The sequence below is a fragment of the Sorex fumeus genome, unplaced genomic scaffold (assembly GCF_029834395.1).
Source record: "Sorex fumeus unplaced genomic scaffold, SorFum_2.1 ptg000013l, whole genome shotgun sequence".
Lineage (NCBI taxonomy): Eukaryota > Metazoa > Chordata > Mammalia > Eulipotyphla > Soricidae > Sorex > Sorex fumeus.
In genome coordinates, this window is record NW_026606070.1 from 13,183,138 (window position 1) to 13,471,495 (window position 288,358).

At 40.0% G+C, this 288,358-nt stretch overlaps 1 protein-coding gene and 1 non-coding gene across 2 annotated transcripts; both read right to left on the minus strand.

Annotated features, from left to right (window-relative positions):
- Window positions 1–40,336: 40,336 nt before the first annotated feature.
- Window positions 40,337–150,046, minus strand: PARM1 (prostate androgen-regulated mucin-like protein 1). The gene is made up of 4 exons (XM_056111444.1): window positions 149,763–150,046; window positions 77,520–78,221; window positions 55,560–55,638; window positions 40,337–42,691 (listed from the first exon to the last, which is right to left on the minus strand). The coding sequence occupies exons 1-4, from the start codon at window positions 149,803–149,805 to the stop codon at window positions 42,607–42,609; spliced, it is 909 nt and encodes a 302-aa protein (XP_055967419.1). The 5' UTR covers window positions 149,806–150,046; the 3' UTR covers window positions 40,337–42,606.
- Window positions 150,047–275,072: 125,026 nt separating this feature from the next.
- On the minus strand, window positions 275,073–275,178 carry LOC130020874 (U6 spliceosomal RNA). The gene has a single exon (XR_008792069.1). It is a non-coding gene; the product is annotated as a U6 spliceosomal RNA (small nuclear RNA).
- Between the last annotated feature and the right edge of the window lie 13,180 nt (window positions 275,179–288,358).

Sequence of the window (288,358 nt, forward strand, 5' to 3'; positions counted from 1 at the left end):
GAATATGCCAAATGTAGGATAAATTAATTGCTACAATTAAGAGCCAGATCAATTTCCTAAAGGCATTTCAGGAGCAAAATTCCCATTTTTCCTTGGTCTTGATGATTACACAGTAGCACAGTACTGTTCACCATTTCTCCGTTCCGTTTGCATACTCTCTGTTGACTGTTTCTAAATTTAGTTATTTTTAGAGTTTAGTGCTAATTTTCTTTTCTGTTCACTCTACATTTCCAAAACTGTATTATATAAAATTTGTATTCTGACCATTTTAATTTCTTTTCTGTCTCTACCTTGGATTTCTTCCATGCTAAGATTTATGTCAACTTGACCTGTCAATTTGACTGTCCTACCCAGGAATTTCACTGGCATCTCAAACTCGAAGTATTTGAAACTTGTTCACCTTCTTTCTTCTCCCCCCTTTAGTTTGTGCATTTCTTAGTAAATTTTAATGCCCTCCACCTGGTTGCTTATGCTGGAAGCGCAGGAGTCATTCTTTTTCTTTATTTTCTCTTTTGGAATGGTAATTTAAAATTTAGTCCATCTATAATACAGGTTTCTCTGACATCCTTCAGAACCCATTACCAAGACATTCTGTTGTACTTGTCTGTCTGATTTATAGATCTGTGTGATTTCTGGCACTTGGGCATCATTGGAGTTTGGACAAGAGAGCAGTGTTAAAATGAGTGAGAAGATTTTAGAAATAGTTAAGGCAAGAGAATACTATGATTCTAAGACAAATGTTCTCATCACTATTTTATATGTGGTTAATAAATTAGGATCATTAGCATTTATATTTAAAAATATTCTTTAAATTTTCATATTATGTTCATACTTGAATGATGAATGCTTGTTGTAAGTGCAATTGTCGAAAAATAATAGACATTGATAAGGGCTATCATTCGGGTCTATAATTATACTTGCTGATTGCTGTGTTCCTTATTAGTTGTTAAATTGACTTTGGTCTTTACTTTGTATTTATTTTGTTTTCATAGATTTCCATCCTCTCAATCTGAATACATGGGCAAGCTCCAGGTCACTGGAAAGGAACTGTTCTTTGCCTCACAACATCTTTATATAATGCAGATATTATAAGAGACATCTTATTATTTCATTCTTGCTTTGGACAACCTGGCAGGCTACCGGATGTAACCTGCCCACACGGCAGAGTCTGGCAAACTCCCTGTGGCATACCCAATATGGGTTATTGTACCAGTAACAATGATGGGTCTCATTCTCCTAACCCTGAAAGAGCCTTGAATGTGGCACTTTTTAGAATCTCAGGGCTAGGACGAAGGAGACATTACTGGTGCCCGCTCAAGGCAATTGACGAACAACAGGTTGATCGTGATCGTGATTATAAGGATGACAAATCAGAATGGAGTATGGGTTCAGAGGTAGCTTAGGGCTGAGTGAGGGGTACAGTAAATGAAAACGTTGAGACACTAGGAATCAACCTTAGCTTCTCCTTCCCTCTCTTTATATCACATCCTGACAAAATTAATCAAACCCCTGTCTTTTTCTCCCTACCAGCAACATCTTCTCTTCTTGAGTTATTTTATTCACTACCCTGAGATTCCATCCTCTTTTATTATGCCCCACTTTTATTTTATTTTATTCTATTATTTTTTAAATGACTCACTGTGAGATACATAGTTACAAAGCTGTTCATGATTGGTTCTCAGTGACACAATGATCCAACACCCATCCCTCCACCAGTGTCCATCTCCCACCACCAATGACCGGAGTTTCCCTCCCACCCCCCGACCTCCCATCCCCCATCCTGCCTCTATGTCTCTATGGCAGGCACTGTTCTCGTCCACCCTTTCCCTCCTTTAGGGCACTATGGGCTGCAATACAGACTCCTGAGAGGTTATCATTACACCCCACTTTGAATCCAGGTCTTAACACTGCAGCTTTTAAAAAAGCATAAATCAAATGGTGTTTTCTCCCTTTAAAAAACCCTATGATTCCTTATATGTCCCTCAAAGCCCTGTATAACCTGGTTGCTTCTTCAGACTCCTTTTGCCTTTTAACACAGGCGCTGGTTCTCTTCACACCACAGCGAAGGTTTCCTCAAGAGCCAGTGAGCTCGCCCACCTTATATAAGGCGGGGTCCTGCTGCCTTCTGCCAGGAGGTTCTACTGTGCTCTGCCAAGCTAATTAACGCTTCCTCCAGCGCTCAGATCAATTGTCACTCCTTCAAAGGACAATTCTTTAACTTGTTGATCTAAATTGCCACCCTATAGTATTTTCTCCCAAAACACCTCACTTCATGTTTATCAAAATTTCTAACTGTAGATTGCTGTTATGACTGTTTCCCCGCCAGCGGGGAACCCCAGGCCCGGTGCCTACTTTGTTATCATTAGCACACAGTTAGCATGCAGTATGCAAAAATATTTATTGAAACAGAAATAAGATACCTTGTATTATAAATGGAAGAAATTGTTTTTCTGAAAAAATAACATTAAAGTGAACCAAATTATTTTCTGAAGACTCTATCACAAAACTCATATAAAACACATTATTAGACAGTGCAACAGATGATATGTTTAACTAGGATTTATATGAGATGGAAATCTTCATTAAACTGATATTAAAAATTCAATAATAGCTGAATATTTTAATCATAAAAAGTGATTCTTACATAACAGGTGTCCTGAACAGGCAGAACTCTAGGGATATATTAAAAAAGTCCATTTATATTTTATCTCTCACTCTCTGTTTAAAATGTAATCATGGAAGAAGAGTTTTTTAGCCCCAGTTTGCTTTTACATAACAATAAAAATAATAATACAGTCATAATCAGCTATAATTTCAATTCAGAAATTTCTCAACAGTCCCTTCTAATGTTACAAACTATAATCCTGATTTTTTCTTTTTTTATTGTTGTTTATGTTTTGGGACCACACCTGGCGATACTCAGGGGCTACTCCTGACTTTTCACTCAGGAATTACTCCCAGTGGTGCTGGCGACCATATGGGATGCTGGGGATCGAACCCAGGCCAATCATGTGCAAGGCAAGTGCCTGCCCACTGTACTATCTCTCCAGCCCTCTAATGTTGATTTAAAAATTAAAGTTTTGCCATCTTGACAGCATTTAGCCGAAGAGAAGGACTACATGGAGGGCGGGATCCACAGATCCTGAAGGAAAAAAAAACAGCCGCGCGACATCTCTCTATATACAAAGTGATCCATGGGAAGTAAACCACCTAACGTTTCTCTCTGAAAATCATAGTTAAGCTTTGAGCATGGCCACAGCCCCAGAAACACAAGTACTTAATGCATAACCCAGCAGCTTGGAGCAGAAAAGTGAACGGGTTATGTGTTAACCCAGGCCATCAAGTCTGCCAGAGGGGAAAGGGTGTTGGTCCCTTCTGCCCTCCTCCCTCTGGAAAGAAAGGTGGCGGCCACATGGGAGCCTTGTGGACAGCAGGTATGAGCCGGGGGTGTGGGGGCGACTAAAACCTCATGGGAAGGGGGGCGTTCCGGTCCGTCCTTCACGCCCTACCGAGGCCACCAGTTGCCCCCCACGAGCGGCTCTCCAGCACGGCCACAGCCCCAGAAGCACAAGGACTTAATGCAGAACCCAACAGCTTGGAGCAGAAAAGTGAAAGGACTATGCGTTAATCCAGGCCATCAAATCTGCTAGAGGGGAAAGGGTGTTGCCCCATTCGCCCTCTCCTCTCTGGAAAGAAAGATGGTGGCCACATGGGAGTCTTGTGGACAGCAGGCATGAGCCGGGGGAGTGGGGGCGACTAAAACCTCATGGGAAGAGGGGCGTTCCGGTCCGTCCTTCACGCCCTACCGAGGCCACCAGTTGCCCCCCACGAGCGGCTCTACAGCACGGCCACAGCCCCAGAAACACAAGGATTTAATGCAGAACCCAACAACTTGGAGCAGAAAAGTGAAAGGACTATGCGTTAATCCAGGCCATCATGTCTGCCCGGAGGGGAAAGGGTGTTGGTCCCTTCCGCCCTCCTCCCTCTGGAAAGAAAGGTGGCGGCCACATGGGAGCCTTGTGGACAGCAGGCATGAGCCGGGGGAGCGGGGGCGACTAAAACCTCATGGGAAGGGGGGCGTTCCCGTCCGTCCTTCACACCCTACCGAGGTCACCACTTGCCCCCCACGAGCGGCTCTCCAGCACGGCCACAGCCCCAGAAGCACAAGGACTTAATGCAGAACCCGACAGCTTGGAGCAGAAAAGTGAACGGACCATGCATTAATCCAGGCCATCAAGTCTGCCGGAGGAGAAAGGGTGTTGCCCCATTCGCTCTCTCTTCTCTGGAAAGAAGGATGGCGGCTGCATGGGAGCCTTGTGGACAGCAGGTATGAGCCGGGGGAGTGGGGGTGACTAAAACCTCATGGGAAGGGGGGCGTTCCGGTCCGTCCTTCACGCCCTACCGAGGTCACCAGTTGCCCCCCACGAGCGGCTCTCCAGCACGGCCACAGCCCCAGAAGCACAAGGACTTAATGCAGAACCCAGCAGCTTGGAGCAGAAAAGTGAAAGGACTATGCGTTAATCCAGGCCATCATGTCTGCCCGGAGGGGAAAGGGTGTTGGTCCCTTCCGCCCTCCTCCCTCTGGAAAGAAAGATGGCGGCCACATGGGAGCCTTGTGGATAGCAGGTATGAGCCAGGGGTGTGGGGGCGACTAAAACCTCATGGGAAGGGGGGCGTTCCAGTCCGTCCTTCACGCCCTACCGAGGTCACCAGTTGCCCCCCACGAGTGGCTCTCCAGCACGGCCACAGCCCCAGAAGCACAGGGACTTAATGCAGAACCCGGCAGCTTGGAGCAGAAAAGTGAAAGGACTATGCGTTAATCCAGGCCATCATGTCTGTCCGGAGGGGAAAGGGTGTTGCCCCAGTCGCCTTCTCCTCTCTGGAAAGAAAGATGGCGGCCGCATGGGAGCCTTGTGGACAGCAGGTATGAGCCGGGGGAGTGGGGGCGACTAAAACCTCATGGGAAGGGGGCGTTTCGGTCCGCCCTTCACGCCCTACCGAGGCCACCAGTTGCCCCCCACTAGCGGCTCTCCAGCACGGCCACGACTCCAGAGCACAGAAACCAATTTCTTAACTATCTGACTTTCAGTATAAATACTTCCAGGGTCAATAAGTAAAATAGCAGAAATCCAAAACCAACATTTAATTCTTGAACCCAGCTGTAGAAAGCAAATCACGTCACAATGCTTTTTCAGCATGTCTGATTTGGGGGGGGGGGTAAACTCTAAATAATAGTGGTGAATCTTTTATTGAAACAATGAATCTAATCAAAGCAGATAGAGTGTTAACTAGAATTCATCTGCCCCACAGGGACTGGGAGGGGTGGGGGGTGGGGGGTGGGGTTTTATTGGGGTTCTTCATGGTAAAAAAAAAAGTATTGGTAAAGGGAAATGTGTTTGATATTTCCATGACTGAGACCTAAACCTGAAAGCTTTGTAACCTTTCCCAAAGTGATTCAATTAAAAAAAAAAATAAAAAAATAAAAATTAAAGTTTTTATTTCCTGGTAGATTTCTTCTCCAATGACCAGGAAGTGTTTCTCATCTCATTCCTTGCCCAATTTGGGCTTCCTCCATTTTTATCTCGCTAGAACTATGGTTTTGTACCTAGATTGATATGGTAAAGGAGGGATGATGGAGAACTGAGAGAGGCAAAAGTTTTTTCAACTGATATTCTCCTTAGCTGGCAATGCATTCTTTGTGTTGGTGAAATTTTTTTATATACTTTCTCCTTTCTCTGTTTTTCTGTCTTTTAATTCTTCTTTGGAAACCCACATGATGTTGAGTGAACAAATGATAAAAATAGAGGTTATTTGTGAGCTGGTTGGTAGAACCGGGAATATAGAAATCAAATGGGAAAGTGCAGAGTTGTCTGCTAAAGGTGATAAAATAATAACCGTTGATGTAGTATAACTTTTCAAACAAAAGTCACGAGCAATATCAAGAATTCAACCAGGTATCACTGTAATATCTATGAGTAGTTTGACTTTACCGAGCAATAAATGAATGAAAAAAAAGAGGAATCTACTCAGTTCAAAGTTCCTAAGAGTTACATGAATAGAGTTATATTTATAGAACCCCAAATTCAATCAAAGAAAGATTTGAAGTCATTTGGATGGGGGTTTTAGGCTCTGTACTAATTATAGATTATTAATATTAAAATTGGGAGTCTGGGGTTGTTGCTTAGTGGTAAATGGTTGCTTTGCGTGTATAAGGTCCTGGAATTAATCACTGAGACAACAAGAATTTTTTTTTTTAGCGATTCTCAGGAGTTACTCCTGGCTCTGCACTCAAGAGTTATTCCTGGCGGTGCTCAGGGGTCCATATGGCCATATGGGATGCTGGGATTTGAACTTGGGTCCGCCGCATGCAAGGCAAACGCCCTACCCATTGTGCTATTGCTCCAGCCCTGACACAAGAAATTTTTTAGGAAAACCAAACTGGGGGACTGGAGTGATAGCACAGTGGGTAGGGCATTTGCCTTGCATGTCGCCGACCTGGATTCGATTCCCAGCATCCCATATGGTCCCCTGAGCACCGCCAGGAGTAATTCCTGAGTGCAGAGCCAGGAGTAACTCCTGTGCATCACTGGGTGTGACCCAAAAAATGCAAAAAAAAAAAAAAAAAAAAAAGAAAAGAAAAAAGAAAAAGAAAACCAAACTGACACACATTACATGGCTTTCTCCTTTAAATTTTGGTGCCACTGGTAGAGTGACTGAAATTAGGATCCTTCATTGCTATAGTTACTGTATCAGTGTCATAGACAAGGACTTGCTCTATTCAGCAAGAAACGTCACTGGCTAAGGAGAATCATCCTAGCTTCATGATGAGTTGCAATGGCACATTTGTTTGTTTACAGAGTGTCCTGGAAATTCCCTTATTCTCTGTTTATTCCATCAGGTTCCCTATTCTCTTCAGCTCCACCCTCTTCTCTGCCCCTGGAGGTTTGTATTCACTGGAGCAACTGAAGTTCAGAGAATGGCAGAGTCAGAGTAGTTATTTCCAGGCTTCTCTCCCTGACAGATTTCAGGTTGGTTAGTGGATGAATCCCTTTGATCTTTCAAGTGAAAGTCCAAAATCTCTAAGTCTAATTGTATTCTGACAACCATTCCATTTGCTCAGACCTAAGTATGTGATCTTAGCCTCCTGAAACTAGCCGTATGGTTCTCTAGTATCATTATTGTCAATAATCACTTAAATCTTCTACATCACTTTGCTTAAATGTTCCATCTGTATACTGCCAGCACCCTAGTGGATCAAATAATCACTACCCAGAGGGATACCAGAAATGAATATTTATTTATTTATATTTATTTATTGAATCACTTGGGAAAAGTTTCAGGTTTAAGTCTCGGTCATGCAGTGATCAAACACCTTTCCCTTCACCAGTACTTATTTTTCACCACTAAGAACCCCAATATACTCCCCCTTCCACCCCTCCCAATTCCTGTGAGGCAGATAAATTCTACTTAACTTTCTATCTACTTTGATTACATTATTTCTCGACAAAAGATGCACCATTATTGTTTAGAGTTTCCACCCAACAATCAGAACTGCTGAAAAGGCATTGTGAAATAATTTCTTTTCTACAGTTGGTTATGAGAATCATATGATTTTGGATTTCTGATATTTTACTTATTAAGTCTGGAGGGATTTCTGCCAAGAGCCAGATAATTATGAGATTGGTTTCTGTGGCTCTGGAGCCATGGCCGTGCTTGAGAGTCACTCGTGGGGGGCAACTCGTGACCTCGGTAGGGCATGAAGAACAAGCTGGGAATGCCCCCCATCCCATGAGGTTGCAGTTGCCCCATCACCGCCGGCTTATACCTGGCTTTCCTATAAGCTCTAAGGCAGCTGCCATCTTGCTGTCCGGGGGAAAAAGGCAGAAGGGATGGAAACCCCTTCCCTTCCAGGAAGGCATGGTACCATGGATTAACGCATAGTCCATTAACTTTTCTGCTGCAAACTGCTGGGCTCTGCATTAAGTCCTTGTGCCTCAGAAATGAATATTTAAAACAGGATTTCGGGTTGAGTTCAAACATTATTTGATAAATGCATGAATAATGGTTTTTGTTTTGTTAACTTTTGTTTTTTGTTACTTTGTTATCTTTGTTGTTTTGTTGTTTGACTAGGAGAAATAAGATATTGGTATTCATTGTGTGGAATAATCATAGTTAAAATATGATGTAGGAAAATTATCAAATTTATCCTACTGTATTTATTAAAACCATTGCCCTGGGGCCAGAGAATTAGTGCAGGGGTTAAGGCACCTGGCTTGCACATGGCCTTTCCTGGTTTAATCCCTGGCACTTCATCTGGTTACTTGAGCGGAGGCAGGAGTGACCCTTGAGCACAGAGCCACAGTAACTCTGAGCACTGCTGGGTCTAGTTTAAAAAAAATCAAACCAAAAAACTCAATCCTGGAGGAGAAAGTAATCGTGGAATAATGTGAAGGGACCCTGAAACACTGGTAGATCAAAATGGATCAAAGACCTCAACATCAGACTGGAATCCATAGGTACACTGAAGACAAAGTTGGCAAAATCCTCCATGACATTGAAGCGAATGGTTTCAAAGATGACATGCCACTGGCCAAGCAAGTGAAAACAGAGATAGACAAATGGGACTATCTTAAACTAAGAAGCTTCTGCACCTCAAAAGAAACAGTGAACAAAATACAAAGACAGTACAGAATGGGAAAGGATATTCGCCCAATACACATCTGACAAGGGGTTGATATCAAGGATATACAAAGTATTGGTTGAACTCCACAAGAAGAAAACATCCAACCCCATCAGAAAATGGGGCTACAAAATGAACAGAAACTTTCTCAAAAAAATCCAAATGGCAAAAGGGCACGTGAGAAAATGCTCTACATCATTAATCATCAGGGAGATGCAGATCGAAACCACAATGAAATATCATCTCACACCACAGAGACTGGCCCACATCCAAAAGAACAAAAGCAACCGGTGTTTGCGTGGATGTGGCGAGAAAGGGACCCTCCTTCACTGCTGGTGGGAATGCCAACTGGTTCAGCCCTTTTTGAAAACAGTATGGATGATTGTCCAAAACTTAGAAATTGAGCTCCCATTTGACCCAGCAATACCACTCCTGGGAATATATCCCAGAGAGGCAAACAAGTATAGTCAAAGTGACATTTGCACTTGTTTGTTCATTGCAGCACTCTTTACAATAGCCAGAATCTGGAAAAAACCTAAGTGCCCGAGAACAGATGACTGGTTAAAGAAACTTCCGTACATCTACACAGTGGAGTACTATGTAGCAGTGTAGCACTGTCTTCCCATTGCTCATCAATTTGCTCCAGCAGTAACATCTCCATTGTGAGACTTTGTTGTTACTGTTTTTGGCATATCAAATACATTATGGATAGCTTGCCAGGCTTTTGCCGAGTGGGTGAGATACTCTTGGTAGCTTGCCAGGCTCTCCTAGAGGGGTGGAGGAATCGAATTCGGGTTAGCCAGGTCGACCACATGCAAGGCAAATGCCCTAACTGCTGTACTATGTAGCTGTATGAAGTTATAAAATTTACATACAAATGGTAGTACATGGAAAGTGTCATGCTAAGTGAAATGAGTCAGAAAGAGAGGAACAGACATAGAAAGATTGCATTCATCTGGGGAACATAAAGTAACAAAATAGGAGACTAACACCCAAGATTAGCCGAGATAAGTACCAAGGAGGTTCACTCCACGGCTTGGTGGCCAGCCGCACATGCTAGGGGAAAAGGCAGCTCAGATAGAGAAGGGAGTACCAAATACAGGGTGTTGGGAGGATCCTCCCAGGATGGAAGATGCATGCTGAAAGTAGACTATAGTCCGAACATGATTGCCTCTCAATGTCTCTTTTGCAAACCACAGCACCCAAAAGGAGAGAGAGAACAAAAGGGAGTGCCCTGCCACAGAGGCAGGTTGGGATGAGGGGATGGGGGGTGGGAGGGATACTGGGATCCTTGGTGGTAGAGAATGGGCACTGGTGGAGGGATGGGTACTAGATCATTGTATAACTGAAACCCAAGCACAAAAATTTATAAGTCTACAACTGTACCTCATAGTGTTTCACTAATAAAAAAAAACACCGGTAGAAGGATTTGTGACTTGTGGAGTATTCTGCAACTATAAAATAATGACTTTGGTATTACTGCAAACTATGACACTTCAATTAAAAATATTTCTTCACAATTTTTGTTTACTTTGCAATAAACTAAAAATTCATACATATATGCTTTATATATTTTGCTTGCTTATATAATATAATGTATGATTATATGTAACACATGTGTCATATAAGATTTGCACTATATGTGTGCATATACATATAATTTTCTATTTTATCCATGTATCTGAATGTCACGTCATAACTTAATTTTATTGACTTATTTGAGTCAAGGACATAACAGTGGTCCATAGTCAATATAACCTCTATTTAGCTAGTGATTTTCTCTGTCTCAGATGCTGTTCTAAGTTCTTTATATGTATCAACTTTTCCCAATAACATAAGTAGAAGTTGTCATTATTTTTTGTGTGCAAATGGGATGCAAGTTCCTGGTACCAAGTTCTGCAACCTAAAAGCATGGAACTGAGGTTTGATTCTAGGAAATCTGGATCCAGAATCTGTCCCACTAACCACTCTATTCTACTACTTCTGCTTATGAGAAAAACGAGGGCATTTCTTTGGGGGACAAAATAGATATAGTTTAAGTGCATTGCTGCTGCAATTCTAAATTAATCATCTAGAACTTAAATAACTTAGAAAAATTGATAGTTTTACTATATCCCCTATGCTGTCTCTTTCAATTATTTGTTTTTTAAGTTACCTTCCAGTTACTGTCAGATCTCATCTGCATCAGCCTAGCGAATCATGTCCAAATCATTTTATCCCTGCCTGTCGTCCCCAGTGTTCATATACTTGAGCGAGCCAAATAAATTAAATGTTTTTCTACTGCAAATTTTCAAAAAATTGTGACTATCATCTGTATATTCTGAAGGTTCTAACAGTGTTATATTCTCATTGTTGTATTATAACAGATCACAAATTATATTTGTGAATTTCTTAATGAAATGATAAAAAATACATTTTTGCTGTGTAAAATTCTAGCTTCTTAGTCTACAACAGGATAATACTAACATTCATAGTGTTGGGGTGAATGTTATAGTAATATTATGGATTTGAGAGTGATCACTAGTGCCTGGTATGTGATAGACATTCAGTTAGTTGTGATGGAATCTAAATTATTATAGAATATGGTTATTATATGGCTTAAACTACAGGCAGTAGAGAGTGATAGGGGAGAGATATTGCTCTATCTCTCCAGCTCTAACTTTATATCTCTATGTAGAGAGAATAATAGTTTTCCAAGTCCATACCCTAATGCTTGGTGTTTTACATGCAGAGATATAGTTTGATATATTGAAATTAGTATTTTATGAAATGTCTTCTCTGTGTGATTAAAAAGTCTAATATTAGGCTGAATAAGTTTCTTTGACACCTTGTGAAATCAGGGAGAGGGGAGGGGTCTTTACCACAAGTGCCTTTCTTTTCTCCTTCAGGTCAGATCCTTAAACTAAATACTCTCCTTATCAAATGGACCATGTGCATCCTACTTCCCCTGGAAGACAGGTTTCTATCCTCACGGCTCTCAGAATTACTTAAATAAGTCATGCATCTTCCAATGCAAAGCAGAAGGTGCCACACCTCTTTGATACCAAAGCCGTGGGTTGTTCTCTTGATTTTTAACTACCAACCCTGTCTAGTTTTCTGAGATATATATACCATGTCCTCCCTACCCCCGAGATGTTAATGTATGAGACAAATGTGAGTGACTGCTTTTTCTGTCCATTGTAGGGCATTTGTGATGTGTAGGAATTTGTCTTTCACAACAGGGTGAATAGGAGATGGTCAAATACCTTAGAAGAAACTGAACAACCTGGATCATTGCATCTCCATCTTTCTTCTGGAAACCAGTTTCTTAGAGATCTTGTTGAAAATATCCATTTTGAGGGTCTATCAGTTTCCTAGAGATCTTATTGAAAATATCCATTTTGAGGGCTATCAAGTTAACACAGGGACTAGTTAAATGTTTGCTTTGCAAGAAGCTGGCTGGGGTTTGATCCCTGGTACTGAATGCGGTCTCCTGACCACCACGAGCAGTGATTCCTAAGCTCAGAACCAGAAATAAGCCTTGAGCACTGCCTACTTTGACCTCAAAACAAATAAAAATGCTCACGTTGAGTACCAGAGAGCTAGAATGGGGGACAAGGTGTTTGCCTTGCAGGCACCCAATCCAGATTTGATCCCCAGCACCCATTAAAGTCTCTTAAGCACTGCTAGGAGTCATTTCTGAGCACAAAGCCAAGTGATAACCCTGTGCGACACTAAATGAGCCCCCTCTCAAATAAACAAAAAGCAAGAAAAAAATAAAATGGCCATGCTGACCATGCAGATAGGAAGTATCTCATGAGCAGGCCCCGAGATTCTGCATTTTTAACAAACTCCAAATAATATAACTGCTTCTCAGACCACACATTGAACAAGGCCATAAGGAACACAAAACCCAGGTCAGGGATAATGTAAACATTCACTCCTTCCAGTTGTCAAAGAATCTGGCACATCTAGGCATGACTAATGGTAACTTTCAGGAATTGGATCATTGATCTTAAAAGATTGGCGTGACCAGGATGTATAAGAAGAAGCAATCCACTCATATAAGAAAGAAAATGCCAAGAGATCACCTGGCCAGGAGACTCATAGCTAAACAGGTCTCCTCCCTCTTCTAGTCTCTCACTGATCAAAGAATATCGTAATTTTAAAGAAGGAAATAGGGGCTGGAGAGATATCACAGCAGGCAGGGAGTTTGCCTTGTACACCTGCCTTTACCTGGGTTCGATTCCCAGCATCCCATATGGTCCCTTGAGCACCGCCAAGAGTAACTCCTGAGTGCAGAGCCAGGAGTAACCCCTGTGCATCGCCGGGTGTGACCCAAAAGGCAAAGAAAGAAAGAAAGAAAGAAAGAAAGAAAGAAAGAAAGAAAGAAAGAAAGAAATGATCTCTGTGTAGTTTGTCACTGAATTTCTTAGGATTAAAAAAATGTTGCTGATTTCAACCCAGTTTTTAATAAAGCTTCAAATATTTTCCCTAGGAAAGTGTCTGACTCAGGAGAAGGAGGACCATGGACAAAAGATTTGTTGCATTGTGCTCTAATAACAAGCAAGCCAGATGCTTTTCACCGAGAAGAACAAGAGGAAAAAGGAGGAAAGCAGGAGAAGGACTGGATGAAATCAAATCATGGTTTCTCCAGGAAGCTTGACCTCAGTGAAAATCCAAAAGCAGAGGCCCCAAAGGAGGCTTTCTGTCCTGGGGGACAGTGCATATTAGATTGGCCTTAAGCTTATCAAATAGGCCTTGATGCTAATTTCTCTCCATTCTTGTCAGCAGAGCCCTTATTCGTTAAGCTAGCTTTAATTATGTGCATAATGACTCATTATTTTTTTATGAAGGAAACAACAAAGGAAACAATTATGTAAATGAACAATACTTGTTGTTCACTGGGGGTTATGGGTTAATGGGTAAGAGCAAAACACGCAATTCTCACACCCATAAACAGGTTTGTGCTTGTGTTGCTGGTTGGGGTTCGATCCTCGACACCCCTGTATAGTCCTCTGACAGGAATAATCCCTGGCTATCAGTTGTGACAAGAGAAACACCTAGAAAATAAATAAAAGAAATTCATAACCTCTATCTCTGAGATAGATAAACTAAGTGTTCAATAACAAAGATTAAATTCCTAATAAGTGTTCAATAACAAAGATTAAATTCCTAAGGCTGGGAGTGTGACTCACAGCAGAGCACTTGCCTTTCGTATGTGAGGACTTGGGTTTGATTCCTAGTACCATATAATCTCTGGACTACTGCCAGGAGTATGTGTGTCTGCTTACACCCACCTCTCACCCCCACAAGCTGCAAGGAGAAGTAGCTCAGAGTACAGCCAGGTCCTTACAAACCAACCCCAAGCAAACAAACAAAAATAAATTCCAGAAGAACACACCAAAGACCAGAAGTATTCACCAAAACAATAAGCCTTCCTTGCCAGAGATAACCTAAGTTGTCCAAGACCAAACTTCTCTAAGTAATATCTCTCTTTCAGCTTGTTTTTTGTAGTGCAATAGTAAGGATTTTTTTCCTTGCATTTTTGCTCCTGATCTCCACTTTGGAATGTCTCAGTTTATCTATATTTCATTCATTTGTTCTGTTATAATTCAACGAAAATCTTCACCTGCAAGGTCCTTGTTACTTTTTGTTTTAATAAGTATTATCTCCTCCTGATCACATCAGAATTGGTCTTCTTTCAGTTTTAAACACCCCAATATCATTTGCTATTTGTTCTTATATCTAAAATAGATTTTTCTTTCTCACCCCAAGTATTCCTTATTTGCATTTGTTGGACTAGATCAGGAATAAACATTTCATGCCATTTTTTCTGTGCTACCCATTATATCATCCTTAGGAATTTACATTTGAAATAATTTGGTGTTAGAAAATGCCTCTTTGGAAGTCGGAATGATAGTACAGTGGGTAGGGCATTTCCCTTGCATGTGGCTGACCTGGGTTCAATCCCTGATGTCCCGTATGGTCCCCTGAGCACTGCCAGGAGTAATTCCTGAGTGCAGAGTCAAGAGTAACTCCTGAGCATTGCTGGGTGTGACCCTCCCTCCTCCAAAATAAATAAATACATTTTTTAAAAAAGAAAATGTCCCATCAACTTTGTCATTTACAATCTTTTCCAGATCTCAAAACCAGCAGAAATATCTATCATTCTGGAGGTAGGACTACAAAAGGATTATGCTCAGCAACTGTTATCAAGGAGGCATAAGACTACATTCAAATGTGTTCTGTATGTTCATTTGAAATTTTAGGTTTGTGTCTTCTTATACACCAAGACAAATTTTCAGTGGAAGGGTTCAATTGAGGTAAATATGAAAAATCCAGTAACTATAGTCAGCCAAATTTCTAATTAGTATTAAATAGTACCTAGATGGTAGGAATGGGCTAGAATAAATACCAGGGGCTAAAGCATCGTCTTTAGAGACATAATGGTATCAGATTCAGTGATTTTGCTCTTAGCAATTACTGAGCCAAAAGATAGGCTATAGAAAAGAATTTTCTTGCAATGAGTTGGAAAATTGGAAACAATGGTAGTAGGAATGTGCCGTGGTGTTGGAATATTGAATGTAATAAATCATGTAAAAGTAATAAATCATAAAACTCTAGAAAATAAGTAAGTAAATAAAATGACAGCAACAGCAAAAGAAAAAACCTTTCTTGCAGTGAGAAATGTAGAAGGATGCTCTGGGAAGTATTTGTGGCCTTCAGGGATTTTGTGCGCCAGGAATTCAGGTGATTGGGTAGCCTGCAATCACCTGCAGGGCTGTATTAGTTTTGTATTAGTTTTGCCTGTGGGTCAGACCATGCTGCCTGTGTTCCATAGAATGGTAGGAAAATTTCCTCTCTGGGTGGAGATGGCATTCAGGTTTTGGATGCAGGTGAGATTCTTTGGATGAAGGTGAGATTCTTTGAGTTCTTCACATACTGCAGGTGGGTGCTTGGTTTATCAGCAAAAGCATCTTTCAGGGGCCAGCTGGTTCTAGATCTAGAAAGTACTTACTTTCAGGAATCTCTGAAACAAGACTAACTGGAAAGACAAGTCACTCTACAGTTATAGGGATAGAGCTATAATGACAGGCCTAAGGCATGATGGTGGAGGATAATTGGACCTGGCTGACAATAGTCCCTTCGGGTTTGCTAGATTCCTACGCTTACTGATGTGAGACCGGAAGTGCCTCAACCATGTACTTATTAGTCATAAAACAGGAGATAATTGATTTCGCCAAAGAAATATCATTTTTGTTGTCAGTAAAGTGTGAAAGGGAGCCACAGGGTAGAGTGAAAGAGCCACAATAAAGACTGTGATACCACACTGTGCTGCCTGGTCCACCTTGATGCTGGTGAAGTGAATATTGAGGTCAGGATGGGTAAAAGTCTGCATGAGCCCCTGCAGTGTGGACAATGACATCCTTCCGGTCAAAATGCACCTACATTGCATGGGAGATGGTTTCTGTCATCCTGATTTTGGGAAGATCATGATTCTCAGGCTTAGATTCAGGTTATGTTCTTTGTTGCCAAAGAAGAAGTCAGTGCCAAGCTCCAGAGTTTCTAGGTTCATTGTCTTGCAGAAAGGAATGACAGGAGATGATAAATAATGAAGCACAATAGTTTTACTAAGGAAACCTGAGAGACAGGAGTTCCCAGTAAAGGAAGAAATTTGCACATCCACAGCCGGCTTGCAGGTGACAATAGAATGGAGTGACCCAAGTTTCTGGTGGTGGTGGGAGAGGGGAGCTAATTATATAAACTCTTTCCAAGCTGATCTAACTTGAAGTTCTCTGTGCAAGAGTCCATTGGTAAGGCACTGTTAAGAAAAGAAGACTTTGACCTCTGGTGATCTTCATTCAGAGGCATATTAGGGAGTATGCCAGTATTCCTGTGCAAGAATTTCTCTCTGTCTTTGTCTCAGTCCCTTTGTCTGTTTCTCTGACTCTGTCTGTCTCTCTGTCTCTGTTTGTATCTCTGTCTCTTCTCTCTCATACCAGGAGTCAAACTTAGGGTCTCGTACATGCATTCTGTGCAATATTTAGAGCTGTCTGCATCAACATACATCGCTGGGTCTGAATAATTTCTTGATGACTTCTGAGTTGGCATCTGAAGTCTGGTGCCAGGGCTGTTGGGAAGGATAATTCTTAAACACTTCTTAATTTTATGACTTCCTGAAATTAATTAACAAAGCCTCTCACTACCTGACTGCCTACTTCAACTTCCTATATCCTTTATTTAAACAAACCTGCTGTGTTTGTTTAAAAGGTCCCTGAAGCAATAAGGTCTGATTCAATACTAAGGTCTAGTGTGGGCAGTGATAAAGATCATCAGGACCGTTCAGCAGTGCCAGAGATTGAACTCAGGGCATCACACATACTAGACTCATGTTGTACCATTTGCATCACATTCCTGGCCCTGGAGTGTAAATTTTTATTAGAGTCTTTGAAATACAGACTAACTACTTTTGAATGGTTCAGGTATTGACCAACCACTCACAGGATACAAATTGAGGTGCACACAATCTATAAAGTAATTGAAGTAAATTGCAAAAATTTAGCAATTGCTATACTTGCAAGTTAATATTGGCTTTACTTAGTGGAATGTAAGCTCCATGGGAGGGGAGATGACATATTTATTCATTTACAAAGAGTCTGCACAGTTCCAGACCCAGAAATGTCCTCAGACTTCATGAAGATCATCTGCTGGGCTCTCTACCTTCCTTCTCAATTCTTTCTACTGCTCACCTTTCCTTCATCACACTCTTCTCTTTTCTTCTTTCATTCTCTCTTGTGTGATCTTATCTCCTTTCTTTCTCTCATGTGACAAAGTCATGTGACCTTTACAGAATTATGGTTGAATATTATACTCTTGAAAACCAGAGTGCTTTAAGATTTGCTTTATATTAGTACCTTCGAAGCTTTGTTTCCTACTCTGTTAAAGAAGAACTCCTGCCTTTGAGGCTTATTTTGAAAACTCATGTCATTTTCCTACCACACCTAATACTATCTCTGCACTCATGTTTCTAAGTTAGCCAGAGTTCCCATTTCACGAATCATTTTATTACTTTAATTTCTTTTACAGTACCCATGATGTATTCGATATGCCAAAAACATAAGTCTCACAATGGAGACGTCGTTACTGGTGTCCTCTTGAGCAATCGATGAACAATTGGAGGACAATGCTATAGTGCTACAGTGTCATTCATTTCTTTCTTCTGCTGGTACTGAATATATTAAAATAATGCATATTCTTTGCTAGGTGTGGATACGTTTATAAGATAGGTGAAGAAGGTCATAAACAAATGCTTTTCTCACTCATTCTCTTCCAGCTTCTGTTAGACAACCCAGTTAGTTCCTTTTAGCTCCTGTTTTTTTTCTGTCCAGTGATGCTATATTGCCAACTCACACAGATATCACGAGAATATAATGAGATGAGCAAGTATAAGAAAAGTTGACATATAGTTTCTCAACAAAACTTAGTGAAATTAAATGATTCTCAACAATGGAAAAATCAGACTTTTATCTGAAATATGGCCTATATGAGCTCTTGGGAAAATTGGTGTTATAGGAATTAAACTTTACACAAATGAGAGGGGTTGGAGAAGTGAAAATCTGAATGATGGGATGGAGGCTCTTAGAAGACACTGCATCAGTTTGCAAGCGGCACATCCAGCTACCAGAATGAGAACAAAAGGGGAGTTGGTGGGGACTGTCAGAGTTCCCTGTCTGGATCCAAAGACATCTATTGTGAATCTGGAATCTCATTAAATAGGGTGAGCACTTGGGAAGAACTTAACCTGGAGTGGAGAATGAGGAGTCTTTTGCTAATTGCATCTGTCTCTCACCCATGTCTCCAAGTTTCATGAAAATAACATTAGAGAATAAAGGCTACTGCTTCATATATACCTTCCAAATCTCATGCAAATTCTATTTCCAACTTTAACTTTTTGTAAAATGTATAGACCACATGCATAAAGGTACCGGCAGAGGAACAAAGGCATGTGGGTCCCGGGGCTGAGATCTCCAAGCCTGCTCGAATTGGGGCTGAGCATCCTCCATCCAGATCTTCCATCTTCCAGTAGGCGGGGGTCACACCCACCATCTGACCTCCAGCGCTGTGTAATCCCATCAACGGCCAAGATCCAGAGACTATAAAACCCAGCTCCCGGAAGCGAGTGGTCGCATTCGTGGCTGCGCGACATCTTATTATTTCATTCTTACTTTGGACAACCTGGCAGGTTACCAAATGTTACCTGCCCACACGGTAGAGTCTGGCAAACTGCCCGTGGTGTACCCAATATACCAAATACCAGTAACAATGATGGGGCTCATTCTCCTAATCCTGAAAGAGCCTGGAATATGGCATTTTTTAAAATCTCAGTGCTAGGACGAATAGATATTACTTGTGCCTGCTCAAGGCAATCGACGAACAACAGGATGATCGTGATCGTGATCGTATAGATCATACACATTTGAGGAAATGTGGTTCAGCTTTATCAAGCTGATCTGAAGAAACCCACACACCATTATTTTCCTTTCGGTTTTGATTTAAATTACCTCCCCTCTCCCCATTCCTCAAGAAATGCAAAAACTACCCTTTAGCTATGTTAAGTTTGTAGAGTTACATAAAATAATATTCTTTGGGGACAATGTCTTCTATTTTACATATAAAGAGAAGGGCTTTAATGTAATCAAGTATTAATAGATGTTTCCTTACAAAGTGGAAAAGGGAGGTTTCATTGATTATAATATGGATTTAAATTTCAGATAGACACTAGCAATGGCCATCACCAAGAATTTTTATACTTCATTCATTTGTTTGCTACTCATTTTGACCTACTAGACTTTAAGTTTCATGATAACAGGAACATCGCCTATCTGTTTTGCCTTGTGGAACTCTGGCATAAGAAGGTCAAGTTTTTTCAAACTTGTGTTTCTTTATTCTCTTTGAGCCAGAGAAGTTGTAGGCAAAGACTAAATCGGGAAGGAATGTCTCTTACTCAGTTAGAAGCAATAAGTGATGAGGTAGTTAAGTATTGATGTTAGAGCCCTACAGTTTTCTTTTTTATTGGTTTTTGCTGCAGTTTTGGTAACATGGTTGCAATTGTGTCAAGCTCTGTGACTTTGATGTACAACAACTTAACCTTCATCATCACCTAAGTGCTTAAGATCCACACCCACCCCCCTGTACCTCCCCCCTCCATCATTCATCATCCTTGTGTTACTTCTAATTCACCTCTTCCTTCCTCCTTTCCTCAACTCCCTCACCCTTATGCTGCTTGGTAATCTCAGTTTTGTGATCAAAAGTCAAGATTTGTCATTGTTCAGTAACTGTCTTCTTCTCAGGTTTCTCTGTGACATCATCTTGTATTTGTCCTTCTTCCGCTAAATTATTTTGCTTAACATGATGGCCTCCAGGTCACTCCAAGAGTTCTACAATTTTCTTAGTAAAGTTTGTTTTCCTAACCTGAGTCCAGCTAATAGCATGAGTGTGAGACTGCTCGTGTTGGGAGGTCAGTATAACTGAAGGCACATCACCTTCTTTCTTAAGTAAGCTAAGGGAAATGGAAGATGAAGAGGCTCTGTCTCAAGAAATATAAAATCGTAGTGTGTTATAGGGAGACAAAGCATCCATGAGAAGATGAAGATAGCTTAGACTTTGTGAAGAAGGTACACTGGGGGAAAACTTGTTGGGTTCGACTGAAGAGACAGTAGCAATCAAAGGAAGTAAACTGGAGAAGGTGACTTTGGGTGTTTCATTAAGCAAAGGAAGCAGGCAGGGTGTTTATTCCCAGTAGAGGAAATTTTAGAAGTTCTGAACGTTTAATTAATCTTTTAGCAGCTCTGGTTGAGTGAGCTGAGATGTTTAGTTATTATTTTAACAAATTGAAATCCTACAAGAATGGATATTGGATCAGATAGAAAGAAAGCTTAATAAAATGAGTTTATTATTGCAAAGGCAAATTATTAGTGCGATGAGGTTTATTTTACATCTTTATTTATCCTCTGTGTCTACCCTTTGCATTTAGCTAATCAGTAATCTCTGGTACCTATGGCTGTTCCCTATTTTATTTTATTTTATTTTATTTATTTATTTTTTGCTTTTTGGGTCACACCCAGTGATGCACAGGGGTTACTCCTGGCACTCAGAATTACTCCTGGCGGTGCTCAGGGGACCATATGGACTGCTGGGAATTGAACCTGGGTTGGCCGTGTGCAAGGCAAACATCCTATCCGCTGTGCTATCTCTCCAGTCCTGCTCCCTATTTTAATGTGATATTTTGATCGACTAGATGTGTCTTTGCCTTAATAAATTTTATGGATCTTTATCTTATTAATTAGGGATCTCTATTGCTTATTAGTTCACTTTTAAAAATCCTTCCTTCCTGGGGGCTGGAGCACAGCGGGTAGGGCATTTGCCTTGCACGTGGCCGACCTGGGTTCGATTCACAGCATCCCATATGGTGCCCCGAGCACCACCAGGAGTGATTACTGAGTGCACAAATCAGGAGTAACTCCTGTGCATAGCTGGGTGTGACCCAAAAAAGAAAAAAAATCTTTCCTTCCTTCCTTCCTTCCTTCCTTCCTTCCTTCCTTCCTTCCTTCCTTCCTTCCTTTCTGCCTGCCTTCCTTCCTTGATTTCTTTCTTCCTTTCTTCCTTCCTTTCTTTCTTCCTTCCTTTCTTTCTTCCTTCCTTCCTTCCTTCCTTCCTTCCTTCCTTCCTTCCTTCCTTCCTTCCTTCCTTCCTTTCCACAGGGAACTACTGAAAATGCTACCTGCTCCTTCAAATACCTTGAATTTACAAAGTTCCTTATCTTTGTAGATTATTTTTATATCTATTATTGAAGATTCCAGTGTAAGGAGAATTAGGAACTCGAGTAGTATGAAAGAAAAGCTCTCTTAAGGCTGAAGAGCTTTTCACATCAGTGTAACCACAGTTGAAACACCAAGGATGCCCTTGACATGGAGAGCCCCAGGGATTCGCACCGCTGAAACCATGATGGGAACTATGAGCTACTAACCCAGAGGTTCTGCTGAAGCTAACACTTCATTCTCTTAGTTCCTCTGTTCATGCCCAAGCCAATGCTTACACTTGTCCATCAGTAATAACTAAGGGAGGGTTGGATGGAGGGAAAGCTAGCCTTCCACTCCCCAGGATGGACAAACAAAAGCCTAGTCCCTTCTTCTGGGAGTCCAGAGCTAATCACAATGATTTTCTTGGCAGGGAAATTTTTTGCTCCAGGCACAGAGTTTTCTTCCTGGAGTTATGATTAAATCAGAGACCAGAGATTATAAAACCATATAAGCTGATCCTCTCTCCTAGGTAGCTGTCATTTGCAGCTTAGTTGCTATGTTCATGTTGCCAAGGACCTGCAGACAGGATACTGTGATTTTTGTATTTTTCTGATGAATTCAGAAGGTACTGGAAATTTAGTAATTGTTTGTATGAATGCTGTGCGCTGGCTGGCAGTGCCCTTTCTTATTAACCGTTTACACCAAAGTGGCATTTTCATGTTCCCTTGTATGGTTGCTGCAAACTCATTTTCTCTTGTGGCACTTCTGCTTCAGAGGTTCTGCAGGTCTCCAGAAACCACTGATTGTTCCAATAGACTATCACGGAGCTCAACAGAAGTGTGACAATTGTACAGGAAAAAGAAATGTAAGATTAATTATAAGCTTCAGAGAAATCATTTCATTTTGACCAACCCAAGATGTTCTAAAAGCATAGATTGTGTCAAAGGATCCCAACAGCTGTCTCTGTTAATATTCACTTTATTTCCATTACTGTTTTCCCATTGGATTTTCATTTCAAAAAACTTATAGTCTCTGCCACAGACAGTTGCAGATAGACTGTCCAGAGTATGTAGGAACCATCAATAAATGACAGACAAGGTTATTTTTTTAAAAAAATATTTAGTCATTATTTCCTCCTCTAACCTCTTTGTATTCACTTCTCTTTCTCTTTTTTCATTCCTTTTATCCTTCTCCATTCTGCCTTCCTTCTCTTTCTCTCCCGTTCTTTTCCTTCTCTTTCTTACCAGATGCACTTCCCTTCTTCCATCCTTATTTACCTTCTCCCTCCCTCCCTCCCTCCTTCCCTCCCTCCCTCCCTCCCTTCCTTCCTTCCTTCCTTCCTTTCCCTCCCTGCCTCCCCTCCCTCCTTCCCTTCTTCCCTCCCTCTCTCCCTCCCTCCCTTCTTCCCTCTCTCCCTTTTCTCCTTCCTTCCTTCCTTCCTTCCTTCCTTCCTTCCTTCCTTCCTTCCTCCCCCTCCCTTCCTCCCTGCCTCCCCTCCCTCCTTCCCTTCTTCCCTCCCTTCTTACCTACCTCCCTCTCTCCCTCCCTCCCTTCTTCCCTCTCTCCCTTTTCTCCTTCCTTCCTTCCTTCCTTCCTTCCTTCCTTCCTTCCTTCCTTCCTTCCTTCCTTCCTTCCTTCCCAGCAGTGCTCAGAACTTACTCTCAGCGCTGTGCTTAGGAATCACTCATGGAAGTTCTTGGTGAACCATATGTGCTGTTGAGGATCAAATTAGGGTCTTTATGTGAAGGGAATGTGCCTGACCCTCTCTACCTTTTCATCCTTGACATTCTTATTTCTATAATCCAGGACTAAAGGTTCACTCACATTGATATCTTACATTCCTTTACCATACTATTCTACATATCACAAATAGTGAGAACACTATATATATATATATATATATATATATATATATATAAAGGTAAAGGCCCTCCCGTTGATCGTCGATTTGCTCGAGCGGGCCCAGTAATGTCTCCATTGGAGACTTTGTTGTTACTGTGTCTGGCATATCGAATACTCTCGGTAGCTTGCCGGGCTCTCCGAATATATATATATATATATATATATATATATATATATATATATCTTTCTCTCTGATTTATTTTAACGTGACATTGTCTAGTTCCAATCTTGCTGTTCCAAGATAGAACAAACCAGATGATTTCATCCTTCCTTGCGGCTGCATAAAATTTCATGTGTATATATTGTAACTTCATTATCCACTCATTTGTTGTTGGGCACTTGGATTTATTCTATATTCTATATTTGTACTAAGTGCTGCAATGAGCATGGGTGTGTATTTATATTTTTGCCTGACTATTTTGTGTTTCATGGATAAATGCAAATAAGTGTAATCACTGGGCAAAATGGGATTTCAGACCTCTGTTATTTCCTTTATTTTTAGACATCTTTATACAGTTTTCCACAGGGACTGAACAAGACAACATTCCCACCAGCAGTAAATTAAAGTTTCTTTTTCACCAAATCCCTGCCAACACTGGTTGTTTCTAGTATTTTTGACATATTCCATTCTCACTGGTGTAGGATGGTACCTCACAGTCCTTTTGGTTTGAATTTTTCAGAATATTTTTGACGCGATAATTTAGCTAGGGTGATTTTAAAATGGAACAACAGAAGATTAATACAGTTAATTCCAGAGGCGAGAGATAAACCTTAAGAAGAATCAAGGGTCAACAACAATGTGTGTGATATTTAATAGAACCCTTCTGAGTCATGCTGGAAAATCCTCTGAAACTGGAAGCAGATTTATACATCTTATACATCCCATCACCAGGAGGAGACATAATTCCTGATCATTTTCTTTGATTTCTAGAGACATATCCTAGTCCACCTATAAACTGACATAAGAGTCTGTGAGCTCTGTGTGGAGCCCTGTCCAGAGAAGTGAACTGTAGTACGTCTAAGCTATGGAGTCCCTTACACACTGAATGTAGAAGACATGGACCCAATAATCAAGAGGAGGGAGAAGCCGTAGCTTCCTCTTATCATCACCCCAGGAGCCACCTTAGGAAATTTATATTTTCCTTCCCTGAAACTCTGGATTCTAAATTTTGTTACTTCTTGGTTTTTTTTTTTTTTGAGGGAAAATACTCCCACCATGGAACAGCAAGATTTTTCTATGATCCTATCAAGTCTATGAATTCAAGTAAGCTCCACTTTATCTCAAAGATCTTATCCCATCAGACCAGCAGGCAAGGGCAGTAGTTACTGTACTGGCAGGAATAATTAACCTTGGCAATGAGACAGAGTTAGAACTGCTATAGCACAATAGGGATAGGGCAGAATCTATCTGACACTCAGGAGATCTCACTTGGGTTGTTTTTGGTAACTTTTCCAATTTTAATTGTGCTGGTGCCACACTTTGGAGAAGTCATGGTAACCAAAAGCTATGGTTATTCTTCTAGAGAGAATTATCTGAGTTATATCAATTTCTTACCTACCTAAACTATTGGAGATGCTAGTTGAGGTCAGAGACTCTAGAATATGTATGGATGAGGACAGACAAGCTGAGTGTCTGTTAATTCCTTAAGATTAGAGTCAGTGATTTTCCTTCCTAAAATTCCCTTTGTGATGCTGCAGGAAAATAAACCAAGGTACCAGAGGAACTTCTAGAATTTATTAAAAATGGACAAATGAATTCAACTGAAACTAGGAGTTATCCACTGATGGTGCCATGGTGTACCGCCCAAATTCTCCATTTGATTGGGTTCATTCATTTCTTCAGAGGTAAGAACATTATTGATATATAACTCTGACCTATGTTTCTTTTATGTTGTATTTATGGGCTAGAGAGAGCTGCATTTTCCAAAGTTATGCAGAGAGGAGCTTACCACTAACACTACAATTTGAGACAATTCTAAAAGATCACCTTAGTCCCAGAACTCCCATAGAGTTGACTGAGATCCTTGTTGCCTTATTTAGCAATTTCAATTCACCTTCAGTCCAGTATTGCTTTTTGTCTTTCATCTCAGTTGGTATTCCTTTAATCTACCCCTCCCCACCAATAAGTCTCCTGCACACAAAATCTTTCTTGTGGTATGAAACCTCAAGTTTTAAATCTATAATAGAAGTTTCATGTTAAATCATAGAAACTATAGGAAATAATAGTTCCATCAGGGAATTTTTGCCATTGAAGACTCTGGATTTTGAGGCTGAAGGTCTAAGAGATCGGGAGTATTTGATGCATGCATTTATTATTCAAAATTGCACATTAGGTTTTATATAAAAATTTAATAAATACTAGCAAGGTTAAAAATATTCTTACATGCTTATTTTTAATGAATACCTGTAGGCATGAATATGTTGGACCTTGTATTTTGATGCTCTGTAGATAATGGGTATTTCTTTTCCCTTTTTCTTCCTCTTTCGTATAGTACACATATTTTGAAGTATGCTGGTCTTGTTTACCATAAACCAAGATGCTATTCTGTCCTCCAAATGTCCCAATTCCTAGAAGGGTCAATTAATTAATCAGGTGTGGAACTGGACTGAATATGTGCTAAATATATATAGGCTTTTTATTAAAGGACTATAAACATACTCAGGACTTCTCTTTGTTGGCTTAAGCTTTTGAAACTTGTGACTTCAGCTTTTCCAAGGTTGAGCTATTTGTTCTGGATGCAGTACTACATAGTTCCTGGGTAAATGTGTATACGGACCACTCAGCATCCATGGATCTGAGTTGGAATCCCCTTCAGACTGACAAAACCTTCAGTTTTCATCTTACTTCATTAGGGAAGATTAAACAAACTTGAAGATATTTGGAAGCCTTTTGAAAAGTCATATATACTTTGATAACCCTCCAAACTGCTACTGACATTTTAAAACTTGATTATGCAAAGAACCTCATCTCTGAGACTTGGAATTACCTACTGCCAAAAATAACTCAAACTGAGATTTGGAATTTTTTTTAAGCTCTGAGAGAGCAATGTTAGTAAGATTACTTAATGGACCAGAACCCCCATTTTGAACAAAGGTATCACAAGATGATTAATGAAATATTTGGAAACAGACACCACCCAACATTTTTTTATTTAATGAATCATTGTGAGATACATTTACAGACTTAAAGACTTTCATAATTGCATTTCAGTCAAACAATGTTCAAGTACCCATCCCTCCACCAGTGTCCATTCTTCACCACCAATGTTCCCAGTATCCCTCTCTCCACCCCCACCCCTTCCCATCTCGTGCCTCTGTGGCAGGTACAATCCCTCTCACTCTCTCTGTCCTTTTGGGTGTTATGGTCTGCAATACAGGTATCAAGCTGCCATCATGCTTGGTTAATAGTCTACTTTCAACGTGCATCTACTATCCCAATCGATCCCTCCAATCATCATTTATTTAGTGCTTCTCTCTCCATCCCAGCTACCTTTTCTTCTAGTGCATGAGATCAGCTATCAAGCTGTGGAGCAGTCCTCCTAACCTTTCTTTTAACTGTCCTTAGGTTATGTCACCTAGTATGTTACTTTATATTCCATAAATGAGAGGCACCACCTAACTTTAGGGTGGTTTAACCTGAGAAGTTTGGGTGTTGTAGGCTTATTATAAGAGGCACTTTACCTTTAATAAACTTTGGATTGATGATTAGTAAATATCTGAAACTTTTGTACTCTTGTTTTTCTGCTGGGTTTGCTTGTTTGCTTTGGCATTTTGGGCCATACCCAGTGGTGCTCATGGGCTTACTCCTGGATCTGTACTCAGGGATCACTTCTGGTAGTTCTTGAGGGATCATATAGAGGTGTCAGGGATAGAACCTGGGTCAGTATTGTGCAAGACAATGCCCTAGCACCTGTAGTACCTTTCTGGCCTGAAACTGATGTATGCTTAATAGTTAAAGCAGTGTAAAGAATTAGTGGTAAGACGATGTGATATACTGATTTGAGAGGTGAAAAATAACTTGATAATCTAGATTCAGGATTGGCTAAGAAGTATGTTCCTGAATTAAGCTATATATTCTGGTAAAAACATCCATTGCCACTTAAAAATTTTATAAGCAGAGTTTGGGAAACCATCTAGAAAAGGTAGTAAGTGAAATAAATGACAAGTTAACCATTCAGAAAGAGAAGCAGTTGGTATATTACCAGATTGTAGGTGTAAATTCAGGGTTGAAGTCAAAGTTTGGAAGACTGTTCCAGAGATGTTACTGAAACCTTTGAAGTTTATGGCACCTACTGAAGGTTAAGTTCTCTCTGGGTTTTGGAAAGGGATCAGGAGATCACTGAAGAAAAGTCACCATTGAAACTCCTTTACAACTGACCATTCAAGGTACTAATCCATGAATAGGAATTTTTGCCACAGGTAACCAAATAAGAAACATTTTCAGGATTCCTAGAGAGCCGAAAATTGCCGAGAACTCTACTAGGAGATGAAGATTTCTTTGGCCCACATTTGACTGGACTCATGCTTGATCACTTGATCACTTGACATCTTGTTGCTCATTGATTTGCTCGAGCAGGCGCCAGTAACGCCTCCATTTGTCCCTGTCACGTGCTAGTGTAGCCCAATGGCATCTGCTTGCTCCAGGAACACAAAAGAGCCTCAAACTGTTCGTTCAGCATCTTGACGAAGAAGTCTGACAATCTTGTAGGTGGGCAGCCACGTGTTCTTTTGACATCCCATGGAAATCCAGTCAGTAATGGTTCTAGTCCAGCGGTCGTCTTCAAATCGCATTACTTGTCCAGCCCATCTGATTTTTGAACTGCAGCTGAATCTCACGAAGACAATGTTCATGAAAAATGAACTAGTTCCTGATGTTCCATTTGCTCTCAACAGAATGAACGTCTCTGAATGTAGCAGTTATATGTACCTAGGTCAGAACTCAATGTGACGAATGAGCTGGCACTTGAGCTGCGCAGGAGGAAGAGAGCAGTGTGGAAAGCCTTCAAGAGCATCGAATAAATAGCTAAGAGGACAAAGAACCTCCAGCTCTGGGAACATCTCTTAGACTCCACTGTTCTTCCTGCACTAACATATGCCTCAGAGACCTGGGCCCTACGAAAACAGAATGAGAACGCTATTCGGGTCTCCCAAAGAGGAATCTAAAGAGCTATGCTTGGAGTATCATGCTTCACTCAAGTGAGAGAAGGAATCTGGAGTTTCGACTTTCGTCAGTGTTCAAGAGTCAGGGACGCTGTCTCTTTTGCCAGGGTGTCAAAAAATCAGATGGACTCATGCTTACAGGAACCAAAATATTTGCCTCTTGCCAACCCCTAGTTCCCAAATATTTTTTTAAAAAAAGATTTGTGTTTGGATACACACTTTGGCAAATATATTTAATACGTAAACAAAATGACTGTTTTTTTTTTACCCCAATAGCAGTGTTTAAATTTTATTTTTTTTCTCCTTAAATTTTTATTAGTGAAACACCATGAGGTACAGTTGTAGATTACAAATTTTTGTGCTTGGGTTTAAGTTATACAATGATCGAGTACCCATCCCTCCACCAGTGCCCATCCTCCATCCCACCAAACCCAGTATCCCTCCCACCCCCCCATCCCCCCATCCCACCCTGCCTCTCTGGCAGGGCACTCCCTTTTGTTCTCTCTCTCCTTTTGGGTGCTGTGGTTTGCAAAAGAGGAATTGGGTGGCAATCATGTTCGGTCTATATTCTACTTTCAGTATGCATCTCCCATCCTGGGCGGTTCTTCCCAACACCCTTTATTTGGTGCTCCCTTCTCTATCTGAGCTGCTTTTACCCCTAGAGTGTGTGGCTGGCCTCCAAGCCATGGAGTAAACCTCCTGGTATTTATGACAGCTATTCTTGGGGGTTAGTCTCCTATTTTGTTACTTTATGTTCCCCAGAAGAATGCAATCTTTCTATGAAAATGACTGGTTTTAAAATGATTGTTTGACATTTCAATGATGGATTTTTAGGAACAAACTTTTGTCAAGCTCCAACTACAATACTCTTATTTAACATGCAGAAATTTCTAGTAAATTATATCTGCATTTATAATTCCAGTTTTTCATTCCCTTTGAGGAATAGAGAAGATGATGTGGGAATTAGTAGTTATTAAAACTATGGCTAAAGGATTTAATTCAGAATTAATAAACAAGATTGCTAAGTAATTATTATCAGTTGCATTTTTCAGGTATATGAAACTCAGGCAGAGAGACCAGGGTTATTACATGTAGTAATTTGCAGGATTTATTTATAATTGCAACTTTGTTTTCATATACTTTAACATTAATATATCTTATACATATAAGAGGTATAAAATAATGTGTAAGTATAAAATAATTTGAAAATAAAATTGTGATTTTTCACTTATTTTTATCTAAAAATCTGCCTAGCTCAGTGCTGACACATACTCCAACAGGAGTATATGGAGAAATGGACAAAGCACAAAACTTTGGCACTAGTATTCAGAACCACACTTCCACGCTCTGGTGTTGGATTTACCACTAACCAAAGACATAATCTCTGGTAAGTCAGTTTCCTCATGAGAATGTAGTATCTTTTAGGGTGGTTGTGATAATTAATGGAGTTGATGCTAGTAAATCATTTAAAACAACATCAGGGGTGGTGGTGATTGGGAGATAATATAGCTGGTAAGGTGCTTAATTTGTATGCAGCCATCCTTGATTTGATCACACAGTCTCCAGAGCCCCAACAGGAATTATCACTGAGCACAGAGCTGAAAGTAAGCCCTGAGCACAGTTAGATGTGGCTCCCAAGAAAAAAGAAAAAAAACATATAGTTTTTCAGTAGATATTAATTTTTATTATGATTAATCACAGATTTCATCACATTATAGCTGAGAATATGGGTGAGGGTAGATGTTCTTATCTATAAAATACAGAAAACTAATTTGTCTTGCATGGCTATTTCACTCACAAATATATGCTTCTACTATAATCTTTGTGTCATCTATGCATTTTACAGGAATTCATTTGCTTAGTTTACAGGTTATTAGCTTTTGCTTAATAACAGCATAATGAGGTAGGTTCCATTCTGATCCCCAGTTTACAGATGAAGAAATAGAGGGACCAAGAAATTAAGTCATATTGTCAAGGGAATGCAACTGGCTATCAACTGGGCTAAAATTCTGACCTAAAGACTTCATTTCCAGATCAAGTTTTTTTTTTCTTTTTCTTTTTTCTTTCTTTTTTTCTTTTCTTTTTTTCTCTTTTTTTGTAGGAGTACTGCTATTTATTCAGCCACTGATTAGCTGATTGAATTGTGCATGAACTCCACCTTACTTTTTTTTCTTTTTCCATTTTTTATAATTTTATTTATTGAACCACCGTGAGAGCAGTTACAAAGCTTTTGGGTCTAAGTCTCAGTCATACAATGAAACACCCGTACCTTCACCAGTGCCCATTCTCCACCACCAAAAATCCCAGTATACCCCCATCCCACACCCTCCCCCTGCCTGTGGGGCAGATGATTTCTACCTTACTCTCTCTCTACTTTGATCACATTCACTATTTCGACACCAGACCCACCATTATTTAAGATTTTACCCCAACACTCAGATCTGCTGAAAAGGCAACAATAGACAATTTGTGTTCTATTGCTGGTTATGAATAACATATGATGTAGTGTGGCTGCAGTAGGGCCATGTGGTTTTGAAATTCTGAAATTTTAACACTTAAATCTGGAGGGATTTCTGCCAAAAGCCGCTGGGTTTCGAGATTTGTTTCTGAGTCTCTGGGATCAAGGCCGTTGAGCAGCTTGATGAGGAGCCAGAGAGGCTGTTTGTGGGTGATGACTTGATGACTTGGGGTCTTGTTAGGGTGGGGAGGACAGGCCCGGCTCCACCTCCTCCCCCTCCCATCCCGTGAGACCCAACAAGTTTCGTCACTGCGGGCCCAAGCCTGAGTGTCCAATGGCCTCTGGAGGATGACAGCCACCAAGTCTCCAAGAGGGAGCAGGCAGAGTGACAGCACCCATTCCCCCCTGGGGTGGCCCGGCAACAGTAACCTACTGCGGGGTCCGGACACATTTCTGACAAAAGCCGCTGGGTTTCGAGATTTGTTTCTGAGTCTCTGGGATCAAGGCCGTTGAGCAGCTTGATGAGGAGCCAGAGAGGCCGTTTGTGGGCGATGACTTGGGGTCTCGTTAGGGTGGGGAGGACAGGCCCGGCTCCACCTCCCCCCCCCATCCCGTGAGACCCAACAAGTTTCGTCACTGCGGGCCCAAGCCTGACCATCCAATGGCCTCTGGAGGATGACAGCCTCCAAGTCGCCAAGAGGGAGCAGGCGGAGGAACAACACCCTTTCCTCCCTGGGGTGGCCCGGCGACAGTAACGTACTGTGAAGTCCGGATGCACTTCTGCCAAACGCCGCTGGGTTTTGAGATTTGTTTCTGAGTCTCTGGGATCATGGCTATTAAGCAGCTTGATCAGGAGCCAGAAAGGCCATTTGTGGGCAACGACTTGGGGTCTCGTTGGGGTGGGGAGGACAAGCCCGGCTCCACCCTCATCCCGTGAGGCCCTGTGTGTCTCGTCACTGGGGGCCCAAATGTGACTATCCAGTGGCCTCAGACGGATGGCGGCCACTGGGCCACCAGGGGGAATAGGCCAAGGCACGAAACCAATTCCCACCTGGGTTGGCCCAGCACCGGCAGCCTACCGCAGAGACTAGACGCATCTCTACCTAAAGCCACTGGGTTCCGAGATTCGCCTCTGAGTCTCTGGGATCATGTCCACCAAGCAGTTCAATCAGGAACCAAAGAGGCCTTGCCTCCAATTATATAGCTGAGCCGGAGGTGGTTTGTGGGTGTGTTTCCCACATACCTAAGTTTTGGCCATTTACTTTCTTGGTAAACTTTGCCCCAAGTTTTTGGGATCCGGCCAAAGGCACAGCAGCAATTTGGGGGTATCTGGAAGTCTGAAGGCGCCATGAGGCTGCTGATGCACTCACCTCACAGGTACAGATTGACCTGCTGGCAGCACCATTCCCCCGTCCAGATCAAGTTTTAAATGACTACTACCCCATGCTTCAGATTCAGTGAAATAATGTTTGTAAAGTCACTCTCTAGTTCTTTACACATAGCAGAAACTTAGGAGATGTCTACTCCCCTACCATCCTCTCAATAAATATCTTTGCTAATTCCCATGAATTAAAAAATGTTTTGAGGGAGCTGGAGCGATAGCACAGCGGGTAGGGCACTTGCCTTGCACGCAGCCAACCCGGGTCCGATTCCCAGCATCCCATATGGTCCTCTGAGCACGGCCAGGAGTAATTTCTGAGTAACCCCTGTGCATTGCCAGGTGTGACCCAAAAAGCAAAAAAAAAAAAGTTTTGATTTAAAAACAATGATTTGATTTGATTAGCGGGTCTCCAGGTTGTCCTAAAATTCCCACTTTTGTGTAATAGTAGCACCAGTTGTTTTTTAGGGAAAGCAGAAATATGTACACATACCTCTCTCTGATTAGATTCTTTGTGGAACATCATTTATATTGACATGTGGAAGATTCAGGAAGCAAGACTCAACATGCACTCATGCATGTGCAGTGATATCATATAGAACAGATGTCCATGATGACAACGTGGAGCAGAACAGCTGGAGGACAGAACTGGTGTTTCTAATGATGGAGAACAAGTCATGGAACTATGGCAGCCAAATGGATCGTGTCTGACAGCAGTGCACACAACGCTGCTGTTCAGATTTCCTTAGATAAATTTTAGGTGGCTCAGTTCTGGGTTGGGCTACACTGTCCTGTGAAAACTATCTAGATTATTTGGTACCTTATATAGGTTTGTAATGTCCTTGACTGCTCAATATTAAATGTTAGTATATCTGCAAGACATAGCTACACTAAAAGCCCAAACCAAAATTTGCCACTTGAGGGGTAGGTGGGGAGGCGTTATCTATCATGCCTGTTGAGAACTGCTCCCTTCATGGCCCTTGGTTTTCCCAGAACCATGAGTAAAGGGACATCTTATATTTCCTTGCTGCTCAAAATCAGGGTGCAATGCAGAGCCCCTTGCACTAGCACCTCCTGGGAACTTATTATGAATGCAGTCTCAACCCTCCATTGAAGCCTATGAATCAGAATCTGCATGTTAACAAGATCCTAGCAATTAGCATGGGCATTCAGGATTGAGAGGTATTGTAATTAACACTACCTGATTAAAAAATGGACTTTGGAATAAGGGGGCCTAAGGCTGAAATGGAAATTCTGCCTCTACAATAACTATATGACCATGAAATGGTCATATAGATATGGAATATGGGAAGAGGACAAAGTTAATCTGTACATGATCTATATATGATAAACATCTCTGTTTCTTGGTCTGTAAAAAGTATTTCAATATTTTACTCATGATGTAGATTCAGATTCTTGCCATCTGAGAACACACAGAAAAAGTCCATTTGGCTTTTTGGTGTCATTAGGAAGTTATTACCATGGAAATTTGTGGTAAAATGAAGAGAGGTTGATATTCTTCCCTCTAGGTTCTCCTTTGCTTATGATTTGATTGTGGTGATAATTAAACTCCTATTAAGTTTAAGCAATCACTTGCTTCAGTGATCAGGAAGAACAGGTTGTTGTTGCTTTTTGTTTTTTGTTGGTTTTTTTTTTTTTTTGCTTTTTTTTCTCTTCCTTTACTGATGAAATACCTATCAGCTTCCTTATAGGATGACTCAGAAACTCAGAACGCAAGAAGTTACCTCAGGAACTTATCTCTGATGAAAAGACTGCAAATGACTTATGAGGGACACACACAAAATGCATCATGCTCTCTCTGGAGGGGATGAGGTTACTCAGGAATCTTTGAAGGGGACAGGCAGCGCCTCATGAACAGGGCTGCTTGGTGGTCTTGGATGCTTTCCAAAAAACTAGATATTTTGGAGGAAAAATCATAATGGCCCAGCAGGCTGTGGACCTCAGGACTTGAGATTAATTGCCACTGGGCATTACTCAACCTGTAACACTTAAATGCATTTCATTTCATTGCCTATCAGTGTCAGAGCTTGTTATCAATGCTCAACAAAACCATCTGCAGCCTGGAATTTCCTTGTGCAGGGGAAGGATGGGTGGATCAGTGAGGTGTGGAGGGAGCGAGTGCATGGAACTAACACGTTGAAAGTGAATAAATGGGAGGAAACTCTGCTCTTCCTAGCAGGTTTTGAATCAAGTGCCAGGTTTCTGAAGAATGCATTATTCTCCTGCATTGTTCTGAGAAGAGCTGAAACAGAAATCTGAGCTGCAACAAATAGGTAGGTGGGTGGGGTGTAGGATGACCCAGGGATGTAGCAAGTTAAGTACTGAGAATGGTTTCGAAACCCCTCTCTCTCTCTTCCTCTCTTCTTTCTCTCTCTCTCTCCATATATATAGATATATATGTATATATATACACACACACATATATATGATGTGAGCTAAGTAGCTTTTTTTCTGGTTTCCAAGTTTGATATTTTGACTGAAAGTTGAGGTACCGGCCATGTAAAGGGCTCTGACCAGGTGGGATGCTGACTGAGAACATAAGGAACATGATATAACGGCAAGTGGAAAAGGAGCGCCGTAAGTACAAACATGGTCATGGGGCCAGTTGCAGCAAGGAAATTCTTCAGTAACTGCATAATATAATCTTCACATTGGTTGGTATATGTCAATGACATATAGGTGTAATCAGCTCTTTATCTTTTTCTGGCTCATTTATCCTCTATTTAATAGGCCATGGCTAACTCTATAACTTGCCATGTAAGAATAGGATACCAAAAGATTACCTCAGAACTAGAGATGAATGAATATACCCTGAGATAAAGTGACACACGGGAGATTATTTTTTAGAGGGCATGTCAATACATCCTCGGTCATGTAAGGGCTGTTGTATCATGCTGGCAATAATATGATGATGTCATTATCCTTCTGGGAGAGTCCTAATCAGGGAGAAGACTGTGCTCACAAGGGATTGTGCTCATTTTTTGTTCAGTACAGCATTGTTATCACTCTTCTCTAAGACCTACTTGGCAATACTGAGGAGACAGGAGCTACATTTATTACAATCATTTCTCCTGTATAGTCTTGGCACAACACATCTCATAGAGATTCTTCAGCAAGATATGGAAAACAGAAAAAGGGCAAAGTTAATCTCCAGAAACCATTGCCCTCAGGTGTGTAGGCAGCTGCAGTTTCCCAGTGATCTGAGACTCCCCCTTCATTGGCAGTTCTCCCTCTTGACACCTCCCACTCCCGGCCAGGTGCACCTAGAGTCAGTGGCAGCTTCCCAGATCCCAGAACTCCAGCAGTTACCTGCCAGTGGTCCTACTAAACGTTCCCTGCTCTACCATTTGTAGGATTCTAATTTTTATGCAAATTATTTAGCCCACTATGTACGAACTCTTCATATTTTAATGCCAGTGGTGGAATAGCAGAGAAATGGTTTTGTTTTGCTTTCCCCAGTGACCTTCTGTTACAGGCCGAAAGTGCTGGCACCCGGGGCCGACGGCAGCCATTTGTTTCTTGCACTATCTAACAACACCGGCTTCTGGTTGTTGACTTGAACTTTTCAGCACTCTGCTCAGCAGGATTTGTTGCAGTGAATTGGGTCCAAATGCCAGTGAGAGGCCAGGTCAGCATTCTGGACTGTCTCACCACAGCTGTTGTGTGGATCTGGTGACAAGGGGCGGGTCAAGCTGGAGTTCTCGGCTGCTTTGGAGTGGATGACCTTGGCTGCAAGTGCAGAGGGAGGCAGCTGAGTCCGTCAGCCTGAATGCTGTGGGCCTTCTGGAGTAGGACCTTGCATCTGTGCTGGACGCTCAGCCTGGAGCTCAGGCTGACCTACACTGTTGTCAGACATGGACACGCTCTCTGCTGACCAGCCCAGTGTGTGTGCCACAAGCCTGTTACCTGGAGCGGGGCTTGGTGGAGGTACTTTAGAGCCAGGAGGGACTCTAGAGGTTGGAGTTGCCATTCAATTCTGCCTCCCCCCCCGCCCACACACACATTATTTCTATGACTCGGGCAAGTTTGCACACCTTTTTGGCCCTTATTTTCTCTGGCTGATCAATGGAATGATTAATCACATCTGCCTCACTGAGATATTAATCCATACACAGTATTTTGAGCACTTTGGGTCAGAGTCAGTGTCACATGAGAATAAGTTTTTATGACACCAAGGAAAGGCCAATTGGTGAAATAGTAGAGACTTGGGGTAGAGAGGGGTATGATTCGAAGGACAGCAACCCACCTCCAGGGCTCACAGCTGACTCCTCCGTAGGATGGGGAGGAAGCCAAGAGGTTTTCACTAAGAAAGACTCTGGGAGTCCGTGGGGCCCTGTGTGGGTGCCCTAACAGAATAGAGTGTGGACAGTCTTCCCTGTGGCAGAGAACATGACCCAGCAGGGCAAAGGAGTCAGCAGAAAGGTGACAGTCCCTGGCAGGCGACATAAGCTCAGGAGCTGACCTGGTTTGCTGTGAGCTGCAGGCAAGACAACCTCAAAATGACCTAAAATAGTTGAGAGGTAGAAACAATAATGTCAGAGGTCTGGTTTGAATCATACCTTGGTCATTAAACTAAATTACAAAGATTTGAAGAGCAGGGCCTGTCTCCATTATGGAGTGTTTCAAAGAATTGGGTATAGGCTAAGTTAACTCAATATTCCGAAGTAAGACTAATCCTCACTAAAGCTGATGTAAGGATCACATTTGACAATGCCTTCCTTTTTTTTTATAGTAACTTTTCAGTGCCCTGCTCAAAATAGAAATGGTACATATGTTGACTGATTAATCAGTTGAAGCTGATTCATTCTATTTTAGGGCAATATAGTCCAGTCTATGTTTGGAAAATCTAGATCCCTTAAGATAAGAGATTCTGCTTCTTAAAGAGCTCCCTCTTCCCGCAATTTGTTCAGTGCTTTTCAACTGTCAATGCTTTCAACAGAAAAAGAAAAAAACAGAAAAATATAGCTAGTGTTCACATAAGAGTGCCTTGAAATTTTAAGAGTGAAAGATAAGTTGCTAAAAATTGAAACAGATTATGATCTAATTTGTAAAAGATATAATACAGAAAAAAATATTGATTTGAACCCAAGAATACACAGAACATGTGATTGTCCTCCCACTGCTCACCAATTTGCTCGAGTGGGTCCAGTAACGTTTCCATTGTGAGACTTGTTGTTACTGTGTTTGGCATATCGAATACACCATACACCAGGCTTTGCTGTGTGGGCGAGATACTCTTGGTAGCTTGCTGGGCTCTCCGAGCGGAGGAATCGAACCCGGGTTGGCTGGGCCGGCAGTACACAAGGCAAACACCCTACCACTGTGCTATCGCTCCAACCCAAGAATACAAAACATGTAAATACTACACAGGATTAGACCTTGTTTTAAATGTACACTTGAAGTGCTTTCTCGTGAATCTTATTCAGGCAGCCTTTTGGAATAATGGAGTCTTATTCTTATTCAGGGCAATTCTTCAAAAAGTGAATAATCAGGAGGAAAGGCTGCTTTTTAATCCTTGAGTCCTCGTCTTCCATCTTTACTCTTCCCATCAGATCCTCTGGGCAGTAAATAAGTTAGTTTCTAAGCATTTTAAGTTTGACCTTCAGTTTCATCAATCATCAAATATATGACCTCTTGTTTGCAGATTTAGCTTCTCTCTTTTTTGGTGGGGGGATGGTCGGGAGGACCACACTCAATGGTGCTCAGGGTGTACTCCCATATCTGTGCTCAAGGATCACTCCTGGTAGGGCTTGTGGTAACATATGCGGTGCTGGGGATCAAACAAGGGTCAGCTGCATGCAAGGCAAATGCCCTACCTCTTGTACTATCACTCTGGGCTCACATTTTTTTCTATATAATATTTAAAAAATACATAGGCTTTATTATTGCCATTTTCTTAGAATCAGAAAAATATTTGTTAGCTTCTGAGTTTGAAATTGTAGAATTTGGGATGATTGAAATTGCTTGCTATTTAACTGTTAGGGAATAATGGGTATGCCAACTTTAATTCTATGGAGACTGAAGCAAACATCAAATGTGCCACTAATGATTGTCTGCTTTAATATGACTTTATTATGTTTCACTATATATTTATTGAATCAAAGTGTTTATTTTTACATGTATTCTATAAGGCATTTATATAGATATGAACAGAATTGCTACTTGAATAGTTTATTCATTTTTAAACATTCTTCAATTCTGTTTCAAGATCAGGCCTTCTTCCTGCTTGGCAGAAAGTATTATTTATTAATGTGGAATAAATTTTCTTCAAGAACAAACCAGGGTGATTAATACGTGCATTATTAAGCATATCAACTGAATCCTTAGAATAACAAAACATCAAAATGTGAACCACTGTCAGGTGCAAGCTTTTAAAACTTTAATTGATATAATTGATATGCAATATGTTTTACAACAAATGTAGACACAATGGCATCAAATATCAAAGAGGTTGAGCATCTTTGCATTTTTTTAATGATGTTGACTAACTCACCCTAAGAAAACAATGTAGCATTGATCTCTTGGTTAGCACTATTGTCAATATCAACTAGCACTTTAAAATCAAAGTTGAAATGGTACATTCATTTGCCAAAAAGAGGTTGAAGGCAAAGAAGGTGAATCAACGTGCAAATTAGCATCTGGACCAGTTGCAAAATTCATTTCCCAGATGCGATGGGTTGAACCATGCACCCTTGCATGCAAGATGAAGGGCAAACATGACATCAAACCAAAGTCAATTCTACGAAGAACCCAGTAGACTTCAGGATGGCAACGGCTGGAGGTTTACTACTACAGTTAGTGCTCACGGATCATACTGTGTTACCCTAACCTCCTGGATCCTAACTCAATAGTCTGTGTCTCAGATGATCCTAACTTTTAGATGGAAACCATCCTTCTTGGTCCTTGGAATGGTTCATTGTGTGGTTAGTCAGCTGCACCAAGGGATAGCCCAGGACAGTTGTCTGATGTGGCTGTGACACAGTTGTTATTTTTCAGATTTAAGTAAAAACAACACACCAATATAATAACAAACAAGAAACGGAGATCTCTTATATATATCTAATTAATACTTAAAATGCTTATAAATACTTTTCTCCAGAAACTGAAAACACTGTAGACATGATTTCACTAGTCCTCACAATACATTTGTGAGGTAGCATTGGGTGAGGTCTGTATGAAAGAGTCACCCCTGTTAATGAAACAATGACACAGATCTCCAGGGAGGCTAAGAGATATCACTGGAAACATAGGAAAAGAAAACAAAGCTGAACCCCACTCTTTCAGCATTTGAGAAATCAAGGAGACTGATTGCCTCCTTCTAGCTCTGGCATTTTCTCTTATACTTTATGTTAAGTCCTGTTCATAGATGTTACATGATTGTTTATGTCCACTAGAGCAGTGTTTCCCAACGTTTATCTGACCATGAACCCTTTCTGACTCTGTTTCTCTTCCGTGGCAGCCCTGTCCTATGGGTGGTTTCCCTAGTTTTGTGCCATCCAATGATCACCCTTTATGTAATTTCCATTCATGGTATCCTTGGACTATCCTGAGGGGCTCCAATAGGACCATATGGCCTCTAATTGAAAAAAATGCTCCACTAGCACCTAATCAGACTCTCTCCCTGAGGTAAAGGATGTCCGTTACGGGCATGTAGTTCTGATGCATGCACTTACATGTGCACATGTGCATGTGGGTGTGAGGGGGTATTAAGTAACTTTTGTCACGTTAAGTTGCTCAAATCCTTTGAACATTACACAAATTGGGGGAAAATGTACTTGGCAAAATAAGGTTCAACCCACAGGTGTTTTACACTAATAAAGAGAACATGTTAGATAGAGCTTATAATAAAGCTGTCACCTTAGGTCCAGGCAACTATCTTTACCACATGGCACTGGAAGTTCATAACACCAAAAAATTCCAACAAGTGCTCTTGTACAATAATTCCCCCCCCCCCCCCGGAAATATGCTCGCTGAGGCTGTGCGTGTTATCATTCAGGATTCCCTGGGAAGAGGCCAGTCCCTCTGACCCAGTATTTATGACTATAGCAACATCCAGACTGCACCTCTCCAAAGGTGTTTCATGGACAATTTGTCAAAATATTTATGGTCAGAGAGGGAAAAATTGGAATGTTTTGTTTCTATTGAGTCATCCTTTGTCAAATGGAAAGCCTATGAAAGGAATACCCTTAGGGAAGAGGCAATTGTCCCTTCTATGCGGGGCCAGAGGGAGCATCGTGTTTCTGAGAATATTCTTCTTTTGTCTTTCAGTAATCTGAGATATCAGAATTCCCAATATTCCCTGCAACTATTGTTGTAAAATCATGTCTTGCTGTTGCTCATTCTCCTTTGGGTTTGGGAATGGTTTCTGTCACAGTTTGGGGTGGCAGCTTGTGCTATGACACTGATCCTAGTGTGTCTGACACCAGAGAGGCTCAGAATGGCGAGACCGGGGGTTTCCTGCTGATCGTTGGGTCACAGCAGGTCCAGATTTCAAAATACAAATTGATCCAGTTTTAAGTTCTTTATGACATTGTAGGAAAATATTACACCTTCTGAAACAGGACCTAACGCATGTTTCTACTACATAAAATTAGGAGGTAAGATGCTGGGTGCTAATCTTGGGTGTTCTGGGACAGCTGTAGCTATGAAATAAAGCTCTTGGGGGAAAAGACAGAGAAATTAAAGGTGACCACGCATGCCCCCATCAACCTACTAGCCAATATACTGTAAGACAGACACTTAACGAATCATTTCATTTAATTAAAAATAAAAAGATATACTACTCTGTGGGTATCTTGTTCTGTCAGGATAGATGTTACAATAAATCAGGACTTCTCAAACTTGCCAATTGTGCGGGATGGGTTATCTGTACATTACAGGATGTTTAGTGGATCCATGGCCTCTTTCCACTAATAGAACCCCCGGGTTGTGACAATTAAGAACATCACCAGACACTTTCAAATGTTCCTCGTGGAATGGGAGGAAGAGGGGCAAAAATTAACTGTTGGGTTGAGAACCATTGCCCTAAAAACAAAGTTTTTCCCAAAATTGTGTTATAAAATTTTAGACTATATACCCAAGGGCAAATATTTATTAAAGAAAAATAGTGAGGGGAATATATTATAGGAATAAATGTGTTATCATGGAGTCCTTCTCCTATGGAACACCGTTCTGAGCAACTAAAGAGTGACTGGTGCCTTGGAAAACATTTATAATAGTTTACAGCCATTATAGAGTGTCACAGCAGTGAACCAGTTACTTAGTGGATATGAATTAAGATTTGTGGGCTCCAGCAGCATTGCATGTCTCTGACAGTAATGAAGGGCTGATCCCCAGTTTCTCTAAGGGTCAACCCCATGCTTGTCCCTCCCTTGCCTCCCACTCTCTCTCATTCCTCACACTCACTGTGGTGGTACCACATGCCTCTCCTTTTTTTTTTAACTCTGTAACTCAGCTCATTATCCTAGCTGCTTCCTGTGGAACTGCTGCTCTGCTTGAAGCTTGTGGGCTGGGATCCTACTGTGGTTGACTGGAATTGGCCTCATAGCGGACAGGTGGAATGGAGGGTGGAATAGGAGAGGTTACGCTGAGATGTGACAGCATCCTGCTACTCCGTCCCTGGGCTCACTCATCTCTCGGGGGCACTTTGCTGATTTCCTTTCATTAATTGGACAGCTCTAAGCTTCTTTCTGGTTTGTAGAACCAATCAGCATCCTGTCAGACATGACCAGTGCAAGAGAGATTTCAAAAGGAATTGGAGACCCCAGTTTCCTCACTCCTGACAGGGTGAAATCCTACCAAGTACTCATTTTATTTTCCTGCGTTGGTCTTTAATGAAACTTCATAAATTAAGAGTTGAGAAATACCACAAAGAAAGCGCTTTCTAAACGTAACTTCTGATGAAACAGCAAAATCTTTCTTCGGTCCTTTTCGAAGTGGGTTCGAGGGGAGGGTGCAGAAGTCTCCACCATGGGGTGTCTGGCCTGACTCGTTCCAAGTCAGCCCATTTCAGCCGCAAATCAGCCTACGCACGCCATGAATGATTCTCTTTGGACCAGAAAGGGGAAGTGGTTGCAGCCAGAGGTGAGGGAGGAAAACAGAACAATCATACCAACAAAACAGGGCTTTAAGATTGTCGCTCATGTGCATCAGGAACTTATGAATTCTACTGGATAAGCACTTATAAATAAAGAACAGTTCTTCCACATCACACGCCTCCTTCCTGTTAGGAGTCATCATAGAGAGGATTGTTGTAGTTGCCCCAGGACCCATAGTCGTGGTCATCCAACAGCCTTCCATAGGAGGAATGCCTGGAGGGAAGACAAAGGCAGTGGTTAGCAGGAGAATCCGATCGTTGGAGGACAGCCCTGAGACCCTGAATCAGGAGATTCACAGACTCAGCAAGAGGGTCACAGACATGTCTTCACTCGGAAAACCCTCCGGAGAGAGACCTGTCCATGCGGAGGCCCCATTCCACAAACCCCTGTAAGTTAGGATTGACCTTTCAATAAAGTTTGGCTGGGTCCATGCCCCTTTCCTCACTAGAAGAGGAGGAACCATTTCTATGGCTATTTAATAAGAAGTAATAAAAAAGGGAAGGTTGTATTTCTGGCATTTTGACAGGTCCTAGATTTATTTTTCCCTGAAATAATAATGACATAATTACAACTACTGTGTTTCTCACCATTCCTCCAGACATTTTTATAGTATTTTACAATATACAGCTGTGCAGGGCAGAGCAATAGTGCAGCAGGTAGGGTGCTTTCCTTGCACATGGTCAACACAGGCTCAATCTCTGGCATCTCATAGCCTAATTGGTCCACCAAGCACTGCCAGGAGTAATTCCTAAGTGCAGTGCCAGATGTAACCCCTGAGTACCGCTGGGTATGGCCCCCAAAAGAAAAAAATTAATGCTATACACACACACATTCACACACATATTGAACATCCAAACACTCAAATTTTACTTGATCCTCAAAATAACCCCATGGGGAAGATATTGTTCTTTCTTATTTATCTGATGAGGAAAGTGGGGCTCACAGATATCACTTAACACACCCAAAGTCAGCCAACATTGCTGAGAGTCAAATCTGTCCCCTGCATCTAAATCTAGTCTTCCGAATTCAGTTTCCGGGAGTAGATAACCCACATTCCAGGGTAATGTGGGTTAAATAGTCTTTGGTGGGTCATTCCGGGAACCTGTTCCAGAGTGAATATTATTTCTCTGAGAAATCAATGTCAGATTATTCTTATTCTTCTGTGCAAACCACCGAGTGGATCCTCATCTCATAGTCACTCTAGAACCTACGGGGTCTGATGCCTCTTATGATTCTGAGCACGTATGTTGTTATCATAGTTTCCTTGTTCCCTCTGCTACAACCACACTGGTCTCCACTCTCTGTCCCCTTTTGCTAAGGGTTTTGGTGCTCACTTATCTCTCAATTTGGAGCGATATCCTTGAGACATCACAGAACTTAGTCCCTTAGGTCTTTCAAGTCTTGGCTCAAATGTCACCCACTAGTGAAGACATCCTCATAAAAAGTCCTTGCTGAAATGTCAGCAACTTAGTGAAGACTTCCTTATGAACTCTGTTTGAACTTGAAACTCTCATAACAGCACACCCTGCTTAACTTTTCTCACAGCAATATGCATCACCTTCTAATACATTACTATTCACTTTTAAACTATTGCTCTCTTCCTTCACTAGACTGTAAGTATGAATTTTTAAAAAAATTTTTTCACACACATGTATATAACATTATAGCCTATATATTGGTTTTTATTTGTTTTGTTTGGGGGTGCACACCCAGCAATGCTCAGGGCTTACTCCTGGGTTTGCACTCAGCGATCACTCCTGGTGCATTCAGAGTGCCAGGAATTGAACCTAGGTCATATGAATGCATGGCAAGTACCCTAGCTGCTTAACTACCTTAACTATTGTTTAGGCCCCATTATAGCTTATATATTTATAATGTATAAAAGTCAGTCTATTCACAAGGTGGGAACTTCTTAGATATGATCATGATCATTGCAATCTAAAACTAGTAACAGGATTGGGACAATACCACAAAATGAGTAGCTGGTACCTTTGAGGTCCACGCTGGTGTGTGAATTATTATACCTTGCCATTGGAACTTACAGATGCTGTTTATAGGCAAATATGTCCACTCTACCTGTTTATTTTCAGATATAAAAATTGAATAAAATAAAAATACATTCCTAGAGGCACAAAAATGATTTTTCTAGATAAGTCGTTGAACTAATTGCTGTAGCTCTTCTGAAATTTATTTACTTGAGCATAAAATGACCTGCTTCCTTGAATCATTCAAACTCTTCACCTTCTATATCCTGATGTCCAGGGCAGGGTAATAGTACAATAGGTAGGGCGTTTTTCTTGTATGTGGTTATCTGGATTCAATACCAGGCAACCCATGTGGTCCCCTCAGCCCACCAGGAGTATTCCCTGAGTGCAGTATATGCTGTGTGCATGACTGGGTGTGTCTCCAAAACAAAAACAAAAATTCTTGTGTCCATTTGGAGGGTTTGCTCAGCTGGCTCCATCTATGTACCTGGGATCTTGAGAATATTCCACAATGTACTTTATTTTCCCTTATGGACCTTTCTCCATTTCTGTGGCTCTGAGAAGGAAAGAGGCTGCATAAACACACCATGGGTTCACGGGATCAGGGGCAGAGAGTGTGACAAAGGGAAGTTATGCCCATCCATCCATCACTTCTTTCCATTCCTCCCACATTTAACACCCCCAGTTACAATGCAATTCTTTAGCAGGAGCGTTAACAAGAGGAAGCTACAAGATGCACAAGTGAAACATCTGAGAATTATGAAACAGGAGCTAGGTCTGTGCTTTAGTGTGGCTTATTGTTGCAAGTCTGGTGCACACCGACCTCATAAATGTGTTCCCTTTATTAATGGGGTGCCCCTGTCTCACCTGTGGATGGTCATTGAACTTTTCAGTTTATATCTGTCATATAATTTTATTCCCATAAAATGTCAGCTTGGCCAATAATTTGACGTCTCTTGTTGAATATGTTTTTAGGCCCCTGTTTCTTTACTGATAAAATGAAGAAACTTAAAAAAAACTGTACTGGGGTTGTTAGGAGAATTAAATGAAGTAATGTAAAAGACCTGACACATACACACACACACACACACACACACACAATAATTGCTACACAACATTGCCTTTTCATTTTTCTATGATATTTACATAAGCACATGGCAAATCTGTAAGTAACACTGAGTGAAAAGTGAATATCCCCACACTAGAGGCTCCTACAACTACCCTCCAGATAGCTACAAAACCAGCTTCTCACATACTGTGATGCATATTAAAAACAATATTTTCATTCTGAGGGCCAGCAAGATAGGACAGTGAGTATGGTACTTACTTTGCATACAGTCAAAGTAAGTACCAACACACACACATACAGAGAGAGAGAGAGAGAGAGAGAGAGAGAGAGACAGACAGACAGACAGACAGACAGACAGACAGACAGAAAGCGAGAGACTGCATCTCTCCACCCCAGGCACCCTATATGATCCCTTGAGTTCCTACAGGAGTAATCCCTGAGCACAGAGCCTGGAGTAAACTCTGAGCACCACTGGGTGTAACTCCCCCAATCCCCCAAGACCCGCCCCAAACAAAACAAACCAAAATAAAAAACCTCAGTCTCTTGGACTGCTTCATCTAATTTCAGTACAAATAGCAGTGCATTAATGACATCATCATTAGGTGACAACAGTTACATTGATTGGATTCCTTCATAAAGACTGTTTGCTCCCTCCTTTGCTTTCTACTTGCTATTCCTAAGCACCCCCAAGATGGCAAACTCATTTGGGGGTACACTACATCTTACCTTCCTTCTAATTTTCTGAATATCTAAGATGTTGCTCTTGATGCATTGGGTTATTTTTTTTTATAAATATTTGATGATAACCACTTGCAATCAGTAGGAAACAGTGTAAGAGAATCTGCTTGGCCAATACCAGCAGGAAGAAGTATGTGCTGTGATAATTCAGTGTGCAATGTAATTGTGACAAAGTGAAGATATCTTATTAAAAAAACAAAAGGTCAGTGCTACAATTTTGACCTTAAAGACAGAAATTGGAAAGTGAATTATAGCTAAATTTCTCCCATGAGATGGGTGCATTTAAAGCACTCAGCACAGAGCTTCCAGTCCCTGTAAATCAATGGTATTGCACTTATTGACAATGATCTCTACTATTGTACAGTTTAGGTAGCTAAAGAATAATCTGAAGGGGTAAATTGGGAAATAATTGAATACCTTGACCCACTGCTTCATTCCTAAGCTTCGCTTAAATGGAAGCGGCACTCCCCTACCTAATCAGTGATGCCTTGTTGGTGATAATTGGTACATAGGTATCTTGACATTTGCTGGGACAGCGAAATGGTAATTTAGATAACTATGGCATTAATACTTAATGGAATTCAATTGACTTTGAACATGGGTGAGATGTTTTACTTTCCTTGAGTTGAGACCTGTTTTAGCAAACCTTTCTAAGTGTTAACTCCACTTCTCCATCAAGCCTCCCTCTTTGATCCTTGCACCCCTCCCAAAGTCCCCTCCTCTTTAGTCAACTGAATTCCACCACTCCATCAAAAGTGCTATCAGAGCTATAAAGATGAATAAGATTTTGTTGTTTAGTGTTAGCAAACAACAGGTGAACTTAAGACTCTCTTGTCATTATTAATTAAACCTTGAAGTCTAATAATCCATTAGAAAGTTTAGTTTGGGATACCTGTGACTGTCTCTTTACTGGATGCTTTTCTTTTTCTTTCCTATTTGAGGATTTCTGTGTATGATCATCATCTCCTTATCTGGTTTCTTTCATTTATGCATTGAGACCTAACTATCAAACCATCAAACCCTTTTCTAGAGACTGGGGCATAGTTAACTGAACAGATAAAAATCTTTATCCAAGAGAGCTTACACTCCAGTGGGAAAAGAAGCAATAAATAGACAATGAAAAACAATATGGTAGATGGCAGTAAGTGCAATAAAGGAATACAAAACAAGGGAGGGGCATGAGGAACTCCAAATGTGAGGTGTGAGTTATCATTTTGAATATGCTCATGATGGCAAATCTCACTAAGATGAAATTTCAAAATTAAGGTAAAGCAAATGTAGGATGAGAAATGGACGCCTGAGACCCAGAGTAAAGCAAATGTAAAGGGTCTGGGGGTAGAACCAAGTAACACATTGTGTGGGAACTTTTGAGCTACAATTTTTTTCAAACTAAATTTTCCTTCTGGAGTAGTGTTAGATTTGTAGAAGTTGCTAAGATAATACAAAGAATTCCCATATGTCCTTTACTGAGCTTTATCAATGTTATCATCTGCCATAATACATAGCACATTAACATTGCGAATTACAAGTTCGAAGCTAAGGAAACTATGGCCATTTAGGGGTGAATTGATTTACCCACAGTTAACACAGCAAGGCAGAATGAGTACTATAACTCAAGAATCTTCTCAGTTCTGCCTTTTTCTATCCAAATCCCAATGATAGAAACATTTTCAAACACTCATTTTTCAAAGTGCTCATTCCCTGGTCTGGGTTTCTTCAGAAACAACATTACTTCACATTTATCTTTGAATAATCACCTTACCCTGAAAGACCAAATAAAATTTATTTTTAAAAAGTTAGCTGCTAGATATCAAACTCGTAGAAACTTGTCACAGAAAATGCCTGTGTGCTGGAACAAATATCCAAAGATAATTCAGAGTCATGAGGAATAGTCAAAGTCCACAGCTGACCATCACCCCATGGTTCTTCAAACCTAGTTTCTCCTGATTTTAAATAAGCAAATAATGCTTCTTCACTACAAAATTTCCTCCTCACAATCATTCATTAGCAAACAAATATTTACAATGCAATTATTATGTCAGGAGACTTTCATCTCTCCAATGAAGAAATCTGGCAGAGAAAGCAATGACTTTCTCTGCAGTGTGGAGAGGAGAGAGGCCCTAAGGTGGTGTGTGCAGTGTGGAACTCACCCAGGAAAGGGAGGGATGGGGGTCCCCATGGGAGGTATTTTTTGAGCTACATAAATTAGATAAATGAATCAAACATCTTCAACAGAGACTAGTATTTCAAAGTTCAGTGTCTAAAGCCAAAATTCAAATGTATATGTATTAACAAAGCATTAGAGTTGGGAAATTCAAGAGCAAAGCATGTATTGAAAGTGGAGGGTGGTGAAGGACTATACAAAATAGGATCCTCCGACTAGTAGCATGGGGTCTCACTTGGAAGCTGGTGAGCAATGTCAAAGCAGAGCCCCCCACTGACCTGTTACATCCAATTCTATGAAGGTGAAACTCAAGAAACAGGATTTTAACAAGCCTGCCCACTGATCATTAGGCACATAGAGTTTGAGAATCATTGTAGTGAAGAACCACATCAATTAGACTCCAGGGACAACACAAGTTGATCTGCAAGAGTCAACCTGTAGTTAACAATTTCAGACTTCACGGTTGGCTGAGCCTTCTTTATCACACTAACAACAATCAGAGAGAAGCCAGAAGTATTCGACGGAATCACTAGAACTCTGAAAGTCAAACAGGTGACTTCTAACAAGATACCTAAGAGCCAGGCCCCGCTGTATCTGTGGCTCCAGATCACATTTATTTTTGTGGAGGGAACAGTCTGTGTTGCGTGTGTGGGTTACCAGCGCCACCAATTATAGCAGCAGCAGCCACGCTGCTGGGGAGAGCAGATACGGTCTTCTGCACAGGGAATTATCTCATGGCTGAACAGTTTTGAGCCAATTTGAACCAAATAGAACTGACTCACCTCATACTTTAATCATCACTAATTAAAGATACCCGTCTGCATGCGGCAGGCAGGGCCCTTGCTGCCTTTGACAGTTGCAAACAGTCTCTCAAATAAAGACTGCTTAGAGGCAGTTTCTATTTATGAATGTTAACTTGGACACCATTTCTAAGGCATTTTTAGAAGGACAATTGAAATCTCCAAAATAGTATATGGCCTCTCACATGTTAATCCAGGCACATCTCAGAGATATTCTGAGACACATCTCAGAGATTCCAGACTGTTGTCATAAAGCAAATACTGCAAGAGCAAGTTACATGAATATTTTGGTTTCTCAATGCACATGAAAGTTACATTTACAATATACTTAGCTTGTTAAACGTGCAATTGTATTGTCTGAAAATATGTATACCTTATTGTGTGTACCTTAATGTGTATGTGTATACCTTAATGTGTATGCTTTATTGCCAAGAAATGCAATCCATCATCACATGCTGCTGGAGAAAAATGGAGCTCTGTCAAGACTTGCTAAGCTCAGGATTGTCACCAACCTATAACTTGTGAAAAGCATAATAAAGGAGAGTGCAACGAAATAAGGTGTGTTGGGCCTGGAGAAATAGTGTAGCAGGGTAAGTGATGGCCTTGCACAGGGCCAACCCGGGTTCAACCCTTGATGCCACAGATGTTCCCCCAAGACTGCCAGGAAGTTATCTCTGACTACAGAGCCAGGAGCAAACCCTGAGCAGCTCTGAGCAAACAGATGAAAAACAAAAAAACAAAAAAACCCCAAAATACCACATGAACAAATAAAACAAATGCCTCTCTACCTCCAAACCCTAAAAAGTATGTCTGTACACAATTAGAAATTTGAGCTGCTCACTATTTTTGTCCCTCTCCTCTTTTCTGAGGCCTTGATGCCTGCCAACGAGACTGTTGGTAGCTACTGTTTTACTAACCGCCTAAGTAGTAAGCACTGTTTCAACAACAATTCTGACAACTGTAGTTAGTCCTTCTCTTACCCTTACCTTGTACCCAGCATTTATCTGTACCATAATTTAATCCCCACATCAATCCTGACACAGGCAGCGACTAAGCAGAGAGTGATTAAGAGCCTGGCCCAAGAGTGCTGTTCTTAAGCCACATATGATCTCACCAGGTCCTCTACACTCAGTATTTTACTTCATAGGCTTTATTTGCTTTCTCTTCTTAGGTGAGGGAATTAAGGATTAATGAAATTAATTAATTGCTCAAGGCCACTTACATAATAAGTATTGAGCCTATCTATAGGCAAGTATATATGTTCCTACCTCTACATCATACTGGCTGACTAAAATGGGCGGGGGATGGGATGATGTCAATAATAGAGAAGAATCTTGAGAGGGAGGGGAATTTCATGGAAGTGGGGGACTGAGCCAGACCTGGAGGTGCTCAGGAGCTATTCTGGGCTCTGTGCTCAGGAGTGACCCCTGGAGATGCTCGAGGAAACATCTGCGGGTGCTTGAGATTGAACATGCAAACGCCTTCACCCTTGTACTATCCCCCTGACCCTTGGGGAAGGCCACACTTAGTAGTGTAGTGCTCAGGGATGACTTCTGGCTCTGCACTCAGGGATCACTCCTTGGCAGGATTGGAACACCATACAGGGTGTCAGGGATCGAACCTAGGTCAGCAGCTTGCAAGGCAAAGGCTATCCACTGTATTATCTTACCAGCCCCATGGCAAGATAATTTTTATAAGCCATAGCCTAGAGTGGCTTAGGTTAAAGAAACAGGTGGTTCTGTAATCAGGGGATAAGGTGAAAAAGACTAAACTTCACAGATGTTGAAGAATAGGAGTGTGAAGAAAGAAAGAAAGAAAGAAAGAAAGAAAGAAAGAAAGAAAGAAAGAAAGAAAGAAAGAAAGGAAGGAAGGAAGGAAGGAAGGAAGGAAGGAGAGAAAGAAAGAGAGGGAGGAATGAAGAAAGGAAGGAAGGAAAGAAGGAAGGAAGGAAGGAAGGAAGGAAGGAGAGAAAGAGAGAGGAAGGAATGAAGGAAGGAAGGAAGGAAAGAAGGAAAAAAAGGAAAGAAGGAAGGAGGGAAGGAAGAAAAAAAGGAATAGGAGTGTGAAATCAGGAGGTGGCTACTGAATTTAGCAATGTTTTCAGAAGGAATTGGAATTTGAGAAAAAGGTGACATAATTGAATCAGTTACTAGAGTGAAAGAGACATGTCCTGTCTCTAGTTGCGAGGCTACTCTTTCAAGCAGTCTCCTCTTTTGCATTTGTAGAGACCTTGGCTGGGCCAGGACTACAGTCAATGATTGCAGGCCAGAAGCCAATGGTTCCCTCTTGGACTCTCATTTCAATCACTTGCTGCTTCAGCCAAGTGACCTGAAAGACCATAGACAACAGCCTTCTTGTCATGTTATCCTCAGAAGTCTAAGATGATAGATAGGAAAAGAACAAAATTTAATCCAAGGCAAAGTCTTACCTCAGGTGAACACACGCACACGCGCACACACAATCACACACATAAACAACACAGTTAAGCCAAGTGGATTTCTATAAGTGACTGTTGGGGCTTTCCAGAATTTCCACAAAATTATACTTAAAGAGGCTTTAGCACAGCTTTTAAGGTTCATGAGCATTATCAACTGCCTTATGTTATCATTTTACAGAAATAATTAACACAGCACCAGAAAGGGGTTTTCCTTAGGGCGTTTATAAACAGGGTGTGCTCACTTTCTCCATCCTTAGTTTCTAGTACCAGAGATAAAAAGCAACCTCATATTTATACTGCTGGGAGCATTTCTACATTCAAGGGGTCCACCAATACGGGGGAGATAAACAATTACTAATTCAATTTAATCATTCAGTGAGTTTATCTAATGTTGAGAATGCCTGGAGAAAATATCCTTTAAATGTTTAAAATAAAAATTTAATGTTATTTTAATCTGCACTCATTAGAACTTTTAATGGCCTGCTAACATAATTTCTTAAGCACAGTAAATTGTATTTCTCATCACTTTCTGTTTCTGATGTGACCTTAGAGCTTTAGGCAACAAGACTAATGGTGTCAACCCAGCAACTCTCCAACTGGGTCCATTGCAGTTGACAACTTTGCTGCCGGGGATAGCTGTAGTACCAAGTACTTGAGAAGTGCCTAGTGAGCTTCCCAACAATTCAAGTCACAGCACTTATTTTGCAGTGCAGGAGAAGTGAGGGCTAATAAATTGAACATTCTCAGTTCTGACCTGAACCTCCCAGAAAACGATATATAGCTGGGATTCGAACTAAAGTCTCCCCGTTTCTGGATTTGGAATACACAGAGTACCCGTGTATTCTAGATAGTAGAAGGTTTTAGATGTAGATAAAAATTCTTGCCTAAAGGCAAGAGTTCTTGGATTATTTTAATATCATTTTGGACAAGTGGAGACTCTAGTTCCAGTCATGACTTTGATGACGGCCCTTCAGAAACTCATCATTGGTGATTCCAAAGTCACTCAATGTAGTGATCTTCAGCCACCACACTACAGATGGAGAAAGGTTGAAAACCACTGGTCTGCTCCCTTGGGTATCACTGCGGGTCTGTGTTCTGGTTTGCAGGCCAGGTGCTTGTCCGTAGGTGTAAGAAAGTTAAACTGATCTAAAGTTCACTGTAAATTACCCCTTTATATGTTCCCTGCCCCTCCCCACCAAAAATAAAAAAGAAATTTTGTTATAAAGTGGGAGTAATTTACCAAGACCGGTTCATAAAAGTTGAACTAACTTATAATTAAAACACAGTGTCTCTGCAGTTATATACTAGTAATTAGGTCAGCGGAAAAAGAGTGCCATTCAGTGAAAGACAATAAAATTAAGGTTGCAGTTCAAGAAAATAAAGATTTAATCAAGAGAAAGATTTTTGTTCTTAAGTAAGGAGACTTTCAGATACCTTTATGACAACTTTTCACAGAGGAAGCAGAATATCTTTAGTTCCCATTTCTCTATGAAAGCTAACTTCCCTGTTCTTCCTTAGATGCAGGTGTCATTGCAAGGCCATCTCATACTTGACATGATCATTAGATTGACTGGTGCACACTGAGAATGAAGGTAGAGGATGATAGAGGCAGGTAGAGGGGGCAAGGTGTGTCCTCACTGTGCCTATGTGACTGTATTATCTTAGTGGCTCATTACTTGACTATAGCCAATCTTCACTCAGGCACTGTGTTCACAGATAAGATCTGAGTTTTCAAGGCTGGAGCGACAGCACAGTGGGTAGGGCGTTTGCTTTGAACGCAGCCGACCCGGATTCAATTCCCAGCATCCCATATGGAGTAACTCCTGAGTGCAAAGCCAGGAGTAACCCCTGTGCAATGCTGGATGTGACCCCCACCTCCCCCCACCCCCCAGAAAAAGATCTGAGTTCTCATTGAACTAAAATTTTAAGAGCAAGAGAGACAGACAAGCCAACAAATGTAAATAAAAAGTGCAAACAAAATAGCAGGGATGGCAACCAGGATAAAAAGACAGAGGGTCTTCGAATTACATCATGTTATTCGATATCATTTTGTCTAACTTTGAAGAGAGAAAACAAAATTGATTCTCAACAGGAGTCACTGTGTGGAGTTTGTCCACTCTCCCATATCTGTGTGCAGATTCTGTGAGTAACATGATTTCCTTCCACGTCCCAAGATGTTGATGACCAGTCTGGTGGTGTGTCTCAATGGTCCCAGTTGGTGTGAGTGTGCGAGGGAGCATACCCTGTGTTGGAAAGGCATCCTGCCCAGGGCTCAGTCCTGCTTTATTGTACTGAGATGCCAAGATAGGCTCTGGGCACTCTCATGATAAACTGGAACAAGCAGGTTGGAAAAATCAATGAATGGATGGATGAGAGGATGCAAATGACTGCAGAATATCCGCGGTGTTTGTGATCTTTATTTAGAAGTTTTCCTTTTTTGTGTGTGACTGAAAGTATGCCACAGGAACATAACTCTTGCTTTTTTTTTCAATTGGTCACTGGTCACCTTAGTCTCATTATACATCATTTTATTCATAAGTGCCATATCCAAGAGCCTATTGATAACAAAAAGTGAGGATTTAATGTAACGGAGGCACTAAGAGAATAAATTAACAAGAGGAGTGAGTGCTCCCCTGCAGAACGTGATGTGAAAACAGCCACTAAAAGAGGAAGAACTAGAAGGAACTGCATTTCAGGGAGACGGAACAAAAGACCCAAGGTTCTGGAGAGAAAAAGAACCTGGAGTGTTCGAAGAACTGCACAGAAGAGCAGTGAGCTGTGGATCAGTTACCAAGAGAAAAAGAGAGAAGAGGCAGCTGGGAATGGGTCATGAATGACAGTGAGGGCCAATCTAGAGTCACAAATTATTTTTAAGTGTGGGGCAAAGCCATTGTGGAGGTGAGTGATGGCGGGGGGGGGGGGAGGGAGAGCACAACAGTGTTCAGTACTTACTCATGGCTCTGTGCTCAGGGGTCACTCAATGCTCGGGGGTTCTTATATGGTATTGGGAATCAAACCTAGATCAACAGCATGTGAGACAAATGCCTTCAACCCCACTGGGGGTTTTTAAGGGAGGTTGTACGAGGGTCAGAAGTGCGTCCGCAAAGGATCTGGCTGACAGAGAAACATGTGTTGTAGGTCGAGTGACTATGTTCATCATGGCAGCACACGTCCTTCTGTCCCTTGTTACAGGCACTGCACGCATGGATAAATCAGACTGTCACCTGCTGTTTGGGGGTTTGTAGCTGAAGGTCACTGTGACTTTGAGACTTCGTGGTTTTACAGACAACAAAAGTGGGAACCTGTGGCGTATCCTAATGTTCTATTTGGCTAAGGAAAGTAAGAAATCAGCGAACATCTGGGATCACATTAACTTCATAAAACAAAATCTTTAAGCCAAACATATAGGAATGTAATCTCAAGGGGGAAAATAAATATATATTTTCAATATTTTGCAGAACCAGTGAAAAGCCTCATTGCAGACTGGGTACACAAATATGCATCAACATTCAGAAATCTGAATTTAAAAATCAGAGTACTCCCCTCTCCCCCAATTCATGGAGGAGGTAACTTGAGGTTCAGGAACCATGTGGCTTTCTCAGGGCGATGAGGTAAATTAAGGGCAGAGAGCCAAGGCCTCAGACTCCTGACTCAGGGTCATTTTCATCCCATTACCTCAGCACGCTGCATATTTCAGTCTATTCCTTCCATTTTGCCAAGGTTTCATCTATTCCCATCCAGTGTGATTACATGGGGCAGCTTCACTTCCCTGCCAGTTCTTCGGAGAGCTGAGATGCTTATCAACGCCAGAACTCCAAGCAGATAGCTCTCAGCCTGGGGCCCCACACAATGAAATTCTTTTTTTTGTGCAAGGGCAGTATGTCTCACCTGATCTTCAGATATGCGGCGACTCCAAACACCAACAACACCACAGCGATGACTGTCACTGTGATGGCTGCGATGCTGCCTGTGAAGGGGCGGAGCACAGGGGAGAGAGAACACCAAGGGCCGTTACTCGGTTATTCATTTCAAACTGTTTCAGAACCAGAATAAACGCAGGAGTTAATTCTGTTACCGACCAATCCTCATGTTGGGCGAGGCACAGTGAATGATCAATATTTATTAAGACCTTTTGCCAGGCCTGGAGTTTAGGGGACGGTTCACAATAATATTTGATTATAAACATGACATCAATCTATTGTTGCTGCCATTACTGCTCACAGGGTAGTGAATTTAAATATCCTGCAGTTCCATTTTCCCTCTCCTCCCCTCCCATCCTTTCCTTTCCCCTCCCCCTCGCCACCTTTTTTCCCCTCTCCCCTCCCTCACCTCCCCTTCCTTCTCCTCCCCTCCCTGCCCCTCCCCTCTTCTCTCCTCCATTTCCCTTCTCTCCTTTCCTTTCCTCTTTTCTCTTTCCTTCTTTTTCCTCTCCTCTATCTTTTTTGTCTCTCTCTCTGCCTCCACCCCCCCCTTCCTCCCTTTTTTCATTCTCTCTCTCTGTCTTTCTGTAGTTTTTGGCTTGTCTTTCAACTCTTGTAAAATAAGGGAAGGCTTAGGGTGTTTAATGCAACTATCACTACAAAGTAATGTGGCTGGATTTTAAAAAACCAGGACCATTGAGCTTGTTCAGTAGAGAGCACTTCAAAAGGGTCATTTGGAAGGATGTGCCTTCATTTTAATGATGCCATCAAATCAAAACATTTTCATTTATTTTATTATTTTAAGTACGGTTTGATAATGTTGTACTATATTTGGTAACTGTCCCCTCAAATTCTGTGGTGTAATTAACATATATTAATTTAAAAAGTCAATGATTTGATGATCTTCAGTTTGCAGAATAGGTTTACTTAACACCAATCACCTCAAATAATTTTGTGTTTTTCTGTGATGAAGTTTATATTTTGTTTCTGGGCCACACCCAGTAGGCTCGGATGACAATATGGGGTGCTAGGGATTGAACCCAGGTTGGCATGTGCAAGGCAAACACCCTACCGGATGTACTGCTGCTCCGACCTCCTGTGATGACATTTTAAAGATCTTTCAGAAACTTTCAAATAAACAGTGCGGTGCTAATAACAGTAGCCATGAATGTTGCGCATTATATCTTTAGAATTGACTTTTCTCATAACTAGAAGTCTGTATCTTTTGACAACCTTAATTAATTCCCCCCACCCACTTATACCTTTGGAAATCACCAATCTATTTTCTATGCATTTGATTTATTGTTTGAGATTCTACACAAAGGTAAGCTCATGCAGCATTTGGATGTTTTATTTTTTTCTGTATGACATTTCATTTAGATTATTTTAGTGTGTAATGTTTTGCTTTGGTTACTAACTCCTTATCTTTGAACTCACTATGAAACTTCCTCCCTTTATGTTTCATATTTTGATGCATATTAGGAGACATCTTTATATTATATGTATCATTGGACCGCTGTTACTTTACTTTTACTATTTTTGTCTTTAATCTTTATGGGACTACTTTTACTGTAGAGTTATATTTGCCAGTAAAATGTTTTATTTTGCATGTTTTCTCGTTTGTGCCATTTATTTTCTGTTGAAGTTTATTAAACATTACTTGCAAGGCTTGTTGAGTGGCAATGAATTTTGTTAGTTTTTGTTTATCTGGGAAGTTCTTAATATCTCCTTAAATTCTAAATGTTAACCTTATAGGTTTAAGAATTCTTGGTTATATATGTGTGTGTGGTGGTGTGTGTGTGTGGTGTGGTGTGTGTGTGTGTTTGTGTGTGTGTGTGTGTATCTAGCACTGTCCAGCACTGTCCTGTTGTTCATCGATTTGCTTGAGTGGGCACCAGTAATGTTTCCATTGTGAGATTTGTTGTTACTGTTTTTGGCATATTGAATACATCACGGGTAGCTCTTCAGGCTTTGCCATGCGGACAGAATACTCTCAGTAGCTTGCCGGACTCTCCGAGAGGAGCGGACGAATCGAACCCAGGTTGGCTGCGTGAAAGGCAAATGCCCTACCCGCTATGCTATTGCTCCAGTCCATATATATGTCTTGTAATGCTTGTCTAGTTTCTAAACTTTCTATTAAAAATTGCTTATGGTCTAAATGAGATTATTTTGCATGTGATAAGTTGCTTTTCTTTGTTTTTCATATCATCTTTAACTTTTGCCATTTTTAAACTAGGGCATCATGATTTAAAATAGTATTAATGTCAGTATTCAAGGTATACAATTTATGTACAAAATTATATACTGTAAGATACCATACCACCATCAGATAATTTTTACAATTTTAATGATATTGTGTTTCGGTGTGGATCTCTTTGGTTTTCTTTCATTTGATATTTGTTGGGTTTCCTGTACCTGGAAGTCTATTTCCTTTATAAGATTAGGAAATTTTTCAGACATTATTTCCTGAAAACATTTAATTATTTATTTTACATCTAGTGGGTCTATAATATGAACATGATTTCAACTGATATTGTTCCAGAAGTCTGTTATCTTCACCTTTTAAAATATCCTTTTACATTTTGTTGTTATGAATTTTATTGCTTTACTGTGGGACTCATGATTACTCTCCTCCACTTCATTCTGTCTTTCATAGGACCCCATATTAGTCCCATCAGTGGTATCATTGCATTCTTCAGCTCTGTAACTTCCATTTGTGTCTTCCATAAATTTTCTTGTTCACCTATTCACTATCCAAAATTGGCTAATATATTTATAGCCATTACTCCGAACTCTTTATCAGGCAGTTTGCCTATGTCCAATTCCTTTGTTTTCTTCCAGAGTTTTATCTTGCTCTCTCATCTGGGTCATGCTCCTCTGTCTCTTCATTATGCCAGATTTCCTGTCCTGGCTTATGTACATTAGATCACTTTACTGCCTGTCCTAATCCTGTAGGAATTGTCCTATGCAAGTGCTATCCCATGAAATCCAAGAACATTGTCCTCCACTTACTGCAGTCTCCTGTAGATGATTCCATATGTACTTGTAGAATTCCTGTGTCTGTGGAAGTCAGTGCAGTCTTCCTGCACTATACCTCCATCTTGACTTTAGCATAAAAACATCTTAAACCATAAGAAAAAAAAAAAACCAAAAACTCAATATGCAGTAAAACTCTTCTTTGGGAAACATGCCCAGTTTTCAGTCTTGAATGCTGACTTTGATTTTGTAGGGAATGAAGTTAATTTTGGTGGAAATATAAAGCCAAGTCTGGTAGGTAACACTACTTTTTGTTTGCAGAAATAACCAGGTGCAATTATAAAGTAACATTAATGTTTTATTGTTTGAAACCTAATTCCAAAGGCAACTATTAATGTGCAGTTAAAGAAATCTTTTGAGCATGTAGCCCTCTGAGAACAACCAAACTGTTTCCAAAAATTACAATTTGAAGCATAACACTCTTTTTGTGTGAGCTTGGACTATAAATGTATATAATTCAGGTCTGTTTCACCTTAGAAATTCCAAGAATTAATTGAATTTTTGTCCCCTCATAGGTAAAGTGACTTTTTGGCACTGAAACTGGTATTTGTGACCCCATTTACTGTTTGAGGCCACTGGGAAATTATTTACTACTTTAACAAATGAATGGAACTCTTAAACACCTTGGAAAAAGCATCAAAGATCTGGAGTCTAATTATAGTGCAATCATTATTAGCTTTTGTGTGGTTCCATCCATATTAGCTATGTGATTATGCTTTATTTACTTAAACCCACTCATGTACTACTCACCTGCATCAATGGAGAAAGAGGAATTGTCCTACCCTTCCACACAACACTGATGGTTTCAGTGAGCACTAAGCTAAAGTCCTCTCCAAAGGTATCACCCTGGACCAAACCTGTCTAGAATGTACCAGGTCTCAAAATGTGATGGATTTGTCCCACAGTTTTGGAGACTTGACATTTGTAGATTATTTTATATATATCTCTATATAAATATATATATTTATATATATATATATAAATATATATATCTATATATCTATATATATAGATATATATATCTATATATCTTTATATATCTCTATATTATTTTATATATATATAAATAATATATATATATTATTTTATATATATATCTCCCAAAATGAAAGCACCCATGATTCTCATGTTATAAATTTTGTACAACAGCCAAGGAGGTATATGGTAACACTGACACTAAGATGAAGTTTCTTATGTATAGAGGACTGATCATGTCATGCCAGTTAAGAACTTTTCACCATTCTGGGACCACACATTCCCATCCATCTCATTATTCCTAGAATCATTTACAGATAGTGTAATTATCAGTACCTTTTTACTCTCTTCCATTTTAAAGTGTAAAGGTTGGATTATGGCACCGAACGCTCAAATGCGCAGGCTGGATGAGAAGAGACTACTCTGGGTCACATCCTCTAGAAAACCTTCAGTCCTACATCAAAAGTCTGCACTTGGCTTCTCAGCCTCCAAACTGTGCTGAAATTAGAACACTGATAGCTTCTAACAGCTCTTTTAAGAACTTGTGAAATGAAGATTATTACTGCAAGCCAAACTGATAGAGTATTTTAAGATTTAAAAGATATGAAGGTTGTGCAAGTCAGTCCGGTGTTTTTTTTTTTATTAAAAAAAAACCCTGAAACTTTAATTAATTTCTCCCCTTTAAAAAAGTTGGAAAGAGAAAGCACAGAGCTGGTTTTCCTATGATGCCTGCCTTAGGGAGAGTTTACTATAGAAAATCGTAGGTTTGACCTTCTTCAGAGTTTTCCCCCTAACTCTAGGCAGTTGGATCTCCTCCAAGACCTTGATTTACTGAATTGATTTATATACCACCTCTTTCTAAAGATAAATCAGGCAGCTTCCCAACTCAAGTGCTGCCTTCTTTTCTCTCCTCTGCTCCCTTCTTTCTCTCTCTTCCCCTCCTCTTTTCACAGCAAGTGATAAAGTGACCCACTTACATGACAGTGGCTGTTGGAGCAACCCCCTTTATTTTTTTTAATAAGTATTCTCTGTATTTTAAAAAAAATTTTATTTATTTATTTATTAGTGAAACACCATGAGGTACAGTTATAGACTTACAAATTTTTGTGCTTGGGTTTCAGTTATACAATGATTGAGTACCAATCCCTCCACCAGTGCCCATTCTCCATCATCACTGATCCCAGTATCCCTCCCCCCCCCATCCCTCCCATCCCACCCACCCTATGTAGCAGGGCATTCCCTTTTGTTCTCTCTCTCCTTTTGGGTGTTGTGGTTTGCAAAAGAGGCATTGAGTGGCAATCATGTTCGGTTTATAGTCTACTTTCAGCATGCATCTCCCATCCTGGGAGGATCCTCCCAATACCCTTTATTTGGTGTTCCCTTCTCTATCTGAGCTTCCTTTTCCCCTAGTATGTGTGGCTGGCCTCCAAGTCATGGAGAAAAATTCCTGGTACTAATCTCGGCCATTTCTGACAACCCCCTTCTTTAAATAGGGTCTCTCCAGGTCAGCTTTTCTGTTTCACAGAGGATACCCTCCATGGCTAGAGTTCCTTGAAGGCAGAGAAGCAAAGGGACCCTTTGCCCAACAGGAGGCCAGAATTCAGGAGGCCCTAGAGCCTGCACTACATATTCAGATCTCCTCACTGACTATCCTGCCACCTCTCACTCTTCTCAGAGGGTGCCAACCTTGGGAGCCAAGGTCCTCAGTAGGGCACCATCAGGAGCCCAAACAAGAGTGTGACCATTCTGAGCTGGCCTTTTGGAAGCAGCCGGAACCTAATCCAGCACCGTCCTGTGCTGTGGGCCACCATGTTTTGAGCTAGGGAGGGGCTACTGAGACATCTTTCACACAGCTTTATTTGGTAACTGAGAAAGTTTGATTTTCTCCTCCTGAAAACAACATCACTTCCTGCCCCTGAGTTCCGTTTAAATTAGAACAGAATTCCCCCTTTTGTTCTACTTATTCTTTCTTTTTAAAAAAATGGTGTAGAGAGAGAGGAAATCAAGGTGGGCCTGGTCAGAGCAGGATTGATGCTGCGAAGAACAGATGGACACTTGGTGTGAACTGCCAGTAGGGGATAGGAAGATGGCGGGCATCTCTTATCTTTTTGGCTGAGATTTTTTTTTTGCTTTTTTTGGGTCATATCCGGCGATGCATAGGGGTTACTCCTGGCTCTGCGCTCAGGAATTACCCCTGGAAGTGCTCAGGGGACCATATGGGATGCTGGGAATTGAACCCGGGTCAGTCGTGTACAAGGCAAATGCCCTGCCCGTTGTGCTATTGTTCCAGCCCCTGGTTGGGATTTTTTAGTTACAGACTATTTTACTCATGAAGGAAAGTTCTGGAGTCAGGAGAAATTAAGAGAGAATTGGAGGAAACTTCTCTATATACTGTAGTGGCCAACATGCAGAAATATTGATTGTGCTAGCACATCCAACTGCACCAACTTGTTCTGCTCAACCAGAGGGGTGGTGAAGGTTTTTGAGCCAAAGCCTCCCAAATTTAGGGGCTTTCAAAGGACTGAGAATTCTAAGGACACCATTTTACCATTAAAAGAATCCTGGAAAAGAGTACAGAGACTAAAGAATAACCATAGCTGCATTTAAATGATTAAAGAATAATCAAAGCTTCATGCTTGCTTCAGCATAGCATGATATCAAGAACTCTAAGGTACCGTCATACATGGATCTCTCCACGAGAGGCCTGGAGTTATACACATTTCATAGAAGAGAAAGTATAGGTTCAGAGAGATTAAGATAGTGATTCAGATTTGACTGTCTGATAAATGACTAAGCTGACATTCAACCCAAGGCTATTTCATTCTAGGCTTTGCATTTTTTAAAAATCATTAATATATTGGTGATGTTCTCCAATCCGTGTCTTAAATCAGCTAACTGCTAATCTTAGTTCCAGGTCTACTTACCTCAATCCTTCCAAGCAAACTCAGTAATCTGTCCCTAACCTCCAGCTTTCCTTGACTATTTCCATGATTTACAGCTCTGGTTTAAATACAGTGCAGTCCCTAGCTAGAGTCTCCACAGACTCCCAAGCTAGGGAGAATTATATCAGAAATATAAGTGAACAGTTAGATGATATCTTTGAAGTAGTATGAGCAAGCAAAATCCCAGAAGGCCAAGCTTCTAGTGGATGCCTGGTCTGCTTTGCCTTTGTTCTGAGCACCAGGAAGTCTTAGAACAAACTTTAGCATCCTTTTCAAAGGCCTGTCTCACACCTGCCTCTCCTAGCAGACAAGTCCCTTCTCTTTATCACATTCCTTTCTTTTAACTACAAGATATTTTCTCCAAACCCTCAGATGAAGATTTGCTGGTACCAAACCCTCCCGCACCTGACCTCAGACTGTCCGACTATCTTCCAGAACTTAGCAATATTTGCAAAGCTCAAAGAGCCCTCTGGGGACCCTTGTCAATGAGGGATTTTTCTTATTTTCCCCTTTTAAACATAAAAGAAACATTTAATCTGACCTCTGGAGGAAAACTTGCTAGTTGTATACAAAATGAGAATATTAAGATGTGATGGGGTAAACCCAAAGAGCCTTAGGGGAAAAGGAGCTTTATTAGGTTCTTGAAAAATGTTAGAATTGTTTTGAGAGAGCTGGAGGTGGAGGAAGTGATGGAGGAAACTTCTAGGGGTGAAGCAAAGGGGAGAGTCTTGCTGTGTCTGTAGATGTCCCTGAACGAAATTATCCTTGGAAAGTTTACAATCAGCTTATTCAGAAGGGCCTTGCATGTACTTGGAGGAAGTTCTGGGTAAATGTATGCCTCCGATCTATTTTGAGAAGAGTATTTAACAAACCTCTTGACTGTTTTTCAATATTCTTGCTCGTTTCTTTCCTCTTCCTGCTCCAGAAATTGGGCAAGAAATTGAGAGGAGAAGCAGGTGGCCACTTCAGAGTGTGTGGAAGGTCACTGAGAGGAAAGGAACATTTTGTCTCCATCAAATTTGCATTAAAAGCATGTATCTGTACATGGAGGAGGGACGTGGAGAAGGCAAGAACAGGACTTGGAGTTGGCATCCATGTGAACCTGAGTCTCTGTTTGTTAGTCTAGGAGAAGGTTCTTTCTTATTTATAGCAAGAGTCACTCATCACATCTTTGCTCTGAACAACACTGATTAGACTAATAAGTAATGACTATAATGACGTAGCAACTGACCATTCTTTTTTTTTTTTGTTACTCAGGGTCATGACCTGTTTAACTATTAGCACTTATTTTGATTCATGTCATCCCGATAAGTAGGTATTTTCGCTATCTTCATTTTACAGACAATAAACTGAGATCAGTACTTTAAAGAATGGCATTGGAGTTGGTGAAAGAGCTCAGGGGGTTCTAGCTATCTGACCTTACACGTGCAAGGTCCTAAATTCCAAGCCTGGTAGGGAATTTATGTTATGGAATTTCATACCTAAATTTAGGTCTGAAATTTCATATTCCACAACGCCCAACTACCACTGGCTGGAGTCCTGGAAACTTCTCGGCAATGGTAGGCCATAGTGTGGAGTCTGCTGACCCAAGAAGTGCTGCGAGCGGTCGTCAAGCCCTCAGAGCACTGCTTGAGAATCCACCCACACTCAATAAGAAAAAATTAAAGGGTCCAGAGTCTGTTATCCACCAGGCACCTATGCTCTTGTTCTAGCATTTGGGCTAACCACACGGAGAGTTCTGCTGAATGTTACACACTATAGATTAAATAACCCAAATGTTTAATTAAATAACCAAAGTTTATGGTTGTATTTCATTTGGGGTATGTCTTTATGTATGCATGTGTGTTTAGGTGATGTGGGCAGAAAGTGAAAATAAAACCTCAGCTCTTTTATTTATTTATTTATTTATTTATTTTTACTTTTTTATTGAATCATTGTGAGATAGACCCTTACAAAGCTGTTCATGATTACATTTCAGTCATACAGTGTTCCAACACCCATTCCGCCACCAGTGGACATTTCCCAGCACCTGTGTCTCCAGGTCCCTCATATCACCCACCCCCACCCCCCTCCCCTTGCCTGCCTCTATGGCAGGTGCTTTCTTTCTCTCTCTTTCTCTCTTTCTCTCTCTCTCTCTCTCTCTCTCTCTCTCTCTCACTCGCTCTCTCGCGCGCCCTCTCTCCCTCCTTTTGGGCACTACAGTTTGCAATATTGATACTGAAAGGTATCAAAAATATTTCTTTACCTACTTTTAACACTCAGATCATGTCCAGTGTGATCATTTTCGCTATTACTGTCATACTGGTCTCTTCTTTATCTTACCTACCCTCTGCCCCACCCCCACAAGCTTGTTGTTAGTTCCAACATTGACCAGTCCTCCTAGCCTCCTAGCCCCTGTTTTTCCTGGCCATGGATTTTAGTCTTCTAATATATATATATATCACAAATGAATGCAGTCATTCTATATCTCTCCCTCTCCTAACTCATTTCATTCAGCATCATACTCTCCATGTCCATCCATTTATAGGCAAATTTCATTACTTTATTTTTCCTAAGAGCTTCATAGTATTCCATTGTGTTGATGTGCCATAGTTTCTTTATCCATTCATCTGTTCTTGGGCACTCAAAACCTCAGCATCTGGGCTGTTGTTAGGGAGGTGGATCCTGGTTGACCATCACTGAGAGTAAATTTGGTCTCTGATGTTGGATTGTGCACGGATTTCCCTCCTGTTCAGACTCCCACTGTTTTTCACTCAGGTGAAGCTAAATTTATAATCTCTGACCCTATTTCAATCCTCATAGGTTGCTTTTAAGAAAACTACATGAGCTTTTCTTGAGCTAGGGCAGCGCAGTATATGGAAAACATCAGGCCAAGGCTCTGGGACTTTTGCTACCCAGAAGGACAGCTCTATATTAGGCCCAATGAGCCATGACAGGGGAGCAAAGAAAGAGAGGCAGTAGGTAAAATGAGACAGAAGATACCAAACTGTATTTCTATCTTTCCCTGTAGATGTCTGTGAAATCTGGAGCAATCTTGGGAAGAAGGGAGAATGAAACAGTTTCTTAAAGGATGGACAGGCTTGAACAGATGGAAATGAAGTCTTGGGTTAAAAAGTGGCTAGACTGTCATTAGGACCAGGAATTTTACTCCATGGCTTGGAGCCCAGATGCACACTCTAGGGGTAAAGGCAGCTCAGATAGAGAAGGGAGCACCAAATAAAGGGTGTTGGGAAGATCCGCCCAGGATGGGAGATGCATACTGAGAGTAGAATATAGACCGAACATGATTGCCACTCAATTCCTCTTTTGCAAACCACAGCACAGAGGCAGGGTGGGATGGGGGAATAAGGGGTGGGAGGGATACTGGGATTGGTGGGGGTGGAGAATGGGCACTGGCGGAGGGATGGGTACTTGGTCATTGTATAACTGAAACCCAAGCACAAAAATTTGTTAGTCTACAACTGTACCTCATGGTGTTTCACTAATGAAAATTTAAGGGAAAAAAGTGGCTAGAGGGGAACGTATTTAATATCTTCTGTAAGGATGATCTCTGAGTTTGGATACAGAAGCACCTCAACTGGGTTCTATCTTTAGGAGATTTTTCTTACTCATTAGGGCTGAAGAAAGGATGGAGGAAGACTGTTGAGACCTTTGTGAAGTCTTGATTCAAGGGATCAAAGACTAGGATCTTGAGGAATTAACTACTTACTTATGGTCACACTTAACAGAGATGATAAAACCAGAGAACTTTTTACACAGAAGGTTGTAAAAAAAATTAATGAGGACTCAGGGCCCTATAGTGGGACACTTGGGACCAAACCATGGAAAATTCTAAAATACAGATATAATATTTGGGTTTTGAAGTGTGGGAGATAGTACCATGAAGGTATTTGGGGCAGAAGGATGATTTGAAAGAATCTCCTGGAGTTCAAATTTCTCTTGGAAATCATCATAATGACATCTGCACCATGAACCCTTGTTGCTATTTTTTTAAATAAAAGTTTGACTTTTCACTTTATATGTCAGAGCTGAGTAAATTTATTAAAATATATAGTTAAAAATAAAATAAAAATATAGCCAATATTAACATATGCTGCTGAGTTATTATATATGTGTGTATATGTACCAGACACATATATGCAAAGTGCAGCTATACTAATGGTTTCATGTGGGTTGCTTTCCAAGATCTCTAGTCTAAATTTCCCTGAAACCAAGGAAACCAAGTGTGCCTCTTTATTTATCTAGGATAAACATAAATCAATTATACTGATTTCTTGTGAAAGTAGAGCTAGTTTTTATTGGACTTTAGTAGAACTTATTATGAAAAAGTAAAGCTCCTTTAATAGGCATATAGCTTGCATACAAATGTTTTTAATTAACACAACCTACATTAGTTTCAGTAAATTGATCCTTCTCACTACCTCTCCCCTAAAGTCTTTAAATCATTAAATTACTGCTTACTCATTTCTTCACATAGAGTGGCAAAGATGAACTTTATCCAAATAAGTAAAAAAAAAAAATGCCACAAGTAAAATCTTTCATCTAAAGCTTGTACTCTAATCTAAAAGCTACTTAACAGGCAGGATTGGTTATTGGAAAGTCCTGGGACTCAAACATTGGGGGACTTTCCAACTTTTCCAACTTTTTCCATTTCCAGTAATTGGAGGATACAAGTCTTGGGATTAGCTTTGCTTTTGTCTAAAAATCATTTACCCACTCAAGTAGTGTAGCTCATCACATACACCAGAAATATTAATCTCTCTTGAGATCGTAAAATATTTGCATTGCCCAAGTTGAGTGCTTGTTTCCTTCTCATATGCTTTTCTTTCATGAGGTCACAGCAGTTTTACCATCAGGACACAGGGATTAAGGGTTTGCATTTACGACACTCAAAGGCACACAAGGACAGTATTGGATGCCATGGAGCTAAAGTACCATTTCACTTACAATCACCATCTTTCCTTGTACAAAGGAGGCCTCTCCTCCAACTGAGATTTATTATAACAAACTGTTAAGCTTTCTGGGTCCCAGGTCCCCTTTGATACCTGTAATGACTAAACTGGAATTTTAAGAACAGAAAATGATGATTCTCATTCACTCTCTCCATAGCATTATGGGAAGACATTCACTTACTCTACAGCAGCTTCCAGCCCATATCACAGAAGATTCTTCTTCACTCAGGCACTCCTCAGACCAAACAGCTTGCCCCAAATGAGAATTCCTCTTGAAATATGGGTGACCCCTACATCTGAGTGCTATTAACAGAATCTCCTTAAGACTGCTCTAACTCAGTCTTGGCTTAACAAGAGTTCTCTGGGGACTTATGTTGTATTTTGCCAGGAACAGTAATAAAATCCTTAAGAAAAACAATTCTGGTCATAAGTCAAAGCTGCTATCATTTCTGCAGCTACCCTGTGCCTGGTGCTGAGCTAGCATAATTGGGTAAGTATCTCTATGCTGGAATTTAGAAAATAAGCCTTCTAAGCAGTTAACAAAACTCTGATGAACTAGATAGTAGGCAGAAATGGAAAGCGGTCACTGAGTCTGGATTTCTCAAACCCATACCTCTCTATTTTCTCTAAATGCTTTGTCCAGCATGAAATAAAATGCAAAGGTCTCACTCTCAGGCTAGGAATATCTTGCCCAGAAAAGCACAAAATCTAAGCCAAAACCTTGGATTTAGAGATCTGAACCAACTGGGGCAATGGAAATGCTTGTGGATCTCAAGTCAAGTTTTGATTTTATCCTGATCATAACCAATGGAATAATGCAATGTTTTGGTGAGAGAAAAGTCTACACAGCTTCAATGAACTAATCTCTTAAGTGTATAGATAATGAAATGAAGGGTTATAGACATTTAAAGATTAAGATCAGGTTCCATCAGTGGAAAAGTTGGGACTTGATTCTTTTAACGCCTGATTTGCACTCTCAAAGTTTGCATCACTTGGCTACTTCAAAGCACTGGCAGTTGAGGTAGTAAGCATGGGCAAGGTCTCAGCCTTTCCTCGAAGGCAATGTTTGCAAAATTAAAACACTTCCATACCAATCTCCTGTGTTTTGCCACACCCATATCCACTATACTGTTACTATTTAATTTTTTCCTAGGTATTACATATAGTTTAACTTAAATGGTAGTAGCTATACAATCATGAATTCAATGTGTTCTTTGACCCTTTTTTTCCAAATGCACATAAAAGCAAAAATAGTTTTAATTGGAGCCAAAAAGAACTCATCACCATAGAAACTTAAGCCCTTCATAGGAAAACTGCTTACAGAGACATGGTATTTATCTATTTACAGAAAGATGAGATGCTGCATGTACTGGCTCCTCAAGTGCTGAATTGGGGGTCAACCAGCTGACAGAGACCGGAAGAGATGAAATTTAGGGCCAGAAGACCAGTGTCTCACATGCCATTGCTCTAGGGAATATGGTAAGTTCATGAAGACTGAAAAGGTGTGACAAGGGAGAGACAACTGTACAGATTCACTTACTTTTGGGGCTAAGTGAATACACAAAAAAACACAGTTCACTTTTAGGTCCATGATGCTAAGGCTTGATGTCTGTCCCTTAAAATGCTCCCTGTACATGTCTACCTTTTCTCTTGCTTTGGACAGATTTGCCAAGCCCAGCTGACTTATTACAGATTTTGTTTTGTTTGGGGGCTACACCCAGCAATGCTCAGGTCTTAGTTCTGGCTCGGGATCACTCTTATGTGATCACTCCGGGATCACTCTTGGCAGGCTTAGGGGATCAGATGGGTTGCTGGGGATGAAACCCGGGTGAGCTGTATTCAAGGTAAATGCCCTACCTTTTACATTATCACTCCAGCCCCATCATAGCTGTTTTAACATGACTGTCTATAAAGAAGTGAAATCAGTGAAAATGAATTATAACTTCTACTGGGTTAAAAGAACCAAATGTTGATAGAGGATGGTGGGTAGGTTGGAGAGATTTGTGAGATACAGACCCAACCCAAACAGACCATAAAAATTCTTTCTTATTTATCCTGGATAAGGTGAATTTTTCTTCTCCTTTTCTGAAAATTCCGATCTACAGAGTAAATGGCCAGATCTGGCATATTAACCTACCTATCTCCTTTAACTAGTATTTGCAGATACTCCCATTTGGCAGTCAAATCAGAGAGGAAAAGGAATTCTCACTAACCCTTTTGTCTTGTATCTTTAACGCAGTAAGCACTGGGACTGTCAAAAATAAATTAATGAGTAAACTAACCCCTCCTCTCGCTTCGGGGTGGAGGGGGTTGGGGGGGAGTGGAAATTCCCTGGGGGGTTTCTAGTTTGGGGCAGGAAGAGGCAAGTATATTCAGAGATGTAAACCTTCTGGGATCTCTGACTTTCAATATTAATTACTAGCTTTCTGATATTAACTCTGAAGTTATTACTTTTTAAATGTCATGTAGAAGAGCGTCTTGTTTAACACTATTTTGCTCAAGAGCTGTTATTTAGCTTTGTGAGCACTGGAGAAGATTTTACTCCATCTTCTTTCTCTTTGGTATTTCAGTGTTGGCAATGAGGCATGACTTTGGATAAAGAAATATGGAGGAAGGAATATAAATCAGAAAGGTTGACCAAGGTTCCTTCAGAGATCCTTCTCTGTAGGAGAAGCCTCAGATTTAGGGGAGAAAAGTTTCTACCATTCCATTAGCCTGAGCAAGTAAGATCTTCCACTCTGGCGTTTTCCTGATTCAAAGGACATAAGCAAGAAGGAAAGGCATTCTCAGGGCTGGAGATGTGTCCTAGCCCTATTTGCCAAGTATAGTGAAACTTGACCTGTTTTTATTTTGGAATATGGTTAGGGAAAAAGAATCACAATTTCATGTCCCCTGCCCCAACAACTTAGTCAAGGACAACAATATCAGTACAGTTACTACAACGCAAGGACACAGGTATATCCATGGAACCATTAGTCACTGCAGCTTTGTCTTCCTGAAATTAATCACCAAGCCCAGGTTGGAATTGACTTTTATTAAACATTTTTTGTTTGTTTGTTTTGTTTTGCTTTTTGGGTCACACCCAGTGATGCTCAGGAGTTACTCCTCTTCTGCACTCAGGAATTACTCCTGGTGATGCTCAGGGGACCAGATGGGATGCTGGGAATTGAACCCAGGTTGGCCACGTGCAAGGCAAACACCCTACCCGCTGTGCTATCACTCCAACTCCTGGAATTGACTTTTAGATGCTGTATTTGGTCAAGTTAAAATTTCTTCCAAACTCAAAAGTTTTAGAGTTAAAAACTTGGGAAAGAAAGTTATTTTCAAAGTGATTTCAGTCATTCATCTATCATCATCTACTCAAAAGGCAAGTGGGACATCAATGAAATCATAAGATTTCAGCTTTTATATCTTGCCTCTCCCCTAAAATTTATTTTTCTACAGATAGAATATTTTCTCTGTTAATTATTTGCATTTTTCCAAGGAGTTCCCAGGTTTCATGCAAATTTTCCTATAAAAAATGTGAATCAATTGATTTTTCTTTCATATGTTTTTGGATTATCATTGCCTGTTCCTTGTTATGGGTTTTTATTACTAAATTTTCTAAGTATATTAACCTTTAGTGAATTTTTTAGTGTTTTACAAGCATTCTATATATCTAGAATGTATATCTAGAATATATATATACATTGTAAATATGTATATATGTATTATGCACTGTAGAGTCAGGAATCTAACTACAATGATAGCCAACATTGATTTAATGTTAATTATGGAAGGGATGCTTCATACACTCATATATTTGATATTTGTCTCATTTAATCCATTCACTTTACTTCAAGGAGTCAAAAACACAATGTAGTCATAGTTTCCATCCTCTGAGAGCAATGGTTTGATGGCCCAAGATGAGCCATATCTTACACATCACCTTTCTCTCTTCATAAAACAAACAACAACTGAAAAAATCAAAATCAAAACTTGTTTCTTTCAAGTTGCTACTTTCAGAGCACTTCCGCTACCACTGCTTTTCTTCCACCAGGTCACCCCACCCTGACAGCCTGTTGGCAGCACTTGGCTTCCAACATAAGCCACGCATGAACCTCATTTTGAAAGCACCTCTAGAAGCCATTGATCCTCTCCCAGTTTTTCATTTCTACTGACTTGGTAGGATGACTGTTGTGGAAGAATCAATGGACTGAGTGTCAGCCAGGAGTACTTCAATTGGGTCCTGACTGAACCACTCAATTGAGAAATGGTCAATCTGTCCAGGAGAGAAGTGACTGACTTATTCATGGTAAGATGCCTGGCTCAGAGTCAAATTAAAAGCAACAGAACTGAAGAGCTGGGCTACAGAACTAAGCTTATCCTGACAACGGGGGGAAGGGGGGGTCAGGAGGGGAGGGACACTCAAGCAATGGGGGGAAGCAGACAGGCTGCTGGAATATGTTGTGTTAGAATGTTGCATGCATGAAACCCTATCATAAATAATATTATAAATCCCCATTACTAAAACAAAAATTTTAATTGTTGAAGATACTAGGTATTCTTCATTATAATAAATATATAAATACTAGTAGCATCAGTAATTATCACTTCACTTAATCACTTAACTTCCCGCTAGTCGTCGATTTGCTCGAGCGGGTGCCAGTAACGTCTCCATTTGTCCCTGTCGTGTGCTAGTGTAGCCCAATGGCATCTGTTCGCTCTGGGAACATGAAGAGCCTCAAACCGATCTCAACTGATCTCATTCATCAGTAATTATAATACCAAAATAATAATAGTAATAATGATATCAATATTAAGTAATAAAAAGTAAAATAAGTCACTTTCATTAACTGAGTCAATGCTCAATGGCCATTAGATAAATTTACTGCCTCTTTGAAATTTACAATTACTCTTCCATAAACTATCCATCTCATGTATTATTGAGGCTCAAAGAGATTAGTTTCCCTGATATTGAATAACTGATTCTTTAATTTTTTTCAAAAAATTCATAGACAGTTGTTCATTTATCAGATTCTGTTCTTGGGGCAGGGCAATAATCTACATTTAACTGTAAGCAAGATTCTTGTCGAAAATTTAGTGGCATCAAACAGGCACTGACTCACCAAATTAATGAAATGTCAGAAAGTGCTAAGCGATCAAAAGAAAAGGAAAGGCAAGTAAAGGGATCAAGGGTGATGGGATTACGACTGTCAATATGGAGCATGAATAAAGGCTCACTGAGGAAATGGCAGCTAAAATCTTGACTTATGGGCTCAAGACATTAAACACTCAGCAGGAAACTATTTTAGGTAGCGGAAGTGCCAGTGCAAAGGTCCCAAGGCAATAGTGTCCTGGGTATGTTCCAGAAACAGTCAAATTGCATGTGTGTTTGTGAGAGAAAGTGGAAGAAGAGAAAGGAAGAGGGCTATGTAGGCTCAAAGTCTGCTGAGCACCAAATAGGGGGCATACCTGGCTTTCACCCTAATTCTGAAGGGAAGTAGCTCATATATAAAAGTAGTCAAGAAGTGACAAATTTTGTTTCAGATTTCCAGTGGATCTGTCAGGCAAGGGTATTGTGAGTAGAGAAATCATAGCAGGAAAATAGTAGTCCCATGGGGCATATGATCCAAAGCCCCTAGTAGAGGCAGGAAAATGTGGATAGCACCAAACTCTACATATACTATGCTTTCTCCTATACATTTCTCCTTACATTGAAGCTTGTAGGTACTGTAGTTAGGTACTGTAGAAGCTTAACAACAATAGCAATAAAATAAAATATTACAACAATATATTTTAGTAACAGTTCTGTGAGTATACGATCTCTGAATCTGAATATATCTTGTGCATATTTTCCTGAAGCCAAGGAAAGCTAACCCATGGATTTGACAGAAGGCATTGAAGTCCGTGAGACAGATGGGGACAGACAATGTGTTTGGCTGAAGGAATTGCAAAAAGACAAACAGACTGATGGAGGAGTAGAGGAGGGTTGACATTACTGAAAAAAAAAAGTAATTTATCAGTAATGTATATAAATACAGACATGCTCACGAGTTCCTCATGGGGAGACTGAGCTACCTGATGACTAGAAATAACTGACTTTCATTTGATGACTCAAAAGAGCAATAGAATTTTTTTTTAAGAGCAATAGAATTTTATAGCTCATAACTACCCACATGAGGATAACATTTTAAATCAGGAGATGGAATGGGGTTATCTCAGAAGCATAGAGAGGACAGCGTGTGTGTCAGGCAGTAAGTAGGGTGGGATTAGTCCTTGGGAGCTCCAGGAGAAGGAGATGAGAGGGTGAAGTCAGATAACAGTGAGCAGGAACTGCCAGTTTGTCAGACTGGCAAGAGATGGACCCAGAGAGGCATGTGTCCATGTCCTGGGGCTTGAGTGAAGACAGTGCTTTAAAGATCAAACAAAACAAAACAAAACAAAAAAAACCCCAAACCAAACATGACCACCCATCTCAAACCCCAACTGACATATAGGCCAGTTGTACTGGACATAAAAATTATCCTCTTGGCAGCGGGGAGGACACAGAATACCTCAATAAGAACAGTTTTGGCATTTACTTGGGTAAATGTGGATGAATCCAAGTGGGCTCTGAATCCAAGTATCTGTCACTATTTCCTTACCTCTGTACATAGGTCCTTGAGTCTTGCCCTTCACTGTCTCAAAGCAAACTCCTTTCATCTCCTACAACCTAGCTCGTGTGTCTAACCCCTCCATGTGTCTGGGCCCTTCCATAACCCCTTTTGGCAAATTTAATTTATAGCATTTGCCTTGTTTTAGAATTATTCAGTGATGACTATGAAAGGATGAGTCTTTGGCTTAGTAGAAATATGCTTTGTGAATCCAGAGAATAGTTCAAAATACCAAACAAAAATGGGGTCTTATTCATGCACAATTAAGACAGCACACACAAAAAAACTCTAAACAAGAGCAGCCCAAAATAGTAACCTGTGAGCACAGTCTTACAGGGTGCTGCCAGGTCTGTTGAGCTGATAAAGGGCAGTGAACCAATGTTGGTGCTAAAAGTCTTGATGATGGTTTAAAGAGTCTGGGCACTGGACCCAACTTAGCCATGGAGCCCTGTGACCTTGGGTGAGGCACTCCTAACTTTGGGACATAATTTTTTCATCTTTTAAATGAACAGATTGTAAGATCCTCACACCCACTTAGGTTCATTCTCAGATTAGAAACTAACAAATGATCCTAGCAAACAGATATAATATTTTTTTATTAAAAAAACTCCTGGAGCGATAGCACAGTGGGTAGGGAGTTTGCCTTGCACACAGCCAACATGGCTGACCCAAGTTCGATTCCTCCGCCCCTCTCAGAGATCTCAGCAAGCTACTGAGACTATCTCGCTCACACGGCAGAGCCTGGCAAGCTCCCCGTGACGTATTCGATATGCCAAACACAGTAACAACAAATCTCACAAAGGAGACGTTACTGGGCCTGTTCGAGCAAATCAATGAACAATGGGATGACCGTGATACTGTGAAAAAAAACTCCAGTAAGTATATTTCTATTTTATAGACCCCACAAGGGCAAGTTCTCTTTGTTCTATGAAACGCACACTAGCTGACCTCACTGATGTCCATTTAACCTGCCATGTCTCTATTCACATCATTCAATCATCTCTTCATTCATTGACTCTGCAGTTCTTGCTGGGTACAATATTCCACACACTGCAAAGGTCCTTGACCTAGCTTTCTCACTAATTTTATGCTCTTTTACTTCATTGGCTGAAACTTGAGGTGATTAAGACACAGCCAGAAAATTATAATAGGAATGTCTTGGAAAAATCTATCCTAAGACCCTAGGGTACTTGTAGAAAATAGTAGATTGTGTCAGAATGTAGAGTTTTTTGAATTACAAAGCTCAGAACTTGTGTTCAGGAATATTAATCTACCCTGATTAGAAGATCCTGGGAAGAAGACAGGGAGAAGAGAAAACTGAGGGATCAATACCACAGAATCATGATACGGGCCTGAGTTAGGAAAGAGAGGAGAGATGGGGTGCTAATGAGGTATCCACTCTGATGGCACCTTTGTCAGAAACAACCCTTAAGACACTGAGTCAAAAAAGCAACACCCACTCTGTTCCAGGCACCATGCAAGCGACATTACGTGCATGCTGCAAACACAGAAACTGTTGGGCGGAAACTGGGGTAGGGAGAAAGACACGAAGCATACATGAAAAAGCAGCACTCCTACAGATGGTGTATGCATTTATGGGTGTGTGTGGGGGAGGGGTGCTGTGCATGGAGGGATCCACCCTGGAACTGAGTCTGTCAGAGTTCCTCCTTTGGTGTCTGCAGATGCACTCTGCACTCTTCCCTTTGATCTCTCGCCCACCCTCTGGGAGACTGGTACATGTGAGCACCAGTGAGTCTCCTGTCATTGCCTTTGGAGGAAAATCAGCAAACAGCACTGATTCCCTTCACCAAGGGTGAACATTGGGGGCGTCTCTGAAGGTAGCCTGTCTTCTGGGGCTCTCTTTGCCCGTGTTTGAATCACTAATCCCTCCAACTGGGCCACAGCAGCAGCACTGCTACTATGACCCACTGTGCCCTGCTAAACCCCAGTTGGACCTTTGGAATTGCTTCCTTTATTCTCGTTTTTGTATCTTTCTTGTTGGAAACCTCACTGGTGTACGGCATCTTTGAAATAAGAATTTATAATGGGGGGGGGGGGGGGGCTGGACAAATAGTACAGCGGGTAGGGCGTTTGTCTTGTAAGCGGCCGACCTGGGTTCAATTCTTGGCATCCCATATGGTCTCCCAAGCACCACCAGGAATAATTCCTGAGTGCAGAACCAGGAGTAACCCCTGAGCATCGCTGGCTGTGACCCAAAAAGCAAAAAACAAACAAACAAACAAAATGGTTTGGTGGGAACTTTTCTCTTTACTAATCTGTGAGCTCCTCTCTGTGGAATCATTCTCTCTCTCTCTCTCTCTCTCTCTCTCTCTCTTTCTCTCTCTCTTTCTCTTTCTCTCTCTCTCTCTCCTCCTTATGAGCTTACTGTAGTCTGTTTAAGAAATATTCACTTCACTTCAGTTACAGGCATTCTTTCGACCCCTGCCCAACATGTCTGGTTCTGTCCTAAAAGTCCCCAAGTCCCCTCTGAGGACACACCCATTGCAGAACACCAAGGAAGGAAGCCCAGCCTCTATTCCCACTCACTCTGGCTCCCCTCACCTCACTGTTTCTCAGCCTAGACACTGAATATTCCCACTAAAGCCATTTCCTGCCCGAGATCCTAAAGTTTAGAGTCTTCACATCAGTGTCAGATGCATGTGACCTCAGAAACAATCCTAACTCTTTCTGCATCATAATTTTCAAAGTAGCAAAATCAAGATTAAAAATAATAGTAACTTCATAGGGTTCCTGGGAAAATAAAAACAACTGCCACGTTATGTGAAATGTATTGCACATATAATATATTAGCACTCTAAAGAAAAAATACAGTCTCTACATCCCTTATCTGGCCCTACTTTCTTTGACTGGTTTCCAAAATGCAAACATCTCATTAATACATAAAGAAAATAATAACAAAAATGACATTTCCTGGCACTTTTGCTCTTTATAAGTTTCATTCCCATAGCAAACATATGCTATCTTCAAAAAAAAAAAACACAACATATGCTGTCTGTAGAAATTATTCTGTGTCCTTTAAGACATATGAGGAAAAAGAAAAATACAAAGAGAAGCTACAACTAGGTCAGGAGCCAGAATTCAAACTTAGACATCTGACTAAAAGTCACAACGTTAACCCTTCTGTTTAGAGTTCCATTTGTTTATATCCCCTGTGACATTGTGTGAAGTCAAATCACAATAGTGGCGATTGGCCACAATTAGTGAGATGTCATGTGGAAATTATTAAGTGACTAAAAATAAAGTGCGCTGTTGTTAAAATTCTTGTGATTCAACTCAGGCCTCGCACTCCCAAACCTGACTGAAATCAACTGTTGGTTTAACTGAAGCAGAGAGCTGAGCAAACCAGAGTGTTCTAGAAAAGACTCACCAGAACTCAGCGCATGTTCCACTTCCTGCATAATCACCCCGGGGGAAGTGGTAGTGACCTGGATCTCTTCTCTCAGGCTGGTCACTACAACTGGCGTGGTGGTCTGAGGTGTCGTCTCCGTAGTGGGCACGGTCTCAGCAGGGATTTGTGGGGAGGGTGTAGCCCCAGAGCTGTGCTCCTGTGTTGTGGGCTCTGGAGACGTGGGGCCACCTGTGGGCTGAGTGTTGTTGTCGGGGGTGCTGTGGTTGGAGCTGACGGAGGTTGAAGACACCGCTGGTGATGTGGTTGACAGGGGTGAGGCTGATGAGGCTGGAGCCTGAGGGGAGGTGAGTGTGGGCGTCTCAGAGGGGGACTGAGCTCCCGGAGTAGTCACATTTGCTTCTGGAGCACCTGAACTGTGTTCCACGGGTGATGTTGTTAAGTGGACACCACTACTTGTTGAAGAGGGGTTTGTGCTTGTAACCTCCTGCTGGGTGACCAGGCTGGTGGTCTCCTCTCTGAGCGTTGTAGAAACATTCTTCAGGTGTGGCGACGTCTGGGTGGATGCTGTGACAAGGGGTAGAGAGCTGCTCGGTGCGCCACTGGTGGGCGACGCAGGAGGGCTTTGTGGAGAGCTGGTCCAGGGGACTGTGGATGGGGTTGTCTTTGCCGGAAGAGAAACAGGTGAAGGCACTGACGTTGGCAGACTCTGTACCCTCAGTCCTGTGTAAGAGGCAGTATAGACGTGGTTAATGTCTGAAAACATGAGGGGAAGACCATTTCACAGTGTCCTCAGGGAAGGCTTTCTCATCTCGGGCTGTGTCTCTCACTATTGTGAAGGTGATTTTTCTAACATTTTCTTCCCACAAATTGCTGGAATTCCCTTTGTGATTATCAGCAGGAACCAGCCTGAAGGCTTAGTGTGAGCGATTAGTGGGTTAGTCAACACAAATCCAGCCAACACATAGAATAAACTAATCCTATTTCCTGCTTGCCCTTAAATAGTGGAACTCTCTGGAGAAGCTGATTTGATGAGACTGTATCAAAACTGCTGATAATCCTGTGCTACTGTACCTCTGGTGATGTCCAGAGTGTGTGAAGTGAAAGCCATGGCTGGTGCCTCTCAGAGGCTGTTCACTTATTGGCCGTCCCCTGACCTGATGGTGAATTCTACATTTTCATACATTTTCAAAGACAAGACTGTGGGAAAGTTGGCAGGGAAGAACCAACGTGTGGTCCCTTTCCTTTCCTAGCAGAGGAGAAAAGACTGGAGATCCCAGAAACAAAAAAAACACAACTGAGCGGAGGAATCTGAGATTTGAAATCTTATCTGATACTGAACCCAGTTCTCCCAAGTTCTAGTCTGGGATTTTAATCATATCATTTTGAGAAATGTTCTTCTGCTTTGTTAAATTTAGTATTTATTCTATTTCTTCCTTCACTTTTCTTGATCTATTTATCCAGCTTATTACATGCACGCGGCTGACTTGGCTGATCCGGGTTCGATTCCTCTGCCCCTCTCAAAGAGCCCGGCAAGCTACCGAGAGTATCTGCCCGCATGACAAAGCCTGGCAAGCTACCCATGATGTATTTGATATGCCAAACACAGTAACAACAAGTCTCACAATGGATATGTTACTGGACCCGCTTGAGCAAATCGATGAACAACAGGAAGACAGTGACAATGACAGTGATTACATTAATTTATAAATTCATTCATTCAATGGTGCCAACACTCTGCTAGATACTGGTTTATGATTTCTCTTTTCATTTAAAACATCTTTCGAAGGGTCCAACCTTTTCCCAACTGGCTCCTCCTCACCCCAGTCATTTCCATCACAGTGGATGGTTCCTGCTTCCATTCAGCCGTTCAGTCCAAATGAAGATGTCATCAATGCAAATCTTTCCCTCCCAGAGAAAATCTATCTGTGACTCATGAGGAGTCTACCTTGAAAATATATCCCAATCTAGCCACTTTCACCACTTCCCCCATTATCAGAATGTTATCTGAGATGATCCATAAAGAATAAAACATGAGTTACATCATAACATTGAAGAAGAGGGGAAAGATTCACAGGGGACGGGGTGGATTCAGATACTTGACGTTGAACTGCTTAACTCTTCATTCCATCCCAGGCATATTCAGTAACTAATGGAAAGTTGAGCAACAAAACCCATAGGAAAAAAATTCTCATAATATAACTGAATTTAACATTTATTTTGTCACCAAAATAATGGCTTGCTTTAAATAAAAGGAGGTATGGACTAGGGAAGTAACTCAGCAGTAGAGCATTTGCCTTGCCTGTGTGATACCTTGGGCTGGACAGATAGCACAGTGGGTAGGGCGTTTGCCTTCCACGCAGCCAATATGGCCTACCTGAGTTCAATTCCTCTGTTCCTCTCAGAGAGCCTGGCAAACTACCGAGAGTATCTCGCCCCCATGGTAAAGCCTGGCAAGCTCCCCATGATGTATTCGATATGCCAAACACAGTAACAACCTCACAATGGAGATGTTACTGGGCCCGCTGGAGAAAATCGGTGAACAATGGGAGGACAGTAACAGGTGTGAGACCTTGAATTTGAGGCATGGCACTACCACCACGATAAAAAATCAATAGATTTGCTAAATAACAGGTTGGGCTTCACAATTAGGTCATGTAACAGTTCATGCTATGGTGGACTCTGGCACCTGTGACGTGTGAAGTGTCTGCCTTCTGGGTGTCAGAGCACATTGTAATAGAACACCTTGAGTAAAAGTGAATACATTGTTTGAAGATAAGAGATATAAAAAAGGTAAAGTTCTCTTCATATAAGAACATTAATCCTTCTAGAAGAGTCCCACCATCAAAAACTAGTTAAACCAAATTAGGTCTCCAAAGCCTCAACCCCAAATCCTATTAAACTGGGGATGGGGCGTCAATATTCAGAATCACTGAGATAAGTCTGAGGAAATATACTTTCTGTTTTCTGATATGCAGGGCATGTGTTTTTGTTCATAAAATTTTTGACTTTGAGGCCACATTGGCACTGTTTAGGGCTTATTCCTGGCTGTGCACTCAGAGATCATTCCTGGCAGTGATTGGGAGACAATATGGGGTGCCAGGAATTGAACCTGGGTAGGCAGCATGCAAGGCAAGAGCCTTCCCCTCTGCACCACTTCTCCACCCCTTATTTATTTCTTAAAGGTGCTTCCCCAGCAGGCATGATGGTTCAGTGCTTGCGCCTGGCAGTGCTGGGAGTCACTAGTGCCACATCCCATGGCATTTGGGGACCAGGCAGATGCAGTGTTTGAGCCTGGGGTCTACTGAAATGCAAGGCATTTGCTCCACTCCTTTGAGGTCTCTTTCCAGCTTACGACTTGTATTTTGAGTGAAATGTTAAACTGAATAAATAAAACAACTATGATTTTCAAAGACTGTATGGATTTTCAGAGACTTTTCAGAAATTAAAACTAGAGAGTGCTAAGTGAGGGTCCAGCATAAGGAAGAAAGTGATATAACTGAAATTCATGCAGTTAAGAGGCAAAGTTGGACAGTGTTTCCTGGAAAAAGAAATTGTGTAGGGACAGTTAAGAACTAGAATCTCTGACCTCTGACCCTCTCCCCTACATTGTGCCCTGGCCATAACAAAACTGGTCATAATAGCACAATCGGCCTTGTGAGGAAAAAAGAACTTAGTATGTAGTACTCCATATACCCTCCCACTGCAACAGGGCAATAGGGCTTTGTTTAATTTTTGAAGACAAAAACTAATTCTAATCTTTCCTTAAGAAAATAGAAGACCCTTATCTCTACTTTATATTCCACAAATGAGTGCAGTCATTCTATGTCTGTCCCTCTCTCTCTGACTCATTTCACCTAGCATGATACTCTCCATGTCCATCTATTTATATGCAAATTTCATGATTTCATTTTTTTCTAACGGCTGCATAGTATTCCATAGTGTAGATGTACCGAAGTTTCTTTAACCAGTTATCTGTAGATAGGGGTCAGGAGGATAGCTTCATGGCTTGGAAGTCAGTCTCATATGCTGGGGGGAAAGGCAGCTGGGGTAGAGAAGGGACCACTAAGTAAATGATCCTTGGAGGGCTCACTCAAAATGGGAGATGTGTGCTAAAAGTAGACTATGGATCAAACATGATGGCGACTTTGTACCTGTATTGCAAAACATAATACCCCAAAGGAGAAAGAGAGTAAAGACTGTGCCTGCCACAAAGGTGGGGGCCAGGGAGCGGGGGAAGGATGGAGTGAGGGTGGTGGGAGGGATAGCGGGAACATTGGTGGTGAAGAATGGGCACTAGTGGAGGGATGGGTACTTAATCATTGTCTGACTGAAAGATAATCACGAAAGAGTGCAAGTCTGTAACTCTATCTCATCTGATTCATTAAAAAAACTTAAAATATAAAAAAATTTAAAAGAAAAGAAAATAGAAGAGGGGCCAAACTGATAGTACAGTGGGGAGGATGTTTGCCTTGCACGTGGCTGACCTGGGTTCAAATCCCGGTACCCCAGATGGTCCCCCAAGCCAACCAGGAGTGATCCCTGAGCACAGAAGCAGGAGTAAGCTCTAAGCACTGCTGGATGTGAAAGAAAATGGAAGAGTGTCTAGAATCAATTAATTATTTTTCAGGGTCTCGCCCAGTAGAGCTCAGGGCGTACTCCTGGCTCTGTACTCAATGATCACTCCTGCCAGGTCTCAGGGAACGATATGTGAGCCAGGACTGAATCCAGGTCCACTGCGTGCAAGGCAAGAGATTCATCCACTGTACTATTGCCCCAGCCCTGAATCTATTAATTTCTAAATTAGAGAAGAAAGAAATATTGTTTCAAAAAGAGAGTGACATTGTCATAAATAGTGGGTCCTGTCTAGGCAGTGAAGGCCCCCAAAGCAGGATATTGATTTAGGGACAAAATCCCTGAGACTTGGACCAAATGAGAAGAGTAGGGGGATGTGGCCAATTTCAGAGGAACCTAAAATGAGGTAGCCTTTCCTCAAGTTTGGTGAGGTCAAAGCTTTGGTGTATAAGAACGTTAGACAAACTATTGCTCAGAAAATGGAAAGCAGGGGCTGGAGAGATAGCACAGCAGGTGCTGGCGTTTGCCTTGCATGAGACCAACCCAGGTTTGATTCCCAGCATCCCATATGGTCCCCTGAGCACCGCCAGGAGTGACTCCTGAGTGCAGAGCCAGGAGTGACCCCTGTGCATCGCCGAGTATGACCCAAAAAGCAAAAAAAAAAAAAAAAAAAAAAAAAAAAGAAGAAAAGAAAACGGAAAGCAGATTCTTTGTTGGGGAGAAAACTACTTCTCTCCCTGTATATTGGTTTTTACCTCAGGGATAAGGGGTTATAAAGTTATAAATGATAAAGTTATAACTTCCTGATATATGAAAGAACTATGTCTGGGGCTGGAGTGATAGCACAGCAGGTAGGGTGTTTGCTTTGCACACGGCCGACCCAGATTCGATTCTCAGCATCCCATATGTCCCCTGAGCACCGCCATGGGTAATTCCTGAGTGCAAAGCTACGAGTAACCCCTGAGCATTGCCAGGTGTGACCCCCCCAAAAAAAAACCTATTTCTGACGTGCTCCCCGATTTCTTGCCTTGTTAGGACTAGGAGGAGCCAGAGGGTTGAAGGCTGGGCATGAAGACAAGCTCTCCCGTGGAGGGTAGAGTTGCGGGATTTTCCAGGGTAGAAGGCTTATGTTCTGCACATGTGCCCTTGATGCTTGACCCCACTGGTGTCAGAAATAGGAATTTGCAACATCTGCCACTAGTAGACAATGACTGTGTCCTGAACTGGGTTTCAGAAACAGCAACCTGGGTCAGGTCCCAGGCTGCCCGATTACCTGTGCTATTCCCTTACCTCCCTGCCCCACCCCACCCCACCCCATGGCCTTTTCTAACCTTGGTTTGTAAAAGTACCTGAGGAAACATGTTGACAATGCTTTGGCAAATTTGGTGAAACTTGATCAAAACACAGTGACACCCTCTCCAGTTACCACCAGGTCAGTCTGCCTGTTGCCTTGACTTCCGTGAGTCACTCCAGGCCTACCTGGCAGAGTCCCAGGGCTGTTGAACATCTGCAGGCTAAGCACCGTCTAAAGGTTATTCCACACAACCACCAAAGGTCAACGACACTGGCTGATTCTCTTTTGGGGGTTGAGAAGAGGAAAGGAAGACTGTAGCAGCTTTTCCTGCCCTGAGATAAAATTTCAAATCCTCAAGGTCTAGAAGGTTCTCTATGACTCAACCTCAATCTGCCTCTCCAAGTATTATTTTCAAACACACCATGTCCTCAGACATACCAAGCTCTTCCTCTTCTCTGCCTGAAATACTTGTGTGTCTCCTTCCTATTAGTTTACCCTGTTACCTTAGGGAACTTTGCAGTTCCCCTTCTAAACTCTCCCTGTAACATCATCCACTCGGATGGTTCACTGTACTTTCAGCACTTCATCTTTTAATTTCATAGTGCTGAACTTGGCATGTGACCATGTAATTGCTGGTGGGAAACTTTGTTTAATGCATAATTTACCCTTTATACTCTAAAATACACGTGGTATAGGGGATTTTTCTCACCAGAGGTCCACAGTAGAAAATCTGTTTTTAGATCTAGATATTGAGCAAGTGAATGAGCTGAGTGCTCTGTGAGCAGCAATATTCTGAGCACTTTACATGCATTATCTCATTTAATGGAAGTCACTAATGCTATTATCTTGATTTCACTGCTGATGAAATGAAAGATAAGAAAAGTGAAGTAACTTCCCTAAGGCCACTCAGTTAGAAATAGGCACCACTTGAACCTGACACTACCTGGATCCAGGTTAAGCTTTTAACAACCCCATTGTGTTATACTGAGAAATGCAAGCATGTTCCAGGAGCCCATTGTTCGTAAGGCAATCAGAGTTTTCCTCTAACTTCTGGAATCAGTCTTCTAATGCGGGCTACTAAAGTGATCTTTAACAGGGTTGTCTGACCATATGAATCCTTTCCCCCTTTATTTTAGTCCTATTACAGATATCTTCAAGTCCACGGTATTAATTTTGATTTCCTTAGCATGGAACATAACACCTGTTCTGGTCTCCTGACCCCGCTCCTCAGGACTCTGAGATTTCAGCAATCTGAATCCCATGTTTCTGCAATCCGTTCTTGACTTTTCACTTGCTGTCTTTCCACCCTGGCTTCACTTTTCCCATCCAAAGTTAAAGAGCGTTAAAGTCTCATCTCCACAAGTGTTTTCACCAGAAGAACCCTTCTCTGTATGACCACAGACTTCAGATGTAGCATATACTGTTCTCAATCACAACTTCTCTCCCTGCTTGTGTCTCATCAGACTAGCAATCCCAGTAAAAGAACCACAGCTTTGGAAAATATGGTATTTTAGTATTAAAATAAATATTTAGTAAAGAAGGTCTTAATAAACATGCACTGAGGAAAATCACAAATTTTCTATCCCTTGAACAATCAGGCCTGGTCTCAGGCCTATGCTCTGGGTGATGACAGCAGAAATCTATCTACTCTTACATTGACTTGTCTGGAAGTTAAAAAACAAAAACAAAACAAAACTAAAAAAGTGTTTTTTTTGGATGGGCTTCTAAGCAGACTTTTACAATTTTTGCTTGCTTACTTCCACTTTGGGGGCTGCAGGATTTTCTCTCTCTTTCTCTCTCTGCTTGATATTGACCAGTCATCCGTCCTTGAAGATCTGGTCGTAAATCAGCTGACCCAAACATAGGCTGGCCTTGTGATTACTGAATCAGGTGGATTAATCTTTAGCAAGCATTTGAAAGAGAATTAAAAAATAACCTTAAAATAAAAAATATATTTCCATATAGATGCTACGAGTTTAAACTGAAATATGTATCTCTTTGGGGGCTCACACAGAACACACCATATTGTCCTGCCTTTGTTTGGGACTGCGGAAGCCACCAAACACTCCAGAAGGTTCATATAACATCTGCAAAACTGTTACTAATCAGTCTGGTACAAACATATGGTATTTGGAAGCGATCGTATGTTGGACAGAATTGTATGTCCCTAAGTTATCAGGCGGTTTTTAAGAAGATACTCATTCTGAAGTAGAAAAGCCATTTTCTCTTCAATGTTTTGTTTATAAAACGGAGATAAGATTTTTAGTCCTAGAAGAGGAAAAGGGCTTCTGTAATCCAGTCACTGAATCAGAATCAGACCTAATGCATGACTCAACTTCCCGATCCATCAAAATAGGACTAATGATATTGCCAGGTTCCCTGTGGGTGCTGTGAATGCTAATGAGAGAATAATATTTGTGAGAATATTGTACTTCCTGGGGAGAATATATATATTCCCACCCCCAATGCAGCAACTGGTTTTTTCAATCAAATTCACATCAAAGCTCTTTACCTTTGGGGTTGAGGATGTTGTAAAGGTGTCAGGAACAGATTCTTGTATGCACAGGGTTGACCAAATGGCCCCAAGCACTGGAGAACGCAGACCACAGCTGTGCAGTTCCACAGTGCTGGGACTGAGTATTGAACCATTCAGTTTGTTTTGTTAATTATTGTTGTGAGTGGTCCCTGGGCCCCTGACAACTGCTTAGGAATCCACCATGCCCTTCTCCCTAATACCTGATTATCTTTAATTTGTGGTTTTTGGTCTCAGGAGGAGACCATGCTGAGCAATGATGTCAACTGGTGAAATTTTGAAAGCACAATTTTGATGTTTTTTAGGGGTACCTATGGTCTACCCAGAGGCCTGAAGTCCACTGTCAGGGGTCCCTCTAGTGATCCCAAGACTAATGAAACTAAGGAGATTCTGGGGCCAGGAGAGAGACTGACCTTGTCACCTTTCTTTATTTTAGTTCTGGGGGCCTTGCATGGCGTGCTCAGGGCTGACTCATGACTCTGACCTCAGAAATCACTCCTGGCAGTGCTTGGGGGATCACATGTAATTTCGGGGATCCAACCCAGATCAACCACATGTACGGCAAGTGATTTGCCCACCGTCCTATCTCTCTAACCCCCATATTTCCCAAGAAGCTTGGTATACCTGCCCCCTTCCCCACTTCACTTTTCTGGCAGGATGTAGGCGAGGGAAGGGATGAAGGTATCGATTCAGCTGATTTGTGGAGATCAGTTTAAAATCAGTCACTCGGCCGGTTACCCTCAGTGAACTGAAACTGGAGTTTTCTACCCTGCTTATTCGGGTGCTCGTAGGCCATACTCTCTGACCTGGGGACACAATTAAGTTTCCTATGCCTTTCCTGCTTGTTCTATTACGCAAAAAATTTTTTTAAATGGGATTGAAAAGGAAAAAGTGAATGTTTGTAAGATGCAGTGGTTCCTTGCCTGCTAGGAGAGTAACAACCTCTTTCTTATATCTCACTGTCTAGAGGCTCCAACACAATGAAGTTACCCCGTAACCCTGCAGTCTCTGGAAAAGATTAGAACTTGAAGTTTATAATAAAATCACTCAACTACTGTAGCTATTTAAGAATGGTAAAATCTTACCATTTCCAACATGATGAGCGCTGAGGGCATGATGTGGAAAGAAATTAGCTAGAAAAGGGCAAATATTGTATGATTTCACTCATTTGTGGAATATGAAGAGGCAAATCAAGACAAAAACAAACTCTTAGATACAGAGAAAAAGCTGAGAGGAGAAAGTGTAGAGAGAGGAGGCATACTATGGTGGACTTAAACTTTCAATTAGTGTTCTACAAACTCTATTTCTTATGGAGGGGCAATGACATACATCTTCACAACATATGTCACCATCCCACAACCACCAGCCATTGGGTCTCCTCCGTCTTACGACTCCTCTCCTGCTCCCCATTCGGTAATCCCCATTCTGTGATCAGGATTTGTTTTTATTGGATATTGCATCCTCCTCACTTTGTTTCTTTTTACCCCATGTCTTAGGGAGGTCAACCAGTTGCTTCTTTCTTCCTGTGCCTTATTTCACTTAACATGGCTCTCTCCAGTTCCACACATGTTGTCATAGCAGGTAGGAGGTCATTTTGTCTTTCTTTCCTTCCTTCTCTCTCTCTTTCTCTTTCTTTCCTCCTTCTTCCCTTCCTGTTTCTCACCATTTTTTTCTTTCCTTGTCATACCTCATGGTACTCAGGATTTGCTTCTAGTTTCTACACTCCTTGTGGTGCTTGGGAGATCATATGGTGCCAGAGATTGAACATAGGTTGAATGTTTTCAAGGCAAGCGCACTACGCTACTGCACTAGCTCTCCAGCCTTTCATCTGTTTTTCTAGCTGGGTAAAAGTCCATTATGTACAAATACCACATCTTCTTTATCCAAACTCTTCTGTCAGTGGGTGCTCGTGTAGGAACACGAGACTTTTGCTGGTGAACATGATGGAATATATGCAGATGTCAAATATGCTATACACTTGAAATATCTATTGTTATAAATCAATTTTACTTCAATAAAACTTTTAAAAAAAGAAAGTCTATAATATCAGCCTGCTTTGACTCAGAACCTCTTCCATTAGAAGACTTCTTTTTAGCCTGGGAATTGTCCAACTGGCGGAGGAAGCCCTGATTCAACTGTACCACTGCCTTCTCTGCCTACACACACTTGTCCTGCCCTGACCTTGCGTCCAACAGATAAACACAGCATCCGTGACACCTTGGTGCACAAACTACTGGAACCCATAGGTAGGTTGTCATTTTCCAAAGTCTCTCTACCTTTGAAGGGGAGATAGTTCCTTGGAGGAATCCTGGAATACATCCTGGCATTCTTACTGGTGATTCAAATACTAAAATTAACTCATCACAGGACAGTGCCCATAGAGTGCACTTAGATATTGTATTTCTGGTTACTGTATCACCAGTGTCTAATACCTTTCAACCTGGGGTCAGGAGGGAGGACCGGAACGGCCCCATTGCACACACATCTCCTCAACAGGAAGAATGGCTTTGAGAAGAGTCGGCTGATGTAGGAGAGGGCAGCAAAGGTTGTCCCAAAAAAAGACAGTCCTTGACTCATGACTCATGGGACTCAATAATTTCCTTCCTTAATTTGTCACATTTTCTTCTAAGGGTTTTCAACAAAGATGCCCATCAGTATAAAAGGTATTTTTCCTTTCTTTAATTTTTTTTAATTGAAAAACATTGAGATAAGTTACAATGTTGTTTATGATTTGGTTTTAGTTATATAATGTTCCAACACCCATCCCCTCACCAGTGCACACTTCCTACTACCAATGTTCCCAATTTCTTTCCCACCCACTCCCCCTTGCTTGCCTCTGGAAAATACTTTTCTTCTCTCTGTCTCTGTCTCTGTCTCTGTCTCTGTCTCTGTCTCTGTCTCTCTCTCTCTCTCTCTCTCATCTCTCTGTATCTCCTTTTGGCCACTATGGTTTGTGATGTAGATACTGAAAGGTTATCATGTATATCCCTTTACTTACTTTCATTACTCATTCTTGTATGAATGAGTATTTTTCATGTTTCTTTATGCCTTTTAAAATGGAACTATATGTATAGAATAAAAACACACATGTGTACAAAGCAACATACTTTACAGGTGCATAACCAGCATTCTGATGATAAAAATTCACAGAAACTTTCAAGCACGCCAGAAAGTTCCAGCATTGTCAGTCACTGAGGTGATATACAAAAGTTAGGTCTCTTATTCTGACACTTTTTTACTGTAGATTATTTTAACCTGTTTCTGAACTTCCCAGGTGGGGAATGCATAAATTACTTTTAAGTCTGGGATTTTTTTTAGTACAACAGTATCCACTGTACTATTGCTCTGGTCCTATATCTGGATTTTATCACTCTTTTGGGATTAACTTATATGCATTAATAACTCATTTTTATTGCTGTGTAGTAACATATTTAATTGTGTGAATATATCACAAGTCATTTACTTGTTCTACTAATGATAGACATTTGGGCTAATTTCATTTAATATATATAAATAAGGCTGCTTTCTTCACACTTTGTTAATTAACATTTTTCTAATATTATAAGCTAAATTTTAGATAGTTTACATATTAAGTCACTTAATTGTTTAATACACTTACATTAATATCATTCTCATTTTATAATTAAGCAGAAAATTGGCACAGAAAGGGTTAAAGAAATTTTGGTGTGTTACAACCAAGTACTCCACCTTGGACTTAAACTCTTGAAGTAGTTTATCTTAAAAAATTGCCTTCTTAATCATCTTGTTATATAGCTGTACGCTAAAGTCAAACATAACCATAAGCAAGTATTCTAATAACTTTGTCCTTACTATCTGCATATTGGAGAGAGAAGAATGTGTCCATTCAGAAAATTACTATGAGAATTATTTTTTTTAAATACAACATACGACAGCCACTAATGTTTTATGACTACTACAATCATTCCCAGTTCCTCTTCCTAATTATAAAGGGCATAAAAGCTTAAAGGTTCCTTCTTAGCTTTGTGTGTGTGTGTGTGTGTGTGTGTGTGTGTGTGTGTGTGTGTATGTGTGTGTGTGTTTGGTTAGAAGTATCTATCTACATGTTCCAGTTTGGGGGAATGAGACTTTTAGAAAGCAAGGGGACTTCTGGAAAAATTTCACATCCTTATAAAGGGAACATGTAAGGCAGGGCTTCTACTCTTTCCCTATCTCTCCTGTGTTTAATATAGATATGATGTATGGCACAATGGCAGCAATCTTGTGAAGAGAAATATAAAACCCAACCCCCAAAGGATGATAAGAAACAAAAGAGAGAAATAACCTTTATCCTTAATGATACTGTTTATCTTGCCAGAGTAGTGTGAGATGCCTGTCTCCAGGCTTCCTATTAAATGCAAAATATTGTCTTAGAGGACTTAGGCACTGCTGGTCTAGTTTTCCATTATTGGAAATAGAAATGGTAGACCATGAAGAAAGCTTATCATAATACCCGACTCACAAATAAGAGCTCCATAAATATTAGTTTATTATGTGGACCTCTGTCTGTGTAATAGGAATCTATGCCCCAAATACATTCCCCCATTTTAACCTGATAATGATTTTCATTTAAAAAAAATTTATTAGTGAAACATCATAAGGTACAGTTATAGACTTACAAATTTTTGTGCTTGGGTTTCAGTTACACAATGATGGAGTATCCATCCCTCCACCAGTGCCCATTCTCCACCACCAATGATCCCAGTATCCCTCCCACCCCCCCTACCCCCATCTCACCCTGCCTCTGTGGCAGGGCACTCCCTTTTGTTCTTTCTCTCCTTTTGGGTGCTGTGGTTTTCAAAAGAGGCATTGAGTGGTAATCATGTTCTGTCTACAGTCTACTTTCAGCATGCTTCTCCCATCCTGGGAGGGTCCTCCCAATACTCTTTATTTGGTGCTCCCTTCTCTATCTGAGCTGCCTTTTCCCCTAGCATGTGCGGCTGACTTCCAAGCCATGGAGTGAACCTCCTGGTACTTATCTCGGCTATTCTTGGGTGTTACTCTCCTATTTTGTTACTTTATATTCCCCAGATGAATGCAATCTTTCTATGTCTGTCCCTGTCTTTCTGACTCATTTCACTTAGCATGATACTTTCCATGTAGTACCACTTGTAGGTAAATCTCATGACTTCATAACCTGATAATGATTTTCAGTGGGCATATTGTTTAGATTTCATGAAAGGAAGATGATTTTCCTCCTGGTATCAGCTGTGAGACTCAGAGATGCAGTACTTTTAATTAATAGAAAGGTGCACCTGTCAATTTCCCCAAAGGTATTCTAGAGAACAGGCTGGAGCTATATCACAGCGGGTAGGGCATTTGCCTTGCAGTAGGCTGAGTAGGCAGAGGGACGGTACTTGCAGTTATCAGGGCCCTGTTCCATGTTCATTTTCAACAAGCTGCCCTGCCATTATCTGCATTCTGAGCTCTAAACAAGAACACATTGGAATGGTGACTAAGCATTATTTTTAAGTTTTAGGCATCATTTATCAGTTTACTTCTAAAAATTCAATTGGGTAACTGAAGAGCTATTACAGGGATTAAGGTGCTTCCTGCATGTAGCCACCCCTAGGATGATCCCTGGCACCACATATGGTCCAGTGAGTATTTTCAGGAGTGATCCCTGAGTGCAGAGCCAGGTCTAGCCTTGAGTACTGATGGGTGTGGCCCCATCCTCTCTCCCACCCACCACTGAATTAAATTTTTGTTTGTTTAGTTCCAATTGAGCAAATCAAGAACAAACTTGAACTCTACTAGAATTTATTTGTTTTGTTTCATTTCGGTAAATAGAGAACAAACTAAGATGTAAACATTTTTTTTTTAGATGTAAACATTTTATTTACATGTTTCTTTTTGTTGTTATTAGAACAGCCTAGGGATCGAATCTTCTTTGCCATAATATTCCTTCCAAGGAACTAGACCATTTGAAATGAATATGAGGAATGATGCCTTATGTAATAAGAGATGTTGTACTAATGAATTTTAATCAAATAGTTTGAGATGAGGGGAACTAGGTCTTTGAAGAAATTCCATGCTGGGTCCTCATTTAATATGACTAATTACCTTCTACCTGGTAGCCTGAGGTATGAGAAAGCTTTCTGACTCTTAGTACTCCTAAAAATCTAGCTTCTCTTAGGTCCTAGCACCCTAATAACATCCACTATTCTAGAAAGATGTATCTTGATTTCCTAATTCATGGTGTTTGCATTTCTGTTTAACACAATATAAATCACTGCTTGGGTACACACAACCACATAAACATTATTTTTGTGTTTCATTTGTCATCCAGCCTCCAAATGCTGCTGTCCTCAGTATCTTTTAAATGCCTGCAGCAGAACCACCTCTGCTAAGGGAAGTGTCAGCAGCATCAATTGGGGAGATGCCACTGGCACTGTTACTGGAGCACAGCATATTCTGATGAAAACTTGGGAATCCATTAAAATGCGAGTCCACAGTCTCTGCTGACAGATGCTATTAAATACATCAATCTGCACGGACAGGATCTGGCGACATGAGCTAACTTGAGCAAATTACTGAAGCTGGCTCCACTGGTAGCTCAATTTAAAGGATAATTTTGCTTTTGGTATGCATATTTAGGATAACTAAGTGTTGCTGCTTAGGAAAAAAATATTCAAAAAAGTAACTCTGCCCATTTTAAACTTTATGAGTCACTTCTCAAATATATTCCTATGTTCCCTCTGGCAACGGTGGGATTAAACAGTGACACCCTAAATGCACACAGGCAAAATTTGAGGCAGAAGCAATTTTACCTCATGGTTTTATTTTTAAAGTGATTTCAGGTCTAAATACCTTGCATCTTTTCCTGTCTCCACATGGCTTTTAGGCTTAATGCTCAAAGTCAGTAAGTCTGACAATCAGGCAACCTTTCCCCATAAAATCAGCATCAATGGTTCCTCTAATCTGTCATCAACCTTCTCTTTATCCAAGTTATTTTGGTTTTGCTTTTAAGAACAAATTGTGTAGGAGCCGGAGATAGCCCAGAGGATAAGGCGCTTGCCTTGCATGCAGTCGACCTAGGTTCCATCCTGGCACTGTATATGGTCTCCTGTGCACTTCCGGGAATGATCTCCGAGCATAGAGCCAATACCCTTGAGCACTGCCAGGTGATGCCCCCAAACTTAAGGAAAAGAAAGCAAAAATTGTGTACATTTATGATGAACAACATAATAATTATTTCTTATATATGCAGAGAAATGATCACTAAAGTTAGTATATCATCTTCCTATAGTTAATTTATTTTCTTTATGGTCATGAGAGCACAAGAATCTACTCTTAACAAATTTCCATCATTCAGTATAGTGTTATTAACTGAGTGATCGTGCTGAAATTAGATTTCTACATTTATTTATCCTACACATACCTTCAGCTGACATTTATTCATTTCTTCTACGTCCCACCCTTTATAATTACTCTCTTACTTCTATGTATTCTCCATTTTCAGGCTGCATATAGAAGTTTGTGACTTACTTCATATAGCATAATATCCTTCAAGTTTGTCATGTTGTGCAAGTGGCTGAATCTGCCATTTACTAAGGCCAAATAATATTTCATCATTTCCTACCTACCTATCTATACTGAACTTTTTATATCCATTTCTCCAAAGTTCCACCACTTACAAGAGGCAAGGCTGAGGTTTGGGTCCAAATAGATCTAATAATTCCAATTCTCTTCAGGTCTTTATATAAGAAGGATCTTAATTCTGTAGATATAAAGCCAAAGTACTACAGGAAATACTTTGTTTGCACTGTGGTGAAATATTAAGCCACACGTGAATACACACAATATAAATAATTATCAGAAAGAAGAACATTTTTGGCTTAGCCAAACATAGAAATTCCTTTTATAGCCAGCCAGAAGAAAATAGTGGGGCCAGTTGTTACGACATGGGACAGATGTCCACATTTTCATGGGTAGTCTGTCTGCCAGCATGTCTACTCACACACTTCTCTCTAACTCAGAGACTGTTTTAGCATGAGGGAGTCTCATCTCTCCCTTAAAGAACTTATCAAGTGTTGAGCCAACTCTGCAGGCTGAAGCATGGCCCTTTGCTTTGCCTAGGCTGCGGGCCTATACATGCATTCACAAGTCTTCATCCAGAAAATCTACCTTTAATGAAGTCCTTATCAAATAATAGCATATAGAAAAGTCTAAATGACTCTGTATAATATCAGAAATGGCATTTCTATTTTCTGTGTAATTGAATCAAGAACATTTCAGTTCTGACTTCTCCCTTTCTGAAATCTACACTTTCACTCAAACCTAAGAAACTAGCAATAGCAGAATAAAAGAGATACAAGCAAACTCTCTGAACCATGTAGAGAAAATTAATTTTCATTTCTATGTATGATCATACATATCTAGAGAAGAATATGCTAACAGTTTTGCCTGATTTCTATTTCATTATACAAAAGCCAAAATAAGTGTAGGTAAACACTACAAAAAAAAAATAAAAGAAGAGGAAAACAAAATTCTCCTTTTTAAAAAAGGTTGTAAACCTCTCAGTAATTAGCAGGACAGCACGTGCAGACTCAAAAATAACCCCCAATTACATCTTTCCATGGCACAGAGGATATTTCTATTTTAGTAGCATTTTATCATCAATTTCAATAGGTTATAATTAAAATCCAGAAATTTCAAAGCTTTCTCCTGAATGTCACTTGATGTTGCCAATGACACTAGTTAGTTTAAGTTCTATGTTTTGTTTTCTATATCCTGTTGACTGCAGTCTTTTAACCTTCACTTACAAAATTATTTAGAGCCTACTAAGCAACAGATAGCATGTTTGGTGTTAAGCATAAGCCTTTGTCCTTAGAGAGTTTAACATTCTTACCATTAATCAAAGAAGTAAGTCAATGACTAAGCTTCAGGGTTAGAGCTATTTAATTAGCAATGGATTAGGACATCTTCTCACAATCTGGAGCCCTATTGCCCAAACTCTACAAGGTACAGGCTCTACAAGGCCTTATGGTTCTACAAGGCCCTAGGATACCCAAATACAAGGCCACAGGTTAAGCTCTCATAAATGAAGGACAATGAAATGAAACTACAGGCTACAGGCTAATCTGTAGGACCGGGAGATCACAGGATAGAAACAAGATCAGAATGAGACCATAATGTTTTTTTAAAAAGAAAGTATGAGAAATACTGGTTTTATACTGAGCAAGCATACTAAAGAAAGCTTAAGCAAAATGGGTCAGGGTGTTCAGAGTCCAAAGAGAACATTTTTTGAGGGAAGTGAAGAATAAAGGGGTAGTGAGAAAGGAGGGGAAAAATTATAAAATGAAAGAATTTAATGTATAAAATCCCCAGAAACGAGAGAATATGAATTCCTATGATGAGAATCTAGAATGCAAAACAGGGAAGGGTGACAAAAAGGGTAAAAGATCATCAGAGAGTGCATCACACGAGACCTGCCAAGACACATATGACTCACTCCGTTATCGATAGAAAGTTCCCATGTCACACCTATGATGGATACCAGTGATTTTGAACAAAAGGGTTATGTGATCAGTTTTATGCTTTTGGAAGATAACTGCTGTAAGAACAAAGAGCAGATTGGAAGCTGAAAAATTTGGAGCCAGGGAAAACAGCTAGAGACTGTTTCAGAGAAGTTACCTTCCTGGACTAACGTAGTGGCTAGAGAAATGGAGAGAAATTGGGCCACTCAGGATTGCTCTAAGAACAAGCAAATTTCATGTCAAATCTCAATATTACCTTGGGACACGTGGCAAGTACTCAAGGGTCTTCTGATACTACATGAAACTTTGGAACCCCGTTTAACTCAGCTCAAATCTGGACTCTTCTCTTCATAAACTCTGTAAACATGAGCATTCTGCTTAATTTCTACGCACCTTGGTTTTCTCAAATATATAAGAACAATAATAACAGTATACACCTCTCTCTTTTTTTAAAATTTTGTTTTTAGGTCACACCCAGAAGTGCTCAGGGTTTATTTCTGGCTGGCTCTGGGAAATGTATGGGGTGCTGTGCTATCTCTCTGACTTCAATTGTATATCTCTCATAGCAAACAGAAAAACCATACCCAATACTCTTAAGTACTTACATAGTGTCACGCATGTAAGAAACACTGAAATTTTATTATTAGATGTATTTGGCATTGCAGTATCATTTCCTTTATTCAGATTTTCATTGCAACTTACCCATTTTCTACCTCATGATAGCATCTAAAAGACTTCCTGCCTTATTCTTTGTCCTTTACCTCATTCTACATTGTACATAGCTTCTAGGTGAATGTTTAAGACATTTTTATTATGTCATTCCCTTTTGCAGATCTTACAAACCTCTTCAAATTCTTAATCTAAAATGAAAATCCTTTCTTAATTCATTTTTATTTATTCTTTTCTAAACTCATTTCCCATTATCCCTGAAGATATGTTTGAGTTACAAGAATCAACTTTGCACGGAGTTTCATTTCATATTTGCTCTGTCTTAGGATGGTGCATTTGCTCACATTTATGAAAACTACTTCTCCCAAGAAACTGAGCACGACTAAGAAAAAGATGGCTGGAGGAATCGGTCGGGATGGGAGATGTGTGCAGAAAGTAGATAAAGGAGCAAACGTGATAACCTCTCAGGCTCTGTATTGCAAACCATAATGCCCCAAAGTAGAGAGAGATTATGGGGAATCATGTCTGCCATGGAGGCAGGGGGAGGTTGGGAAAGGGGGGTATACCGGGGATATTGGTGATGGGGAATGTGCACTGGTGGAGGGATGGGTGTTTGATCATTGTGTGATTGTAACCCAAACATAAAAGCTTGTAACTATCTCACGGTGATACAATAAAATTAAAAAAAAAAAGAAAGAAAGAAACTGAGCACCGGGGAAGAGGCCTATGAGGTCATTTTCCCAGAGGTACAATACTCTTAGTATGTTTGGTTTACAAATCTGTGGTAGTGACAAATATTATCAGTCATTTGCATTGCCTTTATTGATTTACTTTGTCTTTTGTAGACTAAAATGATTTATAGTAAAGGTTCAGATGTATGATATGCAGTAGCTATAAATGAGCTAAACAAAGGCATCCAGCCTTATCATGGAATAATTAACGAAGGGAAATGACCTTGCAAGACCATGTCATGCTAACTAATGTCAACTATAGGAAGCAATAGTGACTGTTTTAAGCAGATTGGGTTGTGTTTTAGTATGAGTAATTTAATGTCCAAGTCCAGGAGGTAGAAACTTTTTTTTTTAACTACAAGGACTGGAGCGATAGCACAGTGGGTATGGTGTTTGCCTTGCACATGGCCAACCAGGCCGACCCGAGTTTGATTCCTCCACCCCTCTCAGAGAGTCCGGCAAGCTACCAAGAGTATCTCGCCTGCCCGGCAAAGCCTGGCAAGCTCCCCGTGACGTGTCTGATATGCCAAATACAGTAACAAGTCTCACAATGGAGATGTTACTGGGCCCACCTGAGCAAATCAATGAACAACGGGAGGACAGGAGAGTGCAGAAATTGTAAGTTTTATGGACTTAAATTTGCAGGCCTATTTTTCAGTGTTGTCTGAGATATGATTAAATTACATGGAAGCACGCAAACAGTTTGCTTTTAAAATGTGTTATGTAAAACCACAGCATCCTTTAGACTAGAATCAGTTTGGCCCTCTTCTTAGGTATACACTTCTTATGCCTCCTTTCTTAGGTAATACCCAGAACCTGATGATTCCATGTATTATAAGGTGTTTATAAGGTTTCTTATCTTTACCTCTGACTTCAGGGAACAGGAATAATTTCCAAGCCTTAAATTAAGGTCAGGGATTTTTTTTTTTGTCAATACCTTCCTTGTTATTTCTTGTACATTTTCCAGACGTTTCCACACAAAGATTAATCCCATTGGTGCTCAATTTATGTTTTAAAAGGAACCTCTACAGAAACTCCTCAGGTTCTGGAGAGTCTCTCTGTATTTGTGCAGTTCAAGGCAGGGAGTTAAATCTGCTCTTAAATACGTCATCATGTCCAGAACTGGAAATCTGTTTCACATGCTTTAGTATCCTTTAAGACAGTCTCACCACCCACTCCATGTTTCATTTATAACTCATTATCATGAAAATAAAAAATGTTCCTGGAATACTGAACCCTTATCAACTGACTTCACTTATTCCTAACACTGTGCTGTGCATAGGCTGTAAAATAACATCTCCTATTATATGCTATTTTGTAATGGTTGATTGTGAAGTGTCTTCCCTGCACTTCCATAATGTCATTTTTGTCCTCTTACATCTGTCTTCTCCATGTTTAGTTCTTCTTAAATGTAAGTGCTCCCCGCCACACTGTCATACAATCTGAGAGCTTCAGTTTTTACCTTTGACAAACACTTAGTGATAACTTTTCAATATCAGAGGGCTTCAGGAGTAAACAAAGGCAGACAAGTGCCAACTGGTAAAATTATCCTGATTATCCTAATTACCCTTCTTTGTTGATACCTATTATGTTGGCTATTCCCTACCTTCAACTCCTAAACTCCCACTCTCTGTTGTGATTTCAAGATCTTCCAATTCAGGTGGTAGTAAATTGTACCTTTTAAAACTTTCCCTGGATGCTTCTAAATTCTCATCTTTTGGATTATGAAAGACCTATGGCCATTTGCTATTCCTGCATATCTTAGTGTCAGATCTGGCTAATGTGTGTTGTTCTAACCTCCATAGTATTCTGGTGGAGCTCACTACTTCCTGTACTGTTATTGCAAAACTTCTTCCTCCTTCAGCTAGAAAAACTGGTTTTGTTGGTGAGATATCAATGAAATTACTATCTCATAGGTGAAAGTCATTTCCTCAAGGACCTACTGCAGTCTTTGCTTGCTTGAATTAACCACTGTGTCAACGGATGTGCTCCCCATTTCCACGTGAACAGTCCTCTCACCTCAAGCCCAGAGTATCCTCAATTCAACACATAATTTTTCCTGAATTTATGACCCTTCCCCCATGCTTCTGAGTTTCATTCATAGTGCCATTAACTTCCAAGGTAAGTTGAAATTTCAGGAGTTATCGTTTGCACATTGGCTTTTAACTATTTTTACCTGTTCTATGTCCTAGTTTTAGTGGTTCTACATTTACGATGTCTTTTATTGCTTATTGGTTATGGTCCTCTTAGTTTTCTCTATTTATCATTACTCTGGGCTGGAGCGATAGCACAGCGGGTAAGGTGTTTCCTTTGCATGTAGCCGACCTGAATTTGATTCCTCCACTCCGCTCAGAGAGCCCAGCAAGCTACTGAGAGTATCTCGCCCGAACAGCAAAGCCTGGCAAGCCACTTGTGATGTATTTGATATGCCAAAAACAGTAACAACAAGTCTCACAATTTGTTGTGATACGTTACTAGTGCCCGCTGGAGCAAATCGATGAACAATGGGAGGACAGGACAGGACAGGATCATTTCTCTAAATTCCCACGAGGACTCCCTTCCTGGAAGGCACTGTGCTAGCATCACCAATGCCACATAGCATTTCCAGGGAAATCTTCCTCAAGGTTGAGCTGCTTCAGTGTCTTTTCCTTTCCCAGAGTTTCAACAATGCCTCAGTGTCTTAAGAAAGAGCCCAAGCTGCTGTTCACAGTACTGAAGGTTTTTTTCTCAATGATTTTGGCGTCTGTACTACCTTTGTAATCTTAGTCATTGCACCTCACCCCACACCTGTCACTTCCAGTTAAACTGCTCCTCTATCTTCTCTGAATTCTCTCAGGCCCATTATGCCTGTTTAAACCTATAAATCTGAACTTTATACTCCAGCACACATGCCAACTCCCTTATGTCATTTTTTTCGAAGTTTCTAGCCAGAAGTAATAGCCAAGTGTTTATGCTTAGAACAGTGCCTGGAACACAAGACATATTAATTTGATGAATAACTGACTCTTACATGCTTTCAGAACAACCTATGCTTGTCTAATGGCACTTCCCTTCCTGCCTGGATGCACCACTTAGCTCTCTCATTCAGCAGTACCACCATGTGCAAGGTGCCAGGCCTAGGAGTGAGTGAAATGAATGGCTGTCTCTCCATGCAGGGCAAACATGTCCCTGTATACACAACTGTGCTTCACACCAGAGTGTGAGCATGTGTACCATGTACGTAACTGTCTCCCACCACTGTGTGTTAGTGTGTCCATCTGTTTTCTCTCAAGCTGAGATTCCCAAAGGAATAGACTGCATCTGACCCCTCCTAAGTTTGCTCTCAGTCTCACATGGGTCATCTATGTCCTACAGTGAATGCTGAATTCAACATACATGATGCTTTTCTGAACAAGTGAAATCAAAGCAAGCCTTATGAGGGTGAATATGTCTCAAATAACTGAGAAAATATTCAGTGTTGCAATTACTTCAAAATCTAGAGGATTCTTTGCAAATAACTTACCATTTAAAGTAGGGGTTACTTTATATACACATTCATATGCTTTCCAATATAATCACTTTCTGTACATATAATTACTAGGATATTCATTGGTTTTCTTTTATGGTATAAATTTTTATTTGAGAGTCTTTTTTTGGAGGGGGGAAACCCGGTTTACTCCTGTCTCTACATTCTGGGATCACTCCTAGTGGACTTGGGGGACCATATGTAGTGCTGGGGATCGAACCCAGGTTGACTGTGTACAACATACGCAACCTACCTGCTGTACTTCTGCTCTAGCCCTATAGAATACATATTTATAGTTGATGCAAAAGTGTACACAAATACTTCATATCTTTTCTTCTTAGAACTAACAAGGGGTGGAGGAATGGCAGAGAGAGTACAGTGGTTAAGGCATGTGCCTTGTAAGTAACTGTCCCCTAAATACCCCCCAGAAGTGGTTCTTAGGCTAGGCGTAAGCCTTCAGTACAGCTGAGTATGATCCTACATCAAAAACAAACAAAAAGAACAAAGGAGTGGAACCCTGCAGTGATACCCACACACTGTGATTCTATTGTCCAATGACTGCTGATGGGCCAAGTAGACACTTGGCCCAAATGAACCAGATTTGTATCTCAAGGAAACTTACTTGCATAGTCTGTTAGAATTAATGTTTAGATTGGGAGGACATCTTCCCATTTCCCATAAAGGAGAAGGAAAAGCCAATTTGAAAAAGATTAAAACAAACACAAAGAATGAAAATCACAAATACTGGGTATGTACCAGGTACCACCTCATTTCATTTTCAATGAACTCCTCTTATATCCAGGCTTGACAGTCAAGACAACTGAGTTCAAGGCTGTGATGAATGGAAGGCAGAAGATGAATGTAACTTCAATGGTCTATCTCTCGAGTCCAGCTTGTTAGCTTGGCATTAACTGGTCATGCTCCACTTATCAACAGGGATGCTTCTGAGAAATCCATCATTAGGCAATTTCCTTATTTGGAATGTTAGAAAGTTACGCAAGCCTAGATGGAATAATGTAATACATTCCCAATAGGCTTCCTGAAATAGCCTTTTGGGATCCCCTATGCAGCTGTCATTGACCAAAAGGACACTCAGTGACACATAACTGTATTACTCTGAGCAGCAGAGCTGAATGAGGAACCTCTTGTGTCTGGAGAGAGGGCTAGCTGACTGACTAGCTGGGTTTCCTGGTCTTGCTTGGTGCAGATGGAGACTTGTCTCAACTTTCTGCTTCTGTTTGCTATGGAAGATCCATTCCTTTCTTCCTCTGTGCTGAAATAATTTCAGAAATGCCCATTACCTACAATCCAAAGATCACATACAATAGGTGGCTTCCTTCATTTAAATTCTTTTTGACATCTTTAGCTTTGTCACTGGACTTGATGCACATCTACTCTATTGCCATCCCAGCAACCTCTGCTTCTCTTTGTGTTGGTTTGCTCCATATAGGTACATATGTACAGCATGACTTTGCACCTGCAAATTCTACAACTACACACACAAATCACTTGCTTTGTGTAAATGTGAGAAAAAATTTAAAGTATTTGGAACAAGATGTCTAGGACTTCATTTAATGGATGAGCCTGGTTAAATTATGAGGAAATATTTTTAATGTGAACTGTTGTGTGTTATAACTGCAATTGATGCTTAGAGTGTAATTAGGCAGTTTGAAAATTAGGGAGGATAATTAAATCTGTCTTTTGCCTTTTATGCTGTAAAAGAAACCCTTCTAAACAACTGAGAAAGGTAGAATCTAGCCAAATCCATTATTTTACCAGGAAAGCTTTTGGCAAGCTTTAGCTGGCATCTAAACCTATATTAATCTCCAAATGGGTTATGCATCCCAGACCCTATGCATTGTAAAATGCCATCTTTCAGCATTATTATTAAAGAAACAAGGCAAGACAATGAATTATTTTGTTGGGTAAATCACCTCCCACCAGCTACTAGCTCTGCAACCTGAAGCAAATTACTTTTGACATCGGACATGGAACTTTGCTGCCCTCCCTTCTCCCCCCCCCCGCCCCCCCCCCCCCCCCGTCTCCCAGCCAACTCAGTTTCATCGTATACAAGACAGAACAAAAGAATTATCTACTCCTCAGAATTTTGATAAGAATGAATGGAATAATCTTTCTGGGAAGGGCCAGGTATCAGGGTGAAATTAATTTGTAAATTGTTTTACTGGGGGTGCCAAACTGCAAGACCTGACTGTCCTCTGACATAGCGCCATTTTGCAGGTAGTCACAGAGCCAGCTAAGTAGTTCCAAGTGACACAGAGTGACACCATAGGACTGTGAGCTAACAGCTAGTCAGAAGGGACCTGTCATGTTCATTAGTTGCTCTAAAATGTGCTGAGCATGGGGTCCTAGATTTCCTTTCTGCTGTGCAGCTGCCTGCAAAGACACCACATGGGCTCACTGTGTCCTGTGGGATGTTGTGGCAGAGGTACAGCACAACCATGTGATGCATCTGCTTTTGCTCTGCTGTAAAACAAAACAAAAAAGCTCTCAGTCTTATCCACAGAGTCCTATTTTCTACACTCAGCACTTATGGAGTTTGGGCAAGCCAGTCCTCCAGCCTGCTTACTCGCGCCCTTTGTGTCCTTTGGGGGATTTCATTTTCCCTTGTCATCTCCTATGACAGGAGTTGGTAAAGGTTTTCTTAAGGGGACATAGAGTGAAAGTTTGGGACGTTGGGAAGATACGTAACCTCTACTACCCATTTCCAGTGTATTTTTTTAATAATTTTCTGTTAAGACATCTTTTGCATTTTTTTAACTCTTTGGGTCACACCTGGTGATGCACAGGGGTTACTCCTGGCTCTGCACTCAGGAATTACCCCTGGCGGTGCTCAGGGGACCATATGGGATACTGGGAATCGAACCTGGGTTGGCCGCGTGCAAGGCAAACGCCCTACCCGCTGTGCTATTGCTCCAGCCCCTCCAGTGTATTTTTTAAGTCTATTAAAAATGAAAAAAAAATTCAAGCAGCCAACCTTTTCGTTAATAACTCCAGGTTGAACAAGTGGCGTAGGGCAGACTGTGATCCCCCACCGGCATGAAACTAGGGTCGTTCTCTAAGAGACAGTCACAAAAAGTAATTAAAACAACAATCAACTGGGGAGATAGCACAGTGGGTAGGGCGTTTGCCTTGCACACAACCAACCCGGGTTCGATTCCCAGCATCCCATATGGTTCCCTGAGCACTGCCAGGAGTAACTACTGAGTGCAGAGCCAGGAGTAACCCCTGTGCATCGCCAGGTGTGACCCCAAAAAGCAAAAAAAAAAAACCAATCAACTAGATTCATGAAAAGTTAGAAAGACTGAGAAGTAACACTAGCTACTCTTAGATTTAATGCTTATACATAATGTATATTGATCTCTAAAGATAAGGTATCCTGTTAATATTCAAAATAATGTTCCCAAATAATGAAGAACATTGTGCTACCCACACAACGTACAGTATCAAGTTGTTCATCGTGCTTAAAGGAAGTACTTCTTTGCTATGGAAATTCTGTATGCCAGGTTTCTTGATAGAGGATGCCAAAAATTGTTATAGAGGTGTGAGGAGAGAGATAGGAACCCTACCCCCACTCCCTCCAGCTTTGGGCTTCTGAGGAAATAGCTCTGGTGGTACCAGTCCCCAGAGGCTGTGTGAAGTGTGCCAAAGCATGACAAAGGTTGTTAAGCCCTAGTAGAATTGTTTTTCAAAGCAGAATTTTGGTATATAAGAAGGTGTTACTTTTGTTGATTAACACTGTCTTAAGTGGGGGAGGAGTAGCGAGTTAGTGGGTTTTTAAATGTTTTTGTCTATGGGGCCATACCTAGCAATGTTCAGGATTTACTGGAGGCTCTGTACTCAGGATTTACTTGCTGGCAGGGCTCAGGGTATATGGAGGTCAAACCTGAATCATCAGTATGCGAGGTAAGCGCCCTACCAGCTGTACTATCTCTCAGGCCCTGGGATTTAGGTTATTTGTTTGTTTGTTTATTTATTTATTTATGTCTTGCTTTATTCTGTTTGGTGGTACCAGAGACTGATGCCAGGTCTTCACACCTGCGAGTCTATATTCTATCCACTGAGTTATATCCCCAACCTCACGCATTGCATCTCACGGGTTACAATATTTCCAACACTAGCATGAGCGGTATGGGGTTCTGAGAGGCTCACAGGTTCTGTCACTGACCCCAGGTAACTGCAGAATGGCTCCTCCAACAGAGAGAGAAGAAGAGGTCCTGCTAACAGATGAACTCTCACTGGTTCAGACTGCCTCTGAAGAAATGAGCAGAACATGCCAGGAAGTTACCAACAGCATAAAGAATAAAGATACTAAGTCTGAGAGGACTTGAATTGGAAAGTGAAGGGTTAAGGAGGAAAGGGAAACCAGAAGGAACTAATAGTAACTCAGAAAATTCTCAAACATGGCTTTTAGTTAAAAGGCAAACTTGCCATGACCAAACCTAAAGACCGGTGGAAAGATAATAAAGAAAGAAGTAAAATGGGACCAGGAATAGGGGAAAAATGGAAGGTCAAGATCTGGGGACTGCAGAAACTCCAGAGGGGAGGAATTTGGACCAGCAATCCAGTCAACAGGTCCAGCAGAGTCAGTTTTGGGGATGGAGGACAAACCCTCACTGTCGTCTAATGGCTGGACCAGGACACCACCAACAGCACCAGGTATTCTAGAAATTCTCTAACAATGGCTTTGAATAATCCACAGATGCAACAATAATGCAGACCCGTTTTGTTTTCTGAGTCACGCAAGTTGACATTTAAAAAAGATTTCCCTCAAAAACTGTTATCAGCCTCTTTCGCAAACCACAACACCCAATAAGAGAGAACAAAAGGGAATGCCCTGCCACAGAGGCAGGGTGGGGTGGGGGGATGGGAGGTGGGAGGGATCCTGGGATCCGTGGTGGTGGGAAATGAGCACTGGTGGAGGGATGGGTATTTGACCATTGTATAATTAAAACCCAAGCACAAAAGTTTGTATGTCTACAACTGTACCTCATGATGTCTCACTAATAAAAATTTAAAAAGAAAAATGTTTTCAGTTAAGATTTAAAAAATTTCCTATATAAAAGGGTAGAGACGTTAGCTAGCTAAAAGAAACTCACTCCAGTCTCTGTCGGTGATCAAAGTCACACTCTCACAAAGTCACACACAGTCTCACAAAGGGGGAGGGGTGGTGCAGATCAATGTTTCCGATGAACACATCAACCCCAAACTGAATTTGGTTCATCTCATTTTCCCTACAACTAGACGAATAACAGAGTTGTCATTGTTGCAACATGACAGTATCTAGTTCCGGGAACAATTTTGTGTGTGTGCTGTCAGAGGTGATTTGGGGATCTAATCCCCCTCTCTCCCCCATTAAATAATTCATGAAAATGTAGAGAGAGATGCCTGAGACTAACAAGCTCATTTTCTAGGGTCAGAGAACAGAATTAATTCTCTGAATAGTGACTGATTGGCACACGGTATAATAATGCTTTTCAGTATAGAAATAATGAGAATGAAATTCTGTGTGTCCAGGAATAACGACGAGTTGATCCAAGCATATAATTTGGAAATTTCTTTTAAAATTTGACTGAAATTTTCAGAAAATGTTACTAAAGGAAGTGTTTCTGAAAGTGTTTCATTGTCTTGGAATAAGTTCTCATTCCCCAGTTGAGGCCTGCATAGAAATCTCAGTCCCAGACTCCAGTGACAGAATTTGAACAAAGAAATGCATGATCAAAGGTTAACTGAAGTGATTGTTTACAAGAGAAAGTTGGCATTAAAATGTATTTTCTTGGGGGCCAGAGAGATAACACAGCAGGTAAGGCCTTAGCCTTTTGTGCTGTAGATCAAGGTTTGGTCCCCTATACCTCTATGTTCCCCTGAGCTCCGCCAAGAATAATCCTTGAGTACTGAGCCAGGAGTAAGCCCTGAACACAGCCAAGTATATCCCCAAAGCATAAAAAAATATATAAATAAATTTCTTGCCTGAATTTTGTAGCTCTTTAAAATGCACAGCTCTTTGAAAATGTAATATTACAAAATGTAATCATCTCAAGGCATTGTGGAGCAATTGATTATGTAGATGTTGGTACAGTACCAGTTTATTCCTCTCTCCTCAACATATAAATCTAATTAATATGATAAATGGAGTAAATAGGACTAAATATCAGTGTTGCACAAACTTCTCTGGTTTGGAGATGCCTTTATGATGCCTGGGAAATGTCAAAACAGAATGCAGGGCTGTTTGTTCCCTTGTATTACCAGACACGCGCATGTCTTCCAACAACCAAAAAACTCAACAGGCAGAACAAAGGAACTGAAATCACGGAACCATTTCTGGTTGGAGACTCATGTCTTATGTTTTTGTTTATTTTTTTGCTTTCCAGAAACAAAACCAGAATTATAATTGGTATGATTGAGCAATCCAAAACTATGACATTGTCTGGTTAGGTCTAATTAGAGCTCATTCAACTCTAAAGTCAGTGTAACGGTGCTTTTTTCCCCTCTCTCTTGAATTGTATTTTATTAAAGCACTATAAATTACAAAGTTATCCATAGTTGGGTTTTTGACATACAATTTTCTATCTGTTACTCTTTGGCATATCGAGAGTATCTCGACTACACGGCAAAGCCTGGCAAGCTCCCCATGGTGTATTCGATATGCCAAACACAGTAACAAGTCTCACAATGGAGACGTTACTGGGCCTGCTAGAGCAAATCGATGAACAATGGGAGGACAGTGCTATACAGTGCTAATTTTCTATCACCAATCCCGCCACCATTGTCAACTTCTTTCTAGCCATGTTTCCTGATTCCCTCTCCTACCCCAACTCCCCACCCCAGCCCCAGCCTGCCATCATGACAGGCACCTTTTAAATATGGTTATTAAAGTTTGGGTTTTGCGATTTCAGTATTGTTGACTCTGTGGTTTGCATACTCAGCTCTGTCATTCCTTAACACCACCAAAGTACCCAAGTCCCCTTGCCCCTGCCCCTTTGTTTCTTATATGTCTCTTCTCCCTCTTCCCTTCATTCTCTTTCTTTTCTTCTCCTCCCTATACTCTGGGGCCAAGGGTGATCTGGGCATCATTACACTTCCCCATCCAGTTATTCTAAATACCACATATAAGTGATATTAATGATATTTTTAAAAAACGATGTTAGACATTAATGCATCTCATAAAAAACCTGTTAGCGTTCAAACACTGGGTGCTAGGAACTACCTGCTGTAGCTTTATAGGGATTGCGTTGACATTCAGAGTTTGGGTGGTGAGGCAAATGGCACATGGTCTAACAAGGAACATGCAATGGTCACATCAGTTTTCCGGTGGGGCAGTGCCGTGAAGCCTGACTGATGTGGTCAAGAGGAGTGGCAGTTATGGAGAGTTGCAATGTCCAATGTCCTCCCCCCACCCCCCACAAAGGCCACCCCATCAGATGGTTAAAATCTGTGAGGGCCCAATTATTGTTGCTATCACCTTAACCTTTCTCTAGTGTGGCTCCAATGTTCTCCACTTTCTGTGACCATAAACCAGGTAGCAGATGCAAACATTTTCATAAAAATAATATGGTGAATCAATTCCTCCGCCCCTCTTGAGAGCCCGGCAAGCTACCAAGACTATCTTGCCCTTGTGGCAAAGCCTGGCAAGCTCCCCGTGACGTATTCGATATGCCAAACGCAGTAACAACAAGTCTCACAATGGAGACGTTACTGGGCCCGCTCGAGCAAATTGATGAACAATGGGAGGATGGTGCTACAGTGCTAATATGGAGAATGAAAGCCTGGTATGCCTCCATGGGTCCTGAGCTTGACTGAGCAGAGCCGCACTGGCATACATACTAAGCTCTCTAAAACCTGACAAATTCTCTCTTGGGTGCTATTCAATAATTTCTAGTGGTTTTGCTGTATCAGGAGGGGAGCAGGAGAGTTTAGAGTGGCCCAATCTGAGGGACGTGACTTGGGGTTCCTGGCCAACTCTTCAGAAACTCCTATCTAGAGAAGAAAGCTGGAATCTATAGTGTGTGCAGTATGGTACTTTTCTATGCTTAAAAATAGTAAAGAAAAATTTTTTTGGCTCAATAGCCAGCTCGAGGTTTAAGCCACTGCAAAATCGTCCAGGGTGAGTAGTTGCTGTTACTAGATGCTTAAGGTGGAACATTTTTCTCAGCTTTGGTCCCTTCCAACACTCCGATGCAGATGAGAGAACCTGACACTACAGGGGCCAGAGGAAGTAAAAAAGGTCCCCAATTCCTGGCTCTTTTCAGGATTCTGAGATATTTATGTGGGAAACAGACATGCATAATATAATGAGATCATTTGCTCTTTTAAATGCTTTAAAATTGGCTTAATTTTGCATATTTATTGGGGAAAATGTTATTCTCTTCCACGTTCATTTTCTAGTATTATCTAATTGGCAGGTCTTGCTAACATTTCTATGGCAAGTTTGTTATAGGAGCACAGAGGGTAGGGGGTCTGCCTTGCATGTGGCCGACCCAAGTTCGATTCCTCAGCCCCTCTCGGAGAGCCTGGCAAGCTACTGAGAGTATCTCACCCGAAAGGCAAAGCCTGGCAAGCTACCCATGACGTATTCGATATGCCAAAAACAGTAACAACAAGTCTCACAATTTGTTGTGAGACGTTACTGGTGCCCGCTTGAGCAAATCGATGAACAATGGAGGACAGTGCTACAGTGCTACAGTGTGTTCCCCTGAGGTAACATCCAGGTTCTATGCTTAACTGATGCAAAATAAGACACATAATAAAAGTTAAAATCACAAAGCTAGTTCTAAAATTTATACAAATGGGAAAGAAATAAGTTAAAATGCCCAGTGTATAATGGGGATTGTAGTAGATACATGTATATGTTACTTTCTTAAAGTTTTAGAATAACACTATGAAAAACTATTGTCTTCCTGTTACAAACAAGAAAAAGGAAGCAAAGAGTAATAAAGATCAGATGATAGAGAAGGGGAAGAGCCAATATGGTTAGCTGTTACCTGCTTAAAAACAAAGTCCAGATATCTTTATAATGTGTTACCAACTTCCTGGCATCCCTCACCTTTCTTATGCACAATATATATATACATATAGATATAGATATATAGAAACATATATAGATATATAATAATTTTTTTACTTCATCTTAATATCTGGAGCACAGATGCGTCATCAGAATTATATCATCAAAGACTTAATTTTGTTTAAAAACTGGGGCTGGAGAGATAGCACAGCGGGTAGGGCGTTTGCTTTGCACATGGCCAACCCGGGTTTGATTCCCAGCATCCCATATAGTCTCCTGAGCACCGCCAGGAGTAACTCCTGAGTGCAGAGCCAGGAGTAATCCCAGTATATCACCGGATATGACCCCCCCAAAAATAAAAATAAATAAAAATCAAAACTTTCTTGAAACTAAAGGGATAGTTAATGTGCTATAACATTATGTAAGTTTCAGAGTGCATCATCAAAAATCAACATCTAGACATACTGCAATAAATTCCAGAAAGCCTATTTCTGCTCTTCACCGTATAGCCATAAATTAGATACATTTTAACCTGTTTACTCAACTCCCACCCCCACATCTGATCACCAATAATTTGGTCTTATAGTAAGGACCGAACATTTAAAATAAATTATCCAAAGAACACAAACCTGTTAATAGACACAGATTGTATCCATATTAGAGTTCTTGCAGATTAGAATAAGGAACTGTGGAGTAATACTTTATGTATTTACCAGAAGAGTTTTTACAAAGGTTTGTTTTATAAACGGCAAGTACCCAAATATAACTCTTGATTCCAAGAAGCTATTACAGTAGAATATCAGTGCTTGCATAATGCTCTGAAAAGCAACATGCAGAGAATTTTGAGAACATTCAGATTTAGCTTGAAGATGTTTAAAAAGGCAAACATTTCAGAATGGTTTCGACTTAGATTTGTGTTTCTTCCTAGAGCTGCCTTATTATTAAGAAATAGACACTCAAAATTCAATGCTAAGTGCAAGGTTCTAAGAGAAACGGGTTTCAAAACCATAAAAAGTATTTCCTTTTAGTTTTTGAGAACTAAGAAAAAATCATAAAAAAATAAAACAAAGCAACCCAATCAACATTTGGTACAGAGCTTAAAGATTCCCTAACACTAGGACTGGATCTACTAGATGACAAGGAGGCTATAACCTCCCTCTGTATCTCTGTTTTCTCACAAAGGCTTTGCAAGCAGCCCAGTGCCACTAGCCATGACTCAGGAATTTCAGTGTTTTCACTCGTGCTCAGCTCGGGGAAAGAGCTGCACAGACTGTCAACACGCCTGCTCAAATGTCCACAGCCTCAGTCAAGTCTCAACTGACAGTGACCTCAAAGAGCTATGTGTGCATAAAGAAATTATCTCGGCACAAAATCATCGTATTTGTGTTTGTCCTCTGATTTGACTAGGGAGGCCACTATCCAGGTCTTACAGGACAAAGTGTGTTCTAATAAGTGGAGACTCCTGCAAAGTCATGAGACCGCCCCAAAAAGGACAAGTCTAGACCAGACTGGGAGAAATTTGGGACTGGGCTATGGATGTCGTTAAAATACACTGCCCACTTCTCATTGTTTAATGTCTTCAATGGAGGCAGGCAAGGAATGGATAATCCCACACACTAGAACTCAGAACATTAGTGCTCACCTAGTATGATGACTTCACGCACAGAGGAGCAAGTCCAGCCTAGAAATATGACCGGATTGCACCAAATATATATATGAAAAAAAATACCCAGCAGCTGCCAGATGGACTATTATTTCATGGACCATTAACAGAGAGGAAAGTGCTGCTGACAAAGGACAATCAGCCATTGACTGTGAAAAGCATTCTCGTTCCAGAGGTGACGAATGTAAAGAAAAAAGTGGCTGAATTAGAATTGATGAGATATAATAGGCGATTGTCTCTGAATGATCAGTCCCCGGGTCTCTTTGTTCTCCACTGGACTCTGGAGAACCATTTCATGGGGGAAACTTGAAGGTCTGAGTTTGAAGTCACAGAGCTAACGAGGAGTAGGGTCTGAGTCCTACATGATTCTGACTTCTCACTCCAAGCGTTTCTGGAAACCACAACTAAATTTTCCTCCTGATTAGGTTTGGATTATTACGATAACATGCAAATGAAATCACTAACTGAGCACGTGCAGTCAGGCTGTGTGCATGTTTGTCAGTGAGGAAGATGATGCCCTTGGATTCAAAATGTGCTCAAAGGACAAGTATGAGGTTGGTGGTCTACATGCCTGGCAACTAGAGAATTACTTAGGGCAGTTAGATTCAGTGGTCTTAGAAATTTAGACTTAATGAGGTGTGAGAAAGGGATGTTGGACTTCAAATTTCATAGGAATAGCCCTTTTCTCTACCCCCAATTTAGAATACTAAGACTTTTCCACATCTCTTCCTCCTGTGTCACTGCATTAATATAGAAGCTTGTCATGCCCATTAGTAAATGCTTAGCTGGGCCCTGGTGGCCCAGAACTCCCTCCACACTTGAGAATAAGGACAAGGTCACAAAAGACAAAAGTCCCTCCAGATATGTTTCCTTGGGTCAGGTTGACCCAAAGGGACAAAGTAGACTTAGACAATGATGATCTGGAATGTCTCATCAATGTTGCCATGATGCTAAACTCCCATACATGGAGTGCCACTTCTAAGGCAGCATAAGGAAGGTATAATGTCTAATTCTTGATACAAGTTTCTTTGAACTCAGAACATTCCAACAACTAAACTACCAGTGAGGGGAGATACTCTCTCTCTCTCTCTCTCTTTCTCTCTCTCTCTCTCTCTCTTTCTCTCTCTCTCTCTCTCTCTCCCCAATCCCCATCTGTTTCTCTCATCTCTTCTGCTTTTTTTCTCTATGTCTCTGTCTCTGTCTCAGTCTCTGTGTCTGTCTTTCTGTCTGTGTCTCTATCTCTGTCTCTGTTTCTGTGTCTGTCTGTGTCTATCTCTGTCTCTCTCTCTCTCGCTCTCTCTCTCTCTTTCCTCACTCTCTGTCTCTCATGAGTTCCTGGTTGTGCCTTCTAGCTGTGAACTGCCTTAAAAGTGACCATAGAGCATAGATATTTATTTTTCAGTGTTTATGAGGATTAGTGCAACTCACTCTTATCTTGAGAAAATCTGTAGCTGACACAAGGCATTGAGGGGTACCCAAAAAGAAACAGCCTGGCTGCCTGCTGGGAGATGAACAAAGGTATCTCCTCAGGTGTTGAGTTCCATCACACCATTATCTGATCTTTTGACCTGGATTTTCTTTGAGTTCCTGCCTCATGAAAAAAGACATCTCAGAGAGTCACTTCCAGACCAGATGATTGAGAAAATAAACGACAACATTCTTCTTGAGGTTTGGGTTGTTTTTTCAAGTAAGAAAGACAGAGATGAAATGTAGTCAGTCTGTCTTCCTTCCTGCTCCATCTTCCAAAGGCCATGGAGGCCCAATGTGTGAGTCTGGAAAGAAAACATACACACTGTGCAAGATGATGGCGTTGTTAAGGCCTGAGCAAAGTACAAGCAGGTAGGGTGTTTGCTGGGTTTGATTCCCTGGAATCCAATGTGGTACCCTGAGCACCACCGGAAGTAACCTCTGAACACTGCTGGCTGTGGCCCCAAAACAAAAACAAAAAAGATGATGGGGGTGGAACTGTTTTCACCCAGTTGTAGTATCTACTTGTCTGTCTTTTTTTCTCTGTCTCTATGTGCTGTGTTCTACAGCCTGTATTTCAAACCCATCCTGTATGTTACATAGGCCTGTGCTTTCCCTCCAAGTGCCTAAATACCCTCCTTAAGCTACCCCAATACAACAACAAGGTACCACACACTTGTCCAGTCCCAACCTCTCCCTCCTCCCCTGTCCTGGAGAATTCTTGAATGTGCATTGGAGCTGCAGGAGGATGTGGGCTTCTCCTCCCCCTTCCTCATCACCAGAATGAGCCCCATGTCCACATACCAAGGCCTATTTTGACAATTACTACTGGCACAGACAGACTTGGCAACCGAACATGGTTTACTGGGTGCCTGTATTCATCTGGGCCTGGTTTTCTCTATGAAAGATTATTTCTATTTTTGAACATGAACACGAGCAGCATTTGTAAACCATCTCAGAATCTATTATTGTCTTTCTGAGCATTTTTAAAACATTAAAAAATAAAAACATTTTTACAACGGTGGTTTTTCAATCCCAATTTATGTATTAGAACCAGACTGTCATGGTAGAGAATTATGAAAGATGCAAATTTGATTCTTACGCATTTAGGTTTAGATGTTCCAGTATGGGGCAGTGACCTGGAATTAGAAAAGTGACAAATCTCCAGCTGTCACTCATGTAGTTGAAGATGCTCAGTTCATCACAGTGATTTGTTTTCCAATATGGAGAGCACCAAAACTCTCAGAATGAGCAGCAGCCCCAAATCTTACAAATTTGTCTTTAGTTGCAAGACTCAATTTTGATACCACCCTAAACTTCAACTTGGCTTAATGGTCTACAAAGAAATTACAACATGTATTTTGCCACCCTTAAGATATAGAGAGACAAGCAAAGAATCAAAAGGAAAACTTCCTTCTTTTGTTCTAGAAAAACTATAAAATGCCAAGCAGGTCAAGGAAAGCAAAAGAAATAACTTATCTAAACTTTTTTTAAAATTATTTTTTAAATAGCCTGTAGGGACTATTATGTGAGGGGAATGGAGCTGGTTTCACAATCAATTACTGTTTTAAGTGCCAGTATTATTTTTTCCCCTCCTTTTCCTGTGCACACTGAAAAAAAAATACAGGGTCTGAGATTAAATATTTCAAGTCTCATCTGAGGGTTGAAATGGTACAGAGTTCAGAAAATACAAAAGCCTTACAGCACCCATGTAAAGACTGAGGCACAGGACGAGACTAAATCAACTTTCCTACTTCCTGACCTGTACAAATTTAATTATCTAGACCTGATGCTTTAGTAATCTAATTTCACAATGATGTGATGCTCTTTTCCTTAATTTTTCTTGAGACAAATGCTCTAATTTTATTTGTAGCTTTTGGGGGAAAAATAAAGTTCAATGTCTAATTTTTCTGATATATTTAGAACAGTGTTCCTCTGCTTTCTAGGAGATGATGAAATAGAGAACTAGAAATGGGACAGAATTCAATAAATAAATTATGGTTGGTTTGTCCTTAAATATCATAAACTGCTGAGAAGAAATAAAATCATAGACATATATTAATTTGATTTTGAATGTTGTCCAAGAAATGGTATTAAAATGAAAGACGTTTGCTAGAAGGAAAATGAAAGAAAGGGGGAAGGTACCGAGAAGACCAGGAATAGTGAAATACCAACATTTCCTTGCCAACCATTTCCAAATCACCAGAATCCTGTCTTTGCTGCTTTATCCTGTGCTGGGGAGATACTTTAGTGCCCTCCCAGAGTCTTGGGTATTAGCTGGGTGGTGCTTGATAATGATGACATTTTGTTCAATTCTCCAGTTCACTGTTTTTCTTTCTCAGCTTATTAAAATATCCCCCAAAGAAAAACCACAAACTCACTAACAGCATAACAAGAGGACCTTACAGGTAGGCTGGATTTGGTTGGATTTATAACCTTCTTTTAAGTCTTTTCAGAATTTATTTAAGGCATTGGGAAAGTCAGAATATGTAAGCCTATGAAATTTTCTTTGGAACGGAAATCTTTTTTTTTTTAAAGGAACAACTTTTGAGCTTGAGTTTTCACCATCCTAGCCAAGTGCCAATGTCAACTATGGCCCTGCTAAACAAGCTCTCCCCTTAAGTGCTCTCCTCTTACGAGCCAGTGACCGTCTAGTTGCCTCATACAGAGTTCTAAGGTGTCCCTACAGCCAAACGTAGGTGGAGAAATGGAGCTATTGTGGAGAGCATTTAGGTCAGAGTACAGGCCAGAAGCCAAACCTGGTTCTGCTTGAAATTGCTTGACTGTTCTCATTTCACTCGACTTGACTTTGAGAGACACTGTTTCAGGAGTTATCCAAATGACAAACAGCCAAGACACTCCACCAAAAGTGATGTGAAGACTGAGCTTATCAAGTTTTGCAAAGCCCTACACACCTGGATATATTAATGTAAATGAATACGCTAGACTGGCAGAGAGGGAAATAAAAATCCTCCCGTGGTTTACCTTCTTGACTTAAACTGGCAGGTTCGTGGCATTGGTGTTTGCACTGTATGTGAAATTTTTACATCTGTGTAAAAGACTTTTGACTGGGGGGAGCTGGAAAGATGGTACAGTGGGTAGGGCACTTGCCTTGCACACAGCCCACTGCCTTAGTACTGCTGGATATGGTCCCAAAACAAAACAAAACAAAACAAAAACTAATATTATTTTGACTGAAAAAGGAGTTTCCGATCAGAGAAATAACAGCCAGGTTGATTTGAAATACCCAAATTCCGCAAAACTATGTACCAAATCTTCCGAACTTGTGTATCCAGACTCACACACCAATCCATTAGGGCATAACTTGGCTCATCAACCCAGTCAGATTCGAGATTCAGATTCTGGATGTGAAATCATAGGAGGAACCTGCTCCACACTGCAGCGTGCCAAGACTGGGGGTGCAACCAAATCATCTGGATAGGCGCCAGCCAAGCTGAATCCTGTAGTATAGGCACCACTCAAATTGGAATCAGATGGTGTGAGTATAACAGATGAAGAGAAAGAATCTTCTCAAACACACTATAGTCATGTCTTGCTTTGTAACTAGGCCTGTGGGAGCCTGTCTTCCCTCTCCTGGTCTCTTCGAGCAAAGGAAAACCACCACCTTCAATATCTGATAACCTTCCCTACCTGGCCAAGTGCCTCTTCACCCCACCTTTGGGAGTAAGCCTTTGGCCTGCCTTCAACAAAAATACTGTTAAGTTGGTTTAGCAAGAATTCCTGTATTCTTCATGCCTCCTCGTAGGGGTTTTCCAATTACTGACACCCACCCCGCTTTCTGACATTTAAACCTCCATTTGTCCTTGCTGTACTCAAAGTGGAGTTCCATCTCTCTTCACTACTGCAAGAGACTTGACACCTATGACATCAGTCTTGAATAAAGTCTTTGACATTTTAACAAGTGTCAGAAAAATTTTTTCTTTGACAATAGTGCCTGTGCTGCATTGGAAGCCAAAGGTTAATATATTTTGGTGACAACAAATGTCACTGCTTAGCGGGGAGTTGAAGTTTTCCTCTTTGTGATGACTTTGTTGAAATAAGCTTTTCCAAAGAAACTTTAGTCATTTATTTTACTTGTTTTCCTGTACTCTTTTAACAAAGAGCTATAATTGACTATTTTAGTTTAGAGACTTTATCTTTAAAAATGGTTTAGTTTGGAACCATTTCATATTTATGGAAAGCATTGACTGTATTAGTTTTGAGACTTTCCCTTTCAAATAGATTGTTTACTTTGAAATAATTTTAGATTTACAAAAACCGTTGCAGACACAGAAATACAGAACGTTGCTGTATATACTCCCACCCATTTGCTCATTGCTAACATCTTACTTTTGGCAGAACAAATAAATTATAATCCTTATACTACTAGTAATTAAACCTTTATTTTTCATTAAATTATTATTATATAAGCTTTATTCCAATTTTATATGTTTTAATTAACATTCAAGGAACAAATTTGATACTGAGACTATAATCACTATGTGAAATACATCAAGGAAGTATGACAGGGAATAGAAAATATGTGAGTATTAGCTTGTTAGAGCAAGACCCCATTTCCCCTTGTTCCACTCCTTCATAGCTTTCCAAAGAAAAACGTTAGCAAGGACTAAAGAAGCTTACTGATTATTTGATGGTAAAAAGTGAAGAAAAGTAAGGAAGAAAAACTTACATGACAAAAAAGAGAACACAACAGTTAGTGAAAATACCCACTCTTATCAGTGTTACCCCTTCTTACACAGGGTAGTGGACTCATGTGGCCTCTGCTTTCCAAAGCAATTTCTCAAACCCAACAAATTAAAGGCATCTCTTTCCAAATCCCTCAACTCTTATGCAACCCTTCCACTATCACCTCCTAAAACTCATTTGCATAGAAGGTACATTTTATGACAAATAGGAAATAAATTTTCGGGGGCCTAAGAGATAGAATAGTGGGACTTGCTCTGCATGCGACTGACCCAGGTTTGATCTCCAGCACTCCAGATGGTCCCTCAAACACCATCAGGTATGATCCCTGAGTACAAGGGCTGCAGTGAACTCTGAGCATGGTCATGTGTGGCCACGTGGGAAGTAATGCCCATCCAGAAGCAATTTGAACTGGAAAAATGAGACAAATTGTATTGTCCTGGGAATCTAGGGTGCTAAACGGGCAAGTAGGAGCCTATTATTCTTAACTGTTCAGTACTGATTTCACAGTCGAATTAACAAGGCAACCACAAGGTTTTTCTAACTACTTGGTTGTTGGCCTCTTACTGTCTCTGCCCTCAAAGGTTATTAGGCAATGTTACTCCTAAACCTCTCAGATAAGTGGAAACTAACTGAGAAGTCTCTGCACAGGTGATTCATTCATTCTTTTGTTTAGTTGCTCAACAAGAAATTCTTTGTGTATAGTTGCTAAATAAGCTAGTCCTTGAGTGTGATGCATCTTTTATTTATATTTTAATTCAACACATAATTTCTAAGCTCCTACAGTGTCTGGAACTGGACAGGAGCCTAGGAATTAGGTAGTAAATAAAATGCACAGGTTATAGATTAGGTTATAGATTATGCTGAGGCATTTACATTGATTTCTCACAAAACCTATAAGACAGATTTAAACAAATAACACAAAATAAGTTGCAACTCTAAGCTAAGACAAAAATCAAAATATCAAGGTACACAATGAGGCCTATTATATATGTATATATTTTTATGTGTATATACGCATATTTCATGGTGTCCTCATTTTTATTCTATTTTATTTTTTTGAATCACCATGAAATACAGTTACAAAGCTTTCATGTTTGAGTTTCAGTCATACAATGATTGAACACCCATCCCTCCACCAGTGCACATTTTCCACCACCAATGTTCCCAGTATCCTCCCACCCTCCCCCTGCCTCTATGGCAGACAATTTCCCCCATATTATCTCTCTACTTTGGGGCATTATGGTTTGCAATACAGATACTGACAGGCTATCATGTTTGGTCCTTTCTCTACTTTCAGCACACATCTCCCATCCCGAACAATCAATCCCTCCAACCATCATTGACTTAGTGATACTTTCTCTATTCCAGTTGCCTACTCCCACAACTCATGAGGCAGCCTTCCAACCATGGAGCAATATTGTCCTCATTTTTTAAAAACAGAGCACATACAGTGGTGCTAGGAGGGAGCAGGTCTAGAATCTTTGCTGGAAAGATGGACCTTATAGTTAGGTGCTCTGGGAGTCACTACGGCTATACCAGTGATGGAGACGGGTGCCAATGAGTTGGTGGAGATTGAACTCATTGAACTGAGTATGAACTCAGCACATACGAGGCATGTGATGCAAAACTTCAACTCTCTGACTCTAAGAGTTAGGAGCCAGGGGATGCTTACAGAAGGAGTAGCATTATCAGGAGACATAAAGGATGAATAAGAGTTGTTTCTAAACTGATCATGAATAAAAAGCATAGTCCACGAGAACAGGAGGTCTGCGGAATGTTTTAGGAGCTGCAAAAGACAGTGTGTCAGCTTTTCTGTTGTGTGGAGACTCATGGGATCTCAGCAATTGTGCGGGGCTAGCTGCAGTCTGTGTTTAGGATTCTGAATGCTATCTTCTATGCAAGCACAATAGGAAATGCTGGAGAGGACAAGAGTTAAGTATCTACTTCCATTCAGAAATGAACATGGTGAACTGTGAATAATGCTAACTGACCTATCTTAGCAATTCACCATCCCATCCTTCCAAATTCACTAGCCCTTCCCACTCCCTCACCCCCGGTCACCCAGTCAAGCAGGAGAGAAAGGCAGCATATCCCTAACATTGCATGCCTTTCCTAAGCAGAGTCTAGTTAACGCTTCTCTCACAGAATAAAGGAGCCACATCAGATACCACAAGAGTTCCGCTGCATACATGCCTCTTAGTTCAAGGATAACTAAGTAAACTGGTTCCTGGCAAACCTTGATTATGTCTGCACCTAATCACGCCTCCCTAACAGCAAAGACCATGCTGTAAAACATTTCAATCATTTAAACTTTCCAGTGATAATCTGGGCTCCTGTTTTCTAAGTAGTATAAGAAAGGTTCATAGGTTTTATTTTTGTTTTTGTTTGGTTTGGTTTTTGACACTTTAACATGCAGGCAAAGTAGCAAAAAAAATATTGTGTTACAACAACAAAAAATGAGTACAAAAACCAAAAGCAGTAGTGCTGGACATGTTGTACTAAATGATCTGGTGCCAATATATAATGGTCAGAGTAACATTTGTCAAAATCAGGAACAGAAATATGTCAGGCAGCAGATACAGATAGGTGGAGAGCTATGTACTAGAAACAAAAGGAGCAGAAGACTCAAGGAGAGGTGGTAGAAAGGAATGTCGGAAGCCATGCTACTTGGGCAGCTGACCTTTCAAGAGCAGAAGGGATAGTCCAACCAGACTTCAAGATCTGTACAGCCAGGGAATTGCTGGGTCCTACTTCCAGGTCTGTTGTTAGCTAGTTTCCCTCTCAGAGCTTCCATTTCTATATTTCAAAATGGCATTAGCTGGAGTCAAAGAGCTAGAACAGGAGGTAAGGCACTTGCTTTGTATGTGACTGCAGCAGCTGTTATCGAAGTTCAAATTCCTACAGTTACAACACACGGGATCTCCTGATTAATGCCAGAGATCATTCCAAACCCCAAAGTAAAGAAAACCACAACAACAGCAAAAGAGAATGGTAGAGCAAGTTCTAAGTTCCCTCATAAGTTAAACACTCTTGATTCCATCATATTAGACTAGTACTATCTAACCCAGTAGCAACTAGGCATAAGTGGCCGGTTAAATGAAATAAAATTCAAGATTATGAAAGCTGCAGTTTCTCAGGTGTTCTGCTCACACTTCAAATGCTCAATTAATGCTGCTGCTAATTGAACATCCTTCCTGTGCAAGGATATGTAGGAAGAGAACATTCCCATCATCATAGAAAGTTTTCTTGGTCTGTTCTGCTACAAATATTTCTATGAAAGGAGAAACACCCCTAAGCAGATTAAAGTAAACGTCATTCATGTTCTTAGGTATTGATTTTATTTTAAGATTAACTATTGCTACCATGCATATTACAAAGTTGAAATTTATTTTGTACAGAGTGGAAATTTGTTGAGCACCACTATTCTTAGAATTGTGTTGGGCTTTACTTTTATTTAATCCTCCCCAGAGGCCTCTCAAATCAGGCTGTTCTTATTCCCATATCACAAATGAGGAAAACAAGATTTAGAGTGACTGTGCAAGTTGTTCAGAGCTGCATTCTAGAAGCGGTAGGACTCAGCCTCTTAATCGTCAGAATCCAAAGCCCCAGATGTTTCACCTTGGCCTGACGCTTGGTCTCTGGTCTCCTGTAACGAAGCCTCATGGATTACTGACAATCCTTACATGTGGGCACGAGGCTTTTGCACATGCCTTGTCTATGGTGTTTTTCCTCTTCCCTTGTCTTTGCTTAGCAATTATCTACTTATTCTTAAAGAACTAAAAAGATCACATTCAATAGGCAAAATAGTCTCCCTATTTTCTCTGGGTTTCCACCACATTCTATTTCCACATCAAACACAGAAGCCACTAGGCTGCTTTATAATATGTTATCAGTCTAATTTTCAACCAGTATGAATCACTCAGTATGTGATTCAAGATGAAGTCTGTGCCACACACATTTTTATATACAACCTTCTCCTACCCCCCCATAAAAAGAAGGTGCTGAGTTAAGGTTTGATGCGTGAGAATATCAAACTATCTACAATGCAATGTCACCACCTTTTCCAACTTCCCATCTTTTCTAGATGCTTTCCACTCCCTACAACTAGATGCATTTATTGTCACCAAGAGTTATAGTGCCTGGAGGCAGGGAACAAAGTTAAATACATATGAGAATAGATCCTATATACATAAAAATGAATTTTTTAAAAAGATTAGTAGCTTTTTGCAAGTCTCTCTAAAAGCAGGCTGTCATTTTCAGATAATCAAGTAGTAACTTCCTGTGAATTTGGTGAGGTTCTGCTTGCATTTTTCCACCTGGAAGCATGACTGGGCAGTGCTCAGAGGTCACTAGAAGATGCTACTATCAGAGTGCAGTGTGGCTGTTGTCTTGCTTCAACCACACCCCGAACAGAGCTGTAGCTGCTTTCTAGAGTTGTTCACAAGGGCCTTGGGGTGTGATCAATGTGTGGTCAATCCAGGATCAGAACAATGTTGTTCTGCTCACTGCCTTGCAACTCTTTATGTCAGACACAGAGCAGAAAAACAAACAAACAAAAAAAACGTATTATGGCCTTCTTTATACCCTACAATCATATAGACACCCTATTTTAGGTCATCCTTTTGCATCTTCATTTTTTAAAAAAAGCTGCTTTAGGGAATGGAGAGATAATACGGTAGACTAGGTGCTTTTCCTGCACAAGTTTGTCCCAGGTTTGATACCTGACATTCTGTATTATTGCAAGTCCCACCAAAAGTGATTCCTGAGCACAGAGCCAGGAGTAAGCCCTAAGCATGGCCAGGTGTGGACCCAAAACAAAAAGTTTAAAAAAGAAAGAAAAAAGCCAACTAGGACCCAATCTAAAAATTAAGTAAACTCTCTAATAAACAAGCATAAAACAATGAAAAAATCAACAAACAAATGAAATTAGAAAAAATAGGAAGAAAAAACAATATAAGGAGACTGCCATTTATCGGGATTGTTCTGGGTAAATTAATCACTTATAATCCAATGTCATTGGTCATGTATGACTGATAGAAACACTGAAACACGAAACAAAGTGCCAAATAATGGAAAGACCATGAGTTTAAAGGCAGAGAGATCGGTGTTCAGATTTGAGTGTCTTTTATTTGAGGATACTGGACAAATTCCTGGAGTTTCTTAAGCTTTTTTTTTTTTTCTCATTTGAAAACGCAAGCAATACCAACCTTCCAGCACTGTTGTAGCATTGTAGGTAGAGAAGATGACTCTAGCATCTAATGCTTTCTTTGATTTCATGTAACTTTTCTTCCCCTTGCATGTTTGATGGTAGAGATGGGATTGAAACCCGAATTCCTTGCAGATCTGGAATGAGAACTTGTGTGAGCTGCTCCTCCTCCACAAGGGAGAGAGCGTCAAGTTGGCTGAACTTAAGTGGTTCTTCCTTTGTGCTGGACAAACACTCTACTATTTTATATATCTACCCCCAGATGTAAATCTTTTAGCAGTCAAAATCAAAAGACATAAATCATGCATTTCCCAGTGCATTATCTGCCTTCAGCAAAGTCTGATCATAAAAATAACCCTGCCAAACACTTAATGTCATAGAACTACTCTGGAAAAAGGCTTAGCACTGGCAAAAGATAATAGAATAATTATTGTGTTTCAGTTCCTAGGGAATCTGCAAACAGTCAGTGATTCAGGGAGTAACAGCAGCCTTTCTTATCCTAAACCTCTCTCAAAGTCTCCTGTTTTGAAGGAGGCTAACATTTCCTCTGTGAAGAAAAAAAATGTAATTCTCTGAAAAAAGTTCCTGCAAAAAATTAGAGGCTGCGTTGAGAGCTGGGATGATTTCTATCTCAATAGCTTTCATGCTGGTCAGGACAATCTGGGCTTTGCTTTGGTATGAAAATTCTGATTTTTTTGATAGCAAATTTTTGAAATTTCTAGATTTCATTTTCTTTAGCATAAATTGAAATTTCTAGAAAGTTTTCGAACTTTCAGAAAAATTCTCCAAACCTAGAGTTCAAGGGATAGGTTATTTGTCTTGTTTCCCTTTGCAGAAACTCACACTCCTTCGTGTGAGTCTGTGAGTGTCTAGTAGAAGCACCTTTCCCAGCATGTATCACTCTTCTCTGCCATAGCTCTGAGTACACTGGAAATATAGCTGGGATTCACAGGCGCACACTTGCCATCATGAAATTCACATTGAGCCCTGGTTTGCCTTCTCTCTGCGACTGTGGACGTGTCACCTCACTTCTGTGAGTCTCAATTTTTCCCACTTACACTGTAGGAATACTAATCAACTGCCATGAGGTTTGAGTGTCATTTTGCACCTGAAAATGACAATTTGCATCTGAAAATTCTGAGGACATGACAAGGGAATACTTGAATGCTTTTGCTAGAATTTAAAGAGTGGGAGTCTGAACCACGGCTTAGAAGCCGGCCTCACATACTGGGGAAAAGGCAGCTCAGATAGAGAAGGGACCACCAAGTAAAGGATGCTCGGAGGATGCGCTACGGATGGGAGATATGTGCTGAAAGTAGACTGTAGACCGAACATGATGGCCACTGAACACATGCATTGCAGACCACAACACCCTAAAGAAGAGAGAGAGTAAAAGGGAATTGGCCTGCCGGGGGGTTGGGGGGTGGAAGGGGGGTGTGGGGGGGATACTGGGAACATTGGCGGTAAAGAATGGGCACTGGTGGAGGGATGGGTACTCAGTCATTGTTATGACTGAAACATAAGCATGAAAGTGTGTAATTCTGTAACTGTGTCTCAAGGTGATTCACTAAAAAAATTTTTAAAAAAATAAAGAGTGGGAGTCCGTATTTTCTACTTTAAAATAAAAATTCCTATTTTCCATTAGTCATTAATTTGGGATAAGATTTTTTTGTTGCTGGCTTACTTTTTGTTTTGGTCGTAGCCTAGAATTCAGAGAACTTTACTTATATAAGTGATTTCTAAACTACTGAACTGAGCTGAGTAAAAATGTAGCTTTCAAGGCAGTCTCTGTAGTAACTGCAAGAGAAAGAACAGCATGACACACATCGCAGCCTGACTCCAGAGATCCCAGGGACCGCTCAGTAACACATTGCTAAGCCAGGCGAGCACAGCTCTGACTTAAAGGACAGTCTACGCCTCGGAGGGCGATCTGAGGGCAAGGTGAATACATGCAAGAACAATCTCTAGGCTAGAAACCACAGACCAAACAAAATGAGCAGCATCACTTTTAATCTACGGCAGTCCAGCCCTGGGCATTTTGAAGAGAACATGAATTTTCGAAGACAGCAAATCATTTAGCAGTCAAATTAATCTCAGAATGAATGTTATATGTTCTTAACCTCACTGAGACAGAGTTCAAGTACTGAATACAATCCGTGAATCTTCTTCCGAGAGGGGAAAAAATGGCACTTCTTCACATACATTCAATGTTGGGTATAATTTTATGTGTTTAGGGCATAATTTTAGTGTGAATTTCCTAGACTCATTTATGGACCATCTAAGTTTTGGTAGATCTTAGGTTAAAATGTTCAGATGGACTATGGAGACATGGAATTTATCAATGCTAAAACTGTTTGAAATGTGTTTTTCCCTATTTTTAAAATACCACAACCAGCTTTAAATTGAGAAGACTCAATTATCTATACAGTTCTTATCAGAACACTTAGTCTGTCATCCCTATTCAATCTAAACAAGCTTATGAATATCTTATCCATTTTCTGTAGCATAAATTGAATTTAAACCTTGAAAAAATGCCAGGTAGCAAGGAAGCACAGATCCAATTAATCCACTATTCCATTAAAAGCCAAATTGCTAATGCATTCTGAATGAAACATCACTCTCTGGGGCTTAAACCTGAATTCATAGATGACTTCTGATCTGCTAATCTGGAACATTTGTGGTGGAGGTGGTCACTATTTCACATGTAGGGAGCTATGAAGCTAACACCCTAAAGTTCTGTAAAATTGAAAACCAATGATAAATACATACAAGTGAAATTATTTTGTTGTTGTTATTTTGGGACCACATCGGCAATGCTCAGGAATTACTCCTGGCTCTGCACTCGGTAATCACTCCTGGAGGTGCTAGGGAGACAATGTGGAATGTTGGCCATCAAACCCGGGTTGGCCAAGTGCAAGGAAAGTGTCTTACCTACTGTATAACCTCTCTGACCCACAAATTAAATATATTTTTAAAAGAATAAACTAATGTTACTGATGCTAAGAGAAGTGAATTTTTATAGAAGAAAATTTATTCTCCTCTAAAACTTAAAGAGTATAATTTTCATAGTTTGGATGTCTGGTGATGAGAGTCGACATGCTTATTGCCAGTGAGAAATTGGTCTCTGTCACTTATTCACCTTTATCACAACCTGTGGAAATTGTTTTCTTGCAGGTGCAGTGGGTTGGTTCATGTTTTCTGAACTGAAAGCTAGAATAGACTATGGATGTCACAAATGAAAAAGAAAACAATCAGGCAGAAGCACAGAGCTTACAGCAAGCTCTGATGTACACAGTCTTTGCTGTGTAACTTCAAAATAGCAGCAAAACATTCCGACCAAAAAATTCCAGAGTTCTGACCTCCGTCGACGGTCAAGAATCAGAGATGCTGTCTCGTTTGCCAAGGCATCGAAAATCAAATGGGCTGGACATGTAATGAGATTTGGAGACGACTGCTGGACTAGAGCCGTTACCGACTGGATTCCACGGGACGTCAAAGGACTGCGTGGCCACCCACTTACACGATGGTCAGACTTCTTCATCAAGACCCTAAAAGATTGGTTTGAGGCTCTTCATGTTCCTAGAACGAACAGACGCCATTTGGCTACACTAGCACGAGACAGGGATGAATGGAGACGTTACTCGCGCCTGCTAGAGCAAATCAATGATTAACGGGAAGTCAAGTGATCAAGTGATCAGCAAAAAATTCCAACAACATTTGTTTTGTTGAAAAGACACATCAAATTTTGGTTGTATGTCAGCGAGTGCTTTATTAATAGAAGTGGTCTGATCAAATCTAAGCTGCTACTTTGGTAAAACTTGACCAGAATTGACATAGTTTAAGAAAAAAGAAGAACAATGTCACATTGGCTAACAAAGATTCAGTGCTGCATCAACTAGTGTGTGCCAACGCACCCCGTCTCTTGAGCTCAAGTTTTTACGCCTTCCTAGAAAGTCAAAGAGAACTTGGGTTTGTTCCTCAGAACTCCCGTCTCTTCACGCACTATTTCAAAAGGCTTTTGCCTTTACCAGAGTAGTTCTTGTTTTAATACTGCATGATGAAGTTCTCAATGATTTTTAGAATTTGCTGTGGGTGTTGAGCCTTATAATTTCAGAGTCTGTCATCCAGAACTATCTAGCTTCTGCCTCAAGTTCCAGGGGCAGTTTCAACCCTTACCAATATTGGAGATGAGGTGGCCAGGTGGTCAGGCTTAACCTTAAGAGTTGGTGGACTCCAGGCCCAACTGTAAGAGAGTTGGTAGCCTACAAACTGGCTAACGTGACTGTCAGGTGAGACAAGCTGCTTCACCAAACCCAACCGACTTTCCTTCCTCTTTCTGTTGGGCTCTTTGAGGTTCATCTGTTTCCCTCAGTCAGAAGTCTCTGGAGAGCACAAGATGTTCTCAGGTGTCTGTGGTGATGTGAATTGCTTTTCAAACTTTAATCTTTTTTGTCACTTCCTTCATTCCAGAAAAATGAGCACAAAGGGCAATCCTTTGTCCCAAGTGTGAGTCCCAAAACAGATATACAAGCTGGTTGACCTGCTCACTCCTTATATAATCTCTGATCTTCAGACTGACTCCTTTAATCTAATTGTTTTAGGAAATATTCAAAGCTTCTCAAGCTCTTCACTGTTGGGCATTGATTTAGAGTCCCACACTGAATACATTGTATTGGCAAAACAATGCTTCTCCCTGGGAATAAAAATATGTGAGAGGTTGTTTTCTTGCTTTGTAACTTTTTATCTCAGCAAGAACTCAGTTCTCATCAAGGAATTTTGTTTATTAATCAGAGATTTTATATATATATATATAGTTCCTTTAAGAATAATTCAAATAAAAAAGGCTTTAGACAGCAGACCTCTCACTTAGAATATTTCTCTTGTCTATAAAAGTCAAACTACCTAAGGAATTAAGTCTCCTCTAAATAATTTTTTTCCAGGATAATGAGTTTCAAATGTTTGTTTTTCACTGTGATTTAAAGAAAAGCTAGAATTAAACACACACCCAAACACATTGAATAGGAAGCTATAAAATCAAATATATGTCATGTTCCGTTAATAAGCATCCTTGTTACTAATAAGAAGATGTGGAAAGTAAATGGTTATGTCTGTTAAATTTATGGAATGTCCCTCTTTTTATGGGGAGAGTTGATTTTAGGGCATAATTTTAGTGTGAATTTCCTAGACTCAAAATATACAAAAAATATATGCATCCAGTGAATAGTAATATGCTTATTCACTTTAAAAAACACATCCTTATTTTTTTTTTAATGTAGGAGTAATGCTATTTATTCAGCCACTGATTAAACTGACTGAAGCAGGCATGAACTTCACATTACTTAAAAAAAATTCTATCTAATGCTATTTGGCCGCCCCCTCTTTTAAATTCTAATTATTTTAGTTAGGAGAAAGTAGATAAGAAAGGAGTGTATACATCTCCCACACAAATACACACATGTTATACTCACAAACACACATTTCAAGCTGCTGTGAAGAAATTTATTACTCTAAATTGTCATTATTTCTACACATTCCTCTGAAAGATTTCTGTGACCTCTTATAAGATATGTCCAATAATATAATAAATAGAACTTAGGGGAAAATACTTTTTCGGGAGAGGTTCAGGTGCTCCATTTCTATAAAGAAAAGGCCTATAGAGAAAATATCTATAAAACAATAAGCTACACCAAAAAGGAGAGAGGCTACTTGCATATCATGTAGTCTTTATCCTACTTGTTTTCTGATTCTTCCTTAATTTTCTAAGTGGCAGAGAAGAGAAAAATAGGCTCAGGAATTGCCACATGCCTTAATTTATGCTATTGGTTTTCAAAGGGTCTACTATATTTAGAATCATCTTCTGGGGCTGGAGAGATAGCACAGCGGGTAGGGCGTTTGCCTTGCACGCGGCCAACCCGGGTTCAATTCCCAGCATCCCATATGGTCCCTTGAGCACCGCCAGGAGTAACTCCTGAGTGCAGAGCAAGGAGTAACGCCTGTGCATTGCCAGGTGTGACCCAAAAAGCAAAAAAAAAAAAAAATCTTCTTCCTTCTCACCCTACCCTTTCTCCCTCTCTCCCTCCCTCCTCTCTGTCCCTTCCTCCCTTTTTTCCTTTCCTTTTGTCTGTTTTTTTAGTCTCATCCCAATGCCTGTGTGAACTGATATAGTTTCATTTGATTAAGAGTTGAGATGCTGTTTGTCTATATTATAATAATAGTCTGGTTGAGAAATATCTGATTAAACAGTTTCAACCAGTATTCTACCATCAAGAGAAATAAATCAACAAGTAAAAAAAAATAAAAACATACATGAAGTGGTAGCAACTGCTATCTAGAGCAAAAGTTGCTATTAATTGACAAAACTATTAACAGTTTCTTAACTAGCAGAAAGAAATAATATCCCTAATAGAGGTTGAACTGTGTGCCCCTTTCCCCTACAAAAAAGATGGATTGATGTCAGAACCCATAATACCAGTGACTACGACCTTACTTGAAATTCTGAACTTGGCAGATGTAATTGAGTTAAGTTCATACCATACTGGAATGTGTATAACCCAGCAGGAATGGATCATAAGATAGCATATCATTTGTGGCATATCATACCATAAATCTAGATGGATGCAGATAGACACAGCAGATGGAGGCCATGCAACATGGAGCCAAAGGCTACCATCAATGCTTCCACAACTTAAGGAGCTTCCAAGGCTACTGGAGGCAGAAGAATCACATGAGGCTTTTGGCTACCATGAGAAACTTTGATTTTGTATTTTTAGCTTCCAGAACAGTAAGACAGCACATTTTCATTGTTTTGAGCTCTTGTATTTTGTGCAATGTGTGATGACACTTCTAGGAATCTAAGACAATAGGTTCATTTTAAACTAACTATATTTAGCCCAAGATCGGGGAGTTAGCATTGTCCAAGGGATCAAGCAGTTCACAGAAGTTTCGGAAATAGGGATGAGTTTCAAATGTTTATTTTTCACTGTGATTTAAAGAAAAGCTAGAATTAAACATACACCCAAACACATTGAATAGGAAGCTATAAAATCAAATATATGTCATGTTCCGTTATTAAGCATCCTAGACAACTAATTACTGCCAGTTGAGGAGACAGGAAGAGGTATTCACTTTCTACTCAGGAGAAGGGAGGGCACTTTTATTTATTTATTTATTTTTTCTTTTTAGGTCACACCTGGCAATGCACAGAGGTTACTCCTGGCTCTGCAGTCAGGAATTATCCCTGGTGGTACTCAGGGGACCATATGGGATGCTGGGAATCGAACCCAGGTTGGCCGAGTGCAAGGCAAACGCCCTACCCACTGTGCTATTGCTCCAGCCCCCGAAGGGAGGACACTTTAAAAACACAAACAAAAACATTCCTTTACTTTTGGTGGATGGTAGAGAAATCTCTAAAGTCCTCGGTTCGAAGGAAAAAAATGCCCTTCCAGTGCCATGGAAATCAAGAGAGGAAAACAAAACTCCTATTGTACCATTGAAGCAGATTTCACTGAAAAAGAAGGGGGACAGCTGCATGATACCCCATCTCATTCCCTGAGACCTATTTGCCATAGAGAATTCCTGTTTATTGGCCTTTTCCAGGCTCTGTTTTGACAAAACATTTGAAAGGTTAAATTGTGAACTGCAAAGTCAAAATAACCCACTATAAATACATCTCATGTCCTTTCTCACTGTGTACAAAACCAAGCCAAAAAGGCAAACCCCCAGAGGACACAAGCTGATCATCTCCTAGAAGAACTCTTCCCTGGGGCGCCACACTGGCCAGCTCACACGGGATCCTTTTAAAGCCTAGATTCATTTAGCTAGGGGGAAATTTTATCTCACAAAGATTCACAGGTAGGTGTGGTTGCATAAAGACAGCAAGCTTGTTTAGACAGCAATTATAATTCTTTTAAATTTAATTTTTTGCAAAGAAATGACACATTTAGTCCTATTTATTATTGCTATCACTAGTTCAGGAAGGACATCGTTTTCTTTAGTTTATATATATAAATATATATATAAATTATATATATATAATTTTATCTCACCAAGAGAAACAGTTCCAAAGTTGCTCATGATGGGTTTCAGTCATATAATATCCCAACACCCTTCCCTCCAACGGTGTGCATTTCCCACTACCAATGTCCCCAGTTTCCCTCCCGCCATCCCACCCACAGACCACATAGTTTGTCTCTATGGCAGTCACTTTTCCTCTTTCTCTCTCTTCCTCTTTCACTCTCTTCCCTTTTAATCATTATGGTTCACAGTACAGGTACTGAAAGTTTATCACGCATGTCCCTTTATCTACTTTAGGCATTCAGTTCCTGTCCAGAGCGATTGTTTCCAACTCTCATAAGGACATTGTTTTAGAACCAAGATTCCCCTAAGCCTTCTCTGTTGTTTTCTTTTCATTGATTTAGTATTGGTTGACAATATATGTTTCACAAGCATACAGTACATATACTCTACATAAAAATTTTAGGACCATTCACCACTATAAAATTTACACCTCAAGGTGGAAAATGGGCACTGGTGGAGGGATGGGCATTTGATCATTGTATAATTAAAAACCCAAGCACAAAAATTTGTAAGTCTACAACTGTACCTCATGGTGTTTCACTAATAAAAATTTAAAAAAATAATTTACACCTCAGCCCTCTAATCCCACTATCCTTTTCCTTTTCTTCTGCTATCATATTATTCCGAGTACATGAGTGGGTTTTTTGTATTGTTTGTTCATTTCTCTATATTCCACATATAAGTGAAACCATCAAAAATATATAAAAGCATTTTAAAAAGGTGCACGTCTTCTGTTCATAGCAGTACTGTTTACAATAGCAGAGCATGGAGTCGATCTCAGCGGTAGTAAAGGTATTTTGGTATACACAAACAATAGGATGAACTCCCTTTGTAAAGGGAGATAAAATCTTGCCTTTCATAAAAACACGGTGGGGATTTGAGGTGATTATGCTAAGCTAAAGAAGATAGAGAAACACCAATTCTAGATGGTTTTACTCATCCATGGAATATAAATAGAAGCAAATTAAAGAGGTGAACAGAATTCAACAAAAATAACATCTATTTTTTTCTATTCATCTATTAGTACCAAAATAATGTGTTGACATTCAGCTTTCTCCACTAGAAATCAATACATTTTGTGTTATTATTTTTTCAGTATCATTATAAATTTATTAGTTTAAATAATGTATTCAAATCCACTGCAATTATTATTTCTACCAATGCTCAAATTGTTTCATTTTTTGGCCAGTGGGAGCCTCATTAAGTGGTTCTGAGACCTTTTGAGAGGAGTCTGGTATTCTTTGATGGCATTTTTGCTGTTATTAGCAAGATATTTCAGATTTATTGTATACATTTCCTAATTCAGATGTGAAATTAGCCACTGCCTAGGGGAAGGAGGCTTTATTCTGTTTAGTGAAAATGGAACTTCAAAATTGCAATCTGAGTACCTATCAGTCTTGTAAGCAGATCTGAGTCTTGTTTGCCTTCCTTTGGAGAGGAGGAGGCAACACGAAATGACCTGAATGAATCTTGTGTGGCAAGGGACTGTGGAAAGAGAATTTAGGACTATTTAGAACCGCAGTCGTCCAAGAAAAGATAATAAGGTTTCCAACTGACAATATAACTCTGGGAATAAAGAAGAGAATCCCAAATTGCAAGAAATTCTAGAAACTAAATTTACACAAGAGAATTTATCAGTTGATTTGGTAGTTCAAGGCAGAAGGGTGCGAGGTAGGTAAAAGATGAAAGACCTGGGTTCGAAGTCCAACTCTGTCTCTAATCAACAGCATAATCCATAGTCCAATACTTAATTACAAAGACTCAGTGAGCATAACTGTAAAATGGAAACAGTACCTGTCTATCTGTTGGGGATCTTGGAAGAATTAGATGGATTAGATGAAGATGCAGATAAAATAAACCTAACATAATGTGTAATAACCAGCGTAATTAAAAACCAAAAAAAGCTTTATTGCCGCAGGTCTACTTTTATCTTTGATATGGAAAGGTTGGTCTGGATCACATCAAAGCTTAGAATATTTTCATTTAAAATTGCTCCCATAAGTGACCAATTCTGAAGATTGAAAAACCTGAAAAATAACTTCAATATTTATCAGTCAGCTCATTCTCTTAAAATACTACCCAAGATGGTTGTGCTGATCAATGATTTATGCAGCACTCTAGTTTTAGAAAATATAATATTACTTCAAGTCGATTCCTTCCCAGAATCTTTTTTGCCCATTACATCAGTGATATCCTGTAAGTCTTTCTGTGGTATTTGCTTTTCTAAAATGTTATTTTTTTAAGGTATTCCATCAGAAGAATTTTTGAATAAAAATTTGTGGGCTAGAAAGAATTTAAAATAGCCACATTCATTGCTGATAAAGAATTAAAATACTGGTAATACCTTTACCTTTGTTTGTTTACTTACTTTTTATTTTGAACCACTGGCTCAGAAGGATCCCTTCTGGTGGGGCTCAGGGGACCATAGTGATACCAGAGATAAAATCTGGGCTGGCTGTGTGCAAAACAAGAACCCTATCTGCTTTACTATCTCTTACTAGCACTTACTTTAAAAAAATTTTTTAAGTAATTCAAGCTGTTAAAATATCAATGTCAGAATCAAAATTTTTATGCATAGAGAGCATAAAAATTGAAAATGATCTGAAGCTCATTTTCCAGAGATGACCATTGTGTCCTATTAAGTTTTTCTCCAAGCATAGGCATAAACAGAATGTTTAAATATTTTCTCACAATGTCCCTTTTATTCTGTAGCTTTCTTCTTCAATATGTTTTGAAATATAAAATTACAAAATATTGGTTTAATATTTTGTAACCGTTTTTAGCTACCAGTAGTATACCTAATGAACCACCTCATTTTTTAAGCAGTTGCTTTATATTTGCCTGATCACGATCACGACCATCCTGTTATTCGTCGATTGCCTCGAGCAGGGCCCAGTAACGTCTCCTTCGTCCTAGCCCTGAGATTTTTTAAAAAGTGCCATATTCAAGGCTCTTTCAGAGTTAGGAGAAAGAGACCCATCATTGTTACTGTTATTTGGCATACTGGGTACGCCACGGGGAGTTTGCCAGACTCTGCCATGTGGGCAGGTTACATTTGGTAGCCTGCCAGTTTGTCCAAAGTAGTATATTTGCCCAGCTGAATAAATTGAATTTATTGTCTGTCAAGAACTTTATATACATATTGTTTCCCAAGAAATAATATTGAAAACTTCTTAACCAAGATAAACAAATAGGACTTGGAATTGGGTGATAGAGCGTACATCCTCATCAATTTCACATGTTCATAACACGTATAATAAAAGTTTTAATTATCAGGACTTGGGAGTAACAGTTTTCACTGTTACAAAACAAGAGGTAACTGTCACTGACACAGCATTTTTTTTAACCAGCATTTTTCCTGAAAGTGAATTAAAAAAAAAAAAAACACCATCTCTCCTCTCTCAGCTAATCCTCCAAACAAGAACTTTATTCTCATTGGTGGAGTCATTTTTGCTTTTCTCGGCACCTACACTTATTGAGATTTGGGGATATCACAAATCTTCTCTTACTGATGTGTGTTTCTTTTCCTTCCAGTGAGAAATTAAGCTCTGCTTTTCATTCCACCAGGGAATATACAACCCCTGTGGATGCAAATAGAGGGAAGGTCACCTATCTCTTGGGTCACATCCAAACACAGGACACAGTTCTAGGTCCATCCTTCAACACAAGTCAGGGTTACTCTAAAAGGTCTCTTCCTTGTTTATTCAACACTGCGTGCTTCATGTGACTGCCCTCCCTCAAGAACAGACAGTGAAGTTTGCTGAACGAGCAAGACGCGTTTTTCGTTTTAATTTTTTTTTTTTTGGGGGGGGTGATCAGGGTTTATTCTTGACTCTAGGAATACTCTTGGCACATAGGGATTACTCTTGGCAGGCTTGGGGGACCAAACAGGGTGTCAGGAATCGAATCCAGGTTGGCCATGGGGAAGGCAAGCACCCTTCCTGCTGTATTGTTGTTCCAGCCTCAGAAGCCACGTTTTTAAAAGAGAGTTGGGGGCTGAAGCGCTAGTACAGTGGGTTGGGGCATTTTCCTTGCATGTGGCAGACCCGGGTTCGATCCCCAACATTCCATAAGGTCCCTTGAGTGCTGCCAGGAGTATTTCCTGAGTGCAGAGTCAGATGTAGCCCCTAAGCACTGTCGAGTGTGACCCCCAAATTTTTTTTTTTAAAAAGAAAGTTATCCTTTCTCTCATGGTAGGTTTATAGCTTATTCTTGAGGTTAATAAAACCCTAAAGTTTATAGACGAGTATGTTGTCATTTCAAGCTCATGTTCTTTTCAGAACCTTTAAATAATTAAATGTTCCTATTTTCAGTAAGCCAGAGAGTATTGTGTGTATCTATAGAACGATGAAGCAGGAGGATTATGCCAGTCTGAGTGATTTCAACGTCAGCCATGTCAAGGAAGTTAGCATTTGGTAACAAATACTCCTATGATATAGGCTTTATTTTAATTGGGACTTGACGATATTTCTATGACCTGAGTGAAAACTATTTGAGTTTTAAACTCACCAATGAAGGCAGAATATGGGGATTGATAAAGCCAAGAAACTCCCATTCTGCTCCTGAGCTTATTAGTGATTTACATGCCTCAAATTTTAGCACCTGAATTTATATAACCTTCTCAAATATGAATGGGAATTGCCAGTCATGCTTCCCTTAGACTTAAATCACTTTTCATCTTTAGGCTATTTTTAGCTAATCAGAAAAATGAATTTTAGTTAATCAAACATGTTCAAATAGTGGAGGAGTCTTTATTTTCTCTAGCTGAGCTTAATGGTTACATTTTCTTAACAGGCCAGAGACTTTAAGAAGTTTCAGCTATTTTAAAGTAATATTTATAGCCCACAAACTGTTTTGTATGTGTTTAGCTTGAAAATAACTGATTCAAAATTTTAGCTTTAATCTCTCAATGAAGAACAAAAATCTTTTTTTTCATTTCAAAGGCTACTTAGACATGACCCTGATAGTAAAAAAGTTTGTCAGTTTGGAGCAAGGGAACATAAAAAAAAATTTTAAGTTTTTCATTTTTCAATTCCCAAAAAATGCATTTTGATCAGAGTTGAGCAAATATATTTTCAGTACCCCCAAAGTACCACACAACATTCAGCATTGGGATATTAGTTAAATCTTATCAAAAAGGTGTCATTTAGGGAAAGATTTTAGAGCAATGAGGCCATTAACCATGCAATATCTGGAAAAATTATGTTCTAAACAAAAAACTAGCTACGGCATGTTATTAGGAAGTGAGTGTAGCTGGTACAGCTCCTTTGCTTAAAAGAGAGGCTAGAAGTTCAGGCTCAAGCACAAATGGGACACCATTCATGGAGATCCTGATGGTCACATCAAGGATCTGGAGTTTAACTGTGAAGATGATCAGAAACCATTGCAGCAAGAAAGTGAACAGAGCAATGACATCATCTAATATGTTTCCAATGCATCAGCTGCTGCTATGTAGAGAACACATCTTAGGAGTGAAAGGGTAAAGGACTGCCCTAACAAGGCCACTACGGTATTCCAGAAGAAAGTTACCAGCAGCAGCTTAGATCAGAGGAAGTACAATATGCTATTTTTCATTATTAGGCTCTTTTTAGCTCAGCAGAAAATGATAGAAGTGGTTTGAATTCTGGATGCATTTTAAAAGTGGAAAGCAGGTTTTCTTAAAGGGTCAACTGAGAGAGAGACAGACAGATGGAGAGAGAGAGAGAAAGAGAGAGAGAGAGAGAGAGAGAGAGAGAGAGAGAGAGAGAGAGAGAGAGACCCTAATATGGCTCATAATTTTCACCTAAGCAAATACAGAGCTGAGGTTGTCATTAATTGAAGTGGGAAAGGTAAAGCTTGGGGGTGGGGGTGGGGGTGGGGGTGGAGAGAAGCCCAGGAAATGAGATTTGGATATGATGAGTATGAAATGAATTATTAACTACTCAACTTCTGGCTTTTTCCTGACCAAACAAAAATTTATCATCTTCACGGAATATAAGTTTCCCAAGGGTAACTTACATTCATTGCTGTAGCAACTAAATACTGGACAGTGTTCAGTAAATGTAGGTTCTCAAGTTAATTTAATAGATATTTCCTGACTATTTATGCATGATTTTCTCTATTCCAGAGGTTCTTAAACTTTTTTCTAGTTGAATCACCCAGAGCTTTAAAATTCCAAATGTATTTCTAATATTCTAAATAGCAGGGTTGAGGGTCAGACCACAATCTTTATGACAACATCAGAACCATCCTGGAGGGTGGGACAGGGATCTTTAAGTCTTATCCTTAAGTCTGTTCAAGTGACTCCAACATGCAGTCAGCTTGGAGAATCACTGATCTATTCCACATGGTAAAAATAAAGGCAGGGACAAACCAGCTAAAATCGGCACCTTAGTTCTAATAGTAGGAGGCAGACAAACAAAATAAGGCTAACAAAAGAAATGGCATCATCTGCTATTGATATCATCTGCTTAATCAGCATTTGCTGGATATTACTGGACACCCAAGTCTATCTATTGTCACAACTCTGCAAGAGAGAGGAAGCAAATCCCCGAGCTGGCTTTTTGTGTTTGATTCCAAAGCCCCTTCATCCCTTCATCCTAGTGTAGAATAGGAAACTTTCTCTTAACACACCATTTTGAAGGTAATATTGCATACTCCATCCTTACCTGATCATCGCAGGACTGAGTTTTCTCTTTGTACATGCATTTAAATGTGAGTCAGCTTTCTTTGAAGTGCAGTTCTAGAAGGCTGCCTGGGCCTCCTCAATGAAGCAAACCACCCAGCTGAATTTCTCTTGCATTCTTAGGACATTTCCCAATTCTTTAACCCTTTCACAATGCAGAGGGCCTCTTAATTACTAGCCATATCAGCTACATTTTCATCTGAAAGGCTCAATTGGCAACCTTGCACAAAACTGAAAAGTAAAAGATGCTTGAGTCATCTAAGTTAGAGGTAGGATCCTTTATCAGACCTGCCACCACACATCCACCGAATGCAAAGATAATTTTTCCATTCCTGGTAGCAGCCTGACTCCAGCTTCTCCTTTGTCCTCTGTGTAGAAATAGTAGCTGAAGTCTCTTCTTACTATCACTACTGTTCATTTCCATTCTTGTTTGTTCCAAGTTTGGGTGCCACACTCAGAGGTGCTCAGGGGTTATTCCAGTTCTGTGATTGGGGGCGGGGTCACTCCTGATGGTGTTGAAGGACTATATGGAACTGGGGATGGAACCTTGTGCTCCTGCATGAAAAGCATATATTCAACCCATCCTGGTAAGCTACTTTGCTCCAGCCCTACACTTCATTTCTTACCCTACTATACTTGTAATTTGATATCTTACATCCGTCACCACTGATCTTTCCTACCATCTAAATGATAATGAATATTTACTCTCAAAAACTGTCAAACCTTCCTTTGCTCAGATCTATCTGAATAGTTCTCCAAGAGAATTCTAGGGATCTCTCCTCTTGGATATCATCTCTATCAACATTTTAATTTTTAAGAAACATCATTCAGGGTCCCCACTGGCTGAATGTTGCAGTGTTAGCATCTCACAAAGCATATCCACTGGCAGCAGGAATCCATGACAGAGCCCAGAGCAATAGTACAGCGAGTAGGCACTTGCTTTGCACCTGGCCAACCAGGTTTGATGCCCAGTACCCTCTACGGTCCCCAGAGCTCTGCCAGGAGTGATCCCTGAGTGCAGAGCCAGCAGTAAGCCCTGAGCTCGTAAGTGTGGCCTAAAAGATGAAAACTACAGCAAAAACGAAAACTAAATGGCAATAAAAAAGAATTTTCATGACTGACAGATTCATGATCCACCTACTCATCTAGGCCAGGAAAGACTTCAGATCACAAGATTTCTCTAGGCCACTCTGATGAGTAAGTGGCATCAAGGTCCCCCTCAGACCCCGAGCGCTATTAAATTCTCTCATAATATGACACAGTACACGAGCACAATGGAATAGCTAGTCATCAATATATCTTTAAATACATATAGACAGTGCATGAATATAGTGAATTAAAGAAAGCATATTTTATCCTTACAATGATGGTTACTATGCTTCCTAAAGAATCCAAATTATAGTATATAGTAAGAGTCATAGAGTACAGAGTGCATGACAATTAAAACAGTGGCAACAGACTGGCATCTGTCTGCAGCCTCTAAGGGATCACAAAAGCTTTGCCAATGAAAACTGAAGAGATACCAGTAAACAAGTCATTATGAGTATAATAGTGGGTGATTAAACTCATTTGGTAATGAGAGTATGCCTCTGGACTAGACAAAGCTGGCAAAATATAATCATTTTTAAAGTAATATATAATTTTCCAGCCCTACTGAAGAAATAGAATATGTCTATTTTCATAAAGTGGGAGGTCTGAATGATAGTTTAAAATTTACAACCATGTCAAAAAATCAAAATATCAAATCAAATAAAATCTCTCCTATAATTCCTTTCATGTTCAACACCTGCACTAAAGTTCTCATGTCCTTGTTTCCTCCCTGATGGGAAAGAAAATCAGGTGTCAGAATTTGGGCTGGAAAAAGAAAGATATAATCATCAAAGTTGTATTCTACCATTCATCTTGTTTTATACTGAATAGACATGTTTTCTAAGTATCACACCTGGCAACTTCCCACAGATTTTTCCCACTTAACAGTAAGTTACTTATTCAGCTATTTTGCCTTAGGTATAAAAGGTGCAGATTTCTACCACAGCCCAATTACTTAAAAGAATTTTTTAAAATCAATCTCTCTTGAAATTCTGCCTAATATGGTCCTTTGGGTTCTGGATAGCCAGAGCTTTCAAGTCATACCAACAGGCCTATCCTGTGATAATTATCAAAATCTTATATAATTAATATTTGTTAGATGCACAAGAATCCTGGAACAGAAAAGAACACTAAAGTCCAAAACAAGTTTAAAACTATCTTTTTTCCTATCTCTCTCTCTTGGCCACACCTGGCTGTGCTCAGGGCTTACTCCTGGCTCTGTGCTCAGAGCTCACTCCTGGCAGTGCTTGAGGGAACCATAATGCTGCCAGGGATAGACCACATGTTGGCAGCATGGCAATACGCACAGCAGGCTTTTAACCAGCTAGGACTCTCTCTCTCTGGCCTCTATAACTATCTTTTTTAAGCAGCTGCCGGTTAGATTCTAATGATATCCCACCATTTTCTTCTGGTCTATACAGTTTTATTTGATAAGTTTGATGTGGATTTTAAGGAAGCTCCTTTGTATGTAATTCACTTCTTTGATCTTTCTGCTTTCAATATTCTATCTCTTTGGCTTTTATCATTCTGATGATGATCTGCCTTGGAGTATTTTTATTTGGGTCTCTTTTGGCTAGGACCCTTTGGACTTCTTTCATCTGGATGTATACCCTTCTCAATTCTGGAATTTCTCAGCTTTGTTTTCTTTAACTAATGCTTCTTCTCCAGTTAGATTCTAGAAGGTTTCTAGTTTTGGTTCCAATGCAAGAGCAGTGCTACCACTTAGAATATACTGGGTTTTATCAAAGGGAGAGTCAGAATATGGTGAGTTAATGTGGCTTCAGCAGGCCATAGCAATCCCACCTATTTTTCCCAAATATATATGCAGAGTTAATTATATAATAGGTATATAATCAGATTCAAAACATTACATCAGAGAGTTACCACTGAGTCCTAATCCTTGTAATTGTTGAAAGAGAATTTCTCTGAAACCCCCATCTTCCATGAACACATTGTTTTTATTTATTTTATTATTCTAGTATCAGAGCCTGGCAAGCTACCCGTGATGTATTTGATATGCCAAACACAGTAACAACAAAATCTCCAATGGAGATGTTACTGGGCCTGCTCGAGCAAATCGATGAACAACGGGAGGGCCTTTACCTTTACCTTCTAGTATTATTATTTTACATGCCATGGATCAAGCAGAAGGTCTCATACATTCAAGAATGTGCTCTATGAACTAAACCACATCCCTAGAATTTAGATTGTTGTTTTTTTTTAAATTAATGATATTCTGTGATTTGCAATACTGTTAATAACTGTTTTTCATGCAGATAATTCCAATACCACACACATCACCAATGTGCCCCCACCTCGTACTCCCCAACAACCCCAGTGTCTCTCCCTCTCAGGTTGTTTTTTGATGAGATTATTCAGGCAAACTCATGTTGGATGAAGCAGCCTTCAAAATACAGCTAACCTTGAAAATCAAATCTGCCACATTGATAGTGTACACATTAAAGGTCAAGGGTAGATAAGATAATTAATTCCCTGTTATAATTCAAGATAAACAATAAATAATTATTTAGTTTATTATTGCATGGGAAATACTTAGAATTCGCCATTTTATTCAAAGAAAAATTGAAATAGATGCCTGATATTTTTGTTTACTGGGCCGGGTGCTGTTTGCTTCTTTACTGACGAAATGGCGTGTCGGATTTCGGAAGGGAGAACGTTGGGAACGACATACCCATCCTGTGGAATTTGGTATGTCGGCAAGTGGACATGGCTATCGAAGAGATTTGAGTAGAAGTCATGGATAATCTTCTCCATTGCCGTTCTGGAGGATGTGATGGATCCATCAGGACGTCGGAGGGCAGTCATCTTGGTCTTATAGTTGGCGAAGGACAGGCGGGCGTTACGAATACTTTTCCCGGCTTCTGCCGCATCTACCAGTACTTCTGCTCTTCTCTCTTTGAGGTCTTCCTTGATCGCATCTCTGCACTGCTTTGCAAGCTCGGACGTTAGCTTGCGGTTGCCTGAGGCATGCGCCAAACCACGCTGGCGAATTAGCTCAAGAGTTTTCGAAGATAGGCGACTTTTTGTGGCTATCTCTCTCTTGGCGTTCCTTGCACATTCATGGAGGTGCTGAACCAGTCGATCGTATTCCTCGTCAATGTTGTCAACAATGGCATCTTCCCATGTTGCCGCAATAGTACCAAAGAGTTCCCAGTTGGTGGTCATTCTGGGAGTTCTCTTTTTGAACTTTGCAGCCCTTTCTCCCCGCTCTGTGAAGTAGAATTTTGCACGAAGGAGACGGTGGTCCGATCCCGTTCGAAATTTTGGGACAACAGCGACATCAGTCAGGCAAAACCGTCGATTGAATATGATGTGGTCTATTTCGTTGTGGAATCGTCCACCGGGAGACTCCCATGTCCATCGTTTAGATTCTGCCTTCTGGAACTGTGAGTTACCATGAATGGTCTTGGTCGACATGATGAACTCAGACAGTCTCTCACCCTGTTCGTTCCATTCTAGGCCATGGGTCCCGATGTGAAGTTCTTCAGCTGATCTTCTCGGTCCTATCTTGGCATTAAAATCACCCACAATGATCTTGTAGAAGGTGTGGTCTTCTTTATAGAACTTCTCTAGCTCCATGTAGAACTTCTCGATTTCTCTTTCATCATAATGAGATGTTGGTGCGTAGACAACGAAGATAGAAACTGCAGGCAGTGAGCCACATCTATTCAAATGTAAACGTCCGATTCGGGTTGTTAGGCATTCGAATGAATCAATGCTCTTGGCCAAGTTTGTGTTGACAAGGACACCGACGCCTCCAACACCTCTTTTATCGCATGTTCCGAGGAGCAATTCTTCTCCGGTGTCGAAAACAGCATGGTGAGATTCGTGCCTTCTTGTCTCGGTCAGACCAATGATGTCGTACTTGATCATTCGCGCTTGTACCATCAGGTCCTCGATGGATGCATCTGATGCTAGCGTACGTGCATTGAAAGTACAGACGATCATTTTTGTCTTCCTTCGTTGTGGCAGCCTAGGTCGGCCTTGAGATTTTGTCGGCCTCTCCTTTCTCATCCTTCTCAGTGCTGCCATGTCGGTGAAGCCTTCAGGGTCAGGTGAATGAGACCAGTTGTAGTTACTGGTTTTGGCATATCGAATACACAGCGGATAGCTTGCCATTTCGTCAGTAAAGAAGCAAACAGCACCCGGCCCAGACAAGGTCAGACCTGAACACCTGAAGAACCTGCCGTCAGTACTCATCAATACACTGGCTCGGCTCTTCACTCGCTACCTGTCTGAATGCAAGGTTCCGTCCCAATGGAAAACCAGCAGGACCGTACTACTGTTCAAGAAGGGAGACATCCATGACATTGGCAACTATCGCCCGATCTGCCTATTGTCTGTCATCTACAAGCTGTTCACTCGAGTCATCCTGAATAGGATTGGCAGAACACTAGATGAAGGACAACCATGCGAGCAAGCAGGGTTCCGCAAAGGATTCAGCACCATCGACCATATCCACACGGTAACCAAGCTCATTGAGGTTTCTCGGGAGTTCAAGATGCCGCTCTGCTTAACGTTCATTGATTTAAAGAAGGCCTTTGATTCTGTTGAGACGGAAGCGGTCATTGAAGCCCTAGCCAATCAGGGCATTCAAGCCCAATACATCAGGATCCTCCGTGAGCTGTATTGCGGATTCACTACCAGGATCTCACCATTCTACAAAGAAGTGATCGTTGATGTCAAGAGAGGGGTGCGGCAGGGTGATACCATTTCACCAAAACTCTTCAGTGCCACCCTCGAGAACATCATGCGACGACTGGAATGGGAAGGAATGGGAGTGAAGATAGATGGTCGGCAACTACACCACCTCCGCTTTGCTGATGACATTGTTTTAATAACACCAAACATCAGCCAAGCGGCACAAATGCTGGCCGACTTTGACCGTGAGTGTGGAAAGGTAGGACTACAGCTGAATCTTACGAAGACAATGTTTATGAGAAACAGCCTTGTTCCTGACACCCCATTCGCTCTCAATGGAACGACCATCTCCGAATGCAACAGCTATGTGTACCTAGGTCGAGAGGTCAACATGAGAAATGACCTGGCACCCGAGCTGCGCAGGAGGAAGAGAGCGGCTTGGAACGCCTTCAAGAACGTCGAAGAAATAGCTAAGAGGACGAAGAACCTCCGGCTCCGGGCACATCTCTTTGATTCCACTGTTCTTCCTGCATTAACATATGCCTCAGAGACCTGGGCCCTACGCAAACAAGATGAGAACGCCATTCAGGTCTCCCAAAGAAGAATAGAAAGAGCTATGCTTGGAATAACACGTTTCACTCAAATGAGAGAACGAATCCGGAGTTCTGACATCCGTCGACGATCAAGGATCAGGGACGCTGTCTCATATGCCAAGGTGTCGAAAATCAGATGGGCTGGTCACGTAATGAGATTTAAAGACGACCGTTGGACTAGAGCTGTTACTGATTGGATTCCACGGGATGTCAAGAGACCGCGTGGCCGCCCACCTACCAGATGGTCAGACTTCTTTGTCAAGATCATGAACGATCGGTTTGAGGCCCTCCATGTTCCCGGAGCGAAGAGATGCCATTGGGCTACACTAGCACGCGACAGGGACAAATGGAGACGTTACTGGCGCCCGCTCGAGCAAATCGACGACTAACGGGAAGTTAAGTGAAGTGATTAAGTGATTTTTGTTTACATCACTAGGCAGAGTAAAATTAAAATAGCTAATTTTAATAAAAAAAATTTTTTTCAACATGAAATACAGTTACAAGGTTGTTCATGATTGGGTTTTGGACATACAGTTTTCCAATACCCGTCCCTTCACCAGTGTTCGTTTCTCACCATCAACAGGGACATTGGTGGTGAGAAATATACAGTAGAAAATAGCTGATTTTCAACTGACATGATACCAATTTGCACCAATGAAAAGCACAGATAAAAGAATAATGTAATTGTCTATGTCTTTGTAATGATTTGCATTACTTATAAAATAGTAAAGCTCTCAAGGTTTATAAACAACATTAAAATCTGTAAAGAAATGGGTTATATTGTAAAAAAATTGCGATGAATAGTCAAATATCCACATATCAGAAAACTTGATATTCTACTAACCTTCATCATTTAAGTAATTTAAGCTGACTTAAAAGCAACACCATGAGTAGCTGGCACAGAATAGTCTTATTTTGGAGTCACCCTGTTTGGATATTAGTCCCACACTTTCACAGAAAAAAAAAAAACGAATCGTTGCTTAAGGCATGAAGGCGCTACTTGCCATCTCTTTTCCTTACTGCCAGTCTTAAAAAGAATGTGCTCATTTTTCCAAGCAACTATTTTATTCAATATCTTATTAGCAAAGCAGGTCTTCTATTCTTATATTAATGTGCCCAACTTCAGTGACAGTTACTTTCAAAAGAAAATACACTTGTTAGTTCTCAGGCAGATTCCTTCTATGTGGATATTAAGAATCCCATCTGAAATGCTATTTTTTAAAATATCTTCCCATTGTTTCTAGTGGGCACTCCACCCTTTCCCCAGAAAAAAAACATATTGCATAAAAAAATCTGCTTTAAGGGTTTACATACTTGGTCAATATTTTTGTCAGATAAACATGAACATAATTAGACTAGGTCCAAATCTGCTCATTAAGTTGGGAATTTGGAAAATTATTGATTATTTGGGTTCTGGAGAATCATTCTGGATTACCCTGATGCCATGAGCCACCTTTTCTGAAATAGTTTGATCTAAATAATCCAAAACCTGTGGCCCTGAGAACCCAACCTTATGTTTTATCTGAGTTGGGCTTTTGAACAGCAGTTTGCAAAGGACCTTGTGGAAGAAATTAAGTTCTTGGTGAAAATTTGCTGTTCTTTGTTATCAAGACTTTTTGAATTGTCGTGCTAAATTCGAGTTGGCACACTATTAACCTTTTCAAATTAAGCATTTAGTAGGCTCAGCTGAATATTTTCTTAATTTGCAAATTAAAGTTTGCCAGAACAGCTGGCATTATGTTGTGATATTAATTGCAAACTTTGATTGCTGTAGTCCAAGCATAGACTTACCCACTCTGATTTTGGCGATGATGATCTATTCACTGTCCAGTGGAGTCAACTTTATAAGAAAAATAATAACAATACCAGCTAATACTGAGCATTTTCTAAACCCGGAATGATGTGGGTATATTCAGTCATTTAGCACTTTCATCAACCTGATGAGGTTTGATTAGCCCAGATTGGTTGATAAGACAACTCCCCTCCCGGGTCATTAAATTACTTGTCCTAAATTCACAGTCCTAGCTTTAGGACCCAGGCAATCTAGCTGCAGAATCTCTGTGCTCACCACTTTGCAACACTCTCTTAGCAAGTGTCTCAGATAACAAAGAGAGCTTCCATCTCATCCGGTCCAATTTCAGGTGAAGGAGGTGTCACTTCTTTGACTGTGACACAGACTTGAGGTGAAAAGAAGGTAACCTAGCTAAAAAAAATTCAAGCAACCATTCATATTCTTGCCCCCACAGGCCAATCTCCCACCATATTACAGGGGTTCCAGTGTTCCTCTCAATATGGTGCATGCAATTTTGGTTTATTTTTAATATATTTATTCTAACAGTTATATTACTTTAATATGTTGATGAATCAGGACCTGTAGAAAGAAAAGTCATAAAAAAAACAAGGGTGGGAATCTCCCTACAAGGAAGACATTCCAATTACTAGTTGCCTGGAGAAGAACTATCTGTTTGGTCATAACATAAGCACAGCCTCTACTAGGAAGCAGGTAGAAATTCAGTTCCACAGCAGTCTTGATTACCAAAGAACTCTAGGTTTTAAGTAAGGTGGTAGACTGCAATAGTATTTTCCCTGGGCTAGAGTAGGCATAGACAGAGCTAAACCCATGGCAGGAAAAGTCGGATTGTGGAGGCTGTGTTTCTTATACATGTTTCTCTTTTTATATCCTCCTTGAATGAGAATTTAAAGAGTCTTTTGAAACTACAGTATAATCCTGTTATCTCATGAGAGACATGTTAGGCCAAAGGGCCACAGAGCGCTGATGGGCAGCAGTGATGGTAGGAGTGAAGGAAAAGAATCCAGAGGTGACACCGAGATGAATAAAGCGACCTGTGACTCGCTGTCCACCCTTCTGCCTGCTCAGTTGTTCGGCCAATCCTTGGAGGTCCTGGCTTGCATTTTACTTTATTTTATTTAACTTTTGTTTTTCTAGTGGATGGAGTTTGGGTCACTCCTGGTGGTGCTCGGACAAACATACGTAGTATCAGGGATTGAAGATCGAACTAGAGTCAGTCACATTCCAGGAATGCTGCTTAATCCCTGTACTCTCTTGGCTCGCTGGCATTTTAATGTGGAGATAGTGCTCTTGCATGTGTTATAAGTATAAGGGGGTGATTGACAGTTCAAGGCAGCTTTCTTATTTATTGATTTGAGGGTCACACGCCCAGTTGTGCTCAGGGCTTACTCCTAGCTCTGTGCTCACTTACTCCTAGTTCAGGGATCACTCCTGGCAGAGCTCGGAGAACAATACGCAGTGTTGGGGATGGAATGGGGGTAAGCCACATGCAAGATAAGTATCTTAACTGCTAAATTATTTCTATCCCGCACCCTTCCTTTTTAAAAAAAAGTAAATAAATGTAGTGATATAAATGTACAATAAATGTAGTAAATAAATGTAAAAAAAATCTACTTTTCTGGGCTGTTGACAATGCACATATATTTGCAAGTGCCCATTGTGCAAACTGAAGAAAATGTTCTGTATACTGAGTAGATTGATTATGCTAAAAAAAGAAAAAGTTGTAGAGCCAGAGCGATAGTCGTGATAGTACAAGCAGGTAAGGCTCGTGCCTTGCACAACGCACATGATGATAGGGGTTCAAATCCCAGTATCCCATATGGCCCCCCAAACAATGCCAGTAGTTATTCCTGAATACAGATTCAGGAATAAATATCCCCTGAGCATGGTCAGGTGTGGTCCCCAAACAAAATAACAAAGTTGCCTACAAAACCCATTTCTGGCTCAATAAAGTACCATCTGAAGGTTTTAAACATTTTCCTGCAGCCTCGAAAGACTGGTAGGAGAAAAAAAAGAATGAAAGAAAAGAACCAATGGCCTTGTGAAACTAACTAAAGCGTTGCCAAGGAAGCTTCTCCAGAGTAGCGGCCAACACATCTATGCCACTTCCACTTCAATGACCCTCATCCCTCCCTCCATTACCATAGCATCTGTTTTTTTTTTCCTAGAAAAGTGACAATTTAGTTCCCAAAGAAAACAACTTATGTCGGTATAAAAACATCTCATGAGCATTTGTGCCTAATTTTATATTATTTTCCTGACAACGTATTGCAAGTAGCTCTAACAACACACGACTCCAAAAGAAATTTTTTCCAAGACATGAACCACATAAGGGAGGATGAGGCCTCGTTACTCTCTGCAAAATGTACACCGAGTCCTAACTAGATCTTCTCAGTCAGGAAAGCCCCAGAACTGAGGGGCTGTGATCTCTGCTGTGACCTCAGCTCTCCTGAGGCTGGAGTGGGGATGAGGCCATTTCTGCATCTCAGCAGCCTCTCACTGTGGTGGCATAAAAGAGCTCGTGTGCTGAACAAATTGATCCTACAGTTCATTCTGGTTAAGGATGGTCCTCACTACTTATTTCATGACCTTACCCACATGCAAAGGACCTAACACAGAGATGTTATAGTAAGTTGTTACCGGGAACTAAATTATCACTTTTCTGTGTGCATTCCGTCCCAGCCACTGCCACGCCACCCCTGTTAGACAGTCGCTTCGGGGGACTTTTATTTTTGCATGTTGGGTGTGAGAGAAGAGTAGCCCCCCCCCCCCCAAGCGAGATCTCAAATACAGAGCTACAGATAAATAATACAGGGTACGCTTTATATTGCATATGTACATTTTATTAATATATAGACATCCTATCTATTAAAGCTCTAAAATTGGCCAATGAAAAAAACTAGAGCTGCTTTGCAAAACACGTCCATACACTGCCTAGTAGAGCTAAATCTGGTCTTGCCAACTGTCAGAGCTGTTCAAAGAAAACGGGAGGAAGGGGGGGAACAAGACATCATCGAGATAAAATTAGCAAACCCACCTACCAACTGGCTATCCGCGGGCTCACCCAAGATTTTCTCAGCCTTAAACCTCACGAAAAGATTCGTAGTGAAGCAAGAGTAAAGCATGCATTCCGCGTAAGCATGTTCAGAGTTAAAGCATGCATTCCGTAAGCACGTCTTGCTTCAGGCGCCGGCCGGCGGCGGCGACACCGCACAGTCACCGAGGCCCAGAGGTCCTACCTGGGCGCCAGACGCCAGAGCGAGGTGGGAATTCCCCCCGCCTAGAGGCTCAGCAAGCGAAGGGACGCGGGGAGGGGTTCGGGGACAGCAGCCTTAAAGCCTCAAGTTAGGAAACTTTTCCACCGAAAGGCATTATCCTTTGTGAACTGCCAGGAAACTCCTTGCTTCTTTACAAGGGAGTGTTACCGTTTCGTGCCCACAATGACAGGAACCCAAGGACTTCGGGAGGAAGAAAAACACAGATTTACAAGCCTCAGTCAAAGGGTCTTGTGCAGTGTGCTTCTGGAACATTCCTAGCTAAACACACCGGTGTCCGGCGCGTTCGAGCGTTTTCCACGGGGGCCCTGTCCGTTGGCACTTATTCTTTGCCGGGTTGCATTTTCTGGAGGCAAGACCGGTGCACATCCCAACTCTTCTTAATGCTTAGTTGTTTGGGATCTTTCCCAGTCCCCCCCGAGCAAGCCAAATCAGTTCTCGGCTCCAGCACAGTCCCTGCCAGAGGTGGGGGATGTCCCCAGGCGGGGGGAAAAAGGGGGAGGGAACCACAAGGGGGGGGGGGGGGGGTGGCTGGCTACCGGTTTTTAACCAAGTACATAGTTGCTGCGCGGGTAGAATTTGGGGGGTTGGCTTTCAAGCACTGCGTAGAATAGAACTGCACCCCCCCCCCCCTCGGCGGTGATCTTGCGCTGGAAGCGGCCGGGGCAGCAGCTCGGCGGAGTGCCGCATCACCCCCCCAGCATATCTAGCCAGGGACACTGCAGCCCAGAGACGCCCAGGCAGCCGGGAAACACACAGCAGCGCCGCGGGGCGCAGCCCGAAGCTCAGAGCCTCCCCGAAGCGACGCCTTCCCCCCCAGTCCACACGACACTGCACCCGCTTTTGATTTCTTTATCCCCTACCCCCGCCCCCGCTCCCCGCCACACAGGATCCCCCCACCCTTCCCCCTGCGTCAGGCTGTGACCCGAGAAGCCTAGAGTCGCAGTGGCGTCCAGGCAGCGTGCGAACGGGTCGCTCGGCCACCTGTTCCACGAGCTTGGGAGTTTGTGCGCGCTCAGGCTACGGCGGGAACGACCCTCTCACCCCCTGTCTGCGACCCCGCACCGCCCCGATCCCCCCCAAAACGAGTGCGCCCCGCGCCGAGCGCAGCCCCGGGGACGCCGAGACGCACTTGCCCGGCTCCCCGGCTCCGGCCGGGCCCGGGGCGCTGCAGCCGCGCACACCCCCAGCCCCCCATCCGGGGGAGGAAGAGAGCCCCCCAGTACCTGCGGCGAGGATGCACAAGGCCCAGAGGGTCTGGCCGACCATGGCAGGCGGTGCTCGGTGCCCCGCGCGGGGCTGGCAGCGCGGAGAGAGGCGGTCGGGGCCGTAGGAGGCGAGCGCGCTCAGCTGCGGTTCCTCGGGCGCCCCGCGCGCTTCTGCTCCATCCCGCGCCTGCCGCAGCCAAACCCCTCCCAGCCCGGCCCCGACGCCGTGACGGGCTTCCCCCTCGCACGGCGCTCGCGTCCCGGGAGTCCCGGCCCAGGGCGGCCTCTGCTGGACGGTCGGAGCGTCGGAGCCCAGATGCCCAGGGTTTCTGCACAGGTCTGGCCAACAGGGCACCCACCGAGGGATGGAGAAGAGGTAGGGGAACTGATCTCGGGGCGCTCTCTCTTTCTCTCTCAACTTTGCTAAAGAGCCTTTAAACGGGTGCTCTTGGGCATTCTAGGTGGCACCTCGGGGACCCCATCCCCGTGCATGAGCACACACGTTACTTTCCAAGTCCTAGAAACCCGATCCTCTGTATCTCCCAGGGTTCTTGCTTGCACGTTAAATGCACGCACTTCCAGCTCCTTTGGGATGCGTGCTCTTCCTAGGAGAAATACGAGAGAATGCAGTGGATGACTAGGGCATCGTGGTTTCTTGTAACAACGTGGGGGATACGTGTTATTACTCCCTTGCTGATGCGAGGAAACAGACACAGAGATGAGTAATGTGGCTCAAGGTGACGTCAGTGGACTCCATCGCTGGCAAGTTCACGCGCTAGCACTATAATCAAGGCTGTCATTTCCGGAGATATGGAGGCACCTTGGAGAACTCTCAGTCGAGCTCATGTAACAATCCTTAGAGTTGGTCACTTCTAGAGAGTCATTTCCAGGTAAGGAAAAGGATGCGCAGATAGTTCAAGTGTTCTCTGGGGACGTTAGCTCATGATGCAAATTAGACTCCTGCCTCCTGGCGTCTCACCTAGTTCTGGCTACCCTCTTCAAGGCTCAAAGGTTCTGCGCATTCCACAAATCAAAGCTGACCTCGCACTTAACTCCCTTTTGATAACTCCCTTTTGATATGCTTATTTTTCACTATTTCCACTAAACTAGAAGTCTCCTAGTATCTGTCTTATTATGGACCCCGTTGTTCCCCAGGATCTGTAGGGGCTTAATTAGCCTTCCTCAAAAACTGGTTTGTTCAAAACAATTAGCTCCCCAAAACAACTTTCTTTTTCTGACTTCTTCCTCATTTACCAATAACTTGGCTTTTATTGTCTCACCCTTTTGGGGCCTCATCATGTCGTTTTTCCTTTTGTCCTGGTAAATTTATTGACTCTTGTTGGAATGAGAAATGAGAGAGATTTCAACCTAGTGCTCATTCCCCCTTTCTCTTCCCTGCCCAGAGAAACTACAAATTCTATTTATTAAACAAATTCTCTGAATGTTTTTGACCTCGAGGTCCTTCCAGTTCCTAGAGTAATCTACATGATTCTGAGTACTTTCTGCATCTGGGCTGTGGTTGTCATGGAGGCACGGACCACACACAAAATGGGGTTTTGCAAGGACAATCCATGTGTCACTGGTGACTTTAAGTAGGGCCAGTCAAGTAGCCAAGTTTATGACAGAAATAAAGGATTTTGCTAAACCACTTCATAGAAAAAATAATTGAAATTCAGAAAAACTTTAATGAATCCTTCTAGAGAGCAAACCATATGTGACTCTGACTTTGATATCTAAGACAATGGTACCAAAGAGTGATGTTCTTCACATACTAATCAGTGAAAATACCCCATGCTTCTCCTCAGACACAAAATAGAGTTAAAAACAATTACTTTAAAGCTATTAATTTCTTTGGGGGGGGGGGTTTCACACCCGGCGATGCACAAAGGTTAATCCTAGCTCTGCACTCAGGAATCATCCCTGGAGGTGCTCAGGGGACCATATGGTATGCTGGGAATCGAACACGGGTTGGCCGCATGCAAGGTAAATGCCCTACTCATTGTGCTATCGCTCCATTCCCTAAAGCTATTAATTTTTATAAAAACAATAAAGCTTTTTCATTTGTGGTCTAATTTATTGTGCATTTAACCAAGCACCCTAGTCACTTTCTGGGTCCCAGTTCTTGTGCAAAACTGTAGAAATGTAACAGGTTTTAGTTATCAGGGTGAGGCTAGGTTATGCCTATGTAATATATCACCTTTAAATCCAAATGGTTTAAGCAATGAGTTCATTTCCTGAGTATCAGGATCTGCTGTTGGGCCTGGAGAAATAGTACTGCAGTTAAGACTCTTGCCTTGCAAACAACCAACCCAGAGTAAATCCCTGAGCACAGTCAGGTGTGGCCCCCAAACAAAACAAAACAAAACAAAATGCCATGGGTCCTGAGTAACTGAATCAGTGTTGTAACTTCACATTTACTTTGAGAAAACAGAAGCAAAAAGTGGAGAATTGATTATTTAAATTTTCATCACCCAGAAGTGATGCTACTGCTCATTTTGCTTTGGTGAAACAATATCTCTTTTTCAATGTCTTTCAAAATTTTTTTAATTAAATCACTGTGAGATACTCAGTAAGTTGTTTATGATTGGGTTTTGGTAATACAGTGTTCCAACACCCATCACCAGTATACATTTCCCACCACCAATGTCCCCAGTTTCTCTCCTCCCCTCCCCCCACCTAGTCTGCAGTGGGCACTTTTCTTCTCTCTCCCTCTCTCTCTCTTTCTCTCTCTCCCTCTCTCTCCCTCCCTCTTTCTCTCCCTCCCTTCCCCCCCTTTCTTTTTGCACATTATGGTTTGCAGTACAGTTTCTGAAAGGTTATCATGTATATCTCTTTACCACTTTCAACATTTAATTCTTGTCCAGAATGATCATTTCCAAATATCATTGTCACAGTGGTCCCTTTTTTATCCTAAACTGTCCTTTTCCCCACACTTGTGGCAAACTTCCAACTGTGGGTCAGTCCTCCTGATCCTCATTTCTATTGTCCTTAAGTAATAGTCTCATATTAGTCGCACAAATGAGTGCAGTTATTCTACATCTGTCCCTCTCCTTCTGACTCATTTCACTCATTATGATATTCTCTGTGGCTGTGAGTTTCTAACAGAAAAGCAGCATGGGCGTGCTGGGACTTGAGTGTTCAGTGGACGAAAACCAATTCCCTGACCATCTCACAGCAATGAACAGACCAAAGAACTGGGGAAACTGAAGAAACAGGGCCCAGTAGTCTGTTTATTTCTCTCTCCTCCCCAATATAGTCTGATCTCTCTCCTTAGAGCACAATCATAGTCGTGGTTTTAATCATAGTCCCAGTCACCATAGTTCCCTCATCCTCGTCCTCATTGTCCTGTCTTCCTTATCTTCTTCCTAGTTCTCCTAGATCTCAAAGTCTTTATCCTTCCCTCACAGCATAGTTATACAGAAATCATGAAGGGAGGGGTACCCATAGGTGGGGTTGAACATTGTCATAACAACAAACAGAGGTAAAGCCCCCTCCTTCGGGAGACGTTCTAGGAAATTAACTCAGAACAAAATCTCATCTGAGGGCTCAGCACTCCAGATTACTAAGAGATCCTCTCAAGGGCAGGACTCCATCTAGGGTGTATTGCTTTCTCCTCCCCTCAGCTAGTAATCCATTTAAACAATAATAGTAAGTTTACTTCCTATAATGTTTCTAGTCATTTTGTATCAACACAGTAAGAGATATATTAAGCTTAAAGGTTGGCTCTTCCCAGGGACATCTTGATATATATCCCAGACTACAGTCCGCAGGCCAGGTTAGTCTTTCCTAAACCCAGCAGGGTACTTATTTAGTTACTTCTTTTTTGAGTAATGACAGAGTTTGTTCCATGATCATGCTCTTAACTTATACTTATGGTGTTTAGCTTGTCCCTTTTGATGCCAGGATGGTTTACAGGTTGCCCTGGGTCCATCCAGTCCCTTTAGCAGGACCCTGCTTTTGGAGTGCTAGGAACCAAGGGCAAATGAGAATTAAGTCAAGTAAATATGGATAGATGCCCAGGAGTAAATATTATTTGGAGTCAATTAACTCTCATATTACAAAAGCATAGCATCAACTGCCTTCTTGTGTCTATACAAAAAGGACATTGTTAAATAAACCATGCAAAGGACAGAAAGGAAAGAGAAAAGCAATATAGTATCATTAGTGCTTGATGGAGTTGGGCGTGTGTCAGGGACACTGTTGTGGGAGTAACTCAATAAACAAACCTAAGCTCCCTGTGGGAGGAGCACGAACAACCCAATGTTATCCAACACATGTATAAGCAAATCTCATGACTTCATTTTTCCTGGTAGCTGTGTAGTATTCCATTGTCTAGATATACCACAGTTTCTTTATCCAGGCATCTGTTCTCAGATTGTTTCGAGATTCTAGCTATTTTCAATAGTGCTGCAATGAACATAGAAGTTTATGCTCCATTTTTAAAATGTAGGGCAGGGGCTAGGGATGTATTTCAGTGATAGAAAGTGTGTCACTCTCTCTCTCTCTCTCTATCTCTCTCTCTCTCTCTCTCTCACACACACACACACACACACACACTAAAGAAAGAGGCAAGGAAGGAAGGACAGCAAGCAAACAACACATGTTGTGCCCAGATAGCAAAAGACAATTATATATTCTGTAGTATTTAATTTCCCTGCAATTGGGAAGCCTATAATTTCGTAGAAGGGCGTAAAACATTGAATGGTTTCAAAACTATAGACAATAATTTCTATTAAATGTTACAAATACTAATACCCACCAACATTTGATTCATCAATGTATTAGGAACTATTTCAAACATTTTATGGATTCTGTTTAAACATAACACACCATAAAGTTATTGTAAGTTTGCAATGAAAAAACTAATATATACTTAGAATTATAAAATAAGTATAAAGATGTATAAAGGAAACCAAAAGATATTATAATACATTATTGCAGGGAGACTTGCTCTCCTTAATGGGGTCAGACATAAAACTTTCCTGTAACTCTGTAGTCAAACCTTGTAGCCAAGGCCAGGTTATTCATAGAATTCTCCCGGTTCTTTTTATAATACTCTATTGGGATAAAAATCTAAGATAAATCTTCCCTTTACTATCTTCTATTTTTTTATTATTCAAATGATTTCTTATGTATAGACTTCTAATGTCTTATAAAAAGTGCTCTTGGATGACTTCGTTTTTATACCCTGAATTAATTACAACTTAAAGATAATGCTGGGTAATATGTTAGAAAATATAGGTGTGTTGCTCTGCACTCAGATACATAATGGCACAAGAGACACAGAATACGCTTCTTGAAAATTGAGTGTGTGGTCGTTGAGTGCTTAGCAGCTGAGTTCTGAAGTTTAGCCCGTGACCCCTGAAGGCTGAATTCTAATTCCTATTTTGCCATCTACTGAGTGATTCTAATACTTGGCACCTCTATGCCTCAGTTTCCTCCTGGCATTTTTGGGAATGATTGCATAAATTACGTATGTGAAAGACTTGGCAATGCCCTAAATGTCAGCAAATTCTAGCTGTTATTGAATGAGAAACTTTCGGTATAAACTTTTAAAAGTTTGAGATTGAAGGAGAAAATAGAAATAAATGCTGCAACTACTTTTTCACAAATACTGCTTTGTGACTTGGGCTCTGCCCTCAAGACTAATTCCACTCTTGCTACATCTGAGCTGCAAAAACTCTCTCTGCAGGGTCTCTGACACTCCTTTCCTGCTTCACTTTCTTCCCCAAAGGCAGGAGAAATGCAGCACTTCCATACCATATATTTGGTCTTGGTTTTATTTCATTTTCCAGGTTTTATTACAAAGTATTTCTACGGACTCCACTATACTTTCTCAAATCACTTTACTGTTTCTCTCTCCCTCTCTCCCCCCACCTCTCTCTCTCTCTCTCTCTCTCTCTCTCTCTCTCTCTCTCTCCCCCTCTCTCTCTTTTACATTTTTTATTAAATCACCGTAAGATACATTTACAAAGCTTCCATGATAGTGATGGGTTTCAGTCATACAATGTTCCACCCTATGAGAACGCTATTTGGGTCTCCCAAAGAGAAATCTAAAAAGCTATGCTTGGAGTAACCCGCTTCACTCAAATGAGAGAAAGAATTTGGAGTTCTGACCTCCGTTGATGATCAAGAATTAGGGACGCTGTCTCATTTGCCAAGGCGTCGAAAATCAGATGGGCTGGACACATAATGAAATTTGGAGATAATCGCTGGACTAGGGACGTTACCGACTGGATTCCACGGGACATCAAAAGACCGTGTGGCCGCCCACGTACCAGATGGTCAGACTTCTTCATCAAGACCCTGAACGGTCGGTTTGAAGCTCTTCGCGTTCCTGGAATGAGCAGATTCCAATGGGCTACACTAGCATGCGACAGGAATGAATGGAGACGTTACTGGCAACCGCTTGAGCAAATCGATGAGTAACGGTTTGTCAAGTGATTAAGTGATCAATGTTCCACCCATCCCTCCACCAGCATACATTTCCCACCGCCAACATCCCTGGTATCTTTCCTTTCATCCTCCCACCCCTCACCCCCACCCTGCCTCTATGGCAGGCACTTTTCTTTTTTATCTCTCTCTCTACTTTTGGGCATTATAGTTTGCAGTACAGATACTGAGAGGGATCATGTTTGGTCCTTTACACCCACTCTCTCTTTCTTTCTTTCTTTCTTTCTTTCTTTCTTTCTTTCTTTCTTTCTTTCATGTAGGAGTATTCCTTTACCCACTTTTAGCACAGATCTCCCATCCCCAGCGATCCCTTCCAACCATCATTGTCATAATGGCTCCTAACTTATCTAAACCACCCTCTCCCCCAGCCCTTGAGGCCGACTTCCAACCTTGGGCTTTGGTCCTGGTTCTTGTTTCTACTGTCCTTGGGTGTTAGTCTCATACTAGGTTGTTTTTTTTTTTAATCCCACAAAAGAGTGCTTTTCTCTTTTTAATTTCAATTCTCTCTTTAAAAAAATTAACAGCAAAATGAGTCAAGGCAAAACAGTAAATCTGGAATGTGACCAAGAAATATTTCCTTGAACAAGGGCAGTTGCAAAAGGTCAGGATGAAGCATGATTGTTCTGCTAATCTTGTTTGAAGCTTCAGGGGCTTTTAGAGGACACTAAACCACATGTCACTAATTTTTATTTTAATTAAGAAGATAACCTTTAAAATACTTCAGGAAGGAAGAGACTGGCTTCTTGGAAATATACACACAATGAGCTCTTTTATTTAAACAAGTCTAAAACTTGATTGACTTGGTACGATATTGATTGACTTGACTCAGCCAACAGTGCAATGTAAATTACATATGTAATTTAAGATTTTTGAGGAGTCACATTTAAATAACAAGAAAAGGAGTGGGATGTGATTGTAATAATATGCTTCACTTACCTAATATATTTACAATATTTCAACATATATTTTTTTAAAAAAATGTGTTGGAATATTGTATGCCTGAAACTGAACTATGAATAACTTTGTACACGACAATGCCTCATAAAAAAATTCTAAATGTAATGAGATCATTTCTATTCATTTTCTCATTTGAAGTCTTTATCATTCAGTGTTTGTTGCAATTCCAACTAGGCATATTTTGAACCAATAAGACATGGCTAGTGGCTTTGTAGTGAGGAGTGTGGCTATAGAATTTAGACTTAATCTCTTGTTTGACCTTAGGGACACATTCCACAAATGAGCAGGATTGATGGGACTTTCCGAACCAGAAGTGGAATAGTTGGAAGCTGAAGAATTAAAAACTGATTATTTTCTCATTGGTATATAGTTATCTTATTTTCAAAGTTACAAATACTTAAGCTTTTATATTTGTCTTACAAATTTTAGACTTTAATAAATTTTTGGTATGATTTTTGAAGTCTGGGGATAATAATTTTAACCCCATATTCAAAGAAAGTTAGACACTTTTAAACTATAATATAAATTCAAGCTGGGGCTGGAGCAATAGTATAGCAGGTAGGGTATTTGCCTTGCATGCAGTCAACCCGGTTAGATTCCCAGCGTCCCACATGGTCCCCCAAACACCGACGGGAGTACTTCCTGAGTGCAAAGCCAGGAGTAACCCCTGAGCATTGCTGGCTGTGACCCCCCAAAAAGAGCAAATATATATATTATATATATATTTATATATATTAATTCAAGCCTTTTTCAAACTACAATATAAATTTAATATTTTGCTCGAGCGGGCCCAGTAACGTCTCCATTGGAGACTTTGTTGTTACTGTGTCTGGCATTTCGAATACGTCATGGGGAGCTTGCCAGGCTCTGCCGTGCGGGCGAGATGCTCTCAGTAGCTTGCTGGGCTCTCCGAGAGGGGCGGAGGAATCGAACTCGGGTCAGCCATGTTGGCTGCGTGCAAGGCAAATGCCCTTAATTTCCCTTTTAAGTGTCAATATTATTAGCTTTAATGAACAAACCCTTTATGAACACTTGAATAATCCTTTTAAACCAAATATGTTAAATATGAAAATGGTGACTCTTTAATTCTTTAAAATGTTGTGATTATAAGTATAAAGAAATCTCAAAATTACAAATAGAAATGATATATTTATGTATATTAAACCTCTGCCCCTCTTGGAGAGTCTGGCAAGCTACCAAGAGTATCTTGCCTGCATGGCAAAGCCTGGCAAGCTACCCCTGACGTATTCGATATGCCAAACACAGTAACAACAAGTCTCACAAAAGAGACCTTCCCTCTCACTATTCGTAGATGATATGATACTATACTTAGAGAACCCTATAACCTCCACCAAGAAACTCCTAGAAACAATAGACTTGTATAGTAAAGTTGCAGGCTATAAAATCAATACCCAAAAGTCCATGGCATTCCTATACACAAACAGTGAGAGAGAAGAAAGCGACATGAAAAAACAATTCTGTTCACTGGAGCTGGAGCAATAGCACAGCAGGTAGAGCATTTGCTTTGCACACAGCCGACCTAGGTTCGATTTCCAGCATCCCATATGGTCCCCTGAGCACCACCAGGAGTAATCCCTGAGTGCATGAACCAGGAGTAACTCGTGTGCATCGCTGGGTGTGACCCTAAAAGCAAAAAAAAAAAATTCCGTTCACAATTGTGCCCCAGAAAATAAAGTACCTAGGAATCAGCTTAACTAAGGAAGTAAAGGACCCGTACAAAGAAAACTACAAAACACTACTTCAGGAAAAAAAAGAGGACATGAGAAAATGAAAAGATATCCCCTGCTCATGGTTGGGAGAATTAATATTGTCAAAATGGCAATACTCCCCAAAGCATTGCACAAATTCAATGCAATCCCTATAAGGATACCCATGACATTCTTCAAAGAAATGGAGCAAACACTCCTGAAATTTATATGGAACAATAAGCCCCCACGAATAGCTAAAGCAATTCTTGGGAAAAAGAAAACGGGAGGAATCAACCTCTCTAGCTTCAAACTCTACTACAAAGCAGTATTAATTAAAACAGCATGGTACTGGAACAAAGGCAGAGCTGCAGACCAATGGAACAGGATTGAATACACTGACATCTCCCCTCAATCATATTATCATCTAATCTTTGATAAAGGAGCAAGAAATGTGGAGTAAGGAAAGCCTCTTTAACAAATTGTGCTGGCAAAACTGGACGGCTACATGCAAAAAAAAAAAAAAATGGGCTCAGAACTCTGCCTAACACCATGTACAAAAGTAAGATCAAAATGGATTAGAGACCTCGACATCAGACCGGAATCCACAAGGTACATTGAAGACAAAGTTGGCAAAACCCTCCATGACATTGAAGCTAATGGTATCTTCAAAGATGTCACGCCACTGGCCGAGCAAGTGAAAACAGAGATAGATAAATGGGACTATCTTAAACTAAGAAACTTCTGCACCTCCAAAGAAACAGTGACCAAAATACAAAGACAGTCTACAGAATGGGAAAGGATATTCGCCAAATACACATCTGACAAGGGGTTGATATCAAGGATATATAAAGTACTGGTTGAACTCCACAAGAAGAAAACATCCAACCCCATAAAAAATGGGGAAATGAAAAGAACAGAAACTTTCTCAAAAAATAAATCCAAATGGCAAAAAGGCACATGAGAAAATGCTCTACATCATTAATAATCAGGGAGATGTAGATCAAAACCACAATGAGATACCATCTCACACCTCAGAGACTGGCCCACATCCAAAAGAACCAAAGCAACCCATGCTGGCGCAGATGTGGTGAGAAAGGGACCTTCTTTCACTGCTGGTGGGAATGCCAACTGGTTCAGCCCTTTTTGAAAACAGTATGGACGATTCTCAAAAAATTAGAAATTGAGCTCCCATTTGACCCAGCAATACCACTCCTGGGAATATATCCCAGAAAGGCAAAAATGTATAGTCGAAGTGACATCTGCACTTGTTTGTTCATTGCACCACTCTTTACAATAGCCAGAATCTGGAAAAAAACCTGAATGCCCAAGAACAGATGACTGGTTCAAGAAACTTTGGTACATCTACACAATGGAGTACTATGTAGCTGTTAGAAAAGATAAGTCATGAAATTTACATACAAGTGGTATTACATGGAAAGTATCATGCTAAGCGAAATAAGTCAGAAAGAGAGGGATAGACATAAAAAGATTGCATTAATCTGGGGGACATAAAGTAACAAAATAGGAGATTAATACACAAGAATAGCTGAGATCAGTACCAGGAGTATTACTCCATGGCTTAGCGGCCAGCCGGGCATTCTAGGGGAAAAGGAAGCTCAGATAGAAAAGGGAGCACCAAATAAAGGATGTTTGGAGGATCCTCCCAGGATGGGAGATGCATGTTGAAAGTAGACTATGGACCGGACATGATTGCCACTCAATGCCTCTTTTGCAGACCACAACACCCAAAAGGAGAGAGAGAACAAAAGGGAATGCCCCGCCACAGAGGCAGGGTGGGATGGGGGAAATGGGAGTGGGAGGGATACTGGGATCCATGGTGGTGGAAAATGGGCACTGGTGGAGGGGTGGGTATTTGATCATTGTATAACTGAAACCCAAGCACAAAAATTTGTAAGTCTACAATTGTACCTAGTGGTGTTTCACTAATAAAAATTAATAAAAAAAAAAGAGACCTTCCTGGGCCCGCTCGAGCAAATCGATGAACAAGGGAGGACAGTGACAGTGGTGTATGTTAAAAATAGAATTTAAACAAATGCCAATATTGACAGTGCAAATTCCGAGATATTAGTACATAAGATAGAAAATATTCAGATATTTCCATATCAACATTGTTATTATTATTATTATTATTATTATTGCTCTAGTATAAATATAAATCTAAGATATTTTTAAGTTTAGTTATAAATATTCATGTGTTTCAATTACATTTACCCAGCACAGTGATACAATAATTATGAGACATCTTAGGGGTAAGATGGCTCCTTTTATATGTAATGTCCAAAGATATTAGATGAGATGATTCTAATGTTTAGCATACTTTATTTGAAGTTTTTTGTGAAGAATTTAGCCTCCTCTTCTCTTTCCTGCTTTGATCATGGATGTCTTTATTGTTCTGTATTTAATTTGGCTGAGTTGGGCATTCCTTTGTCACATAACATAATTACAAATCTTTTGAACTTGACTGACCTTTCAGATGCTTCTCCTTGGTTGTTGTACCCTCTAGATATGTTGTACCTTTAAAGTCATAAGTATAATTGCCACTGAATGTATATCCCTTAATTCCCCACTTTTCTCTTACCTTTGTTGTGGTTGTCATTCTGCTTTTGTTTATGTTTCTGCAATAACTGAGAATTGAATGCACTTGGTTGTGATACTTTTCAGGAATTGCAAACTTTGTTGTGGCACTGGAATCACAAGTGACTATGCTGTGAGATCGCACATATGGTGAAGTGCCTGGGATCAAATTGGTGGACTTCTGCCTCAGACACTCTGCTACTAAGCTACACCCCTGAGACCAATACCTCTTCGGAGCTATTTGATCACAATTATTAACATCTTTATATTTTCAGGTTCCTGAATTGCAGGTTACAGAAACTGATTCTAGCTAACAAGCAGAAAAATGAATTTATAATAGCGGGTGAAATGTTGCCATTTGCAACAAAATAGAAGGAGCTCATGGGAATTATGAGAAGAAAAATAAATCAGAAAGCAAAAGACATATGTTGGGTGAATTCATTTATGTATGCAATTAAGGATATGAAATTGATGAACAAGCAGACTCAAATAAAAGACAAGTAAATGAATATTAATAATAGAACTCAGGCTACTTGAGGAAAGGGGAGTAGGGAGAGGGAGATAGGATGGAGCAATGGAAAAAAATCAGATTATATGAAGATTCTGGGTGATTCAATATTGAAGAAAAAGTTTAACATCAGTACTCAGTAACTATGCATCCTCTTGAATAATAGGATCTACGAAAAAAACGAACTAAATAATTTAGTGACCACCATCAGGAGTTTCCGGAAGCATTACTTCCATTCATTCCCAGTTGGTAAAGCTTGAATTAAGGTTAGAAATCTTGGGTGAACAAGTCTGATTGGTATAAGTTGTGTAATTTTTAAGCCCTAGCAGTGAGGATCCAAAGGGAAAGCCTATCCAGAGTGGTCAAAAACTAAAATTGTCATTGTTGGGTGTGATCTCCCCCCCACACCCCAAACAAAATTCAAAACCAAAAAAAAGCAAAAATCACTAAAACTGCAGTGGCTAATGAAGATGGCTCTACAGTGATCTCAGGAGAGAACTTACTTAGATGCCTTGGGTTTCTTTTTAGCCAAAAAAAATAGAACCTTTTCTCAAATTACTAGAATGCCAGTATTATGGCAAACCTAACCTCAGTAACTAGCCAATTTTGATGTTACCATGCGAAACAGAACTTATGGTAGAAAAGAAAGTAGTAGCACTGTACTTTTTCTGCTAAAAAATGAACTTTTAAATTACTTAATTCCTACATTAGTAACAAGTCAGTCATCTGAAAGGAAAATAAGAACACATAAAGTATTGGGTCAATGCAACTGCCTTTGGCTAAAGAGCATCAGCATCGTAAATCTAGTCTGTGAAGCAGTGAAGGGGTGAGAGGTCACAGTGGTGACCTGAATAACAGCTGCTCCCCTGCTCCAGCAGCCATTAGAGGGAGCATATTGATTATTCACGAGAGCAGAGAGAGTCATCATATTAGCCACCACCATAGAATTAGAAACACCTGCTTTTGATGCACTTATTAAATCAAAGTGACTTCACTAGGAACTTATCTTGTGAAAATAGATGCTATTGACACTCACATTAAAATAGGAATCCATTTCCCCCTAGTTCATCCCAGTAAAGACTATGAGCTTCAATTAGTTTGTTTTTACTATTCCTTGCCTTTTCCTTAATGATTACACTTGACATTTGGGTATACACTTGAATACCTAATATTTAGCTAATACTGTGTGCTTATAAACACTCAAAGAGAATAGACAGTAATTTTTGTCTTTTAAATGTGCCAAGAGTTCACTAAAATCAGTTGGAGACCTTGTACTATTTCTTTTTCTTGATACTAATAAAAATATACTAAGCTATAGTTTAAATCCCAGTCTTTCTACTTTAAATTATTAATAAGATAAGATGCTATTTCAAAGCTATTTCTGGGCAAGAAGTTATGCTACTTTAGTTTATAATACTTATAATTAAATTAGAGTAGGCTTGGAGATTAGAAAAAGACTGGAAGCGAAGGCAATGTTTGCTATGTGTCAAATATTGATACATTATTAAAACTATACTAACAGCACAATAAAGCTACAAAAGCTTCAAGAAATCTTAAGAGAAATTTGTAAACTTTACTCTTAATTCAATGCATCAGGATGAAGAAGGCTTTAATGTATAGGTAAACGCCCTACTTTCTACCATCACTCCAACTTCCTGTGAACGCAAACTTTAGATTAGAAGTTGAATTAGGAATGACAAAGACTGAAAAAGTGAAGAGTAGAAGTAGAATTGTGCAGCTGAGAAAATGAGAAAGAGTATTCCAAGCTAAAAAACAAGCAAATAAATAAACAAACAACCACCACCAGTGGGGCTTGAGCAATAGTACATCTGATAGGGTGTTTGTCTTGCATGTAGCCAACCTGGGTTCGATCCCACTTAGGTCCCTGAGCTGCCAGGAATGATCCTGGAGTGCAGAGCCAGGAGTAAGCCCTGAGCACAGCCAGCTATGCCTCCCAAGACCCCTCGCCCCAGAAACAAAACTACTAAAGTCCTTTAGACTGAAAACATATATGGTATTCAGGAATCAAAATGTGATTATGAACAAGGAGCAGCTTTGTAGCTCTGTGGTAAAGCACTCACCTTGCATATATGAGTCCCTGTTAATTTACCCTCCAAAAGGATAATGATTCATATATTATTTCCTATTACCTTATTTATACTATTCTTCACTCTACAAATGAAAGCATCAATATTTTCAAAGCTGTTTGACATAAAGACTTCTTAAGTAAGATATTGAGTTCAGCGGTAACTGAATTCTGATGCTAATGAGAGTAGTTTCTGTGTCTCTCTCATACACTGTCTTGTTACTACTAGACAAGGAACAATCCAGCTAATTATGAACAAACTTTTAGTAGTTGCCCTTTACTCATGTGACTATTATGCACCTCTGATTCTCTAGTAGAATATGTTTTAGATATTTAGATATGAGAAAGAGTATTCCAAGCTAAAAAAATAAACGAATAAATAAACAACCACCACCAGTGGGGCTGGAGCAATAGTTTTAGATAGTTTGTCTTATGATTTTTTTTACATAAACTCACCTCTCCAAATCAGAACCAATTTTGGTTATATAATGATAATCCTATTTTATTCATATTAATTATTCTACTTTTCACTTTTATTCTTCCTCTGCCTCCTTCATTTGAAATATAGTTACTCCATTTTGGGGGGATAACACTAGCATAAGCAAATAATGTATTGAATAACTATATCATATACTTATACAAACTCATAAAAAATAAACCAAAACCAGTTAATAATGCTGAAAGTAAATTACAAGTAGAAGTTTTGAATAACTGTTTGCTAGGAATAATTATCATATTAACAATATCCTTTCTTGAGATTACTCTCTCATCTCCAACTCCTCTCTCTCTCTCTCTCTCTCTCTCTCTCTCTCTCTCTCTCTCTCTCTTTCTCTCCCCTCCCTTTCTCATTGATTTCCTCAGTTATAAAACAGGCAAAGAGCCCAAGAGGAAAGCAAATCAATTTGGCAACATCTGTGCTGAATCATACTATTGTTTTGAAATCTATAAAAGCACAAAGAAATGGAAAGATTTGTCTAGTAAAAAAGAGTCAAGAAGAGTATCATAGACCTGGATTAGGGTTAATTCATCAGATCAAGTGAAAGCTGTGTATAGCACATTTCTCTATTTCCTTTTTTGCATAACTAAAGCAATAATGTTAACAGCTACCTGTGACTTAATTGTCGTTGTGTTCCAAGTCTTGGTAAATCTATTTTCTCCAGTGAAGCAGGTCCTTTCGAAAGCACTGTTTTTGATGCTGTTCTGGTCAGGAATGGGTTGAGGGTTATTGATGGCCTAAGGACAGCTCTTGCTCTCATTACTTTCCAACAATGTGATTATTTTACCATGAAAGAAACAAGGCTAATACTACTTTTCTTTTCTTCTTTTTTTTTTTATTAGTGAAACACCATGAGGTACAATTGTAGACTTACAAATTTTTGTGCGTGGGTTTCAATTGTACAACGATCGAGTACCCATCCCTCCACCAGTGCCCATTCTCCACCACCACTAATCCTAGTATCCCTACCACCCCCCGCATACCCCCCCCACCCCGTCCCACCGTGCCTCTGTGGCAGGGTAATCCCTTTTGTTCTCTCTCTCCTTTTGGGTGCTGTGGTTTGCAAAAGAGGCATTGAGTGGCAGTCATCTTTGGTCTAGAGTCTACTTTCAGCATGCTTCTCCCATCCTGGGAGGATCTTCCCAACACCCTTTATTTGGTACTCCCTTCTCTATCTGAGCTACAAGGCTTATACTACTTTTCTCATTTCCATTTTATAAAGGAAGAAAATCTGAGTTCGAATGATTTTCTCAAAATCATATATCTAATACATCCAGGAAGTTCTAGAAAGTTCCTAAACAATTACTCCTTTCAGCAGAACTGTTTCCTAAAGCTACCACAGATCAAGGGTTTCCTAAGATCTTGCACTGCTTTTCTGTGGTTTACCCATCTTCAGTCTGTTTTATTTAATCATTTGCTTGTTTATTTTTTTACTGAGATCCTGTGATTTATAATTCTCTTAATAGTGGTTTCTCATCCTCAAAATTACAGCAGCACACCTATCACCAATGTCCCTACTCCCTCCCCAAAGGGCTCCAGTACCCCTCTCTTTCAACCCCCATGCCCACCTAAGCTTAGTTATGTGGATCAGTTCTCCTGTTGATTCTCTTGGATCTTTGTTGCTACCTTGCTGTGTTTAAGACCCACATATATGACAGAGAACATTCTGTAGCTATCCCTTTCTTTCTGACTGACTTCACTTAGTGTTATCCCCTAGATGCTGCAAATTGCATTATTTTGTTTCTTCTTAGAGCTGGATAGTATTCTATTTTTGTGTGTATTATATATACATATATCCAAAGCAGTTATCCAAAACTTATGTATGTATACATTATAGCTTCTTGATTCATTTTTCTGCACCTGGGCATTTGGGTTGTTTCATATCTCAGCTCTTATAGAAAATGTGTGGTGATGGACATAGGTGTGTATATATAGCCTTTTGAATTAATGTTTTTGTATTTGGGTGAGGGGAATGCCAAAAGTGATATTGCTGGGTTATGGTAGTTATATTCTTTTTTTGGAGGTGGAATATTTTCATATTGCTTCCTATGGAAGCTAAATCAGATGACATTAACGACATTACATTAGTGGATAAGGGTACCTTTCTCACCACAAACCCTCCAACAATGGCTGTTTCCAATTTATTTTTTTAATTTTAAAAGTTATTTTATTGTAGACAAAAGTCACAACTGTTGATGCAATTCTAAAATTGAAATTGGTTAGATAACAAAGCTCTAATATTAAAATCAATAAGAGTTGAAAGTCAATTTTATATGAAAATTGTTGTATCTCATCACAAGTTTAAGTCCTTGTCTAAGAAATTTATTAAGCTGTTTGTTGCTAGCTGAGCCTTCTGTGTTATTATTTTTGCTTGTTGAGTTTAATCTGCTACTATGTTACTTTCCCATCCAATTTGATGTGAAATTTTAGTATAGAGGAACTGGGAGGTGTTAGCGTGGCCCAGAGACTTCAGGCTCTATGGTCTGGGCCAATAAGTTGACATGGTGGTGCTGTAGGAGATTGGTTTGGTTCCTGGGGCTTCCTGAAGCACAGGGTGTGGGGGATTTAAACGTTTTGGCATGTGCTGTTCTTCGTGGCACGTTATCTCATTGTTGGTTTGATTTGTATTTTCCTAATGATGATGACCATTTTTAAAAATATGCTTGTTGATCATTAATCATCAGGGAGATGCAGATCAAAACCACAATGAGATACCATCTCACACCTCAGAGACTGGCCCACATTCAAAAGAACAAAAGCAACCTATGCTGGCGCGGATGTGGCGAGAAAGAGACACTCCTTCACTGTTGGTGGGAATGTCGACTGGTTCAGCCCTTCTGGAAAACAGTATGGATGATTCTCAAAAAATTAGAAATTGAGCTCCCATTTGACCCAGCAATACCACTCCTGGGAATATATCCCAGAGAGGCAAAAATGTATAGTCGAAGTGACATCTGCACTTGTTTGTTCATTGCAGCACTCTTTACAATAGCCAGAAACTGGAAGAAACCTAAATACCCAAGAACAGATGACTGGTTAGAGAAACTTTGGTACATCTACACAATGGAGTACTATGTAGCTGTTAGAAAAGATGAAGCCATGAAATTTACATACAAGTGGTACAACATGGAAAGTATCATGCTAAGCGAAATGAGTCAGAAAGAGAGGGATAGACATAGAAAGATTGCATTCATCTGGGGCATATAAAGTAACAAAATATAAGATTAATACCCAAGAATAGCTGAGATCAGCACCAGGAGGATTATTCCATAGCTTAGTGGCCAGTCGGGCATTCTAGAGGAAAGGGCAGCTCAGATAGAGAAGGGAACACCAAATAAAGGGTGTTTGGAGGATCCTCCCAGGATGGGAGATGCATGTCGAAAGTAGACTATGGACTGAACGTGTTTGCCACTCAATGCCTCTTTTGCAGACCACAACACCCAAAAGGAGAGAGAGAACACAGGGGATTGCCCTGCCACAGAGACAGGGGGGATGAGGGGATGGGGGTGGGAGGGATATTATCCATGGTGGTGAAAATGGGCACTGGTGGAGGGATGGCTATCTGATCATTGTATAATCAAACCCAAGCACAAAAAATTGTAAATCTACAACTGTACCTCATGGTGTTTCACTAATAAAAAAAAATTAAAATATTCTTGTTGGTCATCCATATATCTTCTTTGGAAAGGGTCTCTTCATCTTCTCCACCATTTGTAATTGGAGTCACTTCTCATCTGTTTTAGTTTTTCCAGAATTGCTGAAGTGCCTAGAGACAGCTGGTCACATCCAGCTATGGTGTGAATACCCTCTCCATGGTGCTCCTTTGTACACAATGCTAGTGTCTCTGGCTTTATCTTTCTAATTGCAGAACATTGGTTTCAGTTTTGCAACTTCATGTTTCTCTTGCAGGTGTTTAGTAACTCAGAAATTCTTAATTCTTGAAGGCATTGATTTGATTTATTTTCGTGATTGATTTGATTTTCATTTTGTGAGGTCAGTATCCTGGCCTCACCTATACCTTGCATAAATTAGAGACAAGCGTTTTTGTCCTAAGCTGGAGAGACAGTGCAGTAGGTAAGGCACTTGCTTTGCAGGTAGGCAGGTAGCTGGTCTAGGTTCACTCTCCATATCCCATATACCCCTAACCCCTCAGGCCTACCAGGAGTGATCCCTGAGCAGAGTCAGGAGTAATCAAAGCACCGAATGGTGTCATTCCCCACCCCACACCCCCCAAAAAGCCCAAAAAACCAGAAACAACCACAAAAAGATTCCTTGTTTTGTTTTTCTGGCCTCAGAATTACTGCCTGATCCCGTCGCTTCTCACCACCCAGACCCAGCTACTCTACTCACCTATCCCTATTACCAGCAACAGTGTAAAAGCTGCAGGTCGAGGTGAATCAAGTTGCTTAATGTTTCCAAAATTGCAGCTGTTATTTGTAAAGCTAGAATAATAATGGCCACTTTACCATATTATTTTGAAGATTAAAAAGGTAATCGTTTAAAATACATGCAGAATATAGTAGGAACTCAGAAATATTACTATTAAAATAACATTAAATGAGCTTATTTTTTTTAACGTGCTTAAAACTGTCTGGCACATATTAAATTTTGCACAAAAGTGAGCTATCAAATAAAACAGAAACCTAGAAGAGATCTTTTGTTTTGTTTTGTTTTGTTTTTGGGTCATACCTGGCTGTGCTCAGAGATTACTCCTGGCTCTGTGCTCAGGGATTTCTGCTGTGCTCAGGGTGGTGGTTGGGGGACCACCTGGGGTGCCAAGCATCAAATCTGGGTCAGCTGCATGCGCAGCAAACACCTCACCATCGTTCTATTTCTCCATCCCTGGCATGGTGGTTTTAACTCAACTGCACTGGAACCATAAAAATCACTACTTACTTTAGTGTCAATCTTAACCCAATTGTAAAAGCCTCTTATTTTAAGACAATTGCTACCTCTGCAAAATTTGGGAATTCCTCTGCTCAATGAATTCTCTTCTTGACTCCCTTATCCTGTAGATATTCCTGCTGACTGAGAATACACTACACTTTTCAACTGGCCAATTAACCTTTTATGAGATGGTATTGCTTCTGTTCTCTCATCATTGCACACAGTGAACCCTATCACCCTCCTAGCATTCAAGAATATGGAAAATCTCATGGCTGGTTTACCTCAGGAAAATTTTGGTATCTTTCCTGAGATTTATTACAGACTCACACTGACAACCCTGAGCTGTATTATGCATTTGTTGATGGAGCCTAACTAAAAACTGGAAGCTATCAAGCTATCCATCCTCCAATAGGCAGGGGTCACAACCACCAACTGACCCCCAGCGCTGTGTAATCCCATCAATGGCCAAGACCCAGAGACTATAAAACCCAGCTCCCAGAAGAGAACAGTGCAGAGTTTCCTGCTCCCGCACCTGGCTGTCCTTGCCAGGGCCCCTTGAAGCGGGGCGGGTTGAGTTTCCCTCCCGGCCCCGAACAGAGCTCTGGCAGCCGAAGACCTCCAGAACCAGCCACAACCATTCTGAGACCACTCTCCACACGCATGAAGGTACCAGCAGAGGAACAAAGGCATGCGGGTCCCAGGGCTGAGATCTTCAAGCCTGCTCGGATCGGGGCTGAGCATCCTCCACCCAGATCCTCCATCCTTCAGTAGGCAGGGGTCACACCCACCAACTGACCCCCAGCGCCATGTAATCCCATCAACGGCCAAGACCCAGAGACTATAAAACCCAGCTCCCGGACATCTTATTATCTCATTCTTACTTTGGACATCCTGGCAGGCTACCCAGTGTAACCTGCCCACATGGCAGAGTCTGGCAAACTCCCCATGGCGTAACCAATATGCCAAATACCAGTAACAATGATGGGTCTCATTCTCTTAACCTTAAAGAGCCTTGTATATGGCACTTTTTAAAATCTCAGGGCTAGGATGAAGGAGATGTTACTGGGGCCTGCTCGAGGCAATCGACGAACAGCAGGATGATTATGATCATGATCAAGTACAATATGTTACCATTAATTTAATGTTTGATTTAGAATATAGTACTCTGTGATAAAATAAGGCAGAAATGACTTTACTTTCTGAATGTAGTTTATCAACTCTTCAAAGACTAGACACTGAATGCACATGCAAATATCAGGTAGGCTTTTGTTTTGTTCTGTGGGCCACAACTGGCAATGCTAACAGGTTATTCCTGGCTCTATGCTCAGGAATCACTCCCAGCAGTGCTCAAGGGACCTTATGAGATGCCAGAGGTTGAATCTGGGTCAGTTATGTGCAAGACAAATGCCCTACCAACTGTGCTATCGCTCTGGCCCTCAGGTATGTTTTTATACATAGCTTTGAGATCTTTTGACAATAAAGGAAACTTCTCACTTTTGCTGAAACCCTCTTCAAAAATGATTAATAGAGAGATGGCTCTTATAAGGTTTAGGTCCATGTCAAAAAATAATAATGAAGCTGTAAGGATGTGCTCTAGAAAATTACTATGCCAATCAAGCTAGCACATCCAAGATTATATAGATCTTAACTCCCAGAAGGAAAAATCTCTGGAGGAACTCAAAAACTATTATAAAATGTCAATATGTAGCTCCTGACTTAGGGAAGAAAGAATGAGAAAATGTGGTTGTGTCTTTCACTCAGATCATCACAATTTCCTCCAAGTTTATCCATTTAGAAACATGGAATGATTTCAAATAAGTATTAATTAAATTTCTCTATGAAACTACTAATTATGATGCAGATAATTTGATTATCACTGTCATGAATTAACATTGATGGGAATACTTTACAAAGGAAGGTAGCTACAGGCGAGATATGACCCATCAATATGGGAAAACCATAAAGGTGAGTCATAGCTAGAAATCAAGCCTTAAGACTCTTTGAATACCTGCAGATGGTTTTTATTCAGCTTATTTATTCTAGCTTACTTAAGATTTGAACTATCCTTAATAACTTTTGTATGACAGTTTTCAAAATTATTGCAACATTTCTTTGTCAAAAAGTTATAACCTGAATGTGACTAAAGAGCAGATAAATTTTGTCTTTATGACATGGGGTCTAATACTTTTTTTATATAAAGAGATCAATAAATGTACTTCATAGGTAGTTTTATAAAAATACTCAGTAAACTGTAACACTATACTCAGAAATTACACTGCCTTAACCATCTACAATCGTCTAAAAAGATGGAAAGAACCAAAGCCATTTGTTAATTAAAATGGACAATTTTTTCCAGAAATCCTTGCACATCCATAGCCAAAGCCACTCCTAATATTCCTAATGGCTATCTAACACATTGAGGAATCATTGATAATTCCTCCACAAACCGAAACTGGGAGATTGATACATTTAGGAATTCATCTCCATTGGTAGACTCTATATTGTTAAACACAGAGGAATGCAACTCAGTCCCATCACCAGCATATTAAGATTTCCTTCCTATAGCTTCTTTCCAAAGAAGGCCTTATTGAACTTCAACCAGTATACTTTTTCTATTGGAAGACACATCTTGATAAAATATTATTTTTTGTTTGTTTCTGTTTGGCCCCCAGACCTAGTGTGCTCAAGGAATATTCCTGTCTCTTTGCTCAGGAATCATGCATGGCTATGCTTGAGGGACCATATGTACTGCCCAGGATAGAAAAGGGGTCAACTATGTACAAAACAAGTACCTTAACAAGTATTTTCTTTACAGTCCTGAATATCTATTCCTGAACTTCATTGAAATGCAACTTCATTAAATATTTTAAAAAACAAGTAGCTCTCTGGAAAGAAAGATGGCGGCTGCCAGGGAGTCTCATGGACAGCAGGTTTGAACCAGGGGTCGGGGGCGGCAGGGGCCTCATGGGAAGGGGGGGGGCATTTCGGTCTGTCCTTCACACCCTACCGAGGTCACCAGTTGCCCCCCACGAGCGGCTCTCCGGCATGGCCACGACTCCAGAGCACAGAAACCAATCTCTTAACTATCTAACTTTTAATAGAAATACTTCCAGGGTTAATAAGTAAAATAGCAGAAATCCAAAACCGCGCGGCCGCAATAGCGGCCGCGCGACATCATTTAATTCTTAAAACCCAGCTGTAGAAAGCAAATCATTTCACAACGCTTTTTCAGCATGTCTGATTTGGGGGGGGGGGGGGGTTGTAAACTCTAAATAATAATTGTGCATCTTTTATCGAAACAATGAATCTAGTCAAAGTAGATAGAGTGTTAACTAGAACTCATCTGCCTCACAGGAATTGGGAAGGATGGGAGGTGGGGTTCTATTGGGGTTCGCGGTTAAAAATAAGTATTGGTAAAGGGAAATGTGTTTGATATTTACATGACTGAGACCTAAACCTGAAAGCTCTGTAACTTTCCCATAGTGATTCAATAAATAAATAAATTATTAAAAAAATAAATAAATAAAAAATAAAAAACAAGTAAAAGTACAGGGACTGGAGTGATAGCACAGCAGGTAGGGTGTTTGCCTTGCACGCGGCTGACCCGGGTTCAATTCCCAGAACCCCATATGGTCCCCCGAGCACGGCTAGGAGTAGTGCCTGAGTACATGAGCCAGGAGTAACCCCTGTGCATCGCTGGGTGTGACCCCCCCAAAAAAAAGCAAAAAAAAAAAGCAAAAACAAGTAAGACTACAATGAGACAATTCTTGGGTTTGCATTACACAAATAAAGGAACATTAAAAATTACACAAAACTAGAAGACTGTGCCAACAGAAAACATAAAACTGAGAATTTTCAAAGATCCTAAACAATTAGCTAATCTTCAAAAGTAGGCTGTTGAACTATAACCTTCTGAATAAGGCCCTGATCACAGAGAGTGGCTAGATATGGGGGTAGAACTTCTTAATAATTCCTGTTTTGCCTTCTACTATTTACTTAGAATCATTCTTATTTTCTATAGCCCGCTGATTGTCATTCACTCATAATTACCACTTTTCTGTTTATGATAATTGTTAGATAAGAACACAGCAAGTCTGTAGCACTGTAGCACTGTCCTCCCATTGTTCATCAACTTGGAAGAGCTGGCACCAGTAATGTCTCCATTGTGAGACCTGTTGTTACTGTTTTTGGCATATCGAATATACCACAGGGAGCTTGCCAGGCTTTGCTGTGCGGGTGGGATACTCTTGGTAGCTTGCCAGTCTCTCCGAGAAGGACGGAGGAATAGAACCCAGGTCAGCTGAGTGTAAATGCCCTACCTGCTGTGCTATTGCTCCAGGGCACAAAGCAAGTTTATTGTTATTATTTAATTATTTCCCACTCTCACCACTCCACAGCATCCCTTCCCCAATATTATTGACTTCTTGGACATCTCATTAATTGTTGAATTTTGCTGATAAAACAATAGGCAGGGACTGAAAAAATCAGATAGCAGGTAAGGCACTTGTCTTGCACGTGACTGACCAGGTTAGATCCTTGGCACCCATCAGTACCCCCAAGCCCATCTAGAGTGGTCCTTAGACATAGGGTTGGGAGAAAGCCCTTAGCAATACTGATTATGGCCCCCAAACCAATGATAACAACAAAAAATAATTGCAGATCCTACTTTCATCAAATAGAATCATAAAGAATTATACCTAAGAGTATTTCTACTGTAACCTTAAATGACCTTAAACAAATAAATGTGATTCTATTGTGTACTACTGCTCTCAAAAAAGAATGGATTATTATAGTCTGGTGAAAGATTAAGAATAAAAATAACTTTCAATTTGAACTCAACAACCCCATAGGTGGTAAAGCAAATATATGCAGACTGAAAGATATTTTAGTTCCAACTACGCAATACATCTTAAGTAATGCCTTGGTTCTATCCTAACGTGAATCATGTGTTTTCTCTCATCCATGTGCTTCACCAGATAACAGTTCCTTTGTGTCCTGTTACTTTTTGTCCCAGACTTACACTTTATAAACTAGTACTCTTAAGACATGCTAATACAGACTCCTTAATTCTATAAATTCTTGAGGTTGTAGATTATGATTCAGAAACAAGTTCCAAAACAATGCCACCCTTGAGTATTCAGGTTTTCTACGTGGGGGTGTTACTGACTCTTGTTTATGCAAACAATCAGACCAGTGTTCCCACCTGTGGGAACCATACAAATAGAAAAGACTATTAAACTCATCACTTAATTTGGTGAAATGGATGAATGAGGCTACCTCTGTTTTATGCAAAATACAAATTGATCTTAACTATTGGCATAAGCAACTAAGGACAGTTAAATTTCTCTAGACTTCTTTTGGTTAGTGATTTTGGCATGGCTAACTCTTACTCTACTTGTATCAATGGAAAAATGTGGTATAATTATACCACTACACATAATTCTTTTTAATTAATTTTATTGAATCACCATGAGATAGTTATAAGCTTTCATGTTTGGGTTACAATCACATAATGGATCAAACACCCATCCCTCCACCAGTGCACATTCCCCACCACCAATATCTCCGATATAACCCCCCTTTCCCACCCTTCCTCTGCCTCCATGGCAGATATGATTCCCTATAATATCTCTCTACTTTGGGGCATTTTGGTCTGCAATGCAGACCCTGAGAGGTAAGCTGTTTTGTCCTTTATCTACTTTCTGCACATATCTCCCATCCCAACCGATTCCTTCAGCCATCTTTTTCTTAGTGATCCCTTCTCTCTTCCAGCTGCCTTCTCCCCTTTTGCTCATGAGGCAGGCTTCCAGCTATGGAGCAATCTATCTACTGTACTTAGGAGTCAGCCTCATGTTATGTTGTTTTATACTCCACAAATGAGTACAGTCCTTCTAGGTCTGTCCCTCTCTTTCTGATTCATTTCACTTAGCATGATACTCCCCATGTCTATCCATTTATAAGCAAACTTCATGACTTCATCTCTCCTTACAGCTGCATAGTATTCTATTGTGTAGATGTATCAAAGTTTCTTTAACCAGTCATCTGTTCTAGGGCACTTAGGTTGTTTCCAGATTTTGGTTATTGTGAACAGTGCTGCAATGAACATAGGAGTGCAGATGTCATTTCTACTGTGCTTTTTTGCATCCCCGGGAAATATTCCCAGAAGTGGTATTGCAGGGCCATATGGAAGCTCAATTTCTAGTTTTTGAAGGACTGTCCATATTGTTTTCCAGAGAGGATGGACTAGTGGGTATTCCCACCAACAGTGAAAGAGTGTCCCTTTTTCCCCACATCCAAGCCAGCACTGGTTGCTTTTGTTCTTTTGAATGTGTGCCAGTCTCTGTGGTGTGAGATGATATCTCTTTGTTGTTTTGATTTGCATCTCCCTGATGGCTAGTGATGTGGAGCATTTTTTCATGTGCCTTTTGGACATTTGTATTTCTTTTTTGAAGAACCTTCTGTTCATTTCTTCTCCTCATTTTTTGATGGGGTTGGAGTTTTTTTTTTTTCTTGTACAATTCTACTAGTGTCTTGTATATCCTGGATATTAATTCCTTATCAGATGGGTACTGGGTAAATATTCTTTCCCATTCTGTAGGCTCTTTCTGTATTTTGGTCACTGTTTCTTTTGAAGTACAAGAGCTTCTTAGTTTGATGTAGTCCCATTTGTTTATGTTTGCTTCCACTTGCATGGTCAGTGCTGTTTCATCCTTCAAGATGTTTTTAGCTTCAATGTCGTGAAGAGTTCTGCCTACAATTCCCTCTATGTACCTTATCGATTTATCTCTGATATTGAGGTCTTAATCCACTTTGATCTGACTTTGTGCCTGGCATTAGACAGAGGTCAGAGTTCATTTTTTTGCAGGTAGCTATCCAGTTTTCCCAGCACCACTTGTTGAAGAGGCTTTCCTTGTTCCACTTCACATTTCTTGATCCTTTGTCAAAGATTAAGTGGGCAAATATTTGGGGGGTCTTTGACAGAATATTGGACTCTGTTCCATTGGTCTGCAAGTCTGTTTCTAGCCCAGTACCATGCTGTCTTAATTACTACTGCTTTGTAGTACAGTTTGAAGTTGGGGAGGGTGGTGCCACCCATCTTCTTTTTCCCAAGGATTGTTTTAGCTATTCGTGGGGGTTTATTGTTCCTATGAATTTCAGGAGTGTTTTGTCTATTTCTTTGAAAAAATATCATGGGTATCCTGAAAGGGACTACATTGAATTTGTATAGTGCTTTGGGAAGTATTACCATTTTGATAATGTTAATCCTCCCTATCCATGAGCAGAGTATGTGTCTCCATTTCCTAGTGTCCTTTTTTTATTTCTTGAAGTTATACCACTACATATAATTCTGATTACAGACAACCATAATAAAATATCTGCTTGACTCTCTAAGGTTAATTCCCATTTTTTTCTTGTACAATTCTACTAGTGTCTTGTATATCCTGGATATTAATTCCTTATATCTGTGGCATTTGTTCTTGGCCTAACTTCTATAACTGGAAATCCAGGTTCAATGCATTTTATAGAAACTGTTGATTGTTCTTGTCTTAATGGTAAAATGGTTAATATATTGGTCCACTGCATTCTGCTCCCACCAACTGCTCTCTCATCAGATGACCACCATGGTGGTATAACCAATAGGTCAAGATAATCTTGCCATGTAGTTTATTATTATAAAGTTTTAGAACAATCCCTGAGCAATGAAGCTCTACCTATAGCTCTCCATTCAGTGACATGACTAATAGTGGCCCAGACCATTTCATGTATAACAATGGAACTCTCACCCACAATCTCCAGAGCAAAAATACTGGAATGCCAAGATACAATTTCTTTAAGAGTGATTTCAGGAAGTTAAATTACAACCTCTCTGGTAATTAGAGCAAGGGTTAGTTCCCTACTTTTTGCCTCATTCCAACACAGAACCAGCCAAATATATTCTCAGTTATACTCCCTGATATACTCCCAAGCAAGTTACATTTGATGCTCTGCTTTCCGCTGCAACAAATCGAACCAGCTGTACCCGATAGCTTTGCATTTATTTATTTATTTATTTTCATTATTAAGCTTTCTGTATATCTCTGAATCTCTGATAAATGCAAATGAGGGTGCCTGACTATCAATTGCTCATTGATCTGAATCAAGATCCTATTTTTTCTTTGATTTTAGAAATCTTTATTTCTACAAATTTAAGTCTATTATTCTGTTTATTTTTTACTATCTCTAACAATGGACAAGAAAGGTCAGAAAATTATAAAATCAATCTTAGACCTGAAAGGTGACTCTGAGGAATAGTGAGCATTGGTTCTTTTGTTAAATGAAGGAAAGTGGTTTCTGAAAAACTGCTTATAAGTCTTCTGGAAAATACAAAGTGAAAAAAAAAATCAGTGATTTGTTTGGTTTTGTAAAATTACTTGATGGGCTGTATGGATTCCTTATTTTTTACAATAAGAAAGAAAGAAGAAAAACGTTCAGAGCTTTGTATCTGAGAGCAATCTTCTTGCCCTAGTTCTAAAAGCACTTTGCAAAAGTCGTCTGGTGTCAAGTAATATAAATCCTTTTTTCAAAAATGAAAAGTGGGAGCTTGATTTTCCCAGAGACTGTGCTTTTGCATTAAATATTCTAATAATTATACAAGAATCATTTTATTCCATAAATCAGTCTGTAGGGCAGGCTTTTATGTTATATATTATGTATGCTCTGTTAGCTACTAACAACAACAAAAACTTGACTTTTAAATTTAGTCTGTATTTTCCTACTATGTAAAGAAATCTGCCTTTAAAGTTGCATATTTATACGGAATGAGTTTAAGGTCTGAAGTAATTCTCATACCTCACCTCTATGCTGTCGACACTTCTTAACATCTTGAATTTATTCTTTTTGCCTCGATTCTATAAATAAAGGGGAAAAACTTGCCTTAATCTTCATTTTACTGCTTTAATCTGAAAGAGTGCTTCAATATTATAAATGTGGCCCATAGATCTAATTCTGTAAAGCAAATATTATTGCTTTACATTCCATCAGAATTGTATGCAAAACAGAATTTAGGTGCATAGAATCCAAGTTTCCATGCATTATTTTTAAATAAAATATTTCTACTACTTAAATGATAATATAATTGCATAATTATATAATTCTTAACTTTATAGAATCCCGTTTATGTTACCTAAATTTTATAAAAGATTAACACTAAAGATAATTGCAAGCATATGCCAGGTGTGGTTCTTTCAGCTGACAGATGGCAGGGTAACAAACCACCAGCAAGCCTTTATAATTCCAAGAAAACTGGCAGCAAATCTTCTGATTTTTAAAAGTGGTCTTTCATAGCACCTTGATTTTCCCTAGTTCCATGTTGAAATAGGAAACTGAAATGAACTGAACTTGCAGAATATTATAGAACAATTATTTTTGTTTTCTATTCTTCCTCTTAGTATTGTTGCTTTGTACAGGTATAGCTCCTTCCTGCCTTACACGGATAATATAATAGTTAACCACATAAGTTACAGCATACTATCAAGTATAAGTTTGTCAAGCACTTGCTATGTCTTTCTAAAAATCTCTGCACACTTTGATGTTCTTTTATAAGGTTCTACTTTTTGTTGTTGTTAACTTTAATTTTCCTCTGGAATACGCGCCAGGCTGTTTCCACTTGGGACACCCCAGAGTGGGATGGGTGAGAGCCCAACCCACTCCAAGGAACCCAGCCCCGGCAGCCGGCCTCCACTACCCAACTGCCGCCATCCTCTAGGTCGCTTTCCAGGCCGCACGATACATCATAAGACACTTCCTACCCATTTTCCATAATTAACACACCACCATATTTGATGGGGTTCAGACATTAGGGAACAAATAATAGAGAGAAATATATATATCTCAGAGACCCCGGGAAGCTAACAAAAATATATCACCTGCATGGGCAGAGCCTGGCAAGCTCCCTGTGGTGTATTCGATATGCCAAAAATGGTAACAATAACAATAACATGTCTCATTCCCCTGACCCTGAAAGAGCCTCCAATAGTTGGAAAAGACAAGTAAGGAGAGGTTGCTAAAATCTCAAGGCTGGGAGGAATATAGATGTTACTGGCTCCCGCTCAAGTAAGTCGACGAGCAACGGGATGACAGTGATACAGTGATTAATTTTTCTCAGTAACTGCAACTACTCTTCTGGTTTGAGGATCCATGATTTACAAGAGTATATTTATGTGATATTATAGGACATGTAAATATATGAATCTCTTTCCTGTTATAAGTCTTTGAATATGAAATTTAGGATTTACTCTCTTGAGTTTTATATTTTTCTCACACCAGTGAAAGATATAAGATCTTTTACAATAAAATAATATTTAAATTCCTCTGTATTATATTATTTAAATGCTTATTAATCACTTCATTTTAGTCTATTACATAAAAAATGAGGTCTATTTAGTCATACAGACATCGCAAAGGTTTTCAAGCACCGATTGTACATCCAGGAGAAGTTCATTATACTTGATAAGATTTTCTTATTGCTATTTTTGGATGTTATAGAATATTCTCATAGTTACCTCTCTCCAATTTCATGATGGCTCTGATAACTTGATTTTCCTTGTGTGTTTATCTTCCATAGTTCTTCCATTTTGTGAGCCCTGAACAGGTCCGGATGTGGACATCAACACGGTTTTTCTTGATTTCCTGAAGTATTAAAAAAGACATTCTTGCATGCAGTACACTTTACTGAAGGTTTGCATGGATTCAAATCGCATCTTGTAGGTCACAGTCACAGTTTACTGCGAACCTATTTTGTTACCCAGATGCTTCTCTTCTCAATAGAGAAATGTTGCCACAGTCACAGTTTACTGCAAACCTATTTTGTTACCCAGATGCTTCTCTTCTCAATAGAGAAATGTTGCCAACTGCCATAGTGGCTTCAGTTAGTTCTGGATCACTGTCACTGTCACTGTCCTCCCGTTGTTTATTGATTCGGTCAAGCGGGCCCAGTAACGTCTCCATTTTGAGACTTGTTATTGTGTTTGGCACATTGAATACGTCATGGGTAGCTTGCAAGGCTTTGCAGCTCTGGCGAGATACTCTCGGTAGATACTCTCTTCGAGGGGGCGAAGGAATAAAACCAGGTTCCGCCGGGCTGGCTGCACGCAAGGCAAATACCCTACCACTGTGCTATCGCTCCAGTCTTAATAAAAACAATAATATCACTGACCCCTCCTTCCAAGAATAAACAACATACTGTGCCAAGGATGTCTATGGAGTTCTAGAATAACATAATACCTAGAGAAGATAAAGAAGAGTCAGAAATAAGTTTTTTTCTTTTAGAGCATATTTGGTGGTGCTAAACTCTATTTGGTAGTCTGAAACAATATTTTATTAAAGAGTAATAAATTATAAATTATCACTTTTTACTTTATTACTCTTATACTTTATGACTGTATCACTCTTTTATAGAGTAATAAAGTATAAATACTATAGATATAAATATATATAGTTTTTCAGAAACATATATATTTTTGCTGCAGTTTCTGTCTTTTAGTTGTATGATTGTCCATTCACTGTTCTCTACCCTATATCAAGTTTCTACTGAGAATTTTGATGAAGAACTGATAGAAATTCATTTGTTTGTTACTTTTTTGTAGGGCGTTCGCCTTACAAGCGGCCAACATGGCCGACCCGAGTTCGACTCCTCCGCCCCTCTCGGAGAGCCCGGCAAGCTACCGAGAGTATTCGATATGCCAGACACAGTAACAACAAAGTCTCCAGTGGAGACGTTACTGGGCCCGCTCGAGCAAATCGACGATCAACGGGAGGGCCTTTACCTTTACCTTTACCTTCATATTTTTCTTTATCACTGACTTCTTAAATTTAGCAGTAATATTCTTTGATGTAGGTCATTATGGAGTAACTAAATTGGATATTTTCTTAGTTTCCAGGAGATCTATACTTATTAGTTATTTTCCTAAGTTTGGGGCATTCTCAGATATTACTTTTTAATCTGGTGTTTGCTTTCTTCTCTTATAATTGTGATATTCACCCTTCTAATGAAGATTATAATTTTCAATTGGGTCTTAATTACACTTAAATCCCTGCTCCTCTTTCCTCTTTCATCTGAGGCATTCCTGTGACTCTGTCTTTAATTTCTGGCTGTATTTCTTCTGCTTATTGAGTCTACTTATTATGTTTTCCATGTAAAATTAGATTCCATTCAATGGGCATTACATGCCCAGCTTCTCTGCTTGAGATAATTTAATATCTTCAATATCATTGGTGATGAAGTCCTTGTGTTCCATGTATATCTTTAAAATATATATATGTTATCTTTCTCTGAATTTATATATATATATATATAAAATATATACCTAGGTCGAGAAATCAACATGACGAATGACCTGGTATCTGAGTTGCGCAGGAGGAAGAGAGCGGCTTGGAATGCCTTCAAGAATGTTGAAGAAATAACTAAAAGGACAAAGAACCTCCAGCTACGAGCACATCTCTCTGATTCCACTGTTCTTCCTGCATTAACATATGCCTCAGAGACCTGGACCCTACGAAAACAGGATGAGAACGCTATTCGGGTCTCTCAAAGAGGAATCAAAAGAGCTATGCTTGGAATATCACGATTCACTCAAATGAGAGATAGAATCCGGAGTTCTGATCTTTGTCAACGCTCAAGAATCAGGGACGCTGTCTCATTTGCCAAGACATCAAAAATCAAATGGGCTGGACACGTAATGAGGTTTACAGACTACCACTGGACTAGAGCCATTACTGATTGGATTCCACGGGACATCAAAAGATCACGTGGACGCCCACCTACAAGTTGGTCAGACTTCTTCGTCAAGACCCTGAATGATAGGTTTGAGGCTCTGCATGTTCCTAAAACGAACAGATACCATTGGGCTACGCTAGCTCACAACCGGGATGAATGGAGACGTTACTGGCACCCGCTCGAATAAATCGATGAATAAAGGGGATTAAGTGATTAAGTGATAAGTGATTCTCTGAATTTAGTTGAGACTTTGCTAAGGTTTTGGGGGAGCATGTGGCAGGAGGGGCACACGTGATTTTGCTCATATTTCCCTCTCCTTTTATCTGCTCTTTCTGCTTCATTTCCCATTATAGTTAATGATTCTCCAATTTTCCATCTGAATGATAAAGAAAACAAAAGAAATCAAATTTCTAAAGAGGTAAATTGAGTCACGGCAGAAGTTTGGGTTAGGCAGAACTCAATTTATTTTTCCTGAAAATTGTAAAGTGGAGGGACGACACAGGGGTTAGGTGAAAGCAAACTGGATATTGCTCAGACAATACCTGGGTATGGCTAGATCAAGCTCTGGAGGTCCCAAAGCCACACTGTGTGTGCCCAGGTGACCCCTGGCATCTGAAGTTCCAAGTATCACCACATCCTTGGGCCCTCATCTTGCACTGCAGCCCAGTTGGCCAAGAATTGCAGGGAGTGACACCTGCTTCCCACACCCCCTGTGTAGGATGGAATCACAAATTTTCTTGCTATAATATTCAGGTGTGCATAAAAATAGCACTTTTAATTTTCTATTTGGAGTACATGGAATGAAAGCCAACATGTAGGATTAAAACTAACAACCTCATGGTGAGTTTTAACTGACCAAATTTTAATACCTTGTTAGTGTTCAACCATATGTTCAATTAAAACTGCCTTTGAATACACCTCACCATATTATAGCTCCAATATCAGTACAAATTATTTCTTAAAAAGATAACATGACTTTATTAAACCATGAACTGTAAAGAATGGGTAAGTAACTGACTTGTTTTCTTTCATAAGATCTTGTGTGTCTATTTTGCATTGTCCTAGACAATCTATTCCTTCTTTTTTCTCATGGATAAAATCACTTTTCACTTGTCATGCCATTGATCAACAATTTGCTCGAGCAGTCACCAGTAACAACTCCATTGGTCCCTGTCCTGTGCTAGTGTAGCCCAATGGCATATTGGGGGCTCTTTCAGGGTCAGGGTAACAAGGCCCGTTATTGTTACTGTTTTGACATATCAAATATGTCATGGGCAGCTGATAAAATATACAAAACATGAGGAGTCCATACTGTTTTCCAAAAGGGCTGAACCAGTCGGCATTCCCACCAGCAGTGTAGGAGGGTCCCTTTTTCCCCACATCCATGCCAACACCAGTTGCTTTTGTTCTTTTGGATGTGTGCCAGTCTCTGTGGTGTGAGGTGGTATCTCATAGTTGTTTTGATCTGCATCTCCGTGATGATTAGTGATGAAGAGCATTTTTTCATGTGCATTCTGGTCATTCTTATTTCTTCCTTGAGAAAGTTTCTGTTCATTTCATCGCCCCATTCATTTTCTGATGGGGTTGGATATTTTCTTTGTGTAGAGTTCAACCAGTGCCTTATATAGCCTTTTTATTAACCCCTTATCAGATGGGTATTGGGTGAATATCCTTTCCCATTCTGTAGATTGTCTTTGTATTTTGGTCACTGTATCTTTTGCGGTGTAGAAGCTTCTTAGAAATTGAGCTCCCAGTTGACCCAGCATTACCACATCTGGAAATATATCCTGGAGAGGCAAAAAAGAAGAGTCAAAATGACATTTGCACTCATATGTTCATTGCAGCACTGTTTACAATAGCCAGAATCTGGAAAAAATCCAAGTGCCCAAGAACAGATGACTGGTTAAAGAAACTTTGGTACATCTACACAATGGAGTACTATGCAGCTGTTAGAAAAGATGGAGTCATGAACTTTGCATATAAGTGGATCCACACTTATTTGCATATAAGTGAAATGAATCAGAAAGAGAGAGACAGATATAGAAAGATTGTGCTCATCTGTGGAATACAAAGTAACAGAATGGGAGACTTAACACCCAAGAATAGTAGAGATAAGTACCAGGAGGTTTGCTCCACGGCTTGGAAGCCAGCCTGACATGCTAAGGGGAAAGGCAGCTCAGATAGAGGAGGGAACACCAAGCAAAGTGTAGTTAGAGGATTCGCTTGGGATGGGAGATGTGGGCTGAAAGTAGACTATAGATCAAACATGATGGCCACTCAATACCTTGGTTTCAAACCACAGCACCCAAAAGGAGAGAGAGAACAAAAGAGAATGCCCTGCCACAGAGGTGGGAGGATGAGGGGGGAGGGATACTGGGACCATCAGTGGTGGAGAATGGGCACTTGTGGAGGGATGGGTACTCGAGCATTGTATGACTGAAACACAAGCACAAAAGTCTGTAACTGTGCCTCACAGTGATTCACTAATTAAAAATTTAAATAAAAAAAAGATAATCTAAAATACACAAAACAAATGCAAATGTCAGGGTTGGAGCCATAGTACAGCAGGTAAAGCTTTTGCCTTGTACACACCGTGAGCACCACCAGATGTGGCCCCCAAGCAAACAGAAAGTGCAGATGTCTTACACTGTGAAATAAGTGGCGGAATTGGTTTTGTGTAGGGTACTGGGATAATGGTGAAGGGAAGCAGACACTTTTGTGGAGGTGTGGGGCTCAAATGTTTTTTGCACGAAACCCTATCGTTAGTAGGGTATTGCAAATTATAGTGCCTAAACGGTCACGGTCACGGTCCTCCCGTTGTTCATCAATTTGCTCGAGCGGGCCCAGTAATGTCTCCATCATGAGACTTGTTGTTACTGTGTTTGGCATATCGAGTACATCACAGGTAGCTTGCCAGGCTCTGCCGTGGGGGCGAGATACTCTCAGTCGCTCGCCGGGCTCTCCGAGAGGGGCGGAGTAATCGAACTCGGGTCGGCCATGTTGGCTGCTCGCAAGGCAAAGGCCCTACCGCTGTGCTATCGCTCCAGCCCTTAGTGCCTAAACATAAAATAAAAATTAAAGGTACAGAAAAAAGAGATACAATAGATAAATAATATTATGGTAGCCCATCAAGAACACTGTCTTACCTCCTTTTGAAGAGGCTAAGGAGTTGGTCTTGTGTAACTTTTGATTAAAAATGACAACTTTAGTGACTGGATAAATTAGGCATAGTTAGAAAGCTAGTGTGATGGGTTTCTGGGTGGGAATATGCTTAAGGCGGGTGGAGTTGTATCTCAATTCAACAATGGCTTTGGGCTGCTGAGTTTTGTCATAGTCACTCTGCTACATGAGAACCAAGACTGGTGTTCTGATGACCATGCTTTGTTCTCTTTTAAGGAGTCTTTGTACTCTGCTAGGCTGATATCATGATATCATGTTACTGCTACAATCTGTAATGCTACAATAAACTTAGGTTTCCTCCAAAACTCCAAATAGAAAACTGCACAAGAATTCTTTAACTCCCACTTTTCCTATTTAATGATTTACTTGATGTTGTTTGCCAGTTGAACAATTATATGGGGGACAGAGAGAGAGAGAGAGAGAGAGAGAGAGAGAGAGAGAGAGAGAGAGAGGAGAGAGAGACACACACACAGACATACAGACACACAGATAACACAGACACTCAGACACAAAGACGCACAGACAGCACACACATGCACACACACACACAACACACAGAGACAGCAAGGAAATCGCAGGCTACCCCAAATTGATAGGTGGCAGTGTGAATAAGCAAGAGCAACTTTAAGATGAGTAAATCTCTGCATCTACTTCCTAACATCCTCAAGTTAATGTAGGTTGAACTACATGCATCATAAACATGGTCTCAATAGCAACTTGCCATTTTAAGACTGTGTCGCTCGGCTAGCTTCCAGTTCAAAGTTGGCAAATAGAACCCTCATTCTAGGGATGGGGGGAAGGAGTGCGGACATTTAAATTCTCCAAATCCAGCTGTTTCTTTCAAATACACTTCACTCTTTGTCTCTCTCCAAATATGTCCCCACAAATATGTAGACTTCTCTTTCTCATGCCTCATCAAATTACACTGTTTTCTAGTTTTCCCTTTTACCAATAACACTGGAACTCCGTGCTTCTATGGTGCATGCATCACATATAAAATTTCTTTAATTTTTCCATTAATTTATTTACATCAATAATGATCTATTAACGAGACTGTCAGTTTTTTGAAGAGAGTTTCTGTCTGGGCCATCATAAGTGTTTAAGGGTTTTATGTTGTTTCTATTCACGGTAGGTGCTTAAAAATTTTTTTACATAAGTTCAATGATCAGATATAGTTCATAGCAGCAGCAAACAGATGTTTGGAAGGGGAAGATGGGCAGAACCAAGTTAAAGTGTTAGGGCTCTTTATAAACATATTTATGTATTTCACCTGATAGAATAAGGAAAAGTAGAGATTGTCCATGGGAAGATCCCTTTACACTATTCAGCCTTTTTCTTCGCTGGCCTCTTTCTCCTGGTTTTTGGAGAATAACCACAGAGTCTTGATCTATGACCCATCACAGGTATTACAGAAGAGAAGAGATTTAGTCCCCTCCCAGTGGGTGGGACAGATCTAGGGAAAAACATCACAAATGACTTGTTTTACCATCATTGCTTAACTTTTCTAGAGAGTTTCATCAGGAATCTGAAGAACTTTGAAATAAAGCTTAATGTTCTTTTGTTCTCAGTGCTGGAGTGATAGCACAGTGGTAGGGCATTAGCCTTGCACATGGTCAGCGTGGCCGAGCCGGGTTCGATTCCTCTGCCCCTCTCGGAGAGCCCAGCAAGCTACCCAGAGTATCTCACCTGCACGGCAAAACCTGGCAAGCTACCCATGACGTATTCAATATGTCAAACACAGTAACAACAAGTCTCACAATGGAGACGTTACTGGGCTCGCTCAAGCAAATTGATGAACAACAAGAGGACACTGCTACCGTGCTCAGTATCTTATAAAACCAATATCCTGCAAAGAGCTTTTTGTTTATCTGTTACTATCACTCCATTTCTGGCTAGTGGAAGAAATCTCTATAGCCCGGGAAATTACTGCTGTCCTGTTCTGCCCAATTTCTTGAGCCTAGGGATTCCAAGTTGGTGCTGACATATCCCTGAGTGTAACACTGTCATATCAGTGATGGAGCTTAGGGAATCTACTGGACTCTCAAGGCCTAGGTGAGCCAATAACAGGTTTGTAATTTCATCTTGTGACTTGGTACATACTAATGCAATATTAGGTTTGAAGAAATGTAGTCATTGCCCAAACAAGAGTAGAAAGATCAGGCTCCTTAGTCAGGCTATAAGATTTCATTATAAAAATATGGTCTGTGAAGTTTGTAACATGCTCTTGAGGGTTGAGTACTAATGAAGATTGCAATGTTTTTGCTGTATTTCTCTTATTCGAAAGCTTACTCTAAAATTCACCTATTTTTAAAAAGAAAAAAAATTGTTCCTCTATTTCAATAATGTTATATCTATATATTGATTGCACTGTGTTCCTTGATTCAACATTCAATAAGTAAAATCTTCACTTACTGATCAAGTCAATACAAAGATTTCATAGCTGTATAATGCTTATGTTATTCAAGTGAAGCCCATTGAATGTGATGCAACAATCATTTTATTTACCTTCTGTATAATTAATTCAAACCTATTTTGAAATTTTTAGAGTAGCTCTTCTCATCCATTAACCTATAAACTAAATCAACTCCTATTATTTTTCTAGTTATCTTTTTGTACCATAGTGCAGGATTTAACATTAACCCAGTGGGCAACTGAACAATTTTAGGACATTCTATTAACTAAAATGTCTTGCCTGAAATCCATTAGACATGATTGGAAGATGGTTCCATCTAATTTCTGAACTTTTTTTTTCAACCTGAAAAACCCAGTAGAATACTTCTAGAGTCTTCTGGCTTGGACCTCCAGATAGTTAACAACAGCAACAAAAATTATGAAAATATCATACTAGCTTTCTCATGCATGATTCATATCTAATCTATTGGTAATATTCATGTTCATGTCACCCTAGCAAACTGTGAAACTCTAAGTCAAATCCGGTGTCATCATTATATCTTCACTCTGTATTAAAACAATAACTTGCTAGCATCTCATGCCCCTTCTATTTTTTAACTATGATTAATATGGATATTTGCAAATCTGTGTGGTTCCTCTATGTGGTTCCTGCTTGAGGTTAGCAGTTTTTCTTTCACTCCCATAATATAAGGACTTATGAAAAGTGTAAATACCCCACATAGCAAAGTTTTTTTTTTTTGCTTTTTGGGTCACACACAGCAATGCACAGGGGTTCCTTCTGGCTCTGCACTCAGGAATTACCCCTGGCGAGGCTCAGGGGACCATATGGGATGCTGGGAATCGAATCCGGGTTGGCCACGTGCAAGGCAAACGCCCTACCCAATGTGCTATTGCTCCAGTCCCCACATAGCAAAGTTTTATAAACAAATTTTTATTGGTTAGAGCTATGATGGGTTAAGAGTGATAAATTGCTTTTAATAATTTTAGTTTTATTCTTAAATGAAGTTACAGTATAGCAATGATTATTGCTTATGGGACCTTGATTAAAAAATTATCTTATCAGTAATTCTGTATTTTCTAGGTCTCACTAGATTGTATATTCAAATTGGTATCAATCTATATTTTTCTAGTATATTTTTCTACCACTACTCTTTTTTTACTGTTATGGATGCAAAAAGTAGAAATTACAAAAGACTCACATTTATTTGCCAAAATATAGGATATACATCTATACTGGGCTCACTTGAGCAAATTGAGGAACAAGGGGAGGACAGTGACAGTAACAGTGACACCTATACATATAATAGAGGCAACATATTATATGTATAATGTCAAAATGTAGTTATCTTGTCCCGATTGTTTTGGGACCACCTACAATGGTACTTGAGATGCTATAAGATTTTAAGGATTGAACTAGGACCTCATATATGCAAAGCAGATGCTTTTGCACTTAGCCACATCTATGGCCCCCAAATATAGCTAATTTAGCTCAATGATACAACCCATAAGTAGGAGCAGCAGTATCCCAATAATGACAAATGAAGACGTTAGGAATTTTTTTCTCTCTCCTATCACTCTCTTCATCTTTTGTGTTAAAGCACACATTTTTAAAATGTAAAATCATTATTTTTAGGATAATATTAAATTTTTCATATTTAACTGGTCTAAAAGTCAATTGAGAAGTTAGGTATATATAGGAAACTTAATAGAGGTATATTAAAATAAGGATTATTATCTCATTCCTGCTTTGGACAACATGGCAGGCTACCGAATGTAACCTCCCCACATGACAGAGTCTGGCAAACTCCCCGTGGCGTACCCAATATGCCAAATAACAGTAACAATGATGGGTCTCATTCTCCTAACCCTGAAAGAGCCTTGAATATGGCACTTTTTAAAAAAATCTCAGGGCTAGGGCTAAGGAGACATTACTGGGGCCTGCTTGAGGCAATCAACGAACAACAGGATGGTTGTGATTGTGATCGTATTAAAATAAGATTGAGATATATACATACATATGAAATGGATAACATTCAGTGGAATAATAGAAATCAATCTTTAAACTGATTTATTCTACTGGACATTTTTTAATCTTTACCAGACAAATATGTACAAATGACCATAGCAATTCACTACTTCTGGATTTTTAATCAATAATCAAAAGTAAGTCAAATTATTCCTCCAGAATTCTTGGGAGGCCTTCATTATGAAACGACTTGTTGCCTAGCTTTTTGCCTTTTCTCTAGGTTTTGCATAAATTTTCACCACGGTTGGTTATATTCCCCTCTGTATTTGTTTTTTTTTTTTTCAGAAAAAAGACACAGATTGATACATATTAAGATAGGCATAGATTTGTACATATTTCAGCTATGAACCAATCTGTGACAATTCTAGTTTTTCATTGTCCTTATTGTCAGCAATATTCATGAAAAAAAAAGTGTTTCCCAAATGTACCAAGTAAGTGATATTCTTTCATTTCAAGCTTTGATTTCATTTGATTCAGGTTATGTATGCTGCAATCCCAATTGCTCAAAAGGTGAAACATATTAGTAAGCTTTGCATGGATCCCAATACCAAAGCTGGAACTAGAAATTGGGTCAATAGAATTAAACTATATAGTAAGATAGGGTTGTTTGCCTGAGAAAAAAGTGGAACTTTAATTTTTGAAGAAAGATAAATGCATGTCTAAATAAAAATCCTGATCAGAAGCAATATTGGTGTGCTTTGTTTGTGCTCATTCTGGTCCTTCAGTAACTAGTTTTACTGAAGTTTTTCAGAGGAGAATGGAAATGCTTTGCGATAACCACTCACAAACTACTGTACTCAAGCCAAAGACTGCTAAATTTCTTGGTTATTTTCTGTGTTGCTCAGATGTGCCCCTTGGTACAATTTCTCTTTGGTGTGTATATTGGGCTCTTTGTGCACCTGTTCCTCCACAAAGCAAACACATTGAGAGTCATTAAGGATCAGGATTCTGCCCTGATAGTGGCCAAATGTGAAGCAGTGTCCATTTTCTTTTTATGACTATTAGAAGGGTTAGAATATACTATCTGGACATAACAGTGTTTCTAATTCTGGGGAGGGTCCCTTGTTTGTTGAAGTAACAATGGTTTATAAAATAGAGATTTCAGGCATATAGAAGTATACTCACCATCAGTACATACTAAATGATGCTCATCATATCTAGATTTTACCCATCACCATAAATCAACCCCTTTTAACACCCCTCTTTCCATTTGACTTCTGATAACCACTATTTTATGTGGTCTGTTTTTCTTTGTTTTGTAAAGTCATTTGTTTTATTTCTCAATCTACCACGTATAAGTGATGTGATGTTTATGTCTTTTTTCTGACTATACTTATCAACCAAAATATAATCTAAGTTCATATGCATTGTTGCAAGTGGCAGTATTTCACCTTATTTTAATAGCGGGTAGTACTCCATTATCATATTTGTCTATTGACCTATTTCCATTATTTTATTCAGTCATCTCTTGATAGTTAACACCGTTTGTTTTCAGCCCCTTTTATTATGAATAATGCTGTATTAAACAAAAGGGGTATGTACAGCTATCTCTTTGAATTAGTGTTTTTAAATTATCTAGGTAAATACTCAGCAGTAGGAGAGATGGATCTTATGATATTTCCATTTTAATTTTTGAGGCATCTCCAAAAATGTAGGAACTGCAGATATTTCAGATTTAATTAATTTGTTCTGTTGAACTTAGGGTGTTAAGAAATAGCTAAAATGATAAAAAACCTCTGTGTTCAAAAGCAACCACTTATCTCTTAACCAATCTTGGTTTCTTGCTAGGCTGAAGACACATGGCTTTCTTTTGAAAGATGAGATAAACCAAGAAGTATATGAATCTACTTGCTGTGGCCAGCAGTCTGTCTGCCACGATAGTATGCCATGCATGCCCTGACATGTCCACATAGTCTTTGGCTTCAGACTAGGAGACTGTGTTCCAGTAACAAGGTTATCAAGTGTCATAACAGAAACACAGTGTATGTATTTAGATTCCTGTCTTTTGGCAAATATAGTAGCCAAGGTTGAGAGAGGTGAAAGAACTTGGCCAAGAACATTCAGCACTATCCTGACAGAACCGAATGAAGACAAATCTTGGAACTTCGTGACATCTTGACAATTTGGTACTCTTTCCGCTTTTATGTTTTTGTCTGTTTTTACTAGAGAGTAAAACTGTAAAAAAATATTATGTTCAGAAAATGAAATGACTTCTTAGCTTAGAATCAAGTCAAATTATATAGTTGATAAAATAAAGTCATGTCAGGAGGATTTAATTTAGGACCAACCTCTATTTACTTAATCTCCACCAGTCCTATATGGTTACCAGTTTTAAAAAAAATTACATAAAGAGGAAAATTTGAGCTTTCTTCCCCCTCAGTCTTTGTATCAAAATTACACTATGGACTTTCTATTTAGATCTTTTCATATCTGAGGTAAAGCTTAGGAGATTCGAAATAATTAATTTTTCGTCATTGGTTCACATGAGTGAAAATCCTTGGTGAATTATGAATTTTTTTAAATGAAAAACTATTATTAATAGCATTGTAAATACAAACTCTTTCAGGACTATGGGAGGGAAGAGGAGGGGACCTGGGGACACCGGTAGAGGGAAGTTGACACTGGTGGTGGGGTTGGTGTTGGAAAATTGTATGCCTAAAACTCAACTATGACTAACTTTGTAACTCAAGTGTGCCTTAATACAAATTAATTAAAAAATAAATGGAAGAAACAACTTCCAGATTTCCAACAAAGTAACTGAACAAAATGCTAGTCTTGAAGATAAAATACTGAGTTTAAGTTCCCAAACTTTCACATGTCAGAGTTACAATGATGTAGGAGATATCTAGGTGGGTGAGTTGGAGATAGTTCTACCGAATTATTTCTTGGCAAGTAATAAGACTTGGCAATGCACATTAGAGTCTCTAAGAAGTGTCAAGAGAGACACTTCTGACTAGAAAAGACTTCAGGAATTAGTAAAACAGAATGCATAGTCTAGGTACTGGAGGGTGTGATGAGCTGCCATGACAAGCTACATACTATGAGGACAGTCACTGAGACCACTCATGGTGAATCATGAGTGAAGGTTTCCAGACACTAACAAACAAATGATCACTCTGGACAAGAAGCAAGTGCTGAAAGTAGGTAAAGGGATATACATGATTCATAATTCAACCTTTCAGTACCTGTATTGCAAACCATAATACAGAGAGAGAGAGAGAGAGAGAGAGAGAGAGAGAGAGAGAGAGAGAGAGAGAGAGGAAAAGCACCTGCCATGGAGGCAGGAGGGGAGGGAACTAGAGGGAAATCTAGAAACATTGATGATAAGAAATACATTGGTGAAGGGATGGATGTTAAAACATTGTATGACTGAAACCCAATCAGGAACAACTTTGTTATTAAGTATCTCACAGTGATTCAATTAAAAACTAAATTAAAAAATATGATTTTTGTCAAACTACCTGTCAGATATTGAATCCAGTTCCTCCTTTAAAACTGTATTTATTGCCCTGCCACAGAGGAAGGGTGGGATGGGGGGATGGGGGGTGGGAGGGATACTGGAATCTACGGTGGTGGAGAATGGGCGCTGGTGGAGGGATGGGTACTCGATCATTGTATAATTGAAACCCAAGCACAAAAATTTGTAAGTCTACAACTGTACCTCATGGTGTTTCACTAATAAAACAAACAAACTGTATTTATCATGTACTTTCCCTCTCTTATTCTGTTTTGTCAGTGGAGGGCGGGGTGGGGTGGGACAGTACAACTGGCAATGCTGAGCAGTTACTCCTTGCTCTGCACTCAGAAATAACTCCTGATGATTCTTGGGCCCATATAGGATGCTGGGGGCAGAACCTGGATTGAACCTGGGTAGACCATATACGTGGCAGGCACCTTACCTGCTCTACTAGCTCCTTTTGTTCAGATCTCTACAATGTGTCAGGTCTGCATAAATGTGTCTAGTTATTGTACTTCCTCTTGTCTTACGCCCTACAACAGATCCTCCAATGCTATCCACCTCTATCACAGTATCCATAATTCAAATTATTCCCATGCTTGAAATGACTCCTGTCATAGGGCAGTCTAGGGGATTACACTAAGAGCTAAACCCTTCCCTTCATCTTAGGTCATCACTTTTGCTGTCTTTCACATCTCCGCATGGCCTATGCCCTAACTGTATCAAGTTATTACAAGGTTCATTGATAAGAACAGTCTATATTTTTCATATCCAAAGGCTTCGGTAATGTGTCCCTCTAAGGCCTGAAATGTCACCATTAGTTATCATTTGAGATGATATTCTCATCTTAAGTGCCTTTAAAAAAAGCATCAAAGTATTCTTTACCCTTAACCATTTTTCTAGGAGAAATGTCTACTTTCCTTTCTCTTCCTTCAATATATTTATGCCAAAGTTTCTTTACAATTTTTAAAATGCTTTTATATATGTGTATATATATGCCCTTCATTTCTAGACTTATGAGATTGAGTCTATTAACTGAACTACATGCATTTGGGTGTCCAGAGCATCTACAAAGCCTGGGATGAAGCTAGAGGAATAAATGAGGAAATGCCGATTGAGTTAAGCCAAACACATACTAAGTTTAAATTTAAATGATGAGACTCCAGTGTTGGTCATTTATCATCTGTGCGACTTTGGGCAAGTCATCTAACCTTTGTGATCCCAGTTTTGTAGTAATATTTTTGAGCTGTTATCTTGTGCTAACCAATGCATTTAAAACTCATTGCATCTATTATTGTGCCTCCAGAGACATAATATATATGGAAACTCTTTGTAATCTGTGAAGATTTATTCCAGTGTCAGCTGGTATTATTGCTGTGATTAATGCTTAGATATTAGCAAATGTTGATGAAAATAAGAGACCTTATTAAAAGATGAGCAACTTTTGGCAATAATGTGTTTGCTACCAGTAAGAATAATGACACACATTTATTTTCATTAGCTGAGTAGCATTTGTAACTCAAGTTTAATAAACAAAAGGACTTGTTTTCTTGTTTATGCTTGAGCAAGCTAGAGTGTTTTATTTTTCTTTATAGAACACAAATACTTAAAAAGAGATGAAAATGCCTCCGAAACACAAAATTATGTTTAGATTCCTCAGGCTTATGGCCAAATAGTTAACATCCTGACCTCTGTTCTACAATCCTGTCTTAATAGGAGAAGGTGCTTTACTGCATATTTTAGGGTTTAGTGTTTCATTTGTTCATGAGGTTGTGATTGATTTTTAAGATCCAATCTTCCTGCAATTGAAAGGAAAAACTCTTCCTGCTTAAGTAATTTTTTTGTTTGTTTTAGGTCACACCTAGTTGTACTCGGCTTACGCTTGACCCTATATTCAAGGATCATTTTTGATGGGGTTCATGCACAGGACCATATGGCGTGCTGAGGATAGAACCTGTGTTGGACATGTGCAAGACAAGCATCCTATCCCCTATGCTATCTCCCCAGCTCCTTGAATAAAGTTTAAAAAAATATATAAGTTATACAGTATTTTACGGAGGTCTACTAATTTAAATTTCTCTTGTTGATGTCTTTTATCTTTTCTTTCCCTGTTCATTCTTTGACCTCACTTATTCTCTGCCCCTATTACAAAGCTGTTTCCAGCAGATGAGAAAGCAAGTGTGAAGGTTGTTCTAATGGGATGAATTATGTCCCTTACAATTTATATTCATAAGCCCTAACCTCCAGTTCCTCAGGGTGAGACTCTCTTTGGAGATAAGGCATTTAAATCAGTGACTGAGTTCAAATGGGAGTTTTAGGACTGATCTAATATCAACCTACTCCAATCCGACGTTTCTCTAAGAAGAAAAAGTTTGGGCCCAGAGTAGTCTCCCTTTGTCAGTTTTTGTTCCTGTAGTTCCAGTTTCTAGAGGTACCTGTAGCTCAAAAATATTATATAATATACCATATTGAAAGAGGAAAACCCTACACTCACGTAACTTTTATTACAGTTTATTTTGTAATTGGGTTGGAGCAATAGCACAGTGGGTGGAGTGTTTGCCTTGCATGTGGCTGACCTGGCCAACCCAGGTTTGATTCCTCTGCCCCTCTCAGAGAGCCCGGCAAGCTACCAAGAGTAACTCACCCGCAGGGCAAAGCCTGGCAAGCTACCCGTGAAGTATTTGATATGCCAAACACAGTAACAAGTGTCACAATGAAGACATTACTGGGCCCGCTAGAGCAAATCGGTGAACAACGGGAGGACAGTGACAGTGACAGTGATTTTGTAATTGTTTGATCTTATTATTTATTGCTGCTAATTACTGCTTGCTCTGACTTATTTTAGGAATGTAAAATGTAAAATGTTAGTTATTTGTGTATTGGAAAATGCATTATATTTGATACTGGAAACAGTTTGAGGCTTCCCTTGGAGATCTGAGAACGTATTTTTGACAGGTAGAGGTGAAACTATTGTGCAGAGAAACACCAATGGTACAACTGTACAAAGACAGAGACAATGGCTACTTGTAAGCCTGTGGGGGTGGGGTGGAGGTTTGTGGGGTGGAAGCAGGAGGGAGAAGCTTAGGAAAAGCCACCTTTCCTGGTACAGAGTGGCATGCAGTACTGGTATACAGCTGAGGGACTCAAGCATAAAAGGCATATGTTCAGTCCTTTGAGCTATTTCCCCATATATTTAAAGTCATATAATAAAAAATCTGTTTGGTATTAATATGGAAAAAGTTGGATAAGATTTATGCTTCAAAATTTTCACTAAAATATTACTGAATTGAGTGAAGAAAATACGGAGATGAGAGAGGACTTAACTGTTGTCTTGGTGGTTCTGTGGCTTGATCACGGGTCTGCCTGTGGAGATGGAAATAAGTATATAAATTTGGGCTATATTAAAGAGAATCACAGTGTCTTAGTTGTCTTATGCTTCGTAGAAAATTGTTCCACAAAATTAATTACATAAAAAATGTTTCTTATACCATAGTTTTGTAGATAAGCAATTCCTAACAATTTAGTTGGGTGCGTTTGGTCTAGAGCCTCTTGTTAGGTTGTAGTCAAGATGTTATCGGGGATTCCAGTTTCTTCAAACCATGACTGGAACTGGAGAACACACTTCCAAGAAGACGTGTATGACTTTTTCAGGAGCTCTTATGTCATGACTAATGCCCAGCAGTTCAGGATGCTGCTTCTTTGAATCATACCTGAAAACCAATCATGATTAGCTTTGTAATTTCATGGTGACTGAAAGAAAAAATAAATTAAAAATATATAAAAATTCTATATTCTCAATTTATCTATTCTTTCCTCCCCCACTTGGATCAGAGAATCAGTCTGAATTATAACATGCCAACTGACTTCCTCTAAAGCCTGCGATCCGAAAACATCTCCACTGAAGAACTTCAATGACCTGGGCACACACTCCCCTTCTAATGCTTTATAGAGTAGAAATGAGTCACTGCATCTAGTTTACATTTAAAGTCAGTGAAATTGGATCCTGTACATTGAAGGAAAGTGCATAAAGAATTTGTGGACACAACTTAAAGTCACCACAGGCAGGATGCTGTTGCTGTGGTCCAGAGAGCAGCAATGAGATAAGATGATATGGTGGTAGCTGGATACAAGAGGAGGGTGGAAGAATAGATATATGTTTATACTGGTCTGTCCAGGAAATTTACATTTGAGAAGTTACAACCACTCAAAGGGTAGTAACACCTAAGAATAGTTTTGTACACCTACAGTTGAACAGTTTTGTTCACCCTGTTTCTTCATCCAGGGAATCTCTGCCATTGGTAGAAGATGGAACCTGGGAGATTCCACTGTTTATTGAATGAGGAGAAAATCAGGAGCTTTGGAAGGAGATTGAGAACAACTGTCTAAAGAACAGGAATGTGTATAGGGTGAAAAGAAAGTGAAAAAGATAAGTTTCAGCATAGAGAAATTGTTCTCTTCTTTTCAATGGCTTTAATTATTAACATTCAGGTAGAGGACACAGATGACACTCGTATAAAGAGGTACATTTTATATTTTTAATTTATTTTAATGAATCATCTTGAGATACAGTTACAGACTTATAAATTTGCGTGATTACATTTCAATCAAACAATGTTCGAGTAGCCATCACTCCACCAGTACCCATTCTCCACCACAAATGTTCCCAGTATCCCTCCCCCCATTCCCACCTCTTTCCTTCCCTGCCTCTATGGCAGACACATTCTCTCTTACTCTAAAGAGGTACATTTTAGAAACGTTGGTACATTTACACAACGGAGTACTATGTAACTGTTAGAAAAGATGAAGTCGTAAAATTGACATACAAGTGGTACTACATGGAAAGTATCATGTTAAGCGAAATGAGTCAGAAAGAGCGGGATAGACACAGAAAGATTGCATTCATCTGGGGAACATAAAGTAACAAAATCGAAGACTAACACCCAGGAGTGGCCGAGAAGACTAGTACCAGGAATTTTGCTCCATGACTTGGAGGCCAGCCACACGTGCTAGGGGAAAAAGAAGCTCAGATAGAGAAGAGAGCTCCAAATAAAGGGTGTTGGGAGGATCCTCCCAGGATGGGAGAAGCATGCTGGAAGTAGACTATAGACCAAACATGATTGCCACTCAATGCCTCTCTTGCAAACCACAGAACCCAAAAGGAGAGAGAGAGAAGAAAAGGGAATGCCCTGCCACAGAGGCAGGGTGGGATTGGGGGGAAGGGGATGGGAGGGATGCTGGGACCTGTGGTGGTGGAGGATGGGCGCTGGTGGAGGGATGGGTACTTGATCATTGTATAACTGAAACCCACGGTCACGGTCCTCTCATTGTTCATCGATTTTCTCGAGCGAGCCCAGTAACGTCTCCATTGTGAGACTTTGGTGTTACTGTGGTTGGCATATCAAATATGTCACGGGGAGCTTGCCAGGCTGTGCCGTGGGGGCGAGATACTCTCGGTAGCAGCCGGTCTCTCCGGGAGGGGCGGAGGAATCGAACTCGGGTCGGCCATGTTGGCTGCATGCAAGGCGAACGCCCTACCGCTGTGCTATCGCTCCAGCCCATAAATGAAACCCAAACACAAAAATTTGTAAGTCTATAACTGTACCTCGTGGTGTTTCACTAATAAAACAAATAAAATAAATAAAAATAAAGAGGTACATTTTAGTACATTGTGGAGATGGCTTGGTGTTTTCTCTTGTTCTTGACTCTTAGAAACCGATTCTTGACTGTAGAATGCTGCTTCCCTCTTCTGAAAAATTTAATCAATATTCTCTTAATCAAAGCTGCATGAGTTCCCTATTCTTAATCTTTTCCCAAAAACTCTGATTTAGGCTTGAGTCTTTAGGAATCCAAGGATCTGATGACTTAATCTAAGTCAATGTGATAATAGTATTCTCAAAACACTTATTTTTAAAAACCTTCATTTAAGGGGGTGGGGAGTTAGAGTGAGAGAAAAAGGAGGAAAGAGATAAAGAGAGAGGAAAGAGGGAGAAAAACAGAGAGGATAGAGAGAAAGAGAGACAGGGGGGGGGGGGTCTGCCATAGAGACAGGCTTCAGGGATGGGAATGATGACATTAAAAGGTAAAGGTAAAGGCCCTCCAGTTGTTCATCGATTTGCTCGAGCGGGCCCAGTAACATCTCCATTGTGAGCCGTGTTGTTACTGTGTTTGGCATAGCGAATACATCACAGGTGGCTTGCCAGGCTCTGCCGTGTGGGCGAATGATGACATTGGTTGTGAGAAATGTGCATTGGTGAAGGATGAGTGTTGGAGCATGGTATGAGTAAAACTCAACCATAAACAACTTTTTAACTGTATATCTCAAGGTGATTTAATTAAAAAAATTCTTCCCTCAGGGTTAGTACAGTGGGCAGGACACCTGCTTTGCATGGGACTGACTTAGGTTTCATCCTTGGGTAACCCACATGATCCCCTAAGGCCACCAAGAGTGATCCATGGATGCATAGCTAAGAGTAATCCCTGAGCACCTCTTTTTATGACCCCCAAAACAAAAACCCAAAAATTCTTCTCTGGATGTGATAATTTACGTTTAAGATTCTTGGCTAGCTTATATTTTATAAGGAATTGTAGAACTTTTAGCTGTAATGTTCTTTGGGAATAGCTTCCTTCTGGTTTAGAAATCCCTTCTATAAACTTCTTGACAAAATAATTACTCAGGCTCTTTAAAACTTTGATAAGTTTATTGCATTTCAGGTAGTCCTTCCATTCTTGGTCAGATCTCATGGTAATTTTGGAACATGGATTTGAATCACGATCACGATCATCCTGTTGTTCATCGAGTCTTGAGCATGCATCAGTAATGTCTCCTTCCTAGCCCTGAGATTTTAAAAGAGCCATTTCAATGGTCTTTTAGGGTTAGGAGAATGAGACCCATCATTGTTACGGGTATTTGGCATATTGAGTACGACATGGGAAGTTTGCCAGGCTCTGCCGTGCAGGCAGGATGCTTTTGGTAGCCTGCCAAGTTCTCCAAAGGAGAAAAAGAAAAAGAGATAATAAGATGTCGCAAATGCGGCCGCGCGCTTCCAGGAGCTGGGTTTTATAGTCTCTGCCTCATGGCCGTTGATGGGACCAATCTGGCACTGGCGGCAGCTGGTGGGAATGACGCCTGCCTACTGGAAGATGGGGGGTGGGGGGGGTCTGGGTGGAGAAGGCCCAGTCCCAATCCGAGCAGGCTTGGAGATCTCAGTCCCAGGACCCACATGGCTGGGTTCCTCTGAAAGTTCCTTCATGCATGAGGCTTGTCCGGACGAGTGGAGAGTGGTCCCAGCATGGCCATGGCTGGCTCTGGAGGTCCTCAGCTGCTGGGGCTCTGCTGGGGGTGGGGGGAGGGAAACTCCTGGGGCACTTAGATTGTGATGCAGGGCTTGTTGGTCTGTTGGCATCATTGTACAAAGACAAAGGTATATTGACTGAGACTGGGTCAATACATGTACCCATTTGTAGTGCACCACCAGCAGAGCAATGGACTCTGACTATCCCTTTGTCTCAGACTATGTCTTTTTCTCTGTATATTTCACTCATTGATTCTAGCTCTGTGAATACGAGAAGATGGGACAGAGTTCATTGTCTCTTTCAATATGTCAGTCATTCAACATCTGGAGAAAACGACCGCATGGTTAATTAGGGCTTCAGGGAAACTTTCATTCTTTGCTAAAGGACATAGTTTTGAGATTCTATGATTTTATTCTCTCTACTGCAGATGGAGTTAAGTCTGTTATCTCTCTTTGGAACTACCATGCACTCTGGCTAGTGAGGCAGAAGTTTCTTTTCACTGTATTTCTGTGAATGCACTAGGCTAGGAGTTTTTATTTATTTATTTTTCCTTGCCAGTTGCATTACCCAATTGCTCTCTAATGTACATCTGGTTATGTACAATTTAATTATTTCAATGTAGATTTGGCAATTTTTACTTACTTCTTTTAAACCCCTCTTTCACTTCTATTTCTTTATTATTCTAGAGACTTTAATGTACTTATCCTCAAAGAGTGAATTACCCATTTACAGTACATTTTTTAATGTTTTTTGTAATGAAAGAACCAATTTGAATAATAAATCCCACTTTACTTTGTTTATGTTGCTTATTATTTTCTTAGTACATTTTAGACAAAAGCCTGTTTGTTTTCATAATGCTGGCACAAGGGTGACACATTATGTTTTTGTCATCTCGACGCCAGTTACACCATCACAGTGATAGCTTTCTGTGCGCACCAGGCATCTTGGAAACACCTCTGCCACGTCTTCAGACACTCAGACTACATTAGAAGAGTGAGCAAACCTTCCATGTAGGTAGGTAAAGGGAGCAAGGAAGTGTTCTTGCTAAGTCAGAAGAAATGATGTTTTATTTAAAGTCATTTTTTTTCTTTTTGGGGTCACACCCAGCAATCCTCAAGGGTTACTCCTGGCTCTGCTGTCAGGAATTACTCCTGTCAGTGCTGGGGATGCGGAGGATTGAACCCTGGTCAGCCGAGTGCAAAGCAAACACCCTTCCCTCTGTTAAAGTCATTGTGGAAAGTTACCTTACAGCAGGATCTCTTCTTACCTTGGTGACACTCCTTGTATAGCGACTAAATTGAAAAACCTGGAAGCCTCTAATTAAGGCATTCCTTTTAACCTCAGGCGGCTGCCTCATTGAGAGCTAGTGAACAAGTACATGGGTTGGCATGAAATATGTGACTGCTTCCAAGGAAACCGGAAGCTACTTTTGAAGAGATTCAGCTATGAGACCAATGTGTGAAAAGGATTTTAGATAAATAGAAAGCAAAACATATTAATAACCTTAAACCTCAGGGCCTTTAAAATACAGTTCATCTTTCAATGTACTCGGGTTTGATTTAATTGATGATATTTATTTATATTTATTTGCTTTATAAGATAAAGAGAGAAATCCCTCTCCGCCTAAGATACTGAGATATCCTGTATCTTCCTTAGGCTACCATATGGGAGGCCAAGAGTTATTTCTCCTTTCCCCTTCATGGTCTAGTTCAGTTTGTTCTGTTGAACACTGACATCTGCTGGCCACGAAGAATCAACTCCTGCAGTAAAAAATTCTCAAGACATGGCCATTTTGTGTTTAGCTCTTGCCAGTAAACACTCCATAAAATCATTTATTTTATTTTCTGTTGAGCATAAATCACAGTGGCTACCTGAATTTGACCATAATGTACTTGGAAGAAACTCAGACGGATATATTTATGTGCGTGTATGTATAAATCCCTAAGAAATATTATTTATAATAGCAAATTTGAAACTACCCCAAATGTTCAAAATAAGAAGTGCTAAAATTGGTGTCCCATTACATAACGCATTCATACTTTAGAGGCATAGTTAATGTCATGGGAAAATGTTTATGATAAGTTATAAATGAATGAGGCCCATTTAAAAGGAAAATAAAACACCACAATATTGGTTTGGGTTTAAAGTGTATTTTCTCCTTTCAAATTTATGGACATATAATGTTTTTGGAAATAGGAAAACAAAGCCATTATAAATACTTCATACATATGGTGATCTGAATGGTAAAGTATCAATAGCAATGTTTTTTTCAAAGTAACAAGTTCTGTAAGATGCTTCTCCAGAACTGGTCAAGTAAACACGCTCCTATAGAATATTTTGCAAAAGCTTACAAGCAATTGCTTCACTGTTCCTGGGATGGGAATAATCCAGGAAATTCAAGCATACCAATGCTATTAAAATTACTAATGGGGTTTGTGGCTGATGCAAAAATCAAGCTATTTCTTGCAAGGCCCCAACTCATTAATTTACATTCTTAAGGCTTACATTCGTTTCCAAGAATTGTTAATGGGAATCTGAAAAAAAAGATGCAATGAAATTACTGTGTTGCAAATCAGTAACCAGAGCTCCATTTTATAATGGAATAGAGTCCATTTCTTACAGAGTTTTTAGATTTTTCTCTGCATAAAAAAACGTTTACATATACTACTCACTTCATTGGGTGAGTAGAAAGAGATAGAAGAGCTCTCAGAGGTTTATTCAATGGTATTAAGAGAGTTGTGTGCCTTGCAAACCTACTTAGGTGTTCCTCTCATTTCATATTTGTTTTCTTAACAATTCTGGATAAAGTCGCCACTATATGGTCACACATGTTAGCCCTAAGGGCACCAGGTGGCAAATCCAAGAAGAGAAAATTAATTTAGAGCTTTTTGCTACCTCAATCAACACTTTTCAGTTTTGCTAAGGAGATGGTTAACCATTTTTTATTTTTCCATTCAACCATTTGGTCAACACACCTTTGATGACTGTTTCAGGAGTAGTTTGTGATTTTCACACTTGCAGGTATTAACACCGCTGTTATTAAGTTGACAAATAGGAACCACTCCTCCAGCTCTTGTTGGAAATAGAGCTCCTTATGGAGCTTTCCTTGCATTAATTCTGCTGAATTTCTGGCTGCAGCACAGCCAATGTGACTGCTTAATCATTTTCAAAGAAATAAAAAGAGAATCTTATTGGTATTACATTAACTTGTGTGTGGTTCTTATATAAATGTGCAAAGATAAATTGACTTAACCACTCATCTGGCTATTATCTACTAGACTTTTAAAATGAATGTGCACAGCAGGATGTGAATATTAAGTATTTTTTAGTTATTCAGTAGTTCTACCTCTTCTGTTGGTCATAATTAAGAAATTCAGTAAGTACTCATTTTTTTTCTTTTCTTTTAACAGACTGTTGCTATTTTGTTTTTGTTTTTTTTAAATCTAAGTAAAAGATTCTCAAATAAACCTCTACATTTACTGGCAGATGTGATACAATGTATAAATATTCACTTTATACATATTCCTTTGGTAATGTAGTCAAAGATCAGGTTCTATTGTCATAAGGATCATTAAAATGTTGTGGATGTAGAGCATTTTCTCATGTGCCTTTTAGCCAGTCGGATTTCTTCTTCGAGAAAGTTTCTGTTCATTTCATTGCCCCATTTTTTGATGGGGTTAGATGTTTTCTTCTTGTGGAGTTGAACAAGTACGTTGTATATCCTTGATATCAAACCCTTGTCGGATGTGCATTGGGGGAATATCCTTTCCCACTCTGTAGACTGTCTTTGTATTTTGGTCATTGTTTCTTTTGAGGTGCAGAAGCTTCTTAGTTTAAGACAGTCCCATTTGTCTATCTCTGTTTTCGTTTGCTTGGCCAGTGGTGTGACATCTTTGAAGATACCATTCACTTCAATGTCATGAAGGGTTTTGCCAATTTTGTCTTCAATGTATATTATGGATTCTGGTCTGACGTTGAGGTCTTTAATCCATTTTGATCTTACTTTTGTATGCGGTGTTATGCTCTATATCATTAATCATCAGGGAGTTGCAGATCAAAAAAACAATGAGATATCATTTCACACCACAGAGACTGGCCCACATCCAAAAAAACAAAAGCAACCGGAGCTGGCGCGGATGTGGCAAGAAAAGGACCCTCCTTCATTGCTGGTGGTAATACTGACAGGTTCAGCCCTTTTGAAAAATGGAAAACAGTATTGACGATTCTCAAAAAATTAGAAATTGAGCTCCCATTTGACCCAGCAATACCACTCCTGGGAATATATCCCAGAGAGGTAAAAATGTACAGTCGAAGTGACATCTGCACTTGTTTGTTCATTGCAGCACTCTTTACAATAGCCAGAATCTGGAAAAAAAACCTGAGTGTCCAAGAACAGATGACTGGTTAAAGAAACTTTGGTACATCTACACAATGGAGTACTATGTAGCTGTTAGAAAAGATGAAGTCATGAAATTTACATACAAGTGGTACTACATGGAAAGTGTCATGCTAAGCGAAATGAATCAGAAAGAAAGGGACAGACATAGAAAAGATTGCATTCATCTGGGGAATATAAAGTAACAAAATAGGAGACTAACACCCAATAATAGCCAAGATAAGAACCAGGAGGTTTACTCCATGGCTTGTAGGCCAGCCGCACATGCTAGGGAAATAGGCAGCTCACATAGAGAAGGGATCACCATATAAAGGTGTTGGGAGGATCCTCCCAAGATGAAAGATGCACGCTGAAAGTAGACTATAGACTGAACATGATTGCCACTCCATGCCTCTTTTGCAAACCTCAGCACTCAAAAGTAGAGAGAGAACAAAAGAGAATGCCCTGCGACAGAGGCAGGGTGGGATGTGGGGGATGGGGTGAGGGAGGGATACTGGGATCACTGGTGGTGGAGAATGGGCACTGGTGGAGGGATGGGTATTCGATCATTGTACAAACCCAAGCACAAAAATTTTTAAGTCTACAACTGTACCTCATGATGTTTCACTAATAGAAATTAAAAAAAAAATGTTGTAGATGGAGGATACCAGTAGCTGAGCTACATAAAATCAGTGATAGAAGAATTTTCTTTTCAGGTCATACCATTCATAAGGCTCATGTGTTCTGGTTTTAAATAAAGTTTTAATCTTTTATGTTTAATTTTGTTTGATTTTTATTTTGGGGACACACCTGTTAATTCTCAGAGGTTACTCCTGGCTCTGTACCCAGGATCATCCCAGGCAGTGCTCTGGGGATCATATGGGATGTCAGAAATCAAACCTGCATGCAAAGCAAGCATATTACCCACTGTACTACCTCTCCAACTCCTAAAATTTTAATCTTTAATCTTTAAAAACTTGCTCCCTCTATTTTTCTTTCTTGGTGCACTGGACTACTTAATCATTCTTATCATTTATTTAAGTTTTAGAGAAATTTTTCTTATCTTTTTGATCAAGGAATCTATGCAGAAAAATGATCAATAGTTGTTTACTAATGTAAGATTAATAGCTTTGAAAGTTGGATATTAGTAGCACAGCGGTAGGGCGTTTGCCTTGCGCGCAACCAGCTCAGCTGAACCGGGTTTGATTCCTCCACCCCTCTCAGACAACCTGGCAAGCTACCGAGAGTATTCAATATGCCAAACACAGTAACAAGAAGTCTCACAATGGAGACGTTTACTGGGCCCGCTCGAGCAAATCGATGAACAACGGGAGGACAGAGACAGAGACAGATAATACTGTAGCACTGTAGCACTGTCCTCCCATTGTTCATCAGTTTGTTCGAGCGGGCCCAGTAATATCTCCATCGTGAGACTTGTTGTTACTGTGTTTGCCATATTGAATACATCACGGGTAGCTTGCTAGGTTTTGCCATGTGGGTGAGATACTCTTGGTAGTTTGCCCGGTTCTCCGAGAGGGGTGGAGAAATCGAACCTGGGCCGACCGGTCAGCCGCGTGCAAGGCAAACGCCTTACCTACTGTGCTATTGCTCCAGCCCTAAATATAATACAAAAATGAAAAATAAAATTCTCTGCATTAAAATAAATTTATTGCCAAACTTTATACAAATAAAGTGAGGAAGCAAAAAGAATATGAACTCATTTATTATTTGGACATAATGGTTTCAATTTATTGAGCACTTACAGAATTCCTAAATTATGACCCTCACTCATGTAGTAGGGGCTCAAATTATTTATTATAAGATGCAAAGATCTTACTATTATACTCTACAGGTAATCAGAATGAAGAAGGAACACATCATGTAGAAGATAGTAAGTATTTGAATCTGGACTATTTCACTTGACTCAGAATCTTCCCCTTTAACATTCAGCCACAATCATACTCCTAGTTCCACTTCAGACCCCATAAAATGAGTCCCAGGAATTTGAAAGTGGGTTTGTCTGAATTAGCTCTAAAAGCTGAGCACTTCTGATCAGCGTTTATTGCTGGCTTTTTATCCAGGAACCTTTCAGGTCTTTGTCACTATCCCGGGAGTTTGAATGTATATACATTACAATAAGTGATAATACTGTAATATAGAGTTTCCCAGCCTGTTCAGACCCCTTAAGAATTCTTAAGTTCTTCAGAAAGTTGTATGAATTACTCATCTGGGGCAAGAGATGATTTCAGAAATGTGTTTTCTTAAGGTGTTCATAATAAGTGGCAAGAATTAAATAAAATATATTTGAGATAATGTGACTTTCAAAACGCAAAAAGTCTTTAAAAGTTGCAGATAGGAACCCCCAACTTGGTCTGAAAAATGATGCATACTAATGGCTTACAAATAAGGTGTAGGCTGCCAATTTCCTATTGCTTATCTGTACAGTCATTGCTGTGGCAAACTTTCAACACATTTTTGATATTATCTGTTTATTTTTTGTTGCGCACTTATACTACAAAAGCGCATTTATGAATCTGTGAATCTGTAATTTAAGAGCAGAGCTTTAAATAAAGATTGTTGAACTGACTTAAACAAATAAGTCAGCCCTTTCAAGGAAAGAGTGAACCATTAAAGACTCTGATTCCCTGTGGTATGGTGCCGCCAGCAGGTCAATCTGTACCTGTGAGGCCAGTGCATCAGCAGCCTTCAGACTTCTAGATACCTCAAAATTGCTGCTGTGCCTTTGGCCAGACCCCAACAACTTGGGGCAAAGTTTATCAAGAAAGTAAATGGCCAAAAGTTAGGTATGTGGGAGACACACCCACAAACCACCTCGGGCTCAGGTATATAATTGGAGGCAAGGCCTCTCTGGTTCCTGATCAAACTGCTTAACGGCCATGATCCCAGAGACTCAGAAACAAATCTCGAAACCCAGCAACTTTTGGCATAAATGTGTCCAGCCCCTGCAGTAAGTTACCCATGCTGGGCCACCCCAGAGGAGAAAGGGTGCTGTCCCTCCGTCTGCTCCCTTTTGGTGGCTCAGTGACTGCCATCCTCCAGAGGCCATTGGACAGTCAGGTTTGGGCCTGCAGTGATGAAACACACAGTGCCTCACAGGATAGGGGTGGAGCTGATCCTTTCCTCCCCACCCCAATGAGACCTCGAGTCACCACTCACGAGTGGCCTCTCTGGCTCCTGATCAATCTGCTTAACAGTCATGATCCAAGAGACTCAGAAACAGATCTTGGTACCCAGCGGATTTTGGCAGAAATGCCTCTGGTCCCTGCAGTAGGTTACTGGTGCTGGGCCACCCCAGGTGGGAATAGGTTTCATGCCTTGGCCTGTTCCCGCTGGTGGCTCGGTGGCTGCCATCCTCCAGAGGCCATTAGACAGTCAGGATTGGGCCCGTAGTGACGAGACACGTGGGGCCTCATGGGATGGGGCTGGAACCAGCCCTTTCCTCCCCTCCCAAATGAGACCTCAGGTTGCCTCCTATGAACTGCCTCTCTGGCCTCTGATTAAGTTGCTTAATGGCCATGATCCCAGAGACTCAGGAACAAATCTCGGAACCCAGGTTTTGATGGAAATCCCTCCAAATTTATTTCTTAAATTTTTTGGAATTCCAAAATTGCACGGCCACTGCTGTGGCCGTGTGACATCATATGTTATTCATAACCAGCAATAGAAAACAAATTGTCTACAGTTGCCTTTTCGGCAGATCTGAGTGTTGGGGTAAAATCCCAAATAATAATGGTGGGTCTTGTGTCAAAATATTGAATGTAATCAAAATAGAGAGAGAGTAATGTGGAAATCATCTGCCCCACAGGTAGGGGGAGAGTGTGGGATGGGGGATATATTGGGGTGTTTGGTGGTGGAAAGTGGCACTGGTTAAGGGACAGGTGTTTCATCATTGTATGACTGAGACTTTTATCTGAAAGCTTTGTAACTGTACTCATGGTGAATCAGTAAATAAATTTATAAAAAAGAAAAAAAAAGTAAGGTGGAGTTCATGTCCAATTTAATCAGCTTAATCAATGAATAAATAGCAATACTCCTACATTAAAATAAAAAAATAAAGACTCTGAACCTTAAAAATTGAAATTGTGCATTTAAAAATGAAATAAATGAAAAAATAATTGTGGGGATATTCCTAGTGTTGTAGGGGGCCTGAATCTTGGTCCTAAAATAAATATTTTCAGCTGCCAAATACAAGACAACCAAAGTACAGAAAACATTTTGCCTGATGTTCTTCTCTTTGATGCAATATGCCTGTGAAGAATAAAAGATTTTTCTTTAAGATGTGATAATGGAAATGGAATGGAAGAATAGATTTAGGTTTGATCCATGTTTTGACATGACTATAGCATCCCTAATATTAAACAAAATGTAACTGACACCAAGAACTATTTTCATTAAAAGAAACCCCCAAAATACATAATTAATGTATTAACTTGACATATATTTTCTTTTTATTAAGAGAAGCATTATTTCTTAAAATATGTCACCCAGATCCTCCACCTTCCAGTAGGCAGGGGTCACACCCACCAACTGGCCCCCTGGCTCCGTGTAATCCCATCAATGGCCAAGACCCAGAGACTATAAAACCCAGCTCCCAGAAGCGACATCTTATGTCATTCTTACTTTGGACAAACTGGCAGGCTACCGAACGTAACCTGCCCACAGGGCAGAGTCTGGCAAACTCCCCGTGGCATACCCAATATGCCAAATATCAGTAACAATTATGGGTCTCATTTTCCAACCCTGAAAGAGCCTTGAATATGGCACTTTTTAAAATCTCAGGGCTAGGATGAAGGAAACATTACTGGTGCCTGCTCGAGGCAATCGACGAACAACAGGATGATCGTGATTGATCGTGATGTAACTCAAATCATTTAACTTAACTGCTACTCCTTTTTTGCTTTAAACTATAAAATGCATGTGAACTAATTTTTTCTCATATTTTTTCAAATAATGTATACCTTTGACTGTCTTAAAATATAGGAACTATGATTCACTATCCTGTTAATAGTATTGTTTCAGGCAAGCAATATTGCCCTGTCATACCCACAAGGGTGTTACATCCTTTGACCCTCACTACTATTTAAGGTTCCCTTTTATTTTATTCCACCCTTAGCTTAGCAAGATATCGATCTCTCCAGGTCTGTCAGCCACAATTATTTATTCCCTTACTGTTTCTTTAGACTCCACATGTTCTAGTGATCTTTTGGTATTTTCCTGATCCATTTGACTCACTTTCCTTAGCATGATCCCCTTTAGTCCCGTCCATCTAACATTGAACAACAAGGTTTCAACATTTTATAAAGTTGAGTAGTGTTCTGTTGGGTATGTATATCTCGGTTTTTTCACCCATGCATCTGTTCTTTGGTACTTGGCTTGTTTTTGACTGTCCAGATTTTGATTGTGTAATGTACACAGGAGTGCAATACCTTTAGCAATTAATGAAATCAAGATGTGAAATTTTTGGGACCTGAGTGATAGTACAGTGGGTTGGGTGTTTGCTTTGCATGCGGCCCCACCTGGGTTCAATCCCCAGCATCCCATATGGTCCCCCAAGCACCACCAGGGGTAATTCCTGAGTGCAGAGCCAGGAGTAACCCCTGAGCATCTCTGGGTGTGATCAAAAGGCAAAATAAATAAGCTTTTTATTTTTTAAGAAAGATGTGACATTTCTTTTTGTGATTGATGTTTTATTTTTTTGATGGTGGAGGTTGCTAAATTTTGAATTCTTTTAAATTGTGTGTTTATGTTACTATTTTTGGCATCTTATCATTAACAACTTTTTAATGATTTTTTCAAAATAAACTAACAGGTTTTAAAAAAAATTGGGGGCTACATCCAGCTGTAATGAGGGCTGACTCCTGGCTCTGAGCTGAGGAATCACTTCTGTCAGGGCTTTGATCATGTGGGATGCTGGGGATCAAAGTTAGCTTGGCTGCATGTAAGGCAAATGCCCGACTCAATGTACGATCTCTCCAGTCCTACATTAATAATTTTGAAGTGTTTTATAGTCAGACATATTTAGGAAATTTTGCTATATCCCTTTATTATCAGTAGTTCAATAACTGACATTAGAATTTGGGCTGTTTTTTTTTTCCTCAAAGTATATGACTCAAAAAGCCAGGTCAAGGATGTTTGGACTAGACTCCAGGAAATTGGCATCTAAGTACCCTCTTAATGCCCTCTTGGCAACATTTCCCAGAGGGTCCTAGGATTGTTGGGGGCAGCGTGTAAGTACCTGTGGGATAATGAAAAGAGAAGGTTGTCTTGACCTATGGCCTAATACTCTCTGTATAAAGCAGCAAGAACTAGGACTCCTTGGTTGCTAATGTAGACTGCACTGTGCTGTTGAATCCGGATTGTGTTTCCAGTTGAAGACTTATATCAGTCAGAACTCCTAGAATGGAATGGTCAAGGAGAAAAACAAAATTTAATAACGTCAAAGGAAAGTGTTCTAAAAATTGGAGAGAAATGTAAAAGTGAAACAATTCAATGCAATGTGTGTAAGATTAGAAATAAAGAAGCTTGAAGCTAGTTTGGTAATGGGTGTGGTGTATTTCATTTTAGCTTGAAATTACTGTATCACTGTCATCCTATTGTTCATTGATTTGCTTGAGTGGGAGCCAGTAATGTCTCCATTCGTCTCAGCCCTGAGATTTTAGCAGCTTCTTCTTACTCGTCCTTCCCAATGGTGTCATATTGGAGGCTCTTCCAGGGTCAGACGAATGAGACCCATTATTGTTACTGGTTTTGGAATATCGAATATGCCACGGGGAGCTTGCCAGGCTCTGCTGTGCGGGCGGGATACTCTCGGTAACTTGCCAGGCTCTCCGAGGCAGGGGATGTATATAAAAGAATACAAGCAAGTATGTTTAAACCAAACACATGTGTGTTGTTTTAGGTACATCAGTGGGCTAGCATGAAATAAAGGTATAGAAACTTACAGCACTGGGATTGTTAAAAAATTTTTTTTTAATCACACTGGCAGTGCTAAGGGTTTACTTCTGGCTCTGCTCTCAGGGATCACTTCTGGTGGGTTTGTAGAACTATATGGGGCGCTGGGGATGGCACTTGATCCCCCATGACCAAGGCAAACCCCCTACTCACTGTAATATTCCTTAGGCTCAGTATTGGAATATTTATAAATTCCATGATATAGATTCTTTTTTCTTTCCTTATTCTCAGATTCAAATTCTTGCTCTTCTTTTAGGCTCATTTTTTTACTCTTAGGTTTTTGTTTTTGTTTTTGTTTTAGTCACACTTGTCGATACTCAGGACTTACTCCAGGATCACTCCTGTTGGGCTTCAGGTGCTGGGGATTGGATCGAAGTCAATTGTTTGCAAGGCAAATTTTTTACCACTGTACTGTCTCTCTTACTCTCACTTTTCTTTTATATAGCGTCCTAATTATAATAGACTATTTTATGAGATGACTGAAAGTGTTACAAAGAAATCATTTCATTAAAGTTCTTGATGGGTCAGTCCTCCATGAATACATTATTATTAAGGCAAAAAAAATCTTGAAGAACTTAAGATTTTTTTTTTAAAAAAAAAACTCTTCCCTGAAGAGAGGTGAATGGAACTAGATGCTTGTAGGATTCTGTATTAAAAACACATTTGCTTTGGAATCAAACAAGTCTTAGCAAAATTATTGATTTCCTCTCTTTATTAGCAAACTTTAGATAATAATTACCTCTGTTGTAGAGAAACTGGTTTTGTATATAAGGCGTTTAGCACTTTGCTGCTTGTTACAATATTATACTTCATAATACAGGACCTATGGTGTGATTTCTATGGTTATCAATCAGGAAATAGGTAAACTTAAACATATAGACTTAGATCTACACTCACAGCTTTAACAAAGATCAACATTTATGTTGATCCATGAAGGAAGAAATGATTTTCAAAGTTATGCTATACAAAAATGTAAGATACTTATAACTGCTAAGAATACAATAACCATTCACAATTAGTTTTTACTTTCTATTGCTTCACCTCACTGTAGCACTGTAGCTCTGTAGCACTGTCTTCCTGTTGTTCATTGATTTGCTGGAGCAGGCCCAGTAACCTCATGTAGCCAATATTAATTTGGACTGAATAAAACCAAAGCAACATCACATGAGCTTTGCTCAGAGATTATCATAGCCCTTTGGAAGAGCCAACATTTTATGTCAAGTTTCACAAAAAGTTTTATTTCTAACTAAAAATTTTTTTTTCTTTCTGGCAAGTCCCGTATTTCACTTTCATTTGTTTTGGGATGTTCATGACAAAAACAAAAGCAGAATTAGCTGGAACAAAATCATTTAAAAATGCAATAAATGGTTTTCTATAGGCAAAATTCTGTTGTGAATTAGGAGAAAATAGATGTTGTTCAGGGAGATGCAGATCAAAACAACAATGAGATATCATCTCACACCACAAAGACTGACACACATCCAAAAGAACAAAAGCAACCAGTGTTGGCGTGAATATGAGGAGAAGAGGACTCTCCTTCACTGCTGGTGGGAATGCCGACTGGTTCAGTCCTTTTGGAAAACTATATGGAGGTTTCTCAAAAAATTAGAAATTGAGTTCCCATTTGACCCAGCAAAACCACTTCTGGGAATACATTCCAGAGATGCAAAAATTACAGTATAAATCATATCTTCACTTGTACGTTTATTGCAGCACTATTTACAATAGCCAGAATCTGGAAAAAAATCCAAGTGCCCAGGAATGAACAATGGCTTAAAGAAACTTTGGTACATCTACACAATGGAATACTATGCAGCTGTTAGAAAAGATGGAGTCATGAAATTTGTGTATAAATTTGCATGATGCTAAGTGAAATGAGTCAAAGAGAGAGGGAAAGACTAGAATGACTGTACTCATTTGTGGAATACAAAGTAACATAATGAGAGATTAACACTAACCAAGGATGTAGGATAACACTCTTTTGTCCTTCCTCAGGTAGCTTAGGTTTGTTAGGTCACACCCATTTAAGGACACTGAACTTGTATTGTAAGCAATGTCCTTTCTGTGTGGACACAGGATGACAGTTAATATTATGCTTTGTAACTTGGGAGTTGATTGACTCCGAATAATATTTACTCCTGGGCATCTGATTTCTTGACTCAGTTGCCCTTAGTTCCTAGCACCCCAAAAGCAGGGTCCCGACGAGGGACTGAATGGACCCAGGGCAAGTAGTGAGTTACCCTGGCATCGAAATGGGCCAGGCCAAAGAGCCATGATACTCAACTTTAAGTTGAAGGCATGATCATGGACAAATGCTGTCATGATCCAAAAGTAAGTAACGATGAGACTAGGACCTTGCAGGAGCTAGGAAGATTAACCTGGCCTGAGGACTGAGGAATGTATAGTGAGATGTTCTCAGGAAGAACCAAGGATAGTAGAGATAAAGACCAGGAGGATTACTCCACGGGTTGGAAGTCGGCCTCACATGCAGGGGAAAAGGCAGCTGAAATAGAGAAGGGATGACTGAGTAAGTGATGCTTGGAGGGCTGGCTCAGGATGAGACATGTGTGCTAAAAGTAGACTCTGGACCGAACATGATGACCACTTAGTGCCTGTATTGCAAACAAACCTTAACACCCAAAAGGAGAGAGACAGTAAAAGGGAATATGCCTGCCACAGAGAGGGGTCTGATGGGAGGGGGACAGGAGGGATACTGGGAACATTGGTGGTGGAAAATGGGCACTGGTGGAGGGATTGCTACTCCATCATTTTATGACTGGAATGTAATCATGAAAGTTTGAAGTCTATAACTGTATCACATGGTGATTCATTAAAAATAATAAATAAACAATAAAAAAGAAAATAGATGTTATGTCAGACATTAGAACTTTTGTGTCTTTGAAAGATGCACAGAATCCCATTATTGTGTATGTAAGAATATGGACTGTAATATATGGGAATATACGTATTATATAATTTTTCTCTTTTAAAATGTATTTGATCTTATATATTTTTTCAAATATATTTTTGTGCATCTTTTATGATATTTGTTTCATGTGAATTTAAATCATGTAGCATGTTGCTTCTATATACACCTATAGTTAAGTAATGGTTGTGATTTAAAAAAATTTTTTTCTCTTTGTGATAAGAAATTCTCATGGTTTACACTCTTAACAATGTTCTTAAGTATCATTCTGCAATATTAGTTATAGTCATGACCTTGTCCTTAAAATCCTGGGTACTGGTTTATCTTATAATTGGAAATTTTTACTTTATGACTTCTTGCTTTTTCTGTTTTGGAACTGTATCTAATTATTGCCTTGAATATCTCTTTACTTAGTGATAATTTAGTCAACTTGTAATTTTAAAGACAGTTCAATGATTTCGTTTTGACTTATTTTTTAACTAAAATAAATTTTATTGATTTTGTTTGGTTTACAGTCTCATGGAATTTCATGGGTTCAGCGCCAAACCTCTGTATGTATATAATGCTCAACAAACCCACCATCAAAATTCCAGTGTCATTCCACTATTATCTATTTATTTCTCCCATCTTTACACTTTCCCTTCAGCCACCACCAGAGCATTCACTGAATCTAGTAGTTAGTTTTGTTGTGTTTTCTTTTTTGGTTAGATCATTGGCTTTATTCATATTCTACAAATTAGTAATGTCATCCAGCAGTGTTCTTTCACTTCCATTTTTACAGGGAAAAGAATCATCTCAAGATCTATCCATTTGTTTGAAAAGGAATACCTCATTTTTTGGAGGGCAGAATGTCATAGCATTGAGTGAATATACCATTCTTATTATTCCAGTCATCTGTTGAAGGATGTATTTGGTTTTTTGAATAATAGAGTAACTATGGGCATAGAAGTGCAAATAAATTTTTCATTAGTCTTCCAATGTTCTTCAAAAATATTCTTAAGAATATAACAATGGACCATTATTGTATTTGCATTTTTTAAGGAATCTACATGCATTTTAAAGAAAGACTTCATTACTTTACATTCATACCAATAGTGTCTCAGAGTTTCTTTTCTTCTACATTCTCACCAACATTTGTTTTCTATAATATCACTCTCACCTGCACATAGTGATCTCTTATTTTTGTTTTGATATGTATTTCCCAAATTGTAAGTGACACTAAACATTTTTTAATGTGTAAGCCATCTCTATGTTCTCTTTAGAAATGTGTTTATTCAGATCCTTTGTCTGTTTTCTGGTTAAGCTGTTAGCTTTTGAAGGGGTGGGACACACTAGCAGTGCTCAGGGCTGACTCTAGACCCATGCTCTAGGAGTATAGTATCTGGAGATACTCAGAGTATGCAATGCCATGGATTGAACAGGGCTTGCAAGGAAAGCACCTTACCTGTTGTACTATCTCTCTAGCACCAGGTAGTTTGGCTTTTTAAAAAATGTGAAAGAGGGTTTGAGTGAAGCACAAAAATTAAAAACAATAACAACAATCTAAATTAAAATCCTTTTGCTGGCTTGATCATATGTTGACAAATCTGAATTCCATTTCCAAGATTTTGCTGTATTTATGCTTATGCTTAGAGTGGACTATGACCTGAGATGCCGAACAGGTATTTTGTAGCTATTGGTCTGCTGTTTTACAGGTTTGGTACAGCAATTAGGCTTGTAACTGTTTTACCCAACCATCCTCCCTCCCCACCCCCCATCTCTAATGACTTCCCAGACTCCTGGGAAAGTATATGAATTACATCTGTGACATAAGGTTTCTGTAGGATACTTGCCAAGTACCAGATGCAAAAGGGATTTTAGTCCAGATTGCAGCTAATTTTCTCACCTTGGCTGTACTTGTATGCTAAAAAAATGAACACAAAGGAGAAAAACAGATTAAAACACAGATAAAGATAGAGGGAAGAAGGAAAGGAAATAAAAGTTGAAGGGAATTAAAGGAAAAGAGTTATAGTTCCTAATATAATTTAAAGTAAAAAAAAAAGGCTGGAAATCACAGGAGCTATAGAAGACTAGAAAGTAGTCTGGACCAAGACCAGAGAAGCTTTTAGGGCTCTGACATTAGAGCTTGCCTTTGTATTGTCCTTTCTGTTTTTTTTTTTTTTATTAGTGAAGCACCATGAGGTACAGTTGTAGATTTACAAATCTTTGTGCTTGGGTTTCGGTCACACAATGATCAAATACCCATCCCTCCACCAGTGCCCATTTTCCACCACCATGGATAATATCTCCCCCCACCCACCCTCCCACCCTGCCTCTGTGGCAGGGCATTCCCCTTTGTTCTCTCTCTCCTTTTGGGTGTTGTGGTCTGCAAAAGAGGCATTGAGTGGCAATCATGTTCAGTCCATAGTCTACTTTCAACATGCATTTCCCCTCCTGGGAGGATCCTCCAAACACCCTTTATTTGGTGCTCCCTTCTCTATCTGAACGGCCCTTTCCCCTAGAATACCCGGCTGGCCTCTAAGCTATGGAGTAATCCTCCTGGTGTTGATCTCAGCTATTCTTAGGTATTGATCTCATATTTTGTTGCTTTATATCCCCCAGATGAATGCAATCTTTCTATGTCTATCCCTCTCTTTCTGACTCATTTTGCTTAGCATGATACTTTCCATATTGTACCACTTGTATGTAAATTTCATGACTTCATCTTTTCTAACAGCTACATAGTACTCCATTGTGTAGATGTACCAAAGTTTCTTTAACCAGTCATCTGTTCTTGGGCACTCAGGTTTCTTCCAGTTTCTGGCTATTGTAAAGAGTGCTGCAATGAACAAACAAGTGCAGATGTCACTTCGACTACACATTTTTGCCTCTCTGGGGTATATTCCCAGGAGTGGTATCGCTGGGTCAAATGGGAGCTCAACTTCTAATTTTTTGAGAAACGTCCATACTGTTTTCCAAAAGGGCTGAACTAGTCGGCATTCCCACCAACAGTGAAGGAGTGTCCCTTTCTCGCCACATCCGCGCCAGCATTGGTTGCTTTTGTTCTTTTGAACGTGGGCCAGTCTCTGAGGTGTGAGATGGTATCTCATTGTGGTTTTGATCTGCATCTCCCTGATGATTAATGATGTAGAGCATTTTCTCATGTGCTTTTTTGCCATTCGGATTTCTTCTTTGAGAAAGTTTCTGTTCATTTCATTGCCCCATTTTTTGATGGGGTTGGATGTTTTCTTCCTGTGGAGTTCAACCAGTACTTTGTATATCCTTGATATCAACCCCTTGTCAGATGTGTAGTCGGTGAATATCCTTTCCCATTCTGTAGACTGTCTTTGTATTTTGGTCACTGTTTCTTTGGAGGTGCAGAAGCTTCTTAGTTTAAGATAGTCCCATTTATCTATCTCTGTTTTTACTTGCTCGGCCAGTGGCGTGGCATCTTTGAAAGTACAATTAGCCTCAATGTCATGGAGGGTTTTGCCAACTTTGTCTTCAATGTACCTTATCGTGTCTGGTCTGATGTACAAAGAAAACTACAAAACGCTACTTCAGGAAATAAAAGAGGACATGAGGAAATGGAAAGATATCCCCTGCTCATGGGTCGGGAGACTAACATTGTCAAAATGGCAATACTACCAAAAGCACTGTATACATTCAATGCAATCCCTATAAGGATACCCATGACATTCTTCAAAGAAATGGAGCAAACACTCCTGAAATTTATATGGAACAATAAGCCCCCACGAATAGCTAAAGCAATTCTTGGGAAAAAGAAAATGGGAGGAATCAACCTCCCTAACTTCAAACTCTACTACAAAGCAGTAATAATTAAAACAGCGGAACAAAAGCAGAACTGCAAACCAGTGGAACAGGGTTGAATACACTGACATCTCCCCTCAATCATATGATCATCTAATCTTTGATAAAGGTGCAAGAAATGTGAACTGGAGTAAGGAAAGCCTCTTTAACAAATTGTGCTGGCATCACTGGACGGCTACATGCAAAAAAATGGGCTCAGAACTCTGCCTAACACCATGTACAAAAGTAAGATCAAAATGGATTAAAGACCTTTCTGTTGTTTTTTATTAGACACCTTAAACTTAAATTGCTCCTTTCTGTACTCATTGTTTAAAATAAACTTTATCTTACTCTTCTGCTTTCTGGCAGCAAGCATTCAGATTTCAAAATTCATTTAACAAGGCTTTGTGTTTCCAAGGTGGTCTCACTGCGAGCATTTCTGTTGACAGGTGTGAGACGCTGATAAAATGCTGTGAAAATTCACAATAGACAAGAGAGAGCAACCTGCTGGGGAGAATAGGGAGGTGTTTGTGCTGTGAAATAAACGTAATACAAGCCAAGGAATACAAGACATTACCATACATAAGATTTTTGCTTGTCATAATTGCTGCTTTCCATCTTTGAGAACTTGTGGACATTCCATGGATGGAACGTCATTCCTGTGGAGCTATAGTAAGCACCCACCCTATTTTAATTTATAGTGGCAGGTTAGAGCTATACATTATAAGCTTTAAAAATCAGCTTCAACGTGTCAAATTGGTCCAAGTAATGGGCTTTATTCACATGTACAGGCTGTATGTTTCCTGATGTAGTGTATGAAACAAAAAACAAACCAACCAACAGAACCCTAAAACATACTAAAAGTTTTCAGACTGTCACGTTCTGGAATCTCCAGCTGTGAATAAATACTTAGAACAAGAGTGGTTGACCCAAGTAAGTATTCTCTGCTGTCATTTTCATGGCATTGTGGGATTTGGGGAAGTGTCAGCGGGGTGGGGTCTGGAACTGTAGTCCTGCATGCCTTGGAGATTTGACAAGGGTATTTTTCAAGTGGGATAAACCCCTCCCCACAGCTGTCACTTTTCTATGCTCAAGTTTGCCATTCATTACTGACAAGTTTTGAATTAGGACCAAGTATGCGATGCAGCTTAGTTTAGGCAGGGATGCTTGAGTATTTCAATTTGGGTACTTCGTTTTTTACTATTTGGGTAAAAAAAAAAAGTTCTGTAAGAGTCTAGAGGCATGGAGATGAGAGGGAAAGGTCCCAGGAGTTAAACAACCCCAATTTATTTGGGGTTCTGCTAGAAACTGGAGCTTTACAACCACTGGCAGGTGACTTCACAGCACTGGGTCATTTCCTCCTGAGTAAATGGAAAATGAACTAGATGACTGCTGTAGTTCAAACCATTTCGAGGCATTTGATTATGAGTTTAGAGAAAAACCACAATTAGTGTAAATGATAGACCATAGCATTCCTGCCTGAAGTTTTACACCAAGGGTTGGCAAGCTGTAGTCTGAAGATCAATCTCTATTTTGCATGTTATGAAAGTTAAAAGAAAAAATGGTAGGTATTTTAAACAATTGCATTTTAAAATGCTATATAAATATTTATATTTATGAGGCTGTCCTCACCAGGGCCCCTTGGAGTGGGGTGAGTTGAGTTTCCATCCCTCCCCCACCCCAGAAGAGCCCAAGCAGGCGAAGACCTCCAGAACCAGCCACAGCCATGCTGAGACCACTCTGCACATGTCTGGACAAGCTTCATGCATGAAGGAACTGGCAGAGAAACCCAGGCATGCGGGTCCTGGGGCTGAGATCTCCAAGCCTGCTAGGATCGGGTTGGGCCTTCTCCACCCAGATCCCCCATCTTCCAGTAGGTAGGCGTCACACCCACCAGCTGCTGCTGGCGCCAGGTTGGTCCCATCAACGGCCAAGACCCAAGGACTATAAAACCCAGCTCCCGGAAGTGCGTGGCTGCATTTGCAGCTGCCGGACATCTTACTATCTCATTCTTACTTTGGAGAACCTGGCAGGCTACCAAAAGTATCCTGCCCGCACAGCAGAGTTTGGCAAACTTCCCGTGTCGTACTCAAATACTAGTAACAATGATGGGTCTCATTCTTCTAACCCTGAAAAAGCATTGAATATGGCTCTTTTAAAATCTCAGGGCTAGGGGGAAGGAGACGTTACTGGTGCCTGCTCGAGGCAATCAATGAACAACAGGATGATCGTGATCATGATATAAATATTTACAAAATATTTCCATATTGTTCTTGATAGATAGTACAAAGGTTAATGAGCTTGTCTGTAAGTAGTCAGCTTACCCCTGTTGGATCTCTGGCACTGCATATCATCCTTGAGCATCGTCAAGAGTGATCCCTGAACACAGAGTAAAGTGTAATTGCTGAGGGCTGCCTGCTGGGACACCCCTTTCCTCCCCAAAACACCCCACAATATTTTTATTTTTCCTCTTAAAAAGTCTGATATTTTTCATGCTTTTTAAATTCATGAAGTGTTCAGTAAATTTTAACCGGCAGTGAAACCCAGGTGTGCAGGACCCAGGGCTGAGATCTCCAAGGCTGCTCAGATCAGGGCTGGGCCTCCTCCACCCAGATGCCTCATTTTCCAGTAGCAAGGCAGTCACACCCACAAACTGCCACTGACGCCATGCAATCCCATCAATGGCCAAGATCCAAAGACTATAAAACAAAGACCTCTTATAGTCTAGTTCTCCCTCTCGGAGAGCCTGGCAAGCTACTGAGAATATTTTACCTGCAGAGCAGAACCTGGCAAGCTCCCTGTGGCATTATTCAATGTGCCAAAAACAGTAACAATAATGGGTCTCATTCCCCTGACCCTGAAAGATCCTCCAATGGGGCACTGTTGGGAAGAACGAGTAAAGAGAGGCTTCTAAAATTTCAGGGTTAGGATGAATGGAGACATTACTGGTGCCCGCTCCAGCAAATCGATGAACAACAGGATGACAGTGATACAGTGATTTATTTAGTAACCATAAAGTTACAAAATTATTCATGATTGGGTTTCAGGCATACAGTGTTTCACTTCCCTCTGATATACTTATTATCTGACTCATTCCAGTAAAGGTTTGACAAATTTTATTTTATTCCCATCCTATAACTGTAAGAAGGTATAACAGGAATATCTGTGGTGATCTTCAGTTACCAGAAAGCCTCTGTCACCCTTCTTTTCAAGATGGTTGAAGATGGCATATTTTCCCATGCATGAAATTAATTATGCCTTTTGATTTCTAGCAGTGCCTTAGGAAGTATTACATTGCTAATTACATCAAAAATGCTAACAAGTTTTTGTCTTGGTTTAGTCTCTAAGTTGGGCTGGAGCAATAGCACAGCAGGTAGGGCAGTTGCCTTGCACACATCCGACCCGGGTTTGATTCCTCTGACCCCATCAGAGAGCCCAGCAAGCTACCGAGAGTATATTGCTCACATGGCAGAGCCTGGCAAGCTCCCTGTGGCGTATTTGATATGTCAAAAACAGTAACAACAAATTTCACTTCGTGTTCCTGGAGTGAGCAGATGCCATTGAGCTACACTAGCACCCAACAGGGACGAATGGAGATGTTACTGGTGCCCACTCGGGCAAATTGATGAACAACTGGACGACAGTGCTACAGTGCTACTGTGCTAGTCTCTAAGTTAGTGCCAGTGGTTCAAAATGAAGGCTTAGTGATGTGGTATTGCTCAGGTCCTGTGGTACTCGGTATTTAGCTGAGTGTCAAATAGGAATTGTTGCATGCCAGGGATCTGTCTTGTACTCGGCACTATCTCTCCAGCCTAAACGCAGAATTATTTTTATAAATGTACATTGTGGGAAAATAGAAGCACAGAAGAGGTAAATTCGCAAAGATCTTGACCCAGCTGTAAAGAGAAAAGCAAGCCAACGAAACTTCCCTCTTTGGCCATAGCCCATCTGCATTACAGCTTCCTGCCGAGGATGCATGAATAAACAAGACTAGCCAGAGTAACTGTAAACAGCAGAGTCACCAAAAAGCATTTCATGAATTTTTATATATATATATGTTATATATGACATATATAAACATATATTTTAATATGTTTATGTTTATTGATTCACCATGAATGACAAAATTACTAAGACATTCGTGATTGAGTTTCAGGCATACAAATTTCCAACACCAATCCCTTCACCAGTGTCCATTTTTTATCTTTGAATTTGTATTTCATTGAATCTAAAATGGTTCTAGCATCAGACATAACAATTTCAAGTCTAAATGATGCTTTTTCTGATTTAGTTACAGTGTTAGGAATTTCCATAGGCCTGGTGAGAGACAGATACTTCATGATTTGGGTGATTACTTTAGCATAAAAAATTTCCTTTGTTGAGACTAGCCTGGCTGTTCCAATTCCTGTGTCTGTGCATGCATTCCAACAGCTTGTGTATATATATATGTCGGAATCTACTGTAAAAGATGTAGGGAAGTGACTGATCAAAACTCATTCTGCACTGGCTTCTTTCTGTGAGAAGCACTTAAATTGCAAAATATAAAGAATTTTTTTCTCCTTTCCTCCACACAGTGGTGATATTTTATTTTAGTTAACATCACAAATTTCAAGTCAGACCATTTGTTTAATTTCTTCATTTGGCAATGGCCTCAACTGTTTTTCCTCTTTATCAGTCGCTTGAGAACATTTTCTTTCTTTCTTCATGATTTGCACAACGCAGCTTCCTTTTTTTTCTGGAAAAAGCCAAAATAAGCTGGGATTTTCTGTGCTAAAACTAGATAATTCACATCTCTTAGTTCACATCTTTCTTTTTTTTGACGATGGATGTAGGTGGTGGATACGTATGGTGCTTGTAATATCAGAGAATGTTGCTCACGTGGAGAAAGAAAAGGATAAAAAAGCTAAACAGAGCAGAAGAGGACAATCGTTTAGGGCGCTTGCTTTATGTGACAGCTCTTCCTACTTGTGTGAGCCCAAGTCCAGGTAGATGTAAATTATATTGCTGTCACTTGCAGCTAAAATTATTCTTGACCACAAGTACCATTCATTTTTTTTTGAGACCTCAGAACATCAGGGCTGGAGCGATAGCACAGCGGGTAGGGCGTTCGCCTTACAAGCGGCCAACATGGCCGACCCGAGTTCGATTCCTCCGCCCCTCTCGGAGAGCCTGGCAAGCTACGAGAGTATTTGATATGCCAGACACAGTAACAACAAAGTCTCCAATGGAGACGTTACTGGGCCCGCTCGAGCAAATCGACGATCAACGGGAGGGCCTTTACCTTTACCTTTACCTTTACCAGAACATCAGAAGGAGACATTGTTTGTATACAGGGTTTTTGCAGATATAATAGGTAAGGATCTCTGGGACAAATCATCTTGGATATAGGTTGGGTCTTAAGTGCAATGACAGATATCCTGATAAGGTGTCCTATCCTTAGAGGACACAAAAAAACACGCAGAAAAGGCTTCTGACCTGAAATCAAGGTGCTAGATTATACGAGAGTTGCTTTTGTTACTTGCAGTCACCTGTTCTGTAGTGATTTTGCCATCCTTCGAAGATCAGATATTTCTCTTGTGTCAAGATAAAACCATCTCTTGCTTTACTGAATACTGAATGTAGGTCAGCGCTCATTACCTGTACTCTCCCAGTCATCTTGCAGCACTATAATTATCAAGAGTAACTGGCATCTCCTGTTTTTGACTAGAGGGAGTCTTTGTAAGGTTAAAGTTCTTTAGTTGTCATGATTCTTCCTCCTCTCCTAGTACCGATGGTGTCTGATTTAAAACAAAACAAAACAAAACAAAACTGTTGCATGAAAGAATGGGCTGGAGCGATAGGGCAGGAGTGATAGCACAGTGGTAGGGCATTTATCTTGCACGTGGCCCACACGGCCGAGCCGGGTTTGATTCCTCCACCCCTCTCAGGGAGCCCGGCAAGCTACCAAGAGTATCTTGCCCACACGGCAAAGCTACCTGTGATGTATTCAATATGCCAAACACAGTAACAACAAGTCTCACATTGGAGACATTACTGGGCCCGCTCAAGCAAATTGATGAACAACAGGAGGACAGTGTTACAGTGCTATGAAAGAATGGATGAACTAAACATGTGGATACAGATGCCCAACCTAGTGGCAAGTACGAACAAATAAGAATCTCTGGGATTTTGGAAGTACAGAGGGAGAGGAGAGGCAATTTGTGGAAGCACATAGCCAAGTCAGTATTAATGAAAATCAGTGTAAATGAGGACCAAGCATAGATTTAATCTTCTGGATTCCTCATGATGGCCCCTTCCCTCATGGTTCCATAGCACGGGGTCAGGTTGACTGGCTCCGTGAGTTGGGCTCTGCTTTTTAAGAAGCCGTGTGATCCTGCAGCAGAGTTGTTTCCTTGCTAGAACCTAGTTTTTAGTGGGTTTATGTAGGTCAAATAAGATAATACATGTAAAGTGCTTGGATAGTGTCAAGCCACTCGTAAGTGTTCAGAAACTGTTTGCTGGTGATTATTGTTATTATTTCTGGTCCTTTCTCTCCAGGCACTGCTGCTTTTTTTCTACAGAGCACTCTGCTGTCACCTTGAACATGACACTTCAAAACCCAGTATTACCTCCCCAGCAATCATTCCTCTCATCCTCAGAGTGCATCCCTTCCCAGTCAACCTTACTGAAAGACACAGGGCACTTAGTATCTTGCTCATGTGAGTCAACTATCAAAATTTTTGTGGCCTTTTCTACATTTCTGTTTCTTTTGGTTTCAGCTGATATACTAATTACAATTAGAGTGTTATCAGTTCCTCACACTGGACAGGCTCACCAATCACTGTTAAAAAAAATATTTTTGAGGGCTGAAGTGATAGTGGAGCAGGTAGGGCTTTTACCCTGCATGCAACAGACCAGAGTTTGATCCTTAGCACCTCATACTCCCAAGTCTTGCCAGGAGTAATCCCTGAGTGTAGTTCTAGGAGACAAACCCTGAGCACCACCAGGTGTGGCCCAACCCCTCCCCAATATATAAATATTATATAAATGGGCGGTGTATAGCTATACAAATCAGTGTATGTATTGTATATAGAAATAATGCTATTTTTCCCTTCTCATTGTTATTGTTGCTATGATGTGGGTCACACACACACACACACACACACACACACACACACACTTGCTTGTGGTGCTTGTATATTTGTTCCTGTACTTGGAGGAGGTCACAGACTTGGTTGTGCTGCTCACACACACACACACACACACACACACACACACACACACACACACACACACACGGCAGGCACAGCGGAGGTGCTTGTTCATCTTGGGTTCCAGGGCTGGTTCACACTGGTTCTGATGTTCTGTTGGCTCTACTGAGGGTCCCAGACAGCAGAGTGGCCGGGACTGTGTCCAGTTCATGTGGTCAGCACAGGGAATTGAGCTCATGAGTTCATGTTTCAGTACCTTTGCCACTGAGCTATTTTCCAGCTTTTAAATAGTGCTATTACTTAACATAATATCTCCTTTGAAATCTTTAATACTTACTATACTTTCAATTTTATTTTGTCCTAAAGCACACACTAGATTAGATTAGGATAAAACTCTATGTGTCATTTTATGAGGTTTCAATATATGGGAACGTTACAGTATGATTCTCTTGCTCCCCATAGAACAGGTTCTAGGAATATTCTAGGGAGTCAGTTTAGAAGTTACCTTAAAACTCTGGGGAGTCACCACACCCCATATCTCTTCATCTTCAATCCTACCTCTGGCGCTTAAGTAAATCCTGCCAACTCAACTCTCAAATATGAGGCAAACAGAATCTCTGGCATCCTCCTCATGGCTACACTCTTAGGTCTAAATAGCACCATCCCTTCCCATTCAATGACTCAAGACACTCACAGTCTCGCCTTCTTTTTTCTTTTTCACACAAGATCCAGAATGTCTAATCTCTGGGGCGGTCCGGGGACGCCCCTGCGGCTTTCCCTCTCACTGCCTGGGTTTGGTGGTCTCCCCAACCCAGGGCAGCCCATGCCATGGGCGAATGGAGGAGGAAATGAGGGCCACGCCAGTTGGTGATCAGTTATTGTTTATTCCATTCTCCCCACGTGCCTGTCCCAGTCTCACTAAGCCCCCCATTCTAGTCTCACACTGCCCCTCATTCCCATCTCCTCCTGTCTCTCCCGCTCATCTATCCACGCTCCATCTCACAGCCTGGGCTCTCTTCTCTCCACACACCTGCTCTTGCATTCTTCCCCTCCATTCTTTTCCCTCTGGCCCCCTTGCTAGTCTCTCTGCGCTCCATCTTGCTGCCCTGCTCTCTCTCTCTCTTTCTCATCTCTCTCCAACTCTCCATCACCGGGGGTAGATGCTACACCCAGTCCAGGAGCAAAATCAACATAAGAAAACCCTTCCTGACTCCCATCAGGCTCAGGGGTGGAAATACCACCTAAGGATGTTCTTCTTTTCCTTAGTCCAATAATTTAATTAACATCTTAATTAACATCTTAATTCTACTTCTTAATATTAGTTATTTTGTATGAACACAGTAAGAGATATATTGAGCTTGTACGGTGGCTCTCCTTGGGACATCTCACCACAGACTCAGACTACAGTGCACAGGCAAGATTAATCTTTCCTAACCTTAGCAGGGTTTGAATCTAGTTATTACTTTTTGGATCATGACAAAAGTTGTCCATGACCACGCTCTTAATTTATAGTTAAGTATTATGTCGCTTTGGCCAGGCCCATTTTAATGCCAGGTAGCACATAGCTCACAGTTTGCCCTGGGTCCATCCAATCAGGACCCTGCTTTTGGGGTGCTAGGAAGTAAGAGCAACTGAGGCATAAGTCAAGAGAACAGATGTCCAGGAGGTAAATATCATTCAGAGTCAATTAACTCCCAAAGTAGGAGCATTAACTGTCTTCTTGTACCCATACAAAAAAGGATATTGCTTTGAATTAACTATGAAAAGGACTTAAGGAGAAGATAAAAAACAATATTTACAAGTCAACAGAGCACAAAGAAAGAGGTTACAAATAAACACAACGGAATGGGTGCACTGTGATGGGGGTAAACCAATAAACCTAAGCTCCCTGTGGCAAGGTGGAAAGGAAAAACCAATGTTATCCTACACCAGAAGAGTCTTTAAAAAGGGTAAGTCTTAGCATCTTTCTTATTTCACTTTGAAAACAACTCAAACTTGAATTCCTTTAAGTGGACTATGCAGCTTTTGTCTTTTCTTTTAATACTGTGTCTGTGTATTCTTCCCACCATGTATACTGCTCTAGCCAATCCATCCATTTATTATTGCACAAACACTTAAACTTATCTCTATAGCATCAATCATGTATCTGCTGCAATATTGTTGTGTAACTCCTTCCCGCCCCAAGAATCAGTGACTTCAAACGAAATTGGTTTATTTTACTTGCTCATGACTTTGTGAGTTGGATAGTCGTATTTGGGGTGTGCCTGTAGGTCTCATTTTTCTGGAAGCAGTATCAAATCATTGTATTTATTCTCGTAGACGGTGGTAAAAACACTGGAGATCAAGTCAAACTACGCAAGTCAATTCAAAACTTCTAATAGACATTGTTTCATGACATCCACTCCCAGACCATTAAGTCAAAAGCAAAATGTACACCCAAACTTAAGGTTGGTGAAGGGAATGATCTCTGTTCAGAACAAAACCATAGCAATAGTATGGAGAAAAGGATGGTGGAAAATTGTAATTTTTACCCTATTGACCTCAAGGACTTTGCTGCTGACGCCACTTCTTTTGTCTGGACTTCTTGTCACCACATTTTATTTCCTTACCAGTCCTTTGTCAACTGGTAGCTCAAAAGTGTGACCATCTGTGATGTCGTTGAGACAGAATTCCAGAAAGCCAGCCATTCTTTAACATTTTTTAGGCTTTATCTTTTTTCTTCATCCTCATGTCATGCTGAATTATATACTATATTAACACGTCTATTCTTGTCTTTGGTGTCTCTGCCATTCTTTGTGATGGGCCATGCTAATTTCTATTCCTATACCCCAAGAATGTAAAACACTGATATCCAGAGATAGTGCTTCATAAATACAGGTCAAATTAAGCAAACTGAACAGTACTAATAATTTCCTTTTATCTTGAAAAGAAGATGAATTAAATGGGTAAAATTAACATTAGAACTTGTTACAGCAGAAAGATTTTTTTCTTCATTTTTTTTCTGTAATTTTTTTTTATGAATCACCGTGAAATACAGTTACAGACTTATAAACTTGCATGATTATGTTTTGGTCATACAATGTTCAAGTACCCATCCCTCCACCCATGCCCATTCTCCATCACCAATGTTTCCAGTATCCCTCCCACCACCCCCTCCCACCACCCCACCCCCGCCTCTGTGGTAGGCACATTCCCTCTTACTCTCTCTCTCCTTCTACAGCAGAAAGATTTTATAAGAAAAAATTTACATCTGTGTACAAGCCCAAGCTGTATGTGTAATGGTTTGCCTTTCTATTTTAAATTTTATTTTTTTACTAAGACTGTTACTGTGTCTGGCATATCGAATACTCTCGGTAGCTTGCCGGGCTCTCCGAGAGGGGCGGAGGAATCGAACTCCGGTCGGCCATGTTGGCTGCGTGCAAGGCAAATGCCCTACCGCTGTGCTATCGCTCCAGGCCCCTGTGCTATCGGTCCAGGCAAGCTACCGAGAGTATTCAATATGCCAGACACAGTAACAACAAAGTCTCCAATGGAGACGTTACTGGGCCCGCTTGAGCAAATCGATGATCAACGGGAGGGCCTACTAAGACATTTTTATTGACATCATAATATTTAAAGTTATTTATTGTTGAGTTTTAGGCACAATATGTCTCGGCATCAATCCCACCACCAATGTCAACTTCCCTCCACTAGTGTCTCCAGGTTTCTTCCCACCTCATTCCCCACCCCAGTCTGCCTTCTTGACAGGTGCATTTTTAAGTTTAGTTGTCTTTTAAGTTTGGTGGTCTTAATTGCCTGCTTTCAGTGTTATTGGCTTTGTGGTTTGCATATGTAATTATACCATTTCTCTACACTACTGATATACCTGAGGCCCTTACCCCACCCCCTTTACTTCCTGTCCACTTCTTGCTACTCCTTCAATTTCTTTCTCTCTGTGTCCTCTTTCTTATATTCTAGGGTCAAGGGTGATGGAGTTATCCCCCTTTCAATACCTTTCTGTATTTGCCAGTTACTTTAGTGCATTCTAAGTTCTCACACAAACTCGAGCTTTATAAATCAACTAATTAATAGGATATCCAAACTAATAGAGCACCTAAGATTTTTAACATTTTAACACCTTTAAGAGGTGTTTTATTTGCATTGCTATTAAACTTAACCTCTTCTCCTTATTTTCCTAGTTTTACTCAAGTGAGACATACTCCTCCAAACCTGGAACTCTTGAATTATGCACAACATTTTTCCCCCTCTTTATTTAACTAATGATTGACCATGTACTCTCATTGTGTTAGTATCTTTCATGCACCATTTATTTCTGTTTTAGGAGGTTTTTTTTTGTATTTTTTTCTAATTTTTTTTAGATTCTTCTTCTTATCCAAACAGCTAGATTTTAAGTGACTTTGTTAATTATTTATTGCATGTATAATATTCTAAAATGAAGTTCTGATCATACATGTAATGTTCTAAAGTGAAGCTCTGATTATATGAGTCTAATATTTAAAATAGTATTTTCTTTTAATTTCAGGCAGTATTTTAAAATTCATAGAGAAAATGTAGGTTTGTTATTGTTTTAAAATGTTCCTTTTTTCCTCAAAAATAATGTGATTTATTTGCTTTTAATTAAATAAGAGTGACCAATTTTTAATAAAAAAATAAATTTATATGAAATTCAACCTTAAATAAAAGTAAGTAAAAAGTAAAGGCCCTCCCGTTGATCGTCGATTTGCTCGAGCGGGCCCAGGTAACATCGCCATTGGAGACTTTGTTGTTACTGTGTCTGGCATATCGAATACTCTCGGTAGCTTGCCGGGCTCTCCGAGAGGGGCGGAGGAATCGAACTCGGGTCGGCCATGTTGGCCACGTGTAAGGCGAACGCCCTACCCGCTGTGCTATCGCTCCAGCCAATAAATGTACTATAATGTTATTTGTTAAACTAGCAACTCTGTCATGAAGGTAAGAGGATGAAATTTTTTAAGAGTTATTTAAAAGCAAAATATAAACCAAGCTGACAGACAAAATTTTATCACAATATCTGAAGGTCTGTGATTATTTCATTTTAAATGATCTTTAGGAGACACTCTACTCAAATAATTGAATTACTCACATTGAAAAAATTTTAAATTTGCATTTAAATGTTACACTGTGGAAATTTTTGTTTCATTGTCAGTATAGTCCTTTGCATAATGCAGTCAATTCAAACTTAGTAATATCTCCAGGAATTCCAAGTTGTACTCAGGATCAAAATGGTCTTATGGCATCACACATACTGTATTTTGCAAAAAATCCTTCCAGAATATGTGATGCTGCTCATTTCTATCATCTCCATATGGCACATATCAGAAATCCCAAGGAGTCTAAAAGAGATCTTAGAAGTATGGCTTAATCTACCTACTACAGTGCTTCTGAGCACATAATTCATGGAACATGTGAAGTGCCCCTTTGGACAGTTTGAAGTGAGTATATTCTTTCAATGGAATGGGTAATTACAAGGGCAATAATAACAACTCTAGCACTGTAGCACTATCCTCCCATTGTTCATCAATTTGCTCCAGCGGGCCCAGTAACATCTCCATTGTTACTATGTTTGGCATACAGAATACGTTAAGGGGAGCTTGCCAGGCTTTGCCGTGTGGACGAGATACTCTCGGAAGCTTGCCAGGTTCTCTGAGAGGGGCGGAGGAATCAAACCCGGTTGGGGTAGGCCTAGTCCTTGCTGCATGCAAGGCAAACGCCCTATCTCTGTGCTATGGCTCCAGCCCAATAAAAACAACAAAACCCTTAAATGTATATGGTAGTGACCATTATGATCTCATTTGAACCTCAAAAAATGCTTGTTAGAAGGTATTTGCTCCTGTTTTAGAGAGGATGGAATTGAATCCAAATTGGGAAACTATAGTTCAACTCATCAAATAAAAGCATATATTATTTTGTCAGGGAAGTTGTTTGTTAAGTGACAAACACTAATTTTCTCAAAAGTGATGTACCCTTTCCTTCTATATAATGCTGGCAACACAGCTTTAGTGCCTTGATGGAAAATGTCCAACTTTTGAATTTCCATAGAGAAATTACTGACAAAATTGTGCTCGCCTAAATTTCAATGTTATAGACATTTAAGTAAAGTTTGACCTAATAATATTAATGCCAGCACCTGTGGTTTTTTTTTTTTTAGCCATTTTTATGACCTGGATATTGAGGAATTTTTTTTCTTGTTTACAATCAGAGTAAATATCAAATGGAGATCATTCCCATCATTATTCTATTTAATATTTGCGATAGCACAGCTGTAGGGTTTTTTCCTTGCACGCAGCCACGTGGCTGAGCTGGGTTCGATTCCTCTGCCCCTCTCAGAGAGCCCGGCAATCTACTGAGAGTATCTCGCCCACACAGCAAAGCCTGGCAAGCTATCCATGACGTATTCAGTATTCCAAACACAGTAACAACAAGTCTCAAAATGGAGATGTTACTGGGCCCGTTTGAGCAAATAGATGAACAATAGGACGACAGTGTATAACAATATGGCTTATTTCATCAGCTTCCTAGGAATAATTGGCAACATATATTTTATTTTCCAAGTAAATCATAATTGCACCCAGGTATCAGGAAGATCATTTTAATTTTCTCTTGTGTTTTGTTTTGTTGGTCACATCAGTGGTAAACTCAGGGCTTATTCCTGTTTCTTCTCAGACATCACTCCTGGAAGGGCTTTGAGGACCATATGTGCTACCAGGGATTAAATCTTATCTGGGTCAGTCACATGCAAGGCAAGAGACTTAGCTGCTGTCCTATTGCTCCAGCCCCATCAACTTATATTTTGATAGATGATGAATAATATTTTTCAAATAAATACAAATCAGATATTATATTATGTTGCTAAGGAGGATAAAGATAAGAAGTGGTATTAAACTAATAGGGCATCTCTGAATTGGGTGTTGGAGGAGAAGCAGCATCTCTAATCGTGGGGGATGCTCTGGGGAGAGACAACCAAAGAAATGAAATGGGGTGTATTTGTCATATTGAGCCCAGCAGTGAAGGGTTCATTGCCAAGGAAGAGTTTGATAACTTTGGCTGGATTTGAATAGCCAAATAATAAAGACTCATTTAGACACATGAGGGATTAATGTTAGAGCTCCACAAACTTCCCAAGCAGTGCTTGTGTAGATGTTAGGAAAGGAAAAATATGAGTCAGAAGGCTGGCATTATATTACAGTGGGTAAAATGCTTCCCTTGAACACTGCCTACCTGGGTTTGATCCCCGCCTCCCATCTGGTCCCCTTAGCTTGCCAGGAGTGACCCCTGACTGAAGTCAGGAGTAAGGTCTGAACACCATCGGGTGTTGCCCCTGTCACTGTCACTGAACTGTCCTCCCATTGTTCATCAATTTGCTCGAGTGGGCCCAGTGACGTCTCCAGTGTGAGACTTGTTGTTACTGTTTTTGGCATATTGAATACGTCATGGGTAGTTTGCCAGGCCTTGCTGTGCGAGCGAGATACTCTCAGTAGCTTGCCAGGCTCTCCAAGAGAGACAGAAGATTCAAACTGGGTCGGCCGCATTGCAAGGCAAATGCCCTACCCTCTGTGCTCCAGCCCCAGAAAAATAAAACTAAATCAGGCATGTTTCTGCCTCAGCAAGCTCAAACTCTGGTGAGGGAGAAAGACCTGTAAGTTTCTGGGGAAGATTCTGTAATGATGGGGTCAGAGCAGGGTCTTCCAGAGGTGGGAAATCATAGAAGGTGTCCTGGAAGTAGGATGTGGAGCTTGCTGATGTATGCTGCTGTGTGGAGGGCATAGTCAATGTGAATAACACAGGGAGGGAGATTTCCTGGCAGAGGAAGTGAAGAAACAAAGATTAGGAAAGATGAACATTTGAATATATGTTCTGTATCTGTGACTCCTCTAGCATGGGGAAAAGTGGATAGAAGATAAGGCTCTACAGATGTGAACGGAATCAAGGAGCGTCAGGTGTTACATTGCACAAATGAATGAAAAATCCTGAAAGGGTCTCTGGAAGGCAACTGTGCTCTCCACTCTACCACCAACCCAATCCCCAGAAGAGTTCCTGGAAGAATATTATGTGCTGAGAAACCGTAACCAACAGTATTGTAAAACACAGAATCTTAATCGATAAAAATGAATTTCAAAAGCGTTTTTTGAAGAACAAAGGACATGGTCAGATTTTAGCAAGATAGCTCTAGTCTAGGCAAACTTAAGGGAATGCTTTTCAGTGGGACAAGATAAGGAACAGAGAGGGAATGGGAGAAATTGCAGCTGTCTAGAGAAATTAGTGTCTAGACAAATTCAGAGCCACCCAGCAAAGCATGCTAATTAATGACATGTGGAGCAGTGGCACTCAGTGCATCGCAGACCCGGGTTCAAACCAGGGTCTTGTCACTACAACCTATGTCAATGTGACTCTAGACAAGTAAATTCCCTCTATACCCCCCAGAGGAACTTCCCTTCCTGTGCACATCCTCTTGGCCAACCCCAACCTGTCTTCCTCATGCTTTTGGTACAAGTTCTTGCTGCTGTTCTAAGCTCACTCTGGTCTTGAGTGACCACCACGCTTCCTTTCTCTTGAAATTAAGGCTGACTGACCTGCCTTTCCTTCCAGTATTAGGATTCTTTGTAATGAAACCCTTAAAACTTCATCTTTTAGGTATTAGGGTTTAGAATATAGAGTCTCTGTTTTTTTAAAGACATTTTTTGATGCTTTCTAGGGCTTCAGCAGGCTGCAGACTGGGCTACACGTACAAGTTCCTACCCTCTTGTTGATTCACATATCCCTGGACACAGGGTGATGTATGCTGGATGCCAGCAACTTTCACCCTTCATCTTCTCATGGTGACATGACTGGGATAGGCTGGGATAGTACTTGGTGTAGAATGAGTACTCTGTGGGTAGTACACAGGGGCAAAAACACTGTAGCTTCAGGGAACATCCAAGCTTATGAGAGGGTATGGCTGTGCAGATTCATGTGATAAAGAGTGCATAAAGCATGCTCTTTCAATGTATGCATGATCCTATGTGCCAGTATGGGTTTTATATCATAAAGACTATCACCTGATATTCTAGAAAACATCTGAGAGATTGAATATTCCCAATGAACATGTGTTCTCAAATACTTATGTATACACACAATGAGAATGATGTTCTCTTCAATGGAACAAGCTTATGGAGTGTACAGTCTGAACATATAAGCTAGAAAGGTGATTTTTCTGCATAGCCAAGTAGGGTTTTAATAAGAATTTGGTATTGTAACCATGCTATTTAGAGGATCATACGATCATACCTCAGAGATAAAACTTGACAAATATCTTCTGAAACAGTGACTGTAGATTGTTTGGTATTTTAAATCTGGGAGCCTGTGAAAAATGTTTAAGGTACTCATTTTCTCCACATATTTTGGAGGTTTGGGAATTCACCTGGTGGTGATCCTGGCATAGTCCTGGCTCTTCCTTCAGGGGTTACTCCTGGCAGCTCATGGACCATAACGGTGCTGGGGATGGAACCTGAGTTGGCCGGTAGCAAAGTAAGCACCCTGCCCGCTGCCCCAGCTTTCATTTCTTAATTAAAGTCATAGAAATTAGAAAAGGCCTGTCATCCCATAACAAAAAGTGTGATTTATAGCAGTCTTACACATCATTTCTTCTGGGCCATTCCACACGGCCACACCTCTCAGGTGCAGCTTGCTGCTTTCTGAAATGACTGTCGCTGTAGGACACTAAAATAGCTAATTACATACTGCTCCCCCATATGCTGCTCAAGTTAGTGTGACTTTAATTATTTCTCTTGGGATGAGCTCAAGGGCTCAGAGATTCTCAGAAATCTTGGAATAAGACTGTGACTTAATACACAGCCAGACAGGGTGTGATGGATCCCCAGTAGGGTTTAGCAGCTGTGGCCCATCCACATGGAAGCAGTGATGCACAAGATGTTGCTATGGTGATCACCATAACTCAGAGGGTGTGGGAATACAGAGATTCCCAGGGGCATCACTGTAACTCCTTTCACCAGACCCCTGTAACCTGGCAGTCACAGGCTTTCAAATAGAAGTTAAGATCCTAAAGAATCTGGTTCCCTAATATTCACACACAGCAATCATGTGAACTTTGATGCATGAGTAGATTTGTGTGAAATTGTATGTATGTATACCACAGAAGGTCCCCTGAGCCCCTCTAGGAGTGATCCCTGAGCACAGATCCAAGACTAAACCTGAGCATTTCGGGGTGGGGCCCCAAATAACAGCAAAATGAGTGAGTGGGACTAAATACAGCAAAATAAAAATGTTTCACATAATGAGGGATTCTTTAGACAATTTCATCTCAGTAAGAAATTGGAATAAAAAATTTCCAATATTTCCAGCACTGATGAGACACTAATAATTAGCATATGCTGCAAACTATACAAGTCAATCAAAAAGAAAACATGGTAGAGAATATATGGAGAAATTTTCAAAGGATAAAACTGTCTTCTATTAAAAGCATTAATATGGTTGGGGACAGGAGGGATAGTACAGTGGGTAGGGCATTTGGCTGACCAGGATTCAATCCCTTGGTTTGTCAAGCACTGCTGAAGTAATCCCTGAGCACAGAGCCAGAAGTAAGCTGTGAATAACCACCAGGGGTGACCCCCAAGTACAAAACTGAAACATTTCTATGGTTAAAGTTTACATGTTATTGAAAATTATGGACCCTGTGCAAACAATGACCTCACCTCACCACCACAAAAGTACCTAAGAAATAAAGTACAAAATAGAAGTGCTGATATATACATAAGAAAATACTCTAACTTACTGTTAGTCAAAAAATAATACCAACTCAATAGCACTGTAGCACTGTCCTCCCATTGTTCATCAATTTGCTCCAGCGGGCACCAGTAACGTCTCACAACAAATTGTGAGACTGGTTTTTAACTGTTTTTGGCATATCAAATACGTCATGGGTAGTTTGCCAGGTTTTGCTGTGGGGGGCAAGATACTCTTGGTAGCTTGCCAGGCTCTCCGAGGGCAGAGAAATAGAATCCAGGATGGCCACATGCAAGGCAAACACCCTACCCGTTGTGCTATCGCTCCAGCCCACCAACTCAATAAAAGCAAAATAAAACAATAAAGTACAAAATGGAGGTGCTGCTGATAAATACATAAGAAAATGCTCTAACTTACTGTTACTAAAAAATAATGCCAACTCAAAAGCAAAATAAAACTTTTACCCACAATTTTGTCAAGAATTAGAAAGCTAGATAACATTATGTTAGCAGAGATACAGAGAAAAACCATCTCAGACACTGTGATGGGAGTGGTAACCGTGAATCATTCTGGAGAATATACCAGAGTCCTTAACAGAGCTAAATCTAATCTCTGCCCCAGTAATATTAAATTTGGGTCTATAAACACCTACCCCCACTGTCTCACATTCTCACATGCAGTTCTGCCATACTACTCCTATATATGTAGGCAACAAAAATGTGTACATATGCTCACAATAAAAAACTGCACAAGTGTTCATAAATAGTAAATATAAATAACAAATTAAGCAATATATATGTTTTATTATATGACAGATAAATAGAATAGAATCTCTTATGTCAGACTGTGGGGGAAAAGCAAGAATGTAAAGAATATATTTATAACATAATTCAGTTTAAAGCAGGCAAAGTTAATCTAGGATATTAAAAGTTAAAATGATACTACTCTTTTTTAGTGTTTTTTGGTCTGTCTCTTTTTTAATTTTTAATTTTTTTAAATTGAATCACAGTGAGACACAGTTACAAAGTTTTCATGACCAGGTTTCAGTCATACAATGTTCCAACACGCATCCTTCCACCAGTGTACATTTCTCACCACCAATATCCCCAGTATCCCTCACTCTCCCAGCTACACCCACCACCCCCAATCTGTCTCTATGGCAGGCACTATTCTTCTCTCTCTCTCTCTCTCTCTCTCTCTCTCTCTCTGCTTTTGGGCATTATGGTTTGTAATACAGATACAGAGAGGCCATCATGTTTGGTCCTTTATCCACCTTCACACACATCTCCCATTGCAGAGCAATCCCTTTCAACCATCATTGTCATAATGGTCCCTTCTCCTACTGCCCTCTTCCTCAGCCCTTGAGACAGGCTTCCAACCATGGACCAATCCTTCTGAGGTGTTAGTCTCATACTACATTTTTTAAATATTCCACAAATGAGTGCAGTCATTTTGTCTGTCCTTCTACTTCTGACTGCTTTCATTCAGCATGACACTCTCCATGTCCATCCATTTATAAGTGAATTTCATGACTTCACTTTTTTCTAAGAGTTATATAGTATTCAATTGTGTAGATGTAAAAATGGTATTACTCTTATTTAAAAAGAGTAGTATTGTATCTGAATAAAGGACCAGATAGGGCTTCTGAGAGATGCTATGAATATTTCCTTCTTAGATGTGAGAGTTTTTATTCTAGTGAATTATTGATTTGTACACCTATTATTTAAATATTTTGTATATATATTGCACCTGCATAAAGCTTATATAAAATATATGTACATAAAATATCAAATGAATAATAAGTATACTATTAGTCTAAGTAGCTGTTGCATAGAAAAGAGAATTATTGGGAAAATATTGATAATCTGATGATTTTAAGTGATATACCACATAAAAATTACCCTAATGTTGATTTATTATAGGTAAGAGAAGTGGAAACAAACTGTGAGTGGAAAATATGAATTAGATAAATTAAAGGAAGGACTAAAATAGGTTGGTGCAGATTGTATCCCATAGGCTAAGGAAAAATATTGTCCTAATTTTGCACACCTGAATTTGAAATGAGAAAACTTTTGAAATTCTGTTAGTGAAAAGTTCTGGAAATATAGCAGAAAACGGAAAAGAAAGCATAGCTCCTGCCCTCAAAGATTCAATAATCCTGTGGAAAGAAAAACATTTAGCAAACAATTATCCAAATAATACTACATAAGAATACTATACTATTGCAATTAAATGGAAGTTACCACTTCTTTGCTTGACTTCTGAGTCTGAAAAATAATGATTTGTTTAAAAATTAAAAAGAGAATTATTGGAAAAGATAGTTTTCAACTAATTTCTTAAGTATGTAATATGATAAACATGATTGCCAGTCACCTACAAGGAATCATGAGACTTAGAAACTTTAGGAAACATGAATTATAAAAATTAAAAACCAGATATTTTCTTATTTGCTCTCTAATGTCTTACAGACTTTTGTTATAAATACAATATATCTGTGATCATGATCTAAAAATAGAGTTAGATGCTAAGGCATACAAAATCCCAACATCTTGTCTAGGAACACAGAATTTTTATTAGACTTATAAATTTGAAGTGTCTGAAAGTTAGAAAGCTTCATCAAAAAAGAGCTCTTAAAAGTATTTTATCTCAGTATCTACAGATCTGTTTCAGCTGCATCAACATTAATGGATTGAAAAATCAAAGCCATTAAATGTGCCTGGCATATTACAAGACGTCATAAGTATAAGTAATGCCTAAAGACTGGAGTAGTCTGGAGAAGTCTCATGGGTTGTTAAACACGGATATACTAACAGAATTTAAAATAGGCACTTAGCTATGTTTAGAAAGAAAAGTTCTATGTGGTTATGAAGAAATGATTATTCCATATAATAATGTTTTCAATGAGTGTGACAGTAGAATGGACTGTTTTATACTTAATTGCATAATTCTATAGAAAAAAAGTTAAAATTACTGAGGACTGATTACCCAGTAAACTCAGAAAGTAAACCAGTAGCAACCCTGTTCTCATGGTCTATTTGTTCATTTTAATGGATAACCTCTTCCCTAGTGGCTAATATACTTAGAGTTGGCTTCCTATTTCTCCACTGTTAGGGTGTGAACTAACTCAAATAAGCCAGCGGAATGTTAGCTGATGAATGTGAACCCATGTCTAAATAAGGGAATGCACTTGAAGATATTTAACCTTGACTGCAGCAAATATTGAGAAAAATTCGTATTCCTTAACATACTGTACCTTCAAAGACAGTTATGGAGATGAACATACTGAATCTGCCTTTGAAAAAAGAATTACTTTCTAGTTATACAGAGAGGATATGCCAAAATCATGAACTTGAAGCCAATTTTTTGCCAGGCAACACTCAGTCAACAAGTAGTCAGGGTGGAGTTTCTAGGGCTTGAGAACTTCAGCCCAGTGGGCTTGGAGTGACACATTGGATTGGCAGAGGTCTTTCGACCTGTGTCACAGTCTGAGGTAGTCTCTGTCCAATCCTGTTTTCTCCTTCTTTACATTTTACAAAAACAAATCAACCTGTTTGAAAGGCTTTTCTGCCCAAACTTACTCCTTCTTTTGATTTTTTTTCAATGATTAATTAAAAATTTGGGAGGAGGATAACAATACCTTTATCTTCCCCTCAGGCTCTTCAACTATAATGCATGAATAATAAACTGTAATAAATAGCACAGTAGCACTGCCTCCCGTTGTTCATTGATTTGTTCGAGCGGGCACCAGTAACGTCTCGCAACAAATTGTGAGACTTGTTACTGTTCTTGGCATATCGAATACATCACGGCTAGCTTGCCAGGCTTTGCCATGCTGTTGAGATACTCTTGGTAGCTTGCCGGGCTCTCCAAGAGGGGCAGAGGAATCGAACCCAGGTCAGCCGTGTGCACGGCAAACGCCCTACCTTCTGTGCTATCGCTCCAGCCCATAGTAAGTCAATGTGCAATTTTTTTAAAATAGCTTGGTTATGGTTTTGTTTTAGCAGTCTGAGCGGATGAAGGGTGACCACCAGCTTTCAAGGGTGTTTTCTTTCACCTCTCTAATGAATCTCTTTTCTTTCTAAATCTGCCTCAGTGTCAGCTTCCTGAAAAATTTATTGTTTAGGGTTTTGGGCGTGTTGTTGTTATTTTGCAACACCTAGCTGTGCTCAGAGCTTATTCCTGGTTCTGTGCTTAGGGATCACTTATGGCAGTGCTCAGAGGGTTATTTATGATGTTAGAGATTGAACCTCGGAACAACAATGCAAGACAAGTGACTTATCCACTCTTCTATCTCTCCAGCCCCTTCCTGGAGAAACTAAAATGGCCTTGCTTTGGATTCATTTAACTCTCTGTCTACTGGATATCATGTTCATGTTCATGTTAATAGACACTGCTAGATGATAATAGACATTGCTAGATGAGCACCATCAAATAAAATAAGTAAATCTTGACTTTTCTGTCCAGTAAACTCCATATTATTCATCATTTCATTTTTAAAATTGTCTTGACAACATTATCTATTTGAATATATTATCAGAACAGTCACAATTCTCAAAATTGTCTTTTGCCTACTTTTTGCATTGGCTTTTTCAGTTTGGTCTCAGCTGCCTTTAGTATCACCAAGGACTTGTTGGCAATCACCCCAGGGAGTAGAATGAAGAGTTGTTGTGGTTGGATGTTTGTACAGCCTTAACTTCTGATCTCAGTTTTATCACCTACTGCTGGCCAGGTCTTCAAAGAGTTGCTTTCTTTGAGTCTCAGTTTCTTTTATATAAAATGAGGAGAGTACAATTTGTGATGTTGTTTGGAGTATTAAAAGGCAAGAAAAATGTGCATATGTATATATACATGGAGGTACCAGTATAGTGCTGATGTCATAAATTATAAGTTGCTTGGGATAGCTTTCTTCTTTTTAAAAATTTTATTTGAGACACTTTGACTTACAATACTGTTAATACTGTTAATAATAATGTTTTATTCATACAATGCAACACTGCATCCTTCACAAGTGTCAGCTTTCCTTCATCACTGTCAGAATTCACCACCCCAACCTCCATCCTCCCAGAACTGAGAACTACTGAGTTCTGTAGATGAGTTTTCATGTTCTTCTGTTGCTTTTGGCCTTTTGTTATTACTTTACTGTGTTTCTTAATTTTTTTTATTAGGCTTACCTGAACTAAAAGTTTTATTTTTTTGCTGAAGTTTTTTTTACCTAGTTTTTTGTTTTAAATTATAGAGCTATCTTGTTATTTTAAAATTATAATGAAATAGCTTCTTATAACAGAATGTAGCACTGTAGCACTGTCCTCCCATTGTTCATTGATTTGCTTGAGCAGGCACCAGTAATGTCTCACAACAAATGTTGTGAGACTTGTTACTGTTTTTGGCATATCTAGACTCACTTGAGCAAACCTAAACTTTGTTTTGTCAAATTCTACACCCTGGGGCCAGAGCGATAGTACAGAGGGTAGGGTGCTTGCCTTGCATGTGGCTGACCTGGGTACAAATGTTGTGAGACTTGTTGTTACTGTTTTGGGCATATCTAATATGTCAGGGGAGGCTTGCCAGGCTTTGCTGGGCTGGCAAGATACTCTCAGTAGCTTGCTGTGTTCTCTGAGAGGGCCGGTGGAATCAAACCTGGGTCGGTCGTGTGCAAGGCAAATGCCCTACCAGCTGTGCTATCGCTCCAGCCCAACAACTTATAACAGAATACAATTAAAAAATCCTTGTTTCAAGTATGAGATTAATACCCAAGAATAGCTGAGATCAGCACCAGGAGGATTACTCCATAACTTAGAGGCCAGCCGGGTATCCTAGAGGAAAGGGCAGTTCAGATAGAGAAGGGAGCACCAAATAAAGGATGTTTGGAGGATCCTCCCAGGAGGGGAGATGCATGTCGAAAGTAGACTATGGACTGAACATGTTTGCCACTCAATGTCTCTTTTGCAGACCACAACACCCAAAAGGAGAGAGAGAACACAGGGGATTGCCCTGCCACAGAGACAGGGGGCATGGGGGGATGGGGGTGGGAGGGATATTATCCATGGTGGTGGAAAATGGGCACTGGTGGAGGGATGGGTATCTGATCATTGTATAATTGAAACCAAAGCACAAAAAATTGTAAATCTACAACTGTAAAAAAAAATAAAATAAAATAAAGGGAAAAAAAAAAGAAAAAAAAATCCTTGTTTCTTTGTGATTTATCTTTTATCTAACCTTCTTTTCACCTTCTTTTTCAATTTTAAATTAAAAATTAGAGTCAGCAAGTGAGAAATATTTGATACAAATTAAACAAATATCATAACACTCACTTGCTGAAAATAGAAATGTTTCTTTGTGACTTAAAAATAGAGAAATATTCCATAAAAGTGTAGGCCTGGGCCCTAAGATACATATTTTCAAGAATTAGATCTCTTAACGAAGGCACGATTCCTACAGTAAACACTGGCCAACGGAGAAATTGGATCTTGTGCTTACAGCTAGGCTTAAGTGTTCCGTTAAATAGTTTCGTGGAATGCTAATATTAGACAAGGCCAGCCTTTGACTAGGATAGATCAAGGCCACAAACTACTCTAGTTATATCTGAATGTTAACAAAATCATGAATATTTGCTCCAAATTATCTCATGAACTGTTAAAATCACAAAAAGACCCTCAATCCTGCCTTATATGCAAGGGTGCTATTATTAGATCTGGGACATTATTTTCACTCTAATCTTTCTCTAGAATTTATTAAGATATATTAATTTATTGAGAATTTGTTATTAAAGACTTAAGAGACACAAGGATTGATTTGTACTTACTTCCTGACAGTACCCAATGTAAAGCAAAGTCCCATCTTATGAAGTTCTCCCCCAAAGTCTCAACATAAACCCAATAACGTCTTCCTAACACGTCTATGAAAATGCTCTATAACTTTTCAAAGTATACATTTTTCCTGACTGTGGAGGTAGCAAACCCAACATTTTTTCAGCTATCATTCTGTTCCTGGTGGGTTTTAGCTAGAGGGCATTAATAATAGAATCCCAGCATATTATTTCTCAGTGTCTCTTGTACCCATTCATATAATTAGTCATATATGTATTTATTTTACAAATATTTGAGCACCTTGCTTTTGTTGAGATTTTGCTGCCTACTTCTCAGGGCTGTTGTGAGACTCACTTGAGCAAACCTAAAATTTGTTTTGTCAAATTCTACACCCCAGGGCCAGAGCGATAGTACAGTGGGTAGGGTGCTTGCCTTGCATGTGGCTGACCTGGGTTCAACCCCAGCACTCCGTATGGTCCCTTAAGCCTGCCTGGTGTGATCTCTAAGTGCAGTGCCAGGAGTAAGTCCTGAGCACCATCAGCTGTGGCCCCAGAACAGCAAAAAACTCTAGGTCCTTTCTCTGCCCATGTTAGAAGTCTTTATTTATTTATATTTTTAATGTAGGGGCTGGAGCAATAGCACAGCAGGTAGGGTGTTTGCCTTGCATGCAGCCAACCTGGGTTCAATTCCCAGCATCCCATATGGTCCCCTGAGCACCCCAAGGAGTAATTACTGAGTGCATGAGCCAGGAGTAACCCCTGTGCATAGCCGGGTATGACCAAACCCCCCCAAAAGTTTTATTTGGGGATGGGTTTTTTAATTTACTATTATTTGTTTTTAGTATTATTTGCTAAGTATTATTACTTGGCAGTGACCAAGTCTTACTCCTGGCTCTGTGTTCACTCAGTTAATAACTATTTTCCTAAAGAGTCACTGATCTTTCAGTGCTCTGCCAGATCTCACAGAGAACTTGAGTACTCTGTGATGATACTATGCAAAAAATTGCCTTATTTTAGTACAATAAGGTTGGCCATACATGCAATGCCACAGAAATTTACCTTCAAGTTCTTACTTGCAAAGTATATTTTCTTCAAAGAGACTGGAGAGAAAAGATTTATATGTGCACAGGACCATGAAATCTTGTGCCATTCTGTTACCATACATATCTGTCTGTTAAATTAATAATAGTATTAGTCAACTTTACTGCCATAACAGAAAACCAATAGTATGGGTAACTTAAACAACAGAAATTAATTTTCTCACAATTATAGAAGCTGAAAAAATACAACATCAAGATATGGCTAATTTGGTTCCTAGTAAATACTTTCTTCCCAGTTGTACCCTCACTATTTGGGATGGTGAGAGAGAGAGGGAGAGAGATACAGAGATAGGAAGAAAGAAAAGAAAAACAGGAAAAAAAGAAAGGAAGGAAGGGAGGGAAGAAAGAAGGGAGGAAGAACAAGGGAGAAAAAGAGAGGGAGAAACGATACTCAGACAAAATAACCAAATTGTCAGATTGTGAAAATGTGTTTATTTTTTTAAAATGGACACATAAAACAAAAACTCATCTTCTGTGATCTCATATAACCTAATTGCTTCCCAAATCTCCCTTATCCAAGTACCATCACACTATGGATTCAGGCTTTGATAGACGAATATTTTGTAGAAGGGCGTAAATATTCATTCTGTAATAACACATGATATAATCTCTAGTAAAGTATCAGAGATTGCAGACTGTTTATACACAGCACACAAGGGCATTGGAAAATATAGCCGATTAAAGAAAATGCTCTCTGAACTTTCTTGTTCCTAAATCCAAAGCAACAGCACAGATTTTCAGCATTTGAGGCTGTGCCTGGTTTAGTGTGGCCTTTCATGAATGTTTCATGAGCAGTCACCATGCTATGAACTATAAATGAGAATGCAGGCAGAAGTGAAGAAATCACTGTCTAACTCAATTCTAGCTTTCTTCCTGGAATCAGGGCAAGTTCTAGCACTAAATTGAAGGCAAAAGGTGAAGAAAAAAATAGAGCACTGGATCTCTATCTCCTACCAACAATACTATTGTTCAAAGCATATTCCCTTTTTAACTCTGTAGCTCTTCATTGCAAAATTCTCAAACTGGATTTAGATTGTGTATTTTTAATTATTAAAATAAAATTTTAAGGACATGTGAGATATTTATAAAACACCCAAAGAATAAAGAATAACAATAAAAAAAAATCAGTGACTCTGGTTCTAACTTGATAAATAGAATTTTAACAGCATATATTGTCATTCTGATTTTCATTACTTCCTTTCTTTTATGAATTTTTGGGTTAGCTTGTTCTTCATTTTTAAGTTTTGTCAATGTGATTTAAACTGTTTTGTATATAGGTCAATTGTTGTATATAGGTCATATGTATATGTATATATATAGGTTGTATATAGGTCAATTGTTGTCAATTTCTCTTAGTATTGCTTTTCTACTTTTCAGAACTTCTGACAAGATGTGTTCTTGTTTCCATTTGTATCCAAATATTTTGATTACTTCTGCTTTCATTTTCACTGGTTGTTAGGAAACATGACATTTAGTCTTCAGAAGTCTGAAATTTTACCAAATGTCCCAAGTGTTAGAGCCATTCTCCTCTAAGCTCTGTATTCTTGGTTGATTTTTAGTTGTGTCCCCTGAATCTTTGCTAGCTGGCTGTTCCCCCAACAGTTACCTATAGGTCTCTGCTCCCTGAGTCCAGATGTTCTTCAGAGGAAAGTCCATAGGTTTTCCACACCTGGTTGTGTGCTGTGCTTCCAGATTTCTTGATACGAGATGAGCACTTCAGTCATCAAAAGTTAGGACCCATCTCTACTGGCGCTCCCTCTCTTAGATTCAAATGCCCTGATATTGTTCCAGACAAAACTGGAATACAGTTTTCCTACCTTATTTTACACTCAGATCTTTTAGTTCTCTTGTCTTTCTCAGACACTGATATCAAATATATATTATATGTATATATAGATAAAGTTGACATATATACATATAGGTGAAATTTTGTTTAATTTGTGACAGAAATTTAACCAAGTATCCTCAATTTTATGCTATCTTGCTGGAATTTTAATTTGCTATTTTAAACCAAACCACTGTTAGACCTCTACTTAGAAAATAAAATGATTTTGCAAAATATTAATACTCTATTGAAATAAAACTTGTGACTTCAAAACTCTGATAGAGACATATAATTCTATTCACATTATTTTCCTGCCTAACATGCATCCATTCTGCAAGGATCAAGGAGTATTTTTTGACTTCCATGTTATATGATTTAAGAAATACATTACATAAAAATATTATTTTTTTAATTAAAGATCCAAGATTACAACATTTCTATGGTTGCATTTTAGGCATATACTAATTCAACACCAATCTCTCCATCGGTTTTCTAGATTTCCTCCCCATCCTAATCCCACTCCATCTCTGCCTGTCAACTTGACAGACACATTATAAAGTTCCAGTGGTTGCCACTTAGATCTCATTTTCAGTTCTGTTGAATCTATGTTTTAGGTATATAGCTATACCTCTCACTCATATCACTGATATAACTGAAGTCTTGAGGCCTGTTAACCCTGTTTTCTTCTCCCCCTTAAGGTTTCCTTCTCTGTCTGTCTCATCTCGAACACTGGGGTCAAGGATGTTCTAAGCACCCCCTTTACTACAGTACATCTCCTCATCCAGTAATCTATATTCCACAGATAAGTGAGATCATCCTGTGTTTGTTATTTGAGAAATATTATTTAAGAAATGTTATTTTAAACATATTATTTAAGAAATGTTATTTTAAAAATATTACTTAAGAAATGTTATTTTAAAAATATTATTTAAGAGATGTTATCGAAAGTTATGATAGTAATTCTTCTGATTGTTCTGATAAAGCCTCATTAAAAACCTAGAAATGGGGCTGGAATGATAGCACAGCGGGTAGGGCATTTGCCTTGCAAGCAGCCAACATGGCCGACCCGAGTTCGATTCCTCCACCCCTCTTGGAGAGCCCGGCAAGCTACCGAGAGTATCTCGTCCGCATGGCAAAGCCTGGCAAGCTACCCGTGACATATTCAATATGCCAAACACAGTAATGATTGTCACAATGGAGACGGCTCGAGCAAATCGATGAACAATGGGAAGACAGTACAGTGATTCTTTTTATTAATTTTATTGAATCACCGTGAGATAGTTACAAGCTTTCATGTTTGGATTACAATCACACAGTGATCAAACACCCATCCCTCCACCAGTGCACATTCCCCAACACCAATCTCCCCCCTTTCCCCCCTCCCCCTTCCTCCATGGCAGACAATATTCCCCATAATTTCTGTCTACTTTTGGACATTATGGTTTGCAATACAGACACTGAGAGGTTATCATGTTTGGTCCTTTATCTACTTTCTGCACACATCTCCCATCCTGACCGATTCCTCCAGCCATCATTTCCTTAGTAACACTAATTTTTAAATTTTTTTCCTTAAATTTTTATTAGTGAAACACTATGAGGTACGGTTGTAGACTTACAAATTTTTGTGCTTGGGTTTCAGTTATACAGTGATCGAATACCCATCCCTCCACCAGTGCCCATTCTCTGCCACCACCAGTTCCAGTATCTCTCCCACTCCCTATCCCCCCCAACCCACCCTACCTCTGTGGCAGGGCATTCCCTTTTGTTATCTCTCTCCTTTTGAGTGAGTAACACTAATTTTTTTAAGAACCTTTTTAGGGGGCTGAAGAAAGAGATCAGCAGGTAGTGTGCTTTCTTTGTAAGTGCCCCACCTGGGTTCTATCCTGGGCAAATCATATGGTCCCCTGGGCCCCCACAGGAGTGACCCTGAGTGCAGAGCTAGGAGTTACCCCTGAGCAGGTTGTAGTTCAAATATGACAAATAACCTTTGAAAATTTTTATTTTACTTTAGATACTACATTTAGAATACTGTTAATGGCAGGATTACATGTAAATCACATTCCAACACCACACATTCAACTAAAATATTCACTTTCCTCCACCATTGCCCCGTATTCCCTCCACTCCTCCTCTCTCCATTCCATTCCCTTCTTATTACACCTTTCTTGCTTGGTTTCCAACTAAAGACCAGTTCTCAGTCACGGTTAGCTTTTGGCATTTGTTATCTCCTATGCTTCTTTATATCCCATATGTGAAAGAAATCATTCTGTGTCTGTTTCTCTCCTTCTGACTAAACTTCACTCAGCATGATACTCTCCAGATCCATTCATGTAGCAGTAAATTGAATGATTTCATCTTTTCTTAGAGTTGAGTAATATTCCATTGTGTTCATGTACAATAGTTTCTTTATTCAGTCATCTATTCTTGGACACTTAGGCTGTTTCCAAATTTTGGCTATTGTGAATAAGCACTGTACTGAACTTAGGGCACAAATATCTTCTCTGAACATTATTTCGGCACTTGGAATAGATGCCAAGAAGCAAAATTGCTGAGTCATATGAAAGCTCAATTACTAGTTTTTTGAGAAGTGTTCACATTGTTTTCTAAAATGGCTGGACCAATCCACATTTTCACCATCATTGAATGAGTTTGTCGTTTTTCCCACATCCACACCAATTCTGTTTTTTTTTTTATTCTTTGCAATGTGTACCAATATCACTGGTGTGGGATAATATCTCTTGCATTTTTAAAAAGATACAATACTATTGCACACTTGACAAACCCAGTTCAAAAACTGTGACTTAGTTTCCATTTTATTGTGATGGTCTGGAACAAAATCTGCAGCATTTGAGGTATGTCTGTACCTTGAGAAACGAAGCGTAAATAAAATTAAAATTCTATTATGTAAAATATGATATTTATGGGTATTTTAGAATCTAAAAATATAAAAATGATGGTAAGTATAGGGTTCTGTGGATAAAAGCAAAGCCAACTTTTCTCATTGTAGTCATGAGAAACTTGGTTTTACAATTGCAGATGTTGAATACCAAAAGTTCCGTAATTTAGAAAGCAAACGTGAATCAGTTTATTTTACTTTATTAAAAAAAGAATAATGCAGGATCAGGGAAAGCCAAAGTCTTATAAGATCAATATGAAGGTATAACACTATTGTATGAGAATTTTTTCCCATTTTTCTTTCTCCCTTCACTACCACACATTGAATTTCTCAATGGAAGTGATCCTCTCATTAATTGGTGGATTTATTGATGGCCATATAAATCCAATTTTCACTTTATAATAAACAGTTGCAATTCTGGGTAATGGCTTAGGTCTTTACATACTCTTTTATTTTTAATTTTTACTGAATCACAGTTACAAGGTTGTTCATAATTGGGTTTCAATTATATAATGTTCTAACACCCATCCTTGACCAGTGGGAAATGTACACAGATATTATTAAGAAGAACTTGAGACATCAAAAGTGGAATGAAAATTCCTGCTTTTTCTTCTTTGGTAGGTGGGAGTTAGGCCATACCCAACAATACTCAGGTGTTACTTCTGGCTATGCATTCAGGAATTACTACTGGCAGTGCTCAGAGAACCATATGCAGTGCCAGTATCAAACGTCGGTTGGCCATGTGCAAGTCTAATGCCCTGTCCACTGTACTATCGTTCCAGTCCCTGAATCTTCTTCCTAACTGTACTTCCAGAGTTAGCAGTCTGCTTCATAAGCAAAAAGGTGGGAGGTAAAATGACATAGGAGGGGTGGGTACTTGATCATTGTATAACTGAAACCCAAGCACAAAAATTTGTAAGTCTACAACTGTACCTCATGGTGTTTCACTAATAAAAATTTTTTTAAAAAGAAAAGAAAAAAAGAAAAAGAACAACAGAATCAACAGATAAGATACAAATCATGAGCCTGGAAGCTTCATTACACGTTATCGTAGTGGTTGTGACTCCAGGGAAGAGTTAATTAGGACACCAGGGGACACAATTTCTGGATCTGGAAATAATTTAATGTATAATTATGCTATGAAACATGATCAACTATAATTTGCTATTCTTTTTTGAGAGTGGTAAAGAGTTGAGTGAATTGAAATCTCTCCTAGAGGGATCTCACAGCCAAACACCTGTATCAAATCATGTGTGTGCTTGTGCTAAAAGTGATTTCTGAACACTATCCAAGACTATGGAAGCAGAAACCCCAAGATCATATCTGGCACTACACATTTTTAAATAAATGCCACAAGAGATTTATATTTATAATATATTTTGAGAATTACTGGTTCTAAGAATAAGGAAGACCATAACTTTTCTTTTTATCTATTGTCCTAAGATAGCTTGATGTTTAATATGAAGTGACACTGAGGGGTGTTCTTTAGGGTGGACTAACAAATCTCTATGAAACAAAGATTTTCTTTCCTAGTGAATTATAAGAGTCAACTGTCAGTTCGGAGGGCTGGGTGAACATTTGCCTTGACAGGGTCTTACCTACTTTGGGCCATGAAGAGTTGTGAATTGTAGAAATTTATTAGGTTCATGATTAGAACAAAGATATGTGTGAATAAGATGTAATAAATCAAGTAGTTAAAATGACAAAATAAACTCTGAGTCTAATTTTGGGATAAGAACAATCATTCTTATCTCTTCATTGAAACTGTACCAAGCAATGCCTACATAACAAGATTCTAAAATAGAAACCTCAGATAACTTAGTTATGCGAGAGAATACCAATTTGAGTTTGAAAAATGTACGAGACTGAGAATGAGCTGATTTATAAGAAAAGGGACTGGGGAAAAAGAGGACTTTTTCGAGGAAGCTGTTTGTATGCTGAGTCCTATATTCCTCTTAAGGAGAAGAATGGTGGTTTTCCCCGTCATCTCTATTCAAAGGAAAGCATTCTTCTAAAATCATTGAGATCATTGTGGGCTGGTTGCCTGCAGTTTGAGACATCTGCAGTAACGGTGTGGGAGTTCTTCCTTAAGCTTTTACTGCAAAGTTCTAGATGCTGATGGATAATGGGGTTGACCTGCCATCCCAGAGCTGCTGTGAAAAGACCTGCATGTTCCCCTATGCCAGATGTGAAATGCACGCAGTGGGAATGCTGCATTAAACTTGTCTTAATTCTGGAGAACTCCTGGATGGCCAAACAGTTTTCAACAAAGAGAAACTGAGGATAGAGTAAAACTACTAGGGTTTAGACGGCTATGTAAACTAGAGACATAGCCAAAAACGTACAGGATGCCCCAGGAGAACTACAATAGTGATGGAAGTTTCCTAAATAATTGGTGAACATAACCACTAAAGGAAAAGTCAGATTTAATGATTCACCAGATTTCTAGGTTCTAGGTTTGTGACATTTGCGCTCAAATAACAATTTCCCTACTATCCTTTCTTTTATTACCTCTCTGTCTTTCTATCACCCTGTGGCACTGACCCTGCTACTACTTCAGCTGTGATTTTGGGTTCCCTGATTTCTTATGACCATGTGTACTTTGTGATAGTTTTTTTGTGATAATAGTTGATTAGAGCTAAGACTAACATCATCACTGTGTGTTTGGAGCAGCTAAACCACTCCAGAGTGAGTTCAGTATAAGAGTCCAATATGTGGGGCTGGAGCAATAGCACAGCGGGTAGGGTGTCTGCCTTGCACGGGGCCAACCCGGGTTCGATTCCCAGCATCCCTTATGGTACCCTGAGCAACGCCAGGAGTAACCCCTGTGCATCACCAGGTGTGATTCCCCCCCCCAAAAAATCCCAAGAGTTCAATATGTATTCTCCATAGGATAGAAAGGAGGGAAGCATAATGTGGCCACAACCAAATACTGACTGTGATTTGCATGTATCTATACTCCATTTATATTGAGAGTGCTTCTCCAGTTGTTTTTAATATCTGCAGTAGTGTATGGCACAAATCAAGTACACAATGTACTGTCACTAAATAAAAAACATATTACAGGTATCTAGGATGGATTAGGGCTGGAGTCATAGCACAACAGGTAGGGCATTTGCCTTGCATGTGGCCGACCCGGGTTTGATTCCTCTGTCCCTCTTGGAGAGCCCGACAAGCTACCAAGAGTATCCCACCCACATGACAGAGTCTGGAAAGCTACCCATGGCGTATTCAATATGCAAAAAACAGTAATAAGAAGTCTCACTTCGTGTTCCTGGAGTGAGCAGACAGGGACAAATGGAGACGTTACTGGTGCCTGCCTGAGAAAATCCATGAGCAATGGGACAACAGTGCTACAGTGTGACAGGATGGATTACAGGTATCTAGGGTAGAATAGGGTAGGTGGAATCCAAATTCCAGTAGGCGGGGGTCACACCCACCAACTGGCCCCCTGGCGCTGTGTAATCCCATCAATGGCCAAGACTCAGAGACTATAAAAACCAGCTCCTGGAAGAGAACAGTGCAGTCTCCTGCCCCCGCAACTGGCTGTCCTCGCCGGGGCCCCTTGGAGGGGAGCAGGTTGAGCTTTCCTCCCCGCCCCGACCAGGGCTCCGACAGACGAAGACTTCCAGGACCAGCCACCACCATGCTGAGACCACTCTCCGCACACCTGAAGGTACTGGAAGAGGGACAAAACCACGCGGGTTCCGGGGCCGAGATCTCCAAGCCTACTCGGATTGAGGCCGAGCATCCTCCACCCAGATCCTCCAAATTCCAGTAGGCGGGGGTCACACCCACCAACTGGCCCCCTGGCGCCGTGTAATCCCATCAGCGGCCAAGACTCAGAGACTATAAAAACCAGCTCCCGGAACCGCGCAGCCGCCGCGCAACATCTTATTATGACATCTTATTATCTCATTCCTGCTTTGGACAAACTGGTAGGCTACCAAATGTAGCCTGCCCACATGGCAGAGTCTGGCAAACTCCCCGTGGCGTACCCAATATGCCAAATACCAGTAACAATGATGGGTCTCATTCTCCTAAAGAGCCTTGAATATAATCTCAGGGCTAGGATGAAAGAGACGTTACTGGAGCCTGCTCAAGGCAATTGACGAATAACAGGATGATTTGTTATTTGTGAGGGTAGCATTTAGGGAAAGGTAACTGTCTTCTATGAATGCCTTAGGGCTTATGTCTGAGCTCAAATATGGGCTTAGCCCTTTATTGGGCTGGAGCGATAGCACAGTGGTAGGGCGTTCGCCTTACAAGCGGCCAACATGGCCGACCCGAGTTCGATTCCTCCGCCCCTCTCGGAGAGCCCGGCAAGCTACCGAGAGTATTCGATATGCCAGACACAGTAACAACAAAGTCTCCAATGGAGACGTTACTGGGCCCGCCCGAGCAAATCGACGATCAACGGGAGGGCCTTTACCTTTACCTTTACCCTTTATTTTTTAAAAATGATTTTAATTATTAATTTTTTAGTTTGGGGGCCACACCAAAAGTACTCAGGGATTATTCCTGGCTCTGTGCTCTGACATCACTATTGCTGGGCTCAGAGGACCATATGTGGTGCTGGGGACTGAACTCAGGTCGGCTCCCTGAAAAGGCAAGTGTCCTAACTGCTGTACTATTGCTCCAGCCCTCAGCACTTTTAAAATATTTAAACAAATCAGTTACTCTTTCTGTACTTCATTTTTATCACTTGAAAAATAGAGAATAATGCTAGGGGTTGTCTGAGTTAATACATAATGACTTAAAGTCCTCAATTAACATGTGGAAAATAATGTGTGTGGCATGTTGTACAAATTTAATATTTTTATTGTTATTAATTTTAACAATTATTTTGTGATTATTGTTCTATTTACCATCCTGTACAAAAGTCAGTCATTTCATATTCTGCTCTTTAATTATATTATACTGTATAGTCTCAGAGCAGATATGAATTTTAGTTACTATGACAGAATTGCAATGTTTCTGTCATATCATGAGTACTTTCCCCCTAATTACTAAACAAATTACTCAAATGGTTGTGTGAAAGAAACATCCTAGGTAGAAAAGGCAAAAGATTATTCATTCCTTATGCTGAAGATTGATATTTTGTTGGAAACTTTATAGTAAAAGTAACAGGTGAGCCCAAAGTGTGTTAAAATTATGCCAGCAAATTATGGATCAATAGTATAGTGGGTAGGATACTTACCTGGAAGTTCTCTATCAAGTTTGGTGAAACCAAGACTCACCAGGATTGATCCCAGTATGCAGAGACAGGAGTAAACCTTAAGCACCACCAAGTGTGGCCCCCAAACAAAACAAAATTAAGCTAAAATTATGCCAACAGATAAACTGAAGGTGCAAATGGATCACATTGTGGAGAAAAAAATGCTGCAATAACACTCAACTTTTATTTTTTCCTAGTCTCTCTGCCCACGATTTTAAGTTTAATTGACCTTCTTGCACAAAATCCTAGTAATGAATTCAACTCATCTTTGAAGAGAAGGTGGTAAAAGTAATACTATGCATCAAGAAAGTAAGGGAATTAATAAAGTAATTAACCTTAGCATATTATATGACCCTGGTCCTTAAGAACAGATGGAAAAAAAAAACAAGAAAAACTGCCCAAACTAAGTAGGGAAGGGGTTTATGATTGAAGAGGAAAGAAAAGCTACTCTAAAACCATACTAAAAGTGTAGCAATAATAAAAGGCTTATAGGACTGGTACTCACAAACTGTCTCCACAGAAGAGATGCAGGCAAATGATGACCAGGACATTGAAAAAGTGACACAAGGGCGGACGGAAAAAATGACAGAAGACAAACACAAAGACAGGGAGAGAGACGGTGTGAGGGGAAGGTGGGGGGAAGAGAGAGAGAGGAAGAGAAAGAGAAAGAGGAGAAGATGGAGAAGGAGGAAGAGGAGGAGGAGGAGGAAGAGAAGGAGAAATTGGAATACCATGACTACTTAAAATTCAAATGCTGAGGGAGAAGGTATTTGGAATAGAGAAGGTACTACTAAGTCAGTTATGGTTGGAGGCATCCCTTGGGATGGGAGATGTGTGCTGAAAGTTGACAAAGGACCAAACATGATGGCCTTTCAGTATCTGTATTGTAAACCATAATGCCCCAAAGTAAAGGGAGAGTAAGAAGGAAATTGCCTGCCACAGAGTTAGGGATGGGGTGGAGTGGAGGTGGCAGGATAAATACTAGGGCCATTGGTGGTAGGAAAGCTACACTTGTGGAGGGATGGGTGTTCAATCACTGTATGAAAGTTTTGTAACTGTATCTCATGGTAATTCAATTAAAAGAAAAGAACAGTTTTGGAAACAGCAACAACAAAATTCAATGGCATCATATTCAACTACAGAGCTGAACACGTTGTGGGATCAAGAACAGAAGCTATTGCACTAATTAGTTAATAGGTGATGCTGACTTGAACCAGGATGGTAACATCAGAAGAGAAGAAAAATACTGAATTCTGGATATACAGATTTTCACTGTAGAACCATCAATTTGCAGTGTAGAGGATAAAATTTTACATATATTGAATACTTAGTGAGTTCTTCCTATGCCAGATACCAGTCTAAATCCCTTGTATTTATTCACTCATTTATTTCTCCCAATAATCATCGTTATTCTTTACTTTACATATAACGAAATGAAGTCAGATAAATCATATTGGGGTCAGGGAAATCAATTTGAAAACATACCAGGCATGAGATGATAAAGGCTCAAGTTAATGTAGTAACAGTGGAAATGAAGCAGGTGATCAGACTGTGAAACGAGAGGGGATAGAAAATAGTACTTTCCATCTTGAGTTATTTTATTTCCTTCTTTCAGGGAAGGGCAATACATAAATGCCCATTAAGATGGTGCAGGCAGATTGAATCTCTTCTATAGACAGAATTTCTTGGTAATATTTTATCTGTAAATCCAGGAGAGATATGCATTTCTTGCAGAACTATCACTATGATTCATGGGGGAAGTATTTTAGATGCTAATAAAAGATACAGTTGAAAATAAATGCAATGTAAATATATCGCCAAACTAAGAGAAATTGTGAAACTGTAAAAAATTGAGAGTATTGAGGAAATGATCTCATAATAAATGTTCTAGTTTACTTAACATACTATCTTCTGCTCAATAAATTTCTAAAGGAGAAACATAGTTTCTTTTCATCCCTGGGGTAGTAGTCAATGATAATGTGCAAGTCTGGATTGATGTGAAATGGGCTTTATTAATGAAATTGTCAGCACTATAGTGTGTTAGACTGTGTATTAGACTCAGAATTAAAAGAACTAGATTTTATAGAGCACCAACAGGAATGATCCATGAGCCAGGAGTAATACCTGAACATGGCCAAGTGTAGCCTACACTACCCCCTCCCAAAACAAATTTAAAAACCTGATTCTAGTTTTCATTCTGAAATGGTTTATAAAAAACTGTTTTGCAAATTATTTATAAATTAAGACAATATGAGACTGAGACATCAGTGGGAACGAATGCTTCTAGTCTTTTTAAGGATGAAAAAAGTACTGAATAAATAAAAACCATATAATGAGAAACTAATTATGAACATATAAAGGGAGAGAATTAAGGTTATTTACTCACTCTAGGGAATTTTTTGTTGAATTTATCATTTTGACTGTTTGAATAATGAAAGGGGGTACAGCATTTAGAAGTTATTCAGATTTACAAACATCATTTTTCACCACAGTTGGAAGTCTCAATAATGACTTTTTAGTCTAAACTAATTTTTAATTTTCCCCCTTTATATTTTTTAGGGCAGTTACTACAGCTAAAAAGAATTCTTCCTTTAGATTTTTTTTGTTTATGACTATCTTTTACTATGGTTAATGCTAATTTTGCAAAGCCCAGAATAGAGTGTAGAAAGGAAAGTGTTTTCAACAAACAGTGTTAGGAATACTGATTAGCTACATGCAAATGATTAAGTCTAGGTCTTACCTCACACCAGACCTAGAAGTTAAGTTAAAATAGATTAAAGACCTTTACAATAAGGTTTCATCACATCATTGTAAATGTGCTATATCAGAAAACTAGAAATATTGCTAGTGAGGTTAGGGGGAGGGATGGGTACTAATCCTAATTTATCATTAGTGGGGATGTAATCTAGCCTTATGGAAAACTTTCTAAAGATCTTTTTAAAAGTTCAAAATAGAATTATTATATGATCTAGTAATTCCATTCCATATATCTAGCCCCACCCCTCATCCAGACACAAAAATGTTACTTCGAAAAGATATTTACAGGCCTATGTTCTTTGCATTAACCTTTCACCATGGCCAATATCCAAAGATGTGAGTCAGTAGTAGAGCAATAGCCTTATTTGTGAAACACTGATATGGCAATAAATTAAATAAAATGAAACACAATAGTTTAGATGTGGAAGCAAACCACATATCTATCAGCAGAATAATGCCGAAAGAAAATGCAGTATATACATAAAATGGAATACAATTCAACCTTATAAAAGATGGAAATTCTTCATTCATCTTGGCTTTGGATATCTCTTCAGATCTAGTTCCCCCCCCCCCCATTCACCTTTGTAGAAGATGTTAAATCATAATAAAAGTTAAAAATTTAACGTATATGATTAAAATGTATTTGAAAGAGATAAATGTATTTGAGAGGCGTACTATATTACTGACACAAAGCAATCTGCCATGGCTTTTGAACATTATCAGGACACATTCTGTACTTCCAAGTAACTGTCATATACCCAAGTCTTGTAATCTGCCATTTTGATGGATTTGTGATAGTTATTTTTATTGTACTTACATATATTACTACCGATTCAGTTGGTTAGGAATTTATTGATCATTTTTTCTATAAATATTAAAATTTTAATTGAAGAAACATCATTCATAACAGTATTATAGTTGATGCTTCAAGCATACAGCAGTGTAACATATATTTCTGCTTCTTGTGGAGAAATAATATGGAAGTTGAAAGGAATAGAAAAATACAATTTCTAGATTTTGTGGCAGGTTTCTCAGAAATTTTGATCCATGAAAGAATTAGTCATTGAAACTATTGAATTGTCCTCTGGGTTTCAGTTACCCAGAATTAGAACATCTCAAACACAAACTCAGCCAGCTACGTGGAATTCTGTCTTATTTGCTTTGGTGTAAAAATTGGTCTAAGACTTCTGGGAAGGTTAAATACCTTTCTATTGTGGTTTAGTGGTAAATTGTCCCCATATTAAGGATCAGATGAGGAGAGAAGTGTGCTGGAGGCTTAGAGGATTCCATTGTCAGGATATGTCTCATTACCCTCAGTACAGAGGGGTAACTATGTGTCTAAAATTACCTATATTACAACCTGCAGTGTTTATTTTACTTCCGTAACTCGACAATTCAAAAGAAAGGCCTAATCTTATGTTAGAAAAGTCTGGAATTCTAAACCTTAGACTCTGAGTCCTAGAGATTGGGATCTAGCAATCCCTATGCTCCCTATGTGTACTCACTCAAATAGTTATTTGCATATTACTTACATAGCTTTATAAATTACTACTTCTGCTAAACTATTCACTATCATTATTAGTGCCTTTAGAATACTCATTCACATCACTTAAATTTACTAGCATGAATATGAGGCAAAGGAAAAAGGCCTGCTTTGTCTAAGTTTAGCTCCCAGGAAGAGCACCAATCGCCTTTCTTTGCATTTTCAATGAAATTCTCTGTCACTATTTCAGGGGGTGGGAGGAGTAGGAACGGGGAGGGGGTGTGGTGCAGAAAACATACTGCAGGTCAAAGTGGGCCATAGCAAGATGGAAGAGTAGCACGGCTTTCCCTCCGTTTTTCTTGGGCAGAACTCTTCTACTCCTGTCTTGGCAAGCAGGCAGACCAAGTCTGAGCCTGACATCCCAACCCATGGTATTTCGTGACACTTTATGTAGCAATCAGAAACTACTGACACAGGGCGCCAAGTGACTGCCTACCTTTGATACTAAATTAGTTTATCTCTACTAAGATGTCAAAGGTGATTACTATCTTAACATGCTAGTTCTCTCAGATAACAACTGGAATTCTCTATCAGTATGTAAGGAAATTTACTCAAGGGAGAAAAGAATTTCAGTGAATGAAATGAAAAGTTTAACAAAACACAGAAGTGTGCTTCTGAATATGTTTGGGGCTGCTGAAATCACATAGTTGAAGCACTAAAGCTGACTCCAGATGAGAGAATATTGAGGAATTCATAATTCGAAGTCTAAAATATAGTATAATATTGAATATAAAATGCCATTTAGGAGATTTTCTCATTATTTAATGAAAACTAAGAAAGATCTTAAATTTTTAAAAAACTAACCAAAGTTTTTTATTACCTAGGAATTTCATTTTAGCTTGATTGAAAAGAAATAGCTTAGAGTTATTTTGAAGACACATGTTGGGCATATGCTGTATATAAATTATGTATTTGTTTATTTGCATATTTTATTAGTTCTGATATACATGGCTGTATGCATAAATGAATAATAGGCAAAATAAATTGGATAATATATTTCTAAAAGTTTTTTAGACTTGAAGTTATACTTTTTTTCACACGTTAGCTTTGAAGCATTTGTATTCTTGTAACCTCTTCTTCCTCCAACTCTTGTGACTTTCAGAGGAGGCTGGTGTCTTTGTGTAGCACTAGTGAGGGCCTCAGTTATGAGATACAAGTGGAAAAACATGTGTGTCTTGGGTATATAGATAAAAACTCCCAACTTACTCCATCCTCTGTGGTTCAGTAGCCAACTGGCTGAACACAGACTTCTTTGTTCTTACAGGGGGTCCCTTTCTTTTTTATATCTTTTTAAAATTTTTAATTGAATCACCATGTCACCATGGGATACAGTTACAAAGCTTTCACAATTGAGTTTCAGCAATACAGTGCCCCAACACCCATCCCTCCACCAGTGCACATTTCCCACCAACAGTATCCCCCATATCCCTCCTGCCACACCCACCGTGTTGTTTGCCTTACACACTGCCAACCGGGACAACCCAGGTTCGATTCCTCCACCCCTCTCAGAGAGCCCGGCAAGCTACTGAGAGTTATCTCGCCCACACGGCAAAGCCTGGCAATCTCCTCGTGATGTATTCAATATGCCAAACACAGCAACAAGTGTCACAAGGGAGACATTACTGGGTCCGCTCGAGCAAATCAATGAATAACAGGAGGACAGTGCTACAGTGCTATCATGTATTAAAAAGTACCGTGATGTTGCATGACATGAAAGAGTTCTACTTTGGGATCAGTGTGACAGCACAGAGAGTAGGACACTTGTCTTGCATGCGGCTCAATCCCCGACATCCTATATGTTTACCAGAATTCTGCCAGGGGTGATTCCTGAGTGGAGAATGAAGAATAAGTCATGAACACCACCAAGTGTGCCACAAAACAAAACAATACAGAGCTCACTTTGTTCTACAGGGTTGTATTCTGAGCCCTTGAACCATGTAAAAACAATGACAACTTCATTAGAACTGCAAAGTGACAAGAATAGAGAGGTGGGTCCTGGTGTAAAAGATGCCAAAATATCATAAATACATTTGACAATAGATATATTGATAATTTGTGGTGATTTTTTGGGTTAAATATCTACATAGTTCAATACCTATCTTTAAATTTAAATGTCCAGGATGGAGTGGTAGTACAGCTGGTAGAGCAATAGCCATGCGTGTGGCCAACTGGATTCTATCCTCTGCACCATATATGGACCCAAAGCACCATCAGGAGTAATTCTTGAAGAGGAGGAGAAGGAGGTGGTGTTGATGGTGAAAGAGGAGGAGGAGGAGGAGGAGGAGGAGGAGGAGGAGGAGGAGGAGGAGGAGGAGGAGGAGGAGGAGAATGTATATCATTGTGGGTGGTTGGCGGGAGGAAGAGGCAGGAGGTATATCGGGGACATTGGTGGTAGGAAGTATACAGTGGTGAAATGGTGGGTGTTGGAACATTGTATGACTGAAACCTGATCATGGACAGCTTTGTACCTATATATCTTGTGTGATTTAATAAAAATAAAATAAAATAAAATAGTATTTTTAAAATGAGGAAAAAATGAGAATTGTTTCAAGTCTCCTATTCCCTCTTATTGCTTACTTTTCATATTAATTACCTTTCACTTTTTCTAAACATGTAAATCTTTTTAGAATCTGAAATCTAAATAGCTGTTTTAGTTAAATCTTTATTTTTTTTTCCTTTTTGGGTCACACCTGGCGATGCACAGGGGTTACTCCTGGCTCTGCACTCAGGAGTTACTCCTGGAGGTGCTCAGGGGACCATATGGGATGCTGGGAATCGAACTCAGGTCAGCCATGTGCAAGGCAAACGCCCTACCCGCTGTGCTTTCTCTCCAGCCCCTTTGTTAAATCTTTAAAATTTGATACTCTTTGCTTATTAACAAATCACTTAGTCTTGAGTTATGTGCTATTTCTCTAAGGAGAAATAAAGAGAACAGAGTAGTGAAATGGAGAGAGAGAGGAAGGTCAAAAGATCAAAGGAATCAGAGGCACAAACAGTGGCCAAATCCTGAATATCAGGCTCTGTATTTGTTTCACCTTAGTGCTTTGTTCTGTTGGTTTCTTTGTCTCTAGCCCAACCACTAGAAAAGCAACTGGAAAGGACCAATTTCCAGTATTTTCCCCTTCAATGTTGAAACAAATCTTATTGCTCTCTGTGTATTTTTCACCTCCAGAGAAAATACTTCCATCATTTCCAGTGACCAAAGATGTGGAGATGTTCACCCACATCGAGCAATAATCCGTGACACCTGATGGGTGTCCTACCATTTAATTCTGACACAGCTTACCTGACACCGCATCAGACCCTACAGGTGAAGAGTTTAGTCCCATAGAAAACCCTTTTCCCCACTGCAAATTCAGGTTGTGGCTTACATTTCTGGCAGACTGGTAATAAATCAGGTTCCCCAAACTTCATCTACTTGGGTTTGATTAGACTGAATCACAGAATTTAGAGAAACACTTTACTAACTAGATTACTTACTTATTACCAAAGAACAGAATTCAGGAACAGCCTGAAGAAAGAGATGCCCAAGGCAAAATAGAGGAAGTACCTGGAGCTTCCGTGCTTCTTCCTTTGCCCATTCTCCAAAATTCCCACTCGCGGCCCTTATCCCTCTTGGAGTTTTGAAGCTTTATTCCATTGACATGCTTGATTAATTCACTGGGGATTAAATTCTATCTCCAGCCCTTCTTTACTCTGTGGAGCTTTGGGGAATGGGAATGATAGTTTCCTCTAGTTATGCGGTTGACTTTATGTTACCCAGCCCCTATTCTTAGTGATTTAACAAAATCACTTCATTAATATCACACACACACACACACACACACACACACACACACACACAAAACACCATCATGCTTTACACTTAGAAAATTTGAAGGGCTCTGAGAGGTGTGATCCAGGAACCCTAAACTAAGACCACATATAAATGAGAAATCTATACTTGCCTATATGCATGACTAAATACATATTTTTCTTATAAATCTCAATATTACAGGGAATTAGTGAAGGAAGCCAATTCCTGCTATTTCTCTCTACTATGCACCCTACAAATAGAGTTGATGACTAATATAACAACGAATATACATTGAATAACTTCTGATGTCATATTTTTGCCTTGGGTATATTCTTTTGAATCATAAATGTTATTACCATTATGCGGTAGGGCGTTTGCCTTGCATGCAGCCAACATGGCCGACCCGAGTTCGATTCCTCCGCCCCTCTCGGAGAGCCCGGCAAGCTACCGAGAGTATTCGATATGCCAGACACAGTAACAACAAAGTCTCCAATGGAGACGTTACTGGGTCAGCTCGAGCAAATCGACGATCAACGGGAGGGCCTTTACCTTTACCTTTACTATTGATGAAGAAATGGTTTTAGAGACGTAAGCAATTTGTTTTCTCATTTTTGAGAGGGGCTATACTCGGAGATGCTCAGGTTTTATTCCCTGCTCTGCACTCAGGAATCACTCTAGGCAGTGTTCAGAGGACCATGTGAGATATTGGGGATCAAACCCAGATTGGCTATATGCAAGTAGGCACCCGACCTGCTCTGCAATCTCTCTGGCCCCGAGGCGAGTAATTTGTAATACAGGCTTTAAATGACATAGTTCAATTCGAATGAACTGACTCTACTTCAAAGCCAGTTGCACATAATGTTCCATCCCTTTGGTCATACCGAGCAGAGTGTCTACACTGCTGGCAATAAGGGACTGAGGCTAAGGGGGTGAAGTCATTGTGGTAGGAATGTTAGGAAGGATGTTTAGGGTCTGGTCAAATTATCTCCTTCAAATTATGCCACTTAGATGCTCATCTACTGAGTGTGTACCTAGGACGACTAAAAAAAGTTCATTTCCCCCCTCTTTCTAATCAGAAGTTTCTTTTTGAGTGCTCATGAATTTGCTCGAAGAGAAAGACCATAATAGCGAGCTGAAAGTAATAGGTAAAATACTACAGAGAAGTATTTGGGATTCATTCTGGGACTTATTAAATTTATAGTCACTTTACATTTTTAAAAGACATCTTGAGAGAAATCAAACAGATTGAGGCATACTTATAAAATTATGGATTTCTGGCGAGGACGCACAATAAAATATATTTTAAAAATAATAAAACCTTTACCTCGAAAAACTTGTGTGTAAAACAAAATGACCTGAATACAGCATTTGAACAGTTCTTTTTCTCCCTGCTGACAATCCACAAAGACAAATACAACAGGGGCTATTAGAATTTCTTTTTATTCACTAGCAATCCAGACTGTGGGACTGGGTTCATGGATGGCCTGGAAGATTCAGCTCAGGTTCTCAACCTTGTAGCGGGCTCTAAACCACTGTGCCATCCTCCAGGCACATTCTCACTGGGGACCCTAAGAGCAGGGTCGCTGCATAACCTCAATGTTGGAGGGCACAGGCAGTACCAGGGTTGAGAGCTTGTATTTAGCAGGTGTTGTGGACATTTGTCCATCTTCTTGGCCTCAAATAGTATGAAGTCTACTTGAATATACAAGTATTTGACTTTTAAATATTTAAATATTTGAAAGCACTCTAGACACAATGTGCTTCTAACTTGTCATAACCTGAAATACAGTACATAATATTTATCAATATTCTTAAAATATCAAATATTTCTAAAAGTTACCACTCACCATATTTCTTTCCATTTGCCATGTTTGAATTTGGTTAAATAATGTAATGACCACTAGGACATATGCTATGGTTCTGAATGCTTTAAAGTAATACATTGAAAAATTAGAATGGAGTGATAGCACAGCGGTAGGGCATCTGCCTTGCACGCGACCGACTAGGGTGACCCAGGTTTGATTCCTCCACCCCTCTCGGAGAGCCCCACAAGCTACCGAGAGTCTCTTGCCCACACAGCAAAAGCCTGGCAAGCTACCCGTGATGTATTGGATATGCCAAACACAGTAACAAGTCTCAAAATGGAGATGTTACTGGGTCTGCTTGAGCAAATCGATGAACAACTGGAGGACAATGATAGTAACAGTGACATTGCAAAATCTCTCTTCATCTCACACCTGTGTGTTTACATGTGGTAACCCCAGTTTACTTTGTCCTTTAGGGAAGCAGGGCTGGAGTGAGACCACTAGGGGCTGTGCTGAGTGAGAAGAAAAAAGATTGATGTTTAAAGATCTCAAAGGAATCCATTTCAATCTCACACCATGTTTGATGGGGCTGCTGATAGCCACCAAAGGCTGGCACAGAAAAGGTACCATTTGCAATCTCTTCCATGGGGAGACTGGGAATACAAGTTCTGCCTTGCAGCTCTGTTGTAGATGGAACCCGTACTTCTCTTAGCAACAGCTCAGCTTACTGTTTAAAGCACCAAGTTACAATTCATTTACAGTGGGATACCAGCAAGATAAAGTTTTTCTTACCTCTTACCCTTGCCAACTTAGTAAATGCAGAGTTGGGGTGGCAGAGGAGAGAAGTGTGGGGGGAGAGGGAGAGGAAGAGAGAGGGGGGTGGAAAGGAAGGAAGGAAGGAAGGAAGGAAGGAAGGAAGGAAGGAAAAGAAAAGATGCTCAAGATGCTTGACCTTGAAATTGAATCTCTGGTACAAGAAATGTTGAAGGCATATTCTCTAGAATACTTATTTTAATTCTGACAGCAAAAAAAGCCTTTACGTAAGGTTATTAATTTATCTCACCTATTTAGTATATTAAATTACACTATTTCATACTCTAGTGGCTTGAAAAAGTTAATTTGTCATTTGAATGGCATGAATGATGAATATTTACACCAAATCCTGGCACTTTAAAGTACTCAGCACGTATTTAGTAGTTCTTGCTGGGGTATGCTTTATTTTTTATTAGCATCTATGGAAAAGAAAACTACAACAGCAGAGTTGTGTTGGGGATTTGGGAAGAGCAGGGCAGCTGCTGGCTAGGGTGTTGTCTGTGAGGGAAAGATATGTTCACACAGGGCCCTGATAATGAGAGGAGTTAAAATCAGAAAGCCAGAAAGCAGGGGGGGGGGGGAAGGTAGAGGTGCCAGAAGGAGGGAGACGACGCCAAATCCTCTTATGAGGGGGTGCCAGGGAGGGGGAGGGGTGCTAGAAATCCTAGCACCTTGGATTTCTTTTCTTCAATTTTATTTATTTTTGATTTATTTTAAAAAATACATCACCATGAGATACAGTTGCAGACTTACAAACTTTTGTGATTATGTTTCAGTCATACAATGATCCAGTACCCATAGCACCTTGGATTTCTCTAACTCCACGCCTTCCCTCTCTGTCCATGGCTTGTAAGTGGTTGAGTGAGATTCTGAATATTAACAACACACACACATATATATATGTCTCTAGATATAGATGAATATATATTCTATTTATATCATCTATATAGACAATATATATTTGTATATTCGCATATATTTGTATATTTATATATGTATTTCTCCATACATACAGTCATTTATCTATATGTACATATTCATTGTCTGGGACACTAAAATAATATGTACTGATTTTGAAATAAAATATTACTTGTGAAAGGTAAGTCATAATTGATTTAATTTCAACAACAGGGAGAAGGGCTCTGACATCTGGACTATACTTCATATCCACATTTATATACATATGCACTCTAGCACTGTAGCACTGTCCTCCCATTGTTCATCGATTTACTCCAGTGAGCACCAGTAACGTCTCTATTGTGAGACTTGTTACTGTTCTTGGCATATCGAATATGTGCCAGGCTCTGCGGAGCGGGTGGGATACTCTCGGTAGCTTTCCCAGCTCTCCAAGAGGGATGGAGGAATCAAACACAGGTCGGCCGCGTGCAAAGAAAACTCCCTACCCCCTGTGCTTTTGCTCCAGCCCTTATATACATAGATAATGTTTATTTGATTAAAATGCTATAGAAAGCGATTTTGGTCATGAAGGGCATGATTAGTTACACTGACCTTGCAAACAGAATGTCCTCTTCATTAAAATAGCTTTAGTTACTCTGGCGGCGAATAGGTGAAGTTAGGCTACTCTTTATCTTTGAAAGTTGTGAGAATGCCTCCGTGTCCAGAAAACGTTTGGTGCAGAGCCGATAGATTCGACCAATCCATCGAGAGTAGGTGTCCTGAACTGGAGATAATTCTCGGCAAGCCACAGGCAAATAACAAAATCAACAGGAAGAACCACAAAATTCTCCTTACAGTTGCAATTAAAATAAAGAGAATAATAGAGGAAATGCACTAAACAAATAAACAGAAGCATGATGAATAAAGGAGTGAGTGAATAAATAAAACTACACGCGAAATTTCTTAAGTAGAAATGTCTAACGTAGTAGTCCACACTCTCAAATACCCTCTGAGGGGCCAGCCAGAAAGATATTGCAGGGGGTAGGGTACTTGCCTTGCATGCACCCATCCTGGTTTGATCCGGACATTCGGTTCCCTGAACCCAGCCAGGAGTGAGTGATTCCTGAAAGCAGAGCGAGGAATAAACCAGAGCATCACCGGGTGTGTCCCCCCTCCCACCCACCTAAACAAACAAACAAACACACACACAAACACACATAAACCAACAATGAACCCTGAAAAGGAACCCAGTACCTCTAAGATTTTTAAATGAATGCCTGTAAACAGAGGACTTGTAAATCGTCAAATACTGAGGTTAGACGTGAAAGACCCCAGCTGTTGGCTGATCTCAGGGAATTAAGAATTCCCAAGCACTTGAAAACTCTGGCCCTCTCTTGCTGGGTTCTAGAGGCTTAGCTTGGGGGCGTTCTGCGCCCCGACTCTCCCCCCACCCTCCAGGCCCTGCAGCCTTACACCTTGCGCTGGACCTTGTTTACTCCCGGGGGATGGTGGGGGGGGGGGGGCAGAGAAATGAAGCGCCAGGTGCGACCCAGCAGGGGGAGTGCTGAGCTGGCCCGTGGACAGGCGGGCTCGGTCCCGGGGTGTGGGTGTGGGTGTGGGGTAATTGGGGTGGGAGCAGCGTGGAGGCGAGCACGACGGCGTCCTGGTGGGGTGTGTGCTCCCCGCCGGGATAAATAGGCTCCCTCCTCCCAAGCCGCACTCCGGGAGCCCGGCCCGGCCCTCTGCCAGCCCCGGAGCCAAAGGGTGCCAGCCTGAAAAGTAGTTTCGCTTCCTCCTGGCTCGGGGATCAGTTTCCTGGCACCCCAGCCGAGTCCCGAGCCCTCGGGAAGGAGGCGCAGGAGGAGGAGGAGGAGGAGGGAGAGTCGTCGAGGGGCTTCCCGGCCCTGCCGCGCGGGGTGGATGGACCGGGTCGCCCCAGGCTGCGGCGCCAACTCCTGGCCTTCACCACAGCTCCTGGCTTTCGCCCTGGGTAAGTGGCGGCTCGGGGCACCGGAGACCCAGCAAGGAAAAGCTGGGGTGGAATCGTAGGGAGGGTGCATGCACCCCGATATGCCCTGGCATCTAGACTCCAGGGCTGCACCGAGGCCGGCAGGGCCCGGGCCCGGGGGAAAGGTGAAAGCAGGAAGGGCCCGAGGCTCGGGATCCTGAGCTGGGCACCTGAGGTTGCACCTGTCGGTGGGCAGAGAAGCGGCGGCCTCGGGGGCGGAAGGGATCCCGGGATCCTGCTGCGGGAACGGCCCACGCTGGCGCTCACGGAGCTGCGACGCGCGGTCCGGGCGCAGGGGGGCGCTGTCCCTGGGAGCAAGGATTACGGGGCGGGAAATTCACCTGGGCAGGAGCCCGGGACACCCGACCACGGGACCACAGACAGATAGATGCATCTTCCCAGAGGCAGAGGTAAGGGGACTCCTGCGCTGAAGACTGGAACTGGTTGAGGAGCCAAGTGGAAGAGCCATTTGCCAAATTGTGGGGGAGGCAGGAAGGGTAAGAAGAGTTTGAGGCAGTTGAGTCCTGGAAGTTTCTGGCATGCATTATTAGTTCACCTGTTTCTTGCTGGGTCGGAGACTCAGTTCTGAGATCCAAATCTCCAGTGGCTGAGAAGGGAAGAAGAAGAGAGAATGTCATTTTTTATGAGGATATTACCGATGCCAGATGCCGTGCATGGATGCTTTTTACTTGGAATCTTGCATGTCTAATTTGAAGAAATCTCAGGAGAGAATACCTTATTTGGGTGTTAGGTGAAGGGAACCCGTGTGCAGGGTGATCTAGAGTAAGGCAAGTGACCAAAGGACCTAGTTGCCTGGGCCCACAGCAAGACCTATAGGCGCTTTCCTCTGCGGAGGTCAGGGTGGACAGAGGGAACGGAGCTGGAACTGGCTTGGAAAAGCTTTTGCAACAGGATCAGCCTCTCTTGGACAAAAGACATTTAGGTGGAGAAGTTCTACTACTGCAAGAACTGCAAAATGATCAATTTGCGGGTGGGAGGGTTGTGAAGAAGAGGGAATATTTGGTCGCATTTTTTTTGTGTGTGTGGTTGTAGTTGAAGTGGGCGTGGTGATGTGCAGAAACGCCGGTATTTAGGGCGTTAATCTAGGAGGGTCGTCTAAGGGGTATAAAGAAATGACACTAGAGTAACTGACACTAGAGTAAGAGAGTATCACTGACACTAGAGTAAGAGAAATACAGAAATGTTGTGATATTGGTTGGAAGAAGGTCAGATTTAGGACGATGATTGAAGAGAGAAAAGAAACTGATGTAGTGAGACTACCAGAAGCAGCAGCAATTTAGGTAGGTGATGTGGAAGTAGAGTTGATATTTTTGTCAGCAATACTTGGTTGAAGCTGAGTTTCTCTTCTTCCACCCATGTGGACTGTTCAAGAGTCCAAATATTACTGAGAATCTCCTATAGTTGGCAAGATGCTAGAATGTATGGGAGTTGGGGTGGAGAGCGGGGTCAAGGAGTTCCTAGGGTATGACTCCTGCTTTGAAAGATGTTATTTACATTTACATTTGGGGATGCAAGACTAGCCTGGCATATTATTGCTTCAAGATTATTGTATTTGGGAGGCTGGAACAATAGTGCAGTAGATAGGGAGTTTGCAATGCATGCAGCCGACCTGGGTTCGATTCCCAGCATCCCATATTGTCCCCTGAGCACCACCAGGAGTAATTCCTGAGCATTGCCAGGTGTGACCCAAAAAGCCAAAAAAACACTATTATATTTGGAAGCAAGAAAAATAAATTTACAATATTAGATAAGACTGTATTTAACAGTGAGAGATGGGGCTGTGAGGAGAAGCTCATTGGAGAATATGAGCAGAAGTTTAGGTAGGATTTGAAATAGTAAAAATAGATAGGAATGATGGAAGTGGGAAAACATTCAATAAAAGGCTGATGATGGGAATGACAATGTTTTCCTGGAGATAGATAACCAACCTGCCAGAGAGTACAAATTATGATGAGGTAGAGAGATAAATTTTGAAAAGCCAAAACCCACTTTAAAGTATTTGGATATAAGTCAATACACATCATCATAGGTCTTTGCAATATGGGAGTGACATATTGCAAACAATGACTTAAGGAGATAAATGCGGCAGTAGGGTGTAGTGTAGGAGGGTGGGAGGGGCCAAGACCCAAAGAACTGGATTATCTCATAGGTAAAATCCAGGCATTAGCTAATTCAGGCCTAGATTAGAATGATGTGCCAGGAGAGATGTTGTCAAAATGCTCTTTCCAGACTGATAGCCATTCTTCCTCGGGTTCTATCATACAGAGATTCCCCGCCCCCCCCCCGACCCCTCAAATTTTGTAAAAGTAAAAATGAAAACACAAAAAGCTCCAGTCTAATGCCAGTGAGCACTCTGGGTTAAACAAGTGTAGAACTGTTTTGTTGAGTGTTTAGTTTAGGATGTGAGCAATCTCTGATCCCCTGAAGCTTTACTTAGTCCTTGCAAATCGCTCATGGTTGCAGTTTATAGCATCATTGTTTCCATAACGTGATCCTCTTTCATATACACTTTGTTTCAATGACTTAGTCCTAATTTACACCACATGTAATTTTATTTGCTTTTTGAAAAGATTATGAGCAATGGGCTATGTGAATTGCTAGTGTGTATGTGCCTTTGGACATGCCTATGAGTCTCACTGGAAAGTTTCCTTGGAAGTGATTCTAGAAGACCTGAAATCTGGTTCCAAATCTGCAGTGCTGTGGCTTTGAGGTGTATATACATTACAGCTTTTAAGGCCTGAGGTTTCTTATTTGTAAGATGAAGGGTTTGCTTTAGATGAGTTGCTAAGTTCCTTACCAACTTGGCATTCTACTGATCTTCAACCAATCTTCTTACTGGGAAGTTTGAGAGGGAATAGAACTGAACTTGCATTTACTTTATTTTTCTTTTTGGCTTTTGGGCCACATCTGGCAGCCTGGTTGTAACTCCTGACTCTGTGCACAGGAATCACTCCTAACATGCTTGGGGGGCCATGTAGGGTGCTGCGAATGGAACCTCAGACAGCCCCATGCAAGGCAAACACCCTACTTGCTGTACTATCACATCCATTTATTTTCTAATGAAATTTTTCATGCTAACTTGTTCATAACAGAGAATCACAGGTGCTTGTTTTTTTTTGGGAAATATGGTAAAAGGATAATTATGGAGTTTAAAGAGTTTTGTTTTTAATTCTTAGAGAAATTGAATTATTCCATTTTAATTGTGTTATTTAAAAGATATTTTCTGGGGCCAGAGCAATAGTACAGAGGGTAGGACAGTTGCCTTGTATGCGGCTGACCCTGGTTCAATTCCCAGCATCCCATATGGTTCCCCCAAGCACCACCAGGAGTAATTCCTGAGTGCAGAGCCAGGAGGAACTCCTGAGCACTTCCTGGGTATGACCCAAAAATCAGAAAAAAAAAAAGATGTTCCATTTCATCGCTACATAAAAGTGAAGCCAAAATCATTACCGATGAAAAGGTAAATTTTTAATGAATGGTTTACAAGATTTAAATATTCTCCTTTCTTATTAAAATATAAATTTTTAAAAGTTAACTTCTCCTTGAGAATACAAATGTATTGATGATGCAATATTAATTTTAAGTGATAGCACAACGGTAGGGCGTCTGCCTTGCACTCAGCCAGCCCTGCAGAGCCGGGTTCAATTTCTCCGCCCCTCTCAGAGAGCCTGGCAAGCTACTGAGAGTATTCAATATGCCAAACACAGTAACAAGAAGTCTCACAATGGAGATGTTACTGGGCCCGCTCGAGCAAAATCGATGAACAACGGGAGGATAGTGTATAGTGTAGGTGGAAACAAGTAAAATGCTCATTGTACAAATGAAATGAGTCTGAGACTCTTCATGATTCTAGAACATTTTTCTAGAAGTTTCTTCATTTTTGGGGGGTTCTTTAGATGCATTATTTTTTACTTACAGAGACATGACTTTATTTTTAAAAAATCCTAAATGTTGTGGCAACACTTGCATGTTAACAACTGTAATTTTTTTCTATTGCTGCACTGCGTGAGGATTCCCAAATGACTTGGAAGACTCCAGTATTTCATTCATATTTTGTTTTGCCTATGCAGTTGTGCCTTCCAGTGTCTGTGCTGAACTCAAAAGTACCTAGAGGAGAGAACTGTACATCTCAAAGACCAGTCTGCTGTCACCCCTGTCTCTGCTATAATGCTCTTAGGCCAGGACCCCAAGAGCCCAGTGGGAAAAGTCCCATCTTATTTCCTCACTAATGGTGTAGCTCTTGCCAGAACACAGGCATAATTGCTGCTGAAAGACTAAGTCATGTCATAATCAGAGAGACAAACACCAAATAGTCCCCTGAAATTTCTCCTCTGTCCAGGAACCATGATCATAAACGTCTCCATTACAGTTTATCTTTCCAGGAGAGTATAGATAAACAATTATGGGATCTGTACTATAGCCAGGATTCTTATACATTTTCAAAATTGTAATGACAGACCCCTCAGTCCACCAAGAATATATAGACCAGTTGAGCAGAGATGGTCTAAAATAAGTTTTCAAAGGAAATAAATCTGGCAAAAAATGGTTCAGACATATCTGTGTCCTAAGAAAGGAAACTTAGTAACTCAAATGAATTTCTAATTGCCAGAATGCAAGGTAGCAATGAGATGCTTTTCTTGAGATGGTTGGAGAAAGATGGGGTTTTTAATCTTAATTTACATCAATGGGACTCTACTACTTTGAGTATAAACAAAGTCAAGATAAAATGCCATGACATCCTTTTATTCATTCTTGACATTTTTTAAAGATTTGTAGCCTATTGTCGACCTAATCTGTAGACTAGACACATTGATTTTAAAACAATAAAAAAAGTACAATATTTATGTTCATCCATCTGATTTCAAAATTCCTGAATTGATTATATAGCAGGATGAGTTACTAATACAACATTTCCCATATGCAGAAACTCTTGAATTTGTTTACTCATTTTGCCTTACTATTTTTAAGGTATACTGAAAGTGCCTGCCGTGTAGTAATAACTCAAAATATAAATTAATGAATGAATAAAAGCTACTGTTTGTGACAATGCCCATTTAAAGAAAAACACCAGATTCGGTATAGAAAACAATGCTATTTCTTATTGGCAAATACCTAGAATCCAGAAAGGTGAAGAGATGTTTCTTCATCTTGTTGTACGTGATACTTGATTCTGACAGTGTTAGGACTGCTGCAAGTGGTAAATCTATTTTTTCCTGTTTTGTTTCTTTTAATGTTCTGCATTTGGAATTCAGAACTACTTCATATTATTCAGCTAGCTGCTAGCAGAGAATGACATAGGGTTTTTACATATTTGTAGGGATTAGAAAAGGGCATTGGACTGCCCAGTGCTTCATTAAAAAAATGATCTTGGATTCTGTGACATGCAGGTGATTTACTCCCTTGTTTGAAAGGAACTTTTTAAACAGAAATGTATTTTATTGGTTTGGAGATACCAAATTATTGTATGCATGGATATCTGCTTAGTATTTAATGGAGCCAAATGTCTGGTGGTGCCTTAGAGGCTGAGTTTGATTTGCTGTGGAACCATCACATAATCTTGTGTTCTGGCAGGATGTAAATTCCTAACTGATGTATTATTATTTCATAGCCACAAGAGGGTTAGATTTCTGGTTGCTTAGATTTAAGCACTTGCCTCTTGATCTGTATCCTCCATGCTTTGTGGTACACCACGTGGTTTAAACCTTCCAGAGAAGGTGTTGCTTCAGTACACTGGCATAGACAGTCTACTTGGATCCCAGGCTCAGGCCATCTTAGTTTGCCGTGAGCACTTGGTATTTGTCAGACTGAGATTTGGACTTGGTTGGTATCTGCAGGCACTTAATTGTCTTACACTGCCCCAGTCCTTAATAAACTTGCATTTGTACAATGGTCTTGCACTTTCCTGGGCTCTTGACAGCATTCTGATACTTGGCAACATGCTTTGGGTCAGATGGGGGGTGGGGAACATCATTGTTCCATATTTCCCTAGATTGTACCTTGAGTCTGTTACTGAAGGGATTAAAAAGAGCTTATCCTGAGGCTTTGTGATGTTATGATCCAGTGAACTCTGAGCCAGAGCAATTAGGCATGAGGCTCCTGGCGCTGTGACTTCCACTACTTGATGTTAGGGAACTCTTAAATCCATTGGACCTAAGTTTCTTCAATATATAAAAACTGATAGTAGTGTGAATTAAGTCACTTACTGCATAAGGCACTTAAACTATTCCTGAGACATAGTTCTCATAGACATAGTTCATAGACATGAACTGTTGTAACAGTTGAAAAGTACAGTGATCGCTGTGATAGTAACATTAAAAATATATAGTTTAATTCTGGGTATTTCTGAATATCAGCAATGCCTGCCAATTGATCTTGCCCTTATTTCTTGAATTTCTTTGTCCGCTAGTTTTGTAATGCTCTATTTTAAAGGTTTTACTGGCCTTGTTAAATGTCTATGTAAAAAAAAGATTGTATAAAAGCAAAATTTGTATTTTCTAAAACAAAATTCCCTTCAGAGATTCTTCTGCCTCTGACTGTTTGGATATTATGTATGTAGTGAAAAGTTTTACTGCATTTGTCTGGATGGATACCAAGATTCAGAATCTTAAGTTGAATCAGATAAATGTCAGTCTGCATTAGCAGAGAAAAAGAAAATATTTAGAAGAAAATGTTGCTGTTTTAGTTAAGCTGATTAAAATACACAATCTCATTTATTTCACTTATATAGTTTCCTTAAAATAAAGAGACTCTCTTGTTAAAAGAATAAAAAAATACTAAGTCAAAATTCATTTCTAAATTTCAGAAAAATATTTTATTATTTTTTTAAATATTTATTAGTGAAACACCATGAGGTACAGTTGTAGACTTACAAATTTTTGTGCTTGGGTTTCAGTTATACAATGATCGAACACCCATACCTCCACCAGTGCCCATTCTCCACCACCACTGATCCCAGTATCCCTCCCCCCCCGATCCCCCATCCCACCCTGCCTCTGTGGCTGGACATTCCCTTTTGTTCTCTCTCTTCTTTTGGTGCTGTGGTAAAAATATGGAATGCTTCACAAATTTGCGTGTCATCCTTGCGCAGGGCCATGCTGGACTTCTCTGTATCATTCCAATTTTAGTGTATGTGCTGCCAAAGTGAGCACCAGAAAAATATTTTAGAGAAGCTTTCTTATGCAAAATGTTTTTCAAGATTTTAAGAGCACATAGCAGCATAAACATTAAATCATTCCATAAAAACTGCCTTAGAACACTGAGAAAGTTAAATAGATGCTCGGTACTTTATTCTGTCATCTATAAAATAAGACCACCTTTCATCATGCAGGATTGATTTAAGGTCATAATAAAATAATGACAGAAAATTTTGGCAGATTTAGACTGGTATCTGGCATAGGAAGAACTCACTAAGTATTCAATATATGTAAAATTTTATCCTCTACACTGCAAATTGATGGTTCTACAGTGAAAATCTGTATATCCAGAATTCAGTATTTTTCTTCTCTTCTGATGTTACCATCCTGGTTCAAGTCAGCATCACCTATTAACTAATTAGTGCAATAGCTTCTGTTCTTGATCCCACAACGTGTTCAGCTCTGTAGTTGAATATGATGCCATTGAATTTTGTTGTTGCTGTTTCCTTGCTTTTGTTGCTGTTGCTGGAGCTGGAGCGATAGCACAGCGGGTAGGGCGTTCGCCTTACACGCGGCCAACATGGCCGACCCGAGTTCGATTCCTCCGCCCCTCTCGGAGAGCCCGGCAAGCTACCGAGAGTATTCGATATGCCAAACACAGTAACAACAAAGTCTCCAATGGAGACGTTACTGGGCCCGCTCGAGCAAATCGACGATCAACGGGAGGGCCTTTACCTTTTACCATATATATATATATATATATATATATATATATATATGTATATTGGGCTAGAGAGACAGCAGTAAGGTGTTTGCCTTGCGCACAGCCAGCCCGACTGAGCCGGGTTCAATTCCTCCGCCCCTCTCAGAGAGCCCCGCAAGCTACGGAGAGTATATTCACTATGCCAAACACAGTAACAACAAGTCTCAAAATGGAGACGTTACTGGGCCCGCTCGAGCAAATTGATGAACAATGGGAGGACAGTGACAGTGACCGTGATTCTATATATCACTAATATGTTCAACTTTGTGAATATGTAGATAACTTTGGGAATATTTTGTGGATATTGTCATAAAATAAGAAATAACATCACTGCTCATTGAACTAATTGGAGTGTTAGTATTTGTTCTCTGATCAAAGAAAATTTCTGCAACATTCACTACTAGAACCAAGAAAAGAAAAATCAATCAAGACTGTCATGTGCTCTGAATAGTTTGACTGTAAATTCCATGATACAGAGATGCTATCTTTTAATTCACAGCTATGTTTTCAGTGTCCCTCACTACACTTAATTGGTGCTCAGAAAATATTTGTTCAGTGGCCTAAGTGCACATAGACCAGGATTAAGTGGGATAAATGCTCTTAGAGCACTGCTTCTCTCAGTGTATCAAAGGTATTGATGAAAACTGTTTAGTCTAAGTGCATAGGCTTGTACATACATGTATATACACACACTGCACACACACACATAGACAAATGCACACACTTTTCTAGCTTCTATTATAAAAATAAGAGCATTTTGCTTTCTCCAGAAGATTTTTGGGGGTATTCTGTTCACAATATCCTGAGATTTACAAACAAGTGAAATATTCAGTATAGTACCTAGGGCTAGAGCGATAGCACAGTGGGTAAGGCATTTGCCTTGCATGCAGCTGACCCGGGTTTGATTCCTTCATCCCTTTCAGAGAGCCTGGCAAGCTACTGAGATTATCCTGCCCCGCATGGCAGAGCCTGGAAAGCTTCTTGTGGCATATTCAATATGCCAAAAACAATAACAACAAGTCTTACAATGGAGATGTTACTGGTGCCTGCTTGAGCAAATGGATGAACAATGGGAGAACAGTGCTACAGTGCTACAGTTCCTAGTTGAAATGACAGGAATGGCTAGTTTCGCTGAATAGACTGACCAGATAGAACAAGATTTGCTCATGAAATTAGTATGCCTTTACTTGGTGTTCCCTTCTCTATCTGAGCTACCTTTGGAGGATTCGCTCGAAATGCGAGATGCATGCTGAAAGTAGACTATAGACCAAACACCATGGCCATTCAATACCTCTATTGAAAACCACAACACCCTAAAGGAAAGAGAGAGCAAAAGGGAATGCCCTGCCACAGAGGCGGGGCGGGGCGGTGGGGTGGGGTGGGAGTGGGGGGGTGCTAGTGGGATCATTGGTGGTGGAGAATGGGCACTGGTGGAGGGATGAGTACTCGATCATTGTATAACTGAAACCCAAGCATGAAAGTTTGTATGTCTACAACTGTACCTCATGGTGTTTCACTAATAAAAAAAAAAAAAAGAAAAGAAAAAGAAAAAAAATACTATGCCTTTCACTATCAGTAAAATATGAACTTATCCAAAAGTATAACTTTCATTCCCATGGCACAATATTGCACATAGTTCTTTGGAAAGTTCTTTGTTTCTGAGATACATAAAAACTAAGAAAACACTTAAGTTTTTTTGCTGTTCATTTTATTTACATAGTAAGTGATTTGTGGGCCTCCCAAGGCATGCTTCGGAGTGATGCTTGACTGATCCTTGGCCAGGTTCATTATTCAGATCTGATAGTGCAGTGCTGCTCAGTCCCAGCAATGCTTGGGGACACCAGGACCGTCCCAGGGGTGCTCTTCTTAGGGACCACTGGAGGTCCACCAGCTGTGGTGCTTGGGATGCCCCATGCTACCAGGGATCAAATGTGGGCATTTGTCTGCTCCAACTCTTTTTTTTTCTGGAACAAATTATTCTTTATGCTCTATTTCTTTTTCTTTTTTTCTTTCTTTTATTTTTTATAATGTAGGAGTACTGCTATTTATTCAGTCATCAATTAAGCTGATTGAATTTGCTCCAACTCTTTGAAACTATCTCCCTGACTCCTTTTTTGCTGTTTTAAAATGTGACTAGCAGCCTAAGAAACAGTCCAGAGGTTAAGGTTCAGGCCTTGAATGTGACCAATCAAGTTTCAATCCCTGGCACGAAAGCATAGCTGGGTGAAACCCTGGAGACCCCTGAGCACTAACAGGGTGGTCCAGGTAATCCCCAGCCCTATAGAATCCGAGTAAAACTACATACTCAAGTTTACACAGATGACTGGGAATTATTGGGATCCCCCAACAAGGAAATGAGCCCCCAAAATAAAAACAAGTGTGACTAGCTGACTAATAATATAAAGTGTGTAAGGGAGTTGTGTTTTGCATTCAGGACAATTGTCTACATACATCTCATTGTCTTTCCAAGAAGAGTATATTGACAAAAAATATGTATTACAGATGAAACAGTATATAGATAGTTTAATATGCAAAGAGGTTTAAATTACACTCTATAGGCCAAATATAATATCTGGGAAGTTTGTGAAAAAATCTCCAAAACAGTAATCACAGAGTTTACTTGTCTATAACCATAGTGAGGAAAAATGACAGGAAGATTAGTAGGTGTCCATATTAATAATTTACCTTTTTGTGTACAGAGAGTACGAAGATCTAATTTTTGTGTTTTTTGAGCTATTCTCTGCAGTGCTCAAATCTGACTCCTGGCTCTGTACTTAGGGATCACTACTGGCAGGGCTCAGGGGATCATTTGGGGTATCAGAGATTCAATCCAGGTTGGCTGTGTTGCCAGGCAAGTACCCTCCCTGCTGTATTATTGCTCTGACACCTAAGTTCTTATAATGAAGTTATCCTGTGTAGCACTGTGGGAAACACTGACTGGGTAGAGACCTGATTTTCTGAATGAGAAAATATGTCAGAATTCAGAATTTTTATTTATTTTTTTTGCTTTTTGGGTCACATCTGGTGATGCACAGAGGTTACTCCTGACTCTGCACTCAGGAATTACCCCTGGCGGTGCTCAGGGGACCATATGGGATGCTGGGAATTGAACCGAGGTCGGCCAAGTGCAAGGCAAATGCCCTACCCGCAGTGCTATCACTCCAGCCCCAGAATTTTGAATTTTTGATACAATGTCATCTTGCAGAATTTCCTAGGAATGGGAGTGGAGGATATGAATAGAGGAGGCTGGCGATGTAATTTAGGGAAAAAATGATTCTTTTAATTATATGTTAAATTCTAGTTTAATACCTGTATAGTTTTGCTCTAGGAGAACTTAAATTTGAGCACTGTGGAAATAGCTGTGGTTCACGAGCCATATGGATGAAGATACAGTGCCTCATCTCTATGGAACATTTTTGCTGCCTTGATGATCAAATATTCTAACAAGGAAGCAGCAACCTCTTACTAGCACTCTTTGAAATAAATATTGCTTTCTCAAAATATCAAGCTGTTCTATTATTAGCATTTTTGATTGCTAATTGGTTCTTGGTATTTTAAATAGCTATTTAGAATTTTCATTATATAGTACTACATTTAACAACTAATACACAGAATACTATTATAAATAATGTTTTTGTTAAAATTCTACCATAATGGTCACAAAATAATTCTCCTGCTTTTATTGGTGTACAGATGTCAAATAACTGAAAACCACTGCTTTATAGTTGGATGAAGACCTGGTCTTATTCTTTCTTAAGCTCAGATTAGTGGTGTACCTGAATAGTTTGCTTTTTACTTGTTTTTCTGTGACTCCTAATCTTGTACTTCTAGGTGTACAAGGCTTTGGTTGGACCATAGTCAAGAGATAGTTTCCACCCATCAGGAGTAACAATAGCATCTGGGGAAAAAAAAAGACTAACCCAAGAAGACTAACTCAAGAGTATTGGCTCATCTTCATACAATTCTTAGGAAAAATTTTTAAAAGCTGAACTTGATTCTCTCATTGCAAACACCACCTTGTTCCATGACATCTCTATTTTCTAACATTGAGAACACCATTTTGTTCCTACCTCATGTCACAGGGAGTGATTTGTGAGAAAAATTATTGTGGAAAATGGGTAGCTACTGTGGTGTGTGCAGTAGGGTGATAATTCAGGAAATGAGATGATTTAAACTTTAATTTTGATGTGTGAAATCAACTGTAAGAGAGAATAAGAAAAGAGGCAAGTAAGGAGGAAGCTGCTGTGACTATCCCAGAAAGTCTGGACTAGGCAGTGTCGAGAAAGGAATAAATCCATTAACGCTTCCCAGTGAAAGCTATAGAATAAAATGGCAAATAATGGGAAAAGAATTGAAGTTGCCCCCCTACTGATTACTTACTTGCTAGAGAAAAATATTCGGTTCCATATTTGAATTGCAGATGCTTTTAATAGAGATACTTGAACTATTTTATAGAGATGTCTCTGAATATTTGGAAATATGGTATTGCACTTAAAATTAGAGTAGAGAAATTCAAATTTCACTATTCTTCCAAGGACTATAAAAGTTAATGATTAGCAGACCTCTCTCCCTACCAAATAAATTCTGGTTGATATATTCTTATGGATTAAATTTTATGACTTGCCAAGAGAAGGAATAATTTTTTTTCCAACAGAATAATTGAAAATTAAATATGTTAATGGTTCTACCTTCAGTAGGTGGAGTTATCCACTTTTAGTATAGCTTGGACCTAGTGGCTTGCTAGCAAAGAATTGAGTATAATGGGAAAAAATAGTCACTGTACAGTGCAAAAATCTGACAAACACTACCTTGGTTAGGTGGTCAGGGTTAATGTCACAATGATGCCATTTATGTAGATATGATGTAATCATAAGATGTAATGAGAATACTTCTTTGTGGTATCATTTTCAAAAATTTGTAATCCCTGTCAAATAATTATAGAAACATTAAGCTCAAAATTGAAGGGCATGATACAAACTAACTGATCAGAATTTAACCAGTTTGTTAACAAAATAATTAAAATATGAGAGATGAAGAACTGTCACAGGATAATTACACAGAAAAAGAATATTAATTGAAATTGTTGAAATCAGAATTAAGTCTTCAGTTCAGTCAATCCTAGGATGCCCATATTGGTTTATAGTTTGATCAATAATATTATAGTAATATGAGGAAATAGGAAGTGAATTACAGGTTAACTTTTCTTTAAATCCAAAATTATCATAAAATTAAAAGTTTACTATAAAAAAAACTCACAGAAGATCAAACTAGTTATTTTTTAATTTTACTTTTAAAAAAATAAGTAAAAATTAAATTTACTGATTTACTGTAAGATACACTGTTACAAAGTTGTTTATGATTGGGCTTGAGTCTTAAAATGCTCCAACTCCTATCCCTTCACCAATGTCTGGCCCCAGTTCTCTCCTTCCTCCCCCACCCCACTCCCAACCTGAATCTATGGAAGACACTTTTCTTTAGACAGTAATGTTTTTAAATAATACAGCTGAAAACATAAATGAGTAGCTGATTATAATTTTCAGATCTAGCACAGTGAGTGTCTGACTCAATGGGAAGTATTTGAGTCCCTGGGTATTTTGTGATTTATATAAAATAGGAGAACAAGACAAAATTAACCAACACAGGAAATAGGATGACATTGCCATGGGCAGGAGAGGAGGTAATAGGATTATTATTTAGGGCACAGAGTTTTCATTTGGTAAGATACAAATAAGTTGGGGGAAAGATGTTGGCTATGACTGAAAAATAATATAAATATACTTAATACCACCCCACTGAACATTTTTAAATGATTATTGTATTAAATGTCATGTGTATTTTATTGAAATCAATAATTGGAAAAAGAGGATTGAGTATAGGGTGTTGGTGACACACATATTCATGGTGTGGGAGTCAGTGCAATAAATGGAAATTCTAAAAAAATTTTTTTTAAAAGAAAAATAGTAACTGGGAATCCTTCCTTCCTTCCTTCCTTCCTTCCTTCCTTTCTTCCTTCCTTCCTTCCTTTTTTCCTCCCTTTTATTTTTTTACTTTCCTTCTTTCCCTATATGATTCCTTCCTTTTCTTTTCTTTACTTTCTTTCTTTTCCTATATGATCCCTTGAGTACTACCGGGAATGATCCCTGAGTGCAATAAGTCCCGAACATTTCTGGGTGTTGTCCAAAAACAAACAAAAAAATAAATCAATCATATAAAAAAAACTGATGAATTGGTATATGCTAAGACTGTTGAGTAAGCCATTCATAAATCACTGGTCTCTTAAAAAAATAAAACCCCCATTGATCGTAAGTGAAGAGTGAAGAGGCCAGATGCACACATGCAAAGATTGATCAGATAGAAGTTGGGTTGGCAGGTGGGTAGTTCAAAGGGAACAACTTAGATAAATTACTAAAATTCTAGAAAGATAAGCCTACCTTAATTTTTTTCCAAGTAAATCTCTAAAAACTGCAATCCATTACATTGTGGTGAGCTCCCATACCTAAATTTGCTTGCAGTCTGGATGGCACTTAAAGGTTGTTGCAGAGAGGTGATTACTAGACAGGAAGTAAGCCAAGTGTTCACCCAAGTTATGTGTGTTTCAATGAACAAAAGACAATCTGGACTTACTTTGGTTATGTTTTGGAGATTAGAAGGTAGAGTTTGAAACTAAGAAAATGTCAGAACACTTTTCTAGTAAGAGTAGCCTAGAAAGAAACCAATCACAAGAAGTTTGAAAAACAAAATTCTGTGAAGAAGAAAGCAGTGACATAAATGTAATGATTAAATTATATTGATGATCATTTCAAATATTGTTACAGGAAGCATATTTCTAACATTGCTATCATCCACGTTAGAATACTCAATTCAAACTCTATCTTCTAATCTCCAAAACATTACCAAAGTGAGTCCAGATTTTCTTGTTCATTGACACACAAATAACTTGGGTGAACATTTGGTTTACTTCCTGTCTAGTAATCACCTCTCAGCAACACCCTTTAAGTGCCATCCAGATCACAAGCAAATTGAGTATTGGATAATGTCAGATAAGTGACAATTATTAGATAATGTCAGTAAGAAGAGTGATTGGTGGGCACCACATTTAGATGCTTGTTTTTTAGACAGATTCTTTGCTGGAAATCTTTCTTTCAGGATGTGGTGAGCAAACTTTGCAGAGATTCAACTGGTAATATGTGGTGTGACTATTTTTCAGTGAGTCTTATTTTTATAGATCACTCAAAAGAAATCAGTTGAATTGTTTCATAGTCTTAGCACACCCCACACACGTCAAGAAGGCCCTTGTTCCATAATGCTTCTCTGTCTAATTCTTCACTCCCACCAAGCAGCTTTACTCACTGTCTCCCATGCACACCAATGACACTCATTTCAGTGTTATTGCTTTTGGTCAAGTTTAGTTTACAGTGTCTCTGAAATGTTTTCCTATGATTTATTCAGCATAATGCATCGCCTCATTTTTTATAATTTCAGTATAATTTATGTTCTATATACATCGCACTTAGCATATATTGCTTGATATTCATTTATTTACTTCTATTTCTGATTTCTGTAAGTAGTTTTATCAATAAAGATAACAGGAACTAATGTTAACTGGGTTGGCTTACCCTAACTTATTTTATTTTTATAAAGTTGTTCCAATACCAATCCCATCACCATTATACCTTCCCACTACCATATTTTGAATGCTTCCACCCCGATGCCCAATCCCTGCCCCCAAAGCAGGACCTAAATAATTTATTTTATATTGTATTTTACAAGCTCAAATCCTGGGACTTTTCCAGTTTGAGTTACCATTGATGATTCTGAAATGCTTACATTGATTTCCTTGCTTTTGTTTGCTTGAAGACTGCTTTCTTATGGTTCAGAGTCTGGACTGTTTCTGGATCCAGAGGCCAGTTCTACTATTTCTACTTCCTCTGCACTGAGATAATCCTCCCTGAGAATAAGCATTGCTAGCACTGTCCTCCTGTTGTTCATCGATTTGCTCGAGCAGGCCCAGTAACATCTCCATTGTGAGACTTGTTATTACTGTGTTTGGCATATTAAATATGTCATGGATAGCCGTGAGGGCAAGATACTCTCTGTAGCTTGCCGGGCTCCCCGAGAGGGATGGAGGAATCGAACACATCTTGGCCCTGCTGGCTGCGCGCAAGGCAAATGCCCTACCACCATGCTATCACTCCAAGATTTTCTTTTATTTGTGTTATCTTCTTATTTGGAACTGTTAAGAAAATTCAGTGTGCCCATAGGCTTGCAGTTAAAGTATAATGTTTGACTGTCTTGTCTTATCTCATCTTATCACTGAAGAATGAGAATCATAAGTCATATTTTGACAATGGACAAGTTCTAAGAAAATAACTTTAGGTTATGATAGAGTTCCCATTCAATTTTCTCATTCTTGTCACAGATTTAAATATGGTTGTGGTGAATTTTTAAAGGTTACTTTACTGGCAAAGGTATTAATTTGGTGTTAACAGTTTTTAGATCATGAGTTGGTTTATGTGTGGCATGTCAAATTATGCCCCTCTCTGGACTAAAAATCCAAGATTGTGGAGTGCTTTATGAGTTTTTAGAAAAGTGTTATCCATCATTATAAAACTTCTTTTAAATACAATATATTATTCTATTATTTGGAATAGAATTTTGCATTGGAGGAAGAAAGCATTCATAGTTTACTTTCCTAACTTAGAATGAACACAAACTGTCCCCTGGAACTGCAACCCTCCCTCACCATCCCCCCTACACACACACACACAAACACACACACACATACACACACACACACACACACACAGAGAACACAAACGTGCTCACACATTTTCTTGAATTTGACCAATAGAGAGTTCTCTGAGTGCTGTAATTTGAGAGACCTTGGAATAATCCCTCCTTGTTTCTGGAATGATGCTCCCCCATCCCCATGACATATTCTAAATTCTCATTATATTGAGGTACAAGTTTGAAACTTGTCTTAAGATTCCTCCAAGTACTTCCTTTGTCTTTATACAGCCACGACCAATAGCAGATTGTGCTTCTGTTTTGGACTCAGAAACAGCACCATGTCCCAGAGCATGAGCTCTGATCTCTCACTTACCAAGGAGTCATACATTGGCAGAGTTAGAACCCAGGGAGGAGAATTTTGTCTAATGTGAAATTGGTGATGTAAGTAATTTGACAGAATTCCTGTTCACTTTTTCTTCCATCAACTACAATTTCAAGACAGATCTCATTTTTGCACACTTTATGAGCCCATGTGTTAGTGGACATATGTTCTGAACAAATTTCTGTATTTTCATAGTTCTCTTTGAAGCTCTGCCCCACAGATGGCTTTCTTTGTTTTTTTCCTTTTTAGAAATATTTCTTATAAAACAGAATTTGTTTCTCACATAGAACCTGCTAAACCTTTAATCTCTCTCAGACTTAGCTCTCTAGAATGAAATACTTCATTCTAGACTCCATGTGGAGCTAAACAGTATCCCTACTCATCTTTCACAAAAGCAAATAAATTGAGATAGGGGAATATGTAAGAACTATGCTTTGTTTGAGGTGTATGAGGGAGCTCATTAATAGGAGAGAAAAACACCAGCAATGAAACTAAGACTAAAGGCATTATCAAAAAAGGCAGAGAACACTAATGAATGTCAAATTTTATTTTATAATTTTTATCATTGTAAACCAAAAACTCATTATTATTAATTTTTTTCAGTTTCTTTTTTTTTTTTTTTTTGCCAGACCTGGCATTGCTCAGAGGTTACTCCTGATTCTGTATTCAGAAATCACTCCTGGTGTTAGTGATTGCACCTGGGCCAACTGCATGCAAGGCAAGTGTCTTACCACTGTATTATCTCTCCCCCAATAAGCCCATTATTAAGAATTATTTTCCTTAAATTTTTTCAACTCCATGCTAGTCATGTCCTTCTTTTAAACTTTAAAAGTTCTCTGTATAGAACGTGCATGAAATTAATATACTGTTTTCTTCTTGGCAGTGAAGATACAGTGGGAGAATTCCCTTCATGTTTACAGGTTTTACTTCCAGTGTTGCTTCAAATTAAAAAAAAAAAAAAACCAGCTTTAGTGTCAGAGAGAAAGTCTGGAGTTTAAGGCAATTCTCAGTATAAAGTCAGCTCCAGTTCAATCCCAGGCGCCAAATTGCCCCCCAAACATCATCAGGCATGATATTCTCAGCTTCTCAGATTGAACCACAACATTACTGAGGGTCCCTCTACTTCCAGGGAAAAAACCCTAAACCTTTTGCTTTATTCTTCAGAAATTTGAGATATGATTTATGATACTCTGAGTTGTCAGTGTCAGTTAAATGCTGACTTTCTTTGCTATTTTTGTATCACTGAATCACTTAACCATCCAACTGAATCATTAATCCCATCTGACATAAATACTATGCTCAGTCACTGACAGAACCCTTCTGAGAATACAAAGAACCAAAAGTAGAAGATGTCATGTTTCTATTAATTACTTGAGGCATATCTTCACATTTCTCTGAAAACACTGGGAAAAAGCAGCATGTTGAAAAACCAGCTTACAGTTCCAGCTCACTAAATATATACACATAAAAATACTAAATAAATATAGTATGCATATATATATGAGCATTTCTTTTGTGTTCTATTTTGAATATTTTACACACAAGTCAAATCCTGACCCACCAAAACACATTTTTCAAGATCCATCTATGTGGATAAGAATAAATTTTTTAACCAAAATAATTAAAATATTTTGGTTTCTTATAGCTATTATTTTATTGAATTGCATGGTTAATAATTCATAATTTTTTTTCTTCTTTCTCTAAGAGCACACCTGTAAATTTGTGTATTATCGGCCTAGTTTACAAGTGATCAACTGTAAAGCTCATTGATTGTGCAAGTTAATCTTAATCACAAAACTGGTCTATTTAATATCTGAATATTCATTATTTGAATCTAGCTCCATGTGATTTCAAACCTGTTATTTTTCTCATTGATCTGTACCACTTTTAATATATATTGAATTTTTACTCATACTCATAGATTGATGAAATTTTTTATGGTTTACAATTGGAATGCTACTGAAAAATTATGGTTTAGATCCTAAATTGAGATGATAACTTCAGAAATGAGTGGAATTAGCAGACAGAGATAGAAGTTGGGATTGCAAAGATGATCTAAATCATTAGAATATAGTGAATGGACATTTTGTGATAATGCTCTACTTCTCCTTAAAATATGAAAGGCAGTTGGCTCAACAAATGGAAAGTTGAGCTCAGAAATGAGGCACGTGCGGTGTACATCACTGTTTAAGTTGGTCACACTCAATCTTTTTAGAGTTGACGCAGCTGGTGTGTGACTTACCTCAGTGTTAGTCTGACTCTAAGACAGTGGTTCATGCTCCTTGTTAGGCTGCTCTTTGTTGAATGCTTTTATTGTTCACATTGACTTCATAGCCTGTGCCAGCTGACAGGAATAATGCTTTTCGTGTATTCTGTAATCTTTAATTCCGGAGTCTCTAAGTGTGTGAAAGTAACTGGAGATTTGACTCATTGCAGTAGTCAGAAAAACTCAGTGAATTTCTTTTTTGTGTTTAAAAACTAGCTCCAGAAACCGCTCAATTTTTAGTTTCTTAGCAAATGAGACCAATCTAACATTGTTTTGTCTTCCTCTTACTATAACACATCAGAGAAATTCTGTAGGACATGTGAGGTGGGGAGGTATTTTGAATAAGTGGTTGAATAAGAGAAGAAATGGTGAAATTATTGAATTCATTTTACAAATGTAGATCATGTGATTTGGTGGAAAGTGAAAATGATACAAAGCAGAATGGTAGAAAAAAGACACCTATGAACACACTGCTTTTCAAATAGGAGCTTTATTTCAGTATTAATAAAATACTGATATTATATGAGACAACCCCCCAAAACCCCGTATGATATGGGGTTGTATTCCAGAAATATGAATACATGGAGTCTGGGAACCCAAATCTATTTTGTCGGACCCTGAGAAATAGCATTATGTGTGGTCTGAATTTAGGGCATCATGACAAAGCTTGGAGGAATCTTGATGATGCCAGATAAGATATGGCTGAAGAAACCTCGATTCTTAACCTGAAGAAGAGGAATTATTTTAGGAAGACTTGATGGCTAGTGTCAAGTTTATGAAGATCTATCAGAAAAAAAGAAAGATTAGGTTTAATTTATGTGATTCCAGTGAGCAGAGTAAAATCAAAAATGTCAACTGCCTGTAAAACATAATGTAGCATTTTTGGAGTTTTTGAGACCAGTTCTTAATAATATTTTAAAATAATGAATGACTGTGATTCAAAGGGAAGATGGCGGGCTAAGGGATGCTATGGGCATTCAGTGAGTATGTCACGTTGCTAAGCATTTTATAATGCACAGCTTTTCAGAACTATTCTCCAGGCTGGGTTGTCAGT

Coding starts and splice junctions, on each gene's coding strand:
- PARM1 (XM_056111444.1), bottom strand. CDS start 149,805: ATGGTCGGCCAGACCCTCTGGGCCTTGTGCATCCTCGCCGCAG. Junction 78,222..149,762: donor CTTGTGCATCCTCGCCGCAG/GTACTGGGGGGC, acceptor CCTCTTACACAG/GACTGAGGGTACAGAGTCTG. Junction 42,692..55,559: donor GCCGCATATCTGAAGATCAG/GTGAGACATACT, acceptor TCTTCCCTCCAG/GCATTCCTCCTATGGAAGGC.